The following is a 275,317-nucleotide window of genomic DNA, read 5'->3' on the forward strand; positions in this document are numbered from 1 at the left end:
CTCAGCTCTTCTCCACTGCTCCCCATGGGAGCTGATGGGGAAGGGGCCACGGAGCTTGAGGATGAATATGAGAAACCATCATCCCTCCCCGATCCAAGTGGAACACCTGCTGGGAATCACACAGCCCAGCTTGGCTGCTTTTTATAGAGGAAACCCGCCTGAATGGGGAGCCTGTGACTTGCAGCCATGGGACAACCACGGTTTTCCACCCACCCAGAGGTGTTTGGATCTGGGGTTCGGTGCCATGGGAGCTTCGGAGAATCAGAATCCCCAAACCCTGCAGCATTCCAGTGCTGTCGCTGCAAGGAGATTTGAGCCTGCAGACTTCTTCCTTTCCTTATCCCAGAGGATCAAAGCAAGATGGGCTCAGCACCATCACCACGAGCGTTGGCTTCCAGTGTCACACAAACAGGATGGAGCTGGTGGGACCTGCCCCTCTGATAGCAGGGCTGGGACACCCACCCTCAGTTATCCCATGGTTATCCCACCCCAGCCCAGCTGCATGGGTGGCAAAGGGAAAGGCAGACAGGTCCTGTCAGAGCCACTTCCTGCAGCCCCTGCCCCAGTGATGTGTCTATCACTGACATTTACAGCCTCAGATCGATGGAGAGCTGGGCAAAATACTCCAGCACATCATTATGGTAACGACCTGACAGCAGAACTGGTATAAACTGTCCCGGGGGTGACAGCTTCATCTCCCCACAAGCACTAGCAGGAGGCAGCAGCACCCTGTTCTGCCCACCCCTTGCTTCTGGCTGACCGCAGCGAGATGCCCACAGCCCTCCAGCACCACACACCAGCACCGAACCATCGGCATCGCAGCCCCGTCCCCCTCTGCCTGCATCCTCCCCTGGGATCCCAGCGCTTTGCTGCAGGGCACGGAGCGAATCATCCGGTAACACAGAAATCTCAGAGTCCTCTTTAGATGTCCCAGGAGGAGGCAGATCTGAGGGAAGGCAGCAGAGAAGATGCCTGCAGCAATGTCAGTGCTAGAACAGCCGGGCTGACAGGATTCAGAGCGGGGATTAAGGCTGGGATCAGGGATGTGGGGAAAATGAAAACAGACTCTGGCTTTCAGGCAAGCCTCTGCTGGGTTTGGCTTCTTGTTTGCTCGGGAGGAGGACGGGCTCTGGCTTCAGAAGGGTCCCTGTCGCCTTCCTGGAGAGGCTGGGTTCACCTCGGTGCTGCATCCGGAGACATTCCAAGGGGAATGAGGATGCAGCCGGCGTGTTCTGCTGCCCCTGGTGCACCTGGAGCAGACCAAACGCTGTCTCACGGGAGGATGCGTTAGAGCAGCAGGAGCAGCCATGGGCACCTTTTCCACAGGGAGCTCTGAAATTTCACTGTTTCACTTCCTGACCAGATTATTCCCACTTCCATTCTCCACCTCTTCTTGACCGGACACCTCTGCCCTGCTCCCGGGCAGGGGCAGGCACACCTGGGGCGGTGACAACTTCCTTCCCAAATCCCATTCCTCTAAGGTGGCATTTTATTGTGCATTGGAAAGCAGAGCAGCTGCTTTTCCCCATGCTCCTAAAAGCAGGGCCACGGAAACCTCGAGGAGAGCAAGGAGGAAAAGCCAGGCCAATTGTGCAGCTCTTTTGGGTACAAGAAAGTGGGACCCACTGTTGGCAGGGAGCTGCTCGCTCCCTGGGGTCCTCCCTGCCCAGCTGCAGCCCCCAAAGGGCAGGCACTGCTGCATCCCTCCCGGATGAGCTGAGGAGGGATGAGGCAGCAGAAGTTTGCTGCGAGGGAAAGCAAAACCTACCCAAAACTGCGTTTCCAAGAGGAGCAAGTCCCACGGCTCCTGATGCAGAGGGAGCAGAGCCCCTCTGTGTGCCCCCTGCTCTTATCTCTGTGGGGCCGCAGGAATCCTTGTACAGCGGCACCAATCACTCTCCAGAGCACAGTGGGGGTGCTTTAACCTGTGGGTCTGCTGCCATCCCATCAGAGCGAACCTGGACTCTTCCTTGCAGCCCTTTTCTCTCCCTCTTTCTTGCCTTTTTTCTCCCCCTTGCTCTCTTATCTCCACAGAGACCATTAGCATCCCCGTGTGCAGCCCGTCCTCGGGCTCCTCGCCTGCCCAGCACACACCACTCACTTGCACAGCGACTCAAGGCCAGAGCCCGGAGCTGCTCATCAGACACCGTACAGGTCACACACTCCAACACCCTTCACTTTCCCACCTCGACTCCCTCATTTCCAAGCCCCCTTTTAACCCCCAGCGAGATACAAACAGCACTAAGTTCCCCCTTCACATCCCTCTTTCCCTTTCTCCCCTCCCCTCGATTCCCAGTGTCCAACCCTCTTTTTCCAAGGGTTTTTTTTTTTTTGGTTTTTTCCCTTCTTTTCCACCCCTCTCACCTTTTTTATTTTTTAATTTAAGTTTTTCTTTTAACTTTCAAGGTCAACCCGGACAGACAATGCCACCAGTGCCTGTTTGATATGTGAGCGCTATTGGCGTCCATTGCCACCGTTTCCCTGGTAACACAGTAACCATTAATTTTCAATTAAAGTAGACAAAAAGCCCGATGACAGCTCCAGGTCTGCTGAAGATGTCAAGAATCCGTATTAATATACAGCAAGAGAGCATAATTGTGTGTCCATCTTCCCAAGCAACGAAAATGGAGGGATAATTACCAGCTAGAAAGCCACTCTGTAATTTTGTTCTTACTGTCACCACAACCCTACATATTAGCATAAATTAAAAGCAGGGTTTATTGTTACCAAAGTGCATTGATATTTCCAGCCTATTTTCTTCCTTTTAACTGTTTGTTGTTGATGAGTGACTCCTGGACACATGGTGGGTGAGCCCACAGGAGCAATCGAGATGCCAGACGGTAATGGACGAAGCCTTGTGATGCCACCCAGGTGGAGAGAAGGGAGGACGAGCACCACCATGTGCGGAGCTGGGCAGAGAAACCCCAGATCCATCTGCACCCCTCTTCCATCCTCCGGATCCGCAGGGAGCTCCCATCCAGGTTCATCCCAGCTCAGCTCCTCCATGGGTGATGCGCTGGGGGATCTGCTGCATGCGCCCATCACCACCGCCTCTGGCTTCGCCTTGGAAGGGGCACAAGTCCCCGGCTGCTGCGTGCTCGGTGACAGCCGCTGAATTCATGAATTTAAGTGAATGGAAAAAAGCGGGTTCCTTGTATCATATCCAGGGAAAGCTGTCCTTCAAAAGGGAATTTAGTGTAATTACCCTTAAGGGAGCGATCCTCAGTCAGTCAGTCACAACACTGACCCGCTGCTGGGATCTGACAGGGAAATTACAGGCTGTGTACTCAACAAAAGGGGCTTCCTTCCTCCTTGCAGGAAGGATGAAATGCTGAGGTTTGAAAAGAAAAGTATTGGCTTCTGGGCTGGAAATCAGTATCTCACACAGGGCTTTCCTTTGCACACACATTAGAAGAGGGTGGAGGAGAACCAAGCCAGGGAGGGGAATGGGTGTTTATGGGCTGGAAAAGGAACCGAGAAACTCCAAATTCCCACTGACTGAAGGAAAGGGTTTCTTAGGATTTGCTTCCATGATACAAGGAAAGGTGACGGGCACAGAAAGAGCCCGAGGGAGACAGTCTCACAAAGAGATCTGCTGCAAGCATCGCCATGGACCAGAGCCAGGACAAGCCCTGGCCCTCCCCCATTGCCATCACCCCAGTATCCGACCTGGTGGCTCTTCACACCGGTCACAAACTGCCCCTCAGATGCTGCCACCACTCCAAGTGGGGACGGGCTTAGAGGAAACTCTGTGGTTCCCTGTCCTATGTAAGGAGGAACTAAAGCCATCTCTGATTCATTGATTTGCATCAACAGGAACTCGGATGGTGAATTCCAGAGAACTGAGAGAAACAATCACATTGTCTATGATTTGGGGGGGTGAATTAGTCAGAATAAACTGATACTCAGAGAAATACCCAACTAGATTATTAAGGAATCAATTTGTAAGGAGCTAAGAGGGAACGGGGAGGACACGGGTTTGTTTGGAGCGGGGATGGGAGAGCAGGAAGGCTCCGGTGCAGTCTCGTAGGCAGACAAAGGTAACATGGTCTGGAGATGAAGTCATCATCCTGCAGAGGCACAGCCGGGTGGGAAACCACACCAGGAGTTATCAGCATCCTGCTACCACACTGAAAGGCCTTTGAATCACAGAATGGTTTGGGTTGGAAGGGACCCCAAGAACATCCAGCTCTAACTCCCTTCTTCAGGGCTGGGGCAGGAGAGGCTGCCCCCAGTTTTGCTGGCAAGTTCAGTGCATGCAGGAGCACACCGGAGGGGGGCTGCTGCTGGGGGGCACAGGATGGGTGTTCAGAACCATCGCAGTAAAAGGAAGGAGCAAGCGAATGAACTCACGAGGGCAAAGGCACAGGGAACGAGAAGCAAGAAGCTGAACTGCAAAAGGCTGGCGAGGCAGTGATGGAACAGTGAGGTTGATGCCTGCTCACAAGCTCAGGAGTTGCCCATGTGGGATGCAGCAGGGGGGAGATCAGTCAATGGCGGGGGGGGGGGGGTTCAAAAGCAAGCAGAGAAGCAGCAATAAGAGGTTTGGAAAACACAACCCATGAGGAGAGAGCAGAGGAGCTGTGTCTGTTTAGTCTGGTCTGCAGAAGGCCAAGGAGGGCAGGAGATAACAGTCCGGTGGTATAAAAGGCTGCTGTGATGAGGACAGGGATCAACTGCTCTCCATCTTCCCAGCACAAGAGGAGCAGAAAGGGGCTTCACTTCCAGTTCTAGGTTAGGGAAAACTTTGTATGAGGGTTTGGCAATACATGACCGGGGGAGGCCACGATGTTTTTCATACGAAGACTTCAAGAAGACATCAGCATGGCCCTGCATTTCCATAGCAAACATCAAGGTCCTCAATAACTTGGGATCTGAGGAGGCAGTTCAGTGAGTAACGAGGGCAAACACAACCCAAACTGCTGGGTTTGGCCAAACAGAACCATTTCAAGAACTGCTCAGCTTCAGCAGTCTCTGAATAGAAACAGGGGAACAGGAGCAGGCTGAGAGCATCCCCAGGAAGAGGTAAGCATTTTGAATGGAGATGTTTGGACAACACTTGGTACCTAACACTTAAAAGCTACAACAACAGCTTTAAAAGCTCAGAACGGGATCATCTGATTCCCTGTAACCAAGCCCCTCGGTCAATTGAAGGATTTTTCCCTTCCAAACCTCAGTTCCTGCTGATTAAAAAGTTTCTTTTCTCTCTGGGGGTTGAATTTTCCTTTTCAGCTGTGGGATTTGCACTGATTCTGAATCTCTACACCACCTGCAAGAGCTGGGGCCCAACCAGCTTGAACACAACACAGAGCAGGTTGGGAGAGCAGCCTGCGCACTGCCCTGGCTATAAAACATCCCAGACTCGCTGCCCAAGTCAAGACTCACCTTCCAGATCGAATGCTCCTGTGACAGGCACGTGAGCCTCATCCATCATATGAGGAGGTACAAACCACAGCCCCAACACAGCGCCTGTAGGGTGCAAGCACCACTGCAGGGACAAAGGCTCCTGCTCCTAGGGAAGCACCCACCAAACTGAGCCCCTTTCATCCCAGGGCTGCCCATGCTGAGGATCAGCTGCATCTCAGAACACTTAGGACCACCTCAGCCCCTATAAACTGGTGTGAAGATGCTGATTTAAACCAGCTGAGCTCTGGGCTCTCTGTGTTCCATTTCCACCTGACAATCAGCTGTTTGCAGCATTTTCCCTTCGCTTCCCATGGCTGCAGATGCGTGGAACACTCTGATCCTTATCCCAGGGTCTGTCCTAGGAGTGGCAGAAGGAGCACTGAGTGTACCCGGGCTGTGCTGTGGGATCCCTCATGTTGAGGGGAGAGGCTGTAAGCGTTATTCAGGTGCCCAGCTGATGGACATTGCACACATCCTACCAGCCCAGGAAAGAGGCCAAATTCTGCTGCTTGTCACACAGGGGTAGATCTAGAGCAAGTCCCCTTCTGACAGCACCTCCTTGCCAGAGACAGGCTGCTCAGCATCCACACCTGGTTTGGTTTAGGGGGGAAAAGGCATCCAGATGATCCACATCCAGGTCTGAGAGGGAAGGTGACAGAACCTGCTTGTGTCCAGGGATGTCTCTGCTCCCCTTTGCTTGTGCTCTCCCGGCCGGATCCCTGCAGGGACCGGAGAAGCCTGGACCCTGCTGGTGCTGAGTCACCTTTTGTTAAGCTGCCCAAAGGCCACTTCCAGCAGCAGCCAAAGGCTCAGGCTCAGGCTTTGAGCTCCCATGGCCAAGGGCAAGCTGTGCTGAGCTTCACCCATCTGCTTCCCGGCGTTCTTCATCCTTCTTTCCTTCCTCCCTTCCCTCCGTGGGGCTTAGCTTCAGGCTGTCCAAGGCAGGGAATCCCTCAGCAGACATTTATCTCCCCGGCGCCTGGCACAGGGATCCCAGCCAGGACCCCTGCACGCCCCTGCACAGCCGGAGCCCTTGACACCCTCGCACATCACCACGCACCCTTCACTACAGCCCAGGGCCCTGTGTGACACCCAGCCCGGACCCCCCCTGCTCCCAAAGCACCCCGCTTTCTGCAGCCTGAGCTAGCAAAGGGTCAAAGCGATCCCAGCCCTGCTCCCCCCCTTGATATAAATACCAGCCTACCAGTCGACACAGAGTACATACATCTTAAACAAACACTTGGCTGGGCTGTTTATCTCCACAGCCTTTAAACAAACTCTTTCAAAGGTTTCTGCTGATATGAGAGATTTACTGAAAACCATTCGCCCTTCTTAAAAGCCTCTCAGTTTATGCTGCTATGGGTGAAACGAATGGCGTTTTAGCCTGGAGTTTTCTGTCTTCTGACCGCATGTTTATCCTAGGGGCCACCGCTGGCTTTGATACGAGAGCAGCACGGACACAAATCTTTACGAGGGAAAATGTAAAATAAACCCAGAAACTCCCAATGTGGGTGCACGAATGCGTGTGTGAGTGTGTGTGTGTGTGTGTGTATGTGTGTGCCACGGGCGGAGGGGGCCAGGATGCGCAGTTTTGTCCTTGGTAAAGTCAAACTCAGCATCCCCGCTCTGCAGCTCCGGCATCCGCTGATGCTGTCCCATGGCAGACGTTATTCCCAGGCAATATTTCATGCAGCAATCAGTGCGGGGCTGCCTGCGATGAGACATTTCCAGCAGCGCCATGGCAGACGGCTCAGCACCTCCATGGGGCAGGCGGCCGTCGTTGTCACGCTGCGGTCACGCCGCTCGCTCCGCAGAGCAGGTTTCATTAAACCCAAGGGACGTCGGCGCGGCGCAGCCGGCTCTGTCCCGCCTGAGGCACTTTATATTGTCTCGGTGCGTTTTCAGCCCCATTTCACAGGTGGGGAACCTGAGGCAGAGGGAAATGATGTGCTCAAGGACACTTGGGAAGTAAATGGGAGGAATTGGAGCTGAGTTTAAACACTCGATGGTCCTGCTTCGGGGGAGGCTGTTCTACTTTGTGACTCCAGCGTGAAAAGAAGAAATGGGAGAAGACAGATTGAAAGTGCTTTTGGAGGAGCTGGACCATTCAGTGGGAAGAGTGTTTGCGCACTGCGCTCAGAAATCACACCCGGATTTTAAGTGGGGCCTTTTGCATCCTGCCTATGGCTTTGCAGTGACAGGTTTCAGCCACCTTGGTGGGCAAAGTCGGGATAAAACCCTTGTCCCACAGACCCCACAGTGGGGTAAAACATTCCTTCTCCTTTTTTTCCCAGCCGTTCATGTCATTTTCTCCAGTGTTTCCCAAGGAGATGACCGAGCCCTCGGTCTGCTCCTGCTGCAACGTGCCGTGCAGAGGAGGAAGCTGCTCCCCTGTTCCCAGCAGCCCAGGGCTTTGCAGCATTACGTGTCACTTCTTATTTACTGTCCTCCCTCGCTTATGACACGCTCAGGTAGAGACCTGCTTGTTGTCAGTGTGACACCCACATGGGTAAACAAGGCGAGTTTACCCAGCCATCAGTCAGGAGGGATCGAGGGCAGGCACAGCTTCCCAGCAGCAAGAACACCCTCAGGGTGGGTGAGCTCGGAGCCAGCACCGCGATGCTCCATCACCCCGCATCCTTGGGGTCTCTGCCATGCAGCCAGAGGACCTGCTCTTGCAGGTCCGGCAGGGAGAAGGCTGCAATAAGCTCAAGGCTTCCAGAGGCTTTATTTCCTTTTACTGCTCTAGGACTGTTTTCTCTCCCCTGGATCTGCTGTGGTTTATCCAGCCGGAGCGAACAAAGCCACACAACAGGTTTCAGAGTAAACACTGGCTACCAGGAGACTCCTGGTGCAATTGCAAAAGCTCTGGCCACCCAGCCCCACTTGGAGATATGACCTTGCTACCCTGGCAGGCCTGGAAAGCAGGAGGCAGACAAAGAAAACCCCAATAGCTGTATCTGGGACAGTCATTACAGCATCGTGGTGGGGGTTTTCAGCCCCTTTTGGAACAAGCTGGAGGCCCCACGTGGGATGTGTGAATGCTGGCACTGATGGCACCGCTTTTCCATCCCTCCTCCGGCCCCTCAGCTCAAGGCAGAAGCTCAGATGTGTCTGGGTCTCCTGCGAGTCCAAAGTCCAAGGCTGCAGGGAGGGAGGAGGATGAAGAAGACAGTTCCCAGATGCCTCCCTGCCCCACCACGCACGGAGCCATGGAGACGGGGTGATTCGGGCTGCGGTTTCCTATGCTCTGCATTTAGGAGAAACCCGGCAAAAGAGCAAAGGTCAGGAGAGAAACGCTGGTATTTATTTATCCAGGAGAACTTGGTGAACAACACGGATTCGGGAGCTTTCGACACAACCTAACTCGCCCTGCAGAGCTGCTAAACCAGTTTGGTGGCGACGCTGCAGGGACAGCGGAAGAGGTGCGGGAGGAGCAGCCCCCGGAGCACAGCCCCTCAGATCCCAAAGGATCAGGGTAGAGCCATTCCCCAGCATCCCCCTGTCATGTTCCTGGCATCTGGGGAGCCCCGTTTCTGGGTGCTGGTTAACCCGCGCTGAGCAAAGGCCTGATGCTGCGGTGAGGGGCAGGATAAGCTTAGCTGCGGGTGGAGCAAAAAGCTGCTTTCCCAAAGGGGAAACCTCAGAGCGCTCCCCTCCCCAGGCTTTTCAGACCCTGGATTTATGGCATTGGCTTTAATGGGTTGATGAGATGTTTCTCCATAGGAATCCTGTGGGCCAGCTCCACTCTGCAGCTTGCCCTGGCTCCTGAGATAGCAAAACCACACCAGTGAGGGCTCAGGGTGTTTCTGGGCTGTGCATGAGCAAGTGCAAGCTGTAATGGGAGCGCGGTCAGTGGCCTTCATTGAGCTGTGTATGAAAGATCAGATTTACCCTCCGTGTCCCGTTCTGGGGGGGATCCCCCCTGTGTCCATCACCCCGACATCTCAGCCACAGCCAGGAGGGAAAACCTAAACGAGGGCTAAAGCCGCGTTCACATCATGGAGGAGCGGTTGGCATTTGCTGTGGTTCCACACACCCCAATGGGCACAACCCCATCACACCCCGGCCCCTCTCGCACCACCACCACCTCCGGGGCTGGTGACCAGCAAACCCCTTGGCACGGGGTCCCACAGCGGCCCCGGCACGAGCGCGCCGGAGCCCCGCTGCCGGCGAAACGTGGGTAGCACAGATGGGCCCTTGAGCATCCACCAAAAGAGAAGACTTTTTGTTCGCATGTGTTGGCTCGGCTCAAATAACTCACCGGGGACCCGAGCTGCAGGCTGGAAAGGGAAGAAACTCTCTCCAGATGAAAGGATGTCAGAAAATTGTATTTAGTCAACTGCGTGTGTGTGTTAGAAAGGGGCGGAGGGAGGGAGGAAGGGGCCGCGGAGGCTGTTGCTGTGACTGACTTTCTGACTTCTTAACTTGTCAGCATATCCTAAAGTTAAAAATGCACATGCACACAGGACTGCAGCCAAAGAGGCTGTCTAGCCGCAAATCCAGATGTGGGGGCCGCAGCGCAGGCAGCCAGCCCCGCTCTCCCTGAAACGACTTTCAGACTAAACAATTGTGACTTGGCTGTGAGAGGCAGCGCAATTCCAGATGCTGCTTTCCCTTCACGTTGTTTTAATTGGGCTGGCAGGCGCAAGGGCTCTTTCAGTGAGAGGAAAGCTTCCCCACGGGACCGCAGTGTTTTGGCAAAGCTCCCACGCTGCTACCTTAAGAAAGAGAGAGGGAGGGAAGGAGAAGGGAGAGGAGGGAGGCAGGAGGTGATGGAGGGGAGAAAAGCCCAGCGCGGCTTCCCGAGGTGTTTACTGCGGCGAGCGGCTGCTGCTCCGCGTTTTTATCTGCTGAAATTCTCACCTTTTTCGCTTTCACATCACCCTGCAAACAAAACCAAACCACACGGGACAGGAATGGGGAAGGGGGAATGGCCCCCGGGCAGCCTTGGGTGCAGGCAGTGCTGTGCTGGTACCTGCGCTCTGTGCCTCAAGCAGGGGCAGCATCCGAGAGCCACGGCGGGTTTCATGCACTGCCAATAGGGATGCTTCCATATCCCTTTCCAGAAGTCACACCAGCCCGGCAGTGGCCAGGCGACCCAGTGGGTTCACCCTTTGCCTTGCATTAGGAAGCAATAAGGGCGGCTAAACTCACTGCAAACAAGTCCTAAGTAGGGCTGGTGCTGACATCTAACCATGCTCCAAGGGGGAAAGCCCTGTGTTTGGGCAGGGAACACGCTGGTTTGCCCTGCCCAGATTCCCCCAGCCACGAGCCCTCACTGGCTGGTATAATGGGGTTAAATCCATCCACTTTGGTACCCTCATTACCACCCTTTGCCTGCAGCACACCAAGGGAGAGGGTGTCACCCTAGGGAGCAGGGCTCTGTCCCCACAGGGTTAATCCAGCGTGGTCCTGCTTCCATGGGGTGAGCCCCCAAGTGCTCCTTTAGCTGCCTTGAAGCGGTGAGCTGAGGCAAGAGCACAGTTTTAGCCTAGGCCGGGCTCCTCTCCCGAGCCAGGCTGAGCCAAGGGAGGCACGGAGGGGATTTTAAGGTGGACTCTGGAAAAAACCCCTTGGAGCCCTGTGGGGAGCCCTGAAGGCAAAAGGGGAGCAGTGAGGCCGGTGGTGGAGATGCAAGGATAGGGCTGTGCTATTGGGGGGATGCTAAAACCTTAGGGAATACAGGGAAGAGGTTGGCTCCCTCATCCCCTTGTGCACAGCTCTGCAGGCACTGCCCTCGCCTTCCTTCCTGGCTTGTTTGGAGTCTGAATTCCCACTGGATGCTGTGTGAGATTCAGGACAGGCCGCACATCAGCCGCTTCCAGCAGCGACAGGTACTTCCGCTTCATGGCATGGAAGGCAAGAAGCAATGCTTTTGGGATCGGGGTGGGGGGTTTGACAGAGCAAACAGTGCCAGGAGCAGGGATCTCTGTCCCTGGCCCGGTCCAGCTGCTGGGCCACGTGCACTGGGAACATTAAAGTGTAATCAGGAAGGTTTTCTAGACAGGAAAAAAGGAAAGTCCCAAACACATCCTTCGCCTGCGCCCTTACAAGTCCCTCAACTCCCTTTTCCCCTCTCTAAATGGGGAGGGGTATGGGGTGATTTCTTGCTTTGGTTTCTTGTTATTTTGGGGGGGGTGGGGGGGGTTGTTGTGTTCTGTTTTAAAGCTTTGGCCTCATGAATTTCCCCAAAAAAGGAACAAATAAAACTCCCCCCCCCCCCCAATAAAAGGAAAACATGGAAAGAAAAACAAACTATTAGAAAAGAGAGGAGGGAGGAAATGTTATTTAAAAGGTTACCAGACCACATCATTTTCCAATGATATTATATACTCCCTGCAGTATCCAAAATATATATGGGCCTTGGGCCAAGAATGTAAAAAAGAGGAGGAGAAGAAGGATAAAAAAAAAAAGAAGGAAAAACCCACCCAGTGTAGACACAACATCTGGACAGAGGCTGAACAAAACCTCCATTTATCACACTTAATCCTGCAATGAAGCAGTCAACAGTTTACTTCTGTTTTGCTAATTTAGCTGCTTTCATGCTTCCGAGGTGGAAAAGCCAAAGTCAAAGCTTTGAATTAAGTGGCACTTTGTGAAGCTCTTTCTCTTTTTCTCCCTTTTTTCCTAAACTCTCTTCTCCTTCTCTTTTTTAATCCCGGGTCTTTTATTCATTCCAACTTCCCTGCCCCCTCTGGCTTTTTTTTTTTTTTCCCCTTTTTTTCCTTTTTTTGCCTTTTTTTCTTTTTCCCTGGGATCAGGCAGAATTCCAGTGCCACAGCCCAGAGGCTCCAGTGCCCCTGGACACAGGCGGGGCACTGAATCCTGCTCATTCCCAGCTGGACACACACAAACTGCTGTGGGTTTGGTGCCCAGGACGCTCCTGGTTCAGGGGAACAAACTCCATGTGCCCGGAGCCAGGCTCCAAGCAGGGAAAACCTGAGCCATGGAGTCCACGTGGCCCAAGAGATGTGTGCATAAACCTGCTGGAAAGCATCCCAGAGAGGGTTTCAATGGAAAACTGGGTTTCTCCCATGCCAATACGGGTGGTGAAGGCTTCTGTGTGTGAAATGTGCCTTTATCCCCAGGAATCATTCCACTTTTCATCGAAAACCACAGCAGGGCCAAGCCCCGCTTCATTCCATAAAGACAGTGGTCACCCTGGGTAATCCAGAGACCGGGATCCGGATCCTCCCACTCCTCCCTGTGTGTTGGGATAGCTCCGAGTCTGATTTGTGTTCTCCCCTGAACAAACCTCATGTTTTCAGCACAGAAACCCCCACTTCCTGACCCACTGTGGTGCACATCTGAGTGCGTTCAGAGGTCTGCCCGCCACCTTCCACACCCACAGCTCCTACCATCCATCACAGAGGTAGATTTCCCTGTCCTCCAGAAGGAACTCTTCCTTCCGACTAGCTGTGAAGCACCCGGCTTGGGGCTGGTGATGATAAGGACGACCACAGCACTGACCACAGCGTTAACCACAGCACATCGCCATCCCCCAGGAGTTACAGACTCTGGAGGATTCTCATGCAGCTGCTTCAATAGGGATTTGTGAGCCCAAATTCAGGCTCTCAGGCTGGAAAAATGTTGGCCTTTGAAGCCGTACTACCCAAAGGATGAGTGGTTTGGGGCTTCCATGGTTTGAATGTCCCAAGCCAATGTTTAGTTAAAGTTAAGGGGCAGAACCCAGTTTCTGTTGGCAATCGGGCTGTGCCCATCACTGCCCGACACTGGGCATGGCCTTTGGAAGAGAAGAGAGCAAAGCACTCAGCAGGACAGGGGTTCGCACACCTTTGCAGACACAGTTATTTGGCTGCTTTTGGAGCTTCTTCCAATAGTTTTTGTTGTGTCAAGAGCAAAAGATACAACAAATACCCCTCCTCAGAGGCTTAATTAAGGTTTGCTAAGAGCAGCAGAGCCCGCGTCTCAGGAAGCGCAGGCATCCTGCCTGCTTCAAGCTGAACGGTATCAGGCAGCACTTTGTGCAGCACAGGGTTTATTTCGGGGGCTGTCTGGTTCTCTGCTGTTGTTTGTATGGTATTGCCTCCTTCCCTTTGACTTGATGGGGTTTCATGTGTGTGTCAAAGGCTGGCTTGTCTCTAAAGACACTGCTTATTACTGGTTTATGAACTGGAAGAATAATGAACTAACTAACAAAGTGCTTTAAGAGCTGCAAAGGAAAAGTCTTGTGCAGTGTGAAATGCAAAGATGTAAGCAGCTCACCCAGAGCAGGTCCTGAATGCCAGGATTCAGGAGTGACACACACTGAATACCTTGTCTCGCAGACACATCAGTGCAAGGTTAGATAAGGAACAGCACATTCAGGCTGTCTAGAGCAAGAAAGAATGTACCTGGCTTTGACAAACAGGAGTGGAAAATTGCCGGCATGCAGGATACTGTGACAGCCTCCAGCCTGCTCCATGGACAGAGGCCATGAAAACACAGATCCGGCCGAAACCAAGCAACAGATCACCCCTCCAGGCCTGATGCAGTGAGAACCATGGGATCCCCCCTGCCCTCTTGGGGCAGAGTTAGTGTCCAGAGATATTTAACACATACTGGTGTGGGCCCCATAATATGAATATGGTGAATTTTCTCTGTTTCAAGGAGAGGCAAAGGAGTTGAACTGAGTTAAGCTGAAGTGGAGCTACATGGGGTAACAACCAGGCCTTCCCCTCCAGAGGTGCTGGGCTCTCTTCGGGGTGACAAGCTGTGGAGCCTTCCCATATGTGGGATTCAGGCCTCACTTCTTATGTCTGGACCCAAAGGGGTGGTAAATCAGCCTCTGCCCATCAGTGGCTTTGGTTTCCCTTGGCACATGGTGTGGCGATGCCATCAGCGTGTCACCCTTGCATGCAACCCCCCAGGCTCCTACGACCTTCAGAGCGCAGCTACATCCATCTGCTTTGGGTGCAAAGGGTAAAAACCCACTCAGAGGCCTTTGGCTCCTGAAATCCTCCTCTTAAACCCCACAAATCACTGTTATGGTGTAACAGAACGAGCTCTGATTTGCTGCTTTCTAGACCTGCTAATTCCAAGTGCAATCGTTCCCCATCCCAGCAAACCTTTGCAAGGCTCTGAGCTATTTCCTTGCAGGGATTTTCCCCATTTCATTCCAGAAGCTTGCCTTAGATCGAGAGAGCCCTGCGAAAGTTGTTCCCTTGTGTACCCTGCCCAATTCTGCCCGCTGTAGGTAAAGGCCATAACGATGTCACTTCACCAACACATCTCAGCATCAGCGATTGCCAGTTCCATGCACCCTAGCCAGCTGCCAGCAGGAACTAACCCCATTCTCCATCCCTGCCTGCAGGGACGAGCTCCGGCAGCTCGCACGGGACACGGCTGGCCCGAGGACCTGCAGCCCTGCCTCGGTCCCCGGCGAGACGCAGCGGCCGCGGCATTCCCACGGCTCGGCAGCGCGCAGGCGGTTTCAGGCCCTGCCTGTGGCTCCGGGGTCACCCGTTCATGTTTACTGTCGGGGAAGGAGGCCGCGGCGAACATTCCTGCTCGGAGCCTCGCTCTCCCACCGCGATGCCCTGGGAACGGCCGCGGTGCCCCGTGCTGCCGCAGGTGCAGCAGTGGGGATGGGGCCCTTCAGAGGCCCTTTTGTTGCAGTGAGGTTTGGGGGGGGGGGGGGGGGTTCAGGATGAGACCCGGGAGCCTTTGGGTCTGACCATGCTGGTCCTTTCTGACGATGGGGTGCGCTGCGTTTCCCCGGCGGCACAACCATGCTAGAAGGTCCTTTTGCATCCTCACTCACGCTCAGGCTCTGCTGCAACATCTGCACTATGAAGGGGGTTGTAGCCCCCAGCTCCCTCCCCAGTCAAGCAGACAAACCCCCTCCTGGATGCTTCTTCCCCTTTCGGCACCTCCTGCTCGAGCATGGTTAATAAATGACAGTCCAGTGAGCACTGTGAGCTGCAGCACTGCTGCCCGCCCGTTGGCATTCCTTCCCTAGGGTGGAAAAGCCCCCTTTGAATCTTTTTGCAGCAGGGAATCTCCCCCACATCTGGCAGGAGGCAGCGTCCACTGCACTGAGAGCCTCTCGGACCCACCTTCACCAGTGCCTGTGCTCACTGGGAGCTCTGGAGTGTGAGTGCGGCGCCTGCCACGGAGCCAGGCTGGGAGCGTTGCCTCTTCGGCTGCTGAAAAAGGGTTGCTCAGGGGACATTTGTTAACCCCCAGTTCCCAAATCCCCCCGTTCCTGTCCGTGCAGGGTCTGTCAGAGAGAAGCCCTCTGCTCCCCTGCGCTAGGAAGGGAATTGCTTCCCCCCGGCTCCTGCAGGGCTCCGGGAGGGAGAGGCACCTCCGGAGCCGCCTGCGCTGCACGCTTGGTATTTACCGAGGCAGCGCGGGGCTGCTGGGGCGAGCGCTGAGCAAACAGGCTCCGGGAGCATCCCCCGCCCCGGAGCGCCCGGGGGCTGCTGGAACAAAGGAAACCTTGGCAGAGGGGGAAACGGGACAAAGAGCCTGGTCCAGGGCCACCTGTGGCAGGGACGGAGCTGGGGGGGACACTCCGGGATGAGTCACGGGCGCTTCCCGGTGGGCTCGGGGCCGCATTCCCGGGCAGGAACGGGAGCGAGGTGTGGGAGATGCTGGGGGAGCAGAAGACACGTGTAGGGGTGGAAGTGGGGAGCCAGTTTCTCCATGCGCCCTCCTCCTCTCCACTGGGCTGTGCACACACCATTCCCTCCCTTATGGAACATCTGGAGGGATGGGGGAGTGCCCCACGGCCTCATCCCAAAGAGCCCCCGGAGAGCTGGAGCACGGCGCATCCCTGCACCTCACCCCCCCAACACACTCTGAGAACCCCCCCCCCCAGTTTGTTGCTTTCTGCTAAGTAAAGCACGAAGGAAGCCTCTGCCTCGGGGGTTGCGTTCACCAACCCCTTTGACCCAAGGGGACATCTTGCAGCCAGACAACTCCTCCAAAGCCCAGGAACATCTCCACTCTCCCGGCTCCGAAGCCGGCCCCAGCCACTGGCTCTACCTCCGCGTCTGCCGCTGCTTCAGCGCAGCCTCTTTAAGGTTGTTGTCTCATGCAGTTTTCTTCTTTCATATTTAATATTAATAGTAATGACTGTGGCAGTAAGATAATAAGCTTCAGTCAGATTAGAAGGGGGTCGGCTCTTATCTGTGGCTGTTGAAGACGCATGTCTTTCACCTGCTCCTTTAATATCCCCCATCTTTCATTCCCACCGCCGCGCCCCCTCCCACTGTCCTAGAACAAAAGGGGTATTATTGTCCGGGGGCTTTTCAGGCTGGAGCCAGGAAGACCTCCTCCTCCCCCCCGCGCTCCCCAATGGGCCGCAGTTTGAAATGAGCCTTTTTCCTTCCCCGGCAGGAGATTAGCTCGGTTTGACAAGGCGGTGAACTTTAGGCAGGGTGAAATAGGGTCTCCTTGGGGAGTGGAGGCAGCTCAGCCCTGACTAATGCTGACAAAGAGAGGCACCAAAAAAAAAAAAAAAAAAATCCCTGGAAAAAAAAAAAAAAGGGGGGGGGGGGGAAATTAAAATAAGAAAAACAAGGGAGCAGGGGAGGAGGCAGGAGGGGAGGCTGGGAAGGAGGGAGCGCGGAGGCCGCGGGGAGGAAGGAGGGATAAGAGGCCAGAGGCCACGTTCCGAACGGGGCTGGGCTGGACCTCTGGGGTTTGCTTCCCTGGGTCTGGCCTTGGAGGAGGGAATCGCCAGGATCCATGGGGATCCCGCTGCTCCGGGTTCACCTTCTCCCCGAATGCCCTTTCTTTGTGTTTGGAAAAGTTCTTTTGAACCCCTTTAGAACTCACCCTGCGGAAGTGGTACCCGAGTTTCCCCCAGCTTTGTTCTGCAACACAAACCCAAGCGTGGGGCTGCTGTGCCAGGCTTGGAACAAAAAAACCCCAACTCCCCCAAGTGGAAATCAGGGTTTGAACGGAAAGAAACCAAACTGATTTCATTTCTAAATGCTGTTGGTGCTTCAGAGGCCTGAGTTTGTGCTGACTTGTGATGGTGACGTGCCCGGGGCGGAGAAGGTGTGGATAGAGAAGTGATGGAGGTGAGGGATTAAAGGAGAGGGATTGGCAGAGGAAAAAGCAGACCCTTTCCTATCACAGCGCCTAGTCCAGGGTGTTCTTCCATCACAAAAAAACTTTAAGGTAATGCAGAAAAGGGTCACGATAACTGAAAGAAGGGAACGTAACCCCAGGAGTTGGTGGCTTGGGGCAGAGGAGAGGGAAGCTTCTTCTGTGACCTTGTACTGGCACAGCAGCAGTGCCCTGGGCAGGTGGTGTTGTGTTAATATGGATGAAGAATCAACTTGGGAATATCCCGGAGTGTTTTCCCCGGTCAGGGGTTGGGGGGAAGGCACCGCAGTGATCTGCAGCTGCGAAACTTTTCTATTTAATCAGGTTTTTAAGGCGCAAATGTTGGCAGTTGAGAGGTTCTGCATCAGCCATCCCCACTCTGCACACACAAACACACACGTATTACACAGACATCTATATGAACACTCATGTCCAATGTGCACCTCCTCTAACTAGGAAGAGCAGGCTATGGCACGAGGTCTGGCACCCTGAAATCCCCATCAAAGAGGAAAAGAGAAGGAAGAGGCACAAGCCTGCACATGGGAAAGGTCTGACCCAGCAGCAGAGACCAGGACAGACGTGGGGCTCTGCATTAACTTGTCTCTGCAAATCCCTTCTGAGCCCCACAGAAAAGGGACTCTTGCACCAGCTTGTCCCTGACCCGACCAGTGAGCTGACACTCAGGATGTGCCTACCTGAGCTGGGATTCAGGACCCAGACAGCAAACCAGGGCATCAATTCCAGCCTCCGGCAGGATCACCCCTTGGCCCTTCCCTTGGCTCCTGGAGCCGCAGCCCCTGTCCTGCAGGACACGCCACGTGGTGCGGGACATTTCCTGCCAGTGGCTCGGCAAACCCCCGAAATCTCCCTGTCCTGCCAGGAGATTCCTCCCTAATACCCATTAAGCCGCTTGCAAATCCCTGGCTGAACATGGCTGCACAAGTTTAATAAAGCAAAAGACAGATGCCATCAATCATGTGGGCCCGCCACACATCTGGGGGAAATCCAGGGCCATTACTCTCCTTTCTTCTCCACACCTTCGTGTCCCAGGAGTTGATATCCCGCAGGACATCGCTGCTGCCCTCCCAGGCTTGCTGTCCCTCTCTGCTCCATCACCCCGGGATCCCTTCCCTGCTTCTGCTCCTGAGGTCCAAGGGCTAAAAGGGGCTTTACTCGCTGCCTGAGCTCTTTTCCTCTGGGCTGTGGGATTCCATCTTGCAGTCAAACATTTTGCTCTTTGAAATGATCAGGGATGTCCCCACAAACAGCCAAGCATGAAGAAAGGATCTCACCCCTTATGTTGGTCATGCAGGGGGAGGACAGCAGGGAAGAGGCAGAGGATGAGGGCAGAAGCAGATCCTCATAGCTCGCACTGCACGCTCTCATTTTGGACATTGCCTCCTGCTTGGAAGCGGCGGGTGCGGGAAGATGATCCCTTCAGCAGGGCTCAACACGTACATTTTTGGTTTGAATTCAGATGATGGCACCTTCGCTCCCCATCTGGAACAAATCCACACCTTTACTCAACTGCTTCCATCAGGTGGGAGACAGCATTTACTGAGCAGATGTTCCCTTTGGAGGAGTCAGGACCTCACTGGTGTGTTTGAGCAACGCACACCCGCAGTATGCACTTCAAACACAGCTTTCCTTTAGGCCAGCAATGCTCTGCTCTGCCTCAAATTCCCTAAGAGGAGCTCCTTGTTATTTCTTTTACAAGCTTCTGCCTTTCTAAAAACTTTATCTATGAACAGAGGTTGCAGCTGGTAACTCATCCTGGTGCAAAGGAGCTCACCTGCACATCCATCCTCCAGCAGACTCTGGCTTCTTCTTGCATCTGCAGCCCTGATAGGAAGGTGAGAAAAGTGCCATTGGCAGCTGAATTGATTCACTGATTGACTGGCCTGCCCCAGCTTCCTTTCCAGTCAGTCAGAGATAACACCTGAGGGTGACAAGGGTGTACGTATGTGTGTGGTTTTGGTGGGTGCTTGGCTGGGCTTTTGGTGGGAGGCTCCATCCCAGCGGTGAAGATTGGTGGGGAGCCAGCGGTCCCTTTGTTTTGGACAAATACTCTCAGCTGTGCTCATTTCTCCAGGTTCAGGTGGTGTCACCAGGAGGACACGGCCTCCTCAAGGTCTTTCCTATTTCCAGGTGTGGCCGGTAGCACAGCTTGGGCAGGGAAAAGCTGCCTGGGATAGGGAAGATCCTCATTAGCCTAAAATCAAACCAAGCCACATGCTCAGACAAGGCGTAACTTCCAGAGAGCCTCGAGGCCACACTGAGGATGGCCATTAGCTCTATAGGACAACGGGCATGTCCCACTCCTGCCTCAAACCTGCTGGAAAGCAAGGATTACACCTCTCCTCCTGCTGCATCCCTGGGCTGCGATGGGAAATCCCTGTCTGTTTGCTTGGTGTTGAGACCAGAGGGAAGGCAGGAAAATAGCCCAGCAGGAGCCACTGCTTAACTGAAGCTCTCTGTTAAATAAAGTGGTCTTTAAGGGTTTAGTGAGGCTCTTCCCCCAGGTCCCCAGGGCTGTCAGCCCTCCCCTGGGTATCACAGCATTGCCCTGGCTGGCAGCTCTGAGTGATGTACAGTAGATGTGGCACAAAGTTCTGCCCAGCACTGAACACTGATGTGCCAAAGCCTCAATATGTGTCTATTTAAACCCAACCCCACAGCAGAGAGCTGCGGGGATTTGGTGATCTGATCTTTTTATGCACGTCCGTGCTTATGAACAGGATTTATTATTGACTAACACAGTGTCATGGGGCTGGAGTAATGCGCTGGGTTTACTTTGATTTTGTCTCCATCAGCTTCAGAGGGAGCTGAACGTGTTAGAGCTGCACACTTCAGTGTCCACAGCTGAGGTGGCAGGGTCCCGGGGTCCCCTTCCCAGCTCACGGAGGGTGGATTAGTGTACAGTTATAGGGCATGCAAAAGCCAAACCCTTCCCTCCGCCCCATGAATGGCTCCGGTCGGGATGTGGGACAAGTTGGCCAGTTTGGACAGGGCTTGGAGCAACCTGGTCTGGTGGAAGGTGTCCCTGCCCATGGCAGGGGATTGGAACTGAATGACCTTTAAGGTCTCTTCCAACCCAACCCAATCTGTGATCTATGCTGTGCTCACAGCTTGTCCTCCCTTGTCTTCCCCATGGTGATCCTTCCTCCCCGAGGCTCCATCTCACCCCTTTGGCTCACAGCACGGGACCAAGTACCAGAGGATGCAACAAAGGAAAGACCCAGGAAGCCCGTTCCATCTGCAGTGCTGCTCCCATTGGCGCAGGGAGGGAAGCGTCTGGGCTGGAGCCTGCGAAGGGCTGGGCTGATTCCGGCAGGAGCCGCGCGGTCCGGCTGGGCTCCGGCGCGGGACGCCCGCCAAGGCACACATGTGGGATAGATTAGCCACAGTGGCTTAGAGGGGCTTCTCTCGTTGCCACTCACCTATCCGCCGTGTGGCAGAGGGATGGCAGAAAGGTTTTCACAGCTGGAATAAATTGCAGGGAGGAGGAGGAGGAGGGGTTTGGGAGAGACAAAAAACAACATTGAAGTCAAGATGGAAGAAAGACAGTATTAGCGGAGGTAATGGAGAAAATATGTGTGTGTGTGTGTGAGAGGGAGGGTATTTTATTTACAGTCTGTTTGTTTGGTGTTGCCCACACACGGTGAAAGCTGGGCAGTGGCTGGACTCCAAAATCCCAGCAGGCGCTTTGGCTTGGAGAGGGATGGAGAAGTAGGAACAGGGAGAAAGGAGGGAAGTACAGAAAGAAGGAGAAAGCGATGGCATTAGGAATGGAGACAATCGAGTGGCACTTGTTTGGGCAGTGAAGGCATTTAGCGGATGCCTGGTCCCACCAGGACCTGCACAGCTGCCTTGGGACAAGGGGAGGGACAGGAGGAGGTGACAGTGGCTTTGCCACCCAAGGAGCCCTGGCAGCCCTCGCTGACCACTGTGTGCAGCCCTAGGGGGAAAGAACCTGGAGCTCCCCAGTGAAAGGTTTTATTCTTCACCCTCTCCCCCCCGCCCCATCTCATGAAATATTGGAATTAATATAATAACACACCTTGATAATATTATCCCTTGTCGAGTCCATAAAAGCCCCCCCTTGCATCACGGCATTTGAGAGACTATTAAGTTTTAAGGCCGTGGTGAAGGAGAGAAGTCATTTCCATCTCTCTCTCGTAGGCACTGGGGTTTATGGGCAGTCGGGAGCTGGCATGGACCAGGTCCATGGACCAGCACGGGGAGGGCAGGGCCTGGGGTAGTGGTGACAGGTTCACAAGAGGCACTCACAGGAAGGGGTTTGCAGAGCTCTCGGTCAATACTGGGTGAGCATCTGAGGGCTTCCTTTGTGATTTCCGTGTGCTGCGAGAATTCCAGGGATTTTGCCCAAAGAGAAGCGCGGATTTGCAGCACAAACCCGGGCACTCAGGAGAACCTCCACTGCAAGGCAAAGCAGATTGAAACCAAAGGGAGAGGTGCAAAGTGGTACCAGCCCCTCCGTGAGCGAAAGCATGAGGAGAACCAAAGTGAATGATGGAAGGAAAAGAGAATGCAAAACCGTGTTCCCTTCGCAGCAGTATCACACTGATTTGAAGCGGTTGCTTAGAACACAGAACTGTTTTCTTCCGCTTTCTGCCCTGCTGAAGGCAGCAGAGCTGCTGGTGATATACCCAAGGTAAGGAGCTCCCATTTACTTGGCCTCCGAGTTTAGCATCGGCGCTGGGATCCCGGGGTTCCGGTTTCCTCACCTCTGTTCGCTCATGGGAAATGGCCATTTTTCCCTAAAGTGTAATTCCACAGAGATCCAGCGTTATGGAAACCCTCCACCTCCACTAACCCCAAACGAAACAGCCTTCTGCTGGCAGCGTTCGGAAGCGTGACCATCGAGGGCTCCAGAAAGCAGGAGGCCAATTAAAACCCACCCCTTTCACATTTATTATTATGTAAAATCTCCTGCTCTTTAGGGCAATCTCATGATTATGAAGGGGTCAGGGGAACTGATTTATGATTAGAGAGCTCTTGGCATTGGCAATATTGTATATGTTTTAATTTTGAACCTTAATAATCCATCCAATATGCAGCACTTGATCATGACACTCATTTCTCACGTACCATTTTCCAAGGTTCCACACGTCCACCTTCACCTCCGCTCTCACACACGCACCCCCCTGCGCTGAGTCACTGCCCAAAGTCAAGCACAGCCCAACTCTTCCCTTTCAAATCAGCCCTCCAGGAAAGCCCAGCAGGACACGGTGCTGGTGCCGGTGCTGGTGCCCATGCCCATGCTTTGCAGCATCTCGTTCCCCTTCACAGACCAAAAGACCTTCTGCAGCAGCACAAAGCAGCTGGTGCTCTGACCATGTGGATGTCTCTCCATAGATAGAGGGAAAATCAGGCATTTCCCTGGATATTTTGGTGAAGTTTCCTCCTGAAAGGAAAAGAAGAAATCCCGACCTTGTTTCTAAAACCTTGCGTTTGTAAAGATGCGCTGCTTTTGCTCATTGCTCTCGATCACGGGGTGAACAGAAGCATCAAAGACCAGGTATTGCCAAGCCACGGTGTCCTGACATGAATCCGATTGTGACCCGTGTCCATAGGGGTGGAAGAAGGGGAAATTGGGGCTGGTGGATTAATACAGGGCTGAGGCATGGACCCGCTGCCATGGGAACCTCAAGCGGGGAGGATGCACGAGGGGGTTCCTGCACCCGGACGAGGTCTGTCCCGCTCCAGTGTGACAGGATTCCCTGTGCCGATGCCCTGCCCGGGTGCCCCCCTCTCCTCCTCAGAATCTCCCCTCTCCTTCTCCCCTCGAGGTGTTTATTTAATTGTTGTCCCTACTCCTCGGTGCCAGCGCTTCCCTGCCATTAAACCCTGCCACCCGCCTTCTGACTGGGTAATTTAAAGCTATAGTTAAATTATGACTTCTCTGAACCTGTTGTGGCACTGACGCATAACCCTAATTAAATGATCGCATCCATTCTAAAGCCAGTCTTTTCTCCCCTCAAACGTTAATTACAACATAAGAGGCTTTAATGGCTCGCCTCACCTCCAGCTCCTCGAAAGAAAGGTCATGCGATTAATTTTCGTCATTAATCTTTTCCCAATGTGGACATTGTGCTGTCACTGGAGCCTATTAAACCCCCTTTGTCCCCCTCCCCTTCTTCTCCCTTCTCCCCCTCTCCATTCCTCCCCCACCCCGAAGTGAATGAGAGAACAAAAGTACTGAAGCTCCACTTTGGTTCTGGTGCTTTCCCGGGGCGAGCGCCGCTTGGGACAGTGGTGGTGGACATCTCCTGCATCCCAGCAGAGCGGGATGAGGGAGGGGATGCTGCTTTGCGGCACAGGGCACAGTTTGGGGACGGTGGGGCTCCCCTTGAGAGCTGCACGGGGCCATGGACACCTCCTTGGTGATGGAGGCTGCAGAGCTTTGGTGGGGAAACTGCTGGACGGGCCTGTGGGTAGCGAAAGATGGAGGGTTTGAGCCTCAGGGGCACGGGGAGGGATGCAGTGAGGCTGCTGTGCCCCATCGGGGTGGGCGAGAGTGCAGGAGCAGAGCCCAGCACTGGGGAGAACCTCCCGGGTTCAAGGTTCAGGGCCTTTTCCAAAGGAAACGAGCCTTTTCCTCACGCCCATAAACCCAGCTCCAGCGAGTCCATCCCCTGCCCCTCGGAGCAGGTCTGTGTGCAGGCTGCAGCAGGCGCGTGCTCCCGGGGAGCTGTGCTGGGAGCGGAGCACACCTTTGGCTAATTTGCAGTATTGTTTCAGCTGAAACGAGGGCCCGAATAATTCCCTTTTCTGCCGGTGACGCAATCGGGGAGCCGGTTTCTGCACGGCGGGGGCCGGAACCGTTCCAAACGGTGCCTTCAGGCAGAAATCCACCCGGGATCAGCCACAGCCGAGTCCAACCCCACTGTGTCCCCGGACTCACGGCGTGCCCCAGTTTGGAGGGGCCGAGAGCGCTCCTGAAGGGTATGACCCACTTCCCAGCCCTCCCTCCAGCTCGCTGACATCCTTTCTTCCCATTCCCATGGGCGACGACTCATGGGGGAAAATCCTGGAGTATTTTAATAAAGAGGAGACAGATGGTAGTCACCTCGCTGGGTAAATATGTTAGTGGGAAGTGGTCCAATACTGCGGAGATGAAAATAGAATAGAAGAGAGATGAGATGATCCTAGTTTGACCAGGATCCTTCCCTCAACACCCCACGAACTGGTTTCTTGGCACCCTTCAAGGTCTCTCTGGATTTAGGCATGCACCGGTTCACATGTGGGGTTCAGATTCCCCCTGGCTTTGCTTGTGGCTGATCCCTGTCCCTTGCTCCAAGCCCGGAGGGAGTAAGGCAAGGCAAGGCAAGCCGGGCGGGCTGCCAATTGGTGGTAGCAAGGGCAGGGCGAACAGCTTGGGATGGGGCTGGCAAAATCCATTCAAATCTGGGAGTCTGACCTTGGGTCCTTTCAAGCGCAGAGGCTGGGTGCCTGCTGCAGCCACACTACTAGAAATCGCTGCCCTCTGTGAGCCCTTTGGGCTGCTTCCCATAGGAATTTGGGATGGCGAAATTCCCGTAAATGGGTGGCGAACACACTGGAATGAGCAGACACAGCAATGTTCCTCCCTGGGATGAGACCTTCCTGTGAAGCCCTTGGTGGGATGGCGCGATCCGAGCAAGGGCACCTTGGATGCACGGCCTTGGGCTTTGCCGTCTCTGCAAGCCTGGGATGTACAACGGAGTTAGAGGGAAAGAGCGGATGGCAAGTGAGAGAGCAGCAGCCCGAGCTGGGGTGAATGACTCCACTTCTGCTCAGGTCAATAGACGAGGACCCTTCCCACCCTGAATGATGTTAAACCACTCGAGAACAGCAGCCAAAACATCATCTCTGCACAAGCCTGACACACTATGAGAATAATTAATACATTTCTGATTGCGACTTTATTGTTCGAGAGCCGATGGATAAAGCCTTCCACAGACTCCTGTGCACTAGAGCAGCGCGTGTCCATGCGCCAGGGTTCAATATCAGATCAACTGCAGAATGGAACTGTGGCCTCCATATACAGAGGTGAAAAGGGGATTTTGACCCAGGGCTGGTTTTTGGTTGCGGATTCTCCCTGTGCATTTCTCTCATGTGAAGGACAGGGAGAGGAGGTTGTGTCAGTGAGCACAGGCCCTCCTTCAGGACATGCTGCAGTCACAGACGTGGCCAGTTAGTTGGTGGTCTGCTCCTCATGGCTGGACAACACTGACCAGCAGACCAAAGGAAGGTGACCACAGCAGGGTACTGTTCCCTTTACTAACAACAGCATCACCAGGATGGAAGTGCTGCCATGGCCGGGGCTCTCAGTGCCGGTGGCAGAGGCAGGAACTGGCTGCCCCCGGTCTTTGCATTGCAAAATGACAGCCTGGAGACTCGTGTCCCGGTTTCCGCAGAGGCAGGTTTGCCACTAGAAAATCCACATCAGGATTTCTGACACCCCGGGTGCTGAGGCGCTCTGGTACTTGCAGCTCAGATGATCATAATGGTTCTTCCCAGCTTTTAAAGCCAGTGAGTAGGAAAACGCAGCCCTAAGGTGGGCTCCGCTGCCCAGCCCTGCAGAGGCAGCGGTGCATAACCCAGCCTGGGGGTCGGAGTCTCTCTGGACATCAAGGAACTACGATATATTTGGGCTTATCCCTACACATTAACCACAGTTTGGGGATGAAAGCACACAGCAGGGCAACCCCATCTTTATGTTTCCTACTCAAACAAGCCCTGAACCCAAGCCACGGGCCACAAACACCGGGCTGAGAGCTGCGGAGACAAGACCCCGCTGGGCTCCTTCCAAGGCTCCACCACCAAACCAGTGCCGCAGTGGGGCCATGGGCAGAGCCCCCAGCACCCGGCAGCAGCCGCCCCGGCTCGGACACCCTGGCTTTTTTTCACTCTTTGTCCCAAGGACGTTGGGGACATCACGTCCGCAGCGCTCTGTGTAGCAGGATAATAATAATTAATAACCATTAGCAACAATAAGGATAATTCCGCGCCAGGCCGGGCCGCCTGTGCAGAGGAGACACTTTTTTTTCTCCCACTTTAATGAAAACAATGATTTGACTTTGAAGAAAGTGACTTTTTTTTTTTTTTAAGTGGAAGCCGAGCCCCTGCCCCCCCCCCTTTTCTTCACCCCCTCCCTCCTTTTTTTTTTTTCTTAACTCTCCTTTTTTCTTTTTCTTTTAATACTCTGCGTTCTATCATGCAAATCCCCTTTCAAATTATGAGAGTATTAGAGCCATCAGCGGTAATGTCACCGCCACAAAATGAGAGCAGGGACTTAAGCACCTAACGAACAATGAAATGTGCGAGCCCTGGGACAGGACAATTAAGAACTGGGCTTAGCCAGCCAGGGAAATTTATTGCTATCAAATCCATATTTCTATTTTCCCCCTGAACAGTAACCTATTTGAATATGATTAAAGGGTTTCATTAGAGCTGAGAGAAAGGCCCGTGTCCCGCCGTTCCCTGTGAGCTCACAAACACGCGCTCTGCAGACCGCGCTTCGGGGAGGAGGAGGAGGAGGAGGACAGGGAAGGAGGGGAAGAAGGAGGGAGATGTGCGAGGGATGGATGTCCGGGGTCACCGGCTCTGGAGAGGGATGAGGGTGTTTGCCGGGAGCTGGACCACTGGCATGGGCCTTGCCAAGAGCCAAGGTGCCCATAGATGGCTCTGGCTGTGCTGGAAAGCTCTGGAGAGGGAAGCCAGAGAGAAGCCATGGGGCAGGCAGGAGCCGGGGCCTGGCATCTTATCCTCTGCTATGCTATTTATTTACTCACTATTCCCACACTGCAGTCTATTTATCACAAGAGCCAAGTCCCAGATCTCTTTTCAACTGAACAGTATTTCCTGGCATTTGCAAGCTGCGGCAGAGACCATGTCACTGGAGCAAACGCAGATCCGGGATGGCAGAAGTGAGAGGAAGGGAGCACAGGGGCAGGCTTGTTCAGCTTAGCAAATCTGGGAAAGATTTGAAAGAAAGAAAGAGAATAGGTGCTTCCCCTCATGTACCGCATCAAATCATCAATACCTGTGCTCTTTGCCATTGATATTTTCATAGAATCATAGATCCCAGATGGGTTTGGGTTGGAAGGGACCTTAAAGCTCATCCAGTTCCAACCCCTGCCACGGGCAGGGACCCCTTCCACTGGAGCAGCTTGCTCCAAGCCCCTGTGTCCAACCTGGCCTTGAGCACTGCCAGGGATGGGGCAGCCGCAAAACTATTTTGCTTGTAATTAGTCCAGCGAGCACCACCACGAGGGTGGGTGATACTGTTCTGCTGTGATTTCTGGAGGGGTTTGGCTGTACAAGTGCATTTCCACCTTTCCCGTACAGTTTATCCCCAAGTCACTGCTCTGCCAAGGCACCTGCAATCCCTGGCTGCCTCCTTCCCCAGTGCCTGCAGTACTGTCAGTTTAACACAGGTATTTTAACTCCAGACTGTCGAGTGAGCTGAATTGCCAGCATCACTTTCCATCTGTTTCTGTCATGTGCTGTTAAAAGAACAGAGAGGATCTGAACTCAGATTTTCATTTCTCTGTATCTGTTTTGAGTGAATATGGATTCATTTCTCCCCCCCAACGTGCACATCACGATGGGTGTTGGAGGCAGGGCTGGCACGGAGCGGGTGACCCCATTCCCTTGCTCCGGCTGTCCCAGGGGAGCCCCGATGGAGGCACGGGGTTGGGGCTGACAAACAGGACATGTTCCCTGTGCCTGCACCCGTGCGGCCCTGGGGAGCACAGTCCTGCCCTTGCTAAGGTGCAATTGTGCTGCTGCCTGGCTTCCTTTCCTCTGAACTGGTGCCCGAGGTGCTGCGAGGGTGGAAACTGCAGGAAGATGCTGCTGATGTCTGGAGCAAGAGATGGCTGTGTGTGCCCACATGGGACATGACAGACACTCGGACAGATCCACGCTCGCAGCTTCCTTCCCGGAGGCTCTCACATTTCCTATGGGAGGGTTGTGAATAATCACTGATTTGGGAGAACATCGATATTCAGGGCAGTGTTCAAGCATGTAGATAAGCCCCATAAGAGCCAATGGGACTTATGGACATGGTTCAGTGTCCAAATGGATGCCAATGACAAGAATTAGTGCATCTCCCAGCAATTACGGAACAAGGGGGTTAAGGGCATGGAGCAACCCGCTGCTCCTGTGGTGTGACCTGTACTGCACAGCCCAGAGGATGCAGCAGCACAGGATTCCCGACACAAGGCCCAACACGAAGCACGTGCCGATGGTCCGGTCCCTCACCTCCCTTTGCCTTGCTGGGAGCTCGCTGCTCTGTGACTACAGCCATGCTGCAGGCTGTCCCAGCGGAATGCTGCCCCATCCCGGAGCCGCTGCGGTGGGGCCGGTGTGTGCGGCAGCGGCGTCCCTGCCATGCGCTGCCCACCCCCTCCCCGCGAGGCATCGCGGCTCCTAACGAAACGGAACTGCTGCCAGATGAAATATATTACTATTAAATACTTAATTCTTCTTGTGAGCGGAGAGCAGCCAGTATGAATACGATTATTAAAGAAAATTACTTTGGCTGATCAGATATTTCTGCATACTAATTTCTGACCCTTCTTTCCTCTCTGCTTGCTTCTCATCCCTTAGAGACCAGGACAGATAAAATTCCATCACAAATAGCTGATTACTGGGGCTTGCATTAAAATCAAATTTTTTTCCTCTCGGCGCTAATGTCCTTGCCTAAAGTAGAGGCAGCAGCTGTCAGGGAAAAAAAGGGAAAGCCTCCAGATTGGTCTAGATGTGAGCATCCCTGAACTCTGAGGCTGCCGGTGGTGCCATCTGCATCCAAACCTGTCTCTAAGCAGCTGGGATGGCCAGTGGTGAGCATGGGGCCAGCAGCAGGATGCCCACTGCTCATGGGTGCGATGCTGCAGTGCTGATGGGAGGCTCAGTCCCAGCTGCCCGCTCCCCATAACCCTGCTGCTGTTCCTGCTCCTGCTGGGGGTAATTCCCAGCCTGCCTCAGCCGTTCCCTGGTCACTGGTGAAGCAGGTAGAGGCTCAAACGTGCTGATAGACGCAGGCGCATGGAATGGAGCAGGCAATGGGATGAGCACAACCTTGACATACAATGGGGGGCTCCAACCTATGCAGCTTCACCCCCATTCCCTTTCAACAGGCAGATAGATGTAGGACCTATACAAATATTCTCTTTTCCTGCTGACTGCAACCAACTTCCTTCAAGTTTCTGCATCTCCCACCCATCACCCAGGCCACGGTTATCCCATCACCGCACAAGGATGCCACTAAAAATAATTCACTCCTGTCTCATCCCTTCCCCACCATCATCGCCACCACCTCCCCCTGCTAACGTACCCAACCTGGAAGCCTCCAATTTACCTGCTTTTAAATAAAGACACCTATAAAGGTGTCACGGTGCTGAAGCCCTAATTACAGCCTGAGCATGTTAATTCCCGGCTCCGGCTCTGCGAGCGCTTGTCGCAATGGGGGATCCTGTCTGCCCTCTCCCTCTCCCCCCGCCTTGGTGGGAGTGGGAAGGGAGTGGGAGACGGGGGGGGAGTCGAAGCTCAACTTTGCAACCTCAGAGCTTGCAGGGAAGAAGCCCCTTTGGGAAGTGAAGCCAAAAGTGTGACCCTGCTGGACTCACTGCCGGGGAAGGGAAGAGGGAGAATCCCTTTGCGAAGGGGGGATGTGTCCTTCCCAGCTGCTCCACAGCAAGGCTTGGGGCTGTGCCCGCCGGCCCTGCCTTTGGGCACCATCTGGGAGCCCCCGGTCTGGCAGGCAGAGCAGCCCGGGCTGTGTGTGCACAAGGACCAGGAATGTTTGTTTTGCCTTGTTGACTCTCTCCGGGCAGAGAGGGGCTCCGGCGGGCGCTGTTTGCCGAGTGGCTGTGATAAAAAGCCTTCTCCATAGGAACAGGTGGCAATGGGACTGTCCCCAGGAAGGACAGAGGGGCCCCCGCAGCCTGCACACTGCAGCCATGCAGTGCGCAGGGGGAAACAGACCTTGCGCGTGGCGCTGGGTGCAGCCAGGCACAGGGCTAGAGCCCACGTCCGTGGCCTGAATATTGCCAGGGACAAAGGAAGGATTCGTGCCCAGGAGCAGGGAGCGCTGCTCGGACGCAGCCCTGCGCATCCCCCCTGTGCTGAGGGGATCCTCCCCTTCTGCATCTTTTCCCCCTTCTCATGTCACACAACGAGCACAATGTCCTCGAAGGGACTTTTCCAGGTGAAGGGGTCAGTCCCAAAGCACAAGTCCCTATTTCCTTCAGCCTGAAGGAAGAGGAAAGGCTGAGGGTGCTGCTCTCATTTCCAGGTGCTGGCAGGTCTGCGTATCCATGTATTGGTTCAGTTTCTTTTTGCTGAATGCTTGTCCTCAGACTCTCCTGAGCATGCACTGGTGTGAAAAAGCATTGCCTTTTACTGCTGTTGTGATAAGAGATAGCAAGACCTGTATTTCCACACCTTCTGCCCCTAAACCGCTCGATATTTTATCCGTTATTTTATCAGCTGCTATACATAGGAATGTGGTTGTAACACCAGACCAGCACTTTTGTTGGTTGAGTAAGCAGCAAAGAGGGATGGTCGAAGAACCACAGAGAGGTGGGCAAGAGACTGGGGAAGGAACTGGGATAGGAGACAAGCAAGCAGGTACCAGAGGAGAAGAAAATAGAGGAAGTGTGATCGCCTGTGGAAGCCCTGGTACCTCTTTGTCCGACCTGGGTTGGGTCCTCCTGTAAAGGTAGGAAGCAGCAGTGGCAGATTCACCCAGGCCTGAAGATGAGGGTTTGTGTTTGAGGTACCTCAGGGCCTCCTGACAACCTCAAGTTGTCTAAACTGATCCTCTTTCACTGACTTTTCCCCTGTTGAGGCTCACATAAGGCTCTAACCCGGACAGAAAGTTGCCAGAGGATGCAATGCTTTACTTTCTTTGTGCTGTGAGGGAAAAGGGTGAATTCGGCAACACTGCCCAGTTCTACCCATGCTGTGGAGGTTCCAGCCCATCACCTGCCTCCCTGCTCAGAGCAGGAGGTTTCAGTGGCGCTGACACAGGGATGGGGTGGCCCCAACCCATCCCGATAACTCGTGGCAGCAACACTTGCACAAACCTTTAATTGTTTAGTTTAAAGAATGGTGTTTTGACCACAAGGGGATTCTGGCTGGAGCTCAAGAACTGATAATGATATTTCGCTGCCAAGACGTCTTCTTGGCTCTGCCTGCGTTAATGTTCACTTACAAGAAGCTCCAATTAACTGCATCAGCTCTCACAGAGCGAGAGTGAGAGTGGGAGAGAGATGATGTCGCTTTGCAAAAGAAAGAGAGAGAAAGCAAGAAAGAAAGCAGGGGGTGGAGGGGGAAGAAAGAAGGAAAAGCAAAGCACAGCAAGCAACACAACCAGCCTCCAGGCAGCACTTGGTCCATGGCAGGAGATGGCTTCCAAGACACTGGTTCATGGAGCCCAGCTCTGCCCGTGGCCAGCATGGTGACACAAACGGCTTTTGGGCTGCCATGAATAAGCAGAGCCTGAATGGAGAAGGTGCAGCAGAGCTGGGTGGTGGTTGCAGCCCCTGGCCCCTACAGGGGCTCAGCCTGAGGCAGGGTTTGACCCGAAGCCCCGAGGACCAGAGCCCGCGCCAGTGCTTTGGGCTCTCCCGAAGGATTGTTCCGGCTCATCCAGGGGCTTTGGAGATCCAGCAAAGGGGATTTCTCTCTGGAGCTGAGGCTGTGCCCCGGACGGCTCCCGCTCGGCGCAAGGGTCAGATCCTGCCCCGCAGCTCACATTACACGGACCTGAAGACAGGAAGATTTAAGAGTGGAGATGCCACACAGTACAGTGTGTTGTTTGTCTGCCTTTGAAATAGGAGTTAGCGAGAGCCGAGGGGGAAGGAGGGGGGCACCGGCCTGCTCCCCTGACGTACAGTTCCTCTGGCATTGAGGGGAACTGCATTGACTCTCTTTGCTCTGTTGCTCCAGGTGCAGCTATGTTTTCTTACATGTTAATTTTTTCCTGTTTTATTATCCTGTCCCTCAGCCGCTACCAGAACCCCTCCACGGGCGCAGGGAACGCTTCCTTCAGCCAGCAGCTGGGATGCATTTGGCCAGGGCTGCTCCTTAGGGAGCAGGGTTGGGTGGCTCCTGCTGCACCAGCCCTGAGATGGACCTGGGCAAAGCTGATCCCTTCCCAGAGGTGACCGGGGTCGGCTCTGACCATGCCATCACTCCCCTGGTCCTTTGGGTGCTCAGCATCGCCTTTGGACAGCACTTCTCACTATTCATTTCACTACACGAGGAGCAGAAGCAGATTAAAGTTGAGTGCTATGAATATGCCCAGTAGGAAACCCCAGCAATTTATTCCTCCCCTGCGTGGCTCCCAGGAAGCCCTTTCCTGTCCCGGGGCTCCAGCATCCTGTACCCAGCCATGCAGCACCCAGCTCCAGCACCAGTCACATCCCTGCTTGTGAAGTGCAGTGGAGAAAGAGGCAGACCCAGGTCTGGAGCCCGCCGGAGCACGGATGGAGCTGGGATCTCTCCCTGCTGCCAGACACAGATCTTGGCAGGGGCAGGGATGGGGTGTGAGAGAAATCTTCCATTTACATTTTAATTTCAATAAAATTGCTTTATTTTGTGTTTTATTACAGGGCTGGTGCAATAAAAGCACCCATTAGCCCCAGGGAGCCTCTTTGCCTTAGAAGGTCTCTCCAGCAGTTTGGGCCACGCGGCCTCCGCTTTATCACCAAACCTGCTCCGCTCTCACCAAGGAGAGGGCTCCTTCATGTAAATAAACCCAACGTTTAACGGCTGCTGCAAGCCCTGAAATGCAGCTTGGGCTCCTATATTTAAATAAACCACAAGGCTGAACCTCCTGCAGGTAAGCACAGGGTGTTCCTGACTTCTCACAGCTCCGCACCCTCCCTCCAGCGTGTCAAACCATGAGTCAGATCCAGCCCCAACCAGAGACAAATCAGGATGTTTCTTTAAAGAATAAGGTTAGTTATTCTGTGGGGTTTTTCTTTGTGTTCTCCCTTGCAGAATGGAAAATTTCTGGGTGCGCTTTGTCAAGCTTTGCTCTTGATTGGAATGGAAGATGCTCTCCTTCCGAGTCAATAAAGAGACCCAGGACACAGCTTAGCATTTGGCCCTTTGCTCGTCTGCTGGATTAATTTCAACTAAATTATAGGTAAGGAATGATTGATTATTGTGATGATTAAGAATTTATCCTCATCTAATACCTTTCATCTGCAGAGGGTGCAGATGTTACAGCAAGAGGTACAGGAAAAAATCATGCGTTGACTCAACTCCCAAGCCATTGGGAAGGAGCGCGGCTCTCCCGATCCGGCTTCACAGAGGGCACAGCCAGGGATGGAGGACCAAGCAGTTTTATAGGGATTCAGGATCAAGGCAGCAACGAGGCAGGTCCCACAGCCCCAGCCAAGCCTGTGAATCAGTTGTGGTGATGGAAGGTGTGTAAAACCTCAGGTTGCTCATACTCAGAGCTAACACAGAGATCCCTCCATGCCGCCCTCGCCCACCTGGGCACACACCGGCAAGGACCAGTTATCTCATGGTCCTCACGGGAGGGAGCAGTCCTGTAGCCCCTCTTCAGGAAGGAGCTCATGTGTGGACAGCCTGGTGGGTCCTGGCCATGCCTGTAACATTTCAATTCCTCCTCAGCATCTCTGCTGCCCACCTGGGCTCTGGCACGGTTTGCCCCCCACCTTCCCCCCTTGCCACGGGTCCCCGTTCCTCCGCTTCCCAATGGTGATGGATTTATTTCCTTAGCAGAAAAGACACCAGTTCACAGTCGGGCTGACAGGGAAGATCCCCCCAGCGGGGCTGCGGCCCCCTCTGCCCCAGGGCCTCGCCACCCCTTCCCTGGCCTCAGACAGTCCTCAAACAACAACTGTCTGCGCCCGCTAATCCCTCGCAGGTGACCTCAAGACAGCCGACGCCTCCCGCTAAACTCCAGCATTCCTCCGCACCGCGTTAACCCCTTCGGCATCGCGCCCGGCCCCCCAGGACCCCAACCCACCCGCTCCCCTTCCCGGGGGCTGCCTGGAGCATCCCCCTTCCAGAGCTCCCGGTCAGAGGTTAAAAGCCTAATGTATTATTATAAAGCCAAAGAGAAAAAGCCTCGCATTCTCCCCTATAAATCTTCCTAACAACCCAGGCACATGTGGGAGCCAGACGATGCCCCAGCCTCTCCCTCCTGTACCCGCCCGCCGGGCTCCATCTCTCGGCTGCAGCGGGTCTCCCTCCGTGTCCTCACTGGGATGTCCCAGGATAAGCAATGGGACTGTGGGAGCTGCAAGGCTGAGGGTGCCAGTGATGGTTGGAGGGCTGAGTGGTTTTGGGATACCCATGGGGAGGAAGCAGGGCAGCCACAGCCCAGGACTTACTGGCACCAACAGCTTTGCCCTGCCCCGCAGCACCCCGCACCTCCAGCTCTGCTCCCCACCACTCTGTGCTTTTAGGGTTTTTTTCTCTTTAACTCAAGCAAGACCTCAGGAACCAAATGATTTCTCGTGTAAATAACTCGGCTTCAGCAGGTCCGTGCCGGTAACGCTGGACCACCGGCTGTTTGATCAATGGTGAGCATTTAATACCTGTGTGGAGATTTGCTCCAGCATGACAACAGCTGTGGGGAACAAAGACTCGGCTTTTCCCTTATTCTCCTTTTTTTTTCTTTCCCAATATCTACATATATTTTTTTCGGAGCGATGCCAAAGTTTCCAGAGATCAAAGTGAAACCAGTGTCCAGAGATGATCGAGGCAATAAAACGGAAGAAAGAAAGAGAAAGGGGGGAAGAAATGGGACGTGGAGGGAAGACTGCACCAGGAGCTGCAGCAGAGGATGCTGCGGGTGCTGCACCGGCTGCACCAGCCCTGGTGCTTCCTGGGGAGCAAAGCAGAGCACTGCTCTGTCCTGCTTCGTGGACACCTTTCGAGGGTGGGGAGCAAAACTGACCCAAAAGTGAGATCTAACACTTGGGGACCCCAGGAAGGATTCACAAATGGAGCACATGGCCCACACCTAAGTAATGTCTCCATTGGTTTCAGTTAGCTGGGGTTTTGGGTTTTCCTTCCTTTGTGGCATCTCCCAGGCTTCAGGCAAGCCTGCAGCTCCAACCAACCAGAGGCCTATAAATCACAGCCATTCCCAAGCTCAGCCGAGCCAAGAGAAGCCATTGATTTATTCTTATTTTTGAAGCAAAACAGCCCATGGGCCAACCGTTGCTGGAAAGCCAGGACAGACCCAGACCCAGACTGCTGCCTCCCCCTTCAACACCCAAACTCCACATCCTAGAACCTGGCCCCTTGTCTGACCCAGGTCATGGGTTTGGATCTCTAAGGAAGCCAGAGGATCCGGTGAGGACCTGGCGATTAGATGGGCCTTTTATTCAGCTCCCTCACTTCCCTGCGGCTCCTCCGGTTGGACTTCTCCATCCCTGCATCAAGAAGCAATTTGCACCCATTGTCTTTGTCTTTGCAAGCCCTGTGGAAACAGCCTCTCCCGAGTGGAATGGAGATGAGAGGAGCGCTTCTTGTTATAGCTCCGCTCTCCCTTCCACCAGATCTGCCTTTAACTCCCGTGCCTCAGATGCCCAGAGCGGTGTGAAAGCAGCTTTCTCACCTGGATGTGCTGAGCAGGCTCTTCCCGAGAAGAAAGGCCCACAAACAACCCCACCAGCAGGATTTGTCTGTGAACAAACTGTGAACTGCGACCGAGCGCCTTTCAACCTCCAAATCCACGTAAGCACCGCGCGGCGGCTGCAGATCGATGGCGCTGATCAAAACACCAGCATTTGTTTCAAGGGCTCGCCAGATATCCCCCAGACGCTGGTTATGTGGTAACTTATTCTGTAAACATCCAGGGGGGGCTCGCTCAATGTGCACAAAGTATTTGCTCTGGGCTCTGCTTTCTTAAGGCTGTTTCTGAGCTTTGTCATCCAGCGCTTCTCTCCCAGCCTTCAGCTTAGTCGAGCTCAGCGGCTGCAGCCGAGCACATCCTTGGGCTGGGGCAGAGGCTTGGTCCTGACTCCTCAACCTGGGTAGAAGGAGGACTTTAATCTTGACCATTAGGAAATCACAGCTTGTGTCTCCCCCGCCTGAGGCAGCACCTAAAACTCACCCAGAAAAGCTGCTGTTTCTGGGTTTCGCATTGCTCCAGTTCATGTTTTTGAGCTTTATCCCAGCCACAAGAACAGGGAAATATTTTTTCTATAAAGGAGGAAAGAGACAAGATTTTCACATAACCACACGATTCCTGAGGCTTTAAACGTCTCCAGGTTTTGGGAGACTCACAGTAGAACTCCTAAGGATTGGTAAGATGTTGGACTGCTTAGTCTGGCTGGTCAGTGTGGGCCAGAGCTGCGAAGAGCCCACACAGAAAAACCCACAAAGAGCTGGGGCTTTGGCATTGGCTTGTTTCTTGGAAGAGCCATAAAACCCTATTGGCAACGGCAGCGAGCTCTGGATCTGAGCAAAGCAATGCACCAAGGTGACACGGCTGAGACAGTCACTGACCATGGCCAGCGGCCGAATCCCTGCCTGGTGCCAGCTTCCAGGGGCTCTGTGTGACTTTCCCTCCCATCTCCACAGCCCCCATGCCCAAGGGAGGACTGAAACCAAGGGCAAAAGGCTTATTGCCCTCTGAGCCGGGCGCTAGATCCATCGATATCAGTGTCTTGCCTTAGCCAATCTTGAGAGATAAGTGAATCCCCCGCGCCGGCTGACAGGCGGGTAGACATTAATAATTATGTACTATTTAAGGCTGATTGAAAATGAAGAGGTGGAGGTGTTGGGACAGATGTGGCAGTGCCAGATGGATTGTGATTAGATTAGCACCGTTCCATTTGACGGGATCTGAACCATGCTTTAATCATTTATTGTGAAAGCTCAGCCCCGCGCCGGCACACGGGCGCGCGTCGCCCTCCCTGTTGCTCCACTCTTGCAACACTTGGGAGTTCGGATCACCCTGCTCCAAGTTGTCTTTCCTTGAAACGCGTGGTGTTTACAGCCGGTATTTCAAGCCCCGATCCCTCCCCTCTGCCTCTCATCTCCTTGTTTGTACAAAGCCTCCTGCAATCCCCGAGCAGAGCCTGTTAGTCACTGCCCTCGTATAAACAGCGCAGCCGAGGAGCCATCCCCTCTGCCATGGGATGAGGCACGTCAGTGAGCAGTGGGACCTGGACCAAAGAAGGGTCCCGCTTTGCTCCTGAAGCAGCATTTTCACCCCTCGGCTGCCTCTGCTCCCGGATGGATTCAGAGCACACTCACCCTGCATCATCCCAACAGCACCTGGCCTTCAGTGTGGATGCTGCTGCTCTACAAGAGGCCTATTTGCAGCAAGCACATCCAAAAGTGCTTCACCAGAAGCCATTGGTTGTGTTACAGAAGAGTGCAGCGGTCCAGGAGGACGAGGGAAAAGGAAAATAAAATGCCAGCATCCACTTGAGATCCCTGGAGCAATAAAGGAGGCAGAACAGGATTACCTGGGTAACTGGAAACTATCTCAAGACCCTCACTGGCAGTGTCATGCAATTTCAATTATCATAAGTGGTCTGGATCTCAATGGATGGAAAAACTTATTATTGTTATTATTCCCTTCAAACGTGATAGGTTTTAGTTAAACACACATCCATATCTATTAATCATGCAACATTTAAGACGGAGCCAAAGTAATTAGCCAAGATTTAGACTGCAGGGATCACCTTAAAATAAAACATAACACAGTTGCTTCCCTGTAGTCCTTATTCAGCCATTTGCTGTCAGGCTTGGCTGTTCCTTGGATGTTAAACTTGGAGCATGGCGAGGACAGGAACCTTTCCCATCCCAGCTGGCGAGGGTTCCAGGGTGGACGGTGGTCTGAGGCTGCTGTGCTGGTTGACATGTGCAGGGATGCCACAGAGGTGGCATCTCAGGGGCAGTGAGAGGCTTCTGCATTTCTGTGACGTTTGTGAAGCACGTCCAGATGAAAGGCAGACTAACTGTAAGCTATTATTATACTGTCTAATATAGTTTAATATGTGTGCACTACTTTCTATAGAGTGCAATACAATCAAAACCACATTACTTCTCCATGTGGGTAGTTTTCCTGCGTTGACTTGTTTCCAAAACAGATGTGAATTCTTAGCAAGGTCTCCCGCCCCTCTCCTTGAAGAGGATAAAATGTCATCTTTGCTTATGCGTGCAAAACCAAAAGGCCCATAAGAACACAAAACTGCCATTTCCAAGTAGGTCAGGGACTTGTGTGGGGCAGTGTCCCACCCGAACCCAGCTGCTCCCACAGGTTTCCAAACTGGGTACAAAGAGCTCTGGTAATGAGTGAGAATGGGATAATTCATGTAGCTGATGGCCCTAACCTCAGCCCTCCCTACTGGTGCGTGCCCCAGGGCACTGAGTTAGAGCTGGTTGTTCTCTCTGAGGCAACTTCAGAAGTGTTCTGGGGGTTGGCAATGCTTTCTATTGCTTTCCAGACCTCTTCCTAGCCCTGGCCTCAAAACCACAAAGTCTGCACAGCTCTAGCAACTGCAAATCACTGGGATCCCCCACAGATCTACCGCTCATCTTCCAGGGTCTGGAGAGCCCCATCGTGCCAGTTCTACCCTGAAACCCTCAGGTTTAGTCTGGAGAGCTTTCCCCTGAGGGTTTGGGGCTGCTCTCCTGGTTTGGGATCTCCCATTACCCTGTGGATCTTGTCCTCGGATGGCTGCAAACCACCACCAAAGCCCCACCAGAGCCTCCTGCCAGAGCCTTTGAGTCTCATTGAGTTTCAGTTCTGAGAAACCACTGCTGGAACCGGGGGGTGAGAAGCTGGGGGGGAGCTGGCCTAGGCAGCACTTTCCTCCCCCCGGCCCCAGCTCAGTGAAGCAGTGTGGGCTTCACCAGCACAGAGCCCTGCAGCCAAAAACCCGCCGCACACAGCTACGGACACCTCCGTTTCCACACATCCTGCAAGGGGGTTTCCATCAGGAAATGCCGAGTTCCCGTCTAAGGGACACTCCCTTCTTCCAGGCTGGGTTGATGCATGAGCGGTGAGGACTGGCCAGATCCTTGTGGAAGATTAGAGCATCCCAAAGAGCTGATGTGAGCAGGGAGTCAGCAGCGGGGCAAGCGCTGGGCTCCAGCGAGCATCCCAGGAGAAAGATGTCACAGAGGGAGGAGCTGGGACAAGAGCAGCGGAAGATGGGAGGGGATGAGGGGACAGCGCAGGGCAGGGACGGCTGCGGCCGGGCCAGGTCTCAGCGCTGCACCTTGCTCCCTGCTCCGGTGCTTCCTTCGGGGCCCCGGCGCGCTCCCGGCACACGCTGGCGGCCGGCCCGGCCCGGCGGCTGCACGCAGTGGGTCTTTGCCGCTTTACTCCTGTTTACAGAGATGGGAATTTGCATGATGAAAATAACCTGGGACGGATTTTGATTTTACTGCCCTTGGCAGAAGGCTTGGAAAAAACCGGTGCATAGTCAATTACTGGAATTTTTAAACACAAATAATATTTTATGTGATCAGCAGGCTGGCTCGGGGCCTGGGCACCGCGCTCCAACGGCACTTATGAAAGGAACAAGCCATCAATTGTGCTGCCGCGCACAGGAGCCCGTGGGCAGGTGCAGCCTGTGTTGACCTTAGCACACACAGAGCCCGCTTAACCCGTGAGGGATGGGGCCGGAGATTTGCGAGGCTCAGACTTGGCTCCTGCTGCCTTGCACTGGCTGGAAACTTCTTCCCTCCCTTCCTTTTTCCACCAGATACCCGGAGAAGCAGCATCTCTCGGTAGACACGCAGAGGGGGATGCACAAAGCTGAGGCTCTCGTTGCTGAGGCCGGAGGTGCAGAGCGAGGTGGCTGGGGCCCATCCCTGGGGCAGCTTCAGAACCCAGCGCTGGAGGGGAAGGGGTTAACCAAAGCAGGGGCCCCACGCTTTTCCCCCAAATCCCCTCCATCCTGGCAGGCTCCCCAAACCAACAGCCCTGGGACCTCATTCCCAGAAACGCTCGAGCCGGGAAGGCGGGTTCCGGGAAGGACCTGCACGAGCCAGCGGAGCCATAACGTGGTGCAGGACCCTCCCTGGCAGCCACAGACCCTCCTGGGATTGAGGGAATTAGGGGAATTACACTCCCCTTGCGGGGACAAGGACAAGCAGCGGGGCCGCATCAACGAGTTGCGTTTATCTCCTGTGGTACTTACATGGCTTCTATCCCCAGCAAGGGCGAGGGAGTGAGACGGCTTAGGGAGGCAGAACGATATTAATTCATTAATTTATCACAAATACTTTTTATTTTAGAGCGCTGGGCAGTGAAAGGGCTTTAAATTTCCAGGCCTGTTGCCAGTTTCCTCCTTCTCTGCCGTCCTCACATTAAACCCTCACCCCGCGGGTCCCCTTGGCTCACTGCACAGGGCATCCAGTGCCGCTGCTTCCTGCAGCTCCGGTGTGGAAGTGCCCTGCAGCAGCCAGGCTGTGTGTGAGAGCTGCTGGCACAGCCTGCAGGGTGCAATCCCTTGGCAGAGTGACCACTTCTGGCTTCAAAGAGCTTCAGATAGCAGTGATGAGGAGGATGATGATAACTGCCTGCCTGCTCGGCTCAGAAATAGGCTTAAAGGGTGAAAAAAGTGCTATTATTGTTGTTCCAGGGCCAAAGGGAAGAAAAATTCCTTCCCCGTTTCAGGATCTCTAACACCTGGGTAGAGTTTCACTTCTCTCAGCTGCCTGCTTCAAGGTTTGATAGCTGCTTCCCAATAACCCAGGGCTGGATCCAAAGCTCACTAAGTCAGCCGGATTCTTTCCATTCATCTAACGCTGATCAGACCTTTCTTGGCTGATTCGAAATCATTTGACACCCTGAGTGTGTGCACCCATGTAAGAGCCAGAGACTGTTTTCAAGTGGCTTCTTGAATGACTTTTTCATGTGCACTTAGCTGGGGCAAAAATCGATGGCACAAGAGCTGCTCTGAGTTCCCATGTGTCGGTCGTGCTGTGCAGGGGCCGTTGTGTTCTGCTCTCCCAATCAAGGTACATACAAGTGCTTCCTGCCCAGCACTTGATGCTCCTGACCGGCTCCTGGCCCTTGGGGAGCTGCCTGCTGGGAGAAGCAGGAGGAGGCTCCAGCTGTGCAAGGAGCTTGTGGCCTTCATGCAGCAGGTTTGAGCCGTTTGCTCTCACTGGGGCAGGTGGGAGCAGCTCGGATGGAGCTTGGATGGAGCGGGAGACCTCGGATCATGCAGGGAAGGGTCTGGGTGGCTGAGCTGGACACTCTCCTCTGAGACAGCGCGGTCCTGGTGCACTCTGGCTGCGGCTCTGTGCTTGCTGCCTGACTCCATCCAAGTGTTGCTGCTCCTGAAGATGGGATGCTGCTCCTTGGATGGGATCTCTTGGCTGGCTACAGCCACTGTGGAAGCTCCAGAAGTGATGCAGGAAGAGCCAATGACCCCCTGGCCTGGCTGAGCTCTCTATCCCTCCACCAAAGTGTTGTGCCGGGTTGCTATTATCTGCTAAACAGATGCTGCAGTGCCCCCAGCGAGGGCTGCATCTCATTAAGGGAAGAAATGAACCCTTTCATCAGTGGTCACAATTTGTAAAGGCTTTGGGATCTGTCCAGACCTTGGTGGTGGTCAGCAAGGGCTGACTCTACACCCATAAAGGAGGCTTTGGGTCCCAGAAATCCAACACAAGGCAGGCTTTGAGGGGGTACGGCCACGTCTGAGCTCGCTGGGGAAAGAAGGCTGGGAAGGAAGAAGGATGAGCAGCAGGTCCCAGCCATGCCTTGCCCACCCCAACAAGACACCCCAACAAGGCCAAGAGGGGGCCTCTCCTCTTGGCTGTGTCCCAGCCTTGCTGGACTCCTCACAGCACAGCAGAGGTGACTAAAATCCATGTATCGACTCCAAACAGGTGCCATTCAGTCCATGATCATGCATGTGCCCAGCACACCTGGTGTTCTAGGTGAGATTTGTCTCCTCCATCATGTGGGCTTGACATGTACAATGGGTCTATCACTGCAGTGCCTGTGCCAGGACACAGCAATGGATGCTGAGGTGCTGGCAGGTGCCTGTGCCTCCTCCCTGCCCGTGGAGCCACAAACCAGGATCAAGATGCTGTCCCCGCACACACACTGCGCGTCCCCTTGCACAAGTGTATGAGTGCCCAAGGGCTGCTCGTGCGTGTGTGCAGCGCGTGTGAGCCTCCATGTATAAACACGGCAGCAGGGAGAGCGCCTGCAGCCCCCAAACTTGGCATTCTCAGTGCAGAGCAGTTGGAAGGTTAAGTAAATATCTGACTGCGAGCTGAGGAAATGAGTCAAAAAACACTGAGAAAGAAGAAACCCAGATCTCCAGAGAGACAAACTCCATGCACAGCCTGTGCTTATTGTGACAGCGCGTTCCCGGCCTTCCTTCTCCCATCCCAGCCTCCTTAACCCGCTTCTCTTCAATCCACCACCAACTTCCCCACACTGAGGGGACAAGCAGAAGAAGGAAGAAACCCCAGGCAGCTCCTGCTCTGTAACCTGCCCACCAGGCCTTCCTTCTCCTTACATCCTTATACTCTGTCCTTATTGCCTGGGCAACAGGAGGGGGCTGCATCTCTTCCCTGAACTGCACCTTCATCTGGAACATGTTACAGCTCGAGGAGTTCCCTGTTTTACCTGGGGAAATCCCAGAGCTGGGAAACCGTGCCCAGGTGATGACAACCCCCTCACGCTCTCTGACAGGCGAATGGGAAGCTGGTGAGCACCGTTTGAATGGCATCCAGGAAACGAGATGCGGCGTCTCCAAGACATCGAAAAAAGGCTGAGGATAAAACAAAACCAGCAATCATGCCTGATGGGAGAGGAATTGGATTCTGGCCTCCCCTCTGCTTCTCCCCTCCTCCCCCAGCCTTCTGGAGGACCAAGTTGAATGCAGCTGGCTTAGTTTGGCTAATTGGCTCTGTCAATCATGTGTCAATCAGGTCGGCTCACACAGTCGCTCCTGCCCGGGTGAGAGAAGTGTTAAATCGGAGGGCTGGGAGAGGAGGTGGCCGGCGGCTGCGGCTGGAGGAGGGTGTTAAGGCTGGCGGGTGTAGAGAAGGGAGCTGAGCTCGAGCTGGTCTCCAGCACTGCTTTCTGTATGATCCTAGCCAATTCGGTGCGAGTTTCCCCTTTCCTAAGAGGAGGAGAGGGACCCCAGGGGAGCACTGCTGGCTGTAGAACCTGGACTGAAAGCCCCATGTTTGACTGACCACCCAGATGTAAGGCTTCATTCTTTGTTCCATGCAAGGTCCTGGGGTCACTGCCCCCTCCTCTGGCAATGTGTACTGAGAAATTTGGTACCAGACCAGAAGGAAACTCCTTTCTCCTCTGAGTGAGCAAGCAAAGGGTTAATCCAAGGAAGTTTTGGGGGCAGAGATGGCAAAGGTTGGCAGAGATCCCCCTTTTGTGTCACAGGAAGGAATCGGTTAAGCCAAGGTGCCACCTGGGAAGCAGAGACGGGGCTGAAGATGCTTTACCAGTTCCTCAGTTGTATAGTTGTATGAATAGCTTTTCCTTCCTGTCCCCCCACACTATCTCTCCTTGATACAGTAATTATCCAAAGCATAAACCAGACAAAAAGGAAAGAAAAGAGAAAGAAAGGAAGAAAGAACGGATTCTGGTGCGGCTTTTCACCGCGTGTCGAGAGCTTTGGCAGCAGTGCCGGGAGGAGACAGATGCTGCTGCTCTGTTTGCCTGAAAACAAAGGAGGCGAAGATTACACTTGGATTTCGAGTTTGTTTATGGAGAGATCAAACCCTCTGCAGCCTCGTCTGCCTTTCAAGTGGCAAGACCCTGAGGCTGCGGGATGCAGGGATGCAGCCCCTCGCTGCAGGCTGCAGGGAGCCCGTAGCACTGGGTACCAGCCAGGGCAGCACCAGCACTGCTTGTCCCCCCTTTGCAGGAGGGAAACTGAGGCACGGGGTGATGGGGCACACATATCCCGAGCAGCAGGTGGGGAAGGGACCCAAGGCAGGGTTTTGGGGACCTGCCCAAGGATGCCTGGGGTTTCCTTTCTTGATTCTGGGAATTAAGGGATGATGTTTCTGTGAAGGTCAGCACAGTGGAAATGCCACATGCTGCTGCTGGTCCGAAGCAGCCCTGAACATGAAGCAGTACCTGCTTGGCCCACACACCAATCCATGGGGAAAGCCCTGAACCCTTCCTTCCTTAAACCCTTTCATGGGGCATCATTTGGGGATCACTGCAGAGCCCTGTGGAAGTGACTGGCCCTGAGCATCACCTAAAGCATCTTGTGTAAAAATCCCCCTCTTCCCGAACTGATGCGTGCACAAGTGCCCAGGCCGGGCTGGCACATCGCTATGGCACTGGAGCACCCATGTTCCCTCCTCCTGCCACAGGCAGGGAACACAGGCAGCGGTACCCAGCTCTCCAGCAACACCCTCTGATGCTTTAACCACAAACTCCAGCCCAACACATTTGGCAATGAAGGAGTTAAAAGCTCTGGGCCGAGCACTTTTCTCGCCTGTGGCTTCTTTCCCCCCCTCTCCCTCCCTGGTTTACAAAACCCCACATTATCAAAAACCTGCCTGGAATCCTCTCAGCCAGTGACACAGAAAATTCACATTACAGAGGCTGCCAGGGCGACAACAAACAGCAACAGTAAATACAGCTGCCGGAGCTGCGGCTGGTGCCCTGCCCGGGGCTGGGATCAGGAAGGGCGTCACGCTTCAACACCACACACTGCCTGCAGACTTCCAGAGGACATGGCTTTCTCATCGCCTCTCCTCTGGCCCCTGCTCCGGCTGGACTCATCCTCTGGGGGAGTCACTGATGGAGCGAGCCTGGTGTCCCCTGCCCAGCAAGTGCAACCTCCTGGCTGCTTCCTTCTGAAGCATTCACCTCCCTCTTCTCTTTCATCCCTTTGCTTTCCATCTTTCCAGGGTTATTTTCCTCTCTTGTGCATGTATGTGCCATAGATAGGTGCAGACCTGACCCTCCTGGAACACCCCACAGGGGGATGGCCACTGCATGGGGATGCAGCCCACAGGGATGCTGAGCAGTCCCAGGGTGTCAGTGGTCACAGCAGCAAATGGGACACACACAGAGCATCGTCCAGCCCCTTGCACAGGGGTGGGCCCTGGCAGACCCACTTGACCCTGGGGGGCCCTATTGGAAATCACTGTCACCCCAACCTAGGAGCAGCTCAGCTGTGCCTTTGGTCACAGGCTTGACGCTGCATCTCGCCCCGCGCATTATCGCTGTCTTCCCCTTCCTCCTTTTTGCCTATTCCCCTTTTCCTTTCCCCTCCAGCCATCACCCAGCACTTCACACATCTCCCACACTCACATTAGCAACAGGTAACCAGGCCGCTCAGGCCTCAACCCTTCCATGCTAAAGGATGTGTATTTTTCCAGCATCACTTTTCTCCCAAGTTGCGGCAGGCTCCCGGCCCTGCTCTGCATATCTGATGTTTACTTTAAGCCTGTCGCTGGGTGGAAGCTGTATCCCTGCAGTTCCTGTTCTTAATCTCTGCTTTTTTCTCCTCTTTTGCTTTCTTTCCTCCCTCCCCTGCCCCATTTACGATGTTTAATTTCTCATCTGGGTCGGATGCAGCCGCAGGGGGTGCAGTGAGGCCGCCCGGCTGCTATCAGGAGCAGGAGCAAGGAGGTGACCAGAGGAAAGGGGCTTCAGGCCAGGGCTTAGCAAAGGCAGGACTGACTCCTGCTGCTCCACACCCCTCTGGTGCAGCCAGAAGAGCGCAGAGGCACTGAAGCCCATCCTAGTGCTGTTTTGCTCATCTTTTCCATGCTTTACACCTTGAACGAACCCTTTTAAAATCAGCACCACCAACCCCATCAAAAGCAGTGAAGAGAGAGGTGGAATGAAAAGCCAATTATACAAAAAAAAAAAACCAAGGGAGAGCTTTCCCTTGGCTCAGCAGGAGGGCATGGAGCAAGTCTGGACATCCACACCAGTAACTGCCTCCACTGGTGGTTTTGTACCCAATCACTGCTTGGATGGCTGTGACGGGGCCAGTTCTGAGAGGAGCTGGGTGCCACTTGCAGCACAGTAGCCCCAGGACAGTCCCTCGAAGCCAACAGGAGATCCAGGATACAAGAGGGAGGGAGGCACTGCCAGATGCCAGCCAGGCCCAGCAGTGAGACGCATGGCAGCACAGGAAAGCTGGGTTCTCCTGCTCCTGGTATCACACATCTGCCTCCCAGTGCATTCAGTGTGGAAAAGAAAGGAAGATGGAGAGGATGCAGACAACGGGCCGCCTGAGGGGTTTGGGAGTGAGATTTATGGAGCTCTGCCTTGGAGAAGCTTCGAGGGAGGGGAAAAAGAAGAAAAATCCCAACTCCTCAGGTGGTGGAGATCTGTCTTGCTGGTGATAGCAGAGATCACCCTGACTGACTGCACAGAGGAGGGTCTCATCTCCCAGCAATGGTGCAGAGACCTTGGGAAGGGGCCTGTCGCTGCTAAAGCTGGCTTAGTGCTGTGTCCCAGGCTCAGGCTAAGGGACTTCCCTTGCTCATAGGGAAAACCTCTCCCAGCTCCCACATTCCTGCTGTAAAGGCTGTGCTGCTGATGTGGCTGCTGCTGCGCTGGGGAGACGGGATGCTCTAAGCGGCACAACCCCATGGTTCCCCAACGCACAATCCTCCCAAGGGAGCATCTACTGAATGTCCCATTGGATTAATCACCCTGGTGTGCATCCCAGGTGCTCTGTGCCCTGCTCTCAAGGGCCTGGTTGGCAGCAGTTCAGCCCCAAAGCCAGAGGAAGCCCGCAGGACAGAGGCTCTCCCCGCTCGCTCCCTGGCAGAGCAAGGGCTGAGCACAGTGGAAGGAAGAAAGAGCAAAGCCAGGAAAACTCCTTCTCCATCATATTTACTGAACTGCTCTGAGTTATGACTGGAGGCCAAGATCTGGCTTCAGGCGATTGCCTAAATCATTTAGGAGCTGACAAGGTAGGGAGGGGGGAAAATGTTCTTGTAATTCTTCAGTCTGAGGTACATTAAGGAGCCATAAGCCATGTCGAGAGCTTGAATTACATTAGAGAGATTATCCTGTTACAGTTCATAATCCTGGATAATATACCATCCCGCAGCACACCTGCCAATGATAAATCTCACCCCGTAATGGGGCAGCCGTGACCCTGGCGCTCCTGCAGCTCTCCTGGCATGGAGCAGCAGCACCACGCAGACAGATGGAGTCAGGACGGAGAGCAAGGAGCAATAACAGCCTGGCAGCCTTGTCTGCGCCAGGGAGATTCATCACTGGGTTCAGTCATCCAGGCATGGCACGGCCTCTGCACAAAGCTGGCATGGAATGAGAGGGATACATGGGGAAGGACACCTCAGGTCACCTAGATCCACAGGGAGCCGTGTGGGGCACCACATGCTCTGCTGATGGGGTTGAGGATGTACCCCATGCCAAAGCCCACAGAACCAGGAGGGGAAGCTTGCAGACAGACAGAGAGCATCTTCCCAGGCCTGGGCAGGACATGTCCCCCAAAAGAGGGGGTTTCTGGCACTAAGCATCACGTATCTTTCAGTGAGATACGGGGAGAGATGGGTCTGAGTCCCCAAGGGATGAAGGAGCCCTAGAAAACAGCTTATCTTTTTGGAGCAGGGTACCACAAGTTCAGCTCTTGACAATCAGCAGGTGGGATGTGCAGCCCCCAGGGTGGTGGGGTTTCCCTGCCTCCAAGCCTTTAACCCTTTATGTCAGCAGCATTTGGCTGCCCAAAAGGTGGGGCAGTGCCATAGACCAGCTGCTGCAAACTGCACCCTTAGGGCCCTGGGGCTGCCGGTCTGCAGGACCTTGGGCACTGCCAGCTCTCTGGGATCAGGGCCTTCAGTTCTGCTGCCAGATGTTTGCAGCATGTGTAACTCCTCTTCCCTTCCCATGCATTAGGAAACAACCCAGAGACCTGTCCTTCCCCGTTACCCTGCCTGTTACCCTTCACAGGAGGCCCAGCAAGCTCCAGTTCTCCTGGGGTCTCCTGTGGGGTCTCAGTCATCTCCCAGCCATGCTGTCCCAGTCACCGACAGCAGCCCCTGTGCTAACAGACCCCATTGTTTCGGGTCTCCAGTCCTCCTCCAGCCCAAGCTACCTCTTTGCCCTCAAGAGCACAAATCCTGCTGTTCCCTTGATGCGAACTGACCACGCAAACATGACCAGGCAGCTCCTGCTCTCTGCCAGGCAGCCTCTCCCTTCTCCAATACACATTTCCCTGCACTGGAAACTGCAACTGCTCCTTTTCAGTCTCCCAGCATGTCCCAGAGGGAAACGCTCTGTCCCTGAGGCCAACCTGGCTCCTGTGAACAGCATCAACCCACTGACTGCAGAGCAATGACACTGATTTACACTAACCCTTAATGACACTGATTTACACTAACCCTCAAAGGAAGGGAATGGGACTGTGTCCACCCGCTCCTGGGTGTATCCTTGTCCCTCCTGCCCCTCTCCAGACCCACTTCCTGCTCCCTGTGCCCTTGATCTTTTCTTTAAAAGCCACTCACTTCCAAGCTGCTCCCCTCTGATCTGTGCTTAAGCGGCTCCCATGAATTACTGCTGTCTCCACCCTGGCTGCCAGCCTGCAGCCAAGGTAAATCCCTCCTGCCCTCCCTCAGTCACCTACCCCAGCTCCAGGGTCTGCTCAGTGTAAAGAGCAGCCCCCCTGTCCCGGGGGATTTGCAATCTCCCCATGGCCCTGGCGGATACTTGACAGAGCCTCTTCTCTCAGGCTTGTGTGTTTTGTTTAAGTGCTTCGAGATAAAGCCCTTTTATCACGTTAAGAGCTTGGTTGCCCTGGTTTCTTCCTCTGGCCTGAAGGCCATTCTTTTCCTCCCTCTTGTTTTTGACCTCAGGTTCAAGAGTGCCAGACCTCCCCGGTGGAGAGGGGACCTTGGCGGCAGCGACAGCCGGTGTGGAAAGAGGCAGGGCAGGGGGTTCGGGGGGAGGCAGCGCCCGGCCGGCTCAGGGAACTGCTTCCAAACCCGTTCGGAAAGTAGGGAGGGAAGAAACGTCAGCGCAGGGCAGGCGGCTGCACTTCAAGCCTCTGCCGCTCTCCCTGCCTTTGGGTTTTTTCTCTCTGTTGCTTCCTGTATTTACACCTCCATCCTTTCTCCTTCCCCTCTTTCCCCTCCCCTCCCTTCCCTGGCTGTGCCTCCCTTTCCCCCTTTTCCTCACCCTTGTTTTGCCTTCCTTCCCTCCTTCTCGCGCTCTCCCCCTTCCCCTGCGGCTTGCCAACTGCCAGCAGATGACATCTCCTTTCATGTTTGGGGCTGAGCAGAGGCTCTGAATGTTCGTTTGATTCCGTTAAGATAATAGCTGGTTCACTGTCAGACGCAGACTGATCAGTTAAAACCTTAATCACTGCCTGTCTACTCACATGGCACTTATTTTTTAAGAGATTAATCCCCTAAGCACTGCACCAGCATACATTCAGGCTCAAAGAAAAGGGTGGATTTTTATTATTATTTGATGCGTTTACTGTTTCTTTTTTCCTCTTGGATAACAAAAAAAGCAGCCCCCTCCCCATCACTTCCAATGTGATGCTCAGAGACATCCCACCTTCGCCACCCTGGCACACTGCTTCTGCCTTGGCACCAGGCACACGCGGAGGCTGGTGCCAGTGGGACATGGAGGTGCCACCACTTCTGCCCTGGGGATGGGAGCTGAGGTGGGGTCTGCAGGTGGGCTGCGGGTTGAGCCTGGTCAGGGACTTGGGACAGCAGGGCTCCATCCATGCTTCCCCGTGCAGTGCCGGTGCTCCCCTTCCTGACTCGGGAACCAGCTCTGGATAATCACTGCGGAGCAGCAAGTGCTGCAGCTAAAGTAAGAGGCCCCCGTGAGCACATCAAAGCCAGCTGGGGCAGTTGGGTGGCCACCTCTGACCAGGATTTAGGCAAAGCTTCTCTAAAGCACCTCAGCTTAGCGCCTGCCCGCGCTGAGGCTGGGCCGTGCTGCTTCCAGCCACCTCCAGCACCTAACCACGAAATACTGCGCTAACAGCAAGCCTAAATCTCCTCCTGAGCTGGGTTTGAATTAATGGGGAACACCACATCCCCTCAGCCCATCAGATATTGCAGTAGGTGCAGAGAAAGGCACAAGCCCATGATGCGGAGCCCCAGGGCAGCACCAATGACCCGCTCACATTGCTCCAGGCATTTCACAGGGGAGCTGCTATCCTCACCTCCACCTTCCCAGGGAAAGGAACTGGTGCTGAGAACTCATTTGCCTCAATCCTGGCCTGTTGGTGAGGGCAGAGCTGCTGGACCGCGTTCCCCAAAGCAGCTGCCTGACAGGATGCTGCTGCTCTGCCCCTGTGAGACTCAGCCCTGGGCTGAGCTGGGCAGGGGGTGTTTGGCAAGGCAGGGTTTTCTCACCACCAGCGAAGCAAGACAATGCTGTACGAGTGCTAAAGGTTGGGGAACAGTTTTCTTTACGTTTGACTTGCGATCAAAGAAGAAAAGTACCATCCCCAAGCCTAAGGCTTGCTTTAGCACCTGTAAAAGGAAGTTCAACAAAAGCAAATCCTTACTGACTCCTAATTCACATTTTCAGACCCATTCCCTTTAATGGCCATGAGAAATGACCAATTTCTGCATCCAGCCCTCTAAGGCCACTACGCTGCGGAGTGCCCAGAGCTCTGACCTGCTCTTGCTTGAGGTCATGGCTTTATTTGCATGATGTGCAGCACCAGGGACACAGCAGCCCCGGCACACGCGAGGGGTCCCGGGGGTCAGTCACTGCTCAGAGGGTGCAGGCAGTCCCCAGCCCTTGATGCAGCTCAGCCGTGTCACACTGCGCTCTTCCTGTCTTCCATTGGCTTCTCCCTCTGCCCCCCTGGTGCTGGTGAACCTCTACCAAGCTCTGCAGAAGCTGCTCCATGGGATAAACCAGTGACCAGAGAACAACTTCTCAGCAGTTCCTTGTGAAATCCAGGCAGGTTTGGCAGCCTGAGATACCACAAGTCCATGACAGCAGCAGCAGCACCAGCTCCTGGGTAAAAGAGGGTGACTCTGAATATGATAAAATAAAATTAGAACTGGATGAAGAGAGGGTTTTCTCAGCTCCTTTGGCCTTTCCCATTTAAATGAACATGTAGCAAGAGAACAAGCTCTGAGTGTATTCTGGCAGTTTTGGTGACGTGAAACAAAGCTGTCAGAAGGATCTATACTTACATATAGAAGCAGAGTTCACCTGCAGACCTTATTCTGCTTATTCCCCAAGATATTCCTGAGGCCAAGGGTTCAGGGGACTTGGGAAAAACATAAAGGGAAAACCCCCACAGAAACTGAAATAAATGATTCCCAGAATTAGAGGGATAAAGTTTGAGACAGAGGAAAGGGATGCAGAAGTCCTTGCTGCAAAGGATAAAGCAATCTCTAACTAACGGAGATTAGGAAGAAACTCTCCCAAGGGACCAGTTATCCCATATATCAATAGAATGGATCCTACCACAGAGCTCAAGTCACAGGGCCCCAAATCATTGTCCTGAGTGCTCCAAGTGCACCAGGACCCTCCTCGGAAGCAGCAGGGCCTGGCCACTGCTGTGAGCACAGCCCAGCAGCCCAGCGAGGTCTGAACTGAGCGGTCACACAGTTCAAAGCACTGCCAGAAACAAGCTATAGCAGCGAATGAGTAAAACCGTGAGTCCTGGGGAAAGGGTGCTAGCTCTAACTTGGGTGTTAGACCTGACACTTTAGCCCACTATTTTGTTAGAGGAATCAGGTTCTGTGATAGCAGCTACACCCCAGCTACCCCTGTGCTGAGGGGCACAGCCCCATGCTCAGGAGAACCCAAATCCCACAGCATCACCTGCAGCTTTGGGCTTTGCTATTCCTGATGATTCTGAAATCTCTCCCTTAATGCAAACAGGGCTTTCCCCTCCCTGCTTTGAACAGGAGCATGAAAAAGAAGATCAATCTTATTAAACTTTTAAGATACGAAGGAAAACAATTATCCAGTTGCTTTTTTGGTTATTTACTGCCGTTGCTTTGGCTGCGCTTACTGCTTCAGACTCAGGTTCAGCTCTGCGCTTCAGGTTGATATTAATAAATAACAGCGATGAATTAACAATACACTTCTTGACACCTTAATTACATATGGGATCTCCCTTGGAGACTGGCTCCCTTGGGCAGTGGGGACATCACCGCACATGGAGCTTAGAGCCAACCTTGCCAGGGATGTTTAAGAGTTTAATTCCCACCCAAACTGCAGCTTGCTCCAAGGCTCCCAGCCCAAGAGACTTGCCCAAGCCTGCGGAGGACTGGGGAGTACAACAGCACTTCCCTCAGGTTCACCGCCTGACTGCAAGATCCTCCCTTTGGTATCACAGGATCTCAGGATCTCGAGACCGTTTAAAAGCATCAATAACCAGGCTGGCATGGAGAAGGGGCCATCTCTGTGTCTCCACGGGGCACTGATGCAAAGAGACAGATGGAGTAACTCGGACAAGATCACATTAAGGTTTGCTGGAAGCTCTGAAATTTGAGTGCCTGTCTCCTTGTTCCCATCCTGGTGCCTTGACCTCCAGGACTATCTCTGCTCTCTCAGCAAATGAAAGCAGGCAGGGTATGACAGATTGACCAGCCAAGCTTCCTGGAGGTGTTTCCCACAGATTGTTGCTGAGACATACAATGAAAGCGATAAATATCCCAGTGGGAAATATATGGCACCTCATCTCCCACTTGTGTCACTGTGAAGAGCTGGGGATAAATTCTAAAAAGGCCTTTTCCCTCTTAGGGGATAAATCCTTCAGGACCAATTCTCCGGTGGGAAGCGGAGAACAACTGGAAAACCCCATGACCCTGCCTGAAATCGTGGAGTCAACAAGTGGTCAAGCAGAGGTCAAGAGGCCAAAGCGGGGCCGGGAAGGGATGCTTTCTGCCAGGCCCATCTGCAGGCAAAGAGAGCCATCACCCCAAAGGTGCAGCATGGCTCAAGCTCCAGGACTCAACTGTTTCTTCCCCCAGACAGTAGCAATTATCATAATCAAGCAGTTGACTCCAATTACGCCTCCTCTCATTACAGCCGGGGATGGACGCGGCCGCAGCAGCAAAGGGAAAGTTCGCAGCCGTGTCGCCTTTGCATATCTTAATCTAAAATGACAGGGTGTGACACGGGGGGCCGGTGACCCTGCCAGCCTTCAGCTGCTCGTGTGGCAACAATTTCCAGCACCAAATTACTCCCAGGCAGGGCTTGATTGGAGGTTCAAGGCAGCAGGAGAGAGAAGCCATTTAGGGGACTGAAACATTCTTCACAGCCCTATTTAAATACAATTTACATTCCAGGCTCCGCTGTTTGTGCATTGTTAATTGCACCTTGTACCTGAGTTTATTTTATACTTGAAGGGTTTGTTCTTTGCTGTTGGTTTGCTAAGGCTTGCTTGCTTTTCTCCTGTTTTTTTCTTCCTAAGGGGCTGTTGTTCTCAGAATATAGTTGTGTTTCCTGGAAGGGAAAGTAGATTAGTAGATTTAAAGGCCAGAAGGGACAAACAGATCATCTAGATGACCTCCTGGAGAAGACAGGCCAGGACATTTTACTCCATAATTCCTGTGTCTCCATTTGTCCGGAATTAACCCAATACCCTGCATTGACTAAAGCACCCCTTCCAGAAAGGCTGTCTCCATCCACAGATGCCAAGAGTCACGTGAATCCCTTGTTCCTGAGGGTAGCTGGTTCCAGTCCATAATCATCCCTTGCCTGGAGCCATCATGGGCAGAGGTCTGAGCAGCTTCTGGGCTGGATGGACAGCATGGACACTCGGATCCAGCCTCTTTCCATGGTGGCATCTCACAGCTTCAACTGAAATCTGGTACCCGCTGTGCTTGGTGCTTGAAAGGCAGAGCATCAACCCAGAGATGCTTTGCAGCAGAACCAGACAAGGCAAGCAAGAAGCCCTCAGAGACCAGCATTTGTCTCTGCTGAGGTCAGAGGCTTTCAAATTCTAGCACTTTTGAGTTGAGTTTGTATCAAACTTTGGATAACTTGGTCACTCTTGGCTAAACCAGGTCAAATCAGGGACTGTAGTGACAGGACAAGGGGTAACAGGTTCAAACTTAAACAGGGGAAGTTTAGATTGGATCTAAGGAGGAAATTCTTTCCTGTTAGGGTGGTGAGGCACTGGAATGGGTTGCCCAGGGAGGTTGTGAGTGCTCCATCCCTGGCAGTGTTCAAGGCCAGGTTGGATGAAGCCTTGTGTGGGATGGTTTAGTGTGAGGTGTCCCTGCCCATGGCAGGGGGGTTGGAACTGGATGATCTTGAGGTCCTTTCCAACCCTAACTATTCTATGATTCTATGAAATCCAGGCAGCACAACTGACTTTCCTATTCAGAATCCTGTATTTTTGCACTAATTCTGCTTTGCTGCACACTGCCACACACTGGGGAGGCTGAGGCCTCGTTTTCCAACATGATTTTAACACGTTCTGTGTTCGTGCCTTACATGAAGTTAATTCAATGAGAGCCTGGACAGAAAATCCTGCTCACCAGAATTAAGGGGTGCAGAGGTTCGTCTCTTCTGAGATGACCAAAGGCTGCCTCCAACCTGGTGCTAACCTAAAGGAAAAAGGCTTCCAAGTTCCTTTTCCTTGGTTCTTTAGAAAGGGTGATTGCAGAAGTGGGAAATGGCCACGGGAGAGGTTTGGTTCTGCCCTGGTGACCCCAGCAGCACTGTCAGTCCACAGGTATTTTGGCATTCCTTTCTTTGAGCCCCATCTGCTGGAGTCCCGTGATTTCCTGACATGTTTTTAATCTTTCACTTGTTTGTCCATGTTTAAAAAGCACGTTTTTAGCCTTTGCAGGGAAGGACGCAAGTTGTAAGCCCCAAAGAAAAACATTGAATCGGAGGAATGTCAGGATAGTCCCATGATTTCACCATTTCTGAATGCCTGTGGCTGGGAGGATCTGGTGCTGCCACTGGTAAAACTAACCCCGTGGGCCTGGTTCTCATTTACATGAAGGTCCCTTCACACCAGTCTGGCACTGCTGGAAGCTGGTGCAATATAAAAAGAGGTGTCGGTGTAAATGACGACTAAGCCTACTTGACCCCAGCGAGCCTACTCCTAATTTACTCCAGCTCTGGGGAGGTCTGAGTCAGACATCAGCTCGCTAAGACTTGACGGAGAGACAGACAAATGTACACCACAACCTGCTGCTGCTCCGGAGGCCTCCGAGCCAATTAGTTTGGTGATCTCACTCCTCCCTTCCTTCTTCTTTCTCTCCCCCTTTTCCCATCACGTGCTCGCTTCCAGCACACGCACGTCCTTCTGCAACTAAAAGCAGTGCCACGGAGGAATGCGGAGGGTTTGAAAGCCCCCGGAGAGCAGGTAGATCCATCTGAGCGGGAGCGCCTGCCTCCGCCGAGGCAGGAGGGGAAGAAGGCGGGAGGAGATCGGTTTACATAAGTGCTTTGCCATATGAAGAAATAATTTAGTGGTATTAATAGAGGTTAAAGTTTCCCAGGAATCCAAAACAGGCCCCGCAGACACAGGTGGGTTCTTTCACTCACAGGGACGGGGGCAGTAACCTGACTCCCTCCAGCAAAGGGGAGACTGGGGGGCGATGGGGGCAGAGGCTCTGCCACGGTCCGTGTGTGTGCGGAGGGTGCTGGGGCAGGGCAAGGGGCTGTGGGATGGGGGCTCTGCCGAGGGATGTGGTGACCAGGCACTGGCTGGGAAGGGCCTGGATACTGGGGAGTAGAAGCAAGTGCCAGGTCAAACCTGCGATGAGGAGGGGATCTCTGCGCATGACACAGTGCATCTGCCGTGGCTCCATGCGTGGGGCCCTGCACACACGTGTGAACAGGCGTGTGCTGCTGCGTGAATGGAGTGGGTGCCAAACGTGCTGAGCTGCACAATAACTGCCCTGGATCTGCTTTGTCAGAGCTCAGACACCAGAGACCAACCTGAGACCACCTCCCACCTTGGCCCTGCTATGATCCATCTCCGGTGCCTCCCAAGAGCAGGACTCCATCCTGGCCCAATGGATACAGTGGCATGGAGAAGAGAGGGCTGCGAGTGAGAGATCAGCGAGCCTACATCCCGCTTTGGTTAGGTTAGGATCCAACATACCATCGCTGATTCTCAAACATGGAGCTTTTTACAGCCCAGGGATATTTCTGCCACCCAAAAATAACAACCCCTCAAAGCTGTAGTGATTCCAGCGCTTTCACCCTGCAGAACACATGGGCCCAAGCTCCAGCCCACCCTGCACGGGCTGTGCTGCCTTGCACTGGCTTGTCCCACAGCATCCAGAGCACAGCCCTTCCCTAACACGTGGCTGCTGCTCTGCTCTGGAAGGGACTAACAAAGAAATAAGAATATTTGTTAATTTTTTTCCACTGGAAAGCAGTTAAACCTCCTAAGACACTTTTTCCAGACATCTAAATCCTTTAAAAATATTCTCTAGACTCCATAAAACTTACATTTTCCCTGAGTTCTCCCGTGAGTTATTAAAAACCTGAAGTCCCTACCTTAAGAGCTTAGAGCTTGGTCATGATCAGAAAACCAACTATGTCGAATGGCACCTTCTTGTGTATTCAGAGACATCCACCAACTTAGGGAGGAATATCAGAAGGAACGGCAGGACCAGCGCAGCCCAAGGAGAAGAGCCAAGACATTAAAGAGAGATGAGTGATGTTTTGGGTATCCAGGCTCAGACAGAGGGATGTGTGTTTGAGGCTCAGCACTCTCTGACAGTGCAGGGGATTGATGGACACCCAGGAATGTGCCTGTTGGAAAACACCTATCACATTCACACTGTTTGCTCTCAACAAACACCTGGCAAAATCAGGATTTTAAAGGCAGCATCTTTGGTTTTTCCAAACAAAAGGCTCTTCAAAATCAAGGTTTTTTCAAGGAGCTTTTGATACACAGGCCAGAGGAAAACCTCTGCATCCAACCACCCATCATTTACTCGCGCGTCAGGACATGCGAGAGCGCTGCTGTCACTGGGTCAGTGTGATGCAGAACCTCTCCCTTCATCAGAGGCCCCGGGATGGAGCCTGCAGGTCCTGTGTGGCCACAGGCCATTCCCTCCCAGCCATGGTGGGTGCAGGACCTCACCTTGCACTGGGACAAGCAGACAATGTGGCTTGAGAGACACCGGCATGGAGGGGCTTCAGCCAAGAGACGGTGGGTTTCCATAGCTGCTTTTGTAGACCAGAACCGTGCTCCGGCACTGCTGGAATCAAAGGGATTATAATAACCCCTGGGTCACTTCACATCAGTTTGTCTGGGGAGCGAACTCTGCCAACAGCAGCTCCAGCAAGTGCTCAGCCTTTCTTTCTCCTTTCTTTCCTCTTTAAAAGCTCTCTTCCTCCCTGCTCTTCCCTTGCTCCCTGCCCACCTCCCCGTAGCCTCCCAGAAGCGCTGGCGTGTTTTTAACCCAGGCATGAAACAATCCCACAGCCACAGATTGTGATGTTTCAGATAACATACGGAGAATGTAAATCCTGTCAGCAAGTGCAACAGCCATAAAAGGCTAAAATGGATTCCTGCGGATTAGAAATAAAACACAGAAAGGGCCCTGTTCTCTCACTTTCCTCCCTCCTCGGCCTCCCCCAGCCCTCCCCCTCCTCACTCCCTTTAAAACTCGCCTGGAAATGCAAGGGGTGGGATTTTAGGGGTTTTTTGGGTTTGGGTTTTTTTTTTTTTTTCATCAACTTAAAAGAAAAATAAAATAAAATACATTCCAGGAAAAGGACTGCTGCTAAGAAAACGAAATCCAGAAAATGCTTAAAGATGTTTTAATGACTTAAACACAGGGCTGGGATTGTGTCTAAAAGTTTCCACATTTAAGGGGGAAAAAATAAAGCCAATTCACTATGAAATGTGTGTGTCCCCCCCCTCACTGCTGCTGTATTTCTTTCTGGAACCATCTGATTTAAGCAGAGGGTGATTAACACGGCCAGTGCGGACAGACACGAGCCCACGGTTAAGCACGGTTTATGCTCCTGTTCCAAACCGGAGAGGCACAACCGAAAGCGCTCCTAAAACTAATGGAGCCCATGCGAGGGGGGTCCGGGGGCTGTTAACAAGCAGCTGACAAGTTTCTGCTCCAGGAATTAGACCCTCATTTAGAGGGAGATTAGCAGAAATCTTCCTTCTAATTACAGCAGGGTCCCTGCTCCGTGTTTGCTGCCCAGGCAGAGCAGGGCCCCGCAGCCCAAGGAGGGTTCCGGAGCCCTGGGATAAGGCAAGCTCCCCGCTGAAGCCACCCCATGTAATCTGTCATGACCAGAGGTTGTGGGGTGGAGGGGTCTGGCTGCTGCTCTGCTGGGAAGGGCTGAATCAAACCCTTTCAGGGAACAGACAGTGCTGTGGTTCTAGGTCACGGCCGAGGGCAGGGCGCTGCAGCTGCCTGCGCTGTGCTCAGCCTTTGGGTATGTTCAAAGGGAGCTGTAGGGAAGGCCCCGTCCTAAAACATTGGTTTGTGTGCAGAAGCAGAGACAAGCCTCCCGTTAAACCAGCGCTGGAGAAGGGAATGCACAGACCGGGCGGCCACAGCATTGGGAGCATCCCGTTTGAGGGAGCAACACTTGGAGCGTTCTGGGCAGAATGAGAGAACCCCAAAGTTGGGTCCATGCTCTGAGGCTGTATAAAGGGGTAGACAATCAGACAGACAGCAGGCTGATATTTGCCTGTTGCATGTCATTGTCTCACACCTAGACACACACACAAGATGTAGCCACAGATAGAGCTGCTCCCCAAAACAACTGAGTGCCTGTCAACAGAAGTAGGGAAGCTTTCAGTATCAAAGAGCAAAACCATGGCCTGGGTGGGAACTCCAGAAGGTCCCTGTGTCCTCTCTAGCGCCGAATTTCCCACCCCTGCTCCCGCATCCCACCTCTTACCCCCTCACAATGTCACTCTATCAGTTCAGCCTACATCTACAGGATGAGCACCTGCCGAGAGGCCACAACAGGCCACAAGGGCTGGAGAGATGAGCAAATCCTGGACCAGGGCCAGGGCCATGCTGACTGATGCTGAAGAACCATCCAAAGCTCAGTTAGACCTGCTGAGAATCAAGCCCCAAACAGCTTCCAGCAGCTGCCCTGACGGCCTCCCTCCACCTTCGTCCAAGAGCTCATTTCTCTTCTCACTGGGGAAGGGTGGTTGGGGTTTGACTGAGAACGTGCAAGCGTGTTTCAAGCCCAGGTTTCCATCCAAAAGAGTAGGAGGCCATAGTCAGACTTCCCAGACCACAAAGACACACTGCTCCATCTCCTTCCAGCCAGTTTCCATTGTATTCTTCCCAGATGAACTTTTAAAGTGTGTGTGTGCGCACAAACGTGCAGGGTTTTACCTCCCTTTAAAAAAAGAGAAAGGATAGAGAAAAGGCCAGTGAGCAAGTGAGGCTTGCAGGAGGGTGATCAACCAACCTGCTGCCAAGTTGGATATGTGCGTGGAATGGGTGGGGAGCTGAGGGTTTTAATCCCAGTTTTTGATAAATAGAAGACATTCTAGTCATAATAAAACGTGTTTTACACATGAGGGGAGGGATAAGGGGGAGAAAAAAGGAAAGTTCTGGCCAGGCACTGCAAGCTCCTGAGCCCAAACAATGAGGTTAAGAAACATAACTGCAACGCATTAGTAAATTGACAATGAAATTGCAGTTACTTCACTGGCTCTTTATTAAATAAACACGGCGTGCACTGGACCTGTCTGCCCCGGAGGTATTTGTGCAGGTTCGTGTTACTAACTCAACACGCTGCTGAGGCGCTCGCAGGGCTGCACACCCCCAGTGCAAACACATTCCAGGGCAGCCCCTGCAAGGTGGGGCCGACCTCGCTGCTCCTGTGTCCCTCTTTTCCTCTCGTGTAGAGCCCGGAGTTCACAGCCACTGGCTGTTAGCACTGCACTTCATCCCCAGACATGGCTCCTTTTGGGACCACTTGAGAACACTGCACGTGTGAACACGTGTGCTAAGAGCACACGTACGGATGAGCTGTCTCCCACACTCTCGCCCCTGGAAAACAGCCTCTTCTCCCAGGACTACACACACCAGCTCATGGTGGCTGCTGGCCCCAGCTCCCTCAGTTCTTTATTCCTGATCAGCAACCAGCCCCTCCGACCTATTCGCAACCACAACAACTACAACAAAGCCATCTCACACCCTGTGGCAGCATCCACAGTTCAGACCAACAGCCGTTTACCCCTTGCTACAACCCCAAGCAGCAAGCATCACTGCTTCCCCTCAGTGGCTGCTACACCTCTCACACAGGGGTGACCAACAGCTCATCTCTATTCCTGTTCTCAGATAGACCTATGACCATCCAATGCTATGGCTACAAGCAGTAGTTACCATCCACAGAAAGAAGCTATTGCATCTGGGGACAGAGCTGCAACTCACATGCAAGGTGAAAAGTCACCTTCCCAAACCTGCTCCTTTTGCTGAGCTTAACATTCATACATAGCCCAGGCAAATGCCGGTGCCACTGGCACAGTGGGATAATCCATCCCAACACACAGGCACATGCTGGAGACAACGGGAACTTGGCGTGTTCAGCACCTTTCAAGGCCTTGAACCGCTGCCAATGTCCTTTGGAGATGCGCCAAACCAGTCCATGCGATGTGAATGATAGAGCTCCTCAGCGGCCCATGGGGTCTGTAACAGGCTGTGCTACTGGTGGTTTGCATGGTCATGACATGCTTTTGCCCTTGTTCTAAGATATCCCTCCTGCGGAGCCAGGTTTTCTCGGTGAGGAATTCTGTTCCTGTCTGCAAGCAGAGTGAAAGGGCTTTGCTCTTCTCTCAGATGTGACCAAAGCAAAAGGAAGAAGTCATCAAGGATTTTATGGGAAAACATCAGACTTTCACAAAGGTAAAATACAGTTAGGACCTAACGAATCATGTGGGAGAGAGAATGTATCCATCTCTACTTCAATCCAACTCATTTTCACCTCGACTTGGTATTTCCCAAGCTGCTCAAACCTTCATGAAGAAAAGAAGTCTGATGCAATGAGAAAAGCCACCAAAATCCAATTTTCCTGGAGCTGTCTTCAACATCTTGTACACAAACCTGCGCCTTGGAACAAGGGCAAGGCCATCCAGCACGTGCTGAGCAGCCTTCCTGGGTGCTCCTGCAGAGGGAAATGCAGGGCAAGCGGGTGAAGAGGAAGCAGAGATGCAGCCACTGATAGGAATTTTAGGAACATGGACGAGGAGATAGACCTTTTGCATTCGCTGACACAGAAGAGAGCAGAAGACCACTGTAAAAGCAAGGTACAATAACATGGCATGGCTTTACTAAATCTAAGTGCCAAGGACAAGGGTAGGGATGCACTGCAGAGCACTTACAGTGGGTGTCGGGACCACTGGAGAGTGATGGCTTGGGCTCCTCCTCTTTGTCCTTTCTCTTCAGGTGCCAAACTGCATTAAAATCCATCAGGATCAAGCTCGGACTGAGTATTTTCTTACTCATCCTGTTTTTCCATTTGAGCAAATGGTGTTGTTGGCACATCCAGCCTCTGGAAGGACTTACACCAAGGCGGGGGAGAGGCAGCGATTTCTCACATTGTTTGGGATCCTTCAAGCAAGACCGAGTGTCCTCAGGAGCAGAGGCTCCTTCTCCACAGGGCCTGTGGGAATCCCTGGCCAGAGGGATCAGCCCAGTGCTCCAAGGGATTCCCTCTGGCCTTGCAGCTGAACATGGAATCACAGAGACATCTCCTGCCTTGCCAAAAAGCAGTTTTCATTTTGCAGGGGAAGGAAAGGGAGAGCTTTCCACTGTCATTCAGATGGACTGGTGGATTTTTAGCCTTTTTTAACCCAACTTGTTAAAGCCTCCAGGTTTCCCTCTGGAAATTCCATCCTGGGACGGTTTTCTCTTTGAGTTACCTTTTGCAGACTCCTCAGGTACAACCCAAAAGCCTTCAGGACTGAAAAGCTCTGCAAATTTAAGTGGATGCCAACAGGAAGATGCCCTGTTCATACATTCAGGCTGCCTTTGACAGGAGGCTGTTGAACAGGAGTCAAGCCAGGCTGTGGATGGGAGGAAAGGTCTCCCAGAGAAGACGGCTCTGTCCCGTAGTGCTACTTGTTCACAGAGATAATTGAAATAAAACCTGAGAGCAAAGCAGTACTGTATGGATCGAAAGATTGTTTAAAGCATACAAATATTGCACAGGGTCCTGAAAGCCTCAATTTCCTACAGCTGTTAACACAGCAAGTGCCAGATTCAGGGAGCCCAATACCCTTCTCCAGAGGGATATTGGAACATTCAGACCAGCAAGGGGCAGTGACATGGCAGTATCAGCCTCAGCTTTCTTGTTAAGTCACCTTAACTGAAGCAGCATCCAGCACTGGTGGCCAACTTGTGAGCCTCCAGCAATAAAACCAAGAGTTGGAAGAGCTTGGGCCAGCACCTCATCTCCTCTTTCCACAAACAGAAGCATGGAGCACTTGGGTTTATTGCTCACCTTGAGCAGATCCCAGCACACACAGCAAGTCCTTGGGACATGAGGGCTGACCAGCTCTTTAAAGGGATTCCAACCTTTTCCTATCCGGAACAGGGTGAAGAGCTCCACTAAGAAACTCATACCCTTTGTGTTTAAGTCATAAGAGAGGGAGACTGTAAGACACACTTTACAGCCAGTTACATCAGTCACTTCTGGGAGCTTCCCTCCTTTCCCATCCATCCAGGCGGTTTTCCACATCCTCTGTTCCTCGCAGTGGTTTGCCTCTGCCTTCAGAAAGCCCCCACCTTCCCCTTCCCCATTTTCTAGGCATTCGCTTGACATCTGGTAAAGAGGGATCAGCCACTCGGCAATGAAATCTTACCCTGCCTCTTTTTCCAGCCTGTCTGACAGAGAACAAGTCAGCTGTGGGCCTCAGCGGCAGTTTAAACACCCCCAGTCCAGCAGGTCAGGCCATTTTAGCATATGTACCTTTTATTTGTAGCAGACTGTTAATAATTAAGTGATGCCTTTCATACAGACATTTACAATAATTTAACCTTGCCCTTGCTGTGTAATTTATTCTTTGCAGAAGCCAATAAAAATAAAGGCCCCATATTTCGTCTCCCTCTCTCATTCTCTGTACATATATATAAATACATATACACACACACATCCATCCAGAATAGTGTAATAGGTTTCACATATTGTTCCATAGGTATCATTAGAGTAACAGAGCCAAGTGTCTCAGTTCATACGACTTTCTTTATAGGTGCCTTATAATCCACATCAAATTGAGTTTATGTTTCCTCTCCATCCCTTGACTCTAAAACAGGGCGAGGAAGGGTTCTCTCCCTCCCTTTTTCTTCTTCTTCCTTCTTAGTTCCAGTCCTCACTGCATCAAGTTCAAAATCTGCCATGGGTGGTAGAGACCAATCTTTAAAGAACCCAACAGCTACTGAACTGGACATCATTTGTAATGTCTTACCTCTGAGCATGACAAGTACTAAAGGCTCCTGGAAAGAGGTCTGAGCAATGCCCATAGTAGACAAGCATCAAATCACTTGCCCAGTTTGTGAGTCAGTCACTGCTCTCATTACTAAAGCACAGAACCAGCAGGTAAATGGAATAGGAGCAAGGGAAGGGACTGAAACCAGAGATTTATTTCCTCTCAAAAAAAAAAAAAAAATGAGAGAGGAAAAAAGCACAGGGCAGCGGGAAAAAAAGAGCCAGAAGCAGTGCTATTGGCTTCTCTTCCACAAAGTCCTAAAGAGGCTACACAGAGAAACAAAAGACAAATATTTTCCCCTGAAGAAACATTAGTAAAAACACATTTATTAAAGCACAAGAAATTCCGTAACACTTCAGAGACCTGATGCTCTGGGAAGAGCATGGTTGGACCCAGCGTGTGCCCAGGCAGGCTCCCACAGGAGCTGGGATTGCACTTCACATACAACCAGGGCAGCCAGCACAGCCCAGCCCAGCGGGGTCTGGTCCAGGCAGCCATGGGAGGGGGCCTGGAACTGCTGCTGGGTTATTCTTGTGCTCACAAAGATCAGCTTTACCAACCTGCTCTGGAAAAGCTCCTGCATTAGATGTTCCACCTTCTTAAAGGCAACAGTGCCATGCAGTGAACACACTCGGGCTATGTTGAGGAGGCTAAGACACGACCAGCACTACGGATCTCTTACCACATGTGGACACATTTCACACGGGCCATATAATGCTGCAGAAAGTTTCCACTGAATCCCAGGCACAGCTTTTTCCAGGGTCCGTTGGAACAGTAGCTCCCAAGGGACATGAGAGCCCATCTGCTTTGTTACAGTCATTATTCCCTGGTGTGGCAGGGGGAGAGGGGCAGGGACAACACAGCTACTGGTCCCAGTGCGTGGTGGCCAGCGGCACACGGCTGTCTGGTCCATATGAGGTGATGGAAAACTTTCCCCAGCATCAGGTGTTGCTGCCGAGTGTGAGCTGCTCCAGTTACACTCTCGGCAAGTGTTATAAACACACAGGCACAATCTAAATATTTATGGCACATGAAATCTCCCGTCTGCTGTTCCTCAGCGCAGAGAGAAGAGAGTAGGGAGGGTGGGAGGGTGAATGAAGAGGTGATTATTGTGCAGGGCCTGTAAAACCAAAATATGGAATCAAGATGTCCTCAGTCCCCTGAACAGACACCACAGAGAGGGGCCGGGTGTCAGCTCCTGGAGGTTGCCACGGGCAGGGGGCAGCTGGCCCAAGCCATGAACTGAACGCTGCTGTCACACCAGATGGAACACAGGGCCCTGGTTTCGTGGTCTCCCTTCTCCTCTCAAGCACCTCCAGAGAGACCGATTGCTTCAGCCCATGAAACCTTTCTGGGACTTGAGGGACTGGAGCAGGCTGGGAAATGATTTCCCCGCCCTTGACAAAAGTTACGATAGAATTTGTTTTCTTATATCTATTTTTGCTCAGATCTCGGGGGGCGGGGAGGGGTGTGTGGGGGGGTGTGTGTGTGTTAAAGGCTGAAAAAAACAAACCCAACACAACCACACAGCAAAAAAAGAGACCTAGACTGGGGAGTTCAGTGTGTTTCTGGAACAACTGCCCACTGATCCAGCCCATAAAGCTCTGAGGTTCTGGGGTGATGGGTCTGCCTTGCCGGAAGGGAGCTGCTTTAGGAGAAATGCTCCACTTTGCAAAACCTGGGAAGCCACCATTGCCCCAAAAGGCTCCATCAGCAGAGATCCTGTCTGCACAGGACCCTGATGCTAGCAAAGGCCATTTCAGCCTGTTTCACCACCACGGCAGGAGCCAAGGATAAGGTGCACACATGGATGTGGTTGGGAAGCTGGACACCCCACCAGCAATCTGGTGGCTCTGACTGCAGGCTTGGTTATGTCCAGCTGGAAATAAAGCAAGTCCCTGCTGCAGGAGTTGGAGCTGCTACTTGCTATGTTCCAACAGACCCATTGATTTCTATCAGGAAGGGTGACACCACAACAAGCACTAGTTTTCCATCTTCTGATGAGTTTGGTTTCTGGCTGCCAAAGAGAACTAGCAGATGGGAATCTGTGGACTGCTCTGTTTGCAAGCGAGAGTGTTCAGTTAAGGTGGGGCCCCCCAGGTTATATTTAGCTCGGCACAAATAACGGAGCAAAAGCTTTGACGTTTTTCCTGAACGAGTCCCAGGACCAAATTTAAAAATCTGGGCAACTGAAACTCCCATCAGGAATTTATACAACCTTTCACCTTGATTTGGGCTGGCTTTGGGGAGTCTGAGCACAGGCTGGTGCCGGCAGTGGGGGGATGAGGAGGCAGGAGGGCAGGGTATGGCTGAGGTGAGCGATGCCCACTGAGACCTCGTTCTTCTGGTCAGAACATGGGCTCGGTTTCTCCTCAGCTCTGCTCTGCAAAACTGCTGAACAGCAACTCCTGGCTTCAAGGGAGGACTCCAGTGCCTCAAAGGGCTGATGCTGCTGTTGGCAAATGAGAGTAAACAGCCAACTTCCACATCCGCGGAACCGCCGGCACGTCGATAATCACTCAGGAGAAAGTCTGAAGTGGAGCCGGGCTTTAGGAATAACAAAGCCAGGGCACGTTCCCGCTGGCACACCCAGGTGGATGTTTACACTCACACCCACAGAGGCGCCAATCCCAATCTCCTTCCATTGCAGCGCCAGGCCAGGCTCTGCCAGGCTTCCAAAGGCACAACGCCGCCAGCCCTGCCGAGGAATTTTACTCCCAGAAGGCTGGGAATGTTTTCCATAGGAATCCACAGCTAAGAAAGGTGCTAGTTTCCATGTTTCGCATATATGAAGTGAGACATCATCTACTGCTTCCATGCCCTAAGCCATGCAACATCCCTGTCAAAAGCTGGAGCAAAGGGACTGACATCAGTGGAGACTTACGGACTCACCGGCCCGCTTGTCACCAAGGGAAGGGGGAGCTTTGGAATTCCTCATATCACAGAGTTCCAGGCTCTCTCATTTAAACCTCTCCAATGCCTCTCTACAGCCAGCCCAGGGAACCAAAGCACCTTCCTCTAGGGACAGCTCAGTGGACTGCACAGCCAGAGGTAAAGCTACTGTGGATGTTAAGAAGCCTCCATACTACCCTGTGTCCCAACTCCCATCTCAGAAAGCCAAAAATCTCCAGCTCAAACTAATAGACACATCTGCCAACAACTTCTTTTAATTTTTTGGAACTACTCTATAGATTATTTTGTTGCCAAGAAAAAGAAGAGATATTTATGATGGTAACTGAAAAGCCTTGAAATTCCAAGTCAGATCCTCAGTGGTGTAAACTGGAGCTGCTCCAGTGAGTCAAGGGGATGCTGCCAGTTTACACAGGTTGAACTGGCTCTCCGGTTTTATCTGCCTGGCTCTTCAGCACACACAGACAACTAAAGGTAGCTCATTGAGGTGCTACTCTATGAATATCTGCCACTCTTTCCTCTTGAGTCATCCAGTTGGAAAAGAAACATAAAGGCACAAATGCAGAAGTAAAACCAGCTATTTGCTCCTACCTTGACCTCAGAGGGAGATGCTGCTGCAGCTTCAGCAGGAAAACAGGAACTAAAGCTGGAGGAGCAGAGCCTGCTGACGCCATGTCAGGGAGCTTCCCTGAAGGCACCAGATCCGGCCTGTAAAGGAATAAAAAATAGCTTTAGTTTGCAATAGGGTTGTGAGTATTAAAACCTGATAGGACAGGGAGGTGTTTTAATACCAAAGCCACAGGAGCACAGGGGAGTTCTAGAGATACAGAAAACATGTACTTAACATTTAGCAGGTGCTAAGGTTTATATAAAGTGCAGCTCAATGAATTTCCTTACTCTCCTGTCCTGAGGTTCTTCACAAAGTTTCCCCAGGTGGGTCTCATTCAGAACTGGGGCCTTATTTGACATCAGGGAGGTTCTTTTGATGTGTCAGTCTCCTGCTTTTCATTACAACTGAGACGTCTTTTGAGATGATTAAGGAAATGTGTGTTAAATGATGGCCTTAAGTCTTAGCCTTTGGAATCAAAAAAGCAGCATATAGTAAATAGCAAATAGAAGTGCATTATGGCAGGGTACAGCTGAGGCCCTTCCCAAAACATGTACCAGAGTGTGGTATTAGCAAACACATACACATCTGAGTAACTTTGCTCACAGCAATAGTCCCTATTCTCTTAAAGCCCCGTGACAGGGTGCTGCAGGATCAGGCCCTGGGCACTCTGCAGAGCATTTTTACCCATTGAAATGTATCTAATCCCTTAAAAAATGCAAAGCAGTTGTGACCTCCTGGCATCCTGTGAGTTTAACGGGGAGTTCTGTCTGCACAAGGAACAATTCCTTTGTTAGATCGGAACATGCTGAATTTAATCTCAGAATGAATTTTTATGGCCAAGACATAACCCACCCTTGAAAAGAAAGAGAGTTTATAATGGAAAGGCTGACACAATCTGAATTATAGAGCTATAAATGACAGCACTTTAATCAGTCGATTAAAGTGACCCAGCACTTCCAACAAAGGGGTCTCGAGCCAAAGCTGTCGTAGCAGGTGGAAGGATCCTCCACTGACTGCAGAGGTCTTTGGATTAGGCCCAGATTGGTGGTGGATTTCAACTGGTTTGTATTCATTTCAGTCCTTATTCAGCTAAATATTTATTGTTTGTGCAACCTGGACCGCGTCTCGAGTTTTAGATGAGCCCTGGGTGTAACTATAGTGCTCGGGTGAGCTCCTTCAAAGGGGCTCTCACTTGAATTTGGGTCCTATTTTACCTCCCGTTTTGGTGTTACCCTGAAGGCTCTAATGCAGTCGTCACCTTTTGTTAAAGCACATCCTGACACTGCAGTGCAGCGGGTTTTAACTGGGTGGACTTAAAGGGGGAAAAAAGCACCCCAGCAAAACAGCTCTGCAGTTCTGTGGGGTTTCGTTCGTTATGTTTGGGGAAGAAGACAAGACACAAGGGGGGGGGGGGGAATAAAAGAGAAAATGGAAGGTGGAAAATGATTTGGGTTAGGAAATACAAATCTTTTTGGCACTGAACTCAGGAAAAGCAGCCGGGTTTGAAGCTCAGCAACTAAGCCAGGCAACAAACCTGCGCTGAGCTGGAAACTTTACCTTCCTTTAATTATACAGGTGACATTTCAGACATTCAGTCTGATTTTATTTTTTTTTTTTTTTGCATGTGCATATTGAAAACACCCTTTTAAAAATACTTAAAAAAAAAAAAACCTAGCTGCTACAGAACATTTATTTAGTGAAAAGTAAATCTGATAAAAATTCAATTGCAAAGTAGTTAAGGTATTTGAATTATTTTTTTTTTTTTTGTTAAAGAAGAAGAATCCCAAGAAAGAAAGTATTTGATGGCTAATAATCTCATTTCAATATAATAGGACCTTTCTTTTGCAAAGAGCAAGACAGGTTAAAAGATATAATTATGACTTTGCAAACTCTCCCAAGTGCTACGAGATCATCTGACAGTTCTGATCCCGGGCTCAGCTCTCAGAGGGGAAAAGTCTTTGTCTAGTTAGAGAGTTAAAGAGACAGGATCCCTATTCCACCCTCTGCCTACATTGCAATTTAACTGTCAAAAAAATCCAAGCTGCAAAATTGTCTTATTCCAACACAGCGCGAGGAAGGAGAGAGGTTTCAAACTGACCTGTCAAAGGCACCCTGCTTAAAAATGTATCAGATATTTTAAACATCTTTTTTCCAGAGGTACTTAAAGGTTAAAGATGTGCCAGAGAAGTAGGACTGGGTTTTCTCCCTGCCCCCCCTTCACTAAGGCTTTTTAAAACAATTAAAACAAAAAGAAAAAAAAATCAAAATTAGGGATCATCAGTGTAAAAAATCCCCTGAAGATCAAAAGGAACACATTAGAATCACATTAATTCTGATTTTTAAAGAGAGCATAAATCCCCCTTTTTTCAATGGAAAGAGAAACTTGGAGGACGTTTTAATCGTGTTTTCATTGTCAGTGTTTGGAGCGAGTGTCTGAGGAGACGGAGGCCGAGGGAAGCGGAGCTGTGGAAGCTGTTGTGCCAGCCCGATCCCTCCTGGATGTTCTCGGGCTCTTTAAAGCTTTGCTGCTTTCAGTGTTTCAAAATAGAGAAAGAAGGAGGGGAAAATATTCTTCCCAAGTAACCAAACAAAAGAAGCCATTTCTTTCTTAAGGGGGGTTTCCAAGGAGCCACAAACAAACAAGCCCAAATCATTTTTTTACCAAATATAGATGGCAAACAGAGAGCGGGACAGGCCGAGGGCTCCGCCAGGGCCACCAGCCCCGTGCCCTGTGGTACCAGGAGCACACAGTTGTGTCCCCAGGCACCGGCGGCCCTGAGCGTGTGAGGGCTGTGCTGATCTCTTGGAGCACACGATGCATTCCCCAGAGCAGGGAGCAGGGGGCAAATCTTGCCGTGATTCATCTTCCTGCAAGTCAGGAGCAAGCCCTTCATAAATCAGCAGTGAATTCCTGAGGGAACAGTTCCCCACCTGACAGAAGCCAAGTGAGAGTGTGCTCAGGTCCATTCATCCACCTCCACTGAGCCCCAGCAAACACTGCCACAAACTGGAACAAGCAGGAGGGCTCCAGCAGCCTCTCTGTAGCCTTTCTTGGCATAGAAATAAACCTACCATCCCGTACTCCCCCGTGCAAGATTTCCTCCCTTTCCAGCCTTCTTCATCCTCATATTTCCAGGTGGGTAGGGAAACAGATGAGCTTTGCAACAGCATAAAACAGCAGCATCAGACACAGGCGACTTTGGGAAAGGGGTGAAGCAGCAGTTGGGTATTGGTGCTTATCTCCAGTATTTTTATACATACAGAATTCCAGTGAATCAGGCTGTCACCAAACTAAAAAAGCCACTGGGGATGGGGACCTCATTACAGCATCCCTGCAAATTGATCTGCTTCCCCCTGGCTGCACTAGGAAGTGTGTCAGCACAGTCCTGTCTGTCCATAGGACCTGCCGGGTGACCAGGCTTCAAGTATTACTCACTAGAAATGAAAGCCAAACTGGACTCCTGCCCTAGGCCACCCGCCAGCTTTCTGCTCTTAAAGGAATGATAAGCCTTTGGGATGCTGCTTCTCTGACTGTGCAAAATCAGGGTCAAGTCTGGGATAAGAGCTCCTCATTAAATAGCTCCAATCCCGCTTCCTTTAAATCTGGAGGGAAGCCTTGACGAGCAGGACCAGAACCCACCAGCAGGATGAACCCAAACGGGCTCTACGAGGGCAAAGGGGTTTTCAGGTGTTCCTTTCACATAAGATTACAAGAAAGCCTTCCCCATCCTTTCCACTGAGCTCTCTGGTCCCAACTGCTCCTCAGCTTGCCTCGGCCTTTCGAGGGAGGAGATGGTGATGGGGTTTCCCTGGTGTAAGCAAGCACAGGATCTGGCTCTCCTCAGTAAACGCCATATGCTAAAGCTGCCTTCTTCACACCACTGGAAAGCTGCCATGATTCTACCCACGTATGAACCAAACCTCATCTGCTTTGCACATTTTCCTCTTAATCCAACGTGTTCTCCAGCTCATCTCTTCTTGTTTGTGATCAGTTTGGAAGGATTTGTCAGGGATAGGTTCGCTGCTTGCTTATGACAGCACCAAGAGGGCTGCAGGTGTCTAAAGGGAATTCCTGCAGTGAAAATCACGGATGCAGTTCTGAGGAGACATGGATAGTGGGGAGTGAGACAGTGTGTCACCTGGTGAGAAAACAGCAGAGAGTGGCAAAGAGCCACAGCACACATTGATTAGACATGTGTTAAGTGTGTAGCAGGAGCAGAAACACGCATGCAAAGGGGAGAGGAAGTCAGCAGGTATAAATCCATGAAATTCCCAGCAAGTCCCATGCCTGGGTTTGCCATTTTCACCTCGTCACTTGCCTGCCTTCCTCCTGCTGCAGGCAACCACCCTAGTTTCAACATCGCCAGTGACTTGTTCCAAGTGGCACCCTCTTGCTGCCAGCTTAAGCCAAAGCCAATGGATAACACCAGCAGCTTGGGCAGGGCTGTAGCAACAGGACAAGAGGTGATGGGTTTAAGCTAAAATGGGGGAAGTTCAGGTTGGATATAAGGAATTTCTTCACTGTGAGGGTGCTGAGGCGATGGCACAGGGTGCCCAAAGAAGTGGTGACTCCTCCATTCCTGGCAGTGTTCAAGCCCAGGTTGGATGAGGCCTGGAGCACCCTGGTGTAGTGTGAGGCATCCCTGCCCATGGCAGGGGGTTGGAACTGGATGATTTTAAGGTCCATTCCAACCCAAACCATTCTACGATTCTATGATGTTCTTTGATGGGAGGTGGTGTGAAGGCAGTGATGGTGGCTCTGCACAGCAGCGTGACCCTGCAGAGCACAGTATCTGTCCTCAGAGCGACGTCTCACCAGCAAAGGAGATGATCTGAGCTGAGCTGGGAGCTGAGCTGCCTTCAGGCTGGGCCGGGCTGAGGCGCATCCCCACTCCGCAGCCGGCCCGCTCAGTGCTCAGCACACGTCTCCGTTTGATTGATTTTGTAATTGCTGCTTTAATTGAACAGTTACAGCAACACTATCAGGGAAAGGTTTCAGGGCTGGGAAGGGAGGTGGGAGGGTGTGGGGGTGGAAGGGGAATTGGAGCTGGGGAAAGAGCAAAATGGGTTTTTCCCTTTCTTTTAAGATGAAAACAGAGAGGAGGCAGGAGACAAGTTCCCTTTAGCAGGCGCTGAGGAGGAGGAGAGCCGAAAACAATAAATTACCAAAAGAGAAGAAGAAAAACGAGAAGTGGGTTGAAAAGTGTGGCAGGGCCGGAGGGTCCCAGGGACTGCTTAGCCTCTAACTGACATCCTCTTCCTGCTGGCTGTGAATGCTGGCATGAGGAAAATGGGCCACAGAGAAGGAAAGCTGGGAAGCTGTGTGGGCTGGAAGGGGGGGGGGGGTACAAGCAGGAGAAGGGGGGAGAAGATGCCTGTGTGCCTCAATAAAAGATAAATGAGCAACATGGAGAGATGGGGAGAAACAAACCTGTGTCAGAGGAGCTGCAAAGAGCAGAGTGTATGGAAGCAAAGCAGATGTGTAGAGGAAGGTCCACGCTTCAAGCACAAGGGTGGTGTGTGCAGCACATCCTTGTACCAGAGGTAAAACCCCATTCCTGGGGCTGGGTGAGCACTGATTCCCACATGCCCATGAACACTGGGAGCAGACACTGCCCTGGTGGCTTTCCCACTCGGGAGAGCTGTCCGGCTGCTGGCACAGTGTTGGCATCTCTCTTCACAGCGAGTTTGTGCACAGCCGCGTGAAGGGATGACCATGGCCACATGTGTTAACCTGAGCACGGCCACTTCTGCTTGCGCAGGTCCAGATGCGGCAGTGTCACCGTGTGCCCCGCTGTGGTATGTGTGTGTCTGGGCCAGCAGCATGTGCTTGCTGGGTGTGTGTCAGGAAAAGGACAGGAGAATCCAGACAGGGTCAGGGGGGAAGGTGCACACAGAGGCCATGGTGCAGCTCCACAGCAAAGGAGATCAGGTTTCAGGAGAGCCTGGAGCGAGGGCTGGAGGGGGACAGGAGGTGGGCTTTGCTGCTGCATTCCCTGGCAGGCAGCACAAGGCAGGTTTAAAGAATATCCTTCCATTTAGGAGTTTGTTTATTATTCTTAACTAAGCAGCTCAGACAGGCAAGCCGGCAGCACCGTATCCACGCTGACTTCCTAGGAAGGCAGGGAAGGGAGGGACAGGAAGGCAAATTTCCAGACCAGGGGACAAAGGGATTTGTGTACCGCTGGGGTAGGGAAAGGGGCAAAGCCACTGTGCCAGCTCTTTGGAAGGAGTGTGGCAAACCCCCAGCTCTGGGATGTCAGAGTGGAGTGCAGCTGGATCATGGCAAACAGCAGCGTGACTGATGTGCTGTTCCAAACCCAGCAGCACCTTTGGGTTGGCTGCTCTTCTTTCACTTAAGAACTACAGTCTTTTGTCTGAAATTCTTCAGAACCAGGAGCAGAGACTCAGTTCTGTGTTTCCAAGGGAGGGGACAGAAGTGATCTCTGCCCTTCTAAAATGCACTTATTCCACCAGGAGTCATAGGGCACCACATATTTGTGGTAATAGAAGTTCCCTCTCCTTGCAAGTGTGTCCACACCAGGGGGTCAATGCACATCCTGCAGCACTGTGTTTTGGCTTGGCTGGTCCATGTAGCAAGCGATGACCAAGAACACAGCAACCTAGATAAAGGAGAGCAGGTACTGCTGTGATGTCTCCCAGAGACAGACCATAGATATCTGCAGGCTCCCTTGAAGCATAGGTGGTGGAGAACAGAAAAGTCCTGCACATCTCCAGATGTGGCAGTGCTGTGGATGTGGGTGATGGGGCACACCCCAAAGCCACCCCATATGTGAACGGGAGAGCTGGCCTTGCAGCTCAGAGGGCAATGCCGCACAGGAGGGACTTGCCATTTGATGAGTGCCCATGTGTGTGCTCGCACTGTCATGAAAATGAGGTCAAGGAAGGTCATTCAGTTCACCAGTATAAATCAAGGAGGAAAGCGGAGTGGAGCCTGTGAGCACTGGGGAGATGTCATTGGTGGGGGTGGCCAGGGAAGCAGGGGAAGGGCTGATGAGGCAGAGAATGCCACACGTGGGTGAAGCATAAAATAACAGTGAATGAAAGCAGCCAAACGGTGGCAGCCCAAACAGAAGGCAGGAAGAGCCCAGCCTCAGGCTCTTCATCCTGCGCTGTAACCAGTGCTTCACATTAACCCCCAGCATCATTCCACCAGAGCAGGCAGAAGGGCTCCACACCCTCCAGCCCCAACCCGCTGACAGGAAACCTTTCACTGGAAACTTGCTTGCATTCAGTGCAAAATGCCTCACTTCTGTTAGCAATTTGTTCCCCATCCCAAGCATTCCTGGGAGCAGCGTGGAGGGGCAGGAGATGAGCCAGGGGGGCTGCGTGGCTGCTTCCCCCTGCAACCTGCTTAATAACACAGAGGAGCAGACAGCGGCTCCTTCACCACCTCCTGCTCTCCTCTGTGTCCCTCATTCCACCTTTCACCACTTCCCTATTCATTTCTGTCCTTTCTCCTCCCTTTTGCCAGCCTCCCTGTTCCCCTTATCCCTTTCCCTTCTTCTTTCATCCCTTTCTTTTTTGGTGCTTTTAGCATGTTTGGACCTTGCGCTCTCTCCGCTTGTCTCCAGGCCTCATCACACCTCTGGTCCACCAGCCTCTTGGCTATGGCAGAACTCGGCACTTTTCTCCTTGTACTTGGTCTGAGCCTCCAAAATGGTATTTGTGATCAGTCTTCCCCCAGCACTCTCTGGACAGAAGTCTCCCTCTCTCCCTCATCCCTTCCCCCTCCTCTTTTTCTCCCTCACATAATATTTTCCATATGAAGAAGCCTTCCTGAAGCCGCACACTGCCCTCTTGGCGAGTCTTAGGCGGGTTAGAGGAGACCCTGGGAGCCTTTAATCCTCTCTCTCTCGCTTGCTTGCTTTCATCCTCAGCCACAGCTGGACGCCCCATTGATGTGGAACAGACCAAACACCAGGCCTCTCGCTAAGCTGCTGCTGTGGGGCCTCTTCTCCTTCAGAGCGAGCCGAGCCCGCAGCCCATGTCCTGCTCACAAGAGTGCTTGTCCCGTGGGCCCCGCAGCCCCTGCGAGCACACAGCAAGCACCTCCTGCCTGCCCCCCATACTCCCCCTCCCTACAGCTACTGCTTCCCCAGCCATCTGCTGCCACCTCCTCCTAAGAGCAGCCCTCACCTTCTCCGTTCTCCCAGCATCCCCCTTTCTCACATTTATTTAGCATCGATTTCTCACTGCCCCGCATCCCTGCGGAGATGAGGATGAAGGACTGGTTCGTGTTGCTTGTGCTGAAGAAGCAACTGGTGGCAATGCCGCCAGGAAGGGCCGGGCAGGCTCCATCAGCTGACAGGCAAGGTGTTAAGCCTGTAGCCTGCTCACCCCTTTGAGACAAGGGTCTTTGGCCGGCGGTAGAAGGTCCGTGTTAGAGCACACTGCAGGGTGCGGGGGGATAGCCAGCTCCTCTGAAAGCTCTGCAGTGTGCACAAGACGGGCGCACACGGGCACTTGCCTCCCAGAGCCAGGGGAGGCAGAGGAGGGCCGGACAAACCACCCTGCCCAAGCACCCACAGGGACAGCGCAACCGCCGTGCCCCGGTACCGGAGGGACGGGCAGACCACCGGGCCCGGGCCCGGCGCTATTCCCGGTCCTCGCCCGCCCCCTAGCGGCATTGGCACCTGCACTGGAGCGTTTGGAGCCCTGCGGGTTTCACGGCAATGGAAGTGAATGAACGGGAAGCGAGAATTTCTGGGGAAGGCAAGAGAGGAGCGTGTGGTTTTATCCTTGATTGGATGAGGAGCTCACAAGAAGCTTCAGGGGGACTCCAAGAAGACGGGCAGAAGAGGTGGGTTGATGAGAGAGTTCAGAGAAGGGGGAAAAAATGATCCAAGCTGCCAGAAACAACCTGGGAGGGAAAACTGCAAGGCTTGGGGGTGGTTATCCTGAAGGGAGGCTTGGCAGGCGTCACTGCATAAAAGGCAACGAAAGGGAATGATCTGTGCTCTGAGTTCTCAGCTGTACGAAGAGAGGGGGGCATTTAGATAGCAGGAGAGTCAGATGTCGGGAGAAGCTTCAAGCAAGCACTGGAATAGGTCACCAGGAGGATGCTGCGACTTAAATGAGTTAAACCGAGATCTTTAGAAATCACATTGAAAGAGCTGATCCTACTGAGTGTCCCTGGGCTGGAGTAAGTGACCTCTTGAGATAACATTCACCTTTATTTGCTGTGATACTATAGTAAAAGCCATACCGATCCTCTGTCAGAGATGCAGCAAAAGGACCAACTTCATTCCTTCCTTGCTGCTCCTTAGTGACCACCACACTGGATCTTGGACAGGCATCTCCTCATGTCCCATCCTGGCACACAGTGCTGCTCTCCTCAAAGACAGGACACAGCAAATGCAGATGCTGTGCGAAGGGGGGAGGCGTTGCAGTGGGCACAGGTCTTGGCTGGGTTTGTAGCAACCAGTTGCAGCAACTGAGCTAATTGCAGACTCCTGGGGTTTGCTGTAGGAGAACAAGTGCAGCCCCCCTTCTTGTTACTGAGCATCAAGTGCCTGATGAGAGAGGGATTTGGGGACAAGACAATGCAAAGTTATCTAGCACAAAATGATTAGCCAGAATGTATTGTTAATAAGCTGCTTATCCATATAATTGGAAATGATTTGCAGCCGGGGTGTCAGTACAGGCTCCTGCACTGCTCTGCTGGAGCGCGGCAGGTAGGTCCTGGCCCAGGGGAGACCCTGCGAGCAGCAGTGGAGGCATCTGCTGCTGTTCTGCCGGTCCACTGCCACTGCCTGAAGGGCACAGAAGGACACAGGGGATTCAAGGGGAAGCAGAAGAGAATCTGCCAAGCCCCACTGACCAAGGGGCATATTTCCCAGTAGGGCAAGCACAAGGTGTCTGGGGAGCGAAGCAGAAGAATGGGCCTTCTCCGGTGTCCTTACTACAGCTGAAACAAGAGTGGGAGCCGATCGTTAAGATGCAGAATCACGGATCCTGAGGCATGGCAGACTAAGTGCACGGAGCACTGTACCTTTGATGCAGCACAAAAAGCAACTCTGAAGGGAAGGATCCCTCTGAAAGCCACTGTCAAAGAAAAGGAGAGTCTTTGGGAGGCAGCAAGGAAGCAAATGTACATGAAAGAGTTGCTAATAATTTTGGAACTGAGCTCATCCAAATGACAGCAGTGTAATACTGTTTCAGCAGCCCTCAGAATGACTAGCAGAGCTTTACTATCACACACGACTGACACAGGCTTCTGTTTCCTTACCAGACCTTTTATATCTTCAGTCTTTTGAAGCCTCCACAGAGCCAGCTCAGGCCTGTTAACTATTCCATAGGGGGAATATAATTCCATATATATTTGTGCTCACTGTATCTCTAGACACAAAGCTTGAATAGGTATGAAAAGATCTGTCCTTGAGCACAGTACTAAGCTGTAACCAAAGCTGAAGAATCTCTTCATCTTTTGACAACCGCAGTTTCCTGCCTGATCCCTCCACACACTGAACCACCAGCCATCGCAAGCACTTGTGCAGCACTGCGGTGGAGCCAGCATGAAGTCACACAACACCATGGCTTCAGTTTGCAAGGGACTGTTTCTGCCTCCTGCTCCATACACATAGACTGAAACCAAGAGTGGACAGCCCAGGACTCATTGCCACCCTGGCTTTGAGGAGACTTTCCAGGAGGGGACTGGGCTGAGGACACCTTGGGAGCCCAGAGAGAAGGGCTAGGCCACAGCTAAGGACCTGCTCCATCCCCCATGGCCCAGGACAGCCCGAGGAGAACCCCAGTGCTGCTGCCCTGAGGGCAGAGTGTGAACACAGCCAGGCGAGAGCAGCAAAGAGCCTTTGCCCCCAGGACGGGCCAGGCTCTGCCCTCAGCCACTTCCGCAAATCCACCCTCAAATTTTCTTAATATCAGACTTACAGCAAAATGTGGTGAAGTGTTTCCGTCGAAAGCAAGAGCTCAGGCACTTCCTGCAGCAGCATCACTGTGATGCGGGAGGGCTCACAAGACAGACATTTCTGAACAGGACACGTTGGGCAGCCCCCAGCAATGCCCCTTCCCTGGGCTTGAGGACAGCCATGGAGCTGAGAGCCCTCCTCCTGCTGCTGCTCTGCTTCCCAGGTAAGGAAGGGCTGGGCATGCCTCAGGCTTCCCATGAACCTAAGCGCGGGACACCCTTCCCCACCTCCTGCTGCCTGGGGAGCTCCACACCAGAATCCAGCACTGGCCAGACTTTGAGCTGAGCAACTCCCAGCAGGGATGGGAAGGGAAGGGGAAGCCCCAGTTCCCACTATTGTTCCATTTAGGCTTGAAAGTCCAACACTTCCAGCACCTGCAAGTCTGTGGTTTTAAACCAATGATGCTGGATTTTAAATCACAGCGGTGGTCCCAGCTGAATTCTCAGCACTGCCCACCAGAAATCAACCTCCTGGTCTCCAAGCAGGTGAATTTAGCCAGGAGCAGTTTTGGTTTTCAGAGTTCCTCCAGCCATTAGTGGCCATGGGGGAAGGTCTCAGGCAGTTTCCCCAGCTCTTTTGGGAGGCAGAACGCAGCTTCCCTCTCCCTCACCACAATTGATATTTACAGGTTTTCAGGCTCAAATACATAGCACTGAGGAGACACGCTCAGAAGGCAGCAGTCTGTACATCCGGTGTCCTTACACAGCACAGACTACCCACCAGCAGCAGAAAGCCTGGTGCCGCCTCAGAAACAGACAATGTGAGCCCTTAGTGGAGACAAAAGGATACTCACACAAAAACTGGGCTGCGAAGGGGAGAGTCGCATTAAAGGACAACCCCACAGAGAGAACTGTGTCTGTCACCATGACCGAACTCCAGGCAGAGGACTCAGGCATGTACTTCTGTGCTTACTACTCCTATGCGTATCATCCACTAAGGACGATCTCACTGTTTGTTTTCAAGGGTGAGTACCTTTTTCCCCACACAAAATCAAGCCATGTCAGAAAGCAACATCATTCCTTCCCTCCATCCCCACAGCTGAGCAGCTTCCCTGAACCCCCACCTTCCGCTCTCTAGCCCCAGCCTTGCTTTCTGCTTTCCCCACTCATGCAGGCAAGAGTGTGAGGAAGCCCCACAGACCCTGCAAGCTCTCAGCTCTCTTGTCCTCCCTTCCTCACCCCCTCCTTGAGGGACTGCTGTCCTTGAGGGAGTTGCCCCAGGGCAGAGTTTGTCCCAGGCACCCACTGCTAACGGCCATGACCACATCTGCTGTTTCACAGAGCTGCACAAGTGGGAGTTGGACAGTGTCTCTGTGCAGTGCCTGCCTAGCACCCTGAGCTACAGCGTGGGGACAAAAGTTTGGTGTCGAAGAGAAGATGAGACTTCGTGTAGTTTTGTGGCGAGGACAGACTACCCTTCAACACAGCTTAACAGCAAAGCTCTGGAAGACCGAACATTGATCCAGGATGACACCCAGAAAGGGACTGTCACAATCACCATGCAGAAGCTGCAGGCTGAGGACTCTGGCATGTACTGGTGTGCACTCTACAGAAGGTCTCATCTCACCTGGCTCATGGAGGTCAGGCTCTCTGTGTCCAAGAGTGAGTACCTACTGGTAGCCAGGCGTGGATGTCTGCAGATTTCAGCCCCAGTTCCCCTGTTTGTTCTCCCTCCTGTCCTGTGCCACAGCATCGGAGCCCAGCGCTGCCGCCACACAGCTCACACCCATTGCTCTGTCTCTCTGGCAGACTCACTGGCAGCTGCCCCTCGGGCTGGTGGAACCAAGGCCCAGGCCTGGCCCTTCATGCTCTGTCTGCTCCCAGCAGAGACTCAGGGGAGGTTCCCAGGAGCTCCCACAAATGGTGTCACTCTTCACAAGTGCCTCCCACAGGGCTGATCCAGCGGCTCCAGAAGCAGCTTCTCCAGCTCAGCACTGGGCTTGCCCATGCTGGGTACTGCTGGAGACCAATCCCACTGCCAGGCATTGCTCTTGATCTGACCCCACAACTGCCATCCCTCCCCAGTCCTTGCCTCCCCGGCCCTATGGGCTTAGTGCCCATGAGCGTGCGGTCCCTGGGGGAACGAGAGGAAGGGGGCACCCATTTGTGACTCACCTCTGCATGCATAATGTGGGTCCTGGCCTCTTCTGCTCCTCATGTCTGGAGGTAGAAGATCTAGGGAGTATTCAGCCCACAGCAGTATTCCAGTGATGGTATTGTGCCTGCTTTGGGATCTCACCAAACATGCTGGGTGTTTTCCAGGGACCAAACAATACACAGCCAAGGAGTCAGGTGATGTCTCTGTCCAGTGTCCATACAGTGACCCTGAGTACAGGGCTGTGAGCAAAGCCTGGTGTAAAGTGGGAGCAAGGGAATCATGTACAGTGCTGGTCACCACCAACAGCCTGGAGTACCAGAGGACACCTCAGCAAGGCAGAGTCAGGATCCAGGACGACACGGAGCAGCAGATTGTCACTGTCACCATGGAGAGAGTGCAGGCGCAGGATGCTGGTGTGTACTGGTGTGCACTTTATGAAGATGCTGATCTCTTCCGAATGCTGGAGGTCATGCTTAATGTTTCTGAGGGTGAGTACTGACCTGTAGGGAAACACAGTTGGCTGTAGTTTCCAAACCCACTTTCCTACCCTTTCCCTCTGGGCTTTGCACTGTCCAGCTCACACCACCTCCCACATTACATCTGCACGTGTCCGCTTGCCCAAGCCGTATGTCACGGTACCTTCTCATACCAGCCCTGCTATGGAATAGCAGCAGGGATCAGAACTGGAGCAAACTTGTGTGTGCTGTGTTGCTTCACTTCCACCTGCGAGCAGCTTTAATTATCATTGTCACTCATTGTCATGATACCAGTTCTGCCCCTTTATAGCAACTTGTCTCTTGTCTTTCAAAGACTATTAAGACTTTCACATTTGGTTGCCAAGTGGACAACCTGTAGACCCGTATTTTAAAGACTTCTGTCTGCTAGATTTTATTTCAGCATGGTGTTTTAACAGTATGTGCTAACACTTCAGCACCTGATTGTGGCAGGCCATGCAGCAGCCTGCCTTTCAGGCATGTGGCAGAGCAGCACTGCAGGGATATGGCAATCCAGAAGATGAGAGGGGATGCCATCATTCTGTAGGTGAAAATCCTACCAGGATTCCTAGGACTAAGTGCAGCCTCTGAGCCAGCAGCCTCCTGCAGGCACAACCTCCCCTGGGCATGGAAGAGGCCTGGAAGCAGCTCTTACAACTGGGACTTGCACAGCCAATGCTCTTTGCTTAGTTCTTACAAGCCTGTCTGCTTAAGCAGAGTAGTTAAGTTCATCACTGCTACCTCAAGATCTTGCCTATAGCAGATGTGCTTGCACAGAGAGCACGTCTATCTGCATGCACAGGGCTCCTGCTGTGCTGCTGCCCCTCCCTCCCATATTCTGATCCTTCTGGTCCCATCCCAGCTGCCAGAATGTGTCCCAATGACACAGGTGCCCAGGCAGCTTCCCTGTGCAGGGTGTTGCAGTGGGAATGCATTTATATCCATGATGGGAATGGCAGGGAAGTTTAGCTGGTGAATGCAAAGCAACCCAGTAGCAGTAATTCTTCTCTTCATGTTGTGATTGCAGTTTTGGCTGGAACAACTTTGCCAGGTGCTGCAGGCACAAGTCAAGCAACCCCTCCTGCCAACAGCCCAGTCCCGAGGTAAGGCCTATAGAAAGTCTCTGAGCTTGACTACATACATTGTAGCCATAGAAATCCCCAGATTCTGCCCCCGAGCCTTTCTGTCTCAACTTTGCTTACTCCTGGCCATGAATATTTAACAATGAAATAGTCCTTGGCTGCTGTTTTATCCTTCTATTTACCAGGCTGTTAAATAGATTCCTGTTTGGACATCTGCTGTCATCAACACTACAGCAGCACCTAAGAGTGCATCAGCTCAGGTGCAGCTAAACACAGGGGGGAAAGGCAGTACCTACTCCAGAGAGCTGGTACTGTGCTCTGAACTTTGAACAGTACCTAGTTTTTAGAGCCTGGAGAATAGTTTAGGAAAAGCTTAGAAGGCACAGCCACAGAGAAACCAAGAGAGTATGGCTGCAGGAGAACCAGGCCCTCCTTTCAAGTGCATGAAACCTCTGGCATTAAAAGCTATTCCTGTCCCTTTTGTGGTCACAGCTTGGTAATGGGCTGCAACAGCATCATGCTGTGCTACTGTCTAACTCTGGTAACTCCTTTGCTCTCCTGGCTTCAGCTCAAAAGGAAACACCTTCATCCTGCTGTCTGGGGTTCTGAGCATCCTGTTCCTCCTGGCACTCATCAGCTTGGTAACACTGTATGTCAGGCGCTGCAAGCAGCTGAACACAACAGGTATGTGGAGTCTGGTAATGCCTCGTGTTCTAGTCTGGACTAAGCAGGGCCTTTCCTGGCCATCTCTTCCACTCCAGGCGAGCTTATTCCCAACTCACAGCGTCCTGGAGAAGATAAGGCAGCTGCTGCCTGGGAAGCCTCAAGGCAGGCTCTTTGCTGTGAGCTCCTCTGACAATAAGACAAACCCGTGTTCCTCCAGACTCTGCACATGACACTTCCTAACATGACAGAGGAGAGGTGGGAGCAATGTGGTAGATGGGTCCCACGTGCACCCCCATTGCTTCTATCTGGGCAATCCCACAGCCTTCCCCCAAACTCCTGCCCAGGCATTTCATGGACTTCTCTACTTCTAAAATCTCTGATTTTAGCTCATTCCAAAGGGAACAGAGAAAAAGACACCTATGAGAAACCAGTGGACACAGCACAGGTAAGGAAAACAACAGATTTTCCCTGTGGTACCAAATCCCTTATCAATGGTCTGTGGTAACAGCTGAATCACGCTAACAAGTGTTTTCCCTTTCTTTCCATAGCCTGACAGCTATGAAAGACTGGAAAGTCCTAGGGACAACAGCAAAGACCTAAAGTATGTTACCCTGAACTTTAAATCCCGGCTCAGCCCTGAGGATCCTCTCTACTGTAATGTTGAACTAAGTGAGGCTCACAGGAAACCCAAGGATGAAAACGTGGAATATGCGATCATTGCATTCAAGCAGTTATCAACGAATGACAAGGGATGAAGCACAGAATCCCAAAACAATCCAGAAATGGGAGAAAAGAACTGGAATACAAAGTGGGAATGGGGAGATGGACACTGGGGGTAATCTAAGGTTTTGCTGCCATGTGTATGTTGCGTATGCATTTTAAGACCTCCCTCCTATTAGGAGAAGAGACTGACCCCCCCCCCTTTGCTACAACCTCCTTTCAGGGAGTTGTAGAGAGCGAGAAGGTCACCGTGAGCCCCCTTTCTTCAGCTGAACACCCCCAGTTCCCTCAGCTGCTCCTCACAGATGGGTTCTGCAGAGCTTTCAGCACAGAAAACAAGCTCTTGGGGCTTTTGTGCAGCTTCAGGGGGGAGCTCCCCTTGGAAAGCGATGCCATTACTTCCCTCTCTTTGCTGGAAACACTCCAGATGACACATTTGTTGCCTTGATTTAGCAGTCATGTGGTGAGCAATGTGCAGTGAGTTTGCTGGGGCTCAGCTCCATTTCTCCAAAAGACCAGAAACTCTGGCACTTGATTTAGCTGCACCCAGCTCTGCAGGAGCCTGAGCCCACTCCTCTTCACAAGCCAGTCACATCCAAAAGGCTTCTCTTGCTATGGCTGCAGCAGGGAAGCTGACGTATTTCTTGAGATTTTCAGAGTTGAAATGACAGCAAGAAAAAGAAAATGGTTCTGGAAATAGTTCCTTCAGCCTTAGATTCCCTAAACTATTTGCTGTTCATGCAGTCAGCTACACTGGCTTGAACAGTGGAAGAGTAAGAGTGGAAAACAATTGAGTGGAAGAGAGACATTTTCAGGAAGACAGTTGCTTCTGGTCAAAGAGAACCCAAAATTGTGCTCACTGGAGCAAGAATGAACAAAACCTGCAAGCAGCCAGCCTCAGGGAGACTGTCTGGACACTGTGAGGTACCATTTCCTTAAGCTGTAATTAGAGGAAAGAAAAAGAAGGCACTTCTGAATGGAGAGAACTGTGGGTTTATCTGCCTGTGAAGCAGATAAGCACACAACGTTACCAAGGGTCTACTTGTACTTTCATTTCCTCCAAGTAAATAAGCTCAAGAAAGAAAAACCAGCACCATCCACAGCCTACCAGTCTGCTGCCATCACAGGAGGCTCCAACTGCCCTCCTGAGCACTGGCTGCCTCTGAGTCAGTGCCCCCATGCCATGATCTTCTGTGCTTTCTGCTCCATACAAAATAAAGATGTCTGGTTTGCTCATGTAAACCACCTCACAGCTTCACCCAATGCCGTGTTCTTGTCTTCTTGCCTTTGGTTAGGTGTCAAATAGGAATGCTTCATGTGCAGGCTCTTCTAAACCTTCTTTCTCCTGAAAATAACCCACAAGGTGATGTCCTTGCCCTCTCAGCCTTGTGGTGTGACTGAGCTACCTGCAGAGTCTCCCTGAGAGCCACCCCTTTCCCTTTTGGCTTTGCAGGAATTCACTCCATGCAAAGCCTGCTCTGGTGGACAGGCTCCAGGGCTGGGCTGGGAGGGGCTCGCAGCACCATGTTTTCACGCCATCACATGATGCTCTCTTTCTAGACTAAACTGTGGTTGTGCATGGGCAGTGCTGATGCCTGAATTTGCAGCCCACAAAAGAAATGTCCATCCTGGTGAATTGCACAATATGCAGGACAGAAAAGATGCCAAGTTCCTGTGCTCATTCCTTCCGGCAGAGCAAGGACGGGGCAAAGCAAGCTGCTCTTGGGCAAGAGCCCTTTTTACTTTTCTCCAGACTCCTCTCCTGTCTCCTCTGCTCAGCTGACATGGAGAAGCTCGTGCACCTCATCTTCTTGGTCTTCCTACCCGGTAAGAAAGCATACATGGCCTTGGGTTTCAGTTAACAGGTAGGGTGAAGGATTGGTGCAGAACTTGGGCTAGCATACCTTTGATAGGGTGGAGACTCTTCCTGCCTGCCTGAGCACTGCAAGGTCCAGGGCAATGCACGCAGAGGGATGCTGGAACGCTGCAGTGTGTTCTACATCCTATTCTTCCTCCCCACTTATACTGCAGGGATGCCAGACTCCTTACTAACAGTTTGTGCTTTTCCATTCATTTACCAAAGGGTGATCCAAGTGCTCAGCTTTTCTCACAGGGATCCTTTTGAGTCAGACAGGAAGCACTGCTGACGGAAGTCCTGGGTGAAACTGCAAAATCCTGTTAATTTCTATTTGTAGGGCTTGGAATACAAATTGCAGCAGGCAGGCTTGAGAGGAGGCAAAGAAAGCTCAGTGAAGGGGACTTGGGCACTTGACTGTGTTCAGCTTGGGAAGCAATGTTCATCTGAAAGAGAAACAAGGCACAGGACCCAGCTGGCAGCCCTCTCCCTCCAGGCACACTTTGGAGGTCCCAGGTACTTACAGCAATGCACAGAAAGGCATTGGTGAAGGGTTCAGGCTTTGGGAGTGCAGAAACCTTCCTCAATAATCTAAGAGAGTTTGGGAAAGAAGTGCCCTATCCTTTTTTCAGTAGCACACAAGGAGGGAAGAGGAACACAAATAGTAAGTGATGTGTCAGCAGTATTGGCTGAAAAGAGGATGACACAAAGTGTTCCACAGGGGCATCAGCAAGTTTATAAATGCCATGATTTGGATCAAGAGATTTTTTTGCAGTGCTGTTTCTATTTAAAACAAAGCCAAAGCCCCAAAGCCTGGGGCCACTCCTGGAACTGGAGGGGCAGAATTGAAGGTGAAGAGGGGGTTAAAGTGCTTTGAGGGATTGCACAGGACAGGACTGGACATGTCGGGGGTAAACCTCAGCTGGGATAACTGAGGAGAGCAACAGATTAGGATAAAGAGTTGAGTGTGTTGGAGAGCACTAATTCGTATTTTTGCCTTCTAGTCAAGTTGAAAGATCTTCAGATTTGTTTAGCTTTAGAATGGTTAAAATGATTTTAAGAAGGGTTATTAAAAGGCTCAGCCAGCACAAAGTCCTGGTTTTTGATTTCTTTCTGTGTCATCATCACTTCTGTTTCACAGACGTCACCAACATCTGAATTTCTTCACTGGAAATACAGGGACTTCTGCAAATACCACACTGCACTTCTCTCTGGAAGTATGAATAACTCAGACTGCCCCCTCTGCCTCTGCCAACCATCAAGAGGAATGGAGATTAGGAATAAGGAGCTAAGACCAAATAAAAAGCCAAGCAGCCACAGACCAGTTGTCAACATGATAAAAATTAGCAGGATATTAAAAGCTAGGGTGAAAAAAAAATTGCTAAACCCCTAGATTTAGAAATTGGGAGTGGGATTAAGAAATAACCTCCTAAGCAGTTAGCTGGGCACGGGTTTGGAGGCATCACGGTGATTTTAGTATTTCCAGGGCTGTGTAAAGAGCCTTAAAATGGGGATAAACTTCATGGGCCTTTACTGCAAAGGAGCTTTTCTGCAGCAGGGGTATTCCAGAGCCAACTCTGCATCTGTTAGCATGTGTGGAAGTGCTAAGGCCAAATCCTGAAGCAAGCTGCCTTGCTGCAGCTGGACATGGCAAAGCAGGGATGCCACAGCCCAATGAGAGGCACACACAAACAGCTTGGCAACATTGGTTTAGGAGCTGCCTTGTAAAAAGAGCTTTTAAAAAGCAAGACAACTTGTGTGGTGCCAACTCAGTCTACGTGAATGCCCAGCTTCATGCTCCTCCTTCTCTTCTAGCAGCCTGCGCAGCAGAGAACATCACCGTGGTGTATGGAATGGAGGGGGACACCATTTCCATCAACTGCACCTATAACCCCTGGCAGCAGCGATGGAGAGAAAAGAGTTGGTGCAAGCAGATCCATGAGACCAAGTGCCAACACGTGGTGAGTGCCCGACGCTTCTGGCTGCCTTTCCTAAAGAACAGGAACGGTACCACATCTATCAGCGACAACGTCCGTGAAGGGGTCCTGACAGTCACCATAAAGGGACTCAAGAAACAGGATGCTGGGTTGTACCAGTGCAAAAGTGACTACCTGGGGGAAACAAACAGCTTAAGGAAGGTGCAAGTGGAAGTGCTGACAGGTATGTCCCGAGGCTCTGAGTTCACAGGTTCTGCAGATGCCAAGGCCTCACTTCAGTAAACATCTATTTGTGTCTTACTCTAAGGAGGAACTGTGTTTCATTGCCTCTTTTTAGTTCCTGATTTACAGTAACATGACCTTACTTTTACAGGACATCCCTTTTACGTGTCATCCCTTTATTGCTACCCAGATTAACCTTTTAGAAGCTAGCCCAGTGGCTAGTCTCCCCTTTGTTACCTGTGCCTTGCAGGGGCACTGGTGTTGGTGACATCAATGAGCATCACCCACAAACATCTGCAGACTAAACTGTTCTGTTTCTGTCATCAGCTGTCCTGGAGACCCAAATGCCAGAGGAGCCTAGGGCTGTGCAGAGCATCTCCAGGTAAGCCATAGAACTCCTCATGCTGTGATCTCTGATATTCCTAGGACTAAGACAGATTAGCGTTGGCAACCCTATTAGAAGTTGAGAGGAGCAGCACCACAGGCATAGTTTCTATGTGTTCCTAATCCATGACAATTCCTAGAGCTGCTGTGTGGTTTCTAAGGTTTTTATCCTAATTTAGAAAATGCAGTGCTTAAGTGTCAAGCAAAACAAATCCTGCAGATCATAATTTTATCTGTATGTGAGATAACCAGGCTCTGCTGTGCACAGGCAGGGACTGCCTGTTACACGTTACTATCTTCACATTTGTACTATGAGTTTCTTTAAGGCTGTCTTTCAAAAGTTGAACCATCCCCTTCACTGTTGTATTTGTCGTTCCCCATAGCATCCCTCCTGAAGCTGATTTCACTGTCTTCTATATCCTTGCTGGATTCCTGGTTTCTAAGTTCCTGGTGGCTGTGCTGATCTTTATCATTGGCAACAGCAGGAAGAGCAGAGAAACAGAGTGGACGAACCCAAGGCTGAGTGAGCAGCAGGTCCTCCCTTTCGCTGGTGATGGAATCAGCCCCTCCTGGTAGAGCACTGCTTAGAGCCACACCAGAAGGAGGTCACAGGGAAATGACCATCAAACATTTGCAGGCAAAGCTTTGCCACCTGCTGTAAGAAAAGCATTGCCTACTAAACATAGGCACCGCTGAACCTGTCGCTCCGGAGAGGGAATGTCACCATCTGCCACCTCTTCTTCTTAGCGATGACCAACTTTTCCCAGTGCAATTGAACTGAAAAGATGCTGCCAGTAGCACCTGAACCTAAAGGAAGAGGATGGGATTGAGGGCTGGGGGAAAAGAGGAACATGAAATCTTTCTGTTAAGAGATCCAACACAGGCTTTTCTGTGTGCAGAGATGCTTCCCCAGGCACATGGAGGGTGAGCAGCTCTGCTCAGTTTTCCGCCAGCTCATTCCTAGGCCAGAAAAAAACGCTCTGTACAGCTGGTAAATGTACATGCTTTGTTAGAAATAAAACTACAGATACACCAGCAACAAAAGCAGAAGTTTAGGTAATACATCTCAACCACAATGCATTGAGTAACTCACACACACATCCTCATAATGTAAAAATGGAAAGACACGGTTCTGTCTCAAATCTTCTAGAAACTTTTCCTGATTCATGGAAATCAGTGATAAAGAACTGATCCAGGTTTCCCATTTGATCTCTATTATCACCCTCCTCAGACTGGGGCTGGTTATTTCCTTGTCTTCAGCTTTTTTCAAGGTGTCCTACATGCTTCCCCCAAAAGCATGAAACACAACCAGAACTAGATGGTTTCTATTGAAAGCTAAGAGTATAATTTGTCTAAAAATCAGCTTTTAAACCGAGATTCCACTCTTTAAAGCCTTTGGGAATGCAGTGCTCTGCTGTCCTCTCCAGCCACTGCCAGCAGCAGCACCACCAGGCAGAGTTATTCCAGATACTCATCCCCAGTATCATTTCACCAGGGTCTGAATTGAGACCCACCAACTTCGGGTCATTTCAGAGCAGTGCCAGGTGACAGATCCTGTCTTTTCAAGGTGATGAAGATTAACTCCCAGAAACTGCCTTGAACAGTGTGGATCCTTGGTGAACAGTTACTGTGGAAAGGTGTAAGGGACTACGGAACATAATAGAATGGAATGGGAAGTCTCCCTGCAGCCCTGAGCCTGCTTCCTTATTTCTCAAAGCACAAAGTTCTCTTTGTAAGCACAGAATAAACTGGCGCTCTGTATTTCTCCCTGTATTTTTAATACCCTCTTAAGGGGATGTTTACTAACACGTGACCATTGCTCATCACTCCCCAAAGTGAAGTTGCACTTTGCTCTCCCAGGAAGACCCCAAACCCAAGGGCATTCACATTCTTTCCCCTGCCCTGCTTGCAAAGCTAAATAAAATCAAACTGATTACCTGATTTAGTGTGGAGCCATGATGAAGAGCTGCAGTACACCAGGTCACAGCACATCACCCAAAGAAGAGGTGACACTTGGAATGTGCTGGTGTGTTTATGCTGTGTAGAAATGCTCTGAGCCAGCTGGGCAGGTCGGCATATGCACCTCCACTTAGCACCATGCAGAAACAGCAGCTGAGATCCCAAACCAGATAAGGCACTCCGTGGTTGTGCTCTGGCTAAACTCATTTCCAGAGGTTAAATTAGCCCATCCACAGCCACACACCACTGCGGCTGTACTGACAAAGCCTGGCTTCAGTATTCCCACATGGTAACTGTGGTGCCCTGGAATCATGGAAGGACTCCAAGAGAGAATTCTGGCACATCTCTCTATGGGTGATGTGAAAAATACTCTGCTGCAAAGATTACAGGTAGTGGTTTCACTTGAGGTGAGCTACAAGGTCAACAGTGCACTGGGTGGGAGACAGCTAAAATAAATCAACAGTGATGTGTCACTTCCATTTTTGCTTTACAGCAAAAGATGGTGTACCTAGACATAAAGATTCCACTAGAGGTTATCAAGGACAGGGTAAAACTCTATTATATAGTTCAACACAGAACCACAATATGTACCTGTATGTATCTAGAGCCAGAAGTGGCCAGGAAATTATTTTTTGCCATATGAAATAAAAAAGTCTCAAAGGAAATAAAAAGAAAATAGTATTTTATGGATTCCCATCAAAACCACTGAATACCATTTTGTAGGATTGTATTAATCAAAACCAAATGGGTTTGGGACAGCAATATTTCAAGTTGATGAGAACTAAAAACCAGCTTTGCACAAATGCTTCCATTCAGTTAAAAGTGTTTTCCAGTCACAGAAACCTTTCACACAGAAAAGCTTTGATAACTCATGCAGAAGACCTGTATAAGGCATAAGAAATCAGCTGAGGGGTCCCAGGGAACCTGAGAGCATCCCTGGAGCCTGACAGCCCCTGCCCAGGAAGGGCAGCAGGAATCTAGATTTCCCATTTGCCACCCCAGCTTCATGTCCAGTGATCACCCTCCTGCGGCTGCTTATTTCCTTGTCCTCTGCGAGTTCTCTGTGCTGGTGTTAGCTCTGCTCCTTTGTTACATGAGATGGACACACCATGGGGATACAGCTCCACATTCTGGAACTGAAAACAGGTCCACCTCGGCAAAGCAGCCCAAAGAATTGGGCTTAGTCACAGAACTTTGCTGAACTTACCAATTTGTAACCAACTGATGAGGTTGGATGTGTCTGGGGTGTGAGGCAGAACACAGCTGAAATGTTGAGGCACATGGATCCACAAACTTTCCCTGACAAAAAACCCTGCGCTTTCTAATAGTCCAGCATCCCAGTTCAGCTTTTGGTAAGCAAATCTAGTGGGAAGCTGGGGTGTATTTCTTTTTCCAAATTACTCTATTTTTAAACAACAGGCAACTATCAACCCAAATACAGGAAACTACTTCTCTCTGGCAGCAACTGATACGGTGCCAGTCACTGAAGGGCTTGAAATACACAAGTAATGCACTTAACATGTTTTAGTAAACAAGGGTCCTGTCGAAAAACATTTGTCTACTTTATAGTATAAACTGTCTTCAGTCTGAACACATGGGTGTAGAATTTACACCCAAAGGTAGTTATTTTGACAAAGAAATAACTTTGTATTTCCTTGCCATTGGTACTTGCTAATAATACCACACCCATGCTGCAATATAAACCCATCATAAATTACACACACACTGATCAAACTCCTCAATCCTGTTATCACGGCGCTATCTGCAAACATTCATTAGGGATTATGGATAAATCCCAAAAGTCATCTGACTGAGATTTTCATCTGAATTCTATGAGCTGGAGCCGGAGGGTGCCAAATATGATACAAAAACGGGTTTAATGTTTTGGTATTAAGATCCCAAGAAGGCTCCAACCTTGGTACTGGGTGGCATGGGAGGAAAGGAATGTGAAAAGGCAGAGACTACATCCATGAATCATATAAACTCCGCTCTGCCTGCCTGTGAGTGCTTGTACAATTCTGAAGGGGGAAGAGGCGTAGGGGAGAAGGAAATTCTGTTGACTGGTCTGGTGTGGCTACATAACAGGAAGCTTTTTGCCATTAATAATAACTAAAGAAACGTATTTCTGGCTTCCTAAACAGGCTTGCAGGCGTGCATCCCTCCCTTCCTGTGCCAGCTTCCCATTTTCTGTTCTTGCATGCTGTTATTTTTCATTTTTCTGAGCTTAACCCACAACAGCTGCATTAACCAACTCTGTTAAAATTAAATGAGTGACACCCTTGTGCTTTGGGTCATTTTTGAGCTGTCAGAAGTGTTGGTGTGGGGACCATACCATTAAGGTCTGACATGATGCACAACAGCAGAGACCAACAGTTAACGTAAGAGGCTGCAGCACACAAATCCGACTCCTTATTTATCCTACTTGTCTCCTTGAAAGCACCTGAACCTTTGCCTGCATAGACCCTCATCAGGATGCAATGGCATACACAGTGACAGGGCTGGTGGCCTCAGATCCTAAAGTAATAGAAGATAAATAACCAACATAATAGAGAGGCTCACTGGCGCACACGTCTTTCTGCCTAAAAAGCTGAAGATGATCTGCTATCGTATGATAAATTCAAGGGTGTTTCTAGGGACAGTTTATCTCTATGGATGTTGTCAGTCCCCTGTCACAAACTTATCAAAATGTAACTGCCTAATTTAAAATAAAGACACAAGAAACATTCTCAAATCTTTCTAAATCTGTAACATCTTACAGGTATTTTCCTTCTGTGCAAATGATGGAGACTTGCTCATAACCTGAACTGCATATAATGAAGAATTATCTTAAGACCCAATTTAAATGGGCATCTTTGGTAGCTAAGCTTGGAAGGCACCAGCAGCCCACTCCATCCACTTCTGTTCAGCTGTGGAACCACATTCAGAAATGGTTTAATGGGTACAAGCAGCCTCTGGACACTGAGACATGACAAACCCGGCTGTGTCTTCAGATAAGCCTGTCAGAGACAGCTGGTTAGAGGCCTAGTTCTGTTTTGGCTGTTGAATAATGGTATAAGCATGTACCTGGCTGACGTCTCACATGTCCTCACAGCTTCTCCCTCGTTTGATGGCAACAGGAAGACAAGTTGCATCACTCAAGGAACTGGCTGTATCAGATGGACAGGGCACAGGACGTAAGAGGACAGGAGTTTCTTCTAGGACTGAGGCTATTAGTCAATACCTTCCGTTCCGGTGCCTCCAGAGGTCTCTTCTGTCCTTCTAGTTAAAACTCACTCCAAATCTAAGATAGCTGCTGAAATAATTTTTCATTTATCTCACTTTAAAAGCAGTAAACACTAAGAGGACTCTTTTAATCTCCAAGAGGGAGTACACAAATACAGGACGGATGGTTGGGCACCTTCCTCTGGTACCTGCTGTTAACTGCTAAGAGCACTGCCCTAAGTGCACTGTAAGAACATAACAATCATATAATAAATCATACTCCCTGGGCTCTGAGAGGCAAAGCCTTCTCCTACCCCTCAGCAGCCCCTCCTCAGACACAACCCACCCCACAGCCGCCATCTTGAGGCACTGCCTTCCTCAGGCTGTGAGGAAGCGTGCTCTTCACCAGCCAATCAGAGGTGTCCCAGAGCAACCCCCAGCCAATGAGCACCCTCAGCCTGGCCCCAAGGGCGGGCACAGCAGTGCCTCAGGCAGCAAGATGGCGGATGGGGATGGAGCAGAGGAACACCAAGATGGCCGGTGCCCACAACCTTCCCTCATGGAGGGCGGGAGAGCTCACCGGCTGCTGCGTGCTCCTCAGCAGTGCCTGCCCTGCCCCGTGTCACTGCTGCTGCTTGGCTCAAGAGGTCTGAAAAAGAATCAAAGCTTGCTGTTGGTTTATAAACTTTTATTAGCTGGATAGTGTACACAGTACTTACAATTGCATCTATTAAAGACCGAAATACACTTGAAAAAATGCATTATATATAAAAAAAAAAAAATTATAAACTTTTAACTATATACAAACTTTGCCTCACGTTTCATTCATTTCAGTACCCTCCCACACCCATTCACAAAGAAAAGATTCCTCTCGCCCCCTTTTAACATGCAAGGCCTTAAAGCTGCGTGGCATCGCTTGGGGACCGCTTTCCGAACCCCGTTCTTCACACTCCCTTTAAACTGGTTTTTGATCGGTTCGCCACTCCAGTGCTCTCTGGGTCAATCAACCACAATTATTCCCGAGCCTCTTCGTTCATCCTCTCTTTTACGCACTCCAAAAGGGAAGGTTTTGCTCGAGTGTAGCAAATCTACAAAGAATTCCCGTTTAATTACTAGAGAGGTTCGAACTTGATGATGTCTCCAGTTTAACCCATTTACCCAGGAAAAGAAAGCAGTTTTGGTAACATGGTGTTGACCGATAACTCCAACCTCACCAAGCAAACACGACTTTTAGAAGTGATACATATAACCCAAAGCAAAGGAAAAACAGGACAGTAGCACTCAGGCTTTCACATCACTATTGAAAGTATTAACAATAAGACTTCCTATATAACACAAATCCAGAGGTCTTAACACACGTTCTACAACAACGGGTCAGAAAACCTATATAGAAGAGCTTAGTGGGAAAAACATCCTAGCTGCTTTGAAGTTTACAAGTTCTTTAAGAAAAGACGTAATTATTCATTAAAAAAAATACCTGTCAGAGCAATAATCTTGCTTCCCTGACTTCCAACTTTCAGAAGGAGCTCTCCAGGACGGAGATCAGCTGTAACCTGAAGAGCAGAAACGTTATGGAGAGGCTGTCTCACTCCAGCACAGAAATAAGCCTCCAGCACATGAATATTTCACTGACCAACTGTACAGATGTGCTTAAAAACAATATTTACAATAATGCTGCAAATTCAAATAAAGCAGATTTTTTTGTTAGTCCTTCACTAAGGGAGCTACGTATTTCCTGAAATGGGTGAGGATTTCATAGTCGCCAACTGAAGAACAGAAGCACTGTGCTCAAATTGGGCAAGTATTTTAAGGCAGAAGCAACCAACAGCACCAAAGATGCCATTAATGCAATGGAGGTAAACAAATGCCTTTTAAATCATTAGGAAAAACCCCTAATGTTAAGATTTGTGAGCAGAGCGTTAGGTAACTCATATCATTTAAGATGAAATTAACAGATTTATTTGCATGTCAAGAACTGGCCACCACCTCCCATAGCTGCAGGTGTCAACCGTGCGCCCAAGCTTCCTCCTCAGCCTCAGTTCATCACGTCAGCAGTAGTAAGGGCAGGAACACGGCACCAAAGCTTCAGGAAAATGAACTGAACTCCACTTAGAAAGTCCAGCTGCCTGCTACAAATGTCAGATCTGCATTCTGTTCTTTCACTGGCTATGTACCTCCACAGGTGCCTGACCTAAATGCTGTCATTCTTAGTATCTTGACATGCTCTTCCTCCAAGATTGCCTGTTGGCAGTGTAGAACATAACATTTCTCCACATTTCTGCTCCCTCTTCTTGCATTCCTTCCCACCTTCTCACACTCTTAGGTCCAGAATTTCTCTTTCTTTTTTATCTAAAGTAAATAGAATTTCCAAGGCTCTGTCCTTTTGCATCCTCTCAGTCTTCTAGAACTTGCTGATTTGTCCTCCATTTTGTAGTCATAAGCTTTAAGTGAATGTGAAAAACAGAGGGGACAAGAAATAATACGGGTTGTGTTTTTCAAGTTGCATTTACCTGAAAACAGAGTTCACTGAATTTAAGCCAGTCTCATCCATCCTTGTCTGCTTTCCTCAAACCCATAGTGGCCGCTGTAGCTTTACCTATTTGGTTCATCACTACCTCCTCAGTGACAATGCCTGGCAATACTGCCAATCCCATGCTTAACTCCTGGCAGTTTTGTGTTTGAACTACAGACCACAAGAACTGGAAGAGATGGGACTGCAGAACAGAGGTGATACACAGAGCATCTTAGAACTCACGCATGATGGGAGGAGACAGAAAGATGCAAGTATCTCCTGTTAAAATGCTTATGAACCACAGCTTCCACCGCCCAATTTCAAATCAGTGAGAATGGAGCAAGCTTAAAATCCATAATGAGCTGTGGATTTCAAGATGTGTTTTGTCAGGACATTCGGGCAGAAGCCAGCGACTGGTCATGAAAAATAATCCATTTTTTTTAATGTAAGTACTCCTCTTTAAGTGCCACTTTATTTTTTATTTAAAGAGGGCAGTCTATCAAAAGCCTGAAAGGTTCAATATCTGCCTTCCTGTGTTTAACAGCTCCTCAGTTACACCAGGATGAGCTGAGTTAGGTTGGCCAACGCTTCTGCTGCCATAAAATCCCTCACTCCTTGTAGAACGAGAGAATTGTAGAACTGATCTAGAACAGACAACAAGAACACCATCACAAAGATGGTCAAGTGCTATCACTCACATTTTATGCAGATTTTATGTCTTTTGGAGGAACCATGCACTGGATGGGCAGGTTAGAAGGAATCCTTTGGAAGAGACTCACTTAAAAGTTTTAAACCTTTCTATACTAGCACCCACTTCTCTTCCAAGCAACAACTACTGGCAAGAAACATACCAAAAACCACCCAGAGACTGCTGTTACCGATTAAATCCTTACCCCCGCATCACCCTCTCCCATCTTACTTCTCAGAAGGGATACACAATATGTCAAGTCCTGCAGTGATCATGAAATATTTCTATCATGGTGATTAGATGGCTGAACTCTTCCCAGAGAAGAGTCTGCTTTTTATGTATTTTACAAGGTGGAACTCAAAAGAATCCCCCTTCAGTTTCTGCCAGTTCAGAAGTGCAGATGCAACAACAGGGAACAGTCCAGTCGACAGTGAAGTCCAAAGGTGTAAGGAGTGGATGTAAATAACAAGTTTCTGCAGGAAAACAAAGTAGTTGTGTGTGGTGTAGCCACATTGGTGCTGGTTGCTAGAAGCTGGATGAAGTCTCTGTACAGAAGGGCCGTAACTCCAAGAAGTCTTTGTTGCCCCTGCTTCAGCATGCCAGAGTTATTGCTGATCACCGAGTCAGCAGCACACTCTCACCTATGGCCAATCTTAATGCAAGAGATGTTTAAAAGAAGGAAACAAAGGCATGAGCACTACTCAGCCTCTGAAATCCCTGTGCTGGATCAGAAGAGTATACCAAGAAGGTCGGTAAGTTTGAGTGTTTTTTTCTGTTGAGTGAACTGCAGTTAAAATCCCAACCCACATACTGACAATGTGGTGCTTGTTCTGTAGAAAACGATGGGCTGTGATATGCTGAATGTCCCATTGAAAGACTCGCTTGATACACTGGAAAGAGAGGAGAGACTTGCAGAGGGGACAGGAATCCTACTCAGTTATATTTTTTCTTTAAGCAGCAGTTAGGACACTCTGATCATCTGTGTCATTGCTTCTTCATTGGTCTGAGTTGGATCCTACAGATACAAAATACATACCAGGTTGTAACATCAATATTTTCCTGTAACAGCAGAGAGAAGCATGCACAACTATCAAGAGAAGATATTCCTGACGCTCCTTGATCTCTGAACATGTCATATTTTTCCTCGGGTTTACAGGCCAGCATAAGAGAATGGGATATATAAATCTCAGTAGTTCCTGCTAATGTTTTGTTTCTGGTGACAGAGAAGACCTAGTACTGGTTGAGTACCTGGGAAGGATTCTGCTTCAGAAAAAGAAACCTTCTGCTAAAGCCACAGCACTGCTTTGAAGCACTAATCAACAACAGAATTAGCTAATTCTACTCTCATGTGTCCCTTCCTTTGAAAACCTGTCATGCACTTTTTATGTCAATCAACATGCCGCTAGGAATCAGATATTCACATTTTCTAATTCTCCAGCAAATGCAGATAAGGTGTCTCTACCTTTAATTCGTCCTAAAAACATACTTCTGGTATGCAACCAGACTGCAAAGACTATATTTCTTAGGACAAATACAGCCTTCTCTGATTGTACAATCACAGTGAATACATTTCTATCAGTATTACTATAAGTTAATTACTCAAGGCAAATAGACACCTGCTCTCTACAAGAGACAGTTATTTCTTTACACTGCCTGAAAGGGAACAAGGTCAGCAGCCTAGCCCAAAAAATAACAAACAGAACAGTACAAAGACACTTCCAAAGTGTATTCTAAAGGAGCGAAAGTGGCACTTGGCCAAAGAGCAGACAAAACACCACCAACCTGCATATGAGGGCTGTCTTTTTCCTTTGGTGAGAAGAAACGTCCACCTTCTCCCCGCTTCCTGGCCATGGCATGACGATGCCGAGATTCATGCAAGTATTTCTGTGACAGGATGAAGTAGGCAATGAGACCAGCCCAGAAATTCCTGACTGCTAGAAAAGCCTACCCAGTCCCCATCCTTCCCCAAAGATGAAGCATTAACAGTAAATGCCCATTTGCAATGCAGCTACAGTCATGTTCAGCAATCGGAAGCATGCACAGGAAGCACTACTGCCACCAAGTGGCTTAAAATTACTCTGATGTACCTTATGAAGACACAAAAATAACTGAAGATCACTAAGATTCTAGTCCTCATTTTCCAGCGCAAGTGGTTTTCTGTGCCTTTCCCATAGAGCAACCCTGTAGTAGACCAGAATTATATTCTCACCCTTCTTTCTTTGGGAATTTTTCCCTCTGCTTCAAGCTTAGCACGTGCCTGCCTCCTCTTCAGGATCCGGTGATACTGCTTGGCATTTACATAGAGGGGCTCTTCTTCCAGCATTTCTGCCCCAGGCAAAGGTATTCTCTGGATAGCTGGTACTGAGCCAGCTCCAGGTACCATCTGTACAGAGAATGTAGGTTTAGTGCTTGTAGCTCAGAACACAAAGTGAATGCAAAAAAAGTAACTAAAAACGAAAACCCATGAACGTTAAAATGGAAAGTGTTTGGGTTTGGTTTAGATAATGCACCTACTTAAATTAAAAGGAGTAATAAAGTTGTTCTTAAACTGTAGAACAAATAAGAACAAATTTATAGAAATCAATTATTCATAAGTCACGCTTAGGGATTTTATTTTCTTTTAGTAATGGTGAAATTTCAGTACAATGCACAGTTTATGACCATGCTACTGTTTCTTGTACAATTAAGCATACAGGACATGCTCACTGCTTCCCTTTCTCTTTGGTTATCACGTCTTTAATTTATATGGTAATTTCTTAAGGATTACTCATAGAGCTGCTGACATCTAGTGGGGACGAAGAACAGAATGCAAGTTAAAAGGCCTCACACTACAAAGGAGTTGGCAGAAAAAGCCCTCTTAGGAATCAGAAAAACAAATACTAAGGAATCCTCAAAAAAAGCAAGAGCTGATTCAGTTTTTTTAAGCCTTATTTATCAGTTAACAACTTATTTTGAATTTCAGTTTCTAGATTTCTGAACTCAATCTGCTGTGGGAGAAAGAAACCACAGAATACACAGGTCACAACAGGACATAGGCCACTGAAACTCAAAACTTCTCTTGTTTAAATCCTAAATGAATGCTACTGAGAAGACTGACGACATTAAGGTGACGTTAATCTCAGACAACAGCTTGTGTACAGGCATCTTGAAAGCTCAAACCTTTAAAAATATCAATGGAGAGTTCAATACATACCATAACCATTCCACCTGAATTGACAACATTTCCAGCAACCGGCAGCGTTACTGTGACAGTCCCTTGTCCGCTACTGGTTGTATTGGTGTTGGCTCCCGTCTGGACAATTTGTGCTCCAGCCAAACTGGCTGCTGGAATGGTGATCATGCCTGTAACAGGGACTGTCACTTTTAAGAAAATAAAAGACAAAAACACAAAACCAAAACAAACCAAAAAACACGCACACAAAAAGAAGGGAACACCATTAGTCCCACTTCTGCTTTTTACTCATTCATCCTTCCACAGCATGCAAAAAGATCCAGAAAAGCATTATAGAATCATAGAATAGTTAGGGTTGGAAAGGACCTTAATATCATCTAGTTTGTATTTGCTCAGTAATCCCAGTGTCAGGTGAAAGATGTGTGTACTCCAAGGTGTAAAAGCAAACACCTTTCTATTCCGTTAGGAAACAGCCCTTGCCAAAGAGCTTGTTTGCACTCAGAGCACCCCAGCACTGCAGCTCAAGTATTTTCTTTGACAGTAATTACGAGGCAATAAACACCTATGGCAGAGATATTGAGAAGCCCTGACTCTCTTCACACCAAAACTCATACCTTGTTGGAGAATGGTTCCATCAGCATTAACTGGCTGATAGACTATGGTCTGGCCTTCAGCTGCTTGTGCTACCTGTTGTCCTTGAACTGCTATTTGTTGCTGGGTCTAAACAAAACAAATAACACAATAACTTTACAAATTGCTCGCTTTTCAACTTTTACAATTCCTGAATTAATACATGGTGCTTAAGGTGTTTCAGCCATCTATTTCTTTTGCTTTATTACCAGCATCAAGAAATAGGATGGAGCACAAACCCACTGAACTGCAGATGAAACACCTCAAACACATATATCATACTTTTTCTAACAGTGTCATATTTAACATTGAAAGAAACAAGTTCTACATTTCCTGTCTCACTATGAGTATGTTAAAAGAAGAACTATTAATTTTGGTCCTAAACAAAAGAACCCAGGCATGACTGGACTACATCACAAATGGCGCAAGTATGACATTACTGATACTTCACGTTGTCAAATTGCAACAAATAGACAAAACCGACCATGAGCCAATAAAGTACAGAAACACAATGGATAAAAACATGCAATCTATTTATTCTGCCCCAGAGTTATGTATGAAAACACTACAAAAACATGAAATTTATTCTCAAGTTCTCCTCAATATTAATAATGCCTTTCCCCCTTTTTTCTTAACCACATCTTAAGTCATTTGCCAAGTTTCTCTTCCTGTTCCTCTCAAGAAAACCCTTTCATGCTGGTGCAGTTACCTGTGTCTGGCCAGCAGTAACTGCAGTCTGTGGCTGCTGTATAATGATCTGCTGGGTCTGGCCCTGCTGCCCCTGTACCTGCACAGCCTGCCCACCTTGAATCTGAATCTGACCTGGCTGGACCAACTGAATCTGTGGAAGAAAGAGTCAGAAAGGAACATTAACTATGCCTCTTATTTCTCTCTCCTTGGCCTCAGCATTACCAAATCATCTCTGAGGATGATTTACTGTTGCAAAGAAAAAGAAACCACTGATTCTTCTCTTTTTTCCATTTTCAAATGAAGAGTTTTACTTTATTCCTCCCTGTGACACAGCAGTCACAATCATGCAGAAGAGAGGAAACATAATATGCTGGTGTCATTATACCCCAGCAGTTCTCCACTGCTCACACAATAAAACGGTCAAAAGAAATAAGTTATTTACATGAAACCAGGAATAATAATAGTCAGGTGAAAGAGGACTAAGATTTAAGAAATCTGCAAAGTGTTAATTATGCAGCATACAGAAATCCTCCTGGACATAGATAAAAGTTGCCTTCAGCTTTGCAGAGAAGTCTTTCCAGCAATGTGGAACATTTCTTACTTTAAAAAAGAGGAACTGGAATGTGGTTTGAAGCTGATGCTTCAGGTACAGATCTTCCTCCACCAAGCAGACTGTAAAGAACCTTACACAAAATATATTGGCTTTCAACAAAAGGAACTTTAAATAAACACTAAATAAACCTTCCAAAACACAGACATCAGATGCCTCCCTGGACTGTGCTCAACTTGATTCCTAAATCCCATTCTCAAATCACTAGAACGCTTTCATTAAGCCACTGTTACAGTTCTTCCCTTGGCTTCTGAGGAACACACTGTGAGCTCCTATTCGAATTCAAAAACCATCTTTTAGACAAGTATTACAAATACTTGTAATCTAATAAAATCCATCTTCTATACCTTCTACAGGATTACCTTCTGTGCAATAGGAAAGTTTCAATTCAGCTTCAGCCATTGTGTATTAAATCAACTCAAGCACAAGAGTTATTTTTAAGAAGCTTTCTTCAATGAATCAATTAATCATCTTTCTGAGCCATATACTGAGTAGGCACCAGATCACAACTACACTGTCAGGGCCAGTTAAAATAGAACAAACACAAGCCCCAAACCAAAAACCCCAAACCAACTCCAGCTGTGTTTTAATGGATCTCATTTAAAAGGTTTGAACCATCCCATAAAATACAAAAATCAAATACATAAAGAATTTCCACTGCATTCTCAACACGCAGCTCACTGCCAAATCCACAGCTGGAGAACAACTGGCTTTGCCCAATTTATTTCAAGAGGCAAATACAGTATCTGATGAGGTGAGAACATCCCAGCTCATTCTCCACAGTTTATCTTAAATAAAATGAGGGTTATCTCACCTGCTGCAGCCCCTGTGTTCCAGAAACAGGGACTTGCATGATTGTCTGGCCCTGACCCCCTGGCACAGCCTGCACCATGATAGGCTGGCCCGTTGATGTGATCAGCTGGCCTCCGCTTACTTGTACCATCAGGGGTTGACCCTGGACCTGGGAAAAGGGAGAAAAAGCAAACACAACAATGAAAAGTCTGGTGACCTGAAGCCAGAAACTGAGGTGGCTCCCACAGGAGGCTGAGCGCTTACCTATTTTAACGCGGTGACCAGAGAAACTGCGCAACAGTCACTAACCAGGTTCACAATCACCACCAAGTATCTTTAGTTTCTAGATTCTTTTCCATGATGTGCTACTGGATTTAGTACATTATCCTTTTCTGTTGCAGTCTACCCAAAACTTCCAAGTCTAATTGCAATGAAGCATGAAAAGCATGGCTAAATTTTCTCGACACAATAACTACTTTCATGCGCAGCCCAAGAGCAAAGTGTAATAAAAGAAACTTCACTATTCACATCACTCTTGCTAATCTTTAATTGGAGTTCCTAATGAGAAAGCTCTAAATAAGCCATTCTGACAGATTCTGAAGTAGCTTCAGCTCTCCCCAATTACATGCTTACAACATTTCCATTTCCTAACTGGTACGTTGCGTGGGATGTTCTTAGGGAACCTTTTCATGGGTATTAAGTCAAATTATGAATGTAGCAACACAAAGTGTAGCTCACAAAGGAACAGAGAAAGACAATGAGCAGCTGCCACTTGGCCCAACAAGGCTTACAAGTGGATTTGTAAACTCAGCGTAAGAGTCTCTGGAGACTGAGATCAGGTATGTCTGGTCACTAGGAAACAGGCCAATAAAAAGCAAAGGAAGGGGAAAACCTCTCTGTTTGAATACCCTCGCCTGCTAAGTCCCCAAAACATATCTTTGCCAATACCATACCTCCATGGCTTAAACATGAAACGAGTCTTATGAACCAGGTGATCACTCTTGACCACACTCTCAGTTGTTTAGAAATGATTAAAAAACCTGACTAAACCTCACTGAGTTCTTGGGTTTTCTACCTGCAAATTTCAAGACCAGGCAATAGCGAGTGCAGTACTCAGCACTACAGAATACCAGGCTGAACATCAGCACGAAGCTCCAGCACACACTGAACTACCCCTAAAATGCTTTACTTTGCACAGTTCAAACACCCAAGTGAATTACCTACTTAACGCATCCACAGCAGCAACTGCGGTTGTACCTCAGTGATCAACACCCCACACAGAATAGTGTGACTTTCCAGGTCACCCAATACCCTTGCACCACTGTTCTGTTCCTCAGCCTGTGGCATACAAGTCCCTAACAAACATCAGTAGTGCTTGCTTTGAATTACAACATAAAGAGAAGGAGATATGCATGCTCATGGCAGCCAGAGAAGCACAGTCAGCAGTACGATATCCAATAAGCAGAAACAAAAATGATTCATTCCAGGATTCTTGTTAATGTATTAGAGCAAGCAGGGGGAAAAGAGAACAAAAAAGAAAGGGGGGCCCATAAGGTCAACCAGGAGGCCACAATGACCCAAGCAATTCATGTCAGCCAGCTTTACAGATGAACTCTGAACATAAAAAATGCTGTGTTCAAATTTACACCTGGCAAGACCATTCCAGCCTCCTGGAACTCCCCTCTGAAGAATTCAAACCCAAACAAAATCCAAATCCTGAGTGAGAAATGCCCCACTTCTAAAGTGTTGCAGCTATGCAGGGTTTCTCAGCTCCTTTAAAGCCTCTGACATGAGCTAATGAAATGGAGTTTGCAAGACAGAAAATACTCCACACTGAAACAAACCAGGGTTTGAAATGACCTTGCGGTTCTTTCCAGTTTAGGATACATACTTCAGGGTTTCCCTGTGTTGGTCACACACAGGTAAGAAGTCAGATGTCTCCATCTCACAGAGGCCAATATTGTTCTCAGCTGCCCTTTTTAACCACAGGTGAGAAAGTTTCACTCTCCAAGCCCTACCACCTCCCTGTCTGTAGTGAAAACACAACTACTCACAGTGGGTATCAGGAATCTCATCTCCCTGAAATTACAGGAAATCTTTGAGTTACGTATCTTAATTGGTTCTTCTTCATCTTGGTGGGTTTTTTGTCTTTTAAGTCCATTTCAACCACTATTCACTTTCAGAATATGCAGCCAGAATTCCTAGATGCATCAGGGTTTCTGGCATGCACCTGAGATCCAAGGAAAAGCTCTCCATGGAAAACCCTACACCTAGCATAAAGCACAGATACTACTGCTAGCAAATTTTCCTGTTCCTCTTTCAAACCCTGGAGAAAACACAGCATTAGATATGTGGCGATGGCGAGAGTCATGCAGTGCTCACAAACACAATTAGAGAGATCACCACTACCTGGAGGGTCTGGACTTGCTGGCCTGAGGCGGATGCCACTTGGGCCTCAGTCTGCAGCTGGACAGCAGTGACACCACCCTGCTGCTGGGAACAGGAACAGGAATAGCTTGAAACACGGAAACGCACAGCTCCAACAAGAGACAACAACACTTTGCTGGAAGAGGGTGAATTTAAAATTCATACACACTGCTCTTGGAACGTAAGGAATGCGAACATGTTTAGCAAACCTGAGAAAGGAATACCAACAAAACTGCATACAGGCTTCACTTCACTAACAGCTTGCAAAGACATGAGATTATTGTGCAGAATCTAACATCTCAGCCTCAGTGTTTCAGACTGGTGCCTTTCTGCTTAACTCTTCCTTTCACTGCCCATGTTTCTTACTGTGGAGGGGTTCCAGATTTTTGGCAGACTGTTAGTTACAATAAAGGCCATAAATTCCTTCCTGCACAGAGCAGCAGCACAGATGACTCCAGTCGTAGCTTCAGCTATGTCACCCCCACATCAGTGTCTTCCCACACTGACCTTGAAGGACAATCTTGAGAGGCTGCAAGAGCAGTTAAATCTAAAAGCCTTTTCTATCTTTAGCCTCTTTAGTAAGAGTCCCAAAATATCTGTGTTAACTGTGTTAGCATTGGGGAGATGAAGGACATCTCTCTACTAAAAGCTGTACTACAACAGGCCTGTTAAACGTTTTATTTTAGAGAAACATTTCATGTCATACGCAACCCAGGCTTTAAGAGCATGTACTAAAAGTGAAGCAAGCCACAGTATGTATTTACCTCACTGTCACCTACAAAGTGTCAAGAAAACGAAATATATCTGCTGTAGCAGGAATTTTTGATAATTCTTTATGTTTAACCTCAAGTACATTCTTGTTCTGACTAAAAATGTCAATTAAAAGCAATGGGAGAAGCTGGTCCCTGCTATCAAATAGGCTGGTGACAAAGCAAAGCCCATCTCCCTGAAAACATCACCCAGTGGCTCATTCATTTGCACAACAAACTAAGAAAGTCCCCTTGCCTTGAACTACAGTAAACAGAAGATACAACAAAATCCAGCAGCAGCAGCACAGCTCACCTGAAAATGTGTTACTGTATCTGAATGGGTGAAGCTTGACAGGAAAAATCTATAAGCCCTTAAAAAATCCTGGCCTTTGTCACCTGCACATTAGAACATGAACTAGAAACGTCTTTCTGGAGGATGAATTCATCCAAAGCTACATGTCTTGCTGCAACTCCTGTGCTGTGTGTTCTTTCTGATCCACCCATAGTTCTGAAATGACTGATCTCAAATACTCCTCTTGAGAAAGCCTCTATGGGCTTCAACAAAACCTATTTCAAATTTGGGGGGAAACCACATTGTTCCCTGTGGACACCAGACTGTTTCTGTTAATAGCGCATTTCTTCCATCTTCAGAGGGGCTTTGTTACTTTCCTCAGGTCACCACCGGTTTGCAAACTCCCATTGACATGAACTTTGGTAGCTTGTATACCTACAACTTTATTAATAAGTAATTTTTACATCTACTCTGACTTCGAGTCAGATCAGTGACCACAGATTAGGTGGCTAAAGCCAGGCAAATGCATATCCAGACAGTATCATGAAGCATCTGGCTGGTCCTGTGAAACTCTGAGAGTACAAGATGATGTGTAACAGCTCTGAGCACACCAGCTCACCCGTTCCACCCTCCATACCTGCTGCTGAATCTGTCCAGCCTGCACAACGATCTGCTCTGTGGAGCTGTTACTGTTTGCTGTGTACTGCTCCATAGCGGGTCAGCTCCAGCACGGTGGAAGGTGCACCTCAGCCTGTGTATCTGGCAAGAGAAGTGAACAAAGCCTGTGATTATTGTACCAAGGTTTGAAGGTTACTGTTACCTGACAGTGCCTGAAAAGCAAACCATCTGCTGGCACCAAGGTCAGAACCACCACTTTCAAAGCACCCACTAACAGAACTACAACTGGCATTTCAAGAGCAGCTCATTTGACCAAGAAGCAGAAAGTACCTCAATCTCAATGCTCTCAATATCTTCAGTGCATGAAATAGTAGCTATGAGCCTCTTTCTCTTCCTGTTTTACCCTTCAAGTCTGAATATTCTGGCTGTAGACTGATGCCTGCACTGCATATTGGTGGCGGAGACGGACGTCATGGTTAAAATCCCCTCACCAAACACAAAGTTCAGATTTAAAACCAAGCTGCGTTTCAGGAGCTCAACAAAGCAAAGCAAAACTTTCCTTCCCCAGCTACACAGCACTCCCTCCTCATCCTTCTCCTCTTCCTCCTTTCCTATATTTGAGGATAACCAGCAGACTTCTCACTGCCCCCAGCCTTTCACTGCCTCCCAGCTCCTGGACTCTTGCCTGCACATATGAAGAACATGCTGCTGAAATAAAACACTCAGTTCCATTACCTCCTTCTCCCTCAGGTTTCTTCTCAGTTGATCCACAAGGGAAGAATTCTTACTCTTACTCTTAATGACGTATTTGATTTACGCTATGACTGAGCAAGTACCTGCTACATTAATGAAAGGCAGCCTATAACTTTAATCTTGGCATTCTAAAGCACCAAAACCCCCAGGCTCCCAAAGAAGCACACAAAACCCAGTCACAACTTTAGCTGTAACAGTTGCTGTGGTTACTTGCTGCAGTGCCACCTCTCACACTTCCTGCTCTTTAAACCACCCAATGTACTTCAGTGTCTTGCATGTGTCTTAAGACTGCATCATTTTTCCATCACCTTACTCCTCACCGTAGCCTAAGAAAACAAAAGGATTTTACATTCTCTTCGTTTCTTGCACATTAACACCAAATATAGGCCTGGCAGGAGACAGCTCCCACATTCCACTCTTCAGGGATGTATTTCAATAGCAAGCCCAGGAGGCCAGTAAAAGCTGTTTGCCAAAAGTCTTCTGGCTTCCTTAACACCACAACCAGCACTTGAGCACAGGCCCACCAGGGCTTGGGGATAGCTCTTCACACACCCTGTATCGAGTCACTGTCTTGCGCACTTCACATACGGGCAGGGTTGAAATCCCAGCTCTCTGCACTGGCTGCCACCAGCCAAAGTTACAAACAGATTTTACAGGCATTTGATCACAGCCTTCCAAGGGATTATTTGGAACCCCAGCCTGGTTGGGGCTGGAAGTGACCTTAAAGCTCATCCAGCCCCAACCCCTGCCACAGGCAGGGACCCCTTCCACTGGAGCAGCTTGCTCCAAGCCCCTGTGTCCAACCTGGCCTTGAGCACTGCCAGGGATGGGGCAGCCACAGCTTCTCTGGGCACCCTGTGCCAGCGCCTCAGCACCCTCACAGGGAACAGCTTCTGCCTAAGAGCTCAGCTCAGTCTCCCCTCGGGCAGGTTCAAGCCATTCCCCTTGGCCTGTCCCTACAGGCCCTTGTCCCAAGCCCCTCTCCAGGTTCCCTGCAGCCCCTTTAGGCACTGGAGCTGCTCTCAGGTCTCCCCTTCAGGAGCCTTCTCTTCTCCAGGCTGCCCCAGCCCAACTTCCCTTCATTCAAACACAAAGCACCGGCGCTACTGCTCCAGCTTTAGGACCAGGTGATGCACTGCAGGGGCACCCACTGCTCCTGGAGCTGCCTCCTCAGCCACTGCCTCCTCCCTGGCCCTGGGCTGCCTGGCAGTGCCCTCGTGCGCTTCATACCCGCGCACACACACACAGACGTGAAGCCACAGAACACGCACGAACAGCTCCTTCAGCAGAGCCACGCTAAGACCGAACCAGCGCGATAACCCACGCCAGGACCTGTGCTACCTTGAGGGCAGCAGTAACGAACCACGGCGGACCAGGTTGTGTCCGAGCTCCTCACCCGACACACGGCTGCGGGAGCAACCCGGGGCCTGCCGGGCGGGCACGGCCGCTCCCGGAGGCGCAGCCCCGGGCTCCTCACCCCGCACCACAGCCGGTTCCTCCCTACGGAGAACAGCGCGGCCGGAGACATTTGGCGGCCAGGTGCGGGGCGGGGAGGCGAGAGGCGGCCCGCGTCCTGCCCTCGGCTCACCCCCGGCACAGCGGGGAAGGGGAGGAGCAGCCCGGGGCCGCTCCCCCCGCACGGCCGGTGGAGGGCGGGGCGCTGCCGGCTCCCGTCCCAGCGGCCCCGCACAGCCGCGGCCTGTCCCCGCCGGGGGAGGCCGGGCCCACCGAGCGGCTCCCCGCGGCGGAACAAGGCCTCGGTGCCCCCCCCCCCCCCCCCCACCTCCGCCCGCGCCCCCCCGGGCCCGGAGCCGCCGAGCCCCGTCCCCGCAGCGCCCCGGCCGGGCCCGGCCCCGCGCGCGGGCTCCTGACTGGCCACTCGGCCCCGCCAATCCCGGCGCTGGGGCCGGCGCTCGGGGGCTCCATATTGGCTGCTCGCGCTCACCGTGCCTCGCTCCCCCGGTTCGGGCCCCGCGCTGATTGGCTCCGCCGCGGGCCCCCGAAACCCAATCAGCGCCTCACACAGCCGCCGCGCAAAATGGCGCCCAACCCAGAACAAAGCCCAGGCTGGGGGGCGGGCGCGGGCGGCGCATGCGCACAACGGCGCACGCCCCGGGTGGCCCCTCCCTCCTCCGACGCCAGGTACTGCCCACCAACGGCTTCTGCGCCTGCGCGGTCTCACCCCTTCCTTCGCCTCATGTAGCTCCGCCTCTACCGTGTCGCGCATGCGTGTTGCCCCTTGGAATGTTCTCGGTGCGGATCACAGAGTGGGTGGTCCTCCCGCCCGCCTAGAGCGCCCTGCTGTGGCCGCCGCCATCTTGCCGCGGAGGTAGCGGAGCGGCAGGGCCGATGTGGGCCGCGCTGGGACGGGCCTTGGCGGCGAGGGCTGCGGCCACGCCGAGAGCTCTGCACGGCGCTCCCGCGGGTGCGGGCTGCTGAGGGGTGGCCTCAAGGGTAGGGGTGCTCTGGGGGGTGGCCCCTGTGTGATGCCCCTGCGGGGGTGTCGTTCCTAAGGGGTGCCGTGCTTGTCCCCACAGATGCAGTAGGCCTGGCCTTGCCTTGTTGCCTAGTGTGGGCTTCCTAATAACTCTCTTTTTCTCTCTGTCATCTTTCCAGCCGCAGGAGCCTTCACCATAGCCCACGTTACCATGGCCACCCACTTCTCCAAGGATCAGGAGGAGCGAGTGCGTAGGGAGTGGGTTATGTGGGCTACTGCTGTGCTAGGTGTCTGTGTGAAGGCTGACGGTACGGGAGCTGCTTGCAGTGTGCTGGAGGAGAGTGGCTTGTGGCTGATGGCGCTCAGTGTCCTGTGCTTGTGTCAGTGCTGCGCATGCTGTACAACAGCGTAGGGATGCTGAACTGTATGGGGGAACGCAGCACTGGGACGCTGGTGGTGTGCTCAAGATGTGCACTAACGCGGTTGTGCTCCATAGGATGGAGTTTTCCTTTTTAAGCACTGACTTAGTAACATTTTGAGCTGGCGTGTTGGTCCTGTAGAAAAGGTAGTTCCCTGTACGCTGGGCTTCTCATTGATGCTGACTCCTTGTGAGCTGCATGTTAAAGCTCAAGGCCTCACACACTTCACTGTCCGTGCTCCCAGATTCCCCATTTTGGAGAACCCCGTTAGTGGAATCTACACTCAGGGCTTGCTTTTATTTGCCCTTGTGTTTATTTTCCAGCTGAAATGCGTGAAGGGGGACCTGTTCACGTGCCCCCCACAAGATGCTCTGGCGCACTGCATCAGCGAGGATTGCCGCATGGGTGCCGGCATAGCCCGGCTCTTCAAGGAGAAGTTTGGAGGTGTGCAGGAGCTGTTGGATCAACGTGAGTGTGGACATGCAGGAGCTGAAGGGGAAACACTCAGTTTGGAATCGTAGAATCAGCCAGGCTGGAAAAGACTTCTAAATCATCAGTTCCAGCCATTACCCCAGGACTGCCAAGACCGCCACTAAAGCATATCACTGAGGGCTTGGGGCAGAGTGCCTGGAAAGCTGCTCATGGGAAATGGAGCCTGGGGTGCTGAGTGATGGAGCTGACCATGAGCAGCTTGTGCCCAGGCAGCCAAGAAGCCCCCAGCATCCTGGCCTGTATCAGCACCAATGCGGCAGCAGGGCCAGCGCAGTGATTGTCCCCCTTGCACTTTGCACTGGTGAGGCCGCACCTTGAATCCAGTTCTGGGCCCCTCACTGCAAGAGAGACATTGAGGTGCTGGAGCAGGGCAGGGAGCACAAGTGGGATGGGGAATGGCTGAGGGACCTGGGGGGTTCAGTTCAGTCTGTAGAAGAGAAGGCTCGGGGGGACCTTGAGCTCTCCAAGGGTGTTCCAAGCTACATGGGATGCAGGGGAATTCCACAATGGAATAGAAGTGATTTAAAACAAGTTCTTAATTGTTTCACTTCAGAAAAGAAGACTGGGGAGGTAGCAGTGCTCCAGAGAGATGACCGATACATTTACTACCTGGTGAGAGTGTGACGTTACTTGGGTATTTGCCTAACTAAATTTGATACGATGATGATAAGGGCTTTAGTAGTAAAGGGGAGGTTTTGACTTTGGTCCCTTAAATGAGAGGAGTGAGCTGTGCTAATGGAGAGGGACCGTTTGTATGTGTAGTTAAGCTTTAAATGGACAGAACTAGCTGCTAAATTACACTGTTTTAAGCTGTGAAACAAGGGGTTTTCGAAGTCTCTTTCTGGGGATGGACCTTCAGAATGTAGTGGAATATGATATTATAAAAAAGCAGTTTGCAGTGATCATGACTTTTTACATTTGTGCTTAGATTACAAAGAAGAAAGCTTCTCACAAGCCAACATACGATAGTATGCGGAAGAGTTTAGAGGCCATGAAAGCTCACTCTCTGAACAACGGAGTCACTGACATCTCCATGCCTAGGTAGGAAGCAGGGTTGCTCTGATCTAAATACTCAGTGCTTCTTGTGTAAGAGGATGTCTGAGGGATGATCCTCTGCTGTGGAATACGAGTTCAGGAGTCCACTTCTGGTGACTTGTGCAAATGAAACTTGCACTTCACACTGCATTTAAATAACAGCAAATCATCCAGGCTTGGTTGCTTCCTTATTTTAACTGCATTGTGTTGGTTTAGTTTAGTTATTAGGAAGAAATTCCTCATTATGAGGCCAAGGAGGCCCTGGCACAGGGTGCCCAGGGAAGCTGTAGCTGCCCCATCCCTGGCACTGTTCAAGGCCAGGTTGGATGGGGCTTGGAGCAACCTGCTCTGGTGTGTATCCCTGCCTGTGGCAGGGTTTGTAACTGAGAGAGGTTTAAGGTCCCTTCCAAACAAAACCAGGCTGGAATTCTGTATTTTTTGATGAGCTGGGTTAGTGCCATACAAAATTGTAGCTGCTCGGAGGGCTGGTTGTTCACTGCATGCTCCAAAAGGGGCTGTTAACCGCTGATTTCATGTCTCATTTTCCAGGATTGGATGTGGACTTGATGGCCTGGATTGGAATAAAGTTTCAGCAATACTTGAGGAGGTGTTTGAAGGCACTGATATCAAGATCACAGTTTACACTCTGTGAGCAGCAGTGCTTTTGAGCTTTGAGGAGTGGGAACCTGGTAGCTGACAAGGGGGAAAACTGCACGTTGAGCACATCCTTAGAGCGTAGCTCACTCTAGTGGTGTCGGTACCACAAGTAAGTTCGGGATGTGGGGCTGGACAGCCTGTGAAGAAAGCAGTGGTGGGGCTGTAACCCTCTGGCTCTTGTCTCTGGAAGCCACCAGGTGTCACTGGGCCTCCATAGAGCCCCGCTGTTCCTGCAGTTGTGAGCTCCTGTGCAGGGTGAAACTGGAGCTGGCTGCCACTTGGGTGTCTGTTGGTATCGAGCTGTGGAGCCCTGTCACTTGTTGTTTTTCCCAGTTCTGCAGTGTCCGCATGTGGCATACAGTTGATTTACTCTGTTCGTTACAGGATTAGCAATTTAATTTTTACCTTCTGGCTACAAATACAGTTGTTTTTGTTAGGAGATTGTACTTGCTGAGAATCATGCTGTTAATCTGAAATAAAGAGCTGTGCAGTATTCTGGTGTCAGATCGGCCGTTCCTCTGTGTGTGTGCGTTGTGGCTGTGTTCTGGAGGAAGGCTAGGTTTGAAAGGGAGCACTAGAGATGGGTGAAGGCACTTTGTGGGTGCATTTTGTATCCTATGGTTGCTGTTGTTTGAGAACCTGCACACGTGAATGCCTGATATGCTCTGAAAAGCCACAGTGTGGAGTTTTAAGGTTTTCTTTCTATATTCCTATCTTACTGCATTTGTAGTTGAGCTGTTATGTGAAGGTTGGTGTTTGATGTTGCCAGTAGCAAAAGCAAAGCAGGTCACTGGTAACTACTTGGTGTTAGGGAGCTTGGTTCCTGTACTGAAGAACTGTCACTCAGCATCTCCTTTGTGTCTGCATTTTCCCAGCCTCCCATACTAACAAATCTTTTTGGCTTCCTTCCTACTGAATGCCCAGAAAAATGCCAGATGTGTTGAATAAACCTGAAAGATAACACATAAGAAGCTTGTAGCATAACCGAGGGTTCCTATTTGGGTTTCAGTGTGTATTGAATGTGTGGAGTGTTTTCTGTCTGTGACATTGTGATTCATCAGTATTGTGTATTTCTTTGCTGGTGCAGATCTATGAATCCCTTCTGTGTGTGTTGGCCATCCTTTCTAAGCTTGGTTTTAGTGGATAATTGCTGTAGCTAAATACACAACTGGAAGACTCAGACAAATAGTAACTCGGGAGTATTGAGCTGATGAAGAGTGGACATCACCATTGCTCATTGGTTCAGTCCTGCTCATTTATGTTTGGTTTCTAAATCTAGCGGCAAAGAGATGAAGTCCCCAGGGGCTCCACAAAGGTGTTCCCGATGCCACTTGGGTTTCCCACCTGGAAAATTTATGCCTGAATTTAGTGCAGTTGACTTGAGGTAAGAGAGAGGGGGGTGATTTGCAGCAGGAAGTGTGTATGAGGAGCACCGCTCCAGCATGTGACAGTGCAGGAAGAGCAAGTCTGGATGAGGACAAACTCTGCCTGTGTTTCTGAGCTGATGAGCATCCCTGTGACCCTTGTGTGGTCTGTGCTTTGGCTGATACGGGAGGTGATTTGCCCATATTCTCAGTCTCCTGCACTTGTATGCACTTTTGGATGTGTTTTGGCATACAGTAATTTTCCCTTCTCGTAATGATGCGCTTCAGCTGTGAAATGTTTCATCTGTGGCTGTCCCAGGATGAGCTCGCTTGTCAGGTCAGATTTAGGACCTCTCGCAACCAGAGGAGAAGGAACGAACAGTGCTATAGCTTTTGCAGTGAATTCTAGTTTTATTTCACTTTGCTTTTCCCAGTTTCATATCGCACACATCATTGAACAAGGGGAGAAAGTATTTGATATATTTGCAATTGAGTACTTAGGGCTTTATCATCACTTTAAAATAGACCCGTTAGCCCTAATTTAAATCACAGCTCTGACTGTGGAGGAGGACAGAGGAAGAAAACCCTTTTTTTTTTCCTCTCTTGAATCTCTTTAACATTTATGAAGGTTGTACTTTCTAAATGCATTGATCTAATTGGCAGCTTTGCTCTAAGACCTTTTCTCGTAAAGTAATCCCAGTATGAAGCCTACAGTCTCTCCTGTAGAACCACTGCTCTCCATTGCATCCAAGGCTTTAACCACACGCTATGGTGCTGCCTCGTTTCCTATCAGCAGAGGCAGCATGGGTTGGTTTGGGGTGGGAGGGGGGAAATGGGGCCAAAATAAACCCACAAAAATGCCAGACACCAAAGGTTTGTGGTGTATGTGTATTTGTAGTCCCTCAGGGCCTGGTCTTCCACAAGTTGGTGTTCCATCCTGCTGGAATCAAAGCTTTGGGAAGCAGGAGTGTCCCAGGTTTCCAAGTCTGTTGCATCTCTCTTTATAGAACTTTTCTGGACTGGTCCTGGGGAAGGACAGAAAGACATATTAGAAGCTTTAAATGCTTTCATGTTTTATGGCTTAAACAGGTGACTTTTTAGTTCCAAAATGGAATTCTGCAGTGGTGACTTATGATTTCCTTTAGCCATCTTTTTTCCCCCCAGAGAGCTAGGCTTTAGGGGTGGGTAAAATGCCCTTCTCTCCACACTCCCCTCCCTGTTCCCACAAGTCTTTTGGATATACTCGTGGGGAATAATGAGGTGTTCCTTTTGCACCTAGTGATCCCAGCACATGTGGATTCTTTACTCCTGGAGGTGTTTAAAAAGAGAAAGCTCTAAATTCCTCATGTGTCTGCTGTGGAGGAGCCCACCGTGGTCTTACTACCCTGGAAGGGGTAAGTTACTGCCTGGGATCTTTTTCAGTGCTCAGGTACAGGCAAATCCAGCCCAGCACATGTGAGAGTAACAGGAACTGAAGTGGGGCTCTGGGTGACAACCTTGAACCTGGGAAACAAAGGAGCCAGTAATGCTGATACAAGGAGAGGGGTGACCAAGGAGAACCCCTCACTCACGTGAGCTTCAGTGCAAAATCTCAGCCAGCTTTTCTTCATAATAATTGAAGTTCTCTTGAATGTCCTCCCATGGCACGAAATCCTTCACTTCCTCTCCTTCCTCCTGTTCCACAAAGTTCTGCCACACATACTCAAAGTCTTGCGGCTTCATAATCCTCAGCTTGCAGCCGGCTGACTTCATGTTTTTCAGGGCCGCCTGCATTTCTGGCTCTTCCCACATGAAGAGGCGCCCTACCATGATGGTCAGGCGCAGGTTCTTGTTCTTCTTCAGGGTCTCGATGATCCGCTCAGCGCAGGTCACGCAGGGGCTGGAGGACACGTACCAGGTGATGTTGTAGCGGAGGCTGGAGTCGCACTTGGGGAGGATGGTGTTGAAGAAAGCCATTTCCGCATGGGCAGCTGCATGCTCATCCTCCAGGTAACCCCGGGAAGTCACTGACTCTTTGCCTTGGGTCTCCACAACGTAACACAGGAAGGTTTTGTTCCTGCCGGAGCTGTATTCCACATTCCTGAACTGGAACTTGAAGAATATGGCTGGGAGGCGCTCCCTAGAGAGTGGAGAGGAGAGAAGCATCTCAGAGGCATTCAGGAAAGGGTTATAGCATTGGCTTAATTCCTGTGGGTGATTTCGGACAAGTCGCTGCATCTATGGTAGCTGTATTTCTCTGTGCGTTAAAAGGAGAGAGCTTTTAATAGGAGACTCAAAGTACATCTAAAATCCTGTGATACTCAGCTAGTTTGTGGTGTGATCAGCGCGTGCTCTCTACCTAGTATGTTTTCACTTAATTTTAACAGACTTGTATTGGGAATATCTGGTATCTGCACTGAGATACGTGAAGAAGAACCTGCTCCTAAAACGTATTTCTTGAGGCTCTGGTGTTTACTGTTGGTAAGGAGGGACAGGATTTGGCATTTTCCCAGTCTTGATGTACCTGTAGACTGAGCTTGGTTCCTAGGCCATTAACATAGTATTGTCAGGGTGGTGGTGCTATGTTAATCACTGGGATCTGTTGACCTAGGATGGTAGCTCTGGCATTGCTGGTTAATGTTCTACCCCCAGTGCTTTTGCAGGCTGGATTTCCTGAGTAGAGGCGAGTATGACTGACTGGTTAACAGCTTTTATGTGTTCTAGTTCCTTCAGTACCAGCTGAATACTAATGTTCAGTAGGATTATGTTGTGACTTTGGTTTAATAAAATACCTGAGATCAAATCTAACTTCTCTGTGAAAGCGTTATTCCCACTGCAGTTTGAGAGCTGTCTCATGGATGCTGCTGATAAACTTCAGATACTTTTTGTGCACCTCCTCTTCCATTCCAGGCTTCTAAAGAAGCAGAATCCAAAGTGATTCATGGCAGTGAGTAATGTGTTTGCAGAACCCTTTCGCTCAAACAAGGTAGCTGTTATTTAAGGAACTTACAGTTAGTCCCTTAGATACTGCATATAGCCTTGATGCATTGGTGGCTGAAGAGACAAAAAAGGAAAGCTGCATTGTCTCATAGTCCCTGTTCCTTGTTTGGGGAGTACCAGGCTTTTCGATCACCCCCTGTAGTACCTAATTGGTACAAGGACTAGTACCTGAGCGTGTTAGGTGGAAAGATGAAAAAGATTGTGCTCTTAACATGCCTTGTGACCTGCTAAATTCCACAGAGGGTGGGAGTGAAGACTGCACAGGGTAGCCAAAGTGAAATAATGAAAAGGAGTAACACAACACTTCATTTATTATACACCAGTAATCTTCTGGCATGTTGTATTCCTCTCATCTGAGCTTTAGGTGGACCTGTAACCTTGATATTCCCAGTGAGGCAATAATGGGTCTTTGTAAAACAGTGTTTTATTCATTCCTGTCTCATCTAGAGTGGGATTATAATGTCAGCCCTCTCCAGGGGGTGCACTGAGCAAAGGTCAGGACAGATGCTCAGACTCCCGGAGTTTTTAATTGGGTGAGCAGTGAGGCTGCAGGAGTCAGTGCCAAAGCGTCGTCCTGCTGAGAGGAAGGAGCAATTTGTGATGCAGCATCTCCCAAAGTGTCTCTAGAGACAGTGGAAGTGACTGGAAGGAGGATCATCGGTCTTCCAAATGCAACACGATGTACGAGTCAAAACAATTTGGTCACAGAATCACATCTACACTGGGAATATCCACGGGGCCACTGGAATTCTTTTCACATATCACTGATTCGTGACTGGAAGTTCAGAGCACAAGTTTGCCTTGAGGAATTTTACTAGGAGCAGGTTTTCAGCTGCTGATTAAACCCTGTAATTAAACCTCACACTGTTCAATTCTACTTAGATGAGATCTGCACGAGACGGGATTTAAACAATAGAGCAGCCTGTTTGGGAGCCTTCCACACTATTTCTGGTTTAGCTGGCAGTGTATTAATGAGGGATGTGAAGCATTAGTGTGGGTACAGACTATTATTTTGATTAATGAGCAAATAAATCGTGCTCTTTGAGTATGATTAGGCCTATGGTTCTCTGGTTTGCATTCAGAGTCTGCACAAGCCTAGATAAGGGAAGCCTGCACTGGCTTGCACAATTTCTAAACTACTCAGAGGAACTTTTAACTTCCTTTTCTTTGCATTTTGACCTGTTCCCTTACATTGGATGGCTTAAAGTTGCCTGTTCTAGTGAGTCTCATTTTCTTTAAGGTGAATTGCAAGACTTAAGCCAAAGAGCATTACCAGACTCTAATTTAGCCTAGTGTCTCTTATGTCCTGAACAACTTTCTCTTGTTCTCTGGGACAAAACAATTCACATGCTTCCAAGCAAAGCACTTTTCCTGCTTTGTATTCTAGCTAATGAGTGGTTCTTTGGTTAATGGTTATTTAATCAATGTTTTCTTTGAAGTCCAGCTATGTTGGGTCTGATGTAAGCCACCCACTGCCTTGTTTCAGAGCTAAGTTTGTCAGGCTACAATAAGTTGTTTTAGAATAAGCTCATGTATTTAAATGCAGCCCAGCAGTCACATGGGAGCTCATTCCAGATTTAACTCTTGACTGCAAAGCCGTTACGTCAGTGGTGAGGCTGAGTGTGGATGTTTTGATGTGCTGTTTGAAGAGCAGTGACCTGTTCCAGATCTGTTCCAGGATGTGTTCACTCAGCAGTGCATTTAGTCATTCCTTCTAGATTCCTTCTCACCATCTCAGTGTCTGCCTAAGATTATCTGGGATATCCACCTAAATCCATCCTCCTAGCAACATGGGATATGTATCAGCTTCATTAATAACTTTCCAATAAAGAATATAAACAAAGCTAAGGGCATTTTCCAAGTAGCTGGCTGAGAGCTTGGAAAATTTGCTGATCAGGACACCCAGGCAAGCAGGGAGCTGTGTGTGCTGGTCAGTGAGAACCTGCTTAATCCCATCTAAACCAGAGCAGAGAGGACACCTCAGGACAGTGAATTGCAAGCATCCATCCTGGCCAGGCTCAGCTGGGTCCCTGCTGTGTGACCCTTCCCGGCAGCCAGGGTTCAGACAAGGTGGTGTTACTCCTAGGAGTAACTGGACAGCCCTGTGGCGAGTGTTTCAGCAGTGGAAGAACAGGCAAGAACAAACCACATGCACCACAGGGCTGTGCACATACCGCAGTGCTGTGTAACCTCACCCTGAGGCTGGCATGACTTTTACAAAGTGAAGTATCGTGATTATGTTGTTTGGGTAGATTAAAACTCTGAGAACAGTTGAGCATCAATATACATCCCTGAAATAGCTGTGTCAGCCACTACAACCAAGCGAACTTCTTTGGAAACTCAAGTCTAGCTTTGAAATGATGGTTTCTTAGTAATGCTTGATGCTTGGCCAGCCTGTTTTCCCATCTTTGAATGATAGGTGGTGCACAAATGTTAATGTTATCTCTACTTCACCCATTATGGGTTTTGTTCCAGCATTAAGGAAAGGTAATGCTAACAAAGCATACCCAGGAGATGAGTTCCATTCTCATATTTTCTTACACCAGAAGCTGTACTGCTATAAGTGATGAACATAAATATTGTATTGTCTCGAATTTGACCTCACAACCTGTTAAAACACACAAATGTCAGATATTTCAGTGCCTGGGCTATTTGCTTTTCTGCTTTCGTGTTTTTTTTCTTGCAATCAGTGAAGTTTTCTTGCCATTCCCCTCTCCAGGTCTTAGGGTACTTGAGCTGATAAACCAGTATCCTCTTGCTCGCTCCTTGACAGCTATTCACAAGTCAACACATTCATGCTGGGCTCATTGATTATAGGAAGCCTGTAGTGATCAGCTGAGCCAGGAACTGAGGTTTATCCCTGCTAGGAGGAGCCTCATTTACACCCTGAGGGAAGCATAAATAAATGAGAGTACTTAAATGTCAGGCAGTGTGCACAGATGGGGCTTGTATTTATCTGGGACTGTTTAGAGCCAAATGTTGACAAAACAGGGGTTAATATTCTTAAACAGAGTAATTGGGTGCCCAGTATTTTTCTTGTAAGCCAGCCTCAGCTGTAAGCAACAGCTTGGAAACTTGGCTGCGTGTCATAAGGTGCCCCTAATCCAAGGGCTGGAGCTGAAATGCAATGTAACTGAGCTGCAGTGCTTCCACGTTTGCAGTTCTCATGTCTCCTATTTGACTGGCTTTAGTGACTGAAAATATGTACAGAATTGGAGAAATCCAACCCATGATGATAGAGGGTAAGAACTGCTGGAATTTTCTGTGCCTCTTCCCGGGTCCTTCAGGATTCCTGCTGTACTTCCTCACTCTCACCTTTAACAGCCAGCGTGTTAGTGGTGAGCTAATGATCAGAGGACACATGGTCACGATTCCTACAGAAATCCACAAGGTATTTATAAGCACTAATGTGTCTGTGGAACTTCTTTTCTTGCCATTTCCCTCTCCACTAAAGGCACCACATCCAGCATAAGTCTCACAGGTTGACTTTCCCCCTTGCTGTACTTTCTGCAGGCACTCATCATCCCTCACGTTCCTGCTGCTGCCTTTCCAGAGTGGAAAGTCCAGTCAAATTCTGCACCACCCCTGTCATTTCAGCAAAGAATGTTATTGCAGGCTGACACTAAGAAAGGACTTCTCATCCATAATGAGCACACCGGTTCCCATCCAGCCGCTGTGAAGCCACTGCCCAATTCCTCCGCATTTCTAATTGCAAGGTGAGTGCTCTAATGCTGAAAAATCAGAGTTTCTCAATTAGATTCATTTTAGTGCATGTCTTAAGTGTCTAGAAGTTGTCATCTCCATGTGTCACTGTTCCAATGGCTTTATAAACAATTTGTGGTGTCTTAGCTCTGTTCCTAGCAGAGGGATGTGCTTTTCTTACTTGTCTGCTGGAGCAGTGACTTCTATTATCTCTATGACTGTGTGTGATAGACCAAAGGCTGAGAACAGCCTCACCTTGGGAAGTGATTTTTCCCGGAGCAGACACATTTTAAGAAGAAAATGGTGTTTTTTCCACCCCTGTGCAGGGCTGTAACCTGATCGTGTGGGATCAGACCCGGCTGCTGCCTCCTGTGTTGCTTTCACAAGTGCCACCTGAATTTTGTCTGTGGAATCTTTCTTCCCAGTGACCACGTCACAGGCAGGAGGATTCCCAGTGGGATTTTAGTATCTGGCCTGAGCTTTTATATTCAAGCAGCTGGAAGAAACCAGGAGTTGGTTTTACTTGCTGGGAACACTCCCTTTGGTGACTGCTGGGGGAGACCAGAGGGAGGAATGACACGGGACATCTTGCTACTACTACAATGAGCATTTTGCAGTGCGTAGCATTATAGCAGATAGCAGATTACTGAGTTGTTTCTGGTTGCAGCTGTCAGTTATATCTGAGAGTTCAGCTTCCTGGCACATCTCTCAGATCTGCCTCTTTCAAAGGCCAGGCTCCCTGGAGCAAAGGCAGCCCCTTGCTGCTTTGCAGTCCTGAAAGCTGCCTGTGGTTTGGGGGCTGTTCTGTGAGTCGGGCTTCTCTGAAAGTCAGGATCCAGCTATGGAGTTGGAGCCCTTGAGAATGTGGGCTTTTATCTCTTGAAAACTCTGTCCCTTAGGTTCATAAAGCAAATCAGCCATAGCAGGGGTGCTTTTTCCAAGCCACATTAGTGAAACTCTCAGACAAGAGCCAATGATCACACCAAGAAATCAATATTCAGCACTTATCAAGGGCCAGTGCCTTCCATCCCGGTACCACCAGGGAAGTCAGTGAGACTCCTTGCAGTGTAAGGGGAGCAGTCAGCACTGCAGGAACAGACCTGTGTGTGTAAAACAGATCTGCCTGCCTGGTGTGAATCCATCCTTTGGAAAACTCAGTGAAACTTTGAACCAAATCCCACCACAACAAAAGCCATGCTTAATCCCTTTAGGAATATTCAGCAGTGCACTGGTTGAAGATGCTGTCTTTGACCCAGCATAAGAGCTGAGGCAGAGACCTTTGGACATCCCCACATCCCTCTCTCGCGCCCCCATACTTGTATCTCAACCTCTTACCCTGTCACAATCTCAAAGGGTGGCAGGTCTTCCCGCCTCAGCTTCTTCTTCTTCTTTTCCTCCCCCTCTTCCGTGTTGTCAGGTTCCCCATTCTGGGTGTTGCTGGGCTCCTCCTGCTTCTCTGCCATCTTCTTTGAGCGAGGGGTATTAAGTTATGGCCACTGGGAAAAAGAAGGAACGATTTCTGAGAGCTCTAAGGGAGAGGGAGGAGGGAAAAACAGAGCTGGGAGTTCCTGTGCTAGGCACAGTTGTCGGGAGCTAAATATGGAACAAAGCAGCAACGACAGAGGCTGGATGGGGTAGGATGACCCAAGGCTCTCGGGTGTCTCCTCCTTCCCCTGCTTTCTCGAGGTCTTTTTAACAATTCCTCTTGCTCCCGTTTTAATTTCAAATTAAGTGACAACTTCACTGTGGGCGGGTTAAGTGATGGATGGAAAATCCTGGAAGCAGAAGGGTCTGTTTATCCGTTAGTGTGACAGATACCTGGCAAGACGCAGAGCTGGCAGCTTTCCCATCTACCTTCTTCTGCCAGTTTATTACATTGCTGACCTTGAAGGACTGCTGTTTTGGCTCAGGCAAGAGGGGAAAGGGGCAATCCCCACTTGGTTTGCTGAAAAATCACTGTTCTTGCTGGATTTGGCCTCTTGGGCCACCGGGAGCATCGCGACAGGAGTGCTTGGGGGAGTGGGACCTGCCTTTGCTCCCACCCTGCTCATCCATGCAGGGACACCGAAAGCAGGAGCTGAGCAGGTGAAATCTTCCTTGTTGTGGTGTCAGATTGGATTTTGAAGTCAGCCTTAGAGCAGGGCAGTGTTTGTGGTGTGGGGCAATTCCAAGTGCACGTGCTGAGCATCTGCCCCTTGCTGTGTGTGTTTTCACTCTGGTAAGTGCTCAGCACATGGGGAGCAGTAACGTGGCCGTGAGCACGTGAAAACTGCTGAGCTCAGCCATTCTTGCCCAGTTCTTTGTTTCTTTTCCCCTCTGCAGGGGATGCAGATGTTGAAACAGTGACTGTGCAGGAGCCTGCGTGGAGGTGCCCTGAGTGGAGTGTGGTTGTGCAGCAGGGAACTGGCACCAGTGCCGAGATGGGAGCGCTGGGCACACTGCAGTAAGGTACTTACTGGGATGGGTGTGGAGTCTTGCCTTTCATACAGGGAAGCGAGGAGGACTGTAAAGATTTTATTGACATGAGGTTGGGATGTTTGGGTTGCTGGGCACTGGATCAAGCAGACTTCTTGAAGAGCCTGTGGTTACCTAGAAGGATGCTCAGGAGTAATGTAGCTTTCATATGAGCTCTAAAAAGAGGTTTATGTGTTTGGAGGGGGGCCTGTGTCTGTGTTCTTCCCTTCAGGATTATGTGAAATTCTTCCACTTTCTCACTCTAAACGTAAATCATTTGAAGTCTGTAGAAGTCCCATGTGAGCCAAGCCTAACGAAAGCCTGAGTCAGGCTTTTCCCGGAGACTAATCCTGCTGTGCCACGGGGGTGAACGTCGATGAAAGATGTGTGGCTGTGCAGACCTCCTTTTTCAGCCAGAGCATATTGGAAATCAAACCTCAGTGTCTTGGGTTCAGAACTCACCATCCTCGAGATTTGGTAAATATGAAATATTAAGCTCTATTTGATTGAGTGCTCGGTCTGTACTTAGTGGAAAACCTGCTCTGAGTTTGAGGAGGATAAATTGTATTCTACAGGAATCAAATAGGTGTGAATAGCTGTGTTCAGGCCAAATTTCGTCTGTGTAATACATATAATCAGTTCTAAAGAGGCTTTAGAGGGATCTGCACTATCACAAAGTGAATTAAATTTATGCCATGGGGCAGATAACTTATTATCATAGATAACAAATAATGTATTGCCATAAAGAACTCATTCTGGCTGCTCTTTTGAGCCCCCCTGCTAACAACAGCCTCTGTGCTGCAGCATCCTTTGTGGTTGTGCATTGGTAACAGCTCTGGGATAGAGCATCCCCCTCGCTCCCACACTGTTTGCTAGTGATGAGAAGTTGTTTGTTTGATGACTGACACAGCCGGTATGGAGTGTATTGTGACAACAGCGCAATGACGGATCTGACAAGTCCCAAGACATCCTATCCGTGGAACATGGCTCTTTCGTGGTACAGGATTTTATTTATTTTTAAGCTTAAAATACTTTCCTGCAGGGCAGGTGTGGTATTTTCCTCTTGCATGGTAACTGTGCTCGAATTCCAGCTCCCATGTCCAGTCACTCTCACCTCTGACATTTCAGACACTGTTTCTGGGGATGGGAATCCTCTCTTACTGAGTGACAGCTTGTTTCCTTCTTACCCTTCTGCTTCAAAGAAGCATTCCAGCCCCTCTTCAGTCCCTCTGACCCACTTCTCTTTATTTTTGGAAGCTCTCGAGGGCTAAGCTCCCATCCTGCTTGCAGCCTTTAGTGTTCTCTGGCCTGGCCCCTCTGCAGGGCTCAGAGCTGAGCTCTAATCTAATCTCGGGAATGTGGCACTGAGGCTCCCCCTCTGCCCAGCCCTTCCCCAGCTGTTCCATGGCTCCATCTAGGGCTGTGCACTAAATAGTCATGATCCACCCCCCTGACTGTGCCAGAGATATAAAAGGACACCACTGAGTTGCTGTCAATCTGGTGTTTGATGTTGGAGCCATAGGAATGATGGCGGCTTTCATCAGTTGTGGTTGATGCGAAGTGACCCTGATTCCCCCAAAGTGATGGGAGCATCCATGCACGGGCCTGGTCACTGACACCACTGATGGAAACCTTCTCCCATTGGCTTGTCCAGGGATGGGGATGGGAAAAAGAGCTGGGAGGTTCCAGGAGTGGTGCTGGGACATGGAGAGAACTCCTTATGGTGCTTGGGTTCACTGCAGTCACTGCACTTGCCAGTGGTTTATTGAGTTTTCCCTCCATCCTGCCCCTCTCCCCACTGGCTTAATGGCTTATTTAGTTGATGATGAGCTTTGTTCCACACAATGGAGTTGCTGCTCAGCCACAAGAGAAGCACTGGAGATCCAACTCACATTGGGTCTTGTGCAGGGAGGATAAGGGTCAGCCCATTGCCTCTTCCCATCCACTGCCCCATGCCAGCGTCTCATCCCAGCAGAGCCCCATGGCCTTTCCCCATGCCGCACACCCTGCAGCTGGTGGGCATGGGCTCTTAACTTGGAGGTTCCCTCTTCTGCAGTTGTGTGTGGGGAAACCTCCCACTGCAGTGGCACAAACCCAGGCTGTGGTTCTCCATCCATGACAGATGTGTCCACACCATCTGGCATCTGCTTCCCTCTCTTTCGAAAGGTCTGGCTTCACTGTGTTCAAGCATGGAGGCCAGAATGCCTGAGCAGAGCTGCATGAAGGAGTGGGCAGGAGTGGACCTTGGAGACAGCAACTTGCAGTAAGATTTGAGGAGGTGTCTGCATGGGAATGCTGCCAGGAAAGGTAACTAGGCTAGGACAGCAGCCTGTTCTGGGAGAACCTTCTTGGCTTTGCTGGAGTATTGGACATTTGTATCTGATCCTGCATCCATCCAAGTCCAGAATAGTTTCTCCACTGACTTAGACCAATCTGATGACTGTTTTTTCCCCATCTTAACTAGGCATCTCACAGAGAGTTCTGCATTCCCTTGAGCTGGCAGGTCATCTCCTGTCCCTCTAATTGCAGCAGGAGTTCCTTTACAAGGTAAAGTGGCTCTTTTCCTTTGCTGATCACAGAGGGGCAGCAGAACAGAGCTGGCTGCAGAAGCCCTTGCCAGCAACTGGAGGCTTTTACTGCATTCTCAGGCTGGATGAACATTTTTGATGAATGCGGGAGTGAAACAAGACCCGGCTGTGTGAGTCACGGTGCAGACGTGCTCTCTATTCCAAAGGGACAGCTGGTGGCACTAACAAAACATCTCCCCGGATACACTGCCTGGTAGCAATCCCCCTCCTCCTTTTTCCAGCTGTATCTACCGTTACGTGGTAAATAAACACACTGACAGTGATGTGCGGAGGCAGCTTTACTCCCCTGGCCCCTGCAGGCTCTCCTAGAATCCTGTCCCTCTCCTCCTGCTGCAAGAACACAATGACAGGGTTTAAAAGATGGGACAGGAAACACCACAGTGTCCCATGGGTTTGATTTGGCTGGTGCCTGCATCCTTCTGGAAGAGGCACTGGGGCTGAAGTGAGCCATGGTGCAGGCAGAGTGGAGCGATGCTTTTGCCTGGTTCCCCCAGCCTGTGCCCCCCAACCCTTGCACACCCCCTGCCACAGAGCCAGGCAGTGTCTGCATTGTTGGCAGGCACTGCTGGCTTCCCAACTGATTCCAATGGAATTAAATCCCATTCCAATGGGAGTTAATGGCAGCTCCGAGCAGCACAACCCCCTCCCCACTGGGCTTCTGCTGTGGCTCTCCTGGGAGCAGGTTAGGGGGAGGTCAGTCACCGCTCCACTGTGGATGATGGGAGCCACAGGGATTTATGTTGTGCATCCTCAGTGCTGATGGAGAGGATGTGGAGAGCCTGGCCCTGAATCAGTGCACACAGCAGCATTTGGCTGTATTTTAGCATAGCTCCAGACATCAACAGATCAATTAAAGTTCCCTACTGCTGGAGCCAGAGTGTTCTCTGGAGCAGCTGGTGAATTATTGAATGCGACAAGGCTTAGGTGAGGCTGGGCAGAAAGGCAGGAGGGGTTTGCTTATGCACAAATCCTGTGGATCCAGCAGCCGGGGCTGTGCCCTTTGGGCTATGATCAAGTATAATGAGCAGTTTAGTACCCAATCCATCTTTCTGGAAGCACTGGCTGAGCCTGAAGAGGGGGATCTTCGCAGACATGGTGATCTGAGGGGTGGCTCTTCTCTTGAAATGCCATGACCCTGTGAAAGCTGCCGCGAATGCACGGCCTTTGAGTCACTGCTTGAATTGTGTGGGGTGCGACGTGTCCCGACGTGGGTTATGAATGTTCTTGACGCCGTAGTGTCTGTTCCAAACACCTTCGTGCCTCCTGCCTGGTCAGTGCCGGCACAGGCAAAAGCTTCTTTGGATGCCCTGCTAAAAGGGCCCTTGGGGAGGATCATGTGTGACAGGGAGGAAAGCCTCTCACCTCTTTGCTTTGGGTTTTCCCTTCTCCTAGGTCTGCCCATAGCACAGGGATGGATCCGGACAAGGGCTGTGTGGCCACGAGCCTCCTCCCAGCCATGGTGTGACCACAGCGCTGATGGGAAGCCAGGGCTACGAAAGCAGAGGCTGGTTTGGTATAATTAAGTATTTTCTAGATGACTGCCTTTGAAATGTCATTAAAGTTATTTTCATGCAAGGGGTTTTAGTATATCTGTTTAAATAGCAAATACACCAAATGATGCTTTAAATATTGATACAAGAGGGTGTTTTGCTGAATTTAACTTTGCCAATTGATTTTAAGCTATTATATGTATTATGTGGAGGAGCATTTGCTGGTTTTGCTGCCTGCAAGAGAATGCAAGGAGCAAAGAGAAGCTGTTGGTGCACTTACAGGTGGGCTGGAAGGAAGAGAAACTGAAATGAAGACAAGACCAAGTCACTGCGGTTGGGAAATGGAGAAGGCAAAAGATCAAAAACCCCTATTACTCTTAATTCCAGGTTTTCCTTTAGCTGCAGATGAAAGTAGGAGGAAGGGAAAAGAGGACTCATTTCACAAAGCTGCTCAAATATTCATTCACCTATTTAATTTGGAAATGTGATTAAAAGTTTGCAGGTTTCAACTAGATCTAGAGTCAGTTAAAAACTTAAATGTGATTTCATTAATACTCTTCCACTTTCCAAAAGCAGAGGGCACTGTAAAGATTTGCTTTACCCCTCCCGGCTTCACTGGGTGACTCAGCTCATCCCTCTTCCTGGGGCTTTGCCGCACTGACTGGGAAAGGACAGGACTGAGTCTCCAGCCCAGCTATCAGCTTCTTTTTAGGAAGAAGTAATTTATGTCTTCCTGTCCTTTGGCATGTTGCTTTCTAGAAGGCACAGACGAGGCACCACTGTAAATTAGTTCAGTTATATAAAGCCCTGAAATACACAGGACTTTTCTCTCTCTTTAAGTAGCTTATGATCTTTCCAATGTTCTTTGCAGTACTCCTGCTTTATAGTCCTGCTCCTGCTTTATAGCCCTGCTCACAGCCGCATCCATTCAATGGCCTGTTCTTGTGCAGCTTTTACTGTGGAGATTACAGCAATGTGCTTGCAGCAGCAGCCCTGTGAAAAGGTGTCCTGCAGCCACGAGGGAGGAATAATGGATGGGCTCAGAATGACAGAACAAGATGTATGACCACGTTTCAAACAGGTACCACCAATTCCAAGTGCTCCCAGGTCCCATCACCAAGCACCCAGCTCTGCTGCTGGACCTGAGAACATTCAGGAGCTCAAAAATCAGTCTTGATGTGATGCAGAAAGGGCCCAAACCCCAACAACTGACCTTCCTTACCTTGAAGCTGTGTGTGAAGCGTATTGGAGGAGCCTGTCGTGGGGATGCATCCCCAAGTGAGTGTGTGTGCACTGTACAGGGACTGAAGGGACCTTTGGGCTTAGAACCCACACAGCCCATTCACTCCTAATAGGCGCTGGCACTGAGCCTGGCTGCCCATCCCCATCCCTTTGGAGCCAGAGCACAGGCTGTGGGCTCCAGACAGGATCCCACAGGATCCCAAGCAGGAAAATAAGAACTTGGATTTATTTATTCTCCAAACAGAAGTGACTTGGTTTTATTAAAAGCAAATACAGTTATTTTACATTCCCAGCTAAGCCCTCCTCCCCCCTTTGCAAGTTTACCCAAGCACCCTAATCTACGGTCAGCTGCCAGAAAGAAAACCCACTCACCACCTTTCTTCACTTTTATCTAATTGCTATTCACTTCTATTTTGATTGCTTCTATCAATTAGAAACTAATAGTAAATACTCTCTGTAGACAGCAACATCTAAGGCTCAGATCGATCAAAGGCAGTGGCTGAAATAAAGATGGACAAGAGCCAGTCCACGCACCTCTTGTGTTTGGTTCTGTTATGGCTTGGTCCCATTGCTCTGGAATGATTTAAACCTTTAAATCTATTTAAACCTTTCTTGATTAACAATATTCAGGAATGGGCAGATCTTGGCAGGAGAAACCTATTCTGCTCCTGACAGACTTGGTGTGGGGCTGTTTGGCAGTCATGGAATTACAACCTTTAAGGCAGTGTGAGCAAGATCTTAAATTTTGCAAAGGCTTTTGTGTTTCTGTACTTAAAAAAAAACCCAAACCAACGTTCTAAGTGGGTTTTTCAAAGGCACTGATGGTGACTTTTCTTTGCTGGTGAGGGGTAGCACAAGGAGGTGGAAGAGAGAAGTTTCCTCTGGGGAGAAGCATTTGCATTCTAATCATTGCTGCTTTATCTTGAAGCATGAAACTTAAGGAGTGTGATACTCCACAAATAGAAGCCAAAGTGCCCAGTCTCCTTTCACCAGCAGAACAAGGCAGATTACTGCTTACCGACAGATAGAAAGTTAATGGTATAAAGCACAAATGTGGAGATACATGGAAATGAAGCAACAGCACAAACAGCAAAAAACCAAGTAAGTTCCTTAAAGGTCGGTGTGCAGCAGGGAAGGGTGGTTTTGTTTGGTCCCAGCAGAGGAGATGGGATTTACCACGTGTGTGAACAAGTTCTGCTCTCGGGGGGTTACAAGGGGTGTTCAGGTGCTGCCCTAGGTTATGCTGGAATCGTGAGATCCTAATTTGGCTAATGGCATCTGACCTGATAACGTTAAGGTCACTCAGACCTCAGCAGTGCTGTTCCCAGGTTAAGGATGCACAATTACTTCAAATGAGCACATGGGTGCATAGTGCAAACCTTTCTTTGACACAGCCACAGAGAAGGTGGGAGGAGGAGGAGGAGGCACGTTCCGATGCCTGTCCTAGAATGAACCCCCCAAATGATTAGATCTTGGTTCACATCAGCATAGTGTAGTTCCCCCAAAATGCCTTCATTTCTGTCCTGCTCTTATTCACTCTTCCCTGGTTTCTGCTCGGGGTTGTCCTTCCAGATGCGGATGCTGAGGCAGGTGGCCATGGCCAGCCAGCCCAGGTTCGGCACCAGCAGCAGCGCCGCCACCTTGTTGATGCGGTACCAGGAGCACATGGTGCCTATGGTCAGCGCATCCAAGCAGAGGATGTCAATCAGTGCCTGTAGTAAAGAGATGAGTTTGATGCTGGTGCTCAGCCTGGGTAGCCTTCCCCAGCACCACCACACACCATCCTACCAGAGGTGGGGACATGGGATGAGAATGGGGGAGGTTTGGCAGTGAGTAGTCACCCAGAGTGATGCTAAACCCCAGGGCTTTAGCTCTGAACCCTAACCTGTGAGATTGGAACGTGTCACACCAGGAGCCAAAGTGATGTTAATTTATGTTCATTATCAAGTTCCATGGATTAATAGACTGTTAATGATGATCAGTGTCCCTCCTGCTGGTATTGCTCACACAGGCGCATCAGACACATCCTTATTTATGTTAATACCAATGGCTGTTATCATTGAACAAACTTCCCAAATGTACTTTTCATCCGCAGGGTGACGAAATTTGGATGGAAACATAAATCCCATGCTGTGCCTCTGTCACCCCTGGGCCTTGGCTCCTGAGGTGAGTGCTTTTTGGGTATATAGCTGTGCCTCACCTTTGTGCACATCCTGCTATAGCCTCTGCAGTGCACAGCACATTGTGTTTGCTCGATAAACTGCTCACTGCTAATAGGCCCCAGGGATGCTGGCGCAGGGTGGAACTCCCTGCAGGACTTATCACTCACCCCGAATCCTTAACTAGGGGCTGCTGACTGCTCCCTGTGCCTGGCTGGGTGGGCTATCTGCATGAGCAGGGCGAGGGGTGGAAGGGGCTGATACCATTGTCTAGAGCCAGGCGCAGCGTGAACCGCGTCTGGGCAAAAGCTCTTCTTGTGGCTCTCTTTACAAGGGGTTACAAAACCCTCCCACAGCCCTGTGGCAGGGACCCCAGCAGCCAAGCCTCCAGTGGGTGACCCATACGTTACCATCTTCAGGTTATGTGCCCTAAAGAATAAGTGAGGCCAAGCCCAGCTCAAGGCCAGCTGAGCCCCATAGAGGCCAAGCGGGAGGACCGCTTTGCTGTTGCAGCCACCCAGGTCGTTCCATATGAGGTAGGAGGCGTAGCTGTGAACAGAGGAACATGTTAGAGGTTTGCAGTGAGGAAATCCCTAATACAGACCAAGTCTTTTCACATGAGGTTCTTTGGCAGCAGGTATGTGCAGGACAGTGGTGTTCACACGTGGCCCTCTCCCACTTGTACCCGCCTGGCTCTTACACCTTCCCCAGGGCAGCACTGTCTTTAGTAGCTGTCTGCAAAGCCAAGTAAGGGCTTTGTTCCTGCACAGAAGCATTGCCTGTGGTACCCAGTCCAGAATTTGGCTTCTGTGTGTCACCAAGAGCAGGATGGGAGGGGAGCAGATCGCAGAGCTTACCCCATGCCGGTGTACAGGACGGTCCAAGCAACAGGCAATATTTTCAAGGGAGGACACCAGGAAGGCTTTTTCAGTTTCTCATACCAAACTGGTACTCCTTTTCGACTCATGAACCAGCCAAGGAAACCTCCCACATGAGGCAGGACAGTAAAACCAACAGTATAAGCCCACATCCTTCCTTGGTGGCTTGAAGTAGCCTTTCGCCTGCTGTAAGTTAAAAACAGTCATTGATTATCACTTTGAAAGGTAGTTTTCCCTTACTTGGATTTTTCCAGCTTTTTCTCTAACTGTCCATATCCCACTTCAGTCTTTGAGGCAGAAGGTACTTACTTAGTACTGCATTCAGCTCTGCTGCTGGCTGCCCTCTGCCCATCTCCTCATCTCTGAAACAGGGTAATTATTTCTGCCATGGTTACACTTTTCCCCTTGATCTGCCCAGCAAAGTGGCTTCCCCCTGCTATTTCAGGGCAATATCCATGTGACAGGGTTCAGCTATGATGGTTATATACTTAAAAGACAAGAGTGCAGATCCTGCCATCATCCGTCCTAAGTCAGACAGCACACGAACTTCAGCGTGTGCTCTTCTCAGCAGAGCTGTGTGTATTCTCAGTGGGAAAACCCAGACTGATCACACACAGAAAACCCCATCCGTTCTGACTTCATCTCGTTTTCACTGTGGATTTATACTTTAAAGTCTATAACAAGCCTTACAGCTCAATGGACCTTGCTTACTCCTCCCTCCAACCCTGGCAGGCAGAGAGGGGGTTTTGCCTCTGAAGCAGGTGAGCTGAGGCACGAAAGTAGTTTTGTCATTTGCTCGTGGTTTTCCTCTTGCGTAAAAGGAAGGAACATTTACTGCAATAATGACATTATGCTCCCACACAAGGCAGCTGTGATAAGCGTTTCATTCTCTGTCCCATCTCTTCCTCTGCCGTTATTCTCTGCAGGGCTCTGAACCTGCCAGGCTCCTGTCCTCCTCCATCTGGTCTCTATAGTCATCTTCCCTTTTGATCCATTACAGAATGCAACCCAAATTAGCATTCATGGGGGATAACACACGGGATTCTCCAGGAGCTTGACAGTTCTGTGCTGTCAGCAGAAGTGCAAAATGCACCTGAGCAAAGGGAAGGGCTGGATTTAGCAGTACAAGAAGAGAAGAGCAGGCACAGAAAACCCCTTTGCCCAGGGAAGTGTCCCTGGCACTGGTGGTCAGAGAGATGGGGAGTGCCGGGAGAGGGCTGATCTACACAAGCATCTCTGCTATTTTAATTCACAGTTAACACTCTGCTATATCCTATGCTAATTATTATTATCATGTTACAAAGCATCCGTCTTTAGAAACACCCAACAGCAGTACAAGCCAATTTACACATCAGTAAGGAACAAATACCCCAGACACCATCTCTAACTAAAAATTCCTTTACCAGACAATTTAAAGTGTTGATGGGACCAGAAAATCAACCCAACACTGAGAAAAATAATAGCTGTTAGTCCTGCTTTTAAACTGTAAAACGGCTCCAGCTGAGTTCTGCTTCCTCATAGTACTTCAGGAAAGTAAAATGGGAAAGTAGCTGTTTCCCTCCTCCCAACTCCCTTGCAGTTGCCAGCCTAACCCGAGAGGCTGCAGAAGGGTTGGAAATAACGCTTATAAACCCTCAGTTTGCTTCCCTGTAACCTAATGGGGTGGGAGCTGGAAAACCCTTACCGTGTCTTCCTGCCTTTCTTCCCCTTACACAGGCAGAGGGTTGCACATCCAAGGCTGGTGTCTGCTGCTGATGCCCAGTGAAGAAACTGTGGCTGAGTTTTACCCAAACAGCAGGAAAAGGGTGTGTTTGTGCCTGTGTGTGTGTGTGTGTGCACGCAGCTCGATCAGATTACACCAGAGAGCCCAGTTTGGCAAGAATTAACATGGACCTAGGGGTGGTTGAGCAGCCGCGAGGGGAAGGGCCTTTTGCACCCAGACAGTGCTGGGATGGGACATGTGGGGCTCGGGGCTTGGCTGCAGGGACAGAGGAGCACCCTCATAGGTGCCTGGGCATGCAGCATGTGCATGGTATAACTGTGCCTACGGATCAGGTCCATAGCAGCAGCACTTCTGTGCGTGTCCCATGGATGAGAGCTCTGCTGATCCCCACCTGAGGATCCATCCATGGAGGCTGTCCCTGCCACGCTGGTGCACAGCATGGATTAACCAGATGTGGTCAGGTTTTGTCCATACCCCAGCCTTTTGGCTACAAGTCACTGGGAACCGCTTGAATCCGAAATAAAGACGTTATATAAGCGTGTTAAATGAAAGAGAAAAAAGCTAGAAATCAATTTCCATTAGTAAGCTGTCTGCAAGGGATGGGAAATGAAACACTCATTTACTTCAGTTATGGGTCATTACCTGAATTTCACGGCCAGAGGCAGAATTGCTGGTTCCTAGCAGAATGCAGTACTGCTGTTATCGCATAGAACCAATGAGACCTTGTGGTTTATTGGGCTCAGAAGGAAATTATTCTTTTGTTGGAGGAAAAACAAAGCCAAAACCAGTGTGAAGGGACAAGTTTTCAGGCAGCACAAATCAACCCACAGCTACTGCAGAGGTGAGCCCGTGCCGTGTAACTGCCCCTTTGGAACAGCAGCACATGGATCACATAGCAGCCACCTGCATGCTCTTAGAGCCTGGTGCTGTTTGTGATGGAAACTTCTGCCATGCAACGATGCAGCTGCTCTGTATGACTGAATCTTTCCATCGCAGTCAGTCCCTTGCCTGCTGCAGTGGTCACCATGCAGCTACCTGCAGTGTTGCCTTTACCAGGCTTGGGCAGCTCTGTTAGGAAGAGTGCGGGTTGACAGCTTTTAGCTGGTGGTATTTCTTTTTCTTGAAGACAGGCCAGTCTTCTTGGCATATAGCAGCTGTATTCCCAGGCTATTTTAGAGCCTAGTATGCTGGAAGAATTAAAAACTAAGAGTCCAGTCACAAGGATCTCAGTAAATTTGTGAGGCTGGGGAATAGCAAATGTAAAGAGGAATTAAATAGAGGAGCAGTTACAGGCCTAAAAGTCATGTGTCAGTCCTACTCAAGGGAAGAAAGGCATAAGTGAAAGCATGAAGGTGCTTGTTAAAATGGGGTGATACGTAAGAGATTTGCCCTAAGTGGATCACAACAGGCTGGGTGCCATCACCTGGAGGACGTCTGCTTCCTAGGTGAGAAGATGCAGCACAGCTCCCTGTCTGCAGTTCCAAATGGCATCTGTCACAGGGTGTCTTAGGTAAAGCTGAAGATGCAGCAATGGGGCTGCTGGGCAGAGAGGGAGCGTGGAAAGATGAGGATCAGGTTTGGGAAGAGTCTTTGGTGGCACTAAGCAGGGATCAGTGCTGGGACCCAGACTTCCCATGTGCACAGAGACACGCCAGTGCCCATGGCCAGGTATGTTCTGTTTGTGACCACACGCTCCAACCCAGCACTGGTTTTCCTCTGTTTCCAGGGTCATGTCTCAGTACTTCTGGTTTGAATCATTCTACAGTAACGCAGGACGATGTAATGCTACCTCTTAGTAAAATAATTTCTAAACTACTTGGTGTGCTTCTGATTATTAAGCTACATCACTGCCGCGTTTCAGATCCAGTGCATCCCTGCACTGTGTGTTCATGAGGGAAAAGACATGGGAGGACCGAGTTACACAACTGTGTTTGTTTTCCTTGCCTTAGCAACCTTTGCACGTTGTCCCAAGAGGTCTCAGCCTGTGCAAGATTAATTGCCCAAATATAAAGGCCCTGTTAAACTGAGTACGTGATTGAAAGCCTGTGTATTTCAGTCTGGCCCGGTTTTGGAAATAGAGGTGCAGGGTCAGCTCCTGGCATAAATCTGCAGGGCTCCTCGGCAGCCAGCGGAGATGCTCTGATTTACACCAACAACGGTGTCCGGGTTTGGCTGCCGGTGGTGGGAATAGGAACAGGAGCAGGGTTGGGCGGCCCAATGGACCGGTGCTGGCTGGGGAGGAACCCTAATGACAGTCTCTGTCTTGTGAGCAGCTCAGACCTGCAGAGTAAAACATCCGCATTTTGGACTATGAAAAGCTTGGTTTATTCAGGCTTTTCATACTAAATGGATGTTACCACTGTTCATTTTTTTCCTAATGAATAAAAGCCTGGTTTTTAAAGTTTTCAGTTACGTTGAAATAAAATTCCAGGTAATAGGATGTGATGCAGGAGTCTCCAGCTAGTTTTCCCCCATGTGTCTGGTGCACCAGCCAGCACAAGAGCTCGCAGCCTCTCACAGCTTGGATGCGGATCGCTCGCTGAGTGGGACTTTGCAGCTTCAATTTCCATCTCTTTCCACTAGAGGGAATTTCAAACCACATCTTTTGGGGGATTAAAGTCCAGTTTTCGGTGTGTTCCGGAGCAATATGGGAGCTGCTGTGTCTGGATGTGTGGGGCGCTGGTGGTTCTGCATGGCACAGCATCCTTTCTCGGTCCTGCCTGATGATGGTGAATCCCAGGAGCAAGCTCTGCCGTGAGATGAGCAGCAGAAAAGCCTCCTTGACTTGTGAGGGCTCAACCTTTGATTCCCCTGTACCACATGGAGGAGCCGGGCACTCACTGGGTCTCTGCATCCCAAGGGATGTGTTTGTATCCGGCTGGGAGCTGAAGGGTCAGGCTGAGTTTCGAGGTCCGTTTTGGACAATGGGGCTTCTCCCAGCACGGCTTGTTTGTCAGCAGCGCTGATGTGCAGAGCTGCCTGCCTGTGATAACCGGGAGGGAATGGCTTGGCCTTATCAGCACGCAGAAGCTGCACCTCAGTAGCCAAGAGAAGGAATTGTAACGGACGCAGCTCAACGCCTCCTTTCCTCTGAGGAGGATCTTAGTGTGGGGATAGGCAGATGACTGCGAGCAATTAAGTTATGCGGCTTAACGAATTACCGCTTTAGCTGAGCCGCTTTAATGAACCACACGCAGACCCAGCCCAGCTCTAATGTGATGTTACATACTTGGCCTTCAGCTCCTGTGACCAGTAATTCCTGCTTGGCTGGAGGACTTGGTAGTGCTTCTGTTGACTTGCACATAGCAGTCACATCAGTCAGAGCACGTAACTGCTGCCCGTATACCCGTGTGCAGGGCACGGTGCTGGGCTCTTGGCACTGCGAGGTTGGTACCTGGGGATGTGCAGAGGGATGCAGCTTCGTCCCAGAGGACTCAGCTCTTGCCTCAGGAAAAGAAAGCTGCAGCAATGCCACAAGGCCACTGGCAGAGGGTTGTATTGCAGTGGGTTAAGTGGTATCACAACCCAGCTGCTCGGTTATGCGCTTGCATGATCGCAACCCTTGTATTAATGTCAGACTGGGGCATACGGTTTAAAGTGAGCCAGAATAATAGTGTTCACAAAGGACTTTAAAATGCCTTAATATAGCAGCTTAAAATGCGTTCCAAGGTCTTGCCTACACGCAGAGTTAATTGAGAAAAGCTATTGCAGTTTCAAGTGATGCTCTCACTTAAATCAAGTTCACTCTCATGTGCTGATGTGCCCTAAATTACCCAGGTGCGGACTTCCAGCCTTTGTAGTAAGGTGGCTCAGAGTGAACTTGGGAAGTGAAGACAAGTGCCAGCAACAGGCAGTGAATGGTGAACTCCATTAGACCGGATGCCTCTTGTTCCTGGAGCGGGACAGTGTAATTCTTCCTGGCCGCCTGAGGGATTTTCCTCTATCCCTTCCCTCCTGCTAATGCTGCCAGCCGGAGGGCATCAGGGTCCTTCCCAAGGGCTCTTCCAGCCTTGAGGGTCTGGCAAGCCCTTGGCTTGCCTGGGGTTCAGGAAGTATAAAACCTGGAAACAAGCTTTGTCCAGGGAAGGCTTTAGGCAGTCTGTAGGGTTTTGTCGATGGTGCTGCTGAAGGAGGAAGGGACCAGCATCTTGGCTTTTCCATGGGAGGAGATTTCCACTCTGATTTAGTAACTCAAGGCTTCCACGAGACCCGGGAAGCACCATTGCATCTAAACCTGCCTGTACAGTTCAGCCCGGGATCAGATTGGCCGAGAAACTTGTATGCAAGGATGTTTGTCGTTCTTTTAATGGAGATGTCCTTTTTTCCGGGAGGGAAAGCTTCAGGGACTGATTCTTTTTCGTCTAAATACTTCTGCTGAGACTCGTGAGTCTGTCAAAATGCATCGAAACAGTGCTTTGAGCAGGCTTTGTGAAGAGCAAAACCATGTTTTTCTTCAGCCTTAACAGAAATAGGAAGTGAAAAGGTGAAAGAACCCAGGGAGCGCAGGGAGTTCCAAGCCAAGGTAAGCATGCTGCAGAGAGCCAAGGTTTAATAAAGGAAGAGAAACCACAACAGTTGGAAGATGTGACAAATGAGGGCATTTTCATTTCTTTGCTCTGAAGTGCGCAGCTTTTCCTTGTGTTAACGGCTCTAACCTTGGTGTTATTCTGATTTAGAACCCCAGTTTGGTGTTTGTAAGTCGTCACACGCCTGTCCTTTTGCTGTGTTCTTCCCCAGGTGTAGAGATGTGTGAGGAAAGTGAATGTGCTTCTTGCACCGCCCTTGGCAATGGTGGTCACGCAACCTTGCCGCAGCAGAGGCTCCTGCAGGAGTGTGCTCTCCATCCAGCCACGGAGGAGCTGCCAGCTCCATGGTCCAGAAGGGATGGAGCACCACGCTTCTGCTGGGGATGATGCTCGGCTGCGTTTTCCCCTGGCGACATCTGCAAAGATGGGGATGCTGCAGGAACAACATTGCTGGAGAATAAAATGAGCATCTATGAATTGCTCTGAAGTCTGAACGAGCCATAAAGTGCCCGTGTTTGTGGGTCTGCCTTCCCCTCACATGTGCCAGCTGCTAAACCTGCCTCACTGCTTAGCAAGATACCCTCCTGCCTTGGCAAAGCCCTGCTGCTTGGTGCCTTGGTGGTTGGATTGCCCTGGTCTTAAGGTGATGCAGCTGAGCTGTGGTCACCTCCTGCGTTGTCATTGCCCAGCTTTTTGCAGGATCACAAGGAAAAGAGGGTTGTGAACCGCCGTGTGTTGCTCTCAGAGAGCCGTCACCTGAGCCACGCAGACCTCGTCCAGGCTGAGATTTCAGGGTAAAAGTAGAACCAAGCCGCCCAAATGAGTGTGTGAATCCCAAAGGTGAGCACAATCAGCACATGGTAAATGCCAAGGCACTTCCCTTGGCTGTGTTGGTGACCAAGCTGATGGGCAGAGACATGGTTCAAGCAAGTGTGAGGGCTCTTCCTCAGCGAGGGAGCTCTGAGTTAGAAATACAGCTTGTATGAAGACAGAATTACAGTTTGGTTTCCTTCGTGGACCGGTGTAAGTAGAAAACAGGATTTATCGCTTGCATTGTGCTGAATCAGGTCTTCTGATTTTAATACAAGAGGTTCCTCCTTTACAACAGAGCTCCAGCCAAGGGCATTGAATTACTGCAGTATTCCCCACAGCCATCGGAGGATAAGGGTATGTCTAAATGCTATATTGAGTGCAGACATGAAATCGCTTTGCCAGAGCTCTTGATATCTGGACAGGCTCCAGCTTTGATCCAGAAAGCTGTATGAGCAGGGAAGCAGAGCCAGAAGAGTTGTGTGTGCTGGAACCAGCTCATCTCACCCTGTGGGTGAAGGGACAGACATGCTTTTGGGGTTGTCTTCTCTTGACTTTGCCCACCACAACACATGGAGATTGCTCAGGGCAAGTTGGGGAGAGCTGGCAATAAGGAATGAACTGGAGAAGACTCAGCATCTCCGGCTGCGGATGCACAGGGTGGAAAGGGATGCTGATGCAGTGGAGTGTTTGCTGCGAGCTGCTCTCACAGCAGTGCCCGAGGCCCTTCTGCTGGTGCCAGGCCATGGCAACGTTGGTTTGTTACTGGTGCACGTGTCCCCCTTTCACTGCGAGAGCAAAGTCTGCTTCCTTCAATTCATTGTGTCAGTGCAGCCGGGTCCCATGTGCAATCCCCGCTATCAGTGGTAGAAATGCTGCGTGAGGTGAATGGATCCCTTGGGAGGAGCGTGCCCCTGAATCCCAGCCAGAGGCTGAGGATGCTCCAGCACATGCCGAGTGAAGGGAACGTGCCCGGAAGCAGAGGGCTTTTGTTTTAAGAATGAAGATGATGACCACAAGTGGGATTTCCCAGCTGCTTCCTGCCCACTCTCATTTCACACCCTGGAAATCAGCTGGAAAACCTTTATTTCCACCAAAGTCAGGGTGCTGCCAAGCCTGACCCAGTTTTAGAGGTCCTTGTCTCAAATACCAGATCTAGACCTAGATCGCTGCCACATCTCGGGTTCTGGTTTAGGGCTGGTTCTATTTGAATGGCCAAAGGCAACTACTTCAATACCGTTGTGGCCTTAATAATTTTCTTGGCACTTTAATTAGGAGCTTGATGTGGTTTTGGGGCAGGACACAAAGTGGATTACAGGAGCAGCCGGTGCTGTCATTAGGGACGTTTGCCTTGCGTTAAGGTTTAACCTCTGCTTGCACAGGGAGGCAGGGACAGAGCCTCAGCAGCTTGTGCCTGCGTGCAGGAACACTCTTGCCTTGCTGGAATCCCACTGCAGTGATCCCAAGCACCAAGTGGCAGCTGTGACACGCGGCTGTTTATAGAGACCAGAGCGGGAGGGTAAATATTGATGCAGATTCCGATGCTTAATCTGCTACTGGCTGATGGTGTGGAAAGCCTGAGCCCCTCTTTCTACAGCAATTTATAACCAGAGCCTCCAGCTCCAAACCTTCTCCAGCAAACACTCCCAAACACATTCCCCAGGGCTAATTCTGCAGTATTCAAGCCCTTCTGCTCCCAACCATCCCAGCAGGCAGGCTTGAAATGGGAAGGTACCAGCAGATAGCTGCAGGTGATGACTGGGGCATCATTAGCGCATAGGCTGTGCCAGTGCTCATTATGGGGAGTGTGCCCATTAACTGGCCACAGCCTACCCGTGGTGTTAAAGCATCCTGCCCCCTCCCATCTCTGCCTTTCCACCCATTGCAGTCGCTGCTGGTAGGAGCAGAGCTGGTGTCCGGACTGGTCCTGCAAGGGGTGAGCCATGAGGTGAGCAGCGAGGTTTGGCCCTGAGCAAAGCAGAGCAGTGCAAGAGGGAAGGGCAGGCTGGTGCCAGCTCCTGCCCTGCCTTGGTGTGGGGCAAGGGAGCGGCTGGAAGCAGCAGAGCCTGAGGAGCCTCTGGGCTGGGTTTGGGACAGGCAGCTCAGGGCAGCGGCTGTTGTAGGAGCCCCAGGTGCCCACCTCCTTGTGTTGGCCATGCCAGCTCTCCCCACACGGTGCTGTCACCCCAGCACAGCTGGAGCACCCCCCTGCCTTGTACGTGTTGGGCTTTTCTGACGGACAACATGGGTTTCCCTTTCATTTGCTGGAGTGTTTTATGGCACCTGAGAGTCCTCTTGTACTCCTGTAATGGATTTCCCCTTTGCAGTTTCCTGTCCTCATTGTTTCCCGTTAAGGAGGTGTGGACACATCACAGATAAGATCCTTAACTCCTGGCAGGTTGATCAGGCCGCAGATTACTACAGAGTCTCTTCTTCATCTCTGCAGCAGCCGCTCTACCGCATCCCCTGTTTGTCAGGGATGGCAAAACAAGCTGCAGCAGCAGCTCATTTCTCCCTGTCTAGCCCTTTGTGCTAGAAGAAGTGTAGGAAGGGCTGGTATCCCTCAGCTGATGGGCAACTGAAGCCAAATAGCTTGTGCAAGCTTGCACAGGGGGATCTATAATGCACCCAGAGCACCCTGCAAAGGAGCACAGCCTCCGGAAGGAAGCCCTCAGCACAGCCAGGTTTGTACTGCATGTACCATTTTTATTTTCACATATATATATATTACATCATTTAAAACAGAATGGTTGTGAAAGAAATGGTTTTATTTTAAAGCAACCCACCACGTTCCTCACAGCCTCTTTGCCTGTCATTAGAGATGCCCTGCACTGGGGAAAGGCTGGCCTGCAGACTGTGTTCCCCATCTCTCTGCTGCTACTGGGACAACTCTTCCTGTCCTCCTGGAAAGAAAAGGTGTTTTCCAGTCTCTCCCCTCCACAGTCAGTGCAAAGCTCTATTGCTTCATCACACACCCCATCCCCTTCCTCTAGTGCTGGGGCTTCCTGGAGGAATGGAGAAAGGAGCTGGGGAAGGGGCTGTGTGAAACCAAATGATGCACTGAGCAATCCCCTCCTGGTAAACAGCCAGGGCAGAGCCTCCTCCTCACCTTCAGCCTTGGTTTTCTCCTTGAGGGCTTCCCAGCCCCATTTCCCTTGCTCGCCAGGGCAAAAGCCAAAGCCCCGGGGCAGTCACTAGGCTGGAGGATGCTGTCCCTGCATCCCACACAACACGTGGCTGGGTTGGTGGTTAAAAAGTTCACACTTGTGAAGGATATCGCAGTCAACCAGGGCTTTATCCCTGCCCTGGAAGGGGAGGCTGGGGTTATCCTAAGGATGTAGTTTTATCTAGAGCTCTTGCTAGATCACGAAGCACTGCTCCTGGCCCACAGCAGAAGCCTTCTGCACACAGACACGGTGGTACCTGCTCCAGGCACCTGCTGAGTGTGGGCTTCGAGGTAGATGCCTGCTGTGGCTCTGGAGCATCGGCTCCTGGGGAGGGCCAAGGCCTCTCATCAGGGTCTGCTTTAGCCCACCCTGTGCCAGGAGGGCTGGGAGAGGCAAGAGCAGAGGGAGGCAATAGACTGAGATCCTGAGACAATCCTCCCTGCAAATGCCCTGAGAAAACGGATCAAATGGAAACCTCCCTTTGCTACAGCACCTATTTTAAAGGTTCTATTCTCTGTCCTGGTGCCACAGACTCAACTAAGGCTCCATCACCTACTATAAAGCTGACAAACGTTCTTTAAGGTCTGGGGGCCTTGCAGCTGAATCAGGCTTGCAGTGAAACACTGTAATGTGGAAGATGAGAGTCGATTAGGAGCAGCACGGCTTTGTGCGCAAGCACAAGTTGCCTCCAGCCCGTTAGAGTTGTGGGGGGGGTGAAGTAGTGAATGGAAGCGGATGTGCTGGTTGCTGTCCTCTGAAAGAGTCCTGCTGGAGGCACAACCCACCAGAGAGCCAGCCTGGAGGCCAGGACTGTCAATAATGGGGCTGATGAAGAGAAAGGGAAACCAACAGCGAGTAGTTGGCTTTCATCGTGGCAAAAAGGCTCCATCTGGTGGTGTTTTCCCCCCAGAAGAGAAGGCAAGGAGAGGGGATGGGAAGCTGCAGCTGAGAGCGCTTGGTTGCATCGGCTCCTACCAAAGAGGGTTGAGGAATCTCAAGGTTGGGTGAACAGGGAGGTGAATGAAGTCGTGTGTGGATAAATGCAAAGGGGACAGTGATGCTCCAAGGGAGTCAGCACGGCCACAAAGCAGCATGGACAGACCATTGGAGATCTGTGCTGCTCGGCACAGGTGAAGAATCAACCAAAAGAGAGATCTATAGAAAAGGAATATTATAGCAAGTATTTTAATGCCTTTCTATGAAGCACAGCCCAGGATACTGCAGAAACAGGGTCAAAATGACAAGCACAGAAAGACCCTGATACGGAAACAGGCTGGAAAGGTGGCTGTTCTGTGAAGGGAGGCAGGAACACAAGGGATGTTAAGTGTTATGAAGTTATGGCTGGTTCTGCCAAGCCTCTGCAGCAGCAAGAAGGGATGCGAGGGGCCCTGTCTCTGTGCTTGGACAGGATGTGTAGTAACAAGCCTCAACTGCAGCAAGGCATGGAGGGGAAACCTTACCTAAAGCTTAAGGTAGGAAGTGGTGGGGAGGCAACGCCGGGGGGGTTAGGAACAGGTTAGGCAGCTGTCTGTCAGGAGTGCCTTTCCTATGTGGCAGATGGGCTGCTCTCAAGATCTAACCCCCTTGGGCTCTCCCGGTGTGCCCAGTCTCTGGGGCTCTGACTGCACCGGGAGAGGAGCCTGGGTACAGGACCACTGCCCACCTCCTAGCTCCAAGGTCCCTCTGTCTCCCTCCCCAGCTGCTGACCTGCTCTAGGAGATGGAGGGGTGAGTTTGGCTCAGAAGGGGCCAGTCACAGTTTCAAGCCTTAGAGTCACCTGGTAAAAAGAACGGAGCCAAACCATGCTGAGGTACTCTCCATAGCTGGTAAAGGTCAGAAAGATTTGAGGTGCGAGAGTGGGTCCTGCTCCTGTCCCACTCCCCCAAAGTCACGTTTAACCATTAGTCACGAACAGAACAAGGTCAAGGCCTTTCCCAAAGATGCTGTGCCCAGAAGAGGCAGCTATAAAGCACCACAGCCCGGGGCTCAACCGCAGCATGTCCGCACCATCCTGCCCAGCTGAGCTCAGGAGGCAAAGAGCTGCTGCAGGGGGGAGATGCAACTCCAGGGCTCCCATTGAGAACGAGAGAGACCAACTGGTCACAGTTGGGCTGCTCATCTGCCAGCATCTGAAGCTACTGAGTGGAAGTAGAAGGGGAGGGAGGGCAGGCAGGCAGCCTGCCCGCACCAACCATCAGCCACCCCACAGCCTTTAGTGTTTGGAAACCTGCTGGTGCTCCCCAGGTCTGAGCACCCAGCACCCACATCAGCCATGGGAGAGCAGCAGGTCTCCAGGGTCAGGCGTTGGAAGGGAAATCCTGCCCGCCAGCACTGCCATGGATTGGCAGAGCGGGCAGCGTGATCCTTTAAAAGGGGTAGGGATGCTTGTTTGAAAGGGAAGGCTCAAGTAGTTGGGCTCAGGAGCAGAGGGAAGACGAAAGCAAGCCCCACATGTGCTCATGCTGGCTTGCCCCTCCGGTGCCTTACGGACAGCAACTGCAGCACCCAAGGCTGCCATCCCTCTTCAAAGGCATGGGCTTGAGGAGAGCCATCAGCAAACGGGGAGCTCCACGCCTGCCCCAAGGAGTAGACAGGACCCACGCGTGGGCATCCCCACAGCGCCTTTGCTCCTCCAGACTCCTGTCTCCAGAGGAGCCGGCTCTGCCTCACTGCCCCACGCGGGGAGCGCCGCAGCGATGCTCTGTCCGCAGCAGCTGAGCGAGGCACGACACGGACAATAGAGTTGAACCTTCCCTCCCTCCCTCTGCTTCTCTCCGTAGTTCCTGGTGGTGTCTGCATGGATGGCAGAGACCCTGGGCCCTGTGGTGGGTCTCAGGTCCAAGCTGCTCTCTCTTGGAGGTTCCTCAAATCCCCCCTCTCTTGAGAAAGATCAATGCAGAGCAGAGATTTGAGAGAGCTTGGCCGGACCCCCCCCAGCCTCTGCCACCACCTCGGTTAGGGCTTGAAGAAGCGTCGTACCACTAAATGTCCCACCAGGACCAGGGCCACCACCACCAGCATGTACTTCATGTAAACATTGTCCAGATCGAGTGCAGCCGCCTAAGGGGAAACAGAGAATAACCAGAGCATGTTAGACCCACCGGGGCCACCCCGCAGTCCCCACCTTTCACTGTCCTCATCCCGAACCCCACCGGCCCCATCCTCACCCATCCTCCCTGCTGGGCGATCCACTGGGCGATGCGGTTCCGGAGCATGAACTCCACGACGCAGCGGGCGATCCAGCGCAGGAAGCCGGTCCTGCCTTGCTGGTAGACGTGGATGGCCATGCGGTAGCCAAAGCCCAGCAGCGCAATCACCCGGCCCCAGTTAATGCCGCTCTCGAACAGGCTGAAAGGAAGCCGATGGTCCGAGTCAATCCCTGCTATGGCTCGGGCCTCCCTGCTCTCAGCATCCCCAGGATGAGGGCTCTCCGGTGGTGCCACTCGCAGAGCAGGGCTGGGGATGCCGCTCTACCCCTCGAGCTGCATCGCAGCCGCTCACAGTGGTTTTGTGCCTAAGGGACGTGCGGCCACCCGCAACCAGGGTTTACTTTCAGAGCAGAGCCAGCACAGCCTTGCTCACAAGCACTGTCTGCCTCAGCTGGGCAGGTTGGGGATGTCCTGGGGAAAAGGAGCTTCCAAACCCTGTCTACACAGCTTCAGGCCCTGGATTGCTGCAGAGGAAGTTTTGCTGCGGCTGTTGCTGACCTGCCACCTCCTGCCTTTCCCTTGGGTCTGCATCTAAACACATTTAAACACATCTAAACAGAGCGCTGCAGCTGCCTGGATGTGCCCTGGTTTCATGGGCAAGGCTATTAGCAAGGGAAGATGAAACTGGTGGTGGTTTAAGCTGTCGGGCTGTAGCTGCAGCAAGCTCAGTAGCTGACACACATGTGGCCAGGAGCAGGATGCTACCCATGGGTCCCAAAGCATCCCTGGCTTGTGCGGTCATGCCTGGAGGTAAGGAGCTTTAATTATATCTGAGGACAAAATACATTAGAACAAGACTTTCCCTTTTCCTCCATAAACTCCTCCAAGACCAAAGCCTGACCTTTCCTTAGACTGATTATCCCAAGGGCTGGGAGGGCTCCAAAATGTGCCTGCTCCCGATCCAGGTTTTGGTTGCAGTTGGCACGGATGCATTGCTGCGGGCAGGTTGGGCACCGAGCTATGTGGACCAGTTCCTGCAGGTGTGTTTCCTGGTTTCCAGCAAGTCAAGCAAGAAGGAAAGCAAACGGAACAACAGAAAGGATAGGCTCAGGCCCTGTGTGTTAACGTGGTGCCCTGTCCTCGGCTGCACAGCCAAAGGGAACCATCTCTGCAGAGCCTTGGTGTGGAGATGCCACCGTGCTGGTGGCAGAGAGGGAAGTCGGAGCCCGGAGGGGACAAGAGAAGCACGGAGAGGGACAGAGGTTAATTCCCAGGGGTAATTTACCTGCTTGCGGTGCCTTAACCGCCTCAGGCTGGCAAAGCGGTGAGAGCAGCAGCGGCTTCCCAAGGACAGGGAGCAGGAAGAGGACAGAGAGAGGCAGTTAGACACAAACGCAAGGGTGCGCAGGGATGGGGCTGTGCCAGAGGACCTGGGAACCCAGAGAGCCCGGCACCAATCCTGGCTCTGGCAGAGGTGGTGTGGTCTGCACGACCCTGGGCACACGGTTTAATGTGCAGTGTCTTGGCTTCCCCATAGAGACAGGGGTGTAGGGAACCCCTTGATGGCCACCTTGGTCCAAGGCTGTACCTCAGGCAACCAAGGCAATAAATGGTCCAGGTCTTTGCCTGTGCTGTGTTTGAGTGAGGTGGGTGAGCATCACCTGTGCAAGGCTTGGCTGCGGGCTCTGCAAGCCTGTGGAGCATCCCGCATCCCGAGTGAGTCCAATCCTGCTCCATGTGGACCATGCCAAGGGCAGTGAGTACCTGCCTGTGCTCACAGCCTGCAGCTGCCTTTGCTCTGTGCCTCATCGAGCCTGGCTCAGGGCTGCAAGTGGCAGTGGGAGCACCGGTGGGTCTGCCTTGGTCCAGGGCAGGTCGTTCCCTGCAGGGGAGCTGGGACATTCACTTGGCTATGGGCTGCGCACCCCAGGCACGTCCCCCAGGCTGTGTCAGCTTGTGCGAGGACTGCGAGACGATGGCCAGGTGAGGACGGTCCAAACGGGGCACAGGAGGTGGAGCAGACAGGCAGGAACCACAGGAACCCTCATGGGCTGGGAGCTGAGCCCGGGGACAGTGGACAAGGCTTGAACGGACAGGGTGCAGAGCACAGCGCAAGGGTCTCACTGCCTGCGCTGCATCCGTCTGACCTTCCCTTCCTGCTCCTCTCCAGGAGGAGGTGCCCAGCCCATGCCGAGGGAGCCGGGGGCCTTACCTGGAGGCTATTCGGGTGAAGCACTCGTAGGCGTTCTCCTTGGTGGGCTGCAGGGACTTCAGCAGGCAGCGGAACTCGGCGTCGTACCGCTTGTTGATGTCGTCGCCGATGATGGCCAAGCGCTGTCCCACCTGGCTCCTGGTGCTGCCCAGGGGAACACAGAGAGGTCAGCGAGGCCGGGGCTGGGGGGGGTCTGTCACAGAGCTGGGATGGGGTTAAAGGATGCGCACACGGTTGGGATCGGTTTTACCTGCCCAGCTCCTCCTCGATGTCCATGATCTCCTGGTCCACGGGCACCTCCTCCCCTCTCTCCTCTCTCTCCTGCTCGTAGCGGTAGAAGGCATAGCTCCGAAACACCTCCTCCGTCTCCTCGGCCACCTGGTCCTCTGAGAGAGACAAGCAGAGAATCACAAAGTTAGGGTTGGAAAGCGCCTTAAGATCATCCAGTTCCAACCGCCAAAGAAGTCAAGGGAGAAGCTCGTCTCCCCCCTTTCCCGAGCTGGAAAGAGACCATTCCCTTATTTTCAGCCTAAACTTGTGCTCTTTGTATTAACGTTTGCCTTCTGGAGTGACACAAAAAGAATCCAACGAAACTTAGTTCTCAGAAATTGAGCTCTGCAGCAGCCGTTGTTCGTGGGGGCACAAGCCCACCTTTGGAATCCAGTTCTGGCAGGAGACAGCTACAGAACTGTCACACAAACCAGATGTCCAAGGGCTTGTGCTTGCCGGTGTGCTTTTACCTCTCAATAAGGGCATTGCTCAGCACAAACCAGTTCAGGAATCTCAGATCCGAACCCAAACTGGGGGCTGAGCTCAGTCTCGTGCTGCCCATCAGCACCTCGGCCAAACAGACTTGTTTTTCAGTGTCACCAATGGCGGAGCCCTTGCACAGCACCAGCAGTGATGTGGGCACCAAAGTTCAATGGGTCATTTTAGTGTAACTCCTTGCTGATTCAATGGCACATCACCAGTCTCACATTCCCAGCAGCAGCAATGCCAGGGCAGGGTTTGAACTTCTGCTTGCGCTGCTGGCAGGAACAGAAAGGAGAAGAGCTTCTGAATAACCCATAAACTCTTGCCCAGGGACGTGACTCTCCATCCTGTGCTTGAGAGCAGATGAACAGCCAGGTGATAACGCCTGCTCTGCCCCTCGAGCTGCATCCCAGCAGTGACCGATGCCTTATCACAGGCGTTGCATTGCTCCTGGGGAAAGTACCTGCTCTGTCACAGGATGTAGAATCATAGAATCACAGAATAGTTCAGGTTGGAAAGGACCTCAAGATCATCCAGTTCCAACCCCCCTGCCATGGGCAGGGACACCTCACACTGAACCATCCCACCCAAGGCTTCATCCAACCTGGCCTTGAACACTGCCAGGGATGGAGCACTCACAACCTCCCTGGGCAACCCATTCCAGTGCCTCACCACCCTCACAGTAAAGAACTTCTTCCTTAGATCCAATCTAAACTTCCCCTGTTTAAGTTTTAACCCATTACCCCTTGTCCTGTCACTACAGTCCCTGATGAAGAGTCGCTCCCCAGCATCCCTATAGGCCCCCTTCAGATACTGGAAGGCTGCTTTGAGGTCTCCACGCAGCCTTCTCTCCTCCAGGCTGAACAGCCCCAACTTCCTCAGCCTAGATCTATGGCTCTGATTAGAGCTGGGTTTCAGCTGGCTGGAAGCAATCCGGTTTAGAGCACTGCTTCCCAAACAGCCGGCGGTAGCGTGGCTCTTCCCTGGTTCTCTTTCAGGAGGCAAAGCTTGCAGTGGACAGAAATGGCCAGGGATCAGATCAGATCCCTGCTCCTTTGGCTGTATCACCATGCAGGACAGAGATTCACAGGCACGACCTGCGGTGCAAAGCCCAGGTATGTGAGCTTTGCAGCTAAAACCCTGTCCCACCATCCCACTACATCCACCCACCGGCCTGGCCAGGCCGTTCTCTGGCCACTGGGAATTGCATTTCCAATGCAGAGATGCTCCTGCCCGAGCCACGTCCTAGGGCTGGGATGTGAGGACGCAACTGTCCTGGCGATGCTGCCCACTAAACCCCTGCATCCAAGAATGTGCCACACTGCTCACGGCTGAGTTTTCCTGGCTGCTCACATCCCCGTGGCTCCAGGGAGATGGGCCCGGCCCCGGATGGGGTGCGGGGAAGGGAGAGGACCGGAGCAGAGCCTCGGGTTACAGGGAGTTCAGGCTGGGTAAATAAAGGTGAGGGGAAACGAGGAGCCCCGGTGTTTTCAGGGAATGGCTTTTGTTTTGCAGGCATGGGTTTATTTGGTGGTAAATAAATCCCACCTCAGACTGGAGCCGGTGACGGCACCGAGAGCCAGAAACGAAACCGACTGAGTCACAGTTTCAGTGAGAGGCCGTGCAAACACTGCGAGAACAAAGAGGAAATGAGGGTACCAAAAACCCCCGGCTTTGATTACCTCAGGCGCTGCTTTTAGGAACACAGGGACAAGAGAACACATCTTTGCCCCCCCACCGCCAGCACCCACTGGGGCTCTGTCTCTCCCACTCGAAGGAAGAGGATCTGGACCAAACCTTGCCTTGCGGACAGTGGAAGGAGGAGGAGCAGTCTGGAGCTCCTCTGGGATCTCTGCTCTCCCTGGGGGATCCTCAGGGCTGTGTTAGGGGCTCACGAGCTGCTGGGAGCAAGGGAGGACCTGCCCTGTTCCTGCCTCATGGAGCAGTGACCCCACTGTCCTCACTGTCAGCATCCAGACCAAGAGCTTCTTGCCTGGACCCACACCACAGGCAGCACTGCCGGGACCCCAGCCAGTCTCCAGCACGCAACATCTGCATTCCTGTGCAAGATCCTTTACTTCTCACCATTCCCATCTCCCGGGGAGCAGCTGCGCTGCAGTGAAACCTGGCAGCTCTCACCGAAGTTATCCATCAGACCTTGTTACAACTAAATAGCCCTGCTAGAGACTAATAATGACAGATGCAACCTGGCAGCATCCCTTTCGAGCTCGGGAGACAGGCAGTAACTACGCCGAGAGGTGCATCTGTTTGCACAGAGGGAGACATCAAGCCTGGAAACAGCAACAGGCTCCAAAGGGAGAAAACGGCTCCAGGGAACCAAGAACAGGCTCTGGAGGTTTCTGCCTTGAGGGGAAGCTCGACTCCACCTCCTGCAGTTGCAGTTCAAGTGTGGGACGCCTGTCAACAGCGATGCCATCAGCACCAGAGGCTCATCAACCTCACGCTGCACACAGGCACAGTCCTGCACAGCTCACACCTGAGAGCAGAGGTGCGTGGTGTTGCTCTGGCACTTTGCTGCCCAAGCTGAGCCCTGACCCACGCTTGCCCACATCCCACGCGGAGGGATGGGCACCTCAAACCTGGAAATCGAGCTCCCTCTGCGCCATCAAGTGTTTTCTGAAAGAGCTTTTGGGGCATCCTTTGGAGGCCAGAACAAAGGAGCTACGAGGCAATTCTATAGCAGAGTTGTTACCCAGCACAGCCCTGGGAAACCAGGTATATGGTGATGCAGTTCAGTGGGAAGTCCAATGCTCTGTGTCCGCGCTGGAGATAGGATCTGCTGGGTACCAGACAGAAGTCTGTGGTACCAGACAGAAGTCTGTCTTTGGTTGCTCTACAGAATGTATGAGAACCCAGGCTTAAACAGGCAGCTCACGTTTTTCCTACTCATTCTGCAGGTCGTTCTGGTGATGAAGACACGTTGATGCTCACAGATGCGGAACTAATGTCCCTCAGTGACTCTTCATCAGTCAGGACTTGCTTCACAAGCAACACCGAGCCCAGGGCTATGACAAACAACCAAGGACCAAACCTCACGCCTCTCTAGGTACGTTACATGAGTACTAAACACACACAGATGACAGAGCCCAAGTAACCTGGCCCTGCACACTGTGCATCAGGGTGGCTCCTGCCTTCGTCTATAATGCCCTAAAACCACCAAAGTGCAAATTGCCACCCAGCCTAGACAGAAACAGCAGCACCGTGCCCATGCCCTAAGCACCGGCTGGTAGGACAAGGGCTCAGAATGATGCTCGAGCAGATCCTTGAGCTCTGCACTCCCTACTGCAACCGAGGATAAGCAAAGGGAGCAAGCGAGCCCTAAGTGGAAGCCAGGTTAATGCCTGTCGACAAAAGCCTTCTCCCTCCCCGTAATCCCATCGCTCGTACTGGTGGAAGCTGCACGTTTCTGCTCTCGATGGAGTCCGTAAGGCTCTGGCCTAAGAGGCGTGCAGAGATCCCATCTCCAGATTCCAGATGGAGCAGAGCACCTGACTTTCGGGAAGCAGTGGGATGCCCGTACTTCCAGTAAGTGTTGCAAGCGCACAGGAAGTGTGACTGTAAAGCAGTGTGGTTAGAGCTCAGGCCTGATCCTCTCACTGGTTTTCACATCAGCATCTCATTGGCCTCAACAGGAAATCAGCACACGTAAACAACTGCTCTCATTTATTTCCATTCCTCGTCGACTTCGGTATGGAAGGAAAGGGGTATTTTTGGGCCCAGTGTGCTCGTGCAGGATCTAGCACGAGCGATACTGTGAGATGGAGAGGAGTCCAGGCAGTGCCAGAGTATAAATAACATTATCAGGGCAATAAACCAGCCCTGAGCTGGGTCTGAGCTCAGATACATAAACAGCCAGGTATAGTGTCTAATCTCGGCTATTGACAGACTGCAGTGACTCAGCCTTATTTACAAGTCCACCTGCAGAACAGGTTAAGAAGTCACCCGCGTTCAGCAGCTCTGTGCAGCGGCATTTTAGCACTTGGAGAGGAAATGGGAGCTGAGGTTTTTCCTGGCATCCTTTCGGCCCCGATCCCGGTTTCACCCATTGCTGTGAGACGCAATTACACAGTCTGCTGGGCTCTGCCCACACGTAACGGCCTGAGCTGCTGCTGGTGGTGGGCTGTAACTGTTCATCACTGCTCTGCCAGGGCACCCAGGGACCCGATTCCACCCTGCGGCACCACTGAACCCAACTATAAGAGCAGGAGTGTTTCCTGCTGTGTTTTCAACACCCAGCACCTTTCGCTTAGGGAAGGGAAAGTGAATGACTCCAGGCACCAGCCCCACGGCTCCCTGAGCACTCTTTGCTCGGTGCCTTTCAAGCCCCCCTTGCTGCCCACCAGCATCTCCCACAAGCACTAAGGATGTGCTCTCCCTGCTCAGTTCAGCACAGCTTTCTGGAGCTGGTTTGTTACCTCGGTCTCGCAGGGGCCGTGGTGGTACGAAAACCCCCATCTTTCCAAAGAAGCACTGCAGGGGAAGGGAATCCTCCCTGCCCTGAAGATCACAGCAACCTTTTTACCTGAGTTGAGCTCCTGTGATGGCCTCTCCCTGTTGCTTCCCTGCCGTCCCCAGTCCCTCAGCGGGTCACCATCGTTCCCTGAGGCCATTGCAGAGATGCTCGGGTGTCTTGGCTTTACCTGGAACAACGATGACAGACAGTAAGTGACCCGGGTGATGAGCAGCCAGCACAGCCCCTGGCTCCCTCATCCCTCCCCACCAGGCTCAAATACATAAATACTTGCCCCTTGGCATAGGCAAGCGCTTGGAGGAGCAATGGTCCCTGCTTTTATCGGCCAGCGACCTGGCTCCTCCCACACCAGGTCCCTTGGCTCCATTTCTCCCCTCTTCCTGACTCTCCTTACTAACGTGTTTGCAGACGGTCACAAGCCAGACGAGGAAAGTCACCCAGCTCCCTGCCCCACTTCACCTCCTCATCCTCGCTGGAAACCTGCTGGCCCGCTCAGCAAGTGCCATGGGCTCTTGCTCAGCCTGGACCGCAGCAGCAGCTTCGGGGTGGGATGAAAGCAAAGATCCCAGCACAAAGGGCTCCTCGACTCCCTGCCTCCACCAGGAGAAGGTGTTGGAGCTGACCCTTGGTGCTTCGCTGCTGCCTGAATGCTGCTACGACAGCTCGGAGCGCAGCAAGAGCAAACGAACGCATGGCCACAGAGACCTGCCAGGACAAACCTCCACAGTGGATGAGCTCCAGTTTTCCTAACTCCAGAGGCTCCAGTTCCACCTGTTCTCTATGTTCTGACTCTGAGCTCCTCTCAGAATAAGAAAACCAAACCAGAACCAAATGCACAGCTCACGTTGCCCCCGAACTTCCCAGGTACCCTAAGCCCAGGCCTGCAGATGAGGGCTCACTGCAGTTCATCACACCGTCCTCACCCCTGCTTTTGAGAGAGGAGGAAGTGGGGCCATGCAGCTGCGGTCGGGGCGGAAGAGATCACTGCAGCTCCGAGCATGCCAGTACTTGTTCAGGCTGCTCCCAGGCTGAACTGGTGGGGGTTCTGATTCACACCCGAAAGTCATGGAGACACGTTGAGACCCTGGAATCTCAACTGTATCCCAGGCAAAAATAAAAGCAGTGCTGGTTATGGATAAATAACCCCCCAGAGTTAGAGGCGCAGCACGTGGTCCGTACTTAACAACCTCACACTGAAGATCATCATCAGAAAACAGAGATTGAGCCCAGAAGCAGCACTGGGAAGTACAGCCGGCAGCCAAGGTGGGAAGGGGGCCTGGAAGCGTAAAGCTCATCGGCCTGGTGTGGAAAGCCACCGCGTATTTGAGTAGCTGCACCCAGGGGTCCCCAGCCGCAGCCACGCACAGATGGAAATGCTGCTTTTTCCTACATCCCTCCGAGGACGGGAATTCCCTTTTCGCCCCCAACCTCAAACATCCCCATCCCAGGAACAGCTGAAAGCGCGATGAGGGTCGTCAGTTGAGAGTAAAGCCAGGAAGAGGCTGGCTCCCACTCACCCAGCCCAGCAGAGCCCCGGGCCCAGAGCTGCTCCTCTCCTTGCTCCGCTCTGCAATGGGACGCGATGGAGGCGGCTCAGCAAGTGCTCTGAGCGGATGCACGTGCCTCCGTCCCCTCCTCCACAGAGGAAACCCTCCCACGCTGCCTCCTGCTATCCCCAGCCCTCCTCGGGCACTCAGCAAGGCTCCATCCTCAGCCCACCTCGGTGCCTCTCGAGGGGAGGCAAGGCCGGGCTTGGGGTCGTGTTTATGGGTAACCAAAGCCCCATCCTCCCCGGAGGCTGTGCTCGGTGCTGGGGAGGATGTGGCCAAGCCAGCCAAAGAGGTCGGCTGCCGATGGAGCTGTTGCAGTTAGGTCTGTTCCAGCCACACTTCACATGAGCCCACTGCCCAGACCCCCCGGCCCTAACAGGGAATTCCTGATGTACAAAGGGAGCGTGGTGAGCAGAGCCCGGTGCAGCAGCAGTGCCTGCCTCACGGGTCCTCCACACCGCTGCCTGGCGAGCCCTTCGGAAACAGCAGGCTCAACCGCGGCTGTCATGTGCAAGGAACTTTCATTTTCGCTTTCCTTCTCCATGCTCCCTGCAGCGCTTTCTGCTCTTGCAACACAGGATCCCACAGCCCCTTTGCACACCCGCGCAGCTGGGACCAGCAGCTATGTCCCAGTGCTGTGCTGCTGCTCCCCGAGAGCCCCTAACCTCCCACTCCTGCAAGCCAAGTGATGCCCACTGCCAGGCTCTGCTGGGGGGCCGGGCACTTAGGACCACCCTCTCTAGTAGCAAGAGTGCTGCTGCCCACATTCCTCCTGCTTCCCAGCCCAGTGCCCCTTCGGAAAAACATCTTCACCCGAAGGGCTGCCAAGCACTGGAACAAGGATGCCCAGAGCAGTGGTGGAGGGATTTAAAAGATGCGTAGACATGGCACAGGGTTTAGTGATGGACTCAGCAGTGTTCAGTTAATGGGACTCGATCTTGATTAAAGGGAGGTCTTTTCCAACCTCCATGATTCTGAAGTTCGTCCTATTCCCCCTTTCTTATGAGGAGATGATGCTGGAAGAGAGCAGGGAAGGGTGTGGAGCAGGATATGGCACCCACACACTTAAAGACAGCCCAAGGCTGCAGAAAGTGAAGGCTCACCAGGACATGGGACAAGGCTCACAGAGGGTTTGGGGAGCTGCAGCTTGGGAGCAGGGCCTAACCCTTAGCAGCTCCTAGAAGATCCAGCTCCCCTTTGACCTTCTGCTCTCGAGGGAGGCTGCAAAGGGTTAAAAGCAGCAGAAAGCACCTAGGAGGTGGAATCAGCAACACCTCCAAGATGGGCACAGGAGTCTTATCTTTATTAATGAGTACAGCCCGTGCAAAGAACCAGCCTTCCTGGAACCAGCCAGGCTTCCCTAATAAAAAAGAAGACCTTTGCCTCAGCTGGTCCTCGTTTCATTCTCATCTCCTTTCCTTAAAGGTCTCTGACACGTTTCATGGGTGTCCTTAGGACACACTCACTAATCTCCTAAAGCTTCTGCAAGGGAAAGAGCCTGAGTCCTGTGTGCAGGAAGATGGTGGGACTGGCCTAGAGCAGGAGGCAGATCTGCATGCTGCGGGAGCAGCCATAACCCTATGAATAAGCCTGGTTATGGGGCTCTAAAGTCACCCCCTGACAAGTTATGAGGCTCCAGCTCCAGGAAATGCGTGGAGCATCCTTTGGGACGAGCATTTTACAGTTCTGGCCTTGGGCCCCTGCATGGGAGAGATTCCATCATGTGGCGTGCCTGGGATCGCCCTCCCCAGGGCAGGGATCCTGTAGGATTCCTGTGCCCTGCTGTCATCCCTGCATGGCCCGGGGAGAATCCTCCCCACCTGGCCTAGGGGAGCAAAGAGGTGAGTTTGCCCGGTTTTCCCAGTGTTTGCCCACTTTAGTGTTAAACCAAGCCCACAAATCCACACGTGCTGTGCCCGGCGCCGCAGCGCAGAGAGGGGCGAGTTGGACCTTGGTCACCGTCACCCTGGTCCTCACTCCGGCACATCCCTTCCCACTGAGCGCTGTGGGACACATCGGGACAGCCACGGCCATGCCGAGCCCCTCCGCCCGAGCATGTGGATGCTGCCGTGGCCATCACAGCAGCGGCCTCGCAAGGGCAGAATCCCCCCCCCCCGGGGAAATAGCATTAAAAGAAGCGATATTCTCTCTCTTTGGGGCAACGATCAGCTCAGGGGAGCGCTTCCAGCCCCGGCACCCGCGGACTGCTGCTCCCCGGGCTGCTTTAGCCCCATTCCCGGGGCGGTGCCGGATGAGGCCCCGCGGCTCTGTCCCCCCCACCCGCCTTGCCGGGGCTCCCGCATCCCTCCCCAGGTCAGCGCAGCCGCGGCCGGGCCCGGTGGGAAGGGATAACCCATCCCCGAGGGGGGTCCCGGTACTCACCGCGTCCCGGCGGGGCCCAGGCTGGGGTGTCCGGGCACTAACGCATCCCTGCGGGCAGCGGCTCCATCCCGCCGCCTCCCTTCCTGCCTGCTCCGAGCGCGGCGCGGGGGAAGGAAGCGAACAGGGCCGGGTAGGAGGAGAGAGAAAGAAACCAGCCCAGAAACCCAGCCCCGGAGCATTGACGCCGGAGGAGCCGGGCGGGCTCAGGCTCCCTCTACAGGCGCCTTCCCCGGCTGGAGCGCGCTGCGGGCACGGACGTGGTCCCTTCCCATCCTTCCCCATCCAACCGCACCCAGGCACCTGGTTTGCCGTGGTCCATAGAATGGTTTGGGTTGAAGGGAGCTTAAAGCTCCTCCAGCTCCAACCCCTGCCACGGGCAGGGACCCCTTCCACTGGAGCAGCTTGCTCCAAGCCCCTGTGTCCAACCTGGCCTTGAGCACTGCCAGGGATGGGGCAGCCACAGCCTCTCTGGGCACCCTGTGCCAGCGCCTCAGCACCCTCACAGGGAAGAGCTTCTGCCTAAGAGCTCAGCTCAGTCTCCCCTCGGGCAGGTTGAAGCCATTCCCCTTGGCCTGTCCCTACAGGCCCTTGTCCAAAGCCCCTCTCCAGGTCTCTTGTAGCCCCTTTAGACACTGGGAGCTTCTCTAAGGTCTCTGAGAGTAATGGTCAGGGATGCTGGTCATTTATCCAAGTATCTTCAAGACAGCATGAGCGAGCCAGAGGAGGTCATGGATGGAGCAAGATGGGCATCACCAACCAGACAATATGGATAGGGCAGGTTTGCAGCACAGAAACACATCTGCAGCAGAGCACAGGCCCCAGCTGCTTGGTCAGGGCTCTGAGAGTCCCTGAAGAAGGTACAGGACTGAGTGGAGCCGCAGGAAATAGCTGGGGTGGCAGAAGGGCTGTGCTTTAATAAAGCTGCTGTGCTGGAATGTGGGCTGTGCAAGGTGCAGCGCATCCATCCAGGACACAGCGGGCCCCTCTCTGCGGGGGTGCTGAGCCTTAAAGCACCTCTTTGAGATATGGTCAATATCTTGTTCCAGGCAGCAAAGCAGACTTCAGGGCAGTGCTTGCCCATAGGCTTGGGGAGCTGCCTGAAGCTGTTATAAAGATGTTTCTTTAATAGATTTCCTTGCTGTACAGCAGAGCCATGCTACCGCTGCTGCTGCTGCCTGGAAAATACAGGAGGCATATTAATGCTTTGGGTGTGGGAGCTCTGCTGGGTTTTGCATCCCTCTGGAGCAACCTTTTTTTCCTTGTTTTCCTCAGTGCCCCATCTGTGTCAAGAGGCATCTGCCCAATTGCTTGAAGTGCTCCGAGATCCCTGGATGACGAATTGACATGGCAGGGGCAGGGGGGAAGAAGAGAGAGAGGGTTTGTCAAGATCGGCTGCTGGAGTTAGCATCGCACCAGCACGAAGCTGTTGTGCAGAGACATTTTGCCAGCACTGGCACAACCTTGTTCTCTTTCCCCGCTGCAGCCTCACACCCCTGGACGATGGTGAAGCACAGAGCGACCGGTGATACCCCCGCTCCTCGGGTCCTGCCCCCGGTGCGGCGCCAGTCGGGAGGTGAGCGGGGAGCTCCGTCCGCATCCCTCAGCCCTGCTGGCTCCTGCTGGGGACAGACGCTCCTCGGAGCACCAGGTGGCACTGTCCGACCTCCAACCGCGCCGGGCCGGCCCTGCCCGGAGGATGCCCGGACTCAAGGGGCGGCTGCTCCCCGGTAGGAAGGAGCTGGTCCAGCTCCGCGGCACCCAGCTCAGCCGCGGTGGCGGCTCTCCAGGGATGCTGGCGTGTGGAAAGCAATCGCAGCTGGGAAAGGAGCAGCAAACCTGCTGCTGTTCACCGGGTGTTATCCACAGGGTCTCCTCCTGGTTCCTCTCTGCAGGCAAGGCCCCTTTCCCGGTTGGATAAAGGTGGTGGCAGTGCCAAGCGCCCAGGGCTGAGCTTGGAGCCGGGTGTTCCAGCTCCCTACAGGGCTCAGCTGCCGTGCCAAGACCACAGTGTCTCCATGCTGAGTTTATCCTGGCTGTGCTCTCTCCGGGCTCTGGATGAGCAGAGAATAACAGGCTTCAGGCAAAGCGCTTCTTGCACGCACCAGATTTATCAAATTGACTAAAAATAACCCCAGACCTCAAGAAATCCAGGCCTTGTTCCTATAACAGCTATTGGAGCATGGTAGATGTTAACCAAAGCATCTGTTTGCTGTGTCCAGAGAAGTCAGCATAAGCCAGCTTGTGGTTTTCAGGCATTGGACGAGCTGTCAAGTTATGATCTGTTCAGGACAAAATAACTTATGAGCACACCTTCAGGTAACCAGTTGCATGAATATGGAGGCGGGGTGTATGTGTGTGTGTGTGCATCCATCAGAGGGCTGATAAATCTCCGCGCGGGCTGATGTCATTGTGTGGGCTTCCAGGAGGAGGGGGGGGACTCCCAGACCTCCCTGCTTTACACCTTTGTCCCCAGCAAGCTTGGGACACCCTGCTTATAAGGCCCTGTGGTGATGAGGGCAAGCAGTCAGCATCTGGGGCCAATTCCTGGCTGGGAGGACACGTTGAGAGCGTTATTCCAGTTTGCTGTAGGACTCGGGAGGCCTCTCTGATGTATTTCTTTAACTGAGGTTTTCTGAAGACAGAGCAGGAGAGACCATTGAATGCTCTGGGAGAAGCTGGGAGCAAGTGGAACAGGAACCCCTGGAAAAGGCTGAGGTCAGTATAGAAGGGAAAAATGCCACTGGAACACTGACATGGGGCATCTCTCTTGGTGCCACGTGCCACCGTGGTTCACTGTGGCCACAGCTGTATTCCTGCCTCCATCAAGCCATTGTGGGGCCACAGGAAAGGCACTCGCGCTCATATGCTTAAAATTGCACCGTGACAGGTCCATAAATTGCTATAGAAAAGCTGGTGGCTTCTGCAGGATAAAACCCAGCACGTTTCAGTTGAGGTTAGTTATTAAATGGGCCTGGTTTTAAGTCTCCCCTTTGAGAGCTCTGGCTCTGCGCTCCCTGCCTCAGTTTCCCCTTTCCTGCAAGGGGCTGCACCCCAGCTCCTCCCCTCCAAACCACCTCATGGCTCAGTGCTGTACTTGTCAAGACCTCTCAAGCCGCGGCTGACGAGGGCTCTGGCAGCACCAGGCAGTGCAGAGGAAACGGGGAGTTTCCGAGCCGGGCCCTGCGGAGGCCGATCCGTGCTGGTTATCACTGCTGCGGTGCGGGACGAGGGCAGCTGAGCACCAGCGCGCTCCTCCCGCAGGCAGGGACAGCCACGGGAGCGGAAAAAGCGACTTCCTTCACTCCATGCACAGGAAGAGCACGTCTGGGCGGTGGGGACGGGGCTGCTCACCCTCGCTGCCCGCCAGGAGCATGTGCCTGGGGTCCCCGCACAGCATCCCATCTCCTTCCTCCTTGTCTTGTCTCCAGTAGCTGCAGCAGGGGGGTGGGAAGCTCCCAAACAGCATTGGGAAAGGGAGTGTGGAGGAGGGCTCTTTGTCTCGCACCAGGAATTCACCGTCCTGTTTGCTCGAGCAGTGCTCTTCCTCCGTGCTCAGCACTCACACAACGCTGCCGAGGGTGTGCAGGGGCACTGAGCAAAGCACCCGGGTTCAGTGGGGAGGCTGCTCTGTGTGAGCCCATCTGCCACGAGGCTCAGGGCATGGGGCTGGTCCCGACAGCAGCACAGTGGGCTCCTTTCAGCCTCTGAGGGGGATGTCTGCAAACAGATGCCAAGTCATAAGCATCATTCAGATGCCAGTTCATAAGCATCATTCAGATGCCAATTCAGAAGCATCATTCAGATGCCAATTCAGAAGCATCATTCAGATGCCAATTCAGAAGCCCTCCTGGAGGAGAGATCAGCGCTGCTGCTTCATTGCTCTCTACCCTGGTGCTGGCTGGGCTTAGGCTTGTCCCAAAGAACTCCTCAGCTCCAGCTTTTCCCTCTTCCTTCCCCTGTGTTTCTCTTTAATGAACGTACCCTGTTTCCCTGGTTGCTTTCTCCTTTCCTCTTTCCTTGGTGAGTCTCACCCCCCGGCTGGCACGGCCTGGCTTTCGTTTGAAATTCACTTATTTATGTATTTAGAATAAGCCTTTAGCGTGACTAAACCGTTCTCACTTCGCCCTCTGATTATTCACTTTCCCTTATTAAACAGCTCAGTGCTGAATGACTTTTTCTCCTTTCCCAACCCTCCTTTTACCCTCCAGCTTTTTCATGTTCTCCGCTCCGTGGCTTCTAAGGTTTTTATTCATAATTTTTGGATAAGAAGAGCCCGGTCTCAGCCTCTGTTCCCCACCCACTGCGAGAGGAGCAGTGAGATGGGTTTGGCTGGCGCTTAACTCCATCCCTTTGGGGAAAAAACAACCTCTTAGAGAGGTATGAGAGGGGTTGGAGGTCCTGTCCCTGCCCTTCCCCTTGGGTGCAGGGCAGGAGATGCCCCATGCTCACGGGCAGCACCGGGAACCACTGACCTCAGTTCATTCACGGGGGAGCTGCTGGCAGCCGGGCTCCTGCTAATCTGGGAATTGTATGCCAGGAAGCACACACCCAGCGACCTGCCCGGCACAAAGCCTGCAGTGCAGGCACCAGCTCCCCCCAGGCGCTCCTCTGCACCGCTTGGGGCTGTTCCTGAGTGGTCCCCAGCTCACGAGGCCTCGCTGGGTCCCTCTTGGGACTTCCCAAGGGTCAGGCACTTGCCTTGGCTGCCAGAGGCTGGTGCTCCCACCAGCAGACAGGGCTCCTGGCCTGGCTCTTCTTGGGATGCTCCCACAGCCACCTCGTGCTCCTGCCGGTCTTTGGGGTGCATCACGAAATGGGCTGTAGCATCTAAGCTGTGCTGGTTAACCTGAAACCCTGGCTGAGAGAGATGAACTCCCTGATCTTCTCTGGGGTGTTTACTCTGGACCCTAACAATGGCAAATTAACCAGAGCCATCACTACTTTCTTGCTAGAGTGGTTTAACAGATCCATCCTGGCAATAAACCCTGGGTACCAAAACTCTCTGTCCTTGACACATCCTCAGAAGCCTTGAGCTCCAAATAGACTTCTGTGAAAAGCCATCTGAGATTTCCCAAAGTGCTATATAAAATGTGGGTATTGTTAGCAATCTCCCTCTGCCAGGTCATATGTCAAACACCAGCACGAGGTGTTAGGAGGAAGGGTTTGCCTTGGCTGAGTCATTTTATAGCAGCTCATTTCAGGGTTATGTGCACCTCTGGGAAGCAGCTGGTGTCTGCTAAATCGGGTCTGGCAGAGGCAGCAAGTCATTTCCACAGCATCCGAGCATCCCTGGTCCTTGTCCCTGTGCTGTTCCTGCTGCACCCGAGGGAGGTGGAGACACCCACACTGAGTTGTCCTTGGCGATGCTCAGGGCAGGCAGTTGGAAATGAGCTCTTTGGCGAGTTATTCTTCTCTACCTTTTGAGGGCACGTTGCCTTGACAAGAAGCTGCAGGTCCACGTGATGCTCCCGCATCCTGCCCGATGTGTTTTAAGGAGGTGGCTTACAAACAGTGGTGAGGTGCTAGAGCAAGCGAGGCTGCTCGCGAACCGTGTGAGATGGAAAAGCCTCTGCAAACTGATGGTCCTCCCTTGTGCTGATGGGAGATGAGGATCCAGCACAGAGATGAGTGCTCCAGCTGCTGTGGCTCTTCCAGCTGTGGAGATGGATGGGCTGCTGGGACTGCATCATCCTGTGCTTCGTCACAACCTCGTCCTGAGCTGCATGGTCTTACTCTGCTTATTCTGCATCTTCAGCAGCACCATGAAGCCCCAGTCATGGGCTCCTTTGTGCGAGACGCTGCACCAGCACACAGTAAAATAGATGGCCGGTGCCTGAAATCAATTCCAGCCTGAGATTCCCCGGTCCCACAAAGCTGCTCTAAAGTCGCATTACAAATGTGAGACACTTGGATCTTACAATGAGAGGAGCCAATGTAGTAGAGTATTTTAAATGAACTATTCATCCGGATCCTCAGCCTGCAGAAGGGATCCTGGCTTCTGTGGACTCGCACTGATGTGTTTTTGATGATGACCCATTTGTATCCTGATGGTGGCTGGGAGGTTCTAGGAGATCGCCTCCAGCTTCAGGCCCCATTATTTCAGGTGCTCTAAAATCACCGCGCAGCTCAACAACGCGTGCCCCACATCTGAAACCCTAAGGATGTAGCCTGGTAGTTTGAAAACCCAAACCCACTGCCTAACACAAGGCACTTCCCCGAGCACAGGCCTTTCCCTGGAAGTCAGGATTCGTTCCTCTCTGTTGATGGTGTTGCTCTGGCTGAGAAAGGCTTCGTCATGTAACCAACAAAAGGCGCTTGCAGCCCTGCCCCAGAGCAGGGGGAGATGTGCCAAGCAAAGACTCTGTTTTCAAGGAAACCCTCTGACTTCTGCATCAAATGAGAGAAACCGAGCTCTGGCTGAGACGGCCGTGGGTAGGAAATTCCCATGCCACGGGTTGAGCAGCTCTCCTGCCTCATCCACAACAGCCGCAAGGGCTGCTTTTACCAGCAGATGTAATTCCTGCCTTACATCCAGGAATGATTCGAACCCTTTCGCAGATATAGGCTACAGCTACGCCTGTTTTCTACTTGCACCCATTTAACTTCCAGAGGGATTCCTTGGTCTCATGCAATGGGCAAAGCAGCAGGGACCCAGGATATCCCTGCAGAGCCCTGGGAATGCTCCTAGCTGGGATGAGGAGCAGCAGGCAAAGGCCTGACCTCCAATGCATCATTTCCAGTGTGTCCTGCATGGGGCCAGCCCGCTGCTGCTCACACTCCCCTCCCAGCAGCATTGGGGCATTTTGCTCACCAGGGCCGTGATTCTGATCAAAGGAAACATTAGTCATTGGAGACTTGAGCCTTTGGTGTTAGAGTTAAATGCTAGATGTTAAGCTGGCATCCATGATAAAGAAAACTTCACTTTACCAGCATGAACATGCTTTGCGTCTGAGTTCAAAAGTCCAGTGAAGTGATTGTAGTGATAGGGCAAGGGGGAATGGTTTTAAACTGAAAGAGGGGAGGCTGAGCTGAGCTCTTAGGCAGAAGCTCTTCCCTGGGAGGGTGCTGAGGCGCTGGCACAGGGTGCCCAGAGAAGCTGTGGCTGCCCCATCCCTGGCAGTGCTCAAGGCCAGGTTGGACACAGGGGCTTGGAGCAAGCTGCTCCAGTGGAAGGGGTCCCTGCCTGTGGCAGGGGTTGGAGCTGGAGGAGCTTTAAGGTCCCTTCCAACCAAAGCAGTCCATGATTCTGTGCATTGTGTCCTGCCCCTGTGCATGCTGTTCATCAGCTGCACTGAACCAGCGCTGCTCCAGGACAGCCCAGATGGGTTCCAAGCCGTCGCTGCCCGGTTCCAGCTGCCTTTGCTGATGCCTTCAGCAATCCCAGCCCAGCTGCTGCTCTGAACCAGGCAGGAAGGAGCTGTGTCTGCCACAAGCATATACAAGAGCTCTGGGGTCTGCTGGTGGGCTATAAAATGCAATATAACGTTACCTATAATTTTTAAAGCCAGCTCTGGTCCTGCAAATAAACCACCGCTATGGTTCCCTTTCTCTTTAACTCCTCCACTCTGCCCAATTGCTCCTCATTGCTCTCAACCTGCGACTGGCTTGGTTTATGGTCACAACCTTCAGATGTAAAGTCAGTAAACTGTGGCTCCCACCCTCTCCAGTCCCTTATCCCAGGGCCGCTGGCTGCTGGGTGACTCAGCAGCGTGGAGCACAGGCATGACTAACTCTTCCCTCTCCAACAAACAGGGATTTTGGGTCTTTGTTCAATGCATTCCTCTGTGCTGGTGGAAGCTGCCTCAGAACCGCCCTGGCACAGCAGCATGACTCATCCCAAGGAGGTGCATGTGGATCCCTGGGATGCTCGAGGATGTCCGGCACTCTGCCTGCACACATCCTGCTGTAAGGGCTGGAGCAGGGCCGCAGGCACAGCCACCGACTCCCCTGCCCTTGCTCACACCCGCAGGCGTTATTCTCAGGGCTGGATGTGTCCAGTCCCTCAAGATCAGACCTCAGGCTGGTTATTATGGGCTGTTTCCTCCGTAGCTTTTGGACCAGCTGTGAGGGTTTGTCCACTGAAAAGCCGGTTGCTGCCAGGGTTTGTATCCAGCCTCTCTTCACCCTCCAGCATGATGAGAGGGGTTTGGGAGTGAGGATGCCGCTCACCTGGGACATCCATCTCCATGAGAGTGGGACCGTGTCCAGTGAGGCACCATTACAGCACACCCCACCTTCCTTTTCTCTCTTTGCTGAGCAAATTTTAAGCCAAGAGCCCAATTCTTTAGCCCAGCAGCATCCAAGTGTGTGTGTGTGTGTGGGGGGGGGGGGGGGGGGGATGAGGCCACCCCAGCCCTTTAATTGCAGTGATGGGTGGGGAGCATTTAAAGGGGAGGGATCTGGGTGTGATGTTTCCTATGGGGCTGGGGGGAATTTCCTTCTGACAGCCTGGGCTGATGCAGCTCTGGGGTGAGTACTCCCAGTGTGTGTATGTGTGTGGGGGTGTCTTTGGTAGGCAGCTGGCTCACTTGGGATTTGCTGTATTAGGGCATATGCAAAAGGGATGTGACCCTGGGAAGCTGCTGCCCCATCCAGTGCAGGGCTTGTCTGAGAGCAGAGGGAGAGGCAGCAAAACACCCCTGGGATGAGAGCGAAAACGTGTTCTGCAGCCTGGTACCTTGTGTGCTGGCTGCATCTGGGGTGTCCTGTGCCACCCTTCTGGGACAGGTTTATGGGGTGCACAGCCCTCGGCAGAGCTCTGCTCCCTGCGCTCACCTCCCTGCACACTGAAGGGCACCAAGCCCTGCATGGGGCCTCACTGGGTGTCCCCGTGTTCCCCCTGTGTCAGGGTGTTGGGAGCCCACCAGCAGCTTGGGATGACCCCTTTGCAGATCCAGCCCTTGCCATGCTGCATGCACAGAGACTCTCCAGCATCCTGCACTGCGGCCACGCTCCCTGCGTGTTTCCTTTCATTGTCGCATTGAGGGAGCCCACGGGCTGAGCGCAGGCAGGGCTGCCTGGTGCACTCTCAGCACACCCTCGGCCGAGGGGAGCACAATTTGCTTGTGCCCCCCATCCCTCGGGATGTGACCCCATGATGGTGATGGAGGCGGTGGCCTGGCCCAGACAGGGCGGCAGCTGGCGCTGGCCCTGAGCCATGCGGTGACCCAGCCTGTCATTCAGCAGGAAAGCATGTGGTTATCTCAGCCAAGGCTGTAATTAGGCTGATTGGCACTAACTTGTCTCAAAAAGCCAGGGAGGAGGCAAAGAACCTCAGATCAGCCATTTTGCATGAAACTTTACAGGCAGAAATGGAGGCCAGGTCCTCTGTGCTCTGTCCCTTCTCCCTGTGACATTCCCATGTGTCCCTGTTCCCCTCCGACCAGACCCACCACACAAGGAGCTGGTCTGGGTGCAAGAGTGCACCTGGTTTTAATCCTGCCCGGTGGAGCATCCCTGTCCCCAGCTCGGAGGCAGTGGATGGAGCTGGATCCCATCCTGCATCCCGGCAGCGCGCAGCGGTGGGCACTGAGCCCATCCCGGGCTGGAGGTGGAGAGCGTTTCCCCTCTGCTCTCTGATAAGATGTTCATTCATTGCTGCGGGCTGACCACAAGCCAGGCGAAAGGGCCCGCGTGGTCCTCTTGAAGGCAGAGGAAATGCTACTTGCAGTGGTAATCCCGCTCCAACAGAGCTGCTGAAAGAAGAGGCTGTGCTGCCGGCTCCTCTAGGCTGGAGCCAGCAGCAGATCCCTCTGGATTTCCTCAGGGGCTGAGACACGCTGGTCTGATCTGATTCCAGTAGTGCTCAGGGCTGCTCCGGAGCTGCTCCTGACATCTCCCCATTGATCGGGACCGTGTGAGGCAGCCTGGTCTGAGCCCTGTGCTGATGTATGGGCCCAAGGAGGGCTTGGGCATGTAACGGGAGGCTTTACCCAGGCTGTGAGTGAGTTTGTGCCCTCGGAGATGAGGCAGCAAAGCTGCCGGTGATGCTCGTACATGGGCATGACTGCATCAGGCAACAGAGCAGCTGATCTGGAGTGCAAGGGTTGTGTAAGTGTGGAGGAGGTTGTGTGATGGCTGCACATGGGCACTGAGCGTGATGCATGGGGCAGTGGCTGGCCGAGCTGTGCAATGCAGTGATTTGGGCAGTGCACCAGAGGGGATGGGGAATGGGGCTCTTCCTGGCCCATGGTGAGGGCTCAGCTGAGAGCCCGGCTCCTGCTTCACCCCACAATACCTTGTGTTTGCTTACTAGGGAAGCCACAAGCCTGTGCAAACACTGCCATTTGCTCTCGATAAAGGCAAGGCAGAAAGCACGATCCTGCCCAAGAGGTGTGCCCAGCCCTGGCTGGCTGCTCGCGTTGTCTGGGCTCCCCAGGGCCATTAGCCAAGGGCTCACTGTCCTTTCCCAAGGGCTGATCCCTGTGTCCCCAGCCCTGCTGCTCTCCAGACAACCCCAGCGTTTGTCCCAAACTTGGCCTGGTGTCGCTCGCAGCAACTGCTAATTGTTCTCGTGTTCTGTACTATATTTAAGTCCCCACTATTATTTTTTCCCCTTTTAATCATAAAAAGCCTAAATTTCCCTCGGGGAAGGTTATTGGCTCAAGTGCGGAAATATACCTGCAACTTGCACAGAGCTGAGCCACTGGGGCATTGCTGTATTTTTAAACCCAAGTACAAAGTGTCTTCAAGGCGAGTGATGCTTAACCCTTCTCAGGGAAGGAGTACGGGTGGGAGCAGGGGGTCCTTTCCCTCTTCTCAGCTCCTCCCGACCACTGGGGCAGGATGATCCAGGCTTGGATGTGTGGACAGGAGAGAGGGCAAAGAGCAAACGTGGGACTGGAGGAGTTGCTCCACGTTGCCCTATTTTCCTATGGCATCTTCTGCTCTGTCTCGCCAGGGTGAGACCAGCGTGTGAGCATCCTCCTGCACACAGTGAGGGTCAGTCCGAGCAGGACCATGTGCGCACTGGCATCTCCTTCCTGTGCCACCTCCTGTCATCTGCACAGGGATGAAGGCTCAGCTTCTCCGAGGTAACCCAGAGCCTCAATACCTTTGAGGATGTGGGCCAAAGTCATCCAGTCTGAGACCTATTTTGGGGGAGCGGCTGCTCCCGTGAGGCCACAGCCACAGTCAGAGACAGCCAGGAGCGAGCAGAGGCACAGATGGGGACAGGCAGGGGGGACCTGGCCCTGTCTGCACCCGTTAATGAAGATGCCCGAGGAGGCTTCAGCCCTGCTATGGCAAGGGCTGCCCGGCAAGCGGCTGCTGGGGGCAGGTTTGCAGCTCAAGCAAAGCAGATTTGCGGTCTAACCCTAATCACTGTGGATGCACGCAGCATCTTCTGCACCAATGGAGCATTTTCTTCCAGTTGTGTTACTGTGGGCTCTGAAATCCTTGCCCAGAAACAAGATTGAAACAACCCCTTTTTTTTGATAGCTGTTGCTTGGGGTTGGTCCTGGCTCAACTCTGCTCTCCTCTGTGGGTGACTGGGTAGGGAGGTGGTGCAGCAGCGTGAAAGGCACCATACAGAGCCCAGGCAGCCTTTGTGCTGCATGGCAGAGAGCAGCGGGGTCAGGGTGCACCCGGAGCCAGCAAGACAAGGGGCAAACTCGCCTCCGGGTCAAAGAATCCCCCTCTTATGTGCACCAGTCAGCAGAGCCTCACTGCGCACAAGGGACCGAGTGTCTCCCTTCCTCCCCCTCGAACAAAGGAGGCTACAGTTACTTCTCACTTGCTTCTTCCAACTGGCTTCACCCTTGAGTTCCCAGCCATGATTTGGGATGCCTGAGGAGAGACCCACGGAAAAGCCAGATGGGGATCTAGTAGGATGCTGGGATTCTCTTTGGGTACCACTAACCCCTCTCCAACCAGCATCCCTGCTCGCCATCCTCTCCATCAGCAATATATTCGCTCCCATAGCATCTGGACAAACTTAAGCTCCAACTGGGCTCCTGTCTAGCTCTGGGGGGGCTACAATCCCAGTCCAAGGGTTTTGGCATGGCTGGGAAGCCAACACCATCCCACATCAGGGAGTGCTCGCTGCCAAGAGCCATCGCTGGAAAGGCTTGCAGGTAGAAGGGAGCTTCTGTCAAAGGAGCATCCTGTGGACAAGGCTGGGGGCCTGGGGAAGGGAGGAGGCCCTGCCCTTTGAGCAGTTGCCTGCAAAGGAGCAATTTCAGCATGTGAAAGGAATGTGGCTCCGATCCTGCCAGAGATGGAGGCTGTGCCTTAGGGATGGGGATGACTGCTGCCGGACTGACTCACCGCTGCCTCTCCACAGCCGCTTCCTCTCCAGGAGGCAGAAACTCCCCGTTTTTATTTGTCACGTGGGTTGAAATAGGGGGTAAGGAAGGAAACACTCTTATTTTTAACTCCTCTATCTCCCCGGGGCCTGAGGAGCAAGCGCTGGCACAGCGAGGCGGCTGCCCTGCTGCTTGTGCCCAGGAGCATCCATCCCTATGGCCAGGGCTGCTCCTGCACTGAGGGCTGCGGGCTGTTTGCGGCTCTCCACAGCGTTCTGGGGTCCGAGCCCATGCACACAAGGGGTTGGGAGCAGCCCAGAGGCCCGGTGCAGGCAGGGGACATGCAGTGTGATGGCTCAGCGTGGTCACTGCTATGTTGGTGGTAGCTGAGAGCAACTGAACCACAAGTGAAATGCACTCTGTCTTCTCCTAGAAGCCACCTGCCTGTGCTGCTGCCTGTGTATGGGCAAACCTTAGGTGGCAGACGCTGGGGGCCCTACTTGTGCCCACTGCAGGGGCAGAGCTGTCATCTCCTGTCACTTGGCCAGGGAGCTGGAGGATGGGGAGGGTTTCATCCACCCGGCTCCGTCCAGAGAGGATTTGGAGATGCAGCATCACCTAAAACATCTTGGGGGGGTCCCAGCTCAGCTGGGACATTTCAGCCCGGATCATGGGCTGGATGTCGTGTCCATCACTCTCCTGCCCTGTAGTCAGAAGGAGACTTCAAGAGGTTTCTCCATGCTGGGCGAGAAACCATGCACCAGTTTGTTCAGTGCCATGGGGGGTTTCGTTGTGCTTCCAGATAACTGTTAGTGCCCAGTGCTCTGCGAGCACAAGGGACAAGACGGGTGCATGGGGAGCCCGGTTTGGGCTGGGCTGGCAGAGGTGGTGTCCAGCCTGGCTGGGCACCGGCAGGGGCACACCACGGTGCTCCTCGTCTGAGACACCCCTTATGCCTATGATCAAAAGCAGCTGATCTGTGCACCAAGGTGGGTCTCTGATTCCTCAGGGGCTCTCTTTGAGCTCCTGTTGTGAAACCTTCATTTGCTTTTAACAGCAGCAGGGCTTTTTCTTTCCTTATGATCTTCTCTTTTTCCCCCTCTGTTGCCCTGAGATAAAGGCTTCTAAATTTGGCCTGTGCTGAAAACGCAGCTAATCCTGATGGACCTCAATTCGCATCTCCCCCCGGAGGAATTGCACTAATTTTTTTTCCCGTTGTTCTGCCAGGGGACCTGTCCGTTTCCTAGTGGAAAAAAAAAATCCCAATTTAGGGCAAGGTTTATATCCCTGAAACCTGTGTGTTTGTTTGCCAGAAAAGGGGACAGGAGGGAAATAAATGAGAAAAGCATCATGCTTTTTTTTTTTTTTTTTTATCCCTTCCGATATTGTTTTTACAGCAGGCGAGTTTTAATTAAAGCAAGGAACTAGGGCGCTTGTGCTGTCCAGAAGATGCGCTGAGGACGTGGTCCTTTGCCACCAGTGTTGTATTCATAGGATCATGGAATGGTTTGGGTTGAAGGGACCTTAAAGCTCCTCCAGCCCCAACCCCTGCCACAGGCAGGGACCCCTTCCACTGGAGCAGCTTGCTCCAAGCCCCTGTGTCCAACCTGGCCTTGAGCACTGCCAGGGATGGGGCAGCCACAGCTTCTCTGGGCACCCTGTGCCAGCGCCTCAGCACCCTCACAGGGAAGAGCTTCTGCCTAAGAGCTCAGCTCAGTCTCCCCTCGGGCAGGTTCAAGCCATTCCCCTTGGCCTGTCCCTACAGGCCCTTGTCCCAAGCCCCTCTCCAGGTTCCCTGCAGCCCCTTTAGGCACTGGAGCTGCTCTCAGGTCTCCCCTTCAGGAGCCTTCTCTTCTCCAGGCTGCCCCAGCCCAGCTCTCTCAGCCTGGCTCCAGAGCAGAGCTGCTCCAGCCCTTGCAGCATCCCCGTGGCCTCCTCTGGGTGCCTGGGACTGCTCACCTGGCCCCGTGGTGTTGGGTTGACTGTGGAAAGGCTCCTTATGGGCTGCTGGGACCAGGTGGGCTCTGGGAAGGGCTGGGGGTCCCCTTGCTTCTCGTGGTCCCAGTGGTGTTGGATGAACTCTATGGCATTGTTGATGTGGGCAGGGCTGGAGACAGCAGCTCAGCGTCACCCTGGATGAGGGGTGCAGGGGGAAAGCTCCAGCACTGAGCAGGGCGAGTGTTCGGGCAGCGGTGCGAGCACAGGATGGAGGTGGCAAGAGGCAAAGCAGGAATGAACCAGAGCCGCGTGGGAGCTGCCGGTTGGCAGGAGGCCGCTGGGCTGCAGGAAGCCACAAGCACTTGCCTGGGGCAGAAAAATCCAGAGGGAGCCGCCAGGTCCTCGCTGGGCTTTCCCTGCTCCGGGATCTCCGGGCTGCGGAAGCACCGGCCCAAGGGCAGCTCTTGGGGTGCAGGGATGGGGCCAGGGAGCTGCGGCTCCTGGTGCCGAGTGAGGAGGAGGATGCCGCAAAGGGGAAGAGCAGGACAGGAGCGGGGCTGTGCGGGACAGGGGTGGCTGCAGGAGCCGCGGCCACGCTTGGGAAGGGGCCGGGGGGAGCTGGGACACCCCAACCGCACCCGGTGCTGCTCCCGCTGGACGCCGTCGGGGCACCCCAGAACCCCGCAACGGCGCCTTTGCGAGCCCCGGCCGAGGAGGGGGAGAAGCCGCAGGGGGTGACACGGGGGGACCCCGCGGGGCCGGAGCCGCGTCCCCATCCCCGGTGCCCCCCTCCCCGCACGCTCGCCCATGGAGGGAGGCGGGGAGGGGAGGGTGGGGCCTCAGTTTGGGTTCCCCCCCCCCCCCTCCCCGCCGCCCTCGGCGGCTCCGCTTCTCCTCCCAGGCCAAAAACATTTGCATGCTTTTTCGAGCAGGACTTCCTGATCGCTCTCCATTGGCTGCAGGTAGAACGCGGAGCACGGACGGAGGCAGCCGGACAGACCTCCCGCAAACCTCGAGCTGAGCTTCACCCCCTCCCTCCTCCTTCATCCTCCTCCTCTTCCTCCTCCTCTCCCGCACATGTAGAAGTTGTTCGGGGGCTCCGGCTGCAGCCCCGCGCCCGTCGCGGCTCGCAGGGAGCCGGGCTGGGGTGACCCCCCCCGCCCCGAGCAGGGACCCTCTGCTCGCCCCATGCTGGATATCGGCTCGGGAAGGTGACTCGGGGAAGAAGCGGCGCCGCGCCGGGGCGAGGGCAACCATGAATGAGATGTCGAGTTTCCTGCACATCGGGGACATCGTCTCCCTGTACGCCGAGGGCTCCGTCAATGGCTTCATCAGCACCCTGGGGTGAGTGAGGCGCTCCCGCGGCTGCCCCGCAGCGAGCCGGGTCCCAGGCAGCCGGATGGGACGGGACGAGGTGGAACAAGGCTGTGCTTGAGCCTGGGACCGAAGGGGAAAGGGAAGCTTTGGGAGCTGCAGCGGGAGCGGGCACAAGAGGAGCCGTGTCCCTCCAGGCTCTCCTGGGATCCAGTCGCTGCCAGCGGCAGGAGACGGCCCTGGAGGGACCCTGCGGGACACCCTCGCCCCCCATTAGGGGCTGGGGGAGATGAAACGGGTTTAAGCAGCACGAGGGGTTTGTGGGGTTAGGAAGGGGTTGTGCATGTGTGGCTGAACGGGACGGCTCCAGCGGCTGTGTCCCCTTCTGGGCATTAAGTGCTCCCAGTGCGGCTGGAGGCTGGGTGAGCCAGGCAGCGATGGCTCTCGCTGTCCCCCCTCACATCCCCACACTGCTGTTGGCCAGCGAGAATCACTGCAGGGTCATCAACGTGTGGGTACCCACAGCCACCAAGTGCTGCTTTGGGCTGCAGGGACCAGGGCACTGCAAGGTGCAGGCTGAGCTGACTCCTTGCACCCTCCTGGACATAGCACAGCCAAAGGGATCATCTCCGATGTGGGAGATGAGCTCAGAGCTTGGGGACCTGTCCCTTGTCCCTCCTGTTTCTGTCTAAGCCAAAGACAAAGCCAGGCCAAGACCTTCAGTGGTGCCCTTCTCCATCCACTGCTCCCACTGGGAATGTTTCCCTGCAGTGCTGAGGGCTCTGCCAGGGCTGCTGGGGCATGCGTGGGTCTTTTCCTTACCCCAAGCAGGGACCCAAACCTTGCCCACAGCCCCAGGCAGGTGGACGTGTGTCTGTGCCAGCGTGCCTGCCCCACGCTGCGTGTAGGAGAGGCTGAGCTCAGCCAGGAATGCTGACTTGGATGGGATTCCTGGGGCAGGAGCTGCCTGGCTCTATAATCTGCGCTGAATGCACTTGCTCCCACATGCCTATGTATAACCGGAGACATACGTACCTTCGCCTACACCTTCACCACTGCTGGGCACATGCAGCCCTTGGTTCATGCCCACCGGAGCCTTCCTCCAGCTCTAGATGGTGTTGGGTGGAAGGTCCTGCATGTGCAGGATGCAGCCTGTCGGTGCCAGCCCTCCCTGATGGGTGGGAGAACATCCCCATGGTCCATTCTGGACAGGTCTCCTTGTAGCTGCCCACTCCCGGTGCCAGAGCCATCCCTTGGCAGCTCGGTGCTGAGCACCCCTCCAGCCTGTCTGTGAAACTGGGGCTGGAGCAGGCTCCCTGGGGCCCGACACTGGTGATCAGCCCGTGTAGCACATCCCAGTGGCTCACCAGGCGCTGGGTGAAGAGGTGTTTAGACCCTTCGGAGCTCACATCGCCCTGCAGCTCCGGCCCCAGGTCCCCCTTTTTGCCGGGTGCTTCTCTAGACTTAGAAGCATCTGAAAGGCAGGGCTTGCTCCGAGAGCCTCTTCTCCCAGGCCCCAGCATGGGGTAGCCCCACTTTTCCAGGGTTCTCCTTTCTCCGGGATGCTTCCTGCCCTCTGAAGTTGTTTTCCCTTGTGGCCCTCGGCCTGGGAGCCCCAACCGCACCTTAAATCACTCCTGTGATAAGGAACTGGGTGACTCAGGGGCAGTGCTTCTCTCTCCCTGGCCCTCCTGCCCCAGCTCCAGACCTTATTTGCCTCATTTGCAAGGCAAATGGCCCTGCCAGCCCCACGCTAGGTGCTGTGCGCTGGCTGAGCACCCTGCGGAAGCACTCGCTCCAGCCTCCCTTGCAGAGGGACTGGTTTTGGCTGTGGGATCGCTGGGGTGTCCAGTGGGATCCTCTGTTGATATGGGATGATGTGGAGTGTCTCCAGGTACTGGTCACAAGTGTCACGTTAAGGGATGTACCCCAGCGTGTGGGTGCTGTGACATCCCTGTGACTGTGGCCCAGATGGGCAGTTTCCCTCTCCCTTTCCCTCTCCCTTTCCCTCTCCCTTTCCCTCTCCCTTTCCCTTTCCCCCTCCCCTTCCTTCTCCCTTTCCCCCTGCCTTTCTCCATCCCTTTCCTCCTTTTGTAGCTGGTGTGAGCAGCAGCTTCCCCAGAACTTGGCAACCACTGCAGGGAGCTGGGGTGTGGGTGCTGCCCAGGGACTGTCACTGGTAACTCCATGGGGATCTGTGCTTGAGGAGAAGGAACTTTAGGGACCGGGACTGGATCTGGGATGGGGAGGAACTGATGTGGGTGCCCTGTGGGGCTCATCCAGAGCAAGCAAACCCATGCCAAGCAGGGAAAGGAGCTCAGAGACCTTGATGTGGTTCCTGCTCCGGAGTGATGGATGGGGCGATGCTGTGACCCTGGGAGATGCTGCTGCCATGAGTGTCCCCATCTTATCGTGTGTCCCTGAGAAGCCAGCACCACATGGCCAGAGCCAGAAAGGAGGAGCAGCGCAGCGCTGGTGCCTGTGCTGGGGATGTGCTGCCCTGGTCCTGCCATCCCTGGGGCTCAGGGAGGGGAAGGGCCAGTGGCAAACCTGCCGCCATGGCTGTTTCAGGGGATACCCCCTTCGGTAGCTGTAGGAGCCGTTGCAGGTGGATTTGCAGGGTGGAGCAGCTCAGGAAATGCAGTGGCTGGTTAAAGGGTAACTCCAGCTCTGCCGGGTCAGGATGAACTCGTCTGTGGGGAGGAGAAGCACACGCGAGGCCAGGAGCGGTTCCTCCTCCTGGCACTGGGACAGGGCAATGCTGCATTTTGGTGGCTGCCCTGTGTTCATTCACTTTATTGCTGCCAATGGGAGGCTCAGTGCCTGTCCTGCGCCCAAGCCAGAGAGGCTGACCTGACCCCGTGCCCAAAGGCGAGCTTTCCTCCTCATCACCCTCCTCCTCACCTCCAGGGGATGGTTGTGTTGAAGCAGTGTGCTCCTGCCTGTGCTGGGGCTCCCCTTCTCCCAGAGCACTGCTGGACCATGGAGCTCCGCAGCTGGGGAAGGCTCCCTCCCTCCTCTTCCTCAGCCCGGGTTCACGTTGCTCCACGTCAGCCCCGCTGGCCCCCATCCCTGGGGCTGCTCGGGATGTCCAACTGCTGCACATTGCTGTGCTGGACCCTGACCTTGCACGAGGCCAAGCGCGCTGGCCCCCGGCCATGGAACCACTTTGTGCTTGATAATTTAAAGCCCCACTGGAGCCACGGCCATGACTTGTGTGGCTTAAAGCGAACCAGATGCTCGCCCATGCTTTGCTGGGCTGCAGGCAGCAGGCTCAGCAGGGCGAGGACCTGGCCCCTGGAGGTGAATTGGAAAGGCCAGGTTAAGTTTCCGCGGTGTCCATCAGTGCCTTCAGCCTCCTGCTTTGCTCAGGATCTTCCTCCAGGTGCTCGGACACCAACCGCCTGTTTTCTCATTAACACCTGAGCGATGGAAGCTGCTCTCTCTATTCCCGGTGTCCTCCCTGCTGCTCGGTGCGGCAGCGAGTGCCCGCGTGTCCCTGCTGCTCTGATAGCAGAGGGAGCCCCGACTGGCCCCATCCCACTGCGGTGATGCAGGTTCTTAGTGGAAGCGTATCCTGGCCCCAGCAGTGTCCCAGGTGATTCATGTCCACCCTGTCAGAATCCTATTATTTCCAGCTATTTTTGACTGCAGACTGTTAGTCTGGAGGGTGAGTTTAATAGAAGCAACACTTGCGTCCTTGCAGTAATCCTGGGCTTAGAGATGCTGAAACTGCCTGGCAGGTCACTGTCTCTAATGCTGCCCAGTGCAGTGGTAACTATGGGGAAGCAGCAGAGCTGGTGAGGGTGGGAGGCTCCTGTGCTGTTTGCTCCAGCACTGGGAATAGGCCACACAGGGCAGGAGCTTCCTTGGAGACCCCCGGCCATGACCATGGATGGTTTCTAGTCTTTAAAGTGCTTTGCTCTGTGAGCCTGACCTGGCGTTGGTCGGGCTCAGGTCATGGTGGTCTTTGCTCCCAGGTGCATTGAACACGTTGATTTCTGCCTGTTCTCTCCCCAGAGTAATAGTAATAGAAATCAGAACAGCCTACAAGGGGCACTGGGGCTGGGCTGAGGCTCTGCATGTGCCCGGTGGGGTGGGATGTGGGACAGCCCCTGCCCAAAGCTGCCTCTGCCCCACTCTTCACCTCTTTCCCTGCCCTCCCAAGGCTCCGTGCCCCGCAGCAGTTTGGGAACATGCTCGGCTACTTCCCTGCTGTCACGGCCCGTGGAAGAGTCATTGTGTTCAGGCAGCCCCTGGTTGGGGGCCTGAGACCCTGCACTGCTGACCATGAGTGTTCGCTGCTGCCAGCCCACGGCAGCGCTGGGGTCCCGGGGTCCCAATCCATCAACGCAGAGGCCAAATTCCTCTCTGACGAGCTATTGAAAGGAATTTTCCCTTCCTCCAGCGACCGGCTGGGCCAGGGGAAGAGGTTGGATCTGCGAATGGGATGTATTGTCTCTTTTGCCAACCCTCTGCAGTGCTGCGTGTTCATCTCCAGCACTGCTTTGGCTGTTCGGTTTGCTTTTGGGGGGGGGGGTGTCTTTGAGTGTCCCTTGGGGACACTTGGCTCCGCTGTGCCACATGCATGACCCTTGCTTTGTCAGTCTGCATCGTCGCTCCCATCCCAGGGACAGACAGAGCTGGATGGGATGCTCCCTCCCGGGATGGCGTCATGGGTGCATTCCTGTATCCACTCGCACGCTCAGCGGCTGCCTGAATTGAGCCTCCGCAGGTGGGGACACGCTTCTCACTTCCTCGCCTGCGGCAGGAGCAGGGTTTCTCTGGCTGCATCACTTCCCAGGCGCTGGGAGAAAGCGGGCGAGCGGGTACAGCCTGTCCTGCTGGAGCCTCAGACAGCTCCGGTGGCCCCCCGGCGCCAGCAGCCCCTGGGGTGCCACTCGTCTCGCTGTGCTGTGGGTGCTGAGCGGAGCCTCGTGCAGGGGTGTAGAAACTGAACTGATGCCCATCTGCTCCATGTGCTCTGCTGTTCTGGGGAACTTCGTCCCATCCGTCCCCACATCAGTCCTCAGCACCCAAGGCCAAGCCCACAGGGTTTTGCTCAATGCTGGGAAAGCAGAGGTGGGCAGGGAGGAGACACAGCCCTTTGCATCTGATGGGCAGAGCCAGCTCCTCTGATCAGATATTAGTTAATGACTGGTTTGGGGGGGCCCTGCCACCTCCATCTGCAGCAGCTACACCCTCCATGTCCCAGTGGGGTGAGCTCCTGCCAGAGAAGGAAAAGCACTGCATGAAAGTGGGACTCATCCCTCTTGTGCCGGATTACCAGTGAAATAACACCGCAGGCAGTGTGGGGAAGGGGTTTGGCTCAGCAGGGAGCTGGGCAAGGGTTTGCTGCAGCAGGGCCCAGGCAACCCAGGCAAAGGGTTGATACAAGGCACCGTGTTCATCGCTGTTTTGTGTCTGCACCATTTGCTCTAAGTGAAAAACACGCGTGAAAGAGATGGTGGGTGATGGGGAACAAGGAGTGATGTGTTCGGAGCAAGGGCCCCAAAGCAGCTGCCTGCTGCAGGAGCTCTGTTGTTGTGCTAAATATTTATAGAGTGCAAACGGGTGGCAAACAGGAGACACGGGTTTGGTGCTGGTGGCACAGAGCTGCGGGTTGTGGTGAAGCCACTCCCATCGCCAGTGCTGACCCTGCTCCTGCTCTCTGCCCCGCACAGGCTGGTGGACGACCGATGCGTGGTGGAGCCGGCTGCTGGCGACCTGGACAACCCGCCCAAGAAGTTCCGAGGTGAGACTGGGGCAGCTCCATCGCTGATGGAGCAGCCTCGGGGATGATGCTGGCCCCGGGCATCCATGGCTGGGGACCAGGGTCCTGTCTATCCCAGCTATCCTGGGGCTGGGAGGTGTTGCTTGTCCTTTGCTGAGGAGCCTGGAGGGTTCTTGGACAGCCTCTGTAGCCTTGTTTCCATGGCTTGGCCAAACCATCCACCCTCCTCTGTTTGACTCTGCGGGCATTTACGCATTTATTGGCACCACCTCCATGGTGGGGTGGTCCTTGAGACCCCTTAGCCCAGCCCTAAGCAACAGAGGTGGCTGGGAACCATCCTCTGCAAAGGTGGGTCCCTAAATGCATCCCTAGGGATGCTGGCAGCTGGGTGTTTACCCACCAGGAGCCAGGGACAGGAGGGGACATTCAGAGGGGCACTTGCAACAGGTAAAGCATTTCCAGGTGAGCCTGTTAGCACTCGGCACTAATTACATCTGTGATGCTTGGCTGCACCTCAGAGGGAGCTGGGGATTAAGCCTCCCATTTACGAGGCAGGCAGGGCTTAGGGAGGGCTGGTAAATCCCGATCCGGCCTCGGCCATCATGTTCTGGGCTGCGTCGGCTCCTCGGGCACTTGGGGCTGCGCCCGTTGGTTCCCGTTTGGGTGAGGGGCTGCCCGGGTGCAGTGGGCTGTGGGATGCCCCCAGAGCAGTGGCTGTGGGGTTGGATCGGGGCAGCCGTTCCTCTCATCCCAGCTGCTGGCTCTTCAGACCCCTTTTAAAATGAGGGTTTCCCACTCTGCTTTGTGCCTCCACCTTTTTCCCGGGGTGGCTTTAACATCCCAGCGAGGTGCCATGCAGGACCCCTTCCCCTCCGAGCACCCTTCCTATGGGGTCCCAGCAAGCAGTGATGTGCTTCCATGCAAGCTGCTGCCATTAACTTGCACATGGGGCTGATTAATGAGCTCCCCAGTGTCCCGCAGCCCTGCACTGCCCGGGCAGCCATCCCCATTCCCAGGCATCAGTCGATTTTCACCTGGTGCCGGATGGGAAGAGCTGGAAGCAGCCGGTGCGAGCCCTGTCCCGGTAGCCACGCCATCTCCCTGCCGAGACATGGGTGGGTGTTGAATCTCTTTTCCAGGCGCAGGTCTGGTCTAGACTCACCCTGCTCCATGCAAACCCTATCAGGATATCCAGCCGCTTGTTGTAATGGCCGGAAAAGCAGCGGTCTGCCTTCTCGATAGCAATCACTGCTGGGAGGTAAAAACAACGGGCTGCTGCTGTTCCCCTGCGGCACCAGCGAGAGGCTTAAGGGGATTTTCATGTGCTGTTGCCGTCCCCATATCCTGTGGCCGGACCCGGCCCTATCCTGCGCTGCGGTGAGACGCACGTGGGTTGTGCCGGGCCCCTGATCCGCTTCCCGGTGGGAAAACGGGACCCAGCGGCGAGCTCAGAGCCTGGAACACCCCCCCGCCGTGTGCTGGGCTCACCCCCAGAGCGTGAGCAGCAGCTCAGGGAGGGGATCCTGCCCCTCTGCTGCGCTCTGAGGAGACCTGAGAGCAGCTCCAGTGCCTAAAGGGGCTGCAGGAAACCTGGAGAGGGGCTTGGGACAAGGGCCTGCAGGGACAGGCCAAGGGGAATGGCTTGAACCTGCCCGAGGGGAGACTGAGATGAGCTCTTAGGCAGAAGCTCTTCCCTGTGAGGGTGCTGAGGCGCTGGCACAGGGTGCCCAGAGAAGCTGTGGCTGCCCCATCCCTGGCAGTGCTCAAGGCCAGGCTGGACACAGGGGCTTGGAGCAAGCTGCTCCAGTGGAAGGGGTCCCTGCCCGGGGCAGGGGTTGGAGCTGGAGGAGCTTTAAGGTCCCTTCAACCCAAACCAGCTGGGAGACAGGGACGTCAGGCAGCAGCTCTGGGCAGGGCTTGCTTGCAGCCCTTGTCTCTTCATAGCTCTGTTGGTTTCTACTTCCTGCCCTGTTCTCCTGCACCGTAATTAGCACTTGACTGAGAACGATTCAAGGTGCTGCAGGTGGCCCCGGTGTTCCCGAAGCCGTTTGGAGGCGGTGGGAGCAGGCAGCCGGGCGCTGCAGCAGCTCCGCTCCGTGCTGCCCTGGCACGGGATGTGCCATTAGCAAACAGCCCTGTACCACGCAATGTGAAACTTGGCCTGTCCCCAGCAGCCCGAGCGGTGAGAACTGTGCTCCGTGCTGTTTGCTCGTCACTCCCAGGTAAATAAACAGGAGCTCGCCAGCGCCTCGGGACCGCGCCAGAGATGGAAGTGATGCCTTTTTCTTTTCGCGTCTGAAGTTTCTGGGCTGCTGTTCCAGGCGGAATTAGGTTGATCCAGGCAGCAGAGCCCTTCCTGCCCTCACCCCCATACAGCTTCCAGCCCTCAGCGAGGGTTTGGGAGGTGTTAGTGCCTCCTTGCCTCCAGACTGCGCTTCAGTTCCAAAGCCTGGACCTGGCTGGCTGCGCTTTCCGTACCCCATCCGGCCACAGCAGCCTGGGGAAAAGCAGGCAAAGTGGGGCAATCTGCAGCGCATGGAATCAGTGCGAGTGTTTGGACGAGGTGGGATGCAAACCTGTGCCCTTCAGGTCCCCAAAGTGTTGAGTTTAGGACCTGAAATGCAGCTGTGGATGTACAGACTGTAGGAGAGGTTGCTCGTTTCCAGCACGGGGAATTGGGGCTCCCTGTGCGCAGCTCAGGAGGAGCAGTGTGTTTGCGTCCCGATGGCATGGCCACCGCAGGGCAGCAGCCTGTGGTCCTGCTGGCTCCGGGTGTCCGATGGGTAGGGAAACAAGGGAGATGTGGAGATCTCTGCTCACGTTCTGTGTCCTGCCAGCTTCCCTCCTCCTTCCCTGCCTCCCAGTGGGATCCTCTCCTCCTTTGGTACAGCTGGGCTTCGTCAGTGCTTTTCTCGCCCTGAAGTTTTCCTTCCCACATTGCACAGCCGTTTCCGATGGGAATGCTTCTGATCACTAGTCCAAGAAGTGGAGTCACTCCTGGCCTCATTTACCCTGATTTGAAACTAACCCCACAGCTAATACAAGGCGGTGTGATCCTGCACCAGTCCCAGACCTTGGACCCCCAGCAGTGGATGGGGTTGCTGTGTCTTAGGAGGACCATCTCCCAGGGATGCTGCTGGGACAGGAGCGGTGTCTTGGGGTGCACTCACTCCTGCCCCTTGGTGACATTGGCCCCATTGGGGACACACTGGAGGCTGCTGCAGCCTCATGCTGGCCTTTCTCTCCTCCCAGATTGCCTCTTCAAAGTGTGTCCCATGAACCGCTACTCTGCACAGAAGCAGTACTGGAAGGCCAAGCAAACCAAGCAGGACAAGGAGAAGATCGCGGACGTGGTGCTGCTGCAGAAGCTCCAGGTGAGCAGCTCTTCTGCTTTCCTGCCATCCCTGCACGTGTGCTCTTGGTGATAGGGGAGCTCTGGGCAGTGTGGCACAGCCACGCTCCATCCACGCTGTGACAGCCCAAGGTGAACACAGCAGCGACCAGGGAGCCACACGATTCTGTGGCTCCCACTGCAAGGGAGGAACCACAGAGAAGGATCATGGGGACTGAGCAGGCAGGGAGAGGAAGGGGGGCAGTGGTGCTGCTTTTGGGATGAGAGGTGATGCCCACCCGCCTTTCCACCCTTGCTGCCATGCCCAGCACCTTCCATCTCAGCCCTCCTGATGCTCCTGTGCAGAGGAGCCCATGGCAGAGAAGGCAGAGGTGCTGCAGCACCCAGGGGTGCCTGGCATGGAGGAGGGAGCCGGTGCAGCCAGGCCTTGCTCCGAAGGGCTGTGGAAGAGAAAGGCTCCTGTTGACTTCCACGAGGTTTGGAAAAAGCCCATGTTAAACATTGCACAATCTCCTCAGACAGCTGGCGAGGCCCCGAGCATGATTCATGAAACCGAAGCTCAGGAGAGACTCATTAAATCATCTCATCAGGCTCCGAGCCCAGCCCCAGCCCCAGCAGCCCCCAGTTTTGCCCTTGGGGAGCAAGGTCTGATGGAGCATCAGGACAGAGCGTCCCGGAGCATCCCGGAGATGAGGGGCAGGGTCTGGGCCTCCTGCCGTGTCCAGCCATATGTGGTCTATGGAAACGTGATTTTCCTGCTCCAGTTAGACCATAACTTGTAACCTGTAATGTGGACAGCTGTACTGGCCATGACTGGATAGAGAGGCTCATTTCTGAGCCTGATTGATTGCACCTTGGTTCGGATTTGTCTTAAAGAGATTCTGTCATTTCCTTCTTCCTTTCCGCTGCTCCCGGTGTTGCCCTTTTGGCAAACGCTCCCTCACATCCGGAGCCGTGTGCCGGAACCCTACCGATGCCTCCGATTCCTCCCTGCACTGTTCCAGGCCACCCACCCCCTGCCCCCTGCACCCCATCACACCAGAGCTTGGGGACCCCGGTCCCACCCAAGGGATAGGCTGGGAACGTCAGCCCCCATGGACTCAGGGCAAACAGTCCCACTCCCAGCCCCGCTGCCTTTCAGCTCAGATCTGGACATGGATTTAGGGCACGCCACGGTGCCGGATCTCCCCCCGAGGCTGTGCTGCTCCATGGGGTTGTTGTTAAACTGCCAGCTCTGCATCAGTGCGGGATTTCTTGGCAGCAGGTTCGTTCCCTGATGGCAGCATCCACCACCATGGGGCTCACATCGCCCAGGGCTGCATGGGGATGGAGGGTTAGCTGGAGTGGTGGCAACATTCGAAAGAGCAAAGGGTTTGGACTGCCACAAGGGTGTCAAGTGCCTTCAGCATCCCCTGCTCAGGGAGGATGGGTAAGGGTTGATGCTCTCCCAGCTCCATCCCTCACCACCATTTCCCATCCCAGTCACTGGGCTGTGCCCAGGCTGGCGCCAGGGCTGTCAGCGCACCCTCGCCCTTCCCAGACAGATCCTGCCTTGCTCCATGCACGTCAGCATCGCTCCTCCAGCTGCCAGAGCCAGCACATGGAAAATCTCTGTGGTTTTGGAGAGAGGGGCTGCAAGCGGTGCTGAGCAATTCAACCTTGGGGGTGTCTTGATTGGTGGGGACCAATCCTGCCACATCTGCAGTGGGGCTGAGATGGGGGCCTCGGTCTCTGGCCTGTGCACAGAGTCCCCCTTTGGTGCTGCTCTGTAGAACCTGCTGGGGTTGTGATGGAATTTTGGTGCCATTTCGTCCCTGTCCTAAGTTTTAAGCCCTCAGTGTAAAGCTCACATGGACCTTACATAGGGAAGAAGCTGTTCCCTGTGAGGGTGCTGAGGCGCTGGCACAGGGTGCCCAGAGAAGCTGTGGCTGCCCCATCCCTGGCAGTGCTCAAGGCCAGGTTGGACACAGGGGCTTGGAGCAAGCTGCTCCAGTGGAAGGGGTCCCTGCCCGTGGCAGGGGTTGGAGCTGGAGGAGCTCTAAGGTCCCTTCCTACCCAAACCATTCCATGATTCTATGATTCATACAGCTGCTCAGGGCCACACCATGGTCCCGGCCTGAGCTTTTGGACGCTGAGGACCATATTGTAGCTCTGGCCTGTGCACTCAGCTCTTCTCCTTTCGGCATTCAGCACGCAGCCCAGATGGAGCAGAAGCAGAACGATACAGAGAACAAGAAGGTGCATGGGGATGTAGTGAAATACGGCAGTGTCATACAGGTACGGGCGCTCGCCCTCCCTTCTCTATGCTTGGATGAGGAGTCTGGGGGGGATGCGTGGATCCAGCACATGCAAGTTGGCTTGGGGAATGGCTTGTGGGGTCACCCCTGGGTACGACCCACCTGGGGCCTCGCAGCTCACCCCAGCGTGTGCCCCTCCAGCTCCTCCACATGAAGAGCAACAAGTACCTGACGGTGAACAAGCGGTTGCCAGCCCTGCTTGAGAAGAACGCCATGCGGGTGACTCTGGATGCCACCGGCAACGAGGGATCCTGGCTCTTCATCCAGCCCTTCTGGAAGCTGAGGAGCAACGGAGATAACGTGAGCGTGGGGCTGTGTCCTCAATGAAGAGGTGCCGAAGGCACCACGTGTGCTGCCAGCCAGTGCTCGACTCCTACTGTGCGCCCGGTCTCATCCTCGATCCTTCCTTTCCCATTTTCCTCCCCAGGTAGTTGTGGGAGACAAAGTCATCCTGAACCCTGTCAACGCCGGGCAGCCGCTGCACGCCAGCAACTATGAGCTCGCTGACAACGCTGGCTGCAAGGAGGTACAGGGAGGCTGGGCTGCCACGGCAGGGTCGGGCTTTTACGGCTTGCCTTGTTTCCTTTCCCGTTTTTCCCATCCCAGGGATCATGACCGTGTTCTCTTGCTCCCCAGGTGAACTCGGTCAATTGTAACACCAGCTGGAAAATCAACCTCTTCATGCAGTTCTGTGACCACATGGAGGAAGTGCTGAAAGGGGTAAGGAAGGAGAGCAGGACGTGTCAACAGGGGCAGAGGAAGGAGATCCGGCCTTGGATTCTCCCAGAGCTTAAGGTCCTCATCACCTGCAGAACTGAACAGCAAGTTCAGTGGCCAGTTTAGTACCTCCTGGCAGCAGGTACCCGGAGGGGCATGAAATTACTCTCTGCCTCATTGTATTGAGCTGGCTCCCGAGGACAACGCGAGGCACACACAGTGCCAGCCGTGGCTCCCGGCTGTGAGGATTCTCAGCTGCAGAGCCGTGCAGCAGGGCTGCCTGGGAAAGGAACTTTCCCTGTGGAGCTATTGTTAAGGGCTAAAGGCCTCCAGGAAGCAGCTGGATGGGTATTGATTGTTAGGATCTTACAGACCCCGGTCCCCAGGCGCCACACTTATCCCCAGCTTCCCGCATCCCCTGCATCCTCCTTCCCGGGGCGTTAATACCTTAAACACATCGACGAGCGGCGCTGCTCCCGAGGTGTACAGTGATGGGTTTGATGCCCAGGCTCCTGTGGTCCTGCCATGCCACGGAGCTCTGCTCTGGACCGTGTACAGGAGGGATCCCATCCCTTTGGGGGTCACAGGAGGAGATATTTTGGCTTGTTGGAGAGCCATGTCCCTGGATCTCACCACCGTGTCCTGGTCCAGGGGGATGTGGTGAGGCTCTTCCACGCCGAGCAGGAGAAGTTTCTCACCTGCGACGAGTACAAAGGCAAGCTGCACGTCTTCCTCCGCACCACCCTGAGGCAGTCGGCCACCTCGGCCACCAGCTCCAACGCCCTGTGGGAGGTGGAGGTGAGCAGCGAGGGCATGGAGCATGTGCCTATGGGCTTTTGGGGTGCCTCTGTGGGCTGTGGTGCTTTCACTGGGGGGGGGGGGGGGGTTGCTAGAAGCAATGTTTATTTCTACACCAGGCTCAAGCTCATCCATGCAGCTGATGGATGGGCGCTGGCGTCTGTCTGAGCTCCGCACCCCAAACTTATTTTGCTCACTGCCACCTTTGCAATAGGACAGGGCTCTGATCATTGCTGTGTTTGCCCTGGGTCAGTGGAGGCATCACCAGCATCCCAGCTGAGCTCTCCTCTGCTTCTCCCAGGTTGTCCACCACGACCCGTGCCGAGGGGGAGCCGGGCACTGGAATGGCTTGTACCGCTTCAAGCACCTCGCCACGGGCAACTACCTGGCAGCAGAGGTAAGGAGGGGAGCAGAGGGGTGCAGAAACCTGCCCTCAGGAGGCTGGCACGTCCCTGGCAGAGGCAGTGCCCATCCAGGGTTGATTCTGGTCCCGCTCCAGTTGGCTTCCAGGAGGCACTGGCACCGGGGCTGTGAGCATCATCGGCATGGACCTGTTTGCAGGATTAGGCTTTCCCACTGAACCCACACCCCATGGTGAAGGATTTGCTTGACAAAACTGCTGCTCCTGGCTCCCTCCTCTTCCAGCCCAGGGGCAGGAGGGGTGGATGGGGCTTTCCTCTATTTGCTTGCTCTAATACCACCTCCTGTGCAATGGAAGCAGGGGATACTCATCCTGCTGTCCTTGCCTAGGGAAAGTGTGGGCAAAATCTGGCCTGGAAACACCATTTGCCTTTTTTTTTTTTCGCTCCTGTTTTAAGTCCAGATCCAGACTTCCTGATAGAGGCACAAGGAAGTTTCTGCACTTAGATAATGTCGGTTTGACTCTAATGAGCTGCCACAACCAAGGGCTACCCCTGCTGCAGGGGAGCAGGGATGTACCGAGGGGTATCTCAGAGCTTCATGTGCAAGAGGTGCTCCCTAGCTGGAGAAGACAACCAAAGGCAGCCCAAGGGCCCCTTCCACTACTGCAGGGTGGAAAACAGCAAATACTGGGGCTCTGAAACAGCTGCTTTAAGCTAAAAGACACTCAGGTGACATCTGCAGAAGAAAGAAGATCCCAAATTGATCCCCATGCTGGGTTGGTCACTGAGACCTCAGGAGGGATTTACAGCAAGAGCTCATCTTGCTGCAGCGCAGAGCCCAGGTCTGCCTGTCCCACTGCTTGGGGATGGCAGTGCTGAGCATTGGGAATGGGTCCTGGCCTCCAGCCCCATCTGGGCAGGTTTCCTTTCTCGAGGGAGGCAGGAACAGAGCTAACACCCCGTGCTCAGGGTGGAGGGACCGAGTGGGAGGACTGATAGCTCTCTTTCATCTCCCTCTTTAACTTTTCAGGAAAACCCAAGTTATAAAGGAGACGTGGCTGAGCCCAAAGCAGCGCCCACGGTGAGCTGTGTGCAGCCTCGCTAGCAGAAACGCTGCCGCTGCCTGAAATCACGCCGTCTCTTTAGACTCTGCCTGAAAGCAGGGAAATGCCCCCAAAACTGAGCCTGCCTCCGGGCCAGTGCCCACGCTGTGCCACCAGGTCCTGCGTGGTGCTGAGGCTGCAGCCGGAGCCTGTCCCACTGTCCAGCCGAGCATCCCGTGCCCCAGGATAGCATCCCTGTGTCCCGTTTGTGAGAGCACCCTGCTGAAATCCATTGGAGGGCTCCCAGCCCATGCTGGATGCCCAGCCCATGGCAAAGTGCTGGTAGAAGAGAGATTTGGACTTTTAGGGTTTATTTTCTCTTTGCTGATGGAGAGGTTTGGACAAGGGGTGGCCTCGTAGCTCAGGTGCCTCCTGCCGTGCTTCTGCTCTCGTAGCCCCTCCGTGCTGCGAGGCTCAGCCCAGTGGCCAAGCCAGCGCTTCTGCTCTGAGCGTGTGTCCTGTGCTCTGTGTGTCCTGCGCTGTGTGTGCCCGGGGGCTGCGCTCACACCGTGCTCAGAGCCGCTTTCCCCGTGCAGGGGGGCAGTGGCCGGGCCAGCCGCAGGAACACGGGCGAGAAGATCAAATACCGGCTGGTGGCCGTGCCCCACGGCAACGACATCGCCTCCCTCTTCGAGCTGGACCCTACCACGCTGCAGAAGACGGACTCCTTCGTCCCAAGGTATGTTAAGCAAGCGTGTTCTTATGGGGTCTTTGCTGGGTGCTGGTGTCTGTGTGGGGACCGCTCACCAGGACACTGTGCCCTTGGCAGGAACTCCTACGTGAGGCTGCGCCACCTCTGCACCAACACCTGGATCCAGAGCACCAACGTGCCCATTGACATCGATGAGGAGAGGCCCATTCGCCTCATGGTACGGCATGGCTCCCTCCTCACTGTGCCCCAACAACTCTTGGCGTGCTCCTTCCCATGCAGGCTTGACCTAGGGACTGAAACACCCTCATAATCCAAGGGGGTGCCTGGACACCAGCCTAGCATCCATCCCAGTATCCCACAGCCCAGCCCAGCCCTTCTGATGGGGACAAGCGGGGTCATTGACTTCGCCCGGGTTGGCGGCAGATGGTGGGGATGTGCCTGGTGTTGCCCTGTCTCTGTGATGCTGCTTCCCTGTTGCTTCCCAGCTGGGCACATGCCCCACCAAAGAAGACAAAGAAGCTTTTGCCATCGTTTCTGTGCCGGTGTCTGAGATCCGGGACCTGGACTTTGCCAACGACGCCAGCTCGATGCTGGCCAATGTGGTGGAGAAGATGAACGAAGGCTTTCTCAGCCAGAACGACCGGAGGTAAGAAGCCATTCCCCTGGGAGATGGGGCCGTGCTGGGCTCCTCCGGGGGCTCTCCAGCATGGCTGCAGGATGCGGCCTCTGCCTGGGTCTTGGTGCCAGCGCTGTCTTGCTTTCCTGCCCACAACCTGAATCCACGCCTGCTTCTCCCAGGAGCCTGGCGAGGAAACCAGATAACGGCGCAGCCCTGCTCAGCCCCTCCTTTGCCGCTAGGCAAACATCCGAGGGGCTGAGAGCTGGCCCCACGACAGGGGCCGTGGGTTACTCACAGCATTATTTATAGGTGGGTGGGTTCTTGGTGCTTCCTGAGCAAACACAGATCCCTCATGGGACAGAGCGAGCTGCTTCCGCCCTGCCAGCCCGCCCCTATGGGTCCCACAGGGGTGACTAAGGGGGCAGAGGCGTTACATGCAAAATCCCTGGCGTGAATCAACAGCTCAGGCCCTGGCATTCACCCCGGCACATCTTAGTTTCCTTAGGAACCATAGGGGCTGTAAACCCTCCTGTTGCAGGGCACCATTAACCTCTACCGGGGAGGGGAGGACCAGCTCTTTGGTCCTCCAAAATGCGCTGGCATTATTGCAGGGACCCAAGTGTGGGTGCAGCCCCCTCAGCCCGCTTGCACCGTGTCCCTGTGCAGGTTCGTGATCCAGCTGCTGGAGGACTTGGTGTTTTTCGTCAGCGACGTCCCCAACAATGGCCAGAACGTGTTGGACATCGTGGTGACCAAACCCAACCGGGAGCGGCAGAAGCTGATGCGGGAGCAGAACATCCTGAAGCAGGTGAGTGGTCCTGGGGTCCTTCATCTGAGCAAGGCTGGGGTCCTGTGGAGATGCCCAGGGCCATACTGGAGGCCAGGGGTTTGGAAGACCCGATGGAGGAGGTCTCCCGCTCTATTGCCTCAGTGGTGCCCATCCATCCATGGGGGTGATGGTGTGGAGGGGACGCAGCTCTCATCATCTCTGCTTTTGGGCAGATCTTTGGGATACTGAAAGCCCCTTTCAAGGACAAGGGTGGGGAAGGGCCCCTGGTGCGGCTGGAAGAGCTTTCGGACCAGAAGAACGCTCCCTACCAGTACATGTTCCGGCTGTGCTACCGCGTGCTCCGGCATTCCCAGGAGGACTATCGCAAGAACCAGGTTCATCATGGGGAATGATGAGGGAAGACCCCAGGGGCTGCTGAGGTCTTGCTGGGGCATGGGGACATTGCCATGCTCCAACACTGAGCCCTGTGCGCTCACCACCTCTCCGCCCGCTCCAGGAGCACATTGCCAAGCAGTTTGGCATGATGCAGTCCCAGATCGGCTACGACATCCTCGCCGAGGACACCATCACGGCCCTGCTGCACAACAACCGCAAGCTGCTGGAGAAGCACATCACCAAGACGGAGGTGGAGACCTTCGTCAGCCTGGTGCGCAAGAACCGCGAGCCACGGTGCGTGTCCAATGGGCTTTGTGCTGCCTGGTGGGTGGCATGTGCCATGGCCAGAGGTGGAGAGTGCCCCCAGGGACCTGCTTTCACATTGAGCCTTCTGCTCTGCAGGTTTCTGGACTACCTCTCGGACCTGTGTGTGTCCAACCACATCGCCATCCCCGTCACGCAGGAGCTGATCTGCAAGTGCGTGCTGGACTCAAAGAACAGCGACATCCTCATCAAGACAGAGTGAGTAGCCAAGGGCAGAGGTTTCCCACATTTGGGGTCTGGTGCCTGGCCCTGCCTTGCACCAGTGGCCTGATAGAACCCCATCACCTCCCTGTCCACGGGAGCATCTCTAGTTTTACCTCTTTTCTGTCCCAGGCTGAGGCCGGTGAAGGAGATGTCCCAGACCCACGAGTACCTGAGCATCGAGTACTCAGAGGAGGAGGTCTGGCTCACCTGGACAGACAAGAACAATGACCACCACGAGAAAAGCATCCGGCAGCTGGCACAGGAGGCCCGGGCTGGCAATGCCCATGATGAGAACGTCCTCAGCTACTACAGGTGATGATCCCGTGGCATCTTCTCTCCACGTGAGGGTGCAAGGCTTGCATGGTCTCACAGCCTCTCCCCTTCATCTCTGCACAGGTACCAGCTGAAGCTCTTTGCCCGCATGTGCCTGGATCGCCAGTACCTGGCCATCAAGGAGATCTCCCAGCAGCTGGGGGTGGACCTGATCTTCCTCTGCATGGCAGATGAGATGCTGCCCTTCGATCTCCGGGCATCCTTCTGCCACCTCATGTTGCACGTGCACGTGGACAGGGACCCCCAGGAACTAGTGATGCCCGTGAAGTTTGCACGGCTCTGGACGGAGATCCCCACAGCCATCACCATCAAAGAGTGAGACACGAGTGGGGCTCACAGCAGCTTTGAGGGACAGGGCAGATGTCATCCAGTGTAGGGACTGGCTTGGCTTTAGCAGGGACTGGGAGGAGGGCATTTGTGGGGTGGCTTTGGTAGATCTCAGCCCTCAGAAGGAAGTGGGCTCCATCACAGTTGTGAGTATCACCTCCGGCTGTGATGGCTCAGCAGCTGCCTGCACAATGTTCCTTCCAGGCAGGCTGTAAGGATCTCACCCAGCTTCTCCCTAACTCATCTCCATTCGCAGCTACGACTCCAACCTCAACGTCTCGCGTGACGACAAGAAGAACAAGTTTGCCAGCACCATGGAGTTTGTGGAGGACTACCTCAACAACGTGGTGAGCGAGGCCGTGCCCTTCGCCAACGAGGAGAAGAACAAGCTCACCTTCGAGGTGCGAGTCCCGATGGTGTCACTGGCACGTTGCAGGATGCAACAGGGTTTGGCTATGACCGCCTCTTGATGGGGTGGCCGTGCTGGCATCCCTCTCCTTGGGTTTGTGTCTTCTGCTCAGCCCCGAGCACGGCGAGGGCTGGAGTTGCCTTGTCCTTCCCCAGGTCGTCAGTCTTGCCCACAACCTCATCTACTTCGGCTTCTACAGCTTCAGTGAGCTGCTGCGCCTGACGCGGACGCTGCTGGGCATCATCGACTGTGTCCAAAACCCCCAGCTGATGATGCAGGCGGTCTACAATGACGAGGTGACGGGTGAGTCCCTGCTCCATAACCAGCCATGGTCCTGCAGGAAGGTGTTTTCCATGGCCTGCCCACTGCTTTCCAGTTTTGGCTGCCCCTCTTTGCTGACACGAAGCTCTGGCTGGGTCTGACCTGGGAGACAGGAGGTGTTGAGCCCTCGGCCAGTCCCTCCTACTCGTTCTCTGATTAACATCTGCAGCATTTTCCAGTCTAAATGGGTCCTTTTGTTGGTCCTCTTTCACCTCCCTTTCCATCTGCATTAATTCTGCCCATTGTGGCTGCCTCTGCAGGGAAGAATGTGCGGAGGTCGATCCAGGGTGTTGGGCAGATGATGTCCACCATGGTGCTGAGCAGAAAACAGTCCATCTTCAGCCCCCCAAGCCTCAGTGCTGGGTCTGCCCCGGAGCAAGTGGACAGAGGGAGGAGCATTGAGAGCGAGAACATTGTGGTGATGGAGACCAAGCTGAAGATCCTGGAGATCTTGCAGGTTGGAGCCGGTGGGGAGGGAGAAGCTTTGTGGACCTGAGGGATGGGGTGGTGTGGGCAAGACATGGTTTTCTGATGCAGAGGACAGCTCGCATGAGCAGGGCACTCACTTTTGCTTTCATCATCTCCTTTGCTGCTGCCAGTTCATCCTGAACGTGCGGCTGGACTACAGGATTTCCTACCTGCTCTCTGTCTTCAAGAAGGAGTTTGTGGAGGTCTACCCCATGCAGGACAGCGCAGCCGATGGGACGGCTCCAGCCTTTGACTCCACAAGTAACTCTTCCACTTTGCTCCCGGTGCACCTTCAGCTCTGCAAACCCTGCAGGCTTGGGGGATGCAGGCGGTGGAGGTGATGGCTCCAGCAGCTCTCCACCCGCTGCCGCAGATGGGATGAGGTGTCCCGTGTCCTTTATGGATGCTCGGAGCAGGGCCCAGGGAGCTGGGTTGGTTCCTGCAGGACTCTGCCATTGCACAGGGATCGTGCTGGCCACCCCTTTCACCTCCCTTTCCTCTCCCTTCAGCTGCAGCCATGAACCTGGAGCGGATCGGCGAGCACGCAGAAGCCATGTTCGGTGTGGGGTGAGTCCCTGCCCCTCCGGTGCATAGTTAGCCTGGCCATAGGGCTCTTCCTCTCCTGTCCATACTGCCAAGGCTGAAGGCTGCAGGTGATGAGGAAGATGAGGCTCTAAAGGCTCATGCAGCTCTGCCCATCAGCCCCGAGGGGTGACTCTTTGCAAGCTCCCATGTGGCTGCTAACACCAAGCACTCTCGTCCTGGCTTCAGGAAGACGAGCAGCATGTTAGAGGTGGATGACGAGGGAGGGAGGATGTTTCTGCGGGTGCTGATCCACCTGACGATGCACGACTACCCACCGCTCATCTCCGGCTCCCTGCAGCTCCTCTTCAAGCACTTCAGTCAGAGGCAGGAGGTCTTGCACACCTTCAAACAGGTAACCCTTATGGGATGCTGCTCTGGAGCACCGCTAAGGCCACACACGTGGCTGTGGGTGCAGGACATGGGATGGGTCCTGGCCCCTTTCCTTGGGAGAGGAGAGGAATGGGGTTCATGCCCTGGGAATGTCGCTGCAGGTTCAGCTCCTGATCTCAGCCCAGGATGTTGAGAACTACAAAGTGATCAAGTCAGAGCTGGACAAACTGCGCACGATGGTGGAGAAATCGGAGCTCTGGGTGGACAAGAAGGGCAGCAGCAAAGGGGACAGCACAGTGGAGGGGAACAAGAAGGAGAAGAAGGAGGTGAGAGCCCTGATCCAGGCCCTGGGAACTGGAGGGGAGAGGATTGGGAGGCAGAGGTGCTGCTCACGTCAGCCCAAGTCCTCAATGGGCCATGCACTCCTTTCCATGGAAGAGGAGGGTCACGGAGGGTCCCATGGGGCATAATTTTGCCCCAGGCTTTGGAGAGGTGCAGTGGGACCCTGATGCTGTCTCTGTCCCCTTGCAGCTTGCTGCTGATGAAGAGGTCATTGCTCCGGGAGAGAAGAGCAGTGAGAACTATCAGATAGTCAAAGGGGTGAGTGAGACCAAGGCATGTCCCCAGGGCTGCCCTAGAGGCACGGTCAGTGGCATCCGCATGGGCTGGCACGAGTGCATGGACACAAAGGGAAGGGGATTTCCAAGCTCAGTGCTGGTGGCCATCCAATGGGCTCCAGGACTCAATTCCCCTCTGCCTTGGTCCTTCTCTCCTCAGATCCTGGAGCGGCTGAATAAGATGTGCGGGGTTGGAGAGCAAGTGCGCAAGAAGCAGCAGCGCCTTCTGAAGAACATGGATGCCCACAAAGTGATGCTGGATCTGCTGCAGATCCCTTATGAGAAGGTGGGTGGGGGCACAAGCTGGCTGGTCCTGAAGTGCCCAGGACAAGGGGTTGTGTCCTGCTGGTCAGCCTGATGCTGCTCTCCATCCCTCGATGACTCTGGCTTTGTCTCTTCTCTGCCCTCCCTCAGGGTGATGCCAAGATGATGGAGATCCTGAAGTTCACCCACCAGTTCCTGCAGAAGTTTTGTGCTGGCAACCAGGAAAACCAGGCCCTGCTGCACAAACACCTCAACCTGTTCCTGACCCCGGGGGTAAGGAGAGGGACCAAAGGGTGGTCGCAGGCAGCGAATTCAGCATCTCTCCTGGGGCTGGGAGCACGAGATACCAAAGCCAAGAGGAGGTGGTGGGAGAAGATGGAGATTGTTCCCCACAACCCCTTTTCCTCACCTTGCTCCTTTGTCCCACAGCTCCTGGAGGCTGAGACGATGCAGCACATCTTCCTCAACAACTACCAGCTCTGCTCGGAGATCAACGAGACGGTGCCGCAGCACTTCATCCACTGCGTGGCCACGCACGGCCGCCACGTGCAGTACCTCGACTTCCTGCACACCATCATCAAGGCGGAGGGCAAGTACGTCAAGAAGTGCCAGGACATGATCATGACCGAGGTGAGCACCTCTCCCCGCAGCCTGTGGGGCATCCGCATGGCGTGTAGCAGGGTCTGGGTGCTGGGAGGTGCACAGTTGGCTTCTTCCTGCAGTAAGAAACATCTCCAGGAGCTTAATGCATGGTCCGAGAGCCAGTAACCAGTTTGGAGTCTCGGAAGCTGTGATTTTGGGTTTCACTGCAAATGCCTGCTTTTCCTTGTAAATGCACCCGTCCTTTTGCCTTTCCCCGCTGCTGCTTCTCCTCACCCTGTCTTCTGCCTCGTGAGGTTTCTGACCCTCCTTCCCTGGAGCAGTGACCACTGACCCTTCCCTGCAGCTCACCAACGCTGGGGACGATGTGGTGGTTTTCTACAACGACAAAGCTTCGCTGGCAACCCTGCTGGAGATGATGACAGCAGCCAGGGACGGGGTGGAGGAGAACAGCCCGCTCATGTACCACATCTCACTGGTGGACCTGCTGGCTGCCTGCGCCGAGGGCAAGAACGTCTACACGGAGATCAAGTGCACGTCCCTGCTGCCCTTGGAGGACGTGGTGCGGGTGGTGACCCACGAGGACTGCATCACGGAGGTACAGGGTGCCCAGCAAGGAGGTGCCAGTGGCTTTGCACTGGTTGGCTTCTCCTGATGGTGCCCCTGCTCCCTGCCTCCCTCCTCGCAGGTGAAGATGGCCTACGTGAACTTCGTCAATCACTGCTATGTGGACACGGAGGTGGAGATGAAGGAGATCTACACCAGCAACCACATCTGGACTCTCTTTGAGAACTTCACCCTGGACATGGCCCGGGTGCGTGGGGAGCGTTGGGTGGGAGGCACACAGCGGCTGCTGTATTGGATGGATGGGGAGAGGTTGATGTCAGTGGGGCATGGGCACCGTGGGGACTTGTGTAGCTGCCACATGAGGGGTTGGGGAGCAGTCAGGGCTCTCTGGTATAGACCCAGGAGCTGTGTGAACTTCCACATCCATCAGCAAGGTCCCAGCAGTGCTGTATGCCAGCAGCACCGAGCCAGGACACTTTGCTTACCCTGGTGCCGTCATCATCCTCCCTTCTCCTCACAGATGTGCAAGAAGCGAGAGAAACGCCTGCCAGACCCTACCCTGGAGAAGTACGTGCTGACGGTGGTGCTGGACACCATCAACGCGTTCTTCAGCTCCCCCTTCTCAGAGAACAGCACCTCATTGCAGGTAATAAGGTGCTGCATGGGTAGGACATGGCTGCGGGAGGAAAGGAGCTCATTGAGCCCCTTGAAACAAGGTCTGGACCTGCGCTGCACTGATAGATACCTGCCTGCTCTCTCCTTCAGACCCACCAGACCATTGTGGTGCAGCTTCTCCAGTCCACCATGAGGCTGCTGGAGTGCCCCTGGCTGCAGCAGCAGCACAAGAGCTCGGTGGAGGCCTGCATCCGCACGCTGGCCATGGTCGGTAAGGAGCCAGAGGGGTCCTGCGGTCCCCATCCACCGACCGGGAGGATGCAGCAGCCTTGGCTGCCTCCACTCCAGCAGCGAGCAGGAGCCATCATCCCTCCCGTGGGTCTTGGCAGGGACACAGGCAGGAGGCTGCCAGCCGGGAATGGGGAGGTTTGGCTCCAGGAATGTGCTACATCCAGGCGCGAGCAGGGTGGCTCGGGGATAGCTGGAGCCTGGGCTTGGCTGGGAGATCCCTGCTGATGAAGGGCCTGGAAATAAACCCAGCATTTATGGTTTTCCTCAGCAGGACTTTGCCCTCAGCCTGACTCAGGAGCAGGGTTGTCAGCACTGAGTCACCCTGTGGAAAGGATTGCTCGTGGTTAGCGCTGGGTGGGGATTTCCCTTTGTAATCCAAGGCCCGGCGCTTACAGCATCTCCATGCTGGGCTTTCCCAACCAAAAAGTGGAGGTGGTGCCTCTTTCCATCCTACATCTGACCTGTGGGCAATGTGGTGCCGCAGGGGGGAGGGATGGATGGAAATACCTCACCCCTCGCTAGGCTGGAGGAGTTTACTCTTGTATTGAACCCAGATCTCTGCTGCAAGTGAAGAGCTGGTGAAGGGGTGTCTGGCCCAAGGCGGAGTGTGAGGGTGAGATGGGTCACGGCTGTCCCCAACCCTGGCTCTGCCTCCCGCAGCCAAGAGCCGCTCCATCGCGCTGCCCATGGACCTGGATGCCCACGTCAGCTCCCTGCTCAACAGCAGCTCCACCAGCACCGTGCAGAGGAACACGTCCAGCTACAAGGCGGCCACACGGACCTTCCCCCGCGTCTCCACCACCCCCAACCAGTGGGACTACAAGAACATCATAGAGAAGCTGCAGGTACGGGACTGCAGGAGCGGGTCGCAGGGGTCAGTGCCTGGTGCTGGTGTTGCAGGGGTCCCTCTCCCGTGCTCGCATCTCCGAGGCACGCATTGGCCCTAAAGGTGCGTGCTGTGGCTTGTAGGACATCATCAACGCCCTGGAGGATCGCTTGAAGCCACTGGTGGAGGCCGAGCTCTCTGTCCTGGTGGATGTGCTCCACCGGCCAGAGCTGCTTTTCATGGAGGGGACGGAGGCGTTTCAGCGGTGCGAGAGCGGAGGGTTCCTGTCCAAGTGAGGATGCTTTGGAATTGCTGGGGATATTGGGAAGGGCTGGCGACCTTCATCCTTTGGGGGGGTGTCCATCCCGGTGTGTGCCTGCAGCCTGGAGGGGTGGTGGGGACCCCCATGTCCTTCCCAGCTGTGTGATGGTGGCTCTGTTGTGCCAGGCTGGTGCAGCACACCAAGGACCTCATGGAGACGGAGGAGAAGCTGTGTATCAAGGTGCTGAGGACGCTGCAGCAGATGCTGGTGAAGAGGAACAAGTACGGCGAGAGGGTGAGCACTGTGGTCCCGTCCTCAGCTTTGCTCCCTGCCAGCGCAGCTTCCAGGGTGCTCAACCACCTCCTGCTCTGGTGCTGGCCCTGTTGCCGGGACACTCGGGATGTGCATTTATCTTGGCAGGGCAACCTGCTGCGGAAAATGCTGCTTAACAACTACCTGCAGAACAAGAAATCCAGCTCCAAAGGGGAAATCATGGATGCTGCTGGGGGAGGTGAGTGCCCCTCTCCTGTGCATTCCCTGTCTCTCTGTGCTGCTCACACACACCTTGAATCCCCAGTTCCAGAGCCAGGATGGGATCAGGTCTGTAGCTGGTTGCCATGCCCCCCCCACTCCCCCTCCCATGGGAGTAAAAGATGATGAAGGGATGGGGCTGCAATGCCCCCGGCAGTGATTTAGCTGGGCTTGTTGTCCTGCGCTTCCACAGCATCACATCCATGTGTGTCCTCTCATGCAGGAGGAGACCAGGACTGGTCCGCTATCGCTGCCGTCCAGTGCCGGCTGGACCGAGAAGGGGCCACCAAATTGGTGGCTGACCTCATCATGAACACCAAGAACGAGAAGATCTTCCAGGAGAGCATCCTGCTTGCCATCCGGCTGCTGGACGGAGGCAACACCGAGATCCAGGTACCGAGCCCTGGGTAGCGCGGTGGGTACCGGTCCCAGCGGTGAGCAGCACGGATTGATGCGGGAGGGTGGCAGCGCTTGGCAGATGTGGGCACGGGGCAGCCGCAGCTCTGTGTTGGCCCCTGTGCTTTGCATGTGTTTGGTGGCCGTGCAGAGGAGGAACTGCGGAGATGTGCCCGGTTTTAAGTTTTCCTGCTCCGAGACTGCATGCGGAGAAGGGGCAGGGTGTTGCAGGGTGTTTCTGGAGCGGTGCTGATGCCCTCTGCCGGGTACTGCTGCAATGGCTCCGGGCTGCAGCTCTGGGTGATAACTCGTGGGTTGTTCTGATTCATTTCTCACAAGGGAGCTGAGAAATTGGCCATGCAGAAAAGCAGTGGGGTTCCGGTGCTGGAGCTGCTGTGATTGCTGCTTGCTCTGTCCATAGGGTATAAGGGGAGCACAGCAGCAGGGAACCATCACAGTCCAAGAGGACTGTGGTGGCCAGGGCTGTTGCATGGAAATAAACCTTATCTCGGATGAGGTCTTCAGTGCTGGAGGCCACCAAAGCAGAGGGGCAGGCAGGGGCAGTTTGGAGCCCATGATGGAGACGTGAATGAGTGCCCTCCCTCCTCCAGAAATCCTTTTACAACCTCATGACCAGCGACAAGAAGTCTGAGAAGTTCTTCAAGGTGTTGCACGACCGGATGAAGAAGGCGCAGCAGGAGACCAAGTCTACGGTGTCTGTGAACATGAGTGACATCGGGAACAAGCCTCGTGAGGACAAAGATGAGCCTGACCCTGGCACCAAAGGTATGGATGGGGCCACATCCCCTTGGCGAGCCAGTGTCTGTCTCATTGGGTAGCCTGATGCACACGCGCTTGGGTTGCCCTCTAGGACGAGGAGACACGTTCCTGATGCCCGGCACCCCATCCCACTACCCGATGGCCATGGGGTTTCGGAAGGGCCATGACACTGGGGAGCAAGGCCAGAACAACGAGATGGGGGTGACAGTGCTGATCATGGAGCCCATCCTGCGATTCCTGCAACTGCTCTGTGAGAACCACAACCGGGACCTGCAGGTTGGTTATGGGGTGCTGGGGATCAGGACATGGGACTGGGGCGTGGGCTCTGCCCCAGTTTGGTCCAGAGTGGCACCAGCCACTCTGTGCCTCAGTTTCCCCATCTGCAAAGGCTCCGTCCCTAATGGATAACTTCTGGTGGTGTGGAAGGCGCTGTTCATGGCACAGCTGTGTCTGTAGGGCCCCGTGCTGCTCTCAGAGGTCTGGATGTTCATGGGGTAGCCCCAGCCCTTTGAGCTGCAGCTGGAGGGGGTGTCAGGGGAGGGACCGGGACTGTCCCCCCACCGGATTGATGCTGCTCAGCCCCGTAACCACAGGCTTTGCTCGGCAGAACTTCCTCCGGTGCCAGAACAACAAAACCAACTACAACCTGGTGTGTGAGACCCTGCAGTTCCTGGACATCATGTGCGGCAGCACCACGGGCGGGCTGGGGCTGCTGGGCCTCTACATCAACGAGTACAACGTGGCCCTCATCACCCAGACCCTGGAGACCCTGACCGAGTACTGCCAAGGGCCCTGCCATGAGAACCAGGTCTGTGGGTATCCCTGCAGCTCCGGGTCATTCCCGGCGTGCCTGGGGTGTTTCACCACTGATCTGGGGTTCCTTAGGGAGGATTTGGGGTGAATGGGTAGGAAAGCAGCAGGGGCAGGGGCAGGTTTTGGTTTCAGGGTGTGAACAGGAGCAGAACATGGGCAGCAGAGGATGCCGGCGTGCATGGTGATGATGCAGGGTTACTGTTTGGGTAGATAATAGGGATACAAATGGGGGGTAAATAATTTAGTGGTGCAAACAGTGCCTTTTCCAGAGAGGAAAATGGGGCAGGGTCAGTGCTGTAGGCACGGCACCGTTTCAGACCTGGGCAGACAGGCGGCATCCATGGGCTAACACATTGCATTGCTCCTGCAGAGCTGCATTGTGACCCACGAGTCCAATGGGATCGATATCATCACAGCCCTCATCCTAAACGACATCAGCCCCCTTTGCAAGTACCGCATGGACCTGGTCCTGCAGCTGAAGGTAGGCAGAGCCTCGGGGCACGTGCGTGCGCATCCCTGCATGGGCACCCCTCAGCAAGGGCTTCTCCTCGGCAGGACAATGCCTCCAAGCTCCTCCTGGCCCTCATGGAGAGCAGACACGACAGCGAGAACGCCGAGCGCATCCTCATCAGCCTCCGCCCGCAGGAACTGGTAAGGGCTGACAGTGAAACACCCCCAGGCTGCCCCCCATTGCTGGAGCTCTTCGCCCTGCAGGTCCCAATGCAGCTGCTGGTTTGCAGCCAGGAAGCATCTCCTCTGCCGTACTGCTGGTCACTGCCACCTGCACAAGCATCCTTGCCTTATGGTCTTCCCGGAGCCATTTGGTGCCAGGGGAGGAAAATGAGGCAAGCCCGTTGTGCCTGTGCTGCCTTCCAGGTCGATGTCATTAAGAAGGCCTATCTGCAGGAGGAGGAGTGTGAAAACGCTGAGGTTTCCCCCCGGGAAGTCGGCCACAACATTTACATCCTGGCGCTGCAGGTACCGAGCTGTGACAGCAGGGTCCATGGGGCTCCCCACGCTGAGCTGGGCTCCCACTCACCAACTGCACACGTTTCTCTATGTCTGTTGACACCTCCTCTGGCCACGCTGGTGCCCTGGGGAGCCATGGCTGAGAAATGAGCTTTGCCTCCTATGGGAAGCCCTGTGCTCACCGGCTGCCTGCTCCCCTGCGCATCCCATGTCCCGTACCCATGTTCGCAGCCAGCCCCTGCTCACCCAGCTCTCGCTGTCCCTCTTCCAGCTGTCCCGGCACAACAAGTCCCTGCAGCAGCTCCTGAAGCCGGTGAAGCGAATCCAGGAGGAAGAGGAGGAGGGCATCTCATCCATGGTATGGAAAAGCCTCGGGAATGGAGGCAGAGCCCCTCTGAGCTACCCTGACTGCCAAGTGTCTCCCACCCCTGCTGAGCCACCCTGGGTTGTGTTGGTTAAGATCTGATGGAGTTTGGTATTCCCCAGCAGGACTAAAGACACACAAACTCGGCAGTGCCCTTGCAGCTGAAACTGCAAGTCTAAAGGCAGTGCACCAAGCCCTGCCTATGGGGCTCAGCCATAGGGTGACATCCAGCTTTCTGGTGGCCCTGGTGGGGTCCTGCTGGTACCCACTTTCTCCCCTTCCTTTCAGAAGAGGAAAGGCTGAGCCTTTTGCTGTCGTTTCTTGCCTGTCTACCTTAGATCCCAAATGAGATTCAGCAGTAATATGATTTCCCTGGGGTTTTATGGGCATTGGTTTGTAATTCGTGGCTTAGCAGCGTTTGGATGTAATTATTGCAGGGAATTGAATGTCTGTCACCTCGGGGAGGGCTCGTGCCCCTTTAGAGAAGCTTTAATTCATTTGCTTTCCCCCGAAACCTCATCAGCTTTGGTGGATTCTGAGGAACACAGCATCGGAGCTGGAGCTGGCTCCTTGGCTGGGGCCACGCTCATCCTCTCTCCTCTCCCACATCCCAGCTCAGCCTAAATAACAAGCAGCTGACGCAGATGCTGAAGTCGTCGGCCCCGGTGCAGGAGGAAGAGGAGGATCCACTGGCCTATTATGAGAAACACACATCCCAGATTGAGGCAAGGCCCTTTGGCTGTTGGGTTATCGATGTGCATGTGGCTGGTGATCCCCATGTGTGCTCCGGCTGCCTTGTGCCGGTTACTTTGCACCGGGAGCCTTCCCATCCCTGTGCCAGCAGAGCAGCAGACGGGTCCTTTGCTCTGCAGAGAGCTGAAGGCAAAGCAGAGCCCGTGAGGAGCTGAGGGTACAAACTGTCCCTGGATCCTTCCTTCTGCCCCAGCAGCAGCGGGATGCAGCCAATGCAGCAGCCCCATCCTTGCGTGTTGGCGTGGATCCCCTCGCAGATGGGCCAGGAAGGGTTCACGGTGTCCCAGCTTCCCTCCAGCATAGCAGGGCTGCCTCTGCTGGGTCCATGCGTAGTATTATAGACAATATAGGTCCATATTGTACTGTTATATGTAGCGTTACGGTGTCCCAGCTTCCCTCCAGCACAGCAGGGCTGCCTCTGCTGGGTCCATGCGTAGTCTTATGGACGGGTGGCTGCTGGCATTTGGATCCTGGTGCAGTGGGAGGGAGGAGGAGAAGGCACAGCAGGGTCTAGGGGAAGAGGAAACTGAAGCACGACAGGAGCAGGACCTGACGCAGCCTCCCCTCGCCCTGCTTCCTGCAGATTGTGCGCCTGGACCGCAGCATGGAGCAGATAATCTTCCCGGTGCCTGGCATCTGCGAGTTCCTCACCAAGGAGACCAAGTACCGGCTCTTCACCACCACGGAGCAGGACGAGCAGGGCAGCAAAGTCAGTGATTTCTTCGACCAGTCGTCCTTCCTGCACAACGAGATGGAATGGCAGAAGAAACTGCGCAGTAAGAGCAAAGCAGAGCTTGCCCTGCGGCTACTTCCAATAGCCCCTGCTGTGGAAGCGGGGGGCAGCCCTACCTTTGGAGCTCCACGTGCACACGGCAGTGTGCAGGGAGTGGAGGGTCCCTGAGATCCCAGGGGTGGATTTCCTCCGTGCCTGTTAGTGCAGTTCCTTGGTGGTGTGAAATGCGTCTCAGAGCACATTCCCTGGGATTTTCCCCTGGAAAGCCCTCTCTTCATTTGTGGTCAGTTGCCTTCTCCTAAGCCAGGATCTAGTAGCTACATATGGGAAATGAAACCTGGATTTCTGCACCCTGCAGGCCTGGTTAGGTGCTTTCAGGGCTGCGTGGAGACGGAAATCCTGGATTAAAATAACAGGAGCCCAATGGAGTCACACTAGAAACACTGTGATGCCGCTAAGGAGGAGCGCAGCAGCTCTGAAAACACTCGCAGGTCCAGGCAAAACTAGCTCAGGAATTGAGCAGGAAACAAGTTCCCAGCTGGGTCTCCTGGGAGCGAGCCCCAGCCCTGGAAACACAAAGGCACTGTTGTTGTGAAGGACGTCAGGGGAGAGGCTGTAGGAGGTGGGAGATGGGGAGGAGGGAGAGGAGGAGGATGGAGCTGAGTTGATTCCAAGGTGCCAGAGCAGGTCAGAGGGCTGAGAAGGCACGAACCATGAGCAGTAACTGTGAAGTTCCTCTCCCAGCGCACGAGGGAGGTTATGTTCACGTTTGGAAGGATGTGGGGGCCCTTGGGATGTCTGGGAGCACAAGGCCTGGCACGAGGCTGGCTGAGATTGGTGTCTGCCTCCTCTCCCTCCAGGCATGCCGCTGATGTACTGGTTCTCCCGCAGAATGACGCTCTGGGGGAGCATTTCCTTCAACCTGGCTGTCTTCATCAACATAATCATTGCTTTCTTCTACCCCTATGTTGAAGCCACTTCCATGGGTAAGTGCCCCAGCAAATGCTGCTCCTCAAGGCGGAAGAGAAAGGGGACCTGCATATGCAGAAGCCCGACCCCCTTACCCGTACTTCCATACCCTCAGTCTCCTTTTCACTCCTAAAGCCCCGAGTTCTTTCTGCTGGAAGGGATTGAGTCAAGATGCCAGTTCCCAGCCCTCCCACTGCTTCTTTCTTAGGGAAAAGTCTTTTCCCTGGGCTGTGCTGTCCCATTTGTAAAATGGGGAAGCAATGACAGAGATGTACCTGCTGCCAGGCAAAGCCTCCCTCATCTACAGCGGGGTTGAGATCGCACGTAAAAGATGTTAGAAAAATGTTATCAGTAAGAAAATCTTAATCAGTAGTGGTCCTTGCAGTCAAGCATCATTTATCTTCAGCCCCTCTGAGCATCAGCACATTGGTCTTCCTGGACAGTTTGGACAGCAGCATTGTCTCATTGGCAGCATCTAATCCCATGCCATTTAATTGCTGTGGGTCTTCTCTTCCCAGGAGTGCTGGATTCCCCCCTGATCTCACTGCTCTTCTGGATCCTGATCTGCTTCTCCATCATGGCCTTGTTCACCAAGCGCTATGGGGTCAGACCGCTCCTCGTGGCACTGATCTTGCGGTCCATCTATTACTTGGGGATTGGACTCACCCTGAACATACTGGGAGCTCTCAATGTAAGTCCTCCATGCACTGGAAAACCAGCATAGGACCACCGGAGGCTGTTCTGCGTTTGTAACGTGCAGCAAACCCCATTCCATCCCATTTCTGGTTGTTCCCCAGCTGACCAACAAGATTGTGTTTGTGGTGAGCTTCGTGGGCAATCGCGGGACCTTCATCCGCGGCTACAAGGCCATGATCATGGATGTGGAATTCCTTTACCACGTTGGCTACATCGTGACGAGCGTCCTGGGACTGTTTGTGCATGAACTCTTCTACAGCATCCTGGTACAATAAATGCAGAAGTCTGGGGCACGGAGGTAGCCTGTCTGCCCCATTAGAATCTAGAAGGTTCCTGTGGCACCGTCCAGGGGCTGATAGGTAGCAGCAATGAGTTCACTGTGCTCTAAGCTTTGCGTAGGCTCATGTTCTGCCTTCTGACAGTATCTATTACTGTCTATCTCTGGTCTTTTGCTTTCTAATCTCTGCTGTGCACTTTATCTGGGTCAGCTGGCAGACAACGTGAGCTGGTGAGGGCAGAGGCAGGGTGCATGTGTCCTATTCTCGGCTCCCGTGCTGTGCCCAAGTCACTTCATTCTTCTCTGCTTCCCTTCAGTAAGCTGGGAAACTTCAGTGCCTTCTATGAGAGTTTGTCAAGGTCTGCTAAGGCATCCGGGAGCTCGGGATGAAAGGGCCTTAGGTAGGCCAGGCATTCCCAAGGAAGCACCCCGTGGCAATCCTTTGCTCCTGGCTCCTTTCAGCTCTTTGACTTGATCTACCGCGAGGAGACCTTGTTTAATGTCATCAAAAGCGTGACGCGGAACGGGCGCTCCATCCTGCTGACGGCCCTCCTGGCTCTCATCCTCGTCTACCTCTTCTCCATCGTCGGCTTCCTGTTCCTGAAGGATGACTTCATCCTGGAGGTGGACCGGCTGCCGGACAGCAAAGCCAAAGGTGGTTCACCCCCTGCCCTCGCTGGCTGCGGTGCTTGGGCTTGAGAGGGGCCAAGCAGAGCATGGGTCCCCCTTCTGCAGCATCCCCCCAGTGCAGAGCACACACGTGTCTGTGTGCGTGTGTCATGGGTAGCACATGGGTTTGGGCTTGCCTGTGCTGAGCTGGGGACCTTGTGCTGCAGAGAGCAGGGATTTGGGGTTGGGAGTGACAGCAGAGAAGGGGGGGTACAGCTACAAATGACATTTCAGATCTCACTGAAACTTGGGCAAAAGATTCAAAGCCTGGAAAAGGCTTGGAAAATACGGAGTGAGGAGCTTCACCAAAGCAAGCTGATGCTCTGACAAAGGCTGTGGCCTCTTTTACTTGCAGATGACCCCTTGGGGATGCAAAGGAACATGGAGACCTTAATGGAGTCATGCAGCAGTGACCAAGTTAGCTGCTCTGCTGTGCCCACTGCCTTGGAAGGTAAGCCAGCTCATTAGGAAGGTTGGCTCTGTTAGTGGCAAAGTAGGTTGGCTGCCTTTGTCAGCAAGCTCAGAAAATTCCCAGCTTTCCCAAAGTGGAAACAAGCAACCCACTTCTGGCACTTATCAGGCAAGAGGCCCACAAGTTTTGCACTGACCCAGGCACAAAAGATGTTGAAGCAGATTCAATTTAGTCATAAAGAAAGTGGGAGCTTCGGGAGCGCTCGGCCAAACACCTCCACAGCAAGGAGCAAGTTGGATCCATGGCTCCCCTGCATCCCTGCAGCAGGAGTCATCCCGCAGCTCTGGATTCTTTATCGTGCTCTGGCACTTCAGCCCTGCCTGTGCTCTGAGTCTTTGCTCTCATTTCCCTCTCCGGTGTCCCAGAAGCAGAGGCGGAACAGTGGGAACGCGCCTGCGACACGCTGCTCATGTGCATCGTCACGGTGCTGAACCACGGGCTGCGGAACGGCGGCGGCGTCGGGGACATCCTGCGGAAGCCGTCCAAGGATGTGAGTTTGGGCAGCACTGGGGAGCCCGTCCTCTTGCTGCGTCTGTGCCCTGCACAGCCCCATGGAACCTGGGACCCTTCCAGCTCCATCCTCACGCTGTTCTCCAGTGCTGCCTCCTCTTCCCTGTCACGCCTTCGTTCCTTGTCAGCGGGGTACCCTTAAGCACATGGCCTGTGTAACGAGGCAGCACGGTTGGAGTGGCTGGAGGAAAGGTGTGCAAGAGACACATTTATCCCTTTCATCTATTACAGGAGTCCTTGTTTCCTGCTCGGGTTGTCTACGACCTCCTCTTCTTCTTTATTGTCATTATCATTGTCCTTAACCTCATCTTTGGGGTCATTATTGACACCTTTGCTGACCTGAGGAGTGAGAAGCAAAAGAAGGAAGAGATACTGAAGACAACCTGCTTCATATGTGGTGAGTGCTGGGAGCTCAGCGTGCAGGAACTGCCCCGAAGCTCTTCCTCCTTCCTAAGGCTGAGCCAAGGGGAGAAGTTTCAGCTGGTTTCTGGTTTCCATTTGGTTCACAGCAGACCTTCAGTGTAGTCACTGATGGGTCACTGCAGTGTGAGGAGGCTTAAGCAAGGACACAGAGAGGGGAAATTATCTGTCTTGTTCCTCCCCATCTTTTAATGAGCTATTAAACTAAAACACCACGTTGTGGAGTTCTTGTCGCTGTGTATCTGTGACTCCTGAGACCATCATTTTAGTCAGTGGGGAAAAAAAAAAGCACCATATTCCTAAAGAAATAAGATACAGAAAATGCTCTGGACTCCTTCAGTCATGGGAAGGCATCCAAAAAAAAAAAGGAATACCCCATTAAGTCTGCCTGCTTTTTCCTTTAAATATCCACTGGGTGCATTTTATGGTCTCAGATACATGGGCAGAACACAGCACTGCTATTACTTTAAATAGCAGCCTCCTGAATACTCAACTTTTTGAGTGCTTGTTGTGTGCTAAATGCCAACTAATTATTAAAAGCACTTCTTGAAAGTCACACCTGGGAGAGGATGCAACCATCTGGCTTCCTTTCACATGCGTTTGCTTGCTCACTTCTTACCTTCTCTCCTCCCCATCTCCTCCCATCCCCTCCTTCCATCTCATCTGCCTTACCAAGGGCTCGAAAGGGACAAGTTCGACAACAAGACCGTGTCCTTTGAGGAGCATATTAAATACGAGCACAACATGTGGAACTACTTATACTTCATAGTGCTGGTGCGAGTGAAGAACAAGACAGACTACACAGGGCCAGAGAGTTACGTGGCGCAGATGATAAAGGTACGGCTCCTCTCAGGGCGGCTCTTCCCCTGCTGCAACCTGCCTACCATGGGGAGTACTTGGGGACAAGGGGCTTGCCAGAGAAAAACAAGTTTGAGAAGGAGCTTTTGGAAAGTATTTAGTAACACTCTTGTGCCTTCGTTCTTTCTTAGCTGGTTATTTCCACTTCGCAATCTCAGCCGCCAACACGCTATTTGATGTTTTGTACTGTGTATTGAAGGATTGAACCAAGGGCAGAACCAAGCAGTAGGGAGTGTGACTTCAAGGTGATTTCAAGGCAAGAAGAGAGGGAAAGGAAATCTAGGGGAAAAAACAACTTCTGAACTTAAGCCCAGAAGGCTGTAAGAGAAAAAACACCTTGAAGTGCTCCATTCATGGAGAATTTGCACAGATAGAGACCAGATGAGCCTCTGGGAATTTCTTTAATCCTTAAGCATAGGCAGGCTTCCTGGGACATCCTATCAGGTCTCTTCCTTCCTCCCCTCCCACTCCCATTCTCACCTTTCCAGAACAAGAACCTTGACTGGTTCCCCCGGATGCGAGCCATGTCTCTGGTCAGCAATGAAGGGGAAGGGGAACAGAATGAGATCCGGAATCTTCAAGACAAACTCAATACTACGATGAAGCTGGTGTCCCATCTCACCTCCCAGCTGAACGAGCTGAAGGAACAGGTATTAAACACTTTGAAAACAGGGACACTTGGGGAACATCTGACTAAAAACCTGCTGCCCTTGCTATAATAGTCACTGACTGCAAGCACCGGTACAACTTCAGATACAAAGCAAAGGGTTCCTGCAACCCTTTTGGTGGGGGGGTCAGGACACTTGGGGCTTTGTGATCCTTAACTTCCTCATCAGCTAGAGTCCAACTCAGGGATTTTTGGCAGAGGCTTAAAGCAGCCTAGGCAGTCCCACACTTGAGCTATGTCAGTGACCAGAAAGGCAGCCTGGTTTCCTACCTCACCTATGTCCTTGTTTGAACTCCAGATGACAGAGCAAAGGAAGCGCAGACAAAGGATGGGATTTGTGGATGTCCAGAATACCATGAACCACTAGGACACAGCCGAAGCACTGGCTTCACCCACCGAGGGACTGCGCTATGCATCAACCACGAGGCTGCTTATTCCTGGCTTCCATGCGTGGCTGTTGCTGTTGGGGAGGGATGGACCATGCCGTTTCCCATAGAGTGCTTGTAAGCAATTCAGGAGCCAGGGACTGACCAGGATTCCTCACAATACCTGGACCCACACGTTACTCTAATGCCCTTGTAGGAGGATAAATTATACAGGACTTTTATCCCTCATTGCAATAACTCTTTATTTTGCAAATGTGGAGGGTTGTATCTTTATCTCCATGCACTGCATTCCGAGGAGCCTCACCTCGGGTGTAGCGCAAGTAGCTGTAGGGCTGCAATATTTAACTTATTCCAAGAGTGGCACTAGTACACGTGGATCTTTGCAAACCAGCCATCGTATTTGCTGTACCTGCTCCATGCTGATCCCTCTCCATTTAAAGAATTCTGTTCATCACTGGGGTGCAGTAAAGAGAAGCTGAACTCAAGGAGATGGATTTGTTAATTTAACTCACCAGATGAGTACCCAAGCTTGTACTAGTGTGAACTAGTCCTTTTTTTCCTTCTGTGGACCAAGAGTATCTGGGCAGTAGTAGTAGGAGAGTGCAGGTTTACAGGAGTTCACTGTGAAGGGGTGTCCTGTGTTTTAGTTTCATCTCTGGTGTAATGTTTTACCTTTGTTTGTTGTTACTGTTGTTACTTAAGAACTGAAGTGTAAGTTGCCTTAACTAAATTAAATACAAAATCATGTTATAATAAAAACTTAAACATGGTCAAGAAAGCTCCCTTCCTGTGCACTCTGCTATGTAATGGGGCTGTTACACAGAGATGCAGAACAGGCCAAGGACCTGAAGACAAATCCGAGCTGTATTACCCAAGGTGCTCCACAACCCAGTGCTCTCAGCTCCAGCTGTTAAACATTAACATGTAGTACGATGCTCCAGTCAGAACAAGAAGAATCCTACCTTGAACACCAGCCCTGTTTTCTGAAGCTTTGGATTGGAGCCTGCTCCAAAGTTTCAAATTCTTTCAGTACTTGCCAGGAAAACACTGTTCAAATACATAAAAAGCACATAAAAAGGAGCAGCTGCTGGTGCTGCCTGGAGCCAAGCAGTGTCCTGGCAGAGCTGTGTTCTAGACACTCATCCTGCCCAAGCCAAGCAGTGCTGCAGGCATCCCAGCTCCAGCCTCTGCCTCCCGAGAATAGACACTGATGCAAGCATTAAAGCTTTAAAAAGGAATTAAAATAGGCCACAGCAACGGACTAATCAATCACAGCTGAAATTTGTTTATGGCCCTATATACCAACATGTCATTAAAACCTATCTTGAACCCTCAGATACGCAGTAACCCACAGAACCTTCTTGTCAGGCTGACAGAAAGCTGCACACAGCTACCTTGACTTGCAACACACCCCAGCAGCATCTGATTGAAATCTCAGTTAAACTCTTACACCACTCCGCTGTCACCATGGTAAACAATCACCCCTGGGCCTCTCCTGTGTCTTCTCAAAAGGAAAACAAATGTGATGGTTAAAGTATCCCTCCCTCAATTTCACTATTACCAATGCTAACACAAAGAAACACAAGCACAGCTATGTTTTCACATCTCTACTGTTATCTTCACGACCACATTTAAAGCTAACATGGTTGCACCTACTGCCTCTGTGCATCTCCTGGTTGTTCCATTTCTCGTAATACAAAGGATCACCTCTAACACCACTAAGATCTTTCCTCTGAACTACACTGCTCCAATAAGGTTGCAGCACAATGTGTTAAGCATGGCCTAGATTTTCAGTAAAGAGGGGGCACTAGATACGAAGGGTGTAGGGCTGAACAAGAACGCTGTTGCTAAGAGGAATAAATGGGTTTATTCATCATGGCAACGTACAGTGTTCAGGAATATATACAGTGGAGAATTGGAGCTGGCCTATCACTTGGAGTCCTCTTCAGGTTTCTTGGCATAAAACTTTTCTCGCAGTTTTTTCCACGGCCCTTTTTTCATGTCTTCCATCTGTTGCAGAACGTCTGCAAAAGGAGAAAAGAGAGAGCTGGGGAAAGAGGAATAAAAGCAGAAAAGCAAAGGAATGAAAAGCCCTCTTGTAACAGCTCTGCTTTACATGTATTTTCCTTTTCTTGACTTTCATCTTAATGAATTTCTATTTCAGGGCCTGAAGCAAGGTTGTGCTCTCTTCCAATCCATTGTGCAGGGAGTCTCTTATCACTAACAACTAATATTCAGTTTCCACACACTGCAAAGTTAGGAACTGGAGCAGAACAAAGCTGCACTAGCTTCCTGCACTGCACTTAATAAACGATCTGGCTGAGAGTATTTCTGCCTCATGGTACCCTGTTTTCTCTCAAAGTCTAATACAAAAACCCACTGAAGGGAACTTGAATATGGTGAAACAGAAGCCAAGCTACATTTTGGAATGACACAGTGAATGTGCCTACCTTTCACACGGTTCCTGCAATCTGATGTCAAAGAGCCCTTGCAAACTCCTTGCTGTTCCTGCCCAGTGCAAACTACAACTGACTTTTCACCCTGACAGACTAGTGAAGATCTCCTCAATTACTCCTGAACTTACTCCTCATTAAACATCCTAATATACTTGCATGCAGTCCCATTCTGCCCTTTAGTCACAGGTGTTCAGCAGGAGTGAACACTACAATGACTAGAATGTACTTTATCTCCCGCAATGACTTATTCTCAGATCAAGCACAGTGTCAGTACCTGTTGCTAGTATCATCTTGCAATCTTCTACTGTCACCCCTGTGAAGTTTGTGTCTTTCAGGCGTGGATACTGCACAAGGGAGCAAGTAGGTGAGAGAAGGAGAGCGAAAGAAAAGGATGTTACTTGTAGTGCATTAAAAAGGGTAAAAAAGTCACCACAGGGTACAATCTGAGCTCAGTGTCAGTCGAGCTCTAGGAATTCTGTTCATCCATACCAAGAACTGTCCATACATGCCACAGAGGCCAAGATGTCTGCAGCCTTCCTGGAGTGACCAAAGGCACCGGATTGTGCTGCATCCACCCAACTGCTCATTTGTCTGACATTCCCAGAAATCCTGCTGGGATGAGGCAGCCAATGCCAGAGGAGCGTGGTGATTCATCCCCTAAGAGAGGAATGATGGCTAATGCCAAAGCTCACCTTATTTTTGTAGTAGTTGGTGTGGATTCTGACTAAGCTCTCATACATTTGGTCGCAGTTCTCAGGGTCAGCAATCTGGAAAGAGAGAAAAGTATTACACGAGTGTCACTTCAAACCTCCATAGCAAAACCCACCTCGTTTCAAGACTTGTGAGAAGGACAGTCAAGGAGCGCCTTTGGTAACTTCCCAGTGCAATGATGGATGCTGGCAACCCCTACTCTGCTGCTCCAGAATGCAGATCCTTTTCTTTCCCCTCTGCTTCTCACCAGGTTGGTGAATAAAGAGGCATGTGATCTCCAGAATGAACCTTAAACTCTGCTCAAAAAGCTTTGACAGATCCATTCTGAGTACACAGTTACTGAGAATAGTGTTGGACAGCCTTCTCACATCTATAGTGCTGTGAAATCTGCAAGACTTCTTGCTCAAAGGCCAGTTTTGCCTCCTGTTTGATTCTAAAGCATCAACTAGAATCACGTACCAGGATGGAGTTTAGAGAATCATGTACCAGGATGGAAGGTAGAAAATCCCAGTGCAGGCTAAAACTACTTATAACTGATTAGGGAAAAGCAGCATGAAAGACACTGCCCAGCTTGTGAAGGGTAAATGGATTTCTATTTTGGTCTAGTAGGTTGGAAAGATCTTGCTAATAACTAAACCTCTGCCAGGTGCCTCTGCCAGGTGCCTCTGCCTTGCAGAGCCATCGAGTTAGCAGCATGGCTGGCACGTCGGCTTGGTTTTCTGCTTCACAGTGGGGGCCAACTTGACCAGAACGCTGCATTGCTGCCCAGTGACATCAAACATACATGATTCAAACGGATACATGAACAGGAATAGCATCGACAGAAGCACGTCAGGATAAAATGACATGGCTCATCTGTCCTTGAGACACGGACTCAGGTTCAGCGCAGGGCCTCCTCTGCACAAGCTATAGGACTAAAGCAAGGCTCTCCTTGTTCAGGAGGGAAAGGCTGCTGCAGGAGAGAGGATACACGGACAGACAGGCAAGAGCAAGCACCATCACAATGCAGATCATCTTCAGCTTAACCTATCTTGCAGTTACATCTCAAATGACCCTGCTAATGTTTTAGTAATGATAGCAGCAACAGCCATTAAATGAGCAGCAGAAACAGCATTCCCCCACCCTGTACAATCAGCAAATCCTATTCCACATGAATAAACCAGACATCACCCTGATTAAGTATCCTTTATGGGTTTAGTTCTTCTCTCAGACATTCCTCCTGCTGTCTGCCAGTACATTTCCTTAGCTATATTAAGCCTTTATACATACAAATAGACATCAGTGCTGCAGGCATCAATTTAGATTTTCAAGATGAGTGGCAGCTTTGGAACCTTTTAGCCAATTGGTGCAGCACATTCGGCTGTCCTGAGCACATAGGAAAGCAATAAGAACTCTCTGAAATGTCTGCTGCAGACTATTCTGGTGACCAATAAGAGTGTTAGGTACCTATAATGGTCCCTTGAAGTAGAAAACACGTATCTGGAATGTCTTTATGCTGAGAAAAGGCACTTTTACACTCCACAGCAACACCTGCATGCCTCTAAAGGTCTGCAGCCCAAGTCAAGCATTGACTTCTCTGATTTATTTCAGCACCAAAGCCTAAACTCCAGCACAATTACACTGCAGCTGGAATCCAATTTTACAACTCCTGCATCCTAACAATACCAGGCAGCGCTGCTTTTCACTCTGTACTCACACCGCACCGCACTAACATCACGGTGAGCAGAACACACAAGTCAATTCCAGCACAGGCAAAGGCATAGTGCTTTTTGCCCCACTGCCACAAGCACAGGAAAGGGGTTCCCCAACGCACACAGTGCACACGGGGCAAGAACTGGGTATAAATCACAGCTTCCCCTAAGTGAGGGGCCTGTTGGAGCGAGTGCAGAGGGGACCATGGGGATGCTGCGAGGGCTGGAGCCAGGCTGAGAGAGCTGGGCTGGGGCAGCCTGGAGAAGAGAAGGCTCCTGAAGGGGAGACCTGAGAGCAGCTCCAGTGCCTGAAGGGGCTGCAGGGAACCTGGAGAGGGGCTTGGGACAAGGGCCTGTAGGGACAGGCCAAGGGGAATGGCTTGAACCTGCCCGAGGGGAGGCTGAGCTGAGCTCTTAGGCAGAAGCTCTTCCCTGTGAGGGTGCTGAGGCGCTGGCACAGGGTGCCCAGAGAAGCTGTGGCTGCCCCATCCCTGGCAGTGCTCAAGGCCAGGTTGGACACAGGGGCTTGGAGCAAGCTGCTCCAGTGGAAGGGGTCCCTGCCCGGGGCAGGGCTTGGAGCTGGGTGCGCTTTAAGCTCCCTTCCACCCGGCCTCCGGTTTGTGCCCCTCGAAACCCGTTACACCGCGTGGGTCAGAGGCGCCTGCGCGGCCCAGGCCCCGCCTCGTCCCGTGTCCGTCCCCCCCCCCGCCGCCCATCGCCCTCACGCGCGTGTTCTCGCCGTCGCGGAAGGCCTGCGCCACGCGCTGCCGCAGGAACGCGCCCAGGTCCCGCTGCCGCTTCGTGTCCTCCACCGGCCACTCCTCGCACAGCTTCAGGAACCGCCGGTACCGGCTGGCGGCCATGGCGCCTCACGTGGCCTACGGCGGCCGAGATGGGGCCGCGCAGGCGCAGCGCGGCGAGGAACGAGCGCGGATGGGACGGGGAAACCCAGGGCCAGCGGCGGCCGGGGGGTGTCCATTGAGCTGCTCCCGTCGGCGCCCCGGGTGCCCGCAGCCTGCCCCGGGTGCCCGCAGCCTGCCCCGGGTGCCCGCAGGCAGCGGTCGCAGCCTGCCTGCCTTCGGGCTGCCCCTCGCTGGGCGGCGGCAGAGGGACCCCGCTCCTGCCGCAGGGACCCAGGCCGGGACGGTGCTTGGTGATGTAGCGGTGCGCAAGGGGTGAAAAGGGAGGGAGCGGGATGGCTCCTGCCGCTGCTGGAGCGACAGATGGGATCATAGCATCCCGGGCTGGTTTGGGTTGAAGGGAGCTTAAAGCTCCTCCAGCTCCAACCCCTGCCACGGGCAGGGACCCCTTCCACTGGAGCAGCTTGCTCCAAGCCCCTGTGTCCAACCTGGCCTTGAGCACTGCCAGGGATGGGGCAGCCACAGCTTCTCTGGGCACCCTGTGCCAGCGCCTCAGCACCCTCACAGGGAAGAGCTTCTGCCTAAGAGCTCATCTCAGTCTCCCCTCGGGCAGGTTCAAGCCATTCCCCTTCCTTATATCCAACCTAAATCTCCCCCGTTTAAGCTTTACCTCATTACCCCTTGTCCTACCTCGGTTACTGTTGTCTTTTCAGGAGCCAAAGCAGGGGTTTTGCTCCCCTGACACCAGGCCTGGCTGCTGGTGTCATGCTCGGACCCTGCTTCATCCTTCCCCACTCCCAGAATTGATGTCCCAGTGAATGCATCCAGCAAGAGGCTCAGAGCATGTGGATGCTGAGGTGGGTCTGGCTAAACCCCATCAGCAAAGCTGTGACCGGCCACAGTTAGCACTGATCACAGCCCACACTGACAACTCCACCCTTCCGCTGCTGAGCAGAACCCAAATGTGGGGTTTTATTATAGTCACCTCTGTGAGCAAGAAACAGGCAACAGTGTGAGCAGCATGCAGTAGATAACAGGGTCTTCCCAGACGGACCTGAGGCCAAAGAAGATGCACAACAGGGCCAAATGATGTAAATTTTCCAGCTATAAAGTGTAGCAATTCAGCTGTGTGCGGTAAAATACATGTGAAGGGGTCCCCTTAAGACCTGTGGTCAAAACATGCAGCCCTAAAACAAAGATCCCGTAACGTAAGGATGCTGTGGAAGTGAAAGAGATGGACAACAAATGGGAGTCACTTCGACGATTTTATTCGTGTTTTACTTATATCCCCACTCCCCAGTAAGGGGCTTCTGTAGCGCTGCTCCTTGTGGAAGGATTTCTCTTGCAGGTCTCCCACACGACGCAGGAAGGAATCGTGTTTGTTCCGTAATAATAAAATCTGTCCACAAAAGCTGTAAACATGATTTTCAGTCTTGCTATTGTCTCCTTCAAGCACACACAATACTTGTATCAAAGAATTTCAAGGTGACCTTTAATGGCTAGTCCCTGACTCAATCTCACACTTTTTTTAAGCAAAAATACCTCGATGTGAATGTTTTTTTGTGACAGAATCATCGCATTCCAGCTCCTTGCTTAGAAGGTTCCTGAAACGTGCTCTGATAGAATCCCACAGGGATATTAAACCTTTGCGAGGTCCAGTTCTTGGTCGAGGTCCCCAGCTCAGAACCTCTGCAGCATCTCATAGGTCTGTGTTTCAGCCCCCAGGCTGTAGGGAGAGCACCCGCTGGGTACATGCACTGTAAGTGCTGGGGGCTGGTTTTGTCTCCCTTGTGTGTTGAGCAGGAGCTGGAGGTGATGGTGCAGCCTGCTCACACCCGCCAGCTCATTCTGACAGTCTCACTCGAGCCCATTGTATGTCCTCACCCCGTTTGGCTTCTTGAGTGTAGAGGTGAGCAGGTCCTATTTTATCATTAAGACTCTTTCAAGTAATGCTTGCTTTTGGCTCACAAATAAATCAAGGACAGCAGTAAAACAAGAAGGGAAAATAAATCTTGTGATTGATTGCAGGCAGAACATTCTTTCAGCTCTTTGCTTTTTTACGCTTCAGTTCACTCATGGCACCTAAGAGCTTTTTGCACTTTCCTAGCAAGCTGCCCGTGCCCTCATTCCAAACGTGCACATGAGGTCCCAGCAGCAGAGGGTCCCATACAACTGACCCAGCGCGGAACGTCTCAGGGCTATCGGTCACTCGGCAATCCAGGCTATTTCACGTGGGGATTTCTCATTTCCCTTCTGAGATGTTCTGAAGGATCTTGATGAGATTCTCCAAGCCAAAAATATAGCCGTGGTCTGGCCCGTCGTAAGTGGTGTGATTGCACTTGGAACCTTTAAATGTGGTGTGGGCAAAGTCTATCATCCGCACGTCAACTCTGGAGTGATGGGCGCCGTGTGAGGCGGTGCAGTTTGTTTTTTGGAAGTGAAGGTGGTTATCCAAGGGTGCCGTGTTCTCCTTGGGCTCCTGTCCATCGTAAATGATGAGAAGTGAGCTGGAGTAGAACCTGTAAGAGCTTTGCTTCCTAATGACAGAGAGCAGAGCTTTCAGCCGCAGGATGATGGGCTCCAGGAGATCCATCCGGAGGTGGTTGCCGTTGCACAGGAACTGGCGCAGGGTTTGCCTGAATCCCTCCGGTGAGAGTTTCCTCCCATAATACTTGTCTTTGCAGAGAAAATGGCCAGTGTCCGCCTGGTAAACCTTGAGGAAGGGGAGCAAAAGCCCAAATTGAGTTGTTCGGTTTTCCCAAAGCTCTAGATTTTGTCTCTATCTAAAAAGCTGAGCCCCAAGCAGAAGAACAGGATGTAGCTCCTCTGCAGCCTGGCAGTATGTAGCGGTGCTGGCAATGTACCAGCAGGCTCCTCACTGCATCCCACCTCCTGTCTTTTCTGGAGATTTAAACTATTCCATTTAAACCACTAGTGCAGATTCTTGTTGCACTGCTATAAATTACCCCTTTGTGAAACCCCAATAGCTCTAAATCAGAGCCGTGTCACTCGTGATTTATAGCATTTCCCCCTGGCTATGGTAGGAGTTTGCAGCAGTACAGGGATACCTCAGCTTTGTACCTTCCACAGTATGCAACTCCCGGGTAGCAATAATCTTGCTTTCTTAAACACAGAGAGACAAGATGTAGGCAGAAATTTGTATGTGAGGCTCCGGTAACACTGAGTAAGAAGCGAGGCAGTGAATACCCAATGAGTTCACACGCCAGTTGTAATTTGAAGGGTAATCTGCTCAACAGAAGCGTGTCACAGACCAGGAGGGGACATGGGTTTTGCCACCCAGTGTTTTCCCTGCTATGCGTGTGCTTTATAATCACCATCCTCATAATTACCCTTCGGGCACAGCAGAACAGTGCTTGAGAAGCACGGGTGAAACGAACGCGCGGTTCGGGTTTCTAGAGGCAGGGTGGGGATTCTGAGCTGGCGCGTTTAGCACAAAACAAACCTTGGCTCTTGCAGCAGCAGGAGGCAGCTCTGCCAAGGCAGGAGCGGGGCAGTGGAATGCTCTTTTGTTTTTGTTCTTTGTGCAGCAGCCAAGGGAGGAGCATGAGAGGGGAATCTGTTCATGTACAGGCAGATTCTCAGCTGGGGTAAACTGCTTCCAGCTGCTCATACTGGTGGCAGTGGTGCAGCGTGGTGCTTATCCATGCACTGCTTGTGAAGTCTCCAGTAGTCAAAGGCGAATGGGGAAAGGGTTACCCTGCCTGTACCATGTTCTGTTCTCTTCCCTAAGCATCCCCTCCCGTTTGAGGACAGGACACACAACGAGTGGCCAGTTATCATGGCCTGTATTTGGTGTAGGGCAAGAATTAAACTGCTTCACTTAACACCAACAAAGAGTTCCTTTGGGTTCTCAGCTTGGTTTCAAGCCGTGTGTGAAGCAAACACCAAAAAGGCCTTACCTGCATCCCACAGATGCGAACACCCAGAGATGCAGAGGTGCTTTGTTCACACTTCTTGATGTGCCGGGCTTTCTTCTCCTCTGAGGCATCATCGCCATGCTGCCGCGTTCCCATCTTTAAGTCCAGGATGCAGGGATAGTTGTATTTTGATACCACGTTTTCAAGCAACAGAAACTCTTGAGCATGAGTTAAGGGAAACCAAATACTTTCAAATTCTAATTGAAAGAGGTTTTAAATCAGAACAACTGCTGACGCTCTCCATAATAGCTCACAACTGTAACGAGACTTTCTGAGCCCATTTTACCAACATGTCATTGCTATAGGCCCCTTGCTGCCAATTGTAGTTAATTTACTGTAGTACAGTTCTACCAATTAAAGCCCCAACAGCTCCATTCTCTAGTGACACCATAGCCCTGGGCTGCCGATCTGACACCTCGCCTCGGTGCTGTGCTCCCTCCTGTGGGTGTGGGGGGACTTGTTAAACTCTATTACTCACATGACTGCTGGGTAATGAAGTGTAATAGGAAAATAAAAGGTGAGGCAGCTGCTAATTCTTATATAGTTGTGGTTTTAAATGTACGCCAAGGGGCTCCTTCACTTGCAAGTGGGGTTTTTATTCTTATCGCAGCTTCCAGCAACTCTCTTCTGTATTCTCCCAGAGACTGGGCCGAGGAGGGATGCAGACCCCTGATAAAACATCTTATTGCCAAGACCATGCTGGAGGGGAGAGGGGAGAAAGGATACGATGCAGTTTGTTCTCGTTGTGCTTGGAGGACATGCGGTTCAGGTGCTGCCGGTGACAGTGCAGTCCCCAGGGGTTGTAGCTCTTTCTTTCTGGCTGGTTTCCATTTGCATCTTCCAGAAGCGAATCTGTGCAGTACTGAAGGTCTGTCCTCAACAGCCTCTTCCCTGGGCAGCTAGACAAAACACACAAAAGAACACATTGGGTTTGTAAGCTCCAGAGGGGAATATTTCCTCCCTTCCTCTTTTGTAGAGCATCAAACTTGATAAGGTGAATTTTCAGGGACTCTCAAAGGGAACACATTGATCATGTCCAACCTGCAGAGAGCCTTTGTCACTCCGTAAGAGTGATTTTCAGAGATGCAGTTATTGCTGGGTGCCAGTATTTTCTTTCATTACAATCTCAAAGGGTGCTTGGCTCCTGTGAGCAGCACTGTACATAGCTCTGTTGATCTACCTAATAGGCACTACACAGGCAAGGTGTCTCACACTAGGGATGATTCCCAGTTTAGAGGGGCTGGCTTTGAGGAGGGCAGGGAGGGAACAAGGAGATCTGTTCTCCCTGGAGGGTCATTCCTTGGTCTCGTCATCCAAAACCCATCACACTGAGGGCAGGGGTTTCACGGCAGCAATATTGCACCCGTCAGACACAGCTGACCCAGGTCTTTTCTGAACCTGTTTGGGGTGAAAGATGCCTTGCAGAAAGCCTGTGCAAGCGGCATGCGTGCAGGCACCACGATGCCACCCTTAAGTGTGCAGTCGCTATGTGGCTGTTAGCAGCAGAAGGGTGTTATATGATGTGCTGTGTGCTTGGTGGCTCTTCTCCTGGGGCCTCTCCTCCTTCTGGAGCACGCTGTGCTCCAAGGAAACAGGTTTAAAGCAGAGTTCAAGGCACATATTTGAGCAAGAGCATCCCAGTGATAGCCACATTTGCCCCGCTCTGTCCACAAGCAGGGGAGAGAGGAACCACGAAGCCATGAGGCTGGGCATTGCTTTTGCTCCCATTGCCTTAAAGCGGACTTGTGCCACCAAAACCATCCCAGGCAAGGACCAGAGGAGGTCTGCAGGGAGCATCCCACCCATGGCAGAGCCTCACCCGTCTTTGAAGGTCTTGGTGACTTGTGTGTGGCTCCACGTGCCGAAGGCGCGCTCGCCGCCCGTGCCGGTGCCGGCAGCCCACTTGCATTTGTGCCATAGCGTCACGGTAGGGTCACCGGTGGCATTGTCCAGGCTGGGGCTGGCGATGAGGGTCACGTTCCCCAGGCTGTCCTTCTTGAGGTGCACAGAGACGATGCCTGGACAGAAGAGAGGGAAACAAACGCGAATGGGGTTACCATAGAGGCTCCTCCACCACCTGCACCAGCGCCAGGGGTCCAGCCTTCCCGAGAGGGCTGGCGTGTAACGGGATGTACTTCAGTGGCCTCTCACACCGATCCCACTCTGATTTGAGGCCCAATAAACACCATTAGTCCAAGACCCTGGAAAACAGCCACAGGCTTTCCTAATGTTCCCTCCTCTCAAGGCTTGGCTTGAAACCTGTCTCCTCTGAACATCATGTTCTTTTGTCCTCCATCCCTCCAGGCTCTGCTATGTCACAAGTGGCCCAGCAAAGACACCCCCCTGCCCCCATTGGACTGGGAGCTCCTGGCTTATTTATGACAAGGGATTTAAGTCTCACTTTTTAAGACAGGGCAAGGTTGGAAATGCTTCTCATTGGCAGGTAGCAAAGGGAGGGTAGGGGAGAAGGAATTTTCCAAAGACAAACACCATGCCAACTGCTTCCTTTAATTGGAGAGCCCCTGAGAGCAAGGGCAGAGGCATGTGCATGGGCTGGCAGCACTGCCTGCATACGTGATGCCCGTACATTGTCATGGTCGTGTCCTTCCCCAAGCACCAAGGACCAGAACCCCAACAGCCAGCGATGGGGACCAGACCCTTACATGCCTGATGTTCATTCATGCACGAGGGGAGCATGACGTGATTGGGGATTACTACTTTCCACCCTAAGTGCTTAAAACACCGCGGTGTGTTTTAGCAGTGTAATTTTCCCTGACTCTAACAGGAATCACAGGGCTCAAATGCCATCCAGCATATTTAGCCCAGCCTTGGCATGGGGATGGCTCCGCGTCTCGGATGACAGAGCAGGAATGGCCATGGCTCGCACCAGGCGCTCTGACCTTTCTGGGAAAGGCTGATAACTGCAGCCCCGCTCCTGCTGCTCCTCTGCCAGGGCTGTCTGAACCTCTCAAGGCAGCAGAGATGCTTTTAGAGCAGCCCTTTAGGGCTCAGGGGGATGCCAGTGCATGAGTGGTACCCTGCTGCTTTCAAGTCTTGCTGCAGGAAGGTAGATCCAAAAGAGGACAGGCAGGGCAGTTGGACCAGCAAAGCTCATCACTGGAAAGAGCCCCGTTAGCAACGCATGGAGCTGGGTCTTAGCCAACTGTCCCCAGGGCATCCTCGCTTGGTCTGCCAGGCACTGCGGGGAGATGCGTTTCAGCAGCTGAGCAAACACAGGCGCTCAGTTGTCCCGAGCTAAGTTGCTGAAGCAAATAAATATGCAAAGTCCTTTCTCCCCATTCAAAGCGAGATTACAGTAAGCAAACACAGACAGAAGGGTTTGCCCTCTGCTGCTTTCAGCCACCAGCGCTGGTAGACTCCGGGTGCTCATCCCTGCCTGGTCCTGCACCCCATAACCCTGCAGCTCCGGCTATATTGGGATGCTCATGCCCTCCATACTTCTGTTTAGGTACCACAGCCATTTCTGTTCCATTTTGCCCGAAAATCAGCATTAAGGTGAATGTGTGCCACGGCAGGTTTGGTTACATTGGCTAATTTAGCACTAAAATGGGGCAGGAATATCCACAGGCTGCTCTGCCAAGGGAACAGGGGGGCTGGAAACCTTAGCTAGGGTATTTAAGCTATATCAGTCCACTGACAGAGCTGTGTCATCCTTAGGCTCAAACCTTTTACCCACCTCTGAGGCCCATTTGTAAAAGATCCATCTTACAGATAACTGAGAGCAAGTGCAATTCCTACCAGCTCGGATGCCTGCTTCGGATTTCCAGGGGAGGGAGGCAGGGAAAAAAGCCTCTTAAATCAAAGCAAGGCAAATGAAGCCCTCGATTCCAAATCTAGCTCTGTGCCTCTGCTACAGCGCGATAGCAGCCTGGAACCTTCACAACTGTCCCAGTTACAGACCTGCAAGTCAATGGAGCTGTGCTGATTTACATAGTGCTGACAATCTGGCCCTAAAGCCGTTATAAATAGCATGAAACCAAGAGTTCTGAAGTATCTTACATTAATACAAAAGTTAATGGGGTGATTTTCAAAGGCAAACGTGAGCAATGGCAAGGGGATGGCATCCTCTCCCTCCTTCCAGCCAACCAGTCTTCAAATACCTGCGTTTCAGCCTGAAAAATACTACTGTTTCCTGGTGTGCTTCCATATGGGATTTGCATGTGTCCTGCAAGTGACCTGCGAGTGCAACCCAAGCCTGTAACACATGGCTACCGACCTTCTCTTTCACTACAATGAGAAAACGCCTATCTGGAAGGAAAGGTGTGTTCGAGTGCTTGTCTTTGCTGGCCTTTTAGTGTCACCAGAACCTCAGACCTGCTCCTGTCCAGCCCCAGTGAGGCGCCCAGCAGGTATTTACTGGTGCTGTCACCGTGCCCATGGCATCCAAGGGATCCTTAGGAGCACGTTGCTGTATAGCTCTACCCGCACTGATTTGTTCTTTGTCTGTACAAGTGCATTTGTTTAGTGCCATGTGCAGCAGGACCCTGAGCAGAACAGGCTTGAAAACAAGCCCAGCATCCCCCTGTGAGCTCAGCTCGGGGCAGGCAGAGCTTTGCAAGGGTCTGGTGGGGCAAATGCTGGTCCCAAGGTCACCAGAGTGCCTGAAGCGGTTAAGCAAGCGGTTAAGCATTCTTTAAGCAGCTGACTCGGTGTTAGATTTGAATGGTGACATTTGATCAACACTGCACATACTGTCAGCATTACATAAGGGTCCTGGCCCTGCAGCCTAAGAATAGAGGTGAGCAACATGGACACGTGCGAACCACGCTCATGAAGACCTCAGGATTGTTCCCCCTGATGCTCATCTCCCCCCATTACCACCTCTGAATGCGTTCAGGCCAGGACTGTTATGAGCCGAAAAGAGCAAAACAAAGCATGAGCCCAATGGCAAATTGGAAAGGAATTGCCATTTAATTATCCCTCATTGCAAAACTCACTGGGACTTGCAACAGAAGAGGAAAAGAAGACAAAAAGGTATTTAAAAGCCACCTGAACTGGTAAGCTGGGACTGCTCAATGTCTTTATTAGTGAGACAGAGCAGGGCCCAGCTCTGCAGCACAGAACCCTGCCCCTGCCAAAGCAAATGGCTCAGAGGAAGGCTTGTTTTCTTGAGCATCTTTTGAACGTTGTCCCATAAATCTGCAAAGGGGGAAAGGCAGAGGTGGAATTGGAAGCCCATCAAACCCGCAGCTGATGCTCGGGGCTCTTCTCTGTAGCACTGAAGGACCGAAAGATGTATTTGAAGTTTTTACGTGTCAGCTGAGCTCACAAAAACCCAGGGTCAGGAGCTTTATGAGCAGCGCAGTAAAAGCAGAACTAAGTGAGGGAACAAGGCAGGGAGGGAGGAGGACACCGCGAGCGCTGCTGCTCAGTACAGCTGGAAGAGTGGTGCAGGGCAAGGAGGAGGTGTTTGAAGAGGACCCCAGGAAGTGATGGGGGCACAAAGCCTGCGAGGCTCTTCCCTGTCCTGGGAAGGTCTCACTTGTGGCCAAGTGCCCAGGTCTGATTTTGGGGAACTGAAGTGGTCTGTAGCTCTGGTTCATCCAGGGATGCCGATTTCAAGCCCTACTGAACACATAATGTGTCCGATCCTCGAACATACTTTTCTGCACCCATCCAGTGCCACCATTCACATCCCATCAGACCAACTTATCAGGGGCCATGACATGCAAAATCCTCATCCTATTCCTGCCCCTTGTTGTGTTCACCCTCTCTGTCCTGCTCCTGCACGGCCCAGGCTCTTGGCTCCAGAGGAGGGGATCACGTTCACCCTTTCAGCATCCACCTTTTCACACCTGGCTCCCTAAGGACAGACCAATTTCAGCCTGATTTGATGTAACAGGAGTCCCCTGTGTTACCAAGGCTGACCATGGCAGCAAGCGGATGGGCAGAGGCGGGGGATCTCCATCAGCCAGCACACAACCCTTATTAGACATCAGAGTCCCCCTCCAGCCCCAGAGATGCAGGAAACCCTCCTGGTCTCACAGACCTGCCCCTGTGCACATTTCCATGCAGGAAGCACCCTTGCTCAGCAAACCCTCCACAAGTGATGGGGCTCCATAGCTCAAACTGAGCCAGCCGGTACCCTCAACCCCTTATCCCAGCATCAGGACTGATCCCAGCGAGGATGCTACCGGTCCCTGTCTCCCCTTACCTTTGTACTGGGGGGTGAACTGCCTCATGGCTAAGGGCAGCGACTCGTAGAAGCTCAGCTCCTGCGACACCAAGGGCTTGCAGATCGTGTGCTCGTCGTACTTCATCATGCTCATGTGGCCACCGACCTGATGGACGAAGGGCTCCAGGAGCACGGCGCTGCTGCTCTCACAGGGGGGGCTCTGCCCCACCATGGTGCTGGCTGAAAGGCAGTGGTGGGGGCTAGCACCAAAGGGGGACCAGGAGCTGGGTCTGGGGCACACAGCACTGGATCACTGCACTCCCGCTCCGGGTTCTCACTGCAAAAGAGGGTATTGGGGAGCGTGAGGAAGGGGATAAGCGACCGTGAAGCCTCTGTCCATGCAGCTGAGCCTGGGTTTGTGCTGCACTGGGGGCACAGCCGGGGGGGGTGAGGGCTTTAGGTGCCCAGAGGCTGGCAGGGAGCCCCAGCCTGAAAGTCTGGAAAAGATCCGATTTAGATCTCCTGGGAGAAAAAGAAACAGAGGGGAATGACAAGAGGAGCTATCAAGTTAATGAGGTGGCCTTGTCAAAGCAGCTGGAGCAGGGCATTCCTTGGACTGGTAATGTCAGGTTATTAATACGCTGTATTAATGACACCCCTTGCTGTGAAACAGCCCCAGTTTGCCTTACGAGATAGTGTTAATGATGGTCTCAGTCTTTCCCAGGCTAGAACATTCCTTGCAAAGGAGGTTTATTAATAAAGCCCATGTCCCTGGGCAGTCCCTTGTGCCTTAACACTGCTTGGGGGGGGACAGGGGGGGTTAGCAGCATTTTCTGCACCTTCTAAAGAAACCTCGGTTTGGGACAATCCCTGCCATTTAACACCCGTGCATTAGCAGGAGCATCTCCTGCACCCTGTTAATACGTGAGGATGTGTTAAACCAGCACCCAAGCACTGGCTTCCTCAGGCTCCCCAGCCCTGCTCTCAGTTATAGCCCAAAGGAGCATCCAGCAATGGCTCCGTTCCTGCTTCCAGCAATTCCTGCTTGATTTTGACAGCAGCGAGTCCTGGCTCTAAACCAGTCAGGTCGGAAAAGCACGCACCAAATCCGTGCCAGCTGCCTCAGCAGCAGCACCCGGGTTTCTCTTGCAAGCACCCAGCAACACCAACTCCTTCACTTCACGCTTTACAGGAAGCCCATGGATGGCTCTTGCTCTGGTGGACGTCAGGCAGGAGAAGCCAGACTGGCTTCGTATCATCGAGGCAATAAAATCAGAGGCAGACACTCCAGACCCCAAATGAAAGGGACTGGTAAAAACCCCACTAAAACCATCCTTCAGAGGATGCCCGTGTTCCTGCAGCCGTCAAAAAGGGGCGTGCAGAGCCTGGTTTGCCTGTTGGGGAGCTTCGCATCCTATCTTTGACAGCAAAACCCCAGTGCAGTAGATAACGACATCTCTGTAAGATCCGTTCCTGCGCAGCAGAGCCTCCCGGCTGTGTCGCTGGGTGAGCAACACCAGCGCTGCCAACCCCAAGCCTTGCTGGGGCCAGGGCAGCACATTCACCCTGCCCCAACCAGGAGGCATCGAACAGCAGTGGGTGACGGCACCTTCCTGCTCACCCCAGGAATAACCCTGGTGTTTCGCACCACCGGGATGCTCCCAGATCCCTGCGGCAATGGGAAGCTCAGGCTGTACTCCGGAGCCAGCTTTAACCATTGCTATACAGCGTATTCCTCCTCCTGCAACAAAGAACCAAAGCTCCGCTGCTTCCATTTCTCCTTCAAGCTCAATTAAAGCATCGAGCACACAAGCACCCGGCTCTGGGCCCTGCTTTGTTTCCACCTGGAGGAGTGGGATGAAGTGGGTTGAAGGCAGAGAAGGGGAGGAAGAAACCCTCCTGCCTTCAAACCACGCAGAGCAGCTCCTTTACCTTCCCCAAGGTGGTCTTTTATTCCCCTTCTCCCCCCAGTTTTCTATTCTTCCATCACCAAGCACGCTGGAGAGGAATTGCTACTCCACAATTACCAGCCTGGATAGGAAGAAAGCCTGGCCACTTCGATGAGTGCTTTTGAGGCGGGGAAGAAAGCAGCTCTTCAGAGCCTCGCTGGAAGTGAATCAAAGCATTTACCATTCGGAGGAGTTGTGGCAACCTGGAAAGAGGATTTCTCCCTTGAAAGCTGCAGCTTTGTTGCGCTTTGGGTGATTCCTCTCCCCCCCCCCCTCCTTAAAAAGAAGGAGAAAAAGCTAAAAGCAAGAGGATTTATTATAACGCCTCTTTGGAGCGCAACAGGATTCAACCCAGTATTTACTGCATCAGGGAGAGTCCAAGGCTGGAACTCAGCTGACATCACCCACAATCCCTTAGCAGAGAGTTGCGGTTAAAAGCCCACCATTTGAGCTGCCTTTTACTGGTTTCCCATAAGCAAAACTCAGAGCATCTACCCTCTGCAGCAAGAGAAAGGAGCTCTTTGCATTTAGTTCTTGGTCCAAAGCATCCTGTCCGTTCGGAGCAGATAAATGTTACTGCGAACACTTCCCGAGCGCCTCCGAAACGAGACACCCTGAAATAAATCCCTGCTGCCGGCTCAGGTTATCGCGGGTGCCAGAGGATATTTACACCGCTAAAAATACACAGAATTGCAAATCAACCTGGATCCTCACAAATAAAACCAGGAGAAACCTGAATATTTCCCCCCAGCTAAAAGAAGTCAAAGCAAAAGCAAAAAGCAACCCAAGGCACTAAAGAGGACTCAGAAAATACCAGGGAAGGAGAATATGTCCCTATAGAGAGAACTCCATTCTATATGCAGGCAACCCGAGGTACCTCAATAGGCATCCCTGTGGTCACTGTCAGATTGCACAGATTCCCTTCCAGTGCATCACAGGCCTGAGCCCAACCTGCATCACCAACGATGGTGTGTGAGGAGCTGGGATCCTCTTAGCAGGAATACTTTGGGTTATTAAAAGCAAAATCACTTGACAACCAAGCGCTCTGTCAGCACAGGACCGTGTTCTTGGTCTTACATGTCATGCTCAGAACCTTTCCCCTGGGGACCTGGCTCTCTGGAGCATCCCGAGGGACCCTGCTATGAAGCTGGATCTCAAGTTGGTTGCTAATTATTCTTTATAGCCCATTAAAAGGCAAAAAAAGCCCATAGCTGCTAATCTGAAGAGCTCCCTACGTCCATAGCTCTTGGTACTGGAGCTCATCCCGAATGACAGCCAGCTCCTGCACCGAGCACCAAGAGCAGGGTGCCGGTGCCCTTTGCAAAGCCAAAGCCCAGTTGCTCATTTCCCTTCAATCTTCCACCTTATCCCTCCAAACACCTTGCCCATAAGGAAAATCCTTCCGGTTCCAGCTCAGCGCCCATCCCCACAGGGCTCAAGGCAGACTTGGGCTGATTGCATGGGCAGGCAAACACGCTGCAACCTTCAGTGAACCTTCAAACCTGCCTTGCCTGCTCTTCCCTTGGCTACAGCCAGAGTCAGAAATAGTCGCAGGGCAGCACCATGGTGGGAGCAGAAAGCTCAGCTCTTGGCAAGGAACCCAGCTCCCACCATCCTGCCGTAAATCCTTGCCGGCAGAAACCCTCAGATCCTTTATCTTACGTTTCCTTTCCTGAAAGAAGATGATGTCCATAAAGCGGATGTCTGGTCCCCACATCCCTCATGGAGAAGCAAGCAAAGCTGCTGCACTGAAGGATTTATTTGGCTGCTTTGTGGGAAGCAGCAGGATCAATGGGAAAGGACAGGAGCTGCCGTGTCTTGTGCTGGCAGCCCCCTGCCCATCCCTGGGGTGGGCACGGGCATTGGGCAACGCAGTGGGGCAGCGGCAGGATATGGGAACGCGCCTTTGGACTGCAGCACAGGGGGACACGGTGCCACCACATCCCATGGCAAAGGGCACAGGCTTCCTCACCCTCCTGCCCAATTTGTGCCTTTCCTACCAAACCCCATTCACCCCTCTGCTGCCCAGCCCTCTCTCTGGCAATGCCACGAGTGCAGTGGAGAACCAGGTTCGCTGTTTGCAGATCCGGGATGCTCCAGAGCTTTGCTCCGTGTCCTCCAGGTGCCGGCTGCCCCCTGCTCCTGTCCCTTCCCACAAGCTGGAGCCTTGCTAATGGTTTCCCACCATCCAGCACCAAGCACGCGGCCGGTGCTGATGCAGGACCTCACCTGGGTGCCGTGCGCGGCCGCTCCGGGCTCAGCCGTGAACTTGTCCCTGCTCCTCAGGTTTGAGGGATGAGGGCATGGGGAGAGCCAGGACGTTGGGGCCATCAGCTGACCGCAGCGGGGCTGGCAGGCGCATGCTATGTCCTGCTGACAGCTGAGCTCAAGGGGGGAGAAGCAGCCTCGGGTGTTAGTTAAAGGAAGCAAAGCAGCGCGTGAGAGGGTCCGGGATGGAGGCGAGGGGCTGGCTTCCAGCACCATGGATCTCTGGTGCAATCGGCTCCCCAGGAAAACAACTGCTGCTCTTTCCCGGTCTGTTTTCCACTTTCCTGCCTGGATCAGCCCTCCCCTGGCGTTGATCCCGTCCCAGCAGGAGCGGATGGACGCTGGCTTCACAGAGCTCCCAGGGAGCTTCCTGCCAGGGCAACCCGCATCCTGCAGCAGGTCAAGGACAGTCCATGTCCCTTGCCCCCTCCAAACACCCACTGCTGGGTCCGATCCAGTACATGCCGAGGGCTCTGGACGTCCCCACGCATCCCAACCACACAGGACCCATGTGTTATGTAGGAGATTGCACAGCACACACAGGCCAGGCATCCCATAGGATAAGGAAGGGGTTTCCGCTCTCATCACCCCATCCCAGTCCCCATCAGTAGCTCCAGGACGTTAGCAAAGCAGTGCCCATGAGGGGCCCCACAGGCTGTGATGGGTTTGGGCTTCACAGCCAAACAGCAGGAGGTTGGGGGGGAAAACCTCACTGGTGGGATAAGGACTGATGGATGTGGTTATCCTCGCTAACTGGAGGGGAGGAAACAGGCACACGGAGAGCAGAGGGATCGAACTGATGGTCAGGAGCAGAGGCTGTGATCAAAGACAGGGATGAAACAAAGATTCCCGAGCCCTGACTCCCCTCTGCTTTATGCTGGGTTGTTTTAGCTCAGGAAAATGCCTTTTTTTTTTTTTTTCTCAATAAGCTTGGTTTCTGAAGGAAAAATCGCTGAGCCGGGCACTGTGCGAGGCCAGCGTGGTGCACCCGCACCAACAGCTTCACAGAGCATCCCAGCAGAACGCAATAGTGCCAGAAACTCCCCTGAGGCCCCTTTGCCAGCACACACCTTTGTCCTTGGCCAAGGTCCATCCTGCTGGGTACCACGTGTATTCTTAATGCAAGTGCTACCTGAAGCAGTCTCATGTTGGAGCACTCTAAAGGGAGAGCAGCCCTGCCTCACATTAAAACTGTGCTAATTAGGAGCTAATTACAGGCATGCAGCTATGATTACCCTTGGTGAGCACTGCAGGCTGCAGCCCCCATCCCAAAGCTCTCTCAGAGGATGCTCAGGGACCGCCACAAGGACTTGCTTCCGACTGGTTTGACATGGAAGTGGCTCAGGAGCATCCTATGAGGCCAGCCCTGCTCCTGCCCCAGCCAGCAGCTCCTCACCACCCTGAGGGTGTTTAAACACTGAATGAGGCCCTGCAGCAGGTCCCTGGGAAGTGACCCGGGGGCAGGCAGTCACCTCCATCAGCAGCAGCTCCAGCTTCCTGCCATGCAAGAGCACAGAGCCCATGCTCTGCCCTGGGGTGAGCCCAAAGCCAGGTGAGGTTTCCAAAGCCCACTGGGGTCTCCTCGCTGAGGAGAGCCAATTCAAAGCACACCCATGGTTCCTACGGGAAGAACTGCTCTGTTAGGGCAGAGGTGGGAGGTGAGGCCAGGACTTGGCCCTTGTGCTCTGCTGCAGTGAGGGTCCATGCAGTAACACGCACAGAAACCTTTCCAGCACCTACCTGGAGGCTGTTCTTGGAGGTTCAATGAAGTCAAATCCCAAGGTGGACTGGCGAGCGATGGGGCTGTGCCCGAGGGAGATGCCTTTGGGCAGGACCCGCTGGCAGTGCTGGGATTGTGCTGTTTCCTCTCCGGTTCATGCCGATCTTTCCAGGAGAACTGGCACAGCGCCCCATAAACAAGGCGCAGCATCAGCTGTCATGTCAGCAGGAGACAAAACATGCAGTGGGAAAGGCTTTAAATGGAAGCAGGAAATGAAAAGATAAAGGGCCGGTTTCATTTTAGATGCCTCGTTGGCACAGATTTCCTCTCTGACAGTAAGGGATGCCATGGCTTTATCAGCCCCGCTGCTGGAGAGTTTATTAATAGGGACTTAACACTTCGCAAGAAACTAAGAGGGGGAAGTTTGGCTGTGGCTGGGTGTGAGCTGTAAGGAGAGCAGGGCAGGGATGAAGCACCCAGCTACTGCCTTTCCTCTGAATGGACCCGGGGTTCTGGGAAAACTGCTGGTACCACAGAAACCATCAGCACTGCTTGCACGGAACGGCAGGAACTTGGCACAAAGCTCCTCTTCTCGGCTGTCACGACAGCTCATCAAAGGGACACGGGGGGAAGACTATCGCAGAAAACATCATGGCAGCTTGGCTGAAAGCAAACATCCTCTGGCACGTGTAATTACACCAAACTGAAGACTATTTCCTAACCTTGAATATATTTCAGCTGTAACTTAGCAACCTACGCTGAGTAAAAGCATCTGAACAGGAATGCAGGTTCAGAGGAGAGATTTAGCCTTGCATTGCCTTTTGTTCCCTTACCTTAGCAACAGCTCCGCAGCAGGGAGGAGGTAACCAGCTCCCACCGACTTCCAGAGCAGCCATGGGGCCAACCTCCTCCTGCACCACTGGAGATCTCCCCCTTTGTCACCCAGACCTGCAGCAGGAGGTTAAGGAAGCGCTTCTCGAACCAGCCATGGGTGAGTCAACCGTGTCCACGCGAGTTACCCAGCGCTGACTCAGGGACTGCTCGTGCTGCTTCAGGAGCAGGCTCGGGGGAACCTGGAGCTTGTGGTGGCACGAGTCGAGCCACTGACACAGGTGGGAGAGGAACTGAAGGAACACGCGAGGAAACAGACCCTGCAGACAAGCTGTACTTGTGTGTCCTCTGCTCACCAGGGATCTGAAACACAGTCCAAGACTTGGCTTCTTGCCTTTTTCCTTGACCTAAATATCCACGCCCATCCAATATCCACCTGAGCTCCCCATCCTTTTACAGTGTGTTGTAACCACCCTGCTTAAAGCCTATAGAACCCCTGCGACACAAGGAGGGAAGTGGTGTGTCCAGTGATGAGCAGCAGCCTGCAAGCACCGGCAGGAAGGGCCCTTAGAGTCCATCTCATTCTGGCACTGTACCAAACACTTCCCTCATTACTTCCCAGTCTCCCTACAGCAGCACCTGGCACTTCACATCACATCCCAAAAGCCATGGCCTGAGGATGCCGCAATAATAGGATCAGCCACTTGGCCCAGAGTCAGGATTGCTGGGAGCAGCTGTTTACTTCAGACACCCAACGTGTGAGGGATCTGCCTTGCCCAGAACAAGTGCAAAACACACGGAGCTTGGGACACCCTCACTCAGTTGCCACAGCCTATTGCACCATCCCAACCCCTCCAGAAACAGCTGCTTGCTTTGGGCTACAGGAGCACTGATCAACCTGCTCAACCACTATTTAATCTCACAACCCTCCCAGCTGTGAACCTCCACAAAACACAGCTGAACAGCTTTCATCCACACCTCTGCTTAATGCCAACTGCTCCCAAAACACACATTGAACATGCAGGCAAACACCTGAGGCTGCTGCCACCACTGTGATCGCCGGCGTCACAGGAGCCACGCTGTCTCCTTAGGCTGTCAACGCCAGCCCCGTGCCATCTTCAGGCTTATTCTTAGAAACCCTGAGCTCCCTGGAGTAGGATTTATTTGCTCAGCCTGAGCAGAGCACTCGGAACAATGTGTGACTCCTGCGTCAAAATAAAGGTAACAAAGCATTCGTTATAAATTTATTGTATGTATTGATTTACAGAGCTAAACTGAACATACAAACAGCACCAAGCCAGTGACATTTATTCTACAAAACCAAGTTGAATACAAAAAGATGACTGCAATGCCTGACTCTTCACTTCTGGATTTGGACGGGTAAAAAAAAAAAAGCTAAGCCAAACCCTACAAATTCAGTTTAAAAAGGCTTAAGAACGTAGGCACCGGTGTTCGCAAGGATTCCATGGCGGCAGTGAGGAACTCGTTATAGCACTTCAGGAGAATCAAGACTGCCTTCGCTTTAGTCCCTGTTTTGTTAACAGTGGAAGACGCTGGTCACTGCCTCAAAGACAAGGGGGAATCTCCTTTTCTATTCAAACACCTTCCCCTTTGTGACCGCAGCAAAAGTACGGGGTCAGAGTCAACTCCACGCAGATCATTTCCTATTTCATGGGAAAGACCTTCCCCGTGCTTTGTTCCTGGAAAGATCCGCTCTCTCCCCACTCGCTTTAGTGGTACCTGAGGGGTCTCTGCAGTCCTGCAGCAGCAGCCTGTGCGGTGTGCAGGTGGAAAACGCACCGAAGCAGACCTCATACCCAGAGGTGAGCAGGGACTGGCACCAGGAACCCCCCTTGTGTGTGGCACCACCAGCCCGCAATGCTGGAGCAGGGCTTTGGCAGCCGCTCTAAGCCAGCCCAGAGCCTGGGGAGGAAGCTCTGCACACATCGAGCGCCAGAGATGAACACGGGCATTCACACAGTGCCCGTGTGCTGAGGAGAACCACGTCCATGGTGACACAGGTTCAAATCAGCGCTGGCTTCCCTGCAGGTTTTGCCACCTTATGCCAGAAATTAAACTGGTCCCTGCTGTCTTGGCAAGCTCTTTTACAGTATTGGGAAGAGCAGATCAGCAGTATCTCTGCCTATAGCCTAAACTGCCACACACTGGTGCTATTTTCTTTGAAACAAACGCTTTTGCTGGACATAAAGAGAAACTTAAGTAAAGAAATTATTATAGAGTACAAAATACGACGCCTGCAGCATGAACAGAGGATTGATCACTGCTCCCTGTACCCACTGTGAGGCTGCAGGAACACTGACTCAGCAATCCCACCCCCATGCTGCACGCCTGGTACGTCTCTGCTCTGACACACAGCACACACATTGCAGCTGCCCAGGATAAACATGTACATTCAGCCCTAATAGCCTTTCTAAAGCTGCTCTTTAATAGCCCACGAAGCAGCCCCTTTGGCTGCAGCCACAAGAAAGCGCTTTTGGAAGCTTCCTATATCCTTTATTTTCCACCCAAATTCCCCCCACCCCTCCCAGAAATCATAAAGCACACAGACTGCAGACTTAAAAAGTGTTAACAGGGTCACAAGCACTCTTCCAGCCCACCCAACCCAGCCCAAACCCCCAAGGCACGTCAGACTGCCCTCCCTCTAGGACTACCTTCACCTAACTTTGCCCCCTTTTCCCCATTTTTAAAGGGTGAAGCCAACACATTTTCCTCACTAAGTGCTTTCCTCACTCTTTTGTACTGATAAAAACAAATTCTAACAAAATGCAGCTAACTCCCACCCTAGTGTTTCCATGGGAAATGTTAACCTTCTTTAAACACATTCCCTGATGGACGTTGCCACCAGTTGGCCTTTGCAGAACTGAGGTCAAATTTGGAAGGCTTTGTCAGAGAGATCCCAAGTCCCTCGACATCAGATAGGCCTTTTTAATATCGTTTTCAAGTTGTTCTAGGTTTGCTTGCTCCTGGAAGCCAGACATCTGCTGGAAGGCTAACTTTGGTGCAATTCTAGCTTCTCATCTCAAGCCCATCTTCTTTCCAAGCCAACATTATTGCCCTGAATTTGTGTGTGTGAAGATTTTCAGAAAGAAGAGCAAACAGCTACGTGCAATCCCCCACCCCAGGAGATCAGGACCATGACCTGCTCTTTCCCACCACCAGAGAGGGGACTGTCCCCTTGCCGAGGTCCGTATCAACAGTTGCTCAACTTCTGCTCCTCTTCAGTGCTCTGAATCCGAGACGTAAGAAGGCTGAGTCCATCTCCACACGAGCATATCTTCTCCCGCTACCCTGTGTGACTCTGTCTGAATCCGTGACTCATTGGAAGCCAGGAAGTCCACAGCTCTCTCCCACACCCGCTTCATTTTTTTTCTGCAAGAAACAGCAAGAAAAGGGAAACAGATGAGAATCATCTCCCCATTGTGCTTTCCTGCTTACAGCAACTGTGCCTGCTCAGCAAGCTACCGCTAGCTGCCTCCTCTTCCCTGTGCAGACAGTAAAGGAGATTAAACCACAACTCTGGTGTAGACGCAACTTCAGGCCACAACATGAAAACACGGGTCCTGCCTGGGGGAGAAGACGAGACCCTATCTCAGTACGAGCACTTGATGACTGCCCTGAATTTCAAGCTCAACTTGCGTGGAAGGGACTCTATTAGCAAACTGCTCTCATCCTTCCTGCATGCAGAGATAGCTTGGAACAGGCAGGACAAACTGAACTGCACCCGAGTTTTGAATCAATGTCTAGTAATTCTGGGTGTCACACACACAGACCAGCTCAAAGCAGCTGGAATTACCACTAGGAGGAAAAGGAGTTTTGTGGTTGATGGAGACTGAGGATGTTTTAAGACTTTGCAGCACACACAGCGTGCTGTGCCATAAGAGCAAAGTAGCTCCATTTAACTAAAATACAATGCTTGTGAAGAGATGGAGCAAGCGGCACATAAACCACCAAGAACCAGGCTGCACCCTCTGGCCCCTGGAGCAACTATCTTGACCACAAAGCACCAAAACCAGCCATCTCACTGTATCGCCCTTTCAAGCTGCCCAACTTGAACTGATAACTTTCTAGGCAGCAACATACACAACCACTCCAGGAGATCTTCCCAGTCCCCTATTCAATTCATGGGAAGGTTTGTTCTGAAAAGCACAGCACCTGTCGGGAGAATAAGGTACGGCTGAGAAAGAGGATAGCATCTTACATACATGAGATGAAGGGGAGAAAATCAGATGCTCCATGCCCAAGCAGAACAAAATCCAATTACTGTCTGATAGCACATTGACAGTACACCTGTGTGACTGCACAAAATACCAGCCCCAGGACTGTCACATTAATCTGCAGCAGGTTAAGACATAGCCTGAGTTATGTCAAAATCCCTTATAAACTGAAAAGCCAGACAGACTCCTTGCAGCCCAGCTTCCCGTCAATTGCCTGCGCATGGTCTGTTGCCCTGTAACTGCATTTTTCAGCTGAGCTGAATAACATCATGCTGACAGCCCTCCTTAATGAACAGAATTCAGCTCACCTGCTCTGAGGAGGGATGAGGCTGTCCCGAACATGGAAAATTCCAACATAGGGATAACGCTCCAAATTCCGTTCCCATTCCTTATAGTGGTCCTGGACAACAGCTGGAGGGCAAAAGGACAGAACAGCGAGAGACCTCAACATTGCACAGAGGAAAAAAGGGGCTATTTGCATTTACAGAGCTACTTGATTCTACCTATGATCTTCTTCACCATTTCATACATGGCTTGTTCCTCTTCCTCCATCTTTCGCCAGCGATACCTAAGGAAGAGCAGGATCCCCCAAAGAGTTATCAGACCTAGAAGAACACAAAGAAACAGAATTCAGTTACCGACAGACATGTACTTGCTGGGTGCTAGCAGGTTTGTTTCTGACACTGCCTCTCCCCAGAGGCAGTTTTCACTCCCTGCTACCCCAGCCTGCTTGGAACTAAATCCAAGCAGTTCATTTTATTCACCAGCATAGCTGCACCCTGCAAAACCCTTGGTGCTGACACCACCTGCAGCAGAAGAGCACATGTGGATGTGGGAGAGGTGGTCAGAAGGCCTCATTACAGAGGTCTTTTCGCCCCCATCAGAAACTTCAGCACAACCACAGGGCTTCAATTCTCTTAAGTCCCAGAGCTATCTCTTTGCAAGAGGCCTCCCCCACAATAACCACTTAAGAAGACTGTCAAGCTTCACTGCTCCGAAGATAGCTGCTTGATAAGGAAATAAAGCCTGAGGCTCCAGTGCCAGCCTGAAATTCAGGAGATCTATATTGAAGGTTTAGCATTGACAAATGCCCCCGTTACAACATGAGCTAACTTTAGTATCTCAGTCTCTGCAATAAACATAACTATCCCCTTTCACCCCACCTTGTCTGGCTAGATTCTAAGCTCTCCTAGTCAACACTCATCTCTCGTTATCACTGCGCTCAGTAAGACCTCTGTCACAGCTGGGGCATGATGGACTATTCCAATAAAACCTCTTACACTGAAATGCTACAAGTCACTATTAAGGAGGCCAGAAGACTTTGCAGCTTAGTGCTAGTAAAGAAAGAAAAAACTCATCTTTTAGGTAGGTTAGCAGAGTTATCTTGCAGACCACAGTAATGGGTACTCGAGGAATACCCAAAGAGCTAATCAGCTTTCTGATTTAAAGTAAGCATTAAGCACTCACAGCACAAGAGCAGGTCTACAGGTCTCCCTGTGCTGCCAGAACAAAGGTTAATTAGAAATTAACTCATCAGCAGATTCACTTCACCTCTGTTTGTGATTTCATATAGCTGGGAGAATGTGTGCACGCAGGTTCATCTCTACAGCTAGCAAGGGGAGAAGCTGATTACCAACATCAGTGACTTACACCAGAAGAACAGGAAGAGGTTCATGATAGCAGTGACCACTGCCCGACGGAAACGGCAGCCAAAGCCCATCTGAGGATGGGCTGATTCAAGACAGAACACTTCCTCCACTTTGGTAACGTGTTCTGAAAGGTCTTTGCCTTTCAACCTGATGAGAAGAGGCAGAAAATCTTCACTGAACAGAACAGGCACTCCAACTGCAGTCTTTAATCAAGACAGGGAGAACAAACAGACTGCAGATGCAGTAATTCGTTCTGTACACCACACAGAAAATACACCAACATCCTTGCAGCTCCTCTTTCCAGAACATTTTGGGACTGGCTGCATAGCAAGGCATGGATATGGCTTTAGAAAAGGCAGCAGGGCTGGAACTCCCACTGGTAAACTGAAGTCTCCCTCTGCAGACTCTCTGACAGCACCTCTCAGCGTGCACAAGATTAAACTTTAAATTGGATTCCCACCTCCCAGCACAGAGAAATGGAAATGTTTACTGAGTCACTCAGCAGCAATTGCAGAGAGAGCGGTTGAGGGAGGCTGTCAGTGTCCAGGGAGGTTACACTGTTTTCCTCAGCACAGATGAGCATAAACAGTTTAGCTAAAAAGGTGACAACGCATCAAGTGCATCTGCAGTGAGAACAGACACACCTTTGGATAGAATTCCTGGCAAAAGCCATAACATCCTCCTGCAAAATCCCTTCCACACACCTGCTGTGCTGCCTGAGATGCTTTAACTCGCTTCTTTATACACAGATCTACACTGATGCTGTTTCCTTCTTAGATACTCTTAGCCAACAGGCAGCAAGAAACCCAAGTGAGAGCCATCAGAGGAACTGGACTAAAGGGGATTTTATCTTTTAAGCTACTAATTCATTCTGTGTTTGCCATGAATAACCTATTAGATGAAGGTGTTTTCGCAATTTACTACTGCACAGCTCACAAACTGCTGTCTCTGGTTACTGGATTCTACAGTAGCTGGAGACACGCAGTTGTTTCCCACCCCCTTGTTTTATTTACAATCCAAATTCCATGAAAATACTTTAAATATGCAGCGGAAGAACCCAGGGAGAGCTCATTTTCAGTTCTGCCTCTCAGACTAGCACCTAGACAAATAATCTCACACAGCATTTGCTACAAGAGCCACCAGCAGGTTTTGAAGCGTGCTGAACTCCCTCTGACGCTGCGCAGACAGCCTGGAAGTGAATCCATGTGGAGAGCTAATTATGAAAACTAGAAAATGGGAGGATTTTGTACCACACAACTCCTGACATGAGCACTGCTCCTCTGTAAAAATAGGAACTTGAAAACTCTGGATCCCAGCCCACCTGCAAATCCAAGCCTGTCACTAAGGAAACTATATCCTGTCCTGGGAATCTGCCACACACCAATAATCAAAGCAGTAGACACTGTCTGATCCTTAGATCACTGCAGCTTTTCAGCTAACATCTAGCAGTGGGAATTCACACAAGCTATACCCACCAACTCCAGCATTACTACTGTTATAATTCACTTAATCAGGGATACGTTTAGCAACGTTAAAAATGCAAACAAATGTTAGGCTTCAGAGTTAACACAGACTGGAGGCAGCCCACACTTCCCGGAGGAAGGTAATGATGTCTGCAGACTCTGGATAACAGCCTCTCATTAGGGAATGGCCCAAATGTTGTGTTTCTTTACCTGAAAAAAAATTGTATTTCTCTTGATTTCTCATGTACCAAAGAGACTGCTAGTTGAGAAACTCAAGAGAAAAAAAAAACCCACTGATGACTGACCAACACCCTACATAATCAGTCATTTCAACATGTACTGTGTGTTCTGCCAGAAAGGCAACTGACACTAAAGATACCATTCAACAATCCATTTTCCTCTCCTTCTCATCAGGACTTGCTCCAAAGCATTTCAAAGCGTGGGTGATGCTACCTACTGGTGAGAGTGCTTTGCTGTCTAATAAACCCTTTGGTCAAAGGATGCGGTTTCAGACAATCCTGAAGCTCTGTCTCCAGTAACTGTGCTAAAGAACAGTTTTCTTAGGAAAAGTGGCTCCATGGGCAAATTGAAGCAGCATGTTGTTGTCTCAGGACCATGGGCAGGACATCAGGACCACCACATCTAAACCCTACAGGAAGCACAACACAACCTTTGATAGCCCCAGCCTCAGAGGTACAGCTCATCTGGAAGACAGCACGTCCATGAATGCAATGTCCTGCAGTGCAAGCCTGGGCAACAGGCTCCCCAGGAGTGAGCTCAGTTGCCAGTTTTTGCTGCAGGGCTGTACTTTTCACTTGGAAGCTTGCCTAGCAATCAGTGACAAAGCCAGTCCCAGACTGTCTTCTGAAATCTAACGAGGTATGGAAGCTTTTAGGGCACACCACAGAGCATGTAAAATTATCTCTCAGCCAATACCCAGGAACGTAATTTAGTGGGCTTCTACTTACCATATTCCTAAATCCTTGTTACTGTTTAGTATCCAGTGCAGGGCAGCTTCAAACTTCTGTGGGGAACTACCAGTTATGTTCTGTACAGAAGAATCAATAAAAAGATTAGTTCTCCATTCATTTAAAATACCAAGTGACATTACTTCATTACAGTAGTTTCATTCTATAGGGTCTGTCCCTGGGTTAATTCTTATCGTAATTCTGCAAACTGAAGGAAGGAGAACCAAATCTGAAGGTCTGCCTGGACTAAAGCCTTCTGACTACAGTAGGTGATGCATGAAGCACACTGTGAAATAACACCATCCCAGACCGTTAAGACTAACCACTAAATACAACATAATCTTACTGACAGTTTACCATGAAAGAAATGGAATGCTAGATCAAAGCAGTCTGTTTTCTGACACTTTGGGGTATAGAAAAATCCTTCTTCTGCCCAGCCCTCAATTCAGGGAAAATTCTGGTTTCAGAAGACTGATGACTATGGTGAAACAACAAACCATTAAGTTAGATTTACAGGGGCTGAATCAGAGATGTAGGAGATTATTCAAAAGAACTGCTGAGAACAGGCCTGGCCAAAGGGGAAGCTAGAGATAGAGGAAAGAATCAGAACAGGACGAGTACGTAAAACAGATAGTGAATCACTTTAGTATCTGTTATTTATTGCCTTATAAGAGACAAAGCACTATGTCATAACAATAGCTGTTCAGAGCCTACTCACCACCACATGATCCTTTGCTTCACTAACCCAAATGCATTTGCTTTTTAGATTCTCAGGGTTTCCACATTCAAAATTACCTGGTAAAAAAGTCAAAGAGAAATAATGTTACGAAAAAAAAAAAAAAAAGCCTTTTAACACTTCAGAAACCCACTGAAGCATCCGGGAATGCTATCCTTTAAAGTTGGCTATAGCTCCAGGCAAAATGATTACAAGATAAGATTCATACTGTTGGCAGGTAAGATTATGAATCTTAATAAAATGCTCAACCGCTTCATATAGGTTTAGTAAGGGCAATCAAACCTCGTGCTTCAACATGTGAGCTCCTCCACACAGAATGAAGGGAAAAATACTGTTGGAGTACAAAACCACCTCTCTGACCTAATGACCTGCAGAAGGGCTCCCTCCATCAGGTATCAAAGACGGCCGTGTTGGAGTCAATGATCAGCATTCAAAATGCTTTTAAGAAGCCTAAAACACAGCTCTACTTTCTACCCAGGTAGAAGAATGCTGGTAAGGAACATCTAAATCTTGCTTCACAAAGCTGACCAAGCAAATATACTGAGAGACTGTGTAAAACTGATGGAAATTCTGCAGTCTGATCTGATCTGAACAGATTTAGAAATTCTGTGAAACTTAAGTATCTAAAGACTTCAGCCTTGTTGAGGTCTGAAATCTAGTAAATGGAACTTAAGGACTTTTACTGATTAACACTCATATATCTTGCTAAACAAGTTTCTACTTACACACTGCATATCTAGCAGCCCTATCCATCACAAAATACTAGTTATAGGCCAGATTTGCTCAAACATAGTAGAGACTGGAGGAACTGGTGTGCTCCATCAGCTCCTCAGCCAAGACAGCCTGTTTTACTCTGCACTGAGAATAAAAGAGGCACTCACATCATCAGCTGCTGTGTTTCAGCAGAGCTGAATCCCTTAAGTTGCTTTATTTGTAAGAACACATCAGCTTACACTTACTAGCTCTGAGTGCCTTGAAGAGAATTTCATGATGCTGGTAGAAGAAAACCATAAACCGGAATATTTCTACCTCACATTCCAAACATATCAAGTGCAAATAAGGACCACTCCACAAGAGCACAGTAACATGAGGGCATCAGCTAGGCACGATTCAGAAAAACAGAGAAAGATGTGTGTATTCTATTACCTGACTTTCTCAGAGCTCTTCAGGTGGAACTGACAGTTCCAGAAACCCCACTCTTCAAACTGAGGTTTAAAATGTCCAGGCAGCTGGGAGAGGCAGTTTGCTGTATGCTCGCAAGTGTTCTAGAATGCCAATTGGAACTTACCAGCTTGAACGGATAAGTAGTTGTACAACTCGTGCAGCACGTTCATTACTACATCCTTCTGTTTAGCTTGACAGAACTGAAAGTCAGAAACAGGTAACAAACATGAACAGGCTGGCAGCAACAGGACAATGGTCAGACAAAGCTAAAAATACCAGAACAACACACCAGCAGTGTGTTTGGCTCAGTCATGCACCACTAGTTCAAACTAAACACACCTGCAGCAAAGATTCACAGCTCATGAGTCAAATCAAGCGAGCGCATCCCCAGCCACCAGACATCTGCCCGATCACTCATGGATTCTTTGCCTCTAAAACATCCCCTAACCGTAACTTTGCATTGGATTCAGTTTTCTCTCTCCTAATAATACATTAGGATAAAAAAAACAGGGCTGTGCAAACCCTTCATGATGGAGTTCAGGGAATTAGTTGGATTAAATCTTGTATTGCTAAGACTGAACACGGCTTTATTGCAAACCAATACCGCTTCTGTTACAATATTAAAGAAATTGATTCACGTAATTGGGAATTTAAATTTTTATCTTTCAGAGTCTCAGACACAGCCCTAATTTAATCTGCCCCATTAATTCCGACTCATCGAGCCACAGTTTTTCTGTAAACCAACAGAACTAATCATTTTGCTGTGATACTGGTATCAGAGGAAGTTACCTACAGTAATTACTCTTGTGTGAGAATCCCCAAGCCACAATACTTGAAGATAAATAAATAGATGCTTACATCATCTGTTCTTTTGTCACAATCCACAGGCAAGAGATTAACTACGAGAGAGAAGGGGAGGGTGAGTTAGTTGGCTGCAAAACAAGAGCTTTGATCAAGAAAGTAATTATCTTTTTAAAAGAACGCTCTACTTTAAAGCCTGATTCTGCTGTTCTTACTCTCACCCTACAGTACCTTGCTATGCAAATAGCACATTCAAAGCACAGCTTTGGTAGGCAGCAAAACAAATAAAACGGGTGCAAGCAATGAATTCCGTGCAGCTGGAAATTAAAAACTGGGCTATGAATGTTTTAACAGCTCCTGATCAAGACATTTCATGTTCCTTTACTATCCCACACCTTCACACTGATCTTTTACTATCTAGTAATGCCACCCGCTGCATGCCACGGTCACCTGAAATATCACGGTGATAAGATGGATTTAAATCAAGCCTCCTCAAGGCAAAAGCAGAGGGTTTCTTTTAGTTGGAGCTGTTAGCTCTGCAGTTATGGCCTCTGGTTTAAACAGCTCCCTCCTGCCTCAACAACTTGGCCACTGGTCCACCACGCAGCACTTTCTAGCAATCTAAACCACTTGAGAACTGCAGAATTTGCTGCTGTGCTGCAAGATTCTTTGCTTCAAAATATCATTGGTTTCAAAATATCCAACAAAGGTGGAAAGGGTGCATTAGAAATACAATGACGTTGGACAGTTTTATTCTGACTTGGAGAAAGCAGGAGAGCTTTCCCAACCCACGCAAAGCGCACAAACACCTACAGCAGGCTGAGTTTAAGGACTTGCACCTTCCTAACTGCACCCCAACCTCCTTCTTTCAGTTCAAAGCCATGGAATGACACCAATTCCATTCCAATACTGTTCTAGCTGGGGAATTCTGCTTTAAAAACTGGGAGACAGGGAAGCCTCTTTTCATTTCAAAGCTCTGCCACCTGCAAAGTCCTGAAGAATCAATTTGACCGCTGTAGTGCCAGGATAAAGGCCACGAAGGGCAGTGCTGTGCAGAGGCCAACATTAAAAACACACAATGGGCAATAACACAATGGACAACCGTAAAACACATCCTTGGCCAAGCAGAAATGTCACTCTCCATAAAACCCACGGTTTTGAAGGACCGAAGGCCAAATTCATTTGGAAAAAGCACACACTTGACTTACTTTCCATAACTAACAATGTTTCCCACAGGCAAAGGGAGATGGAAACGGGGACAAGAGCACAGCTGTCAGGTTATGGCAATGAGAATGATAAATGTGATGGTGATGGAAGTCATAAAAAGCAAGCAGAAAAGCAAGGTGAAGAATGAAGTTCAAACCCAGGATCCAACCAGTGCACGTACAGTTCTCCTCTCTCTTGTCAAGCCAGCCTGACCCCATCATCTTCACCACGAGGATGCCCACAAAAATGAGCAGCAGCACGACACTGGCGAAGCAAAGGAACTGGGAGAGGTAGTACTCGAGGCCTTTGCCCTTTCCCTCCGGCTGCTGCCTCGGGGCTGACCGCAACAAGCGAGTCCGTGGGGTTACTCCTTGTCCTGCTGCCGACCTGTCCCACCAGCTGCCCGAGGCCAGCCCTGCATCGGTGGTAGCCCTCCATGGGAGCCGCCGCATCAACCCCCCTCCCCAGCTGCCTGCCTCCTTCTCCACTCCAGAAGCCAAGTCCTCTTTCCCTCTCCCACCCCGGTGACTCAAGCCTCCCGACGATGTGCCCCAATGGGTGCTGGGTGTCACGTCGCTTTCCCTTCTCCACCAGCTATTAGAGAGCCCCTTCCTTTCCCCTGCCGTCTCCCACTGAGCTCGGGAGCTCTGCCCCCCAGTTCCTCCTCCCAATGTGCTCCAATGGCTCCTGGATTTCAGGCCCTCATCGCTGGAAAGGGGCTTGGAGCTGAGCCCCCCGCTCCTGCCCGTGAAGGTGCCCCAGGAGGATGTGGAGCTCAGCCCCCCGACCCCATCCAGGGATGACCCTGCCCCAGCCCTGACGCCGAGCCCCCCACTTCTCTCTGCAGATGGGCTCCACTGGGATGTGGAATCCAGCTCCCGAAACCTGTCCAGGGATGGCCTCAACCCACTGCTGAGCCCCCCGCTTCTCTCTGTGGACGTGCCCCACTGTGCTGAGGAGCCTGAGCCCCGAAACCCATCCATGGACGGCCCTGACCCAGCACTGAGCTCCTCACTCCTCTCCGTCACCGTACTCCAATGGGACGCGGAGCCGGAGCTCCGAAACCCATCCAGAGACGTGCCCAGCCCGGTGCCGAGCCCCCTGCTTCTCTCCGCAGCTGTGTCCCACTGGGACGTGGGGCTCAGGCCGCCGCTTCTCTCTATGGACGCGTCCCACTGTGAGGAGGAGCTCAGCCCCCCGAGCCCGCCCAGGGACAGCCCCAGCCCGGCCCCGGCAGCCCCGCTTCTCTCCACAGACGCCCCCCACTGCGCCGAGGGGCTCAGCCCCCCAAAGCTATCCCGGGACGGGCCGCTCTCAGCCCTGGAGCCGAGCCCTCCGCCGCGGCCCGGCGGAGACCCCCGGGAGTCCCCCCAGGACAGCCCGCCGCCCTCCCCAGACGTCCCCCAGCGGGACGCTGGCAGCCGCCCCCCTTCCTCCTCCTCCTCTTCCTCCTCCTCCTCCTCCTCACTGTCGCGGGCGGCCCCGGTGGAGCTGAGGTTGAAGCCGGAGCGCTGCCGCGAGGGCGAGGCCTGCTGCGGCCTGGCGGGGGTGCGGGCCGGGCTGTGCGGAGCTCCGCGGCCCCTGCGCCGGGCCGCCGCCACCTCAGCCCGCAGGCAGCCCAGCTTCTTCAAGTAGACCTTGCGGGTGGTGGCGGTGATGGGGCCCGGCCGGTAACCGAGCGCCACCAGCTCCTTCCGGAGCTCGGCGTCCGTCAGCTCCGCCATGGCCGCGGCGCTGACACCAGGCCGCACCGGAAGCGCTCTGCGAGCAGGGAAGCGCGGCCGCCATCTTGGGAGGGGCCCGACGCGCCCGCTCTGGCGGCCATTTGGGGAAGGGCAAAAGCGGGGCTCTGGCGGCCGCCATGTTGGGGGGGGAGCGGAAAGCGCCGCCATCTTGTGAAGGCAGGGTCGCTGGTTCGGCCATGTTGGGGAGGTCGCGGTGCCCTCTCCGAGCGGGGCTGGTGGCCGGCGGGGGCTTCCACTTCGCAGGCAGGAGAAAGATGGCGAAAGTGAAGGGCGAAGGTAGTCTGTGTCACTGCCCCGTCGCCCTGGGACCCTGCTCACGAGCAAGCAGGGGAGTTGTGCACCTCTCACCTCACTTCGAGCTACAGCGGTGTATCGACACCATTAGGGACATTCATGAGGAGAAAGAAGTGCCTTTCCCAGCCCCCTGCCACCTACACGCACATTTTCCTCATCCCTCTCCTCGTTGCCAAGTTACAGTCATCGCACTGGCACTCATCAAGCAGGCTGGAGCTCTGCCACCGCTCCAGGCAGGATCAGGATCTGGGTCCTTGGGATATTTGCTGGGGAAGGAGGTTCCTTGCATCCTTTACAGCCTAAAACCAAGCAGCGACTTGAAGATGTCAAGGTGAGGCAGCCATGTACAGTCCTGGCGTTTTCCTGCCGCCGCCTGTAAAAGCAGGCAATGAAAGTGGCTGAAACACCGTGAAATCGCCTAATATCGGGATTTAATTAAAGATAATGAGAAAGCAGTGATGAACGCGTGCGGGCTGCCTCTGCATCGCTCTGTGACTGACGTGTGGCACCGGCGTGGTGGGAAGTACAAAGTCCCCCCCTGCTTACCACCACCAACTGTGCCGCCATGGCATCCTTGGGGACACCCCTCCTTTCACCCTCCCTTTGCTGCCGCGTCCTTCTTGCCGGGGCACCGGGCAAACCTCGCCTCGCTCTTCCTCATTCCTGCAAGCAGGCAGCCACGAGATGCTCAGCTTTGTTAGTCTGGTGAGCAACCGCGAATGCGCGCTCAGAGGAGGCCAGGGAGCCCATTAAAAGAGCAATCCTCAGTTGCGATGGGAAGTGTGAACGTGCTAAGCCAAGCCTCCCCTGCTCACGAGCTGGGAAGCACGACTGACAGCTAATAATTTGGAGCCGTGTCTAATGTAAATACAGAATTAGAACATGCGCTGAAGTGCACAGCTCCTGTAAGCTCCCAGCTTTCAGTTTGGAGAAGCTCTGCCTAGACATGCAGATGCCTGCGGGTGCCTGAGCCTGAGCTGATAGAAGGCCATGAATTAAATGAACACCTCTTGGTTTAGAGAAAAGGAAAAAATACAGCCCAAAAAAAACCCCCATCCCAAACCCATCCTATCTGCCTCTGGAAGTCAGGGAAGAGCCTTGGGTGCCCTGGTTTAGTGGGAGGTGTTCCTGCCCATGGCAGGGGGGTTGGGACTGGATGATCTTGAGGTCCTTTCCAACCCAAACCATTCTCTGAGTTCCACCAGGACAGAGTTTTGCCATTGCATGAACTTGGGAACATGGGAGTGCAGAACATGGGAACAATGTTGGAGAACTGGATGCCCCTGTGGAAAAGCTGTGATTCCTTCGTAGAAGGGAGGTTGGCAGCACCATTATGCAGCAGGAACAGATGCCTCTTCTTTGTGGAGAGAAATCCACGGCTGTGCTCCCATCCTCCCTAGCAAGACAACCCCTGCGAACATCCCTGTTTCCCTGGAAGGTACCCGGGCACCATGGAGAAGGCAGTAGAAGAGAGCCCTCTGTCTCTCAGATATGACAGAGCCCATTCCACATGGACAATCACCTATTTGCCACCTATCAGCCATCCCCACAGCTCTGGGCAGCAGCAGGGGCTGCAGGGGAGAGCACAGGCTGCTGATGCTGCAGATGGGCTGCGATGCTCAGGGATGCTCAACTGTGAAAAGCCACTTTCCCAGCCTACTGTGTAGCTCTCAAATATCTTGGCTGTAAATATCCTGAGCTGGATGTGGGAAGATGGGATAGCAAGAGGGGACAGCCTCCACCTTCCCTGCTAGCCCAGAAGCTGCCTTAGGCCTGCTGGCAGTGACTCAGATGCCGAACGGGAAGAGCAGGCGTGCCGTGCCATCTGCTTCCCCCCTGGAAGTATTTAGACCGGACTGGTGTAAGCAGAGGGGTAGAAATAGATCTGCATCATCTCCATAAGGTGCTTGAAGAGGGGAGAGTGCTGCACCCCAAAAAGCACGGGCAGCAGATGAACCCCTCCTCCTCCACTGAGCAGCTGCTTTAAAACCCTGCCATCCCACCCGGTCTTCTTATCCCATGGCATTTGGGTGACAGTCCTGCATATGTCACCAGAGAAGTGTCAGCTCTGACTTGGAAGCCGGCTGTGCCGATTTAGCACCCTGTCACTCGGAGCCACACACAGGCGCGACCTGAGAACACTGCTCCTCAGCCGCCCCATCGCATACCGTGTCCTCAGCCTCCGGAGGCTTTCCTCTCCTCTTTTCCTTGCCTCTTTCTCCCAACTGCTTGGCTGCTCATCCTGCCACCACACTGTTGTTCGGTTGCTGGAGCAGCAGCATCTTCCCACCCGCCTGCAGGCATGGACTTTGGTGCTGCTGGCTGCCAAAGCAGCCTTCCAGGACACTGGGGATACAGTTCTGCTGTGCAACACAGGGACCAGTTTGCTCTTTAAGATATGACCTCCCCCTGAGAGTGGGAGTCATGCCTGGGAGGATGGTTGGGGTCCTTATATCATCTCCTTCCAGCAAAAGGGTACCTGTTCTTTTCCCTTAGTCCGCTGAGGGTAGAAGGAATTTAATTCCAAAAGCTGAAAGCCCCTTGTACTTTGGTGTGTATTTGGAGAGCACAGTTGTTGCTGCAGGACAAGACAGAGGGTTCGTATGGTTACTCTCGCATACATCCCTGAGCTGGGTCTACTGGGAAGAGCCTTTGGCAGAACTGATGGCAGGGTAAAAGCAGGCCTTTGCTGCTGCTGCTGCTGCTGCTGCTGCTGCTGCTTGTCTGGGGCAAAACGTAAGCTTAGAGGCAGATATCCCTGCAAAGTCACATTGACGGATCTCCTCATGGAAATCTCCACAGCATCAGCCCCACCATCACCCTGGTGGGAAATGGTCCAGGAAGCAAATCCAAGAGGCTCATGTTCGCTTTCTTGCTTGCTGTTGCTGGGAAACTTTCCTTCCCAGATGGTACAGGGGAGCTGTCAGCCTGGAAAACGACGGGAACAGAAGAGCTGGGCAAAGGGACATGCCAGAGAGCTTGTGTGGGTTGTTAGGAGCAGTTTGTCCCTCAAGAGGAGATGTTTCCCTGTGGCAGGGCAAAATTAAACCTGGGATAAAGGTTTGGGTCTTTCAGAAGTAAGAACTCAACAGCCTTGTCTCTGATCTTGCTGGGCACTGGTATAAATGTGATGCAGCTCCTCCAGTGATTTCCATGCCAGATATTGTGTGTATTGCTCCACTGCAGACTGACTTGCACAGGCTGAGCTCCTGGAGCCTGGCAATACATGCAGTTGCTTCCACTTTCAGTGTAATAGAATGCATTACTTTCTATCTTCCTCCCGCTCAGACTCATTTATAGTGATTTCATAGCTCAACCTGCCTCAGCAATAATCCCTGCAAACACCGAGTTACACTGAGCTGATCAGTCCATGGGCTGGGAGCATGCCTTTGAATCGATGTGAAAGCTGGAATCCACTCCATGCTGGATGTTACATTATACATTGGGAGATTTCTTATCTCCTAAGGGATGGCTTGCAGCAGAGAACATACCGAGAAGTGTTGTTCTAGCACAAACACAGCTATTTAAATGAGCCAGTGAGAACAGAATTTGTGTTAGGTTAGGAGGATAAAATTGGATTGAAATTGGATATACCATTGATCTCATCCGTCCATACTTTACATATGTTGGATTTCCTGCTGCCAGTATAAAGGAGCAGCTCTAAAATAAGCCAAAGGTATGTAAATGGAGAGCAATATGTTCAAGTGGAATTACAATTTCACCTCTAGATTTGTCTGAGAGGCAGAAACAAGGCCAGAGCTCTGTGTTGGTTCACACACACTGTGCCTGTTCACATCATAGCTATGGGAGAGGTGCTCCTCACCACGTTATTGAGATGTAAATCGCCTGGGTGAGGAAGGGAGGGTTAGGAGCACAGGGAGGAACCGCAAACCAGCGCTCCTGTGTTCTCCCAGCAGGGTGGGAGCGTGTGCCCAGAGCCTGCAGCACTCCTCCTCATCCAACACTTGTGTCCCTGCCTTGGCTAGAAGATCCAGGAAGGATTTGCCTCAGTTTCCTTCATTGCTGAAAGGGAGGGATGAAACTTATTAGTCCACAAAGATTAATAACTCAGGCTTTGCAGCATGCTTTGCACTGTTCAGAAGGACAGCGATGTTCTCCAGAACTGGAAACCCTCCCTCTCTTTCCCACACTTGCTGCTTGCCATCTGGCTGAGAGGCATGCAGAAAAGAAGACCCAAATCCTCCATTTATTTATACTGTGTGATTTATTATCTCACCTCAGATTTTGTTGTTCATCTCGTTTACAGGTTTCATTTACACATGGAGCCTTTTAGCTTTAGCAGGCTGCATCGCTTTCTCTTCTGATTCTGCAGATATCAGTCAGCCAAAAAGAAGAGAGACAAAAGAGCAATTGTCCTGAAGTTCTCAGTGAGTCTTTCCTAGGCTTTATATATTGTATCCTCCTCTTCAGCTCCCTAGCTAAAAAGCTGGAATGCAAACTGAAATCAGCAAGCCAAAGCAGAGGAACAACTTCCACAGGAGCAGTAGGGACCCTCATTTGGGACGTTTAAGCCCAAATATGACAAAGGTCTGGAGGTAACACTAGTGAAACCCACTGCACCACCCCTCGAGCCTGCAGGCAGGAGTAAGCTGCATGACACTGCCCCTGCATGTTTTCTGTAGCAATTACCATACGCTAAGAACAAAGCCTAGGGTGGGATTTGTTAGCACTGAACACCTGGAATTGCAGCTCATTCCAGCTGTAATGAAGTGTTCAGCCGGGTTCCGCTCTGCAGGGGCTGAGCTGCTCGCAGGTGTAGCTTGCCTTACAAACTATTGGAAATTGCACCCTGAAGACCGAGTAGGAAAGTGTTGGGATCTGCTGGGAAGTGTTGCAATGCTGCTAACAGGCAGTATCAGCTCTAGGGCCCAAACAGCACCCTAAAACAGGGAATAACCTTCCCAGAAGAAGAGTGTGTGCATGGGAGCAGGTGAGGACTCTGTAAAGTGAGCAAACACAACACAAAAGCCCTTCTGAGGAATATAAATATCTCTGCGGTGATGAGCTGGTGAAAGCAGGGAAAGGCAGAACTCCCAAGGCAGAAATCAACCTGCTGACAGAACCGTCTGGGGTGTCCTGTAACATCTCTGCTAGCAGTTTCTTCAGGACAGCTTGGTATTTTTCCAGCTGCCTTGGGATGAGACACATCCCAGCTCTGCCAGGAACAGCCCTCTGGCGCGGGGTGGGGGGGAAGGCAGAAACATCAGAAGGAAAAGCTGAGGAGAGCAGATAGAGGCACATTGCGGAGCTCAGACCCCGCTTTGGTCAAGTTGGAAGAGGGTCCGGGGCTGATTTGAAGGGACAAGGATGATCCTTGTGTAGGGAAAAAGCAACGTTTTGAAGTCAATGCAGTCTTGTGCTGTTCAGAGGGTCAGAGTTTTCATGCATTGGATCAGCTATGGGCTAACTCAGAAACACAGATAAAAGCTGTTCCTGGCCACAGAGACTGTAAAGATAAAAATCATTGATTATGATCCTCCACTCTCTCACACCCTGACCCTTCAAGCCCTCAGCTTCTCTGGTGCTGGTGGAGCACCCTGCCTTAATAAAGGCTGAGGATGAAGCATCATCCTGCCTCCAGCCTGACTGACTTTGAGCCAGCTGTGGCTCAGATGTGCCTGAAGTAAATGGAGTTGTTCTGGAGGCACAGGAGGGCTTGTGGTTGCAGCAGGGAAGGATGTCCACACTGGGATGTGCCAATTATTTAATGATTTGAACTGTGAATCCTTGCTGTTTAAATCCTATTATTGCTTCTTGGTGCACCACGGTTGTAATAGCTGCACATTAACCTGCAAAGTCTTGGCCAGATTCCAGTGTAGCTGGTTTGGGGTGGACCTACACACTCCTGGTCGTGAAGAGCACTGCTGAACTCCTGCAGGAGTGGCTGCATGGGCAGGGCAAAGAGCAAGCTGTATTCAGATGGAAAAACACAGTTTTCAGACTTGGCTAACCAGGTAAGCATGCCTTTGAGGGCTCAGACTGGCACTTAAATCCCTAAAACCAGCAATTTTCTGCTCCTTTCCCATTTATGGGGCTAAACTCGGCTTCAGGACCCTTCTTCCCAGCCCAAAGAGAAATGTCAGAGTTGCTTTGGGATATGACAAACGTGACAGGACATGTAAAGTGGATTGAAGGCTGTGCTCAGTGTCAAACTGCCTGCTGTGCACTTGCTTTGGTTTGAACATATGTCTAGAAGAGCCTCAATCACTGGCAGACACATAACTACAAGGGTTGTGATGTATGAACAATCGATCTGGGGACTGTGCGCGAGTCCTTATCGTCTTCCTCAAGCAGGCTGAAGGATGACTGTGCTCCCCACAAAAAGCAATTGCTACCCACAGCAAGTGGATAGGTGCTGGAAATAAGATTTCTCCCCAGTATCAATGGGTAGTGTTGTGCAGGGAGAGCTCACTTCGGCTGTGTTTAAGGAGCTGCAGTCTCTGAGGCTGCCTGACACCTTTCAACAGTATTAGTTTCACATCAAAAGAGGGAACATTCTCCTCTCTGCACATCCCAGAGGTGACAACCATCTGGAGGATGGTTAATTATTTATTACAACAAAAAGACCCATCACTGCGGTGACGGGAGGCTGCAGCTTCTCTGTCAAAATCACAGCCACTAGCATGGAGGAAAGAAAAAGGAGCCCCACTAGCTGCAGATGATCCCCCACACAGGTCTTCTGGTTCTTATGCAAAGGATCCAGGCTCTTCCTTTCTAGTCTTACAGCCTAAAGGTTGTCTCTGCCCTCTTCCATAGCACTTCGCTTTGGGGTGAGGGAGGGACTGCCAGTATCAGGGTATCTCCTGTTGAACAGGAGGGGCAGATGATGGAGATGAAAGCTTGGGGAATGAGGGAGGAGGAAGCCTTTCCTGCGTTATTCAGGGCTCCAGCCCCTGCAGTTTCTTAGAGGTTACCTGCATTTTATGGGAGTTGCTCTGCATGCAAAGGGCATGAAGCCCTTAGTCTGTTCAGCCAGCGGAGACACCACATATACCACAAGTGAACTGGCGACTACCTCCTTTGAAACCATCATGAGAGTCTGAATGACACAGGAAAGAAGATACCAGGGTGACAGTGGAGAGGGCCGGGCCATCTGACAACAAATCCCTCTGGCTTTTGATCAGCTGCAATCTAATTTATCCACCAGCTAACCAGAGGTATATTTACTCTCCCAGTTGCTCCTGAGCTGAGAATAGAAGTGTCTTGACTGACAATTCTCCTCTCAAATCTTTTTCTGTAAACAGATTTGTTCTTGAGCAATATCTCCAGGGACTTCAAGCCCAGCCCTTGAAGCACTGTTAAAGACTCTCTCTGTTCTGCAAGCTTTAGCCCTCCAGCTCTTCTGGTTTAAGACCCACACACACGCTCCCAGCAGTCCCACTGGCAGCGAGGGAGACAGAGTGATGCTGAGAGAGGGACAGACTTGGAGACAGCTGTTTTGTTAAATTTTATCTTCATACTCCTCCCCCCTGCAAACCCTCCTTGATGGGCTGAATCTTTTAATAACCCTCCCTGGGTCCAGGAGAGCTGGGAACTGCATTTGCCAGCACAGCTCCATAACAGCCTGGTATAAAGTGCTTTAAAAGGTACCTTCTGAAGTGATTTAACAGCAGCTTCACGTCAGAAGAGGACTTACATAAACATTAAATGTTCTCTTTAAATATTAAAATATTCTCTCGGGATGAATTTAATGAAGCCTGGTCCCGCTGCTTCAGCGCGCTACCTGATCTGAGCCTGGTCCTGAATTAGTGTCAGAAACCTCTTGGACGTTACTGAAAGACATTGTGAGGTCACGTTTCACCCCTGTGTTAGCTTCCCCATAAATATCAGCTGGAATTGAAGTTAATAAAGATTCCTTTTCTGTCACATTCCTCTGCTGTGCTGGGCCCTGCTCCTCTCCCTGCACACTGCTCAGGGCAGCACTGGGGCCATCTCCCCCCTGTCCACCTTTGCTGGGACATCAGAGCTGTCACTACACTGAGACATGGCTCTGGACGCCCCAGCCAGACCTATTGTTTGCTGCAGTGATTGTAAGAGGATTGCTGAGATTTTCCCTTTGCAATACAATGTGTTGATATGCAGATGTGTTGATTATGTGGTGTTATCTCAACAGGGTCAATCTTTTGTGCTTTTTCATTTATCACCACAGTAAAATACTGCCATATTGAAAGAAATAAACCTGGCCACCTCCTTTATCTCTTCCTGACTATCCCTTTGTGAATTGATTTGCTCCCTCTTCCCCTAGAACACCCCCACACACTGCTCCAGTCAAAACCTGCAATTTCTGATTGTCTCTTCCTCAATTTGTAAGCAGGACATGTCTTTCGCACCTGAGATGTCCAGCTCAATGCCTCTCCAGGCAGACATGTACTTTGCTGTTAGTGAATTTGCTTCCCAGCTACAAAAGAGGAGGCACAAAGCAGGAAGATCCCAAGTTCAGCATCAGCACAACAAAGTACTGCAGCCGTGTGAGGCATTGCCCAGCTCTCCTTGTGCCTGTGTAGAATGGGGTGAAATGCCAGTTTGGGGGCAGGAGGGGTGAACATCCACTGGGTATTGGTGTGAGCACAGTGACAAGTCAGAGCATTTATCTACCCAGCTGTCTTCCGAAGCAATCAAATCCTCCCTGTCGATAGGGATTGTCTGAGACTCGTGGTCTGTCTGCCCAAAGCAGCTCCCCCAGTGCAGAGGGCACCCAGCTCCAGTACTACTGCAGCACGCTCTGGTGTCTGCTGGGTGCTCACAGCAAGTGAGGGGCAGGAGCTGGTGGAATCGATGCTCCTGTGCTGGGGGATGAACAGAGAGCATCTTTCCTCTTGTTTAAGCATCGATTTTGCTCCCTCCACCTTGTCAGGGCTCTCTCCACTGAAGCCAGCACACGCTGGTAACACCAGCAGTTTATCTGAGCACCTATGAAGTACCCCCCACAGCTTGAAGTGGGAACAGAGACCAAGTAGCTACCTCGTGAGTGCAGCCAGGGGATGCTGGAGACCAGAACTCTGGATGCTCCTGGTCACCTCTGGATGCTCCTGCTGCCTTTCCCACACTTTATCTATGGTACAGGCACCTGTGAACACTCACCTGCACCGTGATCCCTCTGTATTCACTGCAGCTTAGCAATTCTACCTGTAAAACTTCCAGAGAGGTCAGCAGAGCTTTTCTCCCTAGGCCCACATTCACGTGTGTTCATGAAAAGGACATTACACAACAGGGGTTTTATTTCCCCTCCCTTTGCTAAAGAGTCTGCACAAAGCCCATTTGACACCGCTTCTCATTTTAATTGACTTTCCCAGTATCTTTTCATGGTTATGATGGATGCAGCTGACGAGTCAGCAGATGGTGCTGGGAAGTGACAAATTAGTTACCACGAAAGGTCACTTTTTCAAAGCATTAAACTTTCCCATGTCTTGTCCCCTTTTACCTCAAACCCACTGCTGGCTGGCCCGTCTCCCATCCATCCACAATGGAGCTTTCTGCACTGGAACGGACAACCTTTACAACAAAAAGGGAAGATGAAAATTAATCATATCTGTGTTAGCTGCGTGGTGTCTGCCAGGTTCATGTCTTAATTATGCAAGAGGACTCAAAAAGGAAAGGAAACAGAGCTGAAAGCAAGGGACCTGGCTGAGAGTTCTTCAGTGGAAGCACTGGAATGGCTGGGAGCAACAGGCGGCTTTTTGCTCTAGGTTTGCCCAGTGCATGAAAGCAGCTTTTGGCACGTCCCTGTTGCCAATGCAAAATGAGGATAAATGAAAATAAAAATCACAGCTAGAAGCTTCATTCCCCAGCATTATACTGCAAAAACCCTGCCCTGCTGCAGTCCCTCTCACAATTTGCAATCTGCAGCCCCCCTGGAACTCTCCTTGCTTTATGAAGCAAAATTGCAGGAGAATTTAGAAGCTTAGCAGAAATACGATGTGCAAAATGGAGCTGCTTGCAGTTCTGCTTGTACCTAAAGTTAAACGTTTGCCATAATTGGGAGTAATTTTAACAGGAAACCAGCAGTAGTAGTAAAGTCCATTAAGCCGTGTATCAATTGCAGTGTCAAGGAATCAGGGTAAAATGAGCTCCCTGTGCCAGCAACACTGAGCATTTGTCTCCATGTCCTCCACGGCGCTCCGTGCTCGGGGTATTTTGGCAAGTGGATTGCATAAAGAACAGGAGATAGAAGCCAATGTGAGTCTGAAGCTGAAATTAAGCCCCAGTCTAAGGCAGCGGGTGGAGAGCACGTGGCGGGAGAGTGCAAAGGACCAAAATCCTGCCTTGGTGCTGGGTCAGGCATTGGGGTATTCCCAGCAACGCTGCTGATTCTGGGATGAGCAGCAGAGCCACAGCACCATTCCTGACACCACCACGGGCTAAATCTCTCCCCCCATATCCACAAACCTCCTTGGATGGGGCTGGCACATATGAGAATGGAGGACAGAGCTTCGTGCATTCCAGTTTGCTCTCATGGCCCCACCATACCCACCGCAGCATCAGGCTTGGACAAACCATGTCCCCAGCCCCAGTTCCCTTTCCCAGTGCTCACAGGAACATTTACCTCACCCCACTCACATTAAGTTATTCTTGCTCGGAGTCGGATGGGTCAAAAAGCTGGCTGCTGAGCTGAATGTCTGCAGTCACACAGCCCAAGTCGATGTTGGTAAAGGAGTTCATTTTCGGCTCCCTGCTTTGGAAGTCGGAGCAGAAAGCTCCTTCTCGCAGTGCAGACAGCATCCTCCAGCTGCTGTCTCTGCATGAACGCGTTACGGATTCAGCAGGCGCGGCTGAACCTCCTAATGAATAAAGCACCAGTGGCAAATTTTAATGCAGTTTGCGAAATATTAACACTAGATAAATATTTGGAGACTCAGGAGCTTAAAACACATGGGAATTTGCAGCATAAATATTGTAAGGATGCGGAGTTCCTCCTCCCCTCCTCCCCACGCTTGCCTAGCACCCACCTCAGTCTCTCCCCACTGCCTGGTGGTGCAATTCAAGGGCTGGGCAAACACCAATAGCAAGGATTTAACTCCTGCTGACTCCCCAGACCAGTTCCCCTCCAGGTTCGAGCAGATAAGGATCTCTTAGATCAACAGGGAATTTTGTCTGCCATTGTGTCTGTCTCCTCCCACTCTGCCTGGTTCCTGCAGCCAAGCCAGAGACCTTGAGGCTGCTCTTTCTGATGGCAGAGAGCTGTTGGCATGGTGCAGGTCAGCCGCAGGGAAGAGATGAAGGTCTGGATGTGCAGCAGAGGGTAGGGAGCATCCCACTGCTTGCACTTCTGAGGCAGTGATCTGTTTTACCTGCAGATACAATGCTGTGTAGCTCTTCAGGACCAACATCTCCAATAGACCCTGGATAGAGCAGCATCTTTGCAGCAGACTCATCTCCAGCAGGACTGCACCAATTTATATCCTCAGCAACTCACTGAACTCCTCTGGGTCTGCAACATGCCTGCAAGAGCTTCCCATGGGTATTAGAAGCCTAGAAAAGGAATGCTGCACCCCAGAATGCCAAAGCCTCTCTGGAAACCAGGCCTGAGGTGACCCCAAATGCACACCCCAAAACTGGGGATACCTGGAAACTCTGCCTGCTGCCTTAATGGAAGGACAAAAGAAAGAGGAAAACGTGTTTCTGGACATAGCTGGGATGGATTTAGCTTCTCTACCAGTGGTGGAGGAGAGAGGCGCTGGCCAAAGTGCCCTATCCCATGACAATCATCTTCTACTAGAATTTAAAGAAACAAAACCAACCCAACCCCCTTCTTATTAAACCACATTTCTCTGCTTATAAAATCATTCTGGTCTCTCAAACAAGTGGAAAAAAAAAAAACCCAAGAGAAAAATGTTCCCTTGCTTTGTTTTTCTTCATTTTTCGGTCACTCCTTTGCCATTCGCTCCCCGATCTGGAGCAAGTGAAGAGAGAAAGGAGAGGAGGTGAGAAAACAAGATGGGATGCATCTCATCTGTTTCCATTTTGGTTTTCAAATCCAAACCCCCGGGTTTTCACTGAAAGGCTCAGGAGTAATTTTTAGGAATGGCAGAAGATGCAGTCCCTGTGCAGAGTGGGGCTTGGCTGGGGGTGAGCAGGGCAGGTGAGGGGCCACAGCAGGGATGGGAGATGCTGCCTGCAGCTGATGCGGCTGAGTCCGGGGCTGAGGCTCTGAGGCAAGGAAAGCAGCAGCTCTGCTCCCTTCACAGGGAATGTGTATTAGATTTGATGGAAGAGCCATTTAGCCTTTACACCTGCTGACCTTTCATTTTCTTATTACCTCCTTTTACACACACCCACACACACACTGTTCCTATATCAAACAACAATAGATCAGGTTAAGCACAGGAAGACAAAGGACTAAGGCACCAAGAAGTGCATTAAAGGGCAAGATTGCACTGTCCCATCGGCAGAAGGACGACGTGGGGTATTCCTGCTCACACACAGATGCTATGTTCAGTGCTGTGGTCACTGTGGCAGATGAAGTTTGCAGGAAGCCCCATCTCATTGCAGATGGGGAGGTAAGAGCAGTCAGGATCCAACCACCAACATTTGCAGTGGTTGTCCATGGGGATCATCCTTCCACGGTTGAAATGAAGCGTGAAAAGTCATCGCTGTGCTCAATGGTGCCAGCTCCCAGGAGTTTTCCTGATACGGTGGACTGGATTATGCTGGATGCTCAGGATTTCTATCAGTGCTTTCAATGGAGAGCCACCCTTCTCATTCCAGAAACCCTCAGCAGTTAATAGCAGTTTATCTGCAACAGAGGAGAAGAGTTTGCTGCTGCTTTATCTCCTTTCAGGCCTTCAAGGCAACATTTCATTCTGCAAGGCAACAAGGAAACAGGGTCAGATGCCTTCAGGGTGAAAAAGAGACAGTGCACGCTCAAGTCAATGTGCTCAGCAGTGAGTGTTCCTCATGAAGGAAACCTGGAGATCAGCAAAACAGTGGCACATCCATCCCACATGGGACCGGGAAAAGCAAATGGAAAACTCGGATAAGAGCAAGAAAGATCTGCAGAGACATTTGGGCCTGTCCAGCCAGTTCCAGCTGCAGCACAGGACTCACATTTGATAAAATGCCTGGTTAATCCATGGATATTTTGCCTAAGTGATGAATAGCAATCTCAGTGTGTCTCTCAGCCACAAGTGCTTTAGAGAGCTAAACAGTAAAGACTGGGAATTAAGGAGAATAAATATTAATGAAAGGAGTGGAAAAAAAAAGAATCAATCATCTTTTCCAGGCAATCCTGCCATTGCTTTGCTCATCTGTGCAGAGCTGCTGCGCTTCCCTCTTCTCTCATGCCATGTGGGATGTAGGAGCTCGTGGACCACATTATCCAAAGGGTTTGTGCAGGGATGCAACTGCTGCACAAGCAATGCAGCAGCTGGAGGGAACACCCATGACACATGGAGAAGAAAGAGAGGCAGAAAACAGGATGGGAGCAGGAACTGCAAAAGAAAAGGGGTTTGTACCCGTGTGGGATTTGATGTGCACTGAAATTGGTGCAAACCCCTCCACAGGTTTCAGTGGCTGCAGGTCAAGCCCTGAGCAACGCAGCCCAGAGCCAGCACTGTTATGTAAAGGGATGGGGAGAATCCCGGGGTGGGCTGGATGGAGGAAATGAATCCAATTACAGGATGAAGGGCAAAGGGAGAGAAGGGACTTGTTTGGTTTGGAGCAAATCCCTAGAAGGCTTTAAAGCAGGGACAGCAAGAAGAGGCCAGAAATGAATTGCAGTGCGGGACACCCAGGCACCACCAAGAGGAACAGGGGCCTCAGAACAGGGCAAAAGGCAGAGGATGGGGCCCCTCAGGTGGCTGAGAGCATGGCCAGGGCAGTGATGTGAGGGATTCATCCCGGGACACCCACAGTAGCACCGGGACACGGCTCTTCTGGGAGCTGGAACATGAGGACACTGGGGCAAGGAGCCAGCCCAGCCGGGCATCAGCCCTGCTGGAAAGCAGGGAACAAGCAAGCGACCCCATCTGTACCGTGTCCCCAAAGATCACAATGCTGCTGGCATCACTGCAGTGTCCAGCTTCCACCGAGGACACCAAGGACTCTGCACTAGGAATGAAGAGAAAACATGACCCAGTTATGACAACACAAACCAGCTCATGTAAAGCGTTGCTGCAGAGGACTATGAACATCCACAGTGAGCTCCTCAGGAATAACAGGGCTCGACTTCAAATGAGATTTACAAATAAAAGAGCTGGATTATCTCCGTTTGCCACCCCCTGCTCAGCTGCTCCCAGGGCTGGGCCAGAGCACGCACTGCTGGACGCTGCAGTTCCAAGTGGTGGTGCTGCGCTGCTCCATCCCTCTGGTATTAAATGAAAGCCTTTCTTTTGCCCCTCTGACTTTGCAATTAAGCACTTGCCACTAGTTGGGCAAAGCAGAGCTTGGAGAGAAGAGCTGGACACAGATCCCTGACTCCCAGCTCTCCCTGTTGACTCCTGCCTAACACCTACGTAGCTCAAATAAAGCAGAACAAAATCAAGCAAGGGATTGACTGGAAGCTCCCACAGGAGCAGACAGCATCTTCTCCCTTGCCTCAGCCATGCCGCCCTCCCAGAGGATGGCTTTCTCCCTCGCTCAGCTGCTTCCATACAGAGAGCAGTGCCTGTGCTGCTCGGCTGTGCCGGCTGCTCATCCCGCGGCACTCCGTGGCCGGTGGGGCTGTCTTGCAAACCTGCCTACTCTGCACAGCCCCGCTTGTCACTTAGTGAAGTGTTGACAGCACCACACGGAGTGGAGCAGGTTCACAGCTGAGCCGGATTGCTCAGCTCCTTGGCAAGGGAATGACAGGTCCCAAAGACTCGCTGTCTCTCCAAGGAAATCCTCCGGTGCTTGTAGAGATGTTACCTGGATCAGCAGCAGGAGGAAAAGCCTAGGAGGTGGCAGGGGCCTGCCTGTGTGCAAACACCATGCACATGAGGCAAGGTTGGCAGTGGTGAAGCTCTTCCTGCTTCCCGGCTGCCTTCTGGCTCTGGGATACCCAATCCCTGCAAGGCTGTGTGGTGGGGAAAGCCTGGGGAAGGAGCTGTGATGGGGGGAAACAGGAGCTGGGGTTCCTCCTGCCCAAGCCCTTTGGGGACTGTGAGCAAGGCAGGAGAGAGGCTTCCGTGCACCCTTATTTTGGGGGACAGAAATGAGGGCATGGGGTGAAGAACCTCCCTGTGCACCACCAGATCCTTGTCCTGGATGGATGCAGATGAGCAAGCCCAGGGGAGTGCCCAGGAGCACTGTGGATGGTGGCAGAGGGCACAGCTGCCTCCTCAGAGCCCGGTTAATCCCTGCAGGGCGAGGAGCAGCCACCCCAAACCAAATTGTAAATACATCCGTGTCCTCCTTCTCCCTGCCACGCGTTTAAATCTATTTGATCCACTCTAATGGATTGATCTACAAGTTTGTGCACACACATCCTGCTTTGGACAGGGCTGCTGGCAGCACCTCGCCCATCACAACCTGTCAGCTCCACTCAGCCTCACCTCCACCAGGGAACGAATCCAATTACAGGATAAAGGGTTTTCTTCCCCTCCATATGGTCTCTGTAACGCTCCGGCTTTAGCTTTCTTTAACCCCTTTCCTGGCGAGGGAGCTCACAAGCCCAGCGTAAGCGGCTCAGCGCAATGGCCACGCGTGGCTGCTATCTGATACGGGGAAATGAGGGCAACCGGGGTACCGGGAGGCAGTGTGAGGTTTGCACCTTCCTCCCTCTTCTGCACCAGGGAGGAATGAGCCCCTCCAGGGATTCAGGGCTTGCCAGAAGAATAAAAGCACGCTCAGCACCAGTTTTCATTCAGCATTGGTGCTCACGGCCAAGGTTCAAGGTCCTGCCCATGACCAGCATGTAAGCACAGATGTTTGCTTCATGACTCATTTCTTTTGTCTTTCTCTACGTCTTGCTCTGCAGGTCATTCCTGGTGTGTCCTGGGACAAGTGGCTCCCGTGCCTTTGCCCAGGCAGCAGCGAAGAGCCCTGTGCTTGGATAGGGAGAGGCACAGCACAGAGTTCCCAGTTCCACTGCTCCAGACACTCACCTCCTGCAGCACAGCCCATGCTTTGCTCTGCCTGTTGGCTGTGCCCAGTGAACCAACCGTATCAGCTCAGTGCACATTAGTTATTTGATTATAATTATCATTTCATGCTTTACACAGGACATAAAAGCCCAGGGCAGCTCAGGGCTCTGTCACACAATGTGCGGACAAACAATGACAAAGAGGCAATCTCATCTCATAGAGCTTAGCAAAGCAGGAAATAAAACCAACCTTGCAAAGGGGAAGAAAACCCTTCTTTTTCTTAAGGAAAACCACAAAGGAAGCAGCCTCTTCTCTCACATTAAACAGGGCTTGAATTTTGCTGTTGCCTTCTTTGCCGTAGAGTCAGCATAGAAAACAATTGAGAGCTCTCTGGGAGACAGCCCATAAAGTTTCCCTGCTAAGAGACACCAAATTAAAGCCATCGCTTTCCATTTCTGTGACAGAGACGTGGAGGGAACCAAGGTTGTATTCAGGACATGTCCTGAAGGAACCAGCTCTCCTCTTCAGTGTCATTTCCCTATGCTGAGCTTATTCGAGGCCTCTGGCATTGCTCTGATTGCTCCTGACCTGCAGAGAGCTCTAAATGCACCAGAACACCAGCCCCAGCTCGCAGGGGAGGAAGCCAAGTCTGTGAGGATAGGGTAGGACAGCCCCTGTTAGCACTACAGAGGGGGCTCAGGCTTACCTGCTCCATATTCAGCTCCCAAAGAGGGGAAAGGTCCTGGTCTAGATCTTGTTGAAGGTCAGGTGAAAGTCCTCTTGGTCCAGAAAGACCTCATGGTCCGTACAGTCATCTGTATGAAAGGTTTCACACATGAAACCAAATCTGCACCCCACCTTAGCTGGAAGAGCAAGTGGAGAGGGTCCACAGATCAAGGAGAGCATCTGATCCTCTCCCCCAGCGCCCAAAGCAGACTCATTTCACCCCTTCTCCACATAGCTGGGCTTCATTTGCACAACTCTACTCAAAGACAGTACAGCACAAAGATGTGGTAGGAAGTCTCAGATGGGAGATGGAAATTGACTTTCCCATAACTGTGTTCATGTACAAAACCTGGGAGAAGCACCAGAGCTTTCAGATGCTGCTGGCACTGGCAGCAAGGTCCAAGTCTTTTAAAGGTGGACCATCAGTGTGATATTACTTAGCTGGAAAGAGCTGCTCTCTACCATGGAGGTTAGGAGGGGCATGGAATGGAGATGCACATCTCTGTGTATTAACATTTCTGGGTTCTGCTTGAAACTAATTCTGGGGAAATGGGCCCAGCTTTTATATGTCCAGAAGCCTGACTATGGCTGTATGGAAAGGCATGACTATATGGAGAGGCCATTTCATGGAGAGGCATGAAATACGTCCAGGGAAAGCTTTATGAGAAGTAAGGCTATGGGACTTCTCCACAAGAAACTCTCCTCCTCAAGGAAGACCTTGACTGGGAGTTTCACAACTGGTTTCACAGGACATACAACAAGAGAGGCACAGATATCCCACGGGGAATCCTTATCCCAGGGCAGCTGAGGCTGATGTGACCCACTTCCTCTTACCACACCCCTGTTCTGTTCCTCTTGGATCTCTGCTAGTGGATTAGTGGGTCAGCGATTAGGACATCATTCGTCCCAGCCATGCCCTTTAACCTTCCGCTCCTGTCCTCCAGCTCCCAGGCATCCCAGTCCTGCAGAGCACCTCGTTCCTGCAGCATGGACTCTGCTCTTGCACCTTGTCTTGGTGGGGGGCAGCGGTGGGGAGGCTGCAGCTTACCGCATTAACAGATCAGGGCCATTAACGCCACCAGATGTCAGAGATTAATGAAGAGCTTCACTAAGGCTCCTTAAGCAGGTCTCCTGGAGGAACAGCATCAATGACCCAGAAGGAAGAAATGGGGAAAAACCTTGGATGAGGTGAGGCACTGGTGCTCCAAGCTGGCACCAACCCTGCGGAGGAGGTTTCACAGCCTCATGTGTGCTGGGATGGGGAACACACACCCCATACTGAGTGCTAACAGACGGGGAGACACTTCTTTCCCTCCCGCTTGCTCTCCCAGTGAGGTAGAGGCTGGTTCTGGTCCCTCAGCATCTCCAAGGCTTTACCTTCCCTTCCCCAGGGTACTCAGGACCTGCTTCTCCAGTGAGTAGTGGCACTTTGTCAGGCTGGTTTTAGAGCTGTCCCTAAACCCTGCCAATCCATGCAAAGCTGCAGCCCAGATCAGTGTCCCACTTGCTGGGATGAGGAGGAGGCTCAGGTGGGAAACCCTCACCAGTAGCTCCCTGGGAGACAGGGATGGTGCCACCTCCATCCCTGCCAGATGGTGCACTCCCTCTGTCTTGCCAGAGATCCTTGGAGGATCAGCTGAATAATGTATTTCCTCACAAGGAGGCAAGACAGAGGAGGAAATTCAGTCCTTTGCCCTCCAGCACAAGCAGGGTCCATGATTCAGGGTGTAATAGAACCAAAAGGCCTTCCCGAGAATGCTGGGTGTACTGAGATTGCAGGCTTTGGTATAGGAAGCTGTCTCCCCTCCTGCCTCTGCCCCATGCACAGAGATGGCCCTGAGCCATGTTCATAAAGCCTGGTTTTGCTCTGTGATGGGGACACGTGTCCGTGGCAGGCAGCACTTGGAGCAAAGAGCAGCCAAACAGCCAGAGCCAAGCCAATGGCTCAGACCCGCAGAGCTGGATCCAGTCTTCCCCCAGCAACCTTCTCAAGGAGGAGGTCCCTCAGCCATGCAGGGACTGACAAAGGCACTGACCCTCTGTGGGCCTAAGCACGGACCCATTTCCCCATCAATTGCCCAAAGCAGCCGCTGCCCAACTCGCCACTGCTCCTCCTACCTCTGCCCCTCTTCCAAAGGGCTCCCCACCATATCCCTTCCTTCCCCCAAACTCCTTAAACAATATTAAACACTTAATGGCAATTAATACGCTCTAATGCAGGTTTTGGGGCCAACCGGCTGCTTAGAGGGTGCTTAAACCATCAACCCCTCTCAATCCCGTTGCCCTTGTCATACAAAATCAGCCGAGACCCTAATCCAGGCTCCCCCCGCGCTCCCAAGGAGGCCAGAGGGTATAAAACCTCCCTGCACATGGGCACTGCCAGCCCAGCCCTCCCCGCAGAGCAGGGGCAGGCACCACCTCCCGTCCCCTCGGATCTACTGTTGTGCTTATTAAGTTATTCTTCGGATTGGGGGATCCCAATATCCAAAAATCGGATATTTTGCCGCATTAGGGGGTGGTGCTTCATTTTTCTTTAAATTGGGGTTGAAGCACAATTAAATACAGACCCAGAGTATCTGATTTTTAGAAAGCCCTTAGAAGCAAAGCAGCTGCCCTACCGTTGGCAGGATGAACGGGACGGAAGGCATCAATTTTTACGTGCCTATGTCCAACAAGACAGGGGTGGTGCGAAGCCCCTTTGAGTACCCGCAGTACTACCTAGCTGAGCCCTGGAAATACCGTGTCGTGTGCTGCTACATCTTCTTCCTCATCTCCACCGGTTTGCCCATCAACCTCCTCACCCTCTTGGTCACCTTCAAACACAAGAAGCTCCGGCAGCCGCTCAACTACATCTTGGTCAACTTGGCCGTGGCTGATCTCTTCATGGCCTGCTTTGGCTTCACAGTCACCTTCTACACGGCCTGGAATGGCTACTTCGTCTTCGGCCCCATTGGCTGTGCTGTGGAAGGCTTCTTCGCCACGCTGGGAGGTAAGGGCTGTGGGAGCTTGGGTTTTCCTTCTTCATGGCTTTGGGAGCCCAATTCCTCTCCTTCATCACACCATCAGGGCAGCCGTGATGCACGCAGCATCCCTTCCATGCAGAGAGCCATCTGGCATGCTCCTGCAGTGTCGCAGCTGGTTGCATGGGGCAGAGCTTGCCGTGCAAGGCACTGCTTCCCTGTGGCTTAAAGACAGAGAGCGCATCATGTCCTTAAGTCAATGTCTAGCATCTTTGGCAAAAGGCTTCCCTTTCTGTGAAAAGATGGAGCACCGGGGAGGGTTCAGAGGGGGAAGAGAGATCCCTTGGGAGAAGGTATGGGCATGGAAAGGGGTTCAAGACAAAAAAAAAGGGTCACAGCTTCTTTAGGGAAAAAAGGAAGATGCGGCAGCTCTCGACCAGAAGAGAAGAGCAGCAGCGTGGTGGGGGAAGGAGGATTCAGAGCTAGTGAAGCCAAGCCCTGTCTCTGCAGCAATTGCTCATCTCTGTCCCAATTGCTCCCAATTTGGGTGCCCTCGGGAGCTTCCTTATTTCATTTCTGAGGGACATGAGAGCTGTTAACGCTTCGCCCTACAGAACCCCCCCTCTGCAAAACAGGGAAAATTCACTTTGCACCCGATGCCCACGCAGCCACCGGGCCCACATGACACCTCGTGACGGATCTGACAACCACTAATCCTTGCTGTAGACATCCATAACCACTGCAAGGGCTTCACTTGTTTTCCCCTAAATGGGGCAATTTCCTGCAATGATGCTGATTGGGGGGAAAGGCTATTCTGCCAGGCAAAAGCAAAGTTAAATGTCCTGATCCAAGCCAAGGACTGAGGAAGGGCTTGGTCTTGGGGTCAGAAGATCATATGGGTCTGCATCATTTCTGACCAAGTGAGCTTCAGGCAGTATTATTTGCTCCTCTACTGTTTGTGGCTAGTAAAGAACAAGGAGGCTTCTGTTCAGAGGGAGGAATGTTTGATGCGAAGCAGTCTCAGCGCTAGCAGCAGGTCTCCAGCGAATGCAAGCACAGGGTGTAGTTATCAGCAGATTATCACAGCTGGGGGCATTAGCAGGCTTATGGCACCGACTAAACTCTTCCAATCCCCTGAAGTTTAATTATCCCTTATAAACACATGTGCGGGCATGCCCACACACACAGAGCCTCCCCACACACCTCCCTGCACCAACACTGGCGGAAGGCTCATGAAATGCACATTTAAAGGCATCAACAGGTTTGGACACCTCTGGTATCATTGCCAGGAATGTGCTTCTCTGTGCCCAGCTGGAATTCACCCCCTTCATTTTTAAAGTCCTACAAACCCATGATGATCACCAGCATCCTCCATCGCCAGCATCCCACTGCAGCACAGCCGCTCCCCTCAGCGTGTTGCGGTTGGGAGATCCTCGGTTATTTAGTAGGATGCTGGTTTTCCCTTGCTGATCCCCAACTCCTCAGTTCCCTCTGCTCTTTTCTGCAGCCACAAGACCGTGAAGGGAAGATCGAACCCAGAACTGCTCTTACCACCCCCATGTGCTCTGTTTCTCTCCCTCCTGCAGGCCAAGTCGCCCTGTGGTCCCTGGTCGTCCTGGCCATCGAGCGCTACATCGTTGTCTGCAAACCCATGGGAAACTTCCGCTTCTCCTCGAGCCACGCCATGATGGGCATCGCTTTTACCTGGGTTATGGCCTTCTCCTGCGCTGCTCCACCCCTCTTTGGCTGGTCCAGGTGAGTCCAAGGATGCGGCAGCCCCTGCTGCTGTGCAGACACCCCAGTGGGACAGGATGTGAAACCCTCTGGGCTCCTGCAATAGAGGCAGTAAGGCAAGTCAGAATGTAAATGAGACCTGAGCTGTCAGTCTCATGATGGCTTGCTGTCCCCTCACCAAAGGCAGCCAAAGGATCAGCATCTCCTACTGCAATAGCCCTTCATGCTCTGCAGAGAAAGAGGAGCTTTAACAGGCACAGCTTGTCTCATGCTGTGAAAAGCCCATTCTTCTCTGCAGACTATGAGGAGCGTTTGGACAACCAGGCCAGCAGGCAATTCAGTCCCTAGGTTGAGCTCCTCCTGTGGCCCCCAGGGAGGGTGCTGGTGAAGATCCTAACCTTTCTCTCTGGCAGATACATGCCGGAGGGGATGCAGTGTTCCTGCGGTCCCGACTACTATACCCACAACCCTGACTATCACAATGAGTCCTACGTCCTCTACATGTTCGTCATCCACTTCGTCATCCCAGTCGTGGTCATTTTCTTCTCCTACGGGCGCCTCATTTGCAAAGTCCGAGAGGTAACATTGGGAGGGGATGGATGGGGCCAGGGTGGGCAGCAGGAGGTGGCGCGGGGTGGGAAGCTGCTGGGTGCTCCTCAACACCCTCTTGCTTGCAGGCAGCTGCCCAGCAGCAGGAATCAGCCACAACCCAGAAAGCTGAGAAGGAGGTGACGCGGATGGTGATCCTCATGGTGCTGGGGTTCATGCTGGCCTGGACGCCCTACGCCGTGGTGGCGTTCTGGATCTTCACCAACAAGGGAGCAGACTTCACCGCCACACTCATGTCAGTGCCTGCCTTCTTCTCCAAGAGCTCCTCCCTCTACAACCCCATCATCTACGTCCTCATGAACAAGCAGGTGAGACCCCCATGCCATGCAGGGTGAGCCTCTGCCCTGGGCTTACCAACACATCTGGGGTCATTGCAGGCACCTCACTCTTTCCCAGAAGGGGTTGAATCTCAGCCCTGAATCTCAGGGGCTGTTGGGGGGTCTTGGTCCTTGTAGCACATCCCCACTGTCCCCCAATGCCATCACTCTCCATTTCTCTCCCCTCTTCAGTTCCGTAATTGCATGATCACCACAATCTGCTGTGGCAAGAACCCCTTTGGGGATGAAGACACCTCTTCTGCTGTATCCCAGAGCAAGACCGAGGTCTCCTCCATCTCCTCCAGCCAAGTATCACCTGCGTAGACCATGGACAGTTTGAACTGGGGTGACCCACCAAGCTCAGGGACCAATACAGACACCCCACTCCCACAGTCTCCCTTCATGCAGTCCCTCCCTTGCGCACCAACACCCAGCCTTTAGCTGTGCACCTACTGCGGTAGCATCCCCAAGGCACTGGACACCCCTGCGCCCAGTGGTGCAAACACACGGAACTCTTCCCACTGGCACAGCCCCTCGCAGGGCAGCCCAGGTCCCTTCCCCAGCTCCCAGAAGCTGGTCAGCTTCTGGGGACTGCCCCTGCCTGACCCCCCTGGTTTAGTCCACACCATAGCAGCAGCCAGTGGGACACCCCAAACCCTGCTGTTTCGCTCCCTGCCCTGAACGATGTCCCTGCAGCATCCCCTTCCCCGGTGCTCAAGGGAGTGTTGCAGAAGCATTAAGCCCTCACTTAGTGCAAAAGCTAAGCCTACAGACAGAGCACACTGCACACCCCTGAGCACAACCCTGCGGCTGGAGCTGCCCTTTGCCCAAGCCTGGGGCTCTCAGAGCTGCCTCCGCTGCCAACGCGGCTGATGGGAATCGATACCCGCAGTCTTCATAAATCAATAGAACAAATGGAGCTGTGAGCGGGCTTTGCTTCAAGCCTGACTCCCTGTAGCCCCAAGACAACTCTGTAGATACAGGGGTTTTCATCTTGGAACCTGTAAATATTTGCTCCCGTACTTTGAAGTCTCTCTCTCAGCCCTTTCCTTTCTCTTCCTTCTCCCAACTCCAAGGCACAGAAGCTGTCTTTCAGCTCCACTCCTGCTGGTCGGACACCCACAGCCAGCCTTGGAGGGTGGGACCGGCCCCTGAGCGCATCCTGTACATATTTTATAAATAAGATGTCAGCACAAGGACTTCTACAGTCAAGGAATAGGGATTAAAAAGTAAGAAATAAACAGAAGCAGCAGAGACACAAATCGAGATGCTCCGTCCTGCTCCTTTCTGTGGGGCTGCACTGACAAGATGCTGATGCAAATGTAATGCTGCTTTTGGAGACGTGAGCCCAGAGCTGTCTCGAGGACCATGGGAAGGGGGATCTGTGGGTTAGACCAGCCCTGATCACAGAGGGGAGAGCAGTGAATATCCCCAGCAAGGTGACATCCCTGTTAGCCTTGAGCACCAGAGGGGTTTAGAGGCACAAAGAGACACAGACAGGGCACAGGGCAGGCAGTGCCGCTGCTTGTACCATGGCCCTCACAGCCCAAGCTATCACCAGCCATTATTTTTCTGTCCTTTAACATTTAAGCATTCCCCACGTAGCCTTAAATAAAGCAGAGCTTTTGCAGAGTTCAAGCTCCCTTCCCCATGGGGCCCTTCAAGGCAGCGGCAGTCAGGAATTGGCAGAGTCAGGGAAAAACTGTTCCCTGTGCCAGTGAATTCGTTATGGAGCCACTGCAGAATGATCCCGAGCACAGGGGCTGCCGGGGCTCTGCCCTCCCTGCTCAGCACACGGACCCTCTCGCAGGCATTTCCCTTCCTTTCCTCCTTCCTTCCTTTTGGGCCAAAGCAACCAAAACCGGTGGGAAGCCCAAGGTGCACCCCTGGGATGGGAATGCAGGAATAGAAACCACCATTTGCACCCAGCCACCAGCACAGCCCTGCGGAGGTGGGGGGAAGATGCTGCTCCTAACCCCAGCTCCCTGAGCACCCCCTGCCTCTGCATTGCCCCATCCACCCGAACTGGGGGCTCTTGGCCTGATGCTGCGGGTCTGGCACCACTCCTGCACCAGCAGCTACACTGAATAATTCATGGCCTGCTCTCCTGGGTCTCAGGAGCCTCCTTTCCTTCACCTACAAAGCAACAAACCCGTTTCCTTTTGCTGCTTGAAGCGAGGGAGCAGCAGAGGAGCGGAGGCACCGCGGCTTTTTATAGCAAGCAGTTGAACGCGCCTTGTGCGAGGGAAGGCGGCAACCTCAGCATCGCCTGTCTCACCCCTCTACTTCTGAGCACAATGGGACATCATGGGAACACAACCCTGCCAAACCACACATCCTGAGCTCTGCATCCCAAACCCCTTTCTTCTTCTTGTTTTAAACGCTGCAGTTACAGCTGAAGGTTGCTCGCCTTTTGCTGCGATGCTGGAGGAATTCACAGCGATGTAGCAGACCCCGGAGGGGGATAACAGCATCCCAGGACCCCTAACAGGGAGCTCTGAAGAGCCAGGGACCACCTTAGGGTGGGCTGAGGCTTCGCAGCTGGATTTCCTATGGATGGGAGAGAGATAGAGCAGGGTCCCATGGAGCTGCAGCTCGGGGGCAGTGGCAGATGCTGGCAGCAATGCTGCAGTGGTGCCTTCTGGCCACCCCCATCTGCACTCAGCATCCAGCTGCCTCGCCAGATGTGTCACTACCCGCAGCACCGCAGTGGGCCGGCAGCTTTACCTCCTCTGCGAGGAGCCTTGTCAAGCTGGATGCTGGCTCTGTGTGATGTCCCCAGTGCAGCAGGCTGGCGATGCTCATAGAGCTGCAGCTTGAAGTCATCCGTGATGCAGAGAAGGAGCTGCTTTATTTGGGGTGGGGGCTGCAGGTGGGAATAAAAATATAAATAAATAATATATATATAAAAACATATAAATACATATAAAAATATTAAGAAAATATATAAGATAAAGATAAACCCATGTTCTGCCCTCAGCCCCTCTCTAGCAGCTGATGCTGCTGCTCATCTCTCCTGGACCAACTCACTGCAAAGAATTCCAGCATCCAAGATGCAGCAGTGGTTTCTCCAAGACAGTGAGGGAGTGCAGCAGCCAGGCAGTCTGTAATCACAGCTAAACCTCATCTAGCCTGCATTGATTCAACCTTTCCAGGGCAGAAAGCATCTCATCTAATGGTTTTTCTTCTTGTTTCCCTCCCTTCCTTGTTTTAAATGCTGGTTTTGGAGGTGTGAAGCCACAGTTTCCCTGCAGCTGCCCACCAGGCCAAGCTCCTCTCATTCTTCAAATCCAGGGGCTTTTAAAGATGTTCTTTATCGATGTAACACTTATTTATAAGCAAGCAACAGGAGAAGATGGTTAGTTCAGTTATTAAATTTAGAAAGCTGACAAAAGCAAAAGGAATATGGCTTAATAAGAGATTAAGAGGGAAGCAGCAGGAGCCTCGATTTCTGACCCCGTGTTTCAGATTGGTTCATATCTATGTATTTTTACCGCTTAGATGGCAACACAATAAAATGACACATTTGTGCACTTCGCCTACAGGGTTTTTATCACTAATTGATTTCACAACAGCTCATCTAACCTCAGTTCTAAAGGCTTTTGTGTGGGCTGCATTGAAAGGGACTGTCCTGCCCAGGGCATCTCCTGGCAGCGGGGAACACGAGGCTGGGGGCTGCAGAACGTGGGTACCATCCGGTCGCCAGCCTGATGTGAGGGTCATGCCCAGCCACAGTGTTCACAGGCAGAGCAGCCAAGGACCTGGACCTTGTGCAGAGTGAGCCAGTGAGGAGCAGTGCAGGATGTGACCGGTGGCATGTGTGTCCCTCCTCACCTAGGACCATGGCTGCTGGCACAGGTAAATCAGTGTTCCCCATGATTTGGAAACAGAAACAAGTGGGAACCTGATTGCAAGATTCCTTACCTCGTTTTCCCACAGTTAAGGTTTAATCCGTCTTCATCCTGTTTCCTTTTCACTAAAGCTCCTCATATTACAAGCACAAGACGTTCAGTGACAATTATTTGTTCTTTATATTTGATGAACTTGAGGTACAGGTTGGATACGGGCACAGCAGAGCAGCTTGGAACAGCTATGAAAGAGCCACTTGGTTAAACACCCTGGGGCAAGAACTGCCTTTAGGAGCCCTTGCACAACCCCCATGTGCCCTAGCCCTAAGGAACCGGGAGATCCCCAAATCCACCCCAAAGCCCCAGCCCTGGAAAAGAAACAATCTAGGAGTCATTTCTTTCCTCTTTTCCATAAATGCATTGATATTTCAGGCACTGCCTGCTTGCAATCAGCAAGGATCATTCCAGAGGCGCTCATTCATAGCGGGTAACTGCACGCAGAGCAGGTACCACCACCTTCCCTCAGCAGCCCCTGGCTGCTGCCACCTGAATTCACACGCAATTGAGGAAAGCAGCCAGACTTAGCCAGGATAAGGAGCCAGCTGGAAATTCAGGCCCAAAGGGCATTTCAGTGTCTAACTCTTCTCCCCGCTGCAGCTGGGATTGCTTCTCCTTACCCGAGTATTGCCATCATCTGTTTTAGGAAAACTGCAGTAATTGGCTCAATTCATTTTAAATCAGTTATCGTTTGTGCAAGCAGCAGTCGGGGGAGAAGCAGCCTGTAGTTAATAACATCCTGATTTGGAGACATCCGCAGGGGTGAGGAGGGAGATCTCAGCAAAGGGCCGGTCCTTGGTCCTGCCCCGGAACACAGGGATGAGTGCAGCGTAAGGGCTCGGGGTGTGAGATGGCTCCTGGGATGGTGCTGTGCTGTTCAGCACCCATCCTGCCCCTGGGCTCATCCCCTTCAGGCTGGGATGCTACTGTCTGCAATGGGACATTCATCATCTCTGAGCGCAGAAGCGCAGCCAGGATGCTGGAGGGTCTGGCTCTGTCTATTTGTCTCTGCCAAAGGAAAAGCATCTCCATGTCCAGCCGTGCCAGCAGCTCTGGAAACAAGAAGATTAAAAAACTCCCCCTTTCCCATCACACATCCAAATCCCAGCCCGGCCCCTCTGCAGGGTGCACAGACCCTGGCACCATGGGGAGAAGCTGTCCCACATGGATTACAGCTTGGGAAAGGCCAACGTGCTCCCAGGGGCACATTGCACAGCCCCAGAAGCTTCTCCTTCACCCAGGTTGAACCCAGGGAGACCCAGGCAAGTGCTTGCACCCCCCGGGAGGATGCAGAGCACCCACATTTGTGGCACCTCCCAGCATGGACGTCCCCAGCCTGCGCAAAGGCTCCAAATCCATCACTGCCGCCTGTGTCACGTTAGCAGCAATAAAGGGATTCAAACAGCAATTCCTTACTTTTATGAACAAATGGCCCTGGATGGATGACTCAGGCAGCATTCAATCCCCAGCAAGAAAGTGTCAGCAAAAACCCAGCCTCTTTCATGTAGGTGGATAACTGCAAATAAAAGTAGGGAATTATTAGCACTTAATACTTGGTGGTTTTTACTCCCTAGTGCTCTTCTCTGGTAGATGCCAAGCACTTTAAATACATTAACAGATGGGGAGGGGTTTGCTAAGGGGGGATGCTTGGATCATGGTGATGGATCTGGACACCTCACACACGGTGGGGGACCATCCCCATCCCACTGCAGGGCTCTCCTCCAGCCCGTCCCCTCCAGAGCCCCTTTTCTCCTCCCCTCTCACCCCATCCATCCCCTCCCTGCTCTCCCATTCTCAGCTACCAACACCGGAGCCCCGGGGGTCCCCCCAGCCCTGGGGGGCTGTGAGCAGTGTCAGAGGCACGCACCAGCCTCCTCCTTCATCAAGGCCGCCTGTATTTGTCTTGTTCAGGAGACTGATAAATGGGCAGAAAACAGACTCCTGGCTATTTCCTGTGCGAGCTGCCCGCTCCTCCTTTCCCCTTGGCAATGACTGAGAGCTGAAGAAGCAGGAATAGCATATAAATTTCCTCCCTCCTTTAATAAATACCTCTATTACCTACTGCTCTCTCCTGCTCGCTCAGTGGCTTTGCTGCCTCCAGGCAGATGTGATAAACCAAACCTCTCATTTCTATAGGGAATAAACAGCAGGACTGAGCCAGGCAGGGGCAGAGGGGAGGAACCCCCTCCCAGGGGCCTGCCTGCAGCTTTACATCATGGTACGGGGAGCCGAACGTACTCATTTATTAGGGTTGGGGCTTGTCCGATTGCTCTGCAGCACCTTGTGTGCTCCTTGGATACCCTGCCTTGGTCCCCAGTAGGAAGAGGATTCCCAAAGTCCATGTGTAGCCGGGTTGGTCCCATTCACCACCGTGCACCTTGGGGTGGGCTTGAGGTCTAATGCAGGAAGGGAATGAGGACAAAGGATACTAAAATCAAACCTGATGGTGCAGGCAGTGTGAAGTACACAAAAAAGCCCCCAACCCATGGAAGCCCCATGAAGCCAGCTGCAGACCTCGGGGCATAGGGCAGTCTGTGTGACTGTCAGCAAGGTGGGAGCATCCTTGCAAAGGGAACCCCATGGGTGTCACTTGGCATCAGCACAGCTCTGGGGGCCCCATTGCAGCTCTGCTGCCTGCAGCCCCCTGCCCAGGACATGACCATGCCACAGGGCAGCTTGTTTACTGAGAGGCCATGCCCAGAGGTGACTCCTATGCACATCTCACTCCATTTGATGCTGCAGAGCATCACCTGAGGGCAAGGATTTGCCCCCTGCCTTGCTGAACAGCTCTTGCATGCATGCCTGAGCAGGGCTGCTGCTGCAGCACGGGTCAAAGATGTCCCATGCAAATAAGACAAATGCAACACCCATTGAGACCCCCTCAGTTCCCATCCTCGGCTCAGCTCTGGTGCATGGAATGGTCAGGATCATGTAGCTCCAAACCCCTAGGTGAAAACAAGCCAGGAGGCTGCAGCCTGACCCTTGCTGTGTTTCTCTTCCCTGTCCCTCCTGTTGGTCCCAACCCTTTCCTGCAGCTGTTGGGGATACCCAGGACAAAGCTCACTTGTCCAGGGAAGGAAGTACCTCTGTACACTGGACCCCTTGGAAGCACCAAAAGCCTTCCCAAATGGCTTGAGCATCACTGCGGTGGCAGAGACCTTGCTCCATCCCCACTGCAGTGGCTCTGTAAGACAACAGGTAAAAGCCATCAGCTTTTTACACTCCATCCTCACCGGCAGCCCCTCGGGGATCACACTATCCCCATGTGCACGGGGCACATCCCCTGCGCTTTGTGCAAGTGGAGCTGCTGAAGTGCCCCAGCCCCTCTGCCTCCCACCAGCAGCCCTGGGAGCAGCCAGCCCTGCTCTCTCCATCACTTGTAGCTGGGATTGATGGCAACCTGGAAAACCCACCTCAAAGAGGAGCATTAAGGGGTGGCAGCCACCCAATTTCCCCCATAGCCAGCACTCGGTGTCTCTGCCATTTCCTGGGGTCTATTTAACTTCTAAACTTAACAAGGTCTTAAACAAGTAATAGCAGCAAGTGGCAGCTCCTGGCTCCCAAGCTGCGAGTGGCATTTCAGGGGCCAGGCCGCCATCAGCACAAGCAATGGGAAATTTCTTACGTGTCCCTTTGATTTATGGCTCCAGTTAACTCTCCAGGAGGGCTGCGAGCTGCCCCCAGCGCACCAGACCTCAGAGGGATCAATAATTTACCAGGTGGTTAAATGTTCTTTAAGGTCTAGAGAGCATCAGCAGGAGCACAGACGTCGTTCTGCGTTATCCCCCCCCCAAACTGAGCACAAGCAGCAGGGTCAGCCCGAGCAGGGCACTGCCATCAGCTCAGCGCTGCGGAGCTGCTGCCATAGGAGGGACAGGACCAGGATGTCAAGAGTGGGGGGAGAGGGGTTCTCACTCTCTTGCTCTTTCTCTGCATGAGCCCCCCCAAGGTATCGGGGGCTCTTGTACCCTGCTCTGCAGGGGCTGATGCTGGTGGAAGACCACAGAGCAAGAGCCACCACTGCTTGAAGCAGAGGGATGGAGAGAGGAGACCAAAGCGCTCCCTCTGCAAGTCTCCCAGTGCCATTTTAGCCTCAGATGGGGATGTTTTGGGACTCCAGGGCAGCCCCCAGCCCCACCAGCAACCCACGGCACCCACAACCCCCCCACACACACACCAGGGCCACTGCCGGGTGCAGAGGTAGATGGCAGCAGAGCCTATTTCTTGCGGAGCCAGGATGCGACATCCCCGTCCCTGCTCCAGCACCATCAGCCGCACAGGCCACCGCACCGAGCCGGTACTCACGGAGCATCCAGCCCTTCGCTTCATCCGCGGTCTGAGTTTTCCACCGCAGCTCGTTTTCCCCAGGTTTCAATCCTTAAGCATGATTCAGAGCCCAGGATGGAGCTTAATTCCTCCCTGGTGTCAAACAAATCAGCGAGCCAGGTGTATTTAAATGCTTCTGTGCCTGGGGCTTGGCTCCTTGCCTGCCTCTCTTCCCTTCCCCTCATCCCTGGAGCAGGATACCCCCACAGCAGCAGCCAAGTTGCTGCCTTGGATTCAAGTTGTTGGGGATGGTGCCAGTGCTTCCAGGGCTTGTGCGGCATCGCACTGCAGACAACTTGTTCTGCTCTGCCCCTTGCAGGGGGTGGCCCATGCCGCTCACTCGCTGCCTCCAAATCCCCTTCCCAGCTCTTCATTGGATTTTCCAGGTGTCAGAGCTTGGAGGGGCAATGCTTTAGGGGACAGGTTCCCCCCAAAATCCCCCCCCCCCCGAGGAGCCCCATGGGGTCCCTGCCATGATGGGAAGATGAGCGAGTCCATTATTGCCAAAGGCTGGGAAGAGGAGCCCATGCTCAGTCCCTGTCCCAGGGGGTTTCTCATAGCTGCCCCTGATAAATGGGTAATGAATAATTCACTGTTGGCTTTTACTTCATGAAGTATTCATTGCCTTCAAGCTTCCCAGGGTAATTAACTGTCCTATGAGCCCCGTGTAACATAACCCAGCCACAATCCATCTTCAACACTTCATTAGCGGGTACCCACACCACTTCCATGAATTAAAGTGGAACAAACACACAAACAAAACCTTGCCCTCCCTGGGACTCCCCAGGAGACTCCGGCATCACATCCCTGAGGAGGCAATGCCACATAGGAGGACACGGGGCAGCATCTGGTGGGTGCCAGGACTGGACCAGCACAGGGCAGCACCGCGGTGCTGGGGACAAGCCACATTTCCCCAGGACAATGGGGGATGCTGGTTTGGAGCTGACAGCTCCAAATCGTGACAATCGGTTTCTGACACACTGAGGCCTGAACTCTTGGGGCACCCCAGTTACCCACTCCCAGCTCATCCATCCATGCTCACCAGGCTGTCAGAGCTGCTCTGCACCCATCCCACCCCACATCCAGCAAGGCACCGCATGAGCTGCTGCCTGCTTCAGAGCTGGATCCATGCACCCAGTTCTGCCCTGCTTTGAGCATCCCCAGAGAGGTACAAGCCCCTCAGCACCAGTGGTGCCAGCCCGGAGGCGAGCCCATCGCAAGGTGACCCAAGCACAAGCCCAGACAGGAGTGGGACACGTTGTTTTGATGGATGGGTAGAAATATCCTGCAGGTTCCGGTGCTGAATCAGCCCTTCTGCCTTCAGTAATTTAGAGCAATAAACAGCCAGATGAGAGCGGGCGCGAGTGGGATGCAGCAACCCGGGAGAGATGAGCGATGGCTCTGCCGACAGCCCTGCTCCTCCTGCGGGGATGGCACCGAGCACGGCACAGCATTAAAACCAGCCCTG

At 52.3% G+C, this 275,317-nt stretch overlaps 12 protein-coding genes and 3 long non-coding RNA genes across 45 annotated transcripts; 6 read left to right on the forward strand and 9 right to left on the reverse strand.

The window, feature by feature from the left end:
• Positions 1-22,544: 22,544 nt before the first annotated feature.
• On the reverse strand, positions 22,545-78,473 carry LOC136023587 (uncharacterized). Its single transcript, XR_010616642.1, has 3 exons — positions 78,280-78,473; positions 67,347-67,463; positions 22,545-22,900 (listed from the first exon to the last, which is right to left on the reverse strand). It is a non-coding gene; the product is annotated as an uncharacterized LOC136023587 (long non-coding RNA).
• On the forward strand, positions 78,155-84,634 carry LOC136023585 (polymeric immunoglobulin receptor-like). 2 transcript variants are annotated; one of them, XR_010616641.1, is made up of 8 exons: positions 78,155-78,480; positions 78,946-79,281; positions 79,598-79,918; positions 80,579-80,902; positions 81,936-82,011; positions 82,559-82,911; positions 83,043-83,101; positions 83,205-83,231. XR_010616641.1 is itself a non-coding variant. In XM_065698168.1 (8 exons), exons 1-8 carry the CDS (start codon positions 78,438-78,440, stop codon positions 83,409-83,411), a joined length of 1,482 nt encoding a protein of 493 aa, XP_065554240.1. In that variant the 5' UTR covers positions 78,179-78,437; the 3' UTR covers positions 83,412-84,634. The 2 variants fall into 2 exon arrangements, 1 of the variants encoding a protein (XP_065554240.1); XM_065698168.1 differs by having other exon boundaries at positions 78,179-78,480; positions 82,559-82,674; positions 83,205-84,634.
• Positions 84,635-84,723: 89 nt separating this feature from the next.
• Positions 84,724-89,715, forward strand: LOC136023586 (triggering receptor expressed on myeloid cells 2-like). Of its 3 annotated transcripts, XM_065698172.1 has the most exons (5): positions 84,724-85,203; positions 85,572-85,747; positions 86,373-87,391; positions 87,718-87,772; positions 88,158-89,715. In XM_065698172.1, the coding sequence occupies exons 3-5, from the start codon at positions 86,893-86,895 to the stop codon at positions 88,348-88,350; spliced, it is 747 nt and encodes a 248-aa protein (XP_065554244.1). In that variant the 5' UTR covers positions 84,724-85,203; positions 85,572-85,747; positions 86,373-86,892; the 3' UTR covers positions 88,351-89,715. The 3 variants fall into 3 exon arrangements, with proteins under 3 accessions (XP_065554244.1, XP_065554241.1, XP_065554243.1); XM_065698169.1 differs by lacking the exon at positions 85,572-85,747 and having other exon boundaries at positions 87,047-87,391; XM_065698171.1 differs by lacking the exon at positions 85,572-85,747 and having other exon boundaries at positions 87,050-87,391.
• A 3,892-nt stretch (positions 89,716-93,607) lies between these two features.
• NFYA (nuclear transcription factor Y subunit alpha) lies at positions 93,608-108,943 on the reverse strand. 18 transcript variants are annotated; one of them, XM_065698100.1, is made up of 11 exons: positions 108,813-108,942; positions 106,134-106,255; positions 104,435-104,518; positions 102,051-102,197; positions 100,646-100,777; positions 99,921-100,026; positions 99,328-99,494; positions 98,344-98,517; positions 97,917-98,018; positions 94,412-94,487; positions 93,608-94,022 (listed from the first exon to the last, which is right to left on the reverse strand). In XM_065698100.1, the coding sequence occupies exons 2-11, from the start codon at positions 106,206-106,208 to the stop codon at positions 93,934-93,936; spliced, it is 1,152 nt and encodes a 383-aa protein (XP_065554172.1). In that variant the 5' UTR covers positions 106,209-106,255; positions 108,813-108,942; the 3' UTR covers positions 93,608-93,933. The 18 variants fall into 18 exon arrangements, with proteins under 18 accessions (XP_065554172.1, XP_065554167.1, XP_065554171.1 ...); XM_065698095.1 differs by having other exon boundaries at positions 104,435-104,521; XM_065698099.1 differs by having other exon boundaries at positions 104,438-104,521; positions 108,813-108,941.
• Positions 108,944-109,088: 145 nt separating this feature from the next.
• On the forward strand, positions 109,089-112,400 carry OARD1 (O-acyl-ADP-ribose deacylase 1). 4 transcript variants are annotated; one of them, XM_065698116.1, is made up of 6 exons: positions 109,089-109,196; positions 109,484-109,551; positions 110,047-110,191; positions 110,769-110,827; positions 111,144-111,256; positions 111,800-112,400. In XM_065698116.1, exons 2-6 carry the CDS (start codon positions 109,516-109,518, stop codon positions 111,900-111,902), a joined length of 456 nt encoding a protein of 151 aa, XP_065554188.1. In that variant the 5' UTR covers positions 109,089-109,196; positions 109,484-109,515; the 3' UTR covers positions 111,903-112,400. The 4 variants fall into 4 exon arrangements, with proteins under 4 accessions (XP_065554188.1, XP_065554186.1, XP_065554187.1 ...); XM_065698114.1 differs by having other exon boundaries at positions 109,112-109,292; XM_065698115.1 differs by having other exon boundaries at positions 109,168-109,321.
• Positions 112,401-113,662: 1,262 nt separating this feature from the next.
• On the reverse strand, positions 113,663-121,637 carry APOBEC2 (apolipoprotein B mRNA editing enzyme catalytic subunit 2). The gene is made up of 3 exons (XM_065698736.1): positions 121,288-121,637; positions 114,843-115,390; positions 113,663-114,296 (listed from the first exon to the last, which is right to left on the reverse strand). Exons 1-2 carry the CDS (start codon positions 121,413-121,415, stop codon positions 114,850-114,852), a joined length of 669 nt encoding a protein of 222 aa, XP_065554808.1. The 5' UTR covers positions 121,416-121,637; the 3' UTR covers positions 113,663-114,296; positions 114,843-114,849.
• LOC136023828 (uncharacterized) lies at positions 119,624-137,509 on the forward strand. Its single transcript, XR_010616712.1, has 6 exons — positions 119,624-119,966; positions 122,275-122,400; positions 126,387-127,565; positions 127,672-128,827; positions 129,822-129,892; positions 137,224-137,509. It is a non-coding gene; the product is annotated as an uncharacterized LOC136023828 (long non-coding RNA).
• TSPO2 (translocator protein 2) lies at positions 127,951-132,533 on the reverse strand. The gene is made up of 4 exons (XM_065698739.1): positions 132,448-132,533; positions 130,743-130,949; positions 130,296-130,434; positions 127,951-129,438 (listed from the first exon to the last, which is right to left on the reverse strand). The coding sequence occupies exons 2-4, from the start codon at positions 130,913-130,915 to the stop codon at positions 129,256-129,258; spliced, it is 495 nt and encodes a 164-aa protein (XP_065554811.1). The 5' UTR covers positions 130,916-130,949; positions 132,448-132,533; the 3' UTR covers positions 127,951-129,255.
• Positions 137,510-140,507: 2,998 nt separating the features above from the next.
• On the reverse strand, positions 140,508-155,609 carry BAK1 (BCL2 antagonist/killer 1). 2 transcript variants are annotated; one of them, XM_065698737.1, is made up of 6 exons: positions 155,528-155,609; positions 151,647-151,764; positions 146,601-146,736; positions 146,351-146,494; positions 144,157-144,337; positions 140,508-144,049 (listed from the first exon to the last, which is right to left on the reverse strand). In XM_065698737.1, exons 2-6 carry the CDS (start codon positions 151,732-151,734, stop codon positions 143,945-143,947), a joined length of 654 nt encoding a protein of 217 aa, XP_065554809.1. In that variant the 5' UTR covers positions 151,735-151,764; positions 155,528-155,609; the 3' UTR covers positions 140,508-143,944. The 2 variants fall into 2 exon arrangements, with proteins under 2 accessions (XP_065554809.1, XP_065554810.1); XM_065698738.1 differs by lacking the exon at positions 155,528-155,609 and adding an exon at positions 153,113-153,194.
• A 14,943-nt stretch (positions 155,610-170,552) lies between these two features.
• Positions 170,553-207,207, forward strand: ITPR3 (inositol 1,4,5-trisphosphate receptor type 3). 4 transcript variants are annotated; one of them, XM_065698438.1, is made up of 58 exons: positions 170,559-171,054; positions 176,709-176,779; positions 180,011-180,132; positions 182,301-182,387; positions 182,549-182,707; positions 182,835-182,933; positions 183,044-183,127; positions 183,776-183,922; positions 184,224-184,319; positions 185,315-185,365; positions 185,924-186,066; positions 186,157-186,256; positions 186,525-186,685; positions 187,325-187,466; positions 187,661-187,822; positions 187,945-188,117; positions 188,226-188,345; positions 188,481-188,663; positions 188,748-188,999; positions 189,268-189,412; positions 189,576-189,723; positions 190,002-190,198; positions 190,341-190,470; positions 190,719-190,776; positions 190,981-191,146; positions 191,286-191,450; positions 191,656-191,724; positions 191,902-192,027; positions 192,156-192,278; positions 192,435-192,635; positions 192,952-193,203; positions 193,294-193,419; positions 193,693-193,818; positions 193,938-194,058; positions 194,739-194,923; positions 195,048-195,196; positions 195,352-195,460; positions 195,587-195,677; positions 195,921-196,090; positions 196,705-196,879; positions 196,965-197,149; positions 197,481-197,681; positions 198,057-198,167; positions 198,242-198,337; positions 198,563-198,664; positions 198,927-199,013; positions 199,634-199,744; positions 200,356-200,548; positions 201,366-201,491; positions 201,993-202,165; positions 202,272-202,436; positions 202,910-203,102; positions 203,472-203,567; positions 203,954-204,078; positions 204,330-204,495; positions 205,195-205,355; positions 205,865-206,026; positions 206,342-207,207. In XM_065698438.1, exons 1-58 carry the CDS (start codon positions 170,966-170,968, stop codon positions 206,408-206,410), a joined length of 7,995 nt encoding a protein of 2,664 aa, XP_065554510.1. In that variant the 5' UTR covers positions 170,559-170,965; the 3' UTR covers positions 206,411-207,207. The 4 variants fall into 4 exon arrangements, with proteins under 4 accessions (XP_065554514.1, XP_065554510.1, XP_065554511.1 ...); XM_065698439.1 differs by having other exon boundaries at positions 203,957-204,078; XM_065698441.1 differs by lacking the exon at positions 185,315-185,365.
• A 1,070-nt stretch (positions 207,208-208,277) lies between these two features.
• Positions 208,278-212,190, reverse strand: LOC136023709 (ubiquinol-cytochrome c reductase complex assembly factor 2). The gene is made up of 4 exons (XM_065698446.1): positions 212,013-212,190; positions 209,578-209,652; positions 209,160-209,229; positions 208,278-208,453 (listed from the first exon to the last, which is right to left on the reverse strand). The coding sequence occupies exons 1-4, from the start codon at positions 212,148-212,150 to the stop codon at positions 208,359-208,361; spliced, it is 378 nt and encodes a 125-aa protein (XP_065554518.1). The 5' UTR covers positions 212,151-212,190; the 3' UTR covers positions 208,278-208,358.
• Positions 212,191-213,393: 1,203 nt separating this feature from the next.
• On the reverse strand, positions 213,394-228,329 carry IP6K3 (inositol hexakisphosphate kinase 3). Of its 3 annotated transcripts, none has more exons than XM_065698443.1 (6): positions 228,179-228,329; positions 222,261-222,558; positions 217,905-218,103; positions 216,812-216,984; positions 216,068-216,243; positions 213,394-214,860 (listed from the first exon to the last, which is right to left on the reverse strand). In XM_065698443.1, the coding sequence occupies exons 2-6, from the start codon at positions 222,451-222,453 to the stop codon at positions 214,390-214,392; spliced, it is 1,212 nt and encodes a 403-aa protein (XP_065554515.1). In that variant the 5' UTR covers positions 222,454-222,558; positions 228,179-228,329; the 3' UTR covers positions 213,394-214,389. The 3 variants fall into 3 exon arrangements, with proteins under 3 accessions (XP_065554515.1, XP_065554517.1, XP_065554516.1); XM_065698445.1 differs by lacking the exon at positions 228,179-228,329 and adding an exon at positions 226,400-226,717 and having other exon boundaries at positions 222,261-222,461; XM_065698444.1 differs by lacking the exon at positions 228,179-228,329 and adding an exon at positions 226,400-226,716.
• Positions 228,330-230,220: 1,891 nt separating this feature from the next.
• On the reverse strand, positions 230,221-242,981 carry LEMD2 (LEM domain nuclear envelope protein 2). 2 transcript variants are annotated; one of them, XM_065698166.1, is made up of 9 exons: positions 241,393-242,981; positions 240,063-240,103; positions 239,329-239,404; positions 238,023-238,099; positions 237,305-237,384; positions 234,875-235,020; positions 233,728-233,829; positions 233,533-233,635; positions 230,221-232,379 (listed from the first exon to the last, which is right to left on the reverse strand). In XM_065698166.1, the coding sequence occupies exons 1-9, from the start codon at positions 242,933-242,935 to the stop codon at positions 232,229-232,231; spliced, it is 2,319 nt and encodes a 772-aa protein (XP_065554238.1). In that variant the 5' UTR covers positions 242,936-242,981; the 3' UTR covers positions 230,221-232,228. The 2 variants fall into 2 exon arrangements, with proteins under 2 accessions (XP_065554238.1, XP_065554239.1); XM_065698167.1 differs by having other exon boundaries at positions 242,680-242,975.
• Positions 242,982-262,626: 19,645 nt separating this feature from the next.
• LOC136023539 (green-sensitive opsin) lies at positions 262,627-265,944 on the forward strand. Its single transcript, XM_065698044.1, has 5 exons — positions 262,627-262,987; positions 264,545-264,713; positions 265,106-265,271; positions 265,370-265,609; positions 265,811-265,944. Exons 1-5 carry the CDS (start codon positions 262,627-262,629, stop codon positions 265,940-265,942), a joined length of 1,068 nt encoding a protein of 355 aa, XP_065554116.1. The 3' UTR covers positions 265,943-265,944.
• A 2,403-nt stretch (positions 265,945-268,347) lies between these two features.
• Positions 268,348-273,916, reverse strand: LOC136023540 (uncharacterized). Its single transcript, XR_010616631.1, has 5 exons — positions 273,829-273,916; positions 271,762-271,919; positions 270,940-271,039; positions 269,543-269,708; positions 268,348-268,484 (listed from the first exon to the last, which is right to left on the reverse strand). It is a non-coding gene; the product is annotated as an uncharacterized LOC136023540 (long non-coding RNA).
• Positions 273,917-275,317: the final 1,401 nt, after the last annotated feature.

This window comes from Lathamus discolor, chromosome 19, assembly GCF_037157495.1.
Source record: "Lathamus discolor isolate bLatDis1 chromosome 19, bLatDis1.hap1, whole genome shotgun sequence".
NCBI lineage: Eukaryota > Metazoa > Chordata > Aves > Psittaciformes > Psittacidae > Lathamus > Lathamus discolor.

Excerpts from the sequence above, each read along its gene's own strand:
- LOC136023585 (XM_065698168.1), top strand. The coding sequence starts at position 78,438 with ATGGAGCTGAGAGCCCTCCTCCTGCTGCTGCTCTGCTTCCCAG. Across the intron at positions 79,919-80,578 it reads CAGGCTCTCTGTGTCCAAGA|GGACCAAACAATACACAGCC; the intron begins GTGAGTACCTAC and ends GGTGTTTTCCAG. Across the intron at positions 82,012-82,558 it reads GCCAACAGCCCAGTCCCGAG|CTCAAAAGGAAACACCTTCA; the intron begins GTAAGGCCTATA and ends TCCTGGCTTCAG.
- LOC136023586 (XM_065698169.1), top strand. The coding sequence starts at position 84,996 with ATGTCCATCCTGGTGAATTGCACAATATGCAGGACAGAAAAGATGCCA. Across the intron at positions 87,392-87,717 it reads GCAAGTGGAAGTGCTGACAG|CTGTCCTGGAGACCCAAATG; the intron begins GTATGTCCCGAG and ends TTCTGTCATCAG. Across the intron at positions 87,773-88,157 it reads GCTGTGCAGAGCATCTCCAG|CATCCCTCCTGAAGCTGATT; the intron begins GTAAGCCATAGA and ends CGTTCCCCATAG.
- NFYA (XM_065698095.1), bottom strand. The coding sequence starts at position 106,208 with ATGGAGCAGTACACAGCAAACAGTAACAGCTCCACAGAGCAGATCGTT. Across the intron at positions 104,522-106,133 it reads CTGGACAGATTCAGCAGCAG|CAGCAGGGTGGTGTCACTGC; the intron begins GTATGGAGGGTG and ends TCCTGTTCCCAG. Across the intron at positions 98,019-98,343 it reads AAATTCCCAAAGAAAGAAGG|AAATACTTGCATGAATCTCG; the intron begins GTGAGAATATAA and ends ATCCTGTCACAG.
- OARD1 (XM_065698114.1), top strand. The coding sequence starts at position 109,217 with ATGTGGGCCGCGCTGGGACGGGCCTTGGCGGCGAGGGCTGCGGCCACG. Across the intron at positions 110,192-110,768 it reads GCAGGAGCTGTTGGATCAAC|AAAAGAAGACTGGGGAGGTA; the intron begins GTGAGTGTGGAC and ends GTTTCACTTCAG. Across the intron at positions 110,828-111,143 it reads ACCGATACATTTACTACCTG|ATTACAAAGAAGAAAGCTTC; the intron begins GTGAGAGTGTGA and ends ATTTGTGCTTAG.
- APOBEC2 (XM_065698736.1), bottom strand. The coding sequence starts at position 121,415 with ATGGCAGAGAAGCAGGAGGAGCCCAGCAACACCCAGAATGGGGAACCT. Across the intron at positions 115,391-121,287 it reads CCCTTTGAGATTGTGACAGG|GGAGCGCCTCCCAGCCATAT; the intron begins GTAAGAGGTTGA and ends TCCACTCTCTAG.
- TSPO2 (XM_065698739.1), bottom strand. The coding sequence starts at position 130,915 with ATGTGGGCTTATACTGTTGGTTTTACTGTCCTGCCTCATGTGGGAGGT. Across the intron at positions 130,435-130,742 it reads GTCCTGTACACCGGCATGGG|CTACGCCTCCTACCTCATAT; the intron begins GTAAGCTCTGCG and ends CTCTGTTCACAG. Across the intron at positions 129,439-130,295 it reads GGGCACATAACCTGAAGATG|GCACTGATTGACATCCTCTG; the intron begins GTAACGTATGGG and ends TCTTTACTACAG.
- BAK1 (XM_065698737.1), bottom strand. The coding sequence starts at position 151,734 with ATGGCCTCAGGGAACGATGGTGACCCGCTGAGGGACTGGGGACGGCAG. Across the intron at positions 146,737-151,646 it reads ATCACAGGAGCTCAACTCAG|AGGACCAGGTGGCCGAGGAG; the intron begins GTAAAAAGGTTG and ends TGTCTCTCTCAG. Across the intron at positions 144,050-144,156 it reads TCGCCCAGCAGGGAGGATGG|GCGGCTGCACTCGATCTGGA; the intron begins GTGAGGATGGGG and ends GTTTCCCCTTAG.
- ITPR3 (XM_065698438.1), top strand. The coding sequence starts at position 170,966 with ATGAATGAGATGTCGAGTTTCCTGCACATCGGGGACATCGTCTCCCTG. Across the intron at positions 186,257-186,524 it reads AGAGGCCCATTCGCCTCATG|CTGGGCACATGCCCCACCAA; the intron begins GTACGGCATGGC and ends GTTGCTTCCCAG. Across the intron at positions 199,745-200,355 it reads AACACACATCCCAGATTGAG|ATTGTGCGCCTGGACCGCAG; the intron begins GCAAGGCCCTTT and ends TGCTTCCTGCAG.
- LOC136023709 (XM_065698446.1), bottom strand. The coding sequence starts at position 212,150 with ATGGCCGCCAGCCGGTACCGGCGGTTCCTGAAGCTGTGCGAGGAGTGG. Across the intron at positions 209,653-212,012 it reads GCGACGGCGAGAACACGCGC|ATTGCTGACCCTGAGAACTG; the intron begins GTGAGGGCGATG and ends CTCTCTTTCCAG. Across the intron at positions 209,230-209,577 it reads CCAACTACTACAAAAATAAG|TATCCACGCCTGAAAGACAC; the intron begins GTGAGCTTTGGC and ends TCCCTTGTGCAG.
- IP6K3 (XM_065698443.1), bottom strand. The coding sequence starts at position 222,453 with ATGGTGGGGCAGAGCCCCCCCTGTGAGAGCAGCAGCGCCGTGCTCCTG. Across the intron at positions 218,104-222,260 it reads GTTCACCCCCCAGTACAAAG|GCATCGTCTCTGTGCACCTC; the intron begins GTAAGGGGAGAC and ends TCTTCTGTCCAG. Across the intron at positions 214,861-216,067 it reads TTCGCATCTGTGGGATGCAG|GTTTACCAGGCGGACACTGG; the intron begins GTAAGGCCTTTT and ends CCCTTCCTCAAG.
- LEMD2 (XM_065698166.1), bottom strand. The coding sequence starts at position 242,935 with ATGGCGGAGCTGACGGACGCCGAGCTCCGGAAGGAGCTGGTGGCGCTC. Across the intron at positions 238,100-239,328 it reads CTACTTATCCGTTCAAGCTG|GTAATTTTGAATGTGGAAAC; the intron begins GTAAGTTCCAAT and ends CTTTTTTACCAG. Across the intron at positions 235,021-237,304 it reads AACAAGGATTTAGGAATATG|GTTGAAAGGCAAAGACCTTT; the intron begins GTAAGTAGAAGC and ends TCTTCTCATCAG.
- LOC136023539 (XM_065698044.1), top strand. The coding sequence starts at position 262,627 with ATGAACGGGACGGAAGGCATCAATTTTTACGTGCCTATGTCCAACAAG. Across the intron at positions 264,714-265,105 it reads CCCCTCTTTGGCTGGTCCAG|ATACATGCCGGAGGGGATGC; the intron begins GTGAGTCCAAGG and ends TCTCTCTGGCAG. Across the intron at positions 265,272-265,369 it reads TCATTTGCAAAGTCCGAGAG|GCAGCTGCCCAGCAGCAGGA; the intron begins GTAACATTGGGA and ends TCTTGCTTGCAG.